At 41.7% G+C, this 260,955-nt stretch overlaps 6 protein-coding genes, 2 non-coding genes and 2 pseudogenes across 14 annotated transcripts; 4 read left to right on the top strand and 6 right to left on the bottom strand.

The window, feature by feature from the left end:
• Window positions 1–7,214: 7,214 nt before the first annotated feature.
• TIMD4 (T cell immunoglobulin and mucin domain containing 4) lies at window positions 7,215–43,542 on the bottom strand. Its single transcript, XM_045552696.1, has 9 exons — window positions 43,468–43,542; window positions 34,911–35,249; window positions 32,180–32,449; window positions 30,339–30,419; window positions 28,822–28,896; window positions 11,228–11,274; window positions 9,679–9,775; window positions 8,436–8,475; window positions 7,215–7,462 (listed from the first exon to the last, which is right to left on the bottom strand). Exons 1-9 carry the CDS (start codon window positions 43,523–43,525, stop codon window positions 7,378–7,380), a joined length of 1,092 nt encoding a protein of 363 aa, XP_045408652.1. The 5' UTR covers window positions 43,526–43,542; the 3' UTR covers window positions 7,215–7,377.
• A 33,212-nt stretch (window positions 43,543–76,754) lies between these two features.
• On the bottom strand, window positions 76,755–102,065 carry HAVCR1 (hepatitis A virus cellular receptor 1). Of its 6 annotated transcripts, none has more exons than XM_045551287.1 (9): window positions 101,992–102,065; window positions 101,066–101,240; window positions 97,821–98,162; window positions 93,947–94,030; window positions 91,132–91,236; window positions 86,878–86,933; window positions 82,966–83,083; window positions 79,800–79,836; window positions 76,755–77,290 (listed from the first exon to the last, which is right to left on the bottom strand). In XM_045551287.1, the coding sequence occupies exons 2-9, from the start codon at window positions 101,109–101,111 to the stop codon at window positions 77,176–77,178; spliced, it is 903 nt and encodes a 300-aa protein (XP_045407243.1). In that variant the 5' UTR covers window positions 101,112–101,240; window positions 101,992–102,065; the 3' UTR covers window positions 76,755–77,175. The 6 variants fall into 6 exon arrangements, with proteins under 6 accessions (XP_045407243.1, XP_045407242.1, XP_045407244.1 ...); XM_045551286.1 differs by having other exon boundaries at window positions 101,949–102,038; XM_045551288.1 differs by lacking the exon at window positions 101,992–102,065 and adding an exon at window positions 101,472–101,603 and having other exon boundaries at window positions 91,132–91,233.
• Window positions 95,681–95,784, top strand: LOC123638990. Its single transcript, XR_006735559.1, has one exon. It is a non-coding gene; the product is annotated as a U6 spliceosomal RNA (small nuclear RNA).
• A 7,249-nt stretch (window positions 102,066–109,314) lies between the features above and the next one.
• On the top strand, window positions 109,315–109,489 carry LOC123638961 (annotated as a pseudogene).
• An 8,408-nt stretch (window positions 109,490–117,897) lies between these two features.
• Window positions 117,898–133,631, bottom strand: HAVCR2 (hepatitis A virus cellular receptor 2). The gene is made up of 7 exons (XM_045552578.1): window positions 133,574–133,631; window positions 131,512–131,850; window positions 130,280–130,366; window positions 126,186–126,229; window positions 124,581–124,707; window positions 120,795–120,831; window positions 117,898–118,048 (listed from the first exon to the last, which is right to left on the bottom strand). The coding sequence occupies exons 1-7, from the start codon at window positions 133,629–133,631 to the stop codon at window positions 117,898–117,900; spliced, it is 843 nt and encodes a 280-aa protein (XP_045408534.1).
• A 14,536-nt stretch (window positions 133,632–148,167) lies between these two features.
• On the bottom strand, window positions 148,168–151,478 carry MED7 (mediator complex subunit 7). 2 transcript variants are annotated; one of them, XM_045552693.1, is made up of 2 exons: window positions 151,398–151,478; window positions 148,168–148,979 (listed from the first exon to the last, which is right to left on the bottom strand). In XM_045552693.1, the coding sequence occupies exon 2, from the start codon at window positions 148,960–148,962 to the stop codon at window positions 148,261–148,263; it is 702 nt and encodes a 233-aa protein (XP_045408649.1). In that variant the 5' UTR covers window positions 148,963–148,979; window positions 151,398–151,478; the 3' UTR covers window positions 148,168–148,260. The 2 variants fall into 2 exon arrangements, with proteins under 2 accessions (XP_045408649.1, XP_045408650.1); XM_045552694.1 differs by lacking the exon at window positions 151,398–151,478 and adding an exon at window positions 149,652–149,776.
• A 5,698-nt stretch (window positions 151,479–157,176) lies between these two features.
• Window positions 157,177–157,259, bottom strand: LOC123639057. The gene has a single exon (XR_006735624.1). It is a non-coding gene; the product is annotated as a small nucleolar RNA SNORD60 (small nucleolar RNA).
• A 10,921-nt stretch (window positions 157,260–168,180) lies between these two features.
• On the bottom strand, window positions 168,181–170,833 carry GARIN3 (golgi associated RAB2B interactor family member 3). The gene is made up of 2 exons (XM_045552692.1): window positions 170,139–170,833; window positions 168,181–169,320 (listed from the first exon to the last, which is right to left on the bottom strand). Exons 1-2 carry the CDS (start codon window positions 170,754–170,756, stop codon window positions 168,232–168,234), a joined length of 1,707 nt encoding a protein of 568 aa, XP_045408648.1. The 5' UTR covers window positions 170,757–170,833; the 3' UTR covers window positions 168,181–168,231.
• A 3,873-nt stretch (window positions 170,834–174,706) lies between these two features.
• Window positions 174,707–174,790, top strand: LOC123638956 (annotated as a pseudogene).
• Window positions 174,791–183,338: 8,548 nt separating this feature from the next.
• ITK (IL2 inducible T cell kinase) lies at window positions 183,339–249,754 on the top strand. The gene is made up of 17 exons (XM_045551282.1): window positions 183,339–183,627; window positions 206,931–207,035; window positions 209,255–209,336; window positions 211,140–211,268; window positions 215,152–215,192; window positions 219,532–219,683; window positions 223,253–223,318; window positions 227,650–227,704; window positions 234,604–234,686; window positions 236,502–236,635; window positions 237,008–237,082; window positions 238,484–238,655; window positions 239,096–239,312; window positions 240,284–240,348; window positions 240,439–240,557; window positions 243,538–243,695; window positions 247,168–249,754. The coding sequence occupies exons 1-17, from the start codon at window positions 183,490–183,492 to the stop codon at window positions 247,237–247,239; spliced, it is 1,863 nt and encodes a 620-aa protein (XP_045407238.1). The 5' UTR covers window positions 183,339–183,489; the 3' UTR covers window positions 247,240–249,754.
• The last annotated feature ends 11,201 nt before the right edge of the window (window positions 249,755–260,955 follow it).

Genomic DNA, 260,955 nt, shown 5'->3' with positions numbered 1-260,955 from the left:
ACTACCTCACAGAGGGATGTGATGCTTAAATTTAAAAATGTTTTTTTAAGTGCTTAGGGCAGTATCTGCTTACTGTAAGTGCTGAAATAATATTAGTGATGATGACGGGCCGTTATTAGATCACAAAGCCATGTGCACAGGGTGGCATCCCATAAAGATGAGACGGATCTGTTGGTGAGGAGGAATCAGGATGCTTTTTATTCCTTTTTTTTCTTTCTTTAACACGTGCTTTGTGCTGATGGAGGAATCGAGCTCCTTGATTCTATTCCTGTCTCACTCACTATGGTGGGAACGGACAGTCACTTTGCCTCCCTGTGATTCCATTTTTCTCCTCTATAAAATGGGGACACACCCTTCCTCTGACACAGAGCACTACATGTTTGCAAAGCTTAGAAAAGTGTGAAGCAGCATAGAAATATAAGGTGGGATTATTTCTGTTACTCTGACACTGCACTTTGATAAAGCCAACTAGTCTCTGCCAAGCTAATGAAGTTCTGCTATAGCTAAGAATTCTTGCTGTCATTTGCCATCACCTCTTAGGTCTGAAAGTTTCAGCCCCATTCCTCCACGGACTCATGACCCCTTACATCAAAGGTACAGTTCCACAAGCTCAAGGAGAAGGTGTGTATGTGTGTGCAGAATTTCTAAACTTTTTTATCTCTCAGGTCCACCAGAAATGACCCAAATATTTGGAATCGTGAAATGCACAATAAATATAGAAATGGCTTTGTAGACTGTAAGCTGTCAGGGAAGGGACTGGGATGGTCTTATGCATTTCTATACCCCAGGATCCCACAGAGCCCTTCGGCACATAGGAGCCCACCAGTGAGCTTGTGTCGGCTGAGCGAATATGGCAGAAATCCAGGTAGTCCAACCCAACAGCCACTCTGTTTCTCCCATGCTAACTCATCCTAAGTTTTGTTTCAATGGCAAGGCGCACAGCCCGGAGGATGAGTAACGATTGGTATAAACTAGTCTTAGCAGTCTCAATCTCCTTTGCCAAGGGCTGGCAATGTGACCCAGTTGTCTGGGCAATGAAACACATGGGAAAGTCTTCTAGTAACTTCTGTGGAAGGTTTCCCTTTTTGATAAAGAGTCATATTGGAGGAAAAGTTCATTTGTCACCCACTTCCTCTCTCCCTGCTTGAGATGCTTTCGTGTGAGGGCAACATCACAGTTCTCTTCACCATCCTGCAACCATGAGGGAAGAGCCAAGAAAGTCACAGTGACCTAATACCTCGTCCTAGGGAAGCTGCCAAACCAACCCTGAAACAGTCCCATGTCCAGGACTTTCGGTTGTGTGAAATAATTAAAAGTCTTTACTAAGTTAGTCACTATTTTTTGGTATTCTCTTACTTGCAGCAGAATGTGATCTTCCTGAGACAATGAATGTGCCCTGAGGAGGATCTCCCATTATATTTACATGCAGGAGGACAGGTAGTTGCCAAGTTCCTTGTTGTGCAACCAAGGTTACTACTTAACCAGTCCTCCATGTTTCTCTTATAATCTTGGCGTCATCTTTTCATCACCTCTCTGATGTCCTCTGAACAAATTAATAGCACCACCCTGACCTTAAGACATTCCTTCTCTGCTTATCTTTTCTGTTTTCTTATTATCACTTCCCATAGACAATTATTATATCTTGGTTCTTAATTACTTTATTGGGCCTCTTCCATAGTAATTGGTCATTACCTTTACTCCTCAGCTCTTCTTGAGTAATTTAATTGATCATTTCTTTAAGCAAATTCTTGCGGGGGTACTAGACCCACATAAACTTGTCACTTAGGCCAAGCTTTATCCTGATTAATTAGCAACACTACTTTCTGGCACAAAACCACCCTCACTTTAGAGCAGGGCTTCGCAAACATCGCTGCATGTTAGAATCACCTGGCATGCTTTACTAACTCCTCACATCCAGCTCTCCCTCATGCCAATCAAAGCAGGACCTCAAGGGGAGCCAGGCATCCATATTTTAAAAATTTATTTCTTTGCAATTGACAAATAATAGTTGTGTAGATTGATGGGGTACAATGTGATGTTTTGATCCATGTATTAGGCATCACTATTTTTTAACTTTCCTCACATGATTCCAATGGCAGCCAAGTCTGAAAATTAACACCTTAGACACGCACTTCTCAAACTTTAACGCACGTATGAGTTACCTGGAGATCTTAGGTGTTACAATGCAGATTCTGATTCAGTGGGGCTGGAGTAGAGCCTTTGATTCTGCCCTTCTAACAAACCCCCAGGTGACAACAATACAGCTGGTCTGAGCTCCACATTTTGAATAGCAACGGTTTAGAATCTAGATCTAGCAGTATTCTATTCTAACACTGGATCTGAACAAAGTGAACTCCATTTGGATCCAACTGCAAAGCCACAGGAATAATGATCATTGCAGTAAAGTCAAGAGCAGGAGCTATGAGTCAAAGAACTGAGAGGGTGGTTGTCTTTGATCTCTAGTTGCAAACTTATGTCAACCAACCATCCCTGTTTGCTGGGGACTGAGAGGTTCTCGGCATGCAGGACTTCAAGTTTTAAAACTGGGAAAGTTCAGGGCAAACTGAGATAAGTTGGACACCGTAGTTATGGCGGCATTATGAGAACGACAGAGCAGTCAAGCTTTGCACTTCTACATTCCAATTGCTCTTCCTGGGGACAGCTGTCTGCCTAGAAGTGAGGGGTGTGCTGGGAAAGACGGCCCAAGGAAAAGAAACACTGAGTTGCATGGCTGCCCCAGCAAGAACTTACTGGATGTGACTCCAGAAGGGCAACAATCGGGCAGATCCACGTGAGCTTTGAAAAACCCAAGAGTCTGAGTTTACAACATAGCCCCAGAGACAAATCGAGGGGACACAGCTTAGGTTCTTGCTGTAGCACTGGTTTACGGTGTAACCTAGGGCAAATCATTCCTCCTCTCTGGGCCTCAGTTTCTTCAGCTGAAAAATGGGAGTTAAACTGAAAGATGTGTGAGCGTCTTTCCCACCCTCCCACGCACTATTCAATATACAATATGGATAATAGTGCTTTGGGAGGCCGAGGTAGGAGGATCACTTGAGGCCAGGAATGGGCAACATGGCAAGGCCCCATTTCTACAAAAAAATAACAGAATTAGCTGGGTGCGGTGGTGCATGCCTGTAATCCCACCTACTCAGGAGGCTGAGGCAGGAGGATCGCTTGAGCCCAGGCATTCAAGGTTACAGTGAACTATCATGATGCCATTGCACTCCAGCCTAGGCGACAGAGCAAGACCCTATCTTTATAAAAAATATATATATATGTATGGATAATGCATATAACTGCAGACCAGCACCTTCTCAGCTCAAGCAGAGCGTGAACCAACCTTTTGTTTTGCAATCAACTATTTTCAGTGTTCTCCAAGCTACTCCCGAATAGCATTAGCATTCATCTTATGAGGCAACACTTCCCTTCCCTGTCCTTTGATGCTCAGAGAGCTGAGAACGCACAGTGCTTTTTTTTTTTTTCTAAGCTGTAACATGTTTACAAATCTAAATGAAACTCTATTTCCAGATCCAGTCTTTTGGTTTCAAGTGGCTTCCTCCTTCCGCTCTCCCCTCCACCCAGGGAGCTCACTTCTCAACTTCCTGTTTTCTTTAGAGAGAAAAGGAATCTCCCCAGCCACCCATTGGTGGATTCCTGTTAACCTTTCATTAAGCCCGCTGACAGCTGGCTCCAACTCTTTATGAGTTAGTTCAACACATTCTCATTTAAATGCGTCCCACCTGGCTTCATTAGGGTTCCTGCCAGGTTCTCCCCTTGCAGCTTCCTCTGGAAATGCAAATCAGATTCTGAGTAAATAATATGGGCACAAGGGAAGATTGAGTTCCAAGGGGGTTGGGATTGGAGAGCCATCGATGCACTCAGGTTGCCTGGACCTGAGGAGACTAAAATTCATTTGGGTCCAATGCAGCCCAATGCCACAGTGCCATCTGCATGCAGTCTTAAACTGGAGCACAGGCTGGTGGTAAGAGTGTGGAGTCCTTCAGGTCTGGTTCAAGACCTGGCTCTGCTCCAGGAGATTAGACTATGTGACCTTGGGCAAGTTCCTTCACCTGCCTCTACTTCTGTTTTCTTAGCTGCAAAGCAGGAATAATATAGCTGCTCCTGTGAGGATTCAACGAGATAATTGCCTTGAAACATTCAGTAGTGTACTCAGAACACAGTAAGTGCTTGTTACAGATCGAATTTTGTCTATTTTATGTAGCCTACAAAGGCTGGGGTCAAGGTTGAAGAATTAGGCTATTTTAAATCCTCAAGGTTTGATTGTGGACCCACCGTGTAAAACATCACCTGTTAAGAGTTGTGTACTACATCAAAGTCCTTCCTTGTGGAAATGGAGAAACGACATTGATCCCATTCCATTGTATTTCCCATGTGAGTTTTGTCTCATTTCGATTTGGAGCTCTTTAAGAGAGGCAATCCTCTCTCCTGGGCCCCCACACAGTAAATACTAGAAAGTTGTTTGTAGATGGCTACCAATTCATCCTGAGGACACAAAGAGGGGATGAGAGGAACGACTACATCAACAACTCCTCTGATCAAGGAGTCTCGGTGTAAGAATTATGCATTTATTCAAAATTTTGTAAAACCCACCCTCTACCCTCATTCTCAATCTGGCTGCCTTGTTCTAGCTCACAGCCATGTTTGTTAATGGGCTTGCTCAGGACATTATTTTAACTAATTTTGAACTTCAGTGCCTTTACGTGGGCACACACACACACTCCGATTTGTCACAGGCCACACCACCTCCCACGGCCTCACTCAGCTGAATCAGCCCCTGGCCCCCACCTCAGGCTTCTTCTTGATAGGTCTAAGGGCAGAGGGTGGAAAGGGCTGGGAGTCAGGAGGCAGGAATCTGAGCTCTGCACTGAGGGATGATGTCTCTGCCATAGCATGGACAATTAGGGCTGGAAAGGAGTAACGGTGGTGGTTCTAGTTAGGAGGCGACTGCAGGGGTCCAGGCAGAAAGTGATACCAGCTTAAATGAGGAGAAGCAGCAGGGCCTTTACCTGCTGGCACCGGAAACTCCTGACCCCTGCCTGGCCAACCCCATCACCATACAGCCCTGGCAAAGGGAGAATCTTTTCTTGAAATTTCAATCCACCTGTTAGGAATTATTAGGCTGTAATAGTTGCCAAATTCCAACGTGCATCAGAATCTCCTGGAGGGCTTATTAAAATATAGATTGCTGGGCTCCACCCTGGAGTTTCTGATTCAGTAGGTATAGAATGAGGCCAAGAATGGACATTTCTAGCCAGTTCCAAACTGGCCGAGGCTTCTGGTCTGAAGTGCATAGTTTGAGAACCACTTTGGGACATTTTTTTAAAAACTCAGGTGCACAAGCCATACCCCAGACCAATTGCAAAAGAAACTCTTAAAGGGTAGGACTCAGGAATTGGCATTTTTTAAAAGCTCCCCAGTTGACCGCAGTGTTCAGCTAAGCTGACATTGAAAACTCCTAGGACAGAGGCCATTACCAGTTCTAAAATGTTAGGATGCTCATGCCAATGTTTCTTACCCAGAGAAGGAGTTTCAGGAATGTATTTGGGAAATGACTGAAAATGCCCCCCTTACAAAACAGAAAAATATTCAGACTTTAAATGTTCTCTTGAGGAAGTATTTCCTGTCTTCTTTCTTTAGTTAGAGCCCAGTCGGTAGTAACATTGGTGGGGGTGGTGGTTCTGTGATGGTGGTGGTTGTTTTGGAAGATGAATAGGGAGCATGAGCTAAGTTAGGGTGGGGTGTATCATTGACTCACAAAATACTACAACCTGACTACATGTACAAAGTCATCTGGCTCCATTTCATTTTCCAGATAGGGCTATTGAGGCTCTGAGCCTGACTCTAGACTCAGTTTCTAAATAAATGTTTGAGTTTAGCACACTAGTCAAAGTCATTTTCCAGTATCTTAAGCTAACATCAAACAAGTCAAACCAACCAACAAACAAACCCGAAGAAGAAGCTACCAATCTGCTGCTAGCTGTTTCTATCACTTGGGCCAAACCTATCATTCTGCCCAACAGCAACAGAATAATCCAGAAGGCAGGCTGCCCTGGGCCAGTTGTTTCCCCAGTGCCCAGGGGACAAGGGATTTTTATTGAGGGCTGGAACCCTGTATGTGAACTAACAGGGCAAGTGCAGGAATCTATAGGCTGCACCAGGCAAGTAATAAGACTGATTTTTTTTTTCTCTCTTAAAGGAATGTCAAGAGAGTAGAAATCTAAAAGATGGCTACCCCTGAGGGCTGTGTGTTTATCCCATTAATGCTGCTATTGCTCTGAATGTGCAGGGAAGTGCTTCAGAGAAATGTCTTTCAGATCTAGTTTACTTTTCACATTTCTGCCCAACCAGAAGCCTCTCACGCAGGCGTGCATTTTCTATTCATTCATTCAACAACTGTTTGCTTTAATCACTCTCTCAGGGTTCCTCGTGCTAGTAGTTATTAAAGTTTTAAAAGAAACCTGTTCTTAGTGAGGAGCCAATTTCCATGAATTATATTTAGAGAAACTTATTCGGATTTCCTTGCTGTCACGTGCAAACACTGCCCCTAGTTGAATGTCCCTGTCATTCATCACATTTTGCTCCCGTGGACTCTCGGCTATTTCCAAAATTAAATTCCCCAGGCAAGAATTAAGATATGACACTGTGGTCACCTCTCAAGACACTCAAATGTGAAAAGGAAATAATAGAAAATTCAGAAATTTTAGAAGTGAGTCAATTACCATGTGATTCCATGTCACTCCCTGCATTATTAATGAAGCATAGACTCTGGGCTGCTCAGACCATACCCAGAGTGGGTCACTGAGCTCTGAAAGCTGGGCATAAAAGGAGAGATGCAAATACAAGGAGATGAAGGCACCTGGGATAGCGAAGGGACCAGAAATCATGTCCCCAAAATGAGAAAATCTGGAGAGACATCAGGTTCTCCTTGCAGTATCTGGAGAGCTACCAGGTAAAAGAGAGATTAGACATGTTCTGTGTAAGCACAATGATTTCAGCTAGGACCAACAGGCAGATGGTATCTGGAGGCAGATTTTGCTTTAAATAGTTCTTAATCTCAGGACAGCCCTGAGATTGAGTGGATTCCCTTGGGTGTGGTAATGAGTTCACCGTCACTGAAAGTGTTCAAGCATACTGTGAAAGATCACTTAGCAGTGCTACTAAAGAGAAGACACAAGCATGGGCAGAGAAGGTGTGGTCTCTAAAGTACCTTTCATTTGCAAAACTAAAGCAAGACTAGATCCATAACAGCTGTGGAACAGGTGGGGCTTTTATAGAAAACAAAACATATTAAGACTGATTTTGACACGTCAAGCGTCATGCCCTCATCCTGTCATGCTAAGAAAACATAGCATGTTAGAGCGTAAAAAGGCCATCTTCATCTTCCCGTCCATGCTGCATGTCACTGAGGACATTTTTACATTCTCCAGCATTGTCTAGCCTGGAAACAGAAAAGAGGGGCTGATGAAGGGAGCCACCAAGACCAGAAAAAAACAAAACAAAACCAAAAAACCCCAACAAACCAAAAAACCCAGATGACGCTGCTAAGTTATAATGCAACTACCCTTGAGTTCAAAAGACTCAGAGTCCCTTTAGCCCAAGCTTCACATTTTACAGATGGGAAAACTGAGGCTTCAAGGGAGAAAGGGCTTCTGCCAATGTATTATAATAAGGAGATTAAAAAGTTCGTTAACAAAATATAAAATTATGATCTAAATGCATTTATTTACCTAAAGATCTCCAAGTATGATCTTGGAAGTTCACCTCGCAGGGCCTCAGTTTTCCTACTTATTAATATTTATTTGTAAATAAATATGATTGCATTGATACAATTAATTAGTGAAGGCAAGGCTTTCATTAACGGCCTACACCAAATCTTTTCATTTCTTTCCCAAAAAGCTATAGAATAAGGCAGATATCCAAAATTCCTTATTAGAAAATGTTCAAATAGTATTTTTTAAAAAACCCAAAAAACAAAAAAGCTCCTCCCATGGTCTAATTGGGCAGAGGAACAAAATCCCAGGAATAATATTCTACATGTTTTTTTCATTTTCCATACTGCCAACTCTCCTCTTAATGAACTCCAGTTTAACAATGTCCCCTTAATGTGAGTCACCCAGAGTTAAGCAAAGAATTTCCAGCACATAATGATATATCACCTTCTTTCTTTTGCATGCCATACCTCTATTAATGCCACCTGCCTTTGTATGTGCATTTTGCTCATATAGTGTTAATAGAGACAGAGGTTATTGTAAGCTAAATCTACATAACTTTTTCCCCCTCTAATGTCACATCTTTCCAACCCTGTGCTTAATCAGAACACAAGCACAAGTCATTAAACCACTGAGTAGTAGCTAATCATTTGTAACAGCTTGTACAATCATTACAACAATCATTCATGCAAGATAAATTACCTTGAGTGTTTCTGTGAACAATTGGTTTCCATGACTTTACCTGAAAAGACAAGGCCACGGTGTTAGCAGAGTAGCTATGGTAGATAGAACATGTAAAGTGCTGGGGGCAGGCACAGGCCAAAGGTGAGGGGTAGGGCCTGGCATTGGCAGGGTCAGCCATACCTTCTCCCAGGTCAAATGCTTGCTTTTTAAAGGACCCAGTCAGTGCCCATCAATTACAAAGTTGTTCCAACGTGGTGGGCAACGATGTTAAGCTGTTTCATTTTGAGTCATTTGCTTATCCAGAATTCAAGTACTCGCTTGGGTTTTAAAACACTTCTTCATGAGACATAGGCAGAACTTTCCAAAACTGTAACCTTTGTATGAGGGTTAACAGCGGTTAACCCTCTAAATTCCCTCTTGCAACTTCACCCAGGGTGGGTGTTGAAATATACAAGTTTCACTAGTGTTCAAACCAGCTGAGACGGTTACTAGTCTTACCCGATGGACTGCCCTGAAACAGCTTTTGTTAATGACAGAATAATTTCTCTCCATTTTGCAATAGTACCAGGCGCCCACGTGCCTATACTTTGCATGAAAACTATAAATCCTGTTTCATGGCTCCTTTCTGGAGTGTTTTAAAACTTTTTTGGGTGGCAGAGGTACAAGGTCATGGAACAGATTGAGAATTTAATAAAAACTATGGACCCTGTCCCCTGAAAAATACAGGCATGAACATATAAGCACTTTTACACACACTTTCAAGGGATTCACAGCTCCCCTGAAATCCATCTGTGGCCCCTGGCTTAAGAAAACTTGCTTTCAGGCAACACATAAGACCGGGACCATTCTTTTCCTCCTGGGACCGTCCTAGCCAAAAGAAGAGGCAGGCCAGCACTTTCTCAGCACTAGGGCAGTGATAATTATAGTACTTTGCCCTGAAGGCAGTAATGAGGATGAAATGAATTAGGCACATTCAGGACTGGCACAGAATATGTGTCCAATAAATGAAGGTGCTCTTATTATGTTTTTTTTTTTCTTTTTCCAAAATGTAAACTCTACCAGGAGGATAATACACAAAGCCATTAGCACCTTATGGAGAATGAGTTTCCCTATGACCTCACTGACTGGGATGGGGACTGACAGAATTGAGCTTCTTTGGGGAGGGGAGGAAGGGGAAGGAAGCAGAAACCACCCACTCTGAGATCCTCTTGGAGTCGCCAGGGTTGTGACGGGCTCCGTCTCAGCTGGTCCCCCTCCTTACCTCGTAGGAGAAACATCAGGAGCAGTCCCAAGAGCACAAACCCCAAGGAGGACGCAATGATTATCACCAGGTTGTTGAAGTTGGGCATTCCCATCACCTGGGGAGACACAGGCAAGGCCATTGGCCCAGTCACTGCTCGATGCCATCATGGCAGGACCACAGCCCAGCCCAACAACACCTTCCAATCAGCAACAGCTTAGCTACCTTCTGCCCAACGTGTCTCAAAATCAAAACAAAGCCAGCTTTACAAATCAGCTATTTTTCCAAACATATCTGAAAATCAAAAACATTTTACGCATATCCCAAAATTTTCCTAAGTCTTAGACATCAGGCATAGGAGGCTGTGAGGCTCAGGGGGTCAGAAGATTCGAAATAACTGTGTGGTGAGCTGTGTTTGCCACCGTCAAATCTCTTTCCTGGCCACTGCCTAAATCCTTTGAGCTCTCCCTACCCCTGTTCAGCTCTTTTCATGGCTGACTTAGGTTTCCGGAGGAAACAAGATTAAAAAGAAAATGGAGCTCAATTTCATATTTTCTACAGCATTGGTTCTCAAAGTCTAGCCAGGGAGTGCATGAGATCAAAATGATTTTCATGAGATGTTTTCGCCATTTTCACTGTCACTCTCTTAACGAGAGGTAGAGTTTCCCATAGGTAATGTGACATGTGATGATGTCATTGTTCTCATTTATACAGAATTTGTAAAGCAGATGTGAGCATCCCTCTGTCGTCTATTAAGCCAGGCAGTAATAAGGTTGGCAAAAATGTAGAACAATGGTATTTTTTCTCACTATTTTTTCATCTGGGAAAATAGTTGTCATAAAACATATGTTCTTTTTGTTAACATGTATCGGATTTGTTATTCTTGTTTTTAAATGAATTAATAAATATTTTTAAATTTCTCAGTTTTAAGAAACTGAGTTTTAAGAGTTTAAAGGGGCCCTGACACCAAAAAGTTTGGGAAGTGCTGCTCTTTGGGCAGGTGTGGATGCATCTTGCAAGAACTATGTCATCTCTGTTGGCTGGGCTCTCCTCTCTTCCCTCCCTGATCCATTCTCCAACACAGAATCCTGGGGGCAGTGGGGACAGTGGCCAGGGTAGGACAACAGATTGCCTGTGAGGACAGAGATCAGGGAAGAAGACAGAGGGAATAGGGAACCTTCCCATTTCATTTATAGACATCTGTACTGCCCCCAGTTTTCATTGGAATAATAAAAATAAATGAAGGGTACCCTCAGACAATAAGAGGAACACTTGCAGCAGGTGTTGAGTCTACAGTATGTCATTAATCCTGGGCCACACAGAAGGAACACACAAGGATTTTGCATGTTTTTTGTATAGTTTTTCTTTTTGCTTTTCAAAAGCATCTGCACATACAGAAGTAACGATCAACGTTATTTCTGCCAAGAGTACAAGTCTACAGATTCTTTAGCTATTTCATAAGAGTTGTGATACATTTCCCCACTTAGCCGCATCCTGCTCTCCCCAGCCCATCTCTGCAAACCTCTACTGTGGATTTTTTAAATCTAAGTCATATACTTCAGACACTTACAGAGTCTTGTACCCCTGTTTTGTTTTGCGCAGTTGTTGTCTCAGATTCTAGGAAGGAAAAAGAGAAGAAAATGGTTATATGTCCTGTGGGAGAATAAAACACCACATTCTGAAAGAAATATTTGAAAGCCTGTCCAGAATTCCAGCTTGTGTGTTTAATTCCTTAATCGCATCTTTCTTTTTTTGTCTAATTTATGTATGCATGTTTGTTTCGATATGGTTTTAATGTAAAGTTCATCTGCTCTACAACATTATCCCACAGGAATGTCTCCATTTTATAGATGGGTAGAGACATCGGACCAGCAGGCAGTTGGCTATAATTTTTCTGTAGGTCGCAGCAATGCATTCAGGATTTTTACGCAGCCAGAAAATTTGTCAGTGCTTCGGTTAACAGAGATTTATTGAGCAATTATTATAGGCCATGCAGTACGCTGGCTGTACCTTGGACCTCATAAATTTACATCTTAGTGCAGAAAACCAAATTTAAACAAAGAATATAAATAGCTGAAAAAATAATTACAGAATGAGTAAAAAATGCTGGAAATAGTATAGAATATGGTAGGTGCATATCATGAGGATGGCTGGGTTGTTCTGGAGGGTCAAAGAAAGCTTCCTTGAGAATGGGAAGCTTAAGCTGAGACATGGAGTCATTTATTCACAACCTATAGTCGAGTTACGAGGGAACCATACCGAGACTCCGCCGACTGCTAAGCACTGTTCTAGACCTACTGAGACTGCTGAGATGAAGATGGCATGCCCCTACCCTCAAGAACTTTATGGTACATTAGGGAAGAGAGACTGGAAGATTATTTCAGCCTAACAGACCAAGGGTAGTGATGGAGTGTGCACAGGTTGCTGGGAAGGGTGGGAAGAGGGAGGGGCATCCGGCCCAACATCCTATGTAATTCAGTGAAAGTTTTATTAGAATAAAGCTCCGCAAAGACAGAGTTCCTGTCTGCCTGTTCACCACTGGGTCCCCAGCACTGCTTGGCACATACTTGGTGCTCAATGAGTGTTTGTTGAAGGAATAACACCTGAGCTGAGTTCGGGTCATGTAAGAATGAGCCAGGCAGAGAATGGTGGCCAAGGCGTTTCAGGTAGACAGGACGCCATTGGCATCAGCAAAGCTTTGGGAACAAGAAACAGCAGGTGTGCAGGTCAACGGAGCACCTGTGAAGGTGTGAAACGAGGGGAGGGAGTGGCAGGAGGTGACACTGATGTGGGCAAGGAACCGTCACAGAGGGCCTTTGCTTCATTCTGGAAGTCCCCATGGGATTCTGTAGGCAGTAGGAAACCACAGAAATGTTTAAGCACGATCCAGTGAGGCGGGTCAGGGAGTAGCCAAGATGAAAGTTACCTGATTCGAGCTCTGAAATTCAGAGCTAGTAAAAATGAAGAGCAACAGACTCAGAAATGCTTCGAAGGGAGGTCAACAGTATATGCACGTTGACCGTGGGGGTGAGAAAGAGAGGAGAGTCTTAGATAACCCACCAGTTCCTGCTTGAGACCCCAGGCCATTGCCTGAACTGTCCACTAAGATCGGGAACAGGGGAAGGAGAGTAGGGTAAGTCCGGGGCAGGAAGGAGATGAGCTCATAGTTAGAGTCACTGAGTTTAAGGCTCCTGTGAGACGCATGTGAACACTATTCCCCTAACAAACACTTGGTATGTTTGAACCTGAATCCAACTCAGGAAAAGGGTGCCGTTGGACCTACTGATTTGGGAGTCATCGGTATCAAGGGAGCAGTTAAAATCCTCAGAGTGTATACGAAATCCAAGGGCTGCCTGTGCAGAGAGAAGAGCAGGAACCCCGGAAAACATTGGTATTAAGAGGTGGGCAGCGCAGGTACAGGAGAGGGGGGAAAAAAAAGAAATGATCAAAGAGATCAGGACAGGGTAAAAACATCCAGGAGGGATATAAAGTCGTAGGTACAATACAATCTTAGAAATAGAACTTAAAGACAGAGAGAGAGCATGAATGTAATAAACATCTAAGCTAACAATTACTGAAATTGATCATTAAATTTTCCCTCATGCTTCCTTTTTACTTAAGGCAAAAGGAGAAATGTGTGAGGTTTTGTAAAGCTCTTAATTTGGTACCAGAGAGCTGCTTTGTTCATCAGGGAGAGGAACTTGTTGAATGCCTAGAGCATAAAAACCAAAGGGGAAATTCAGTCTGTTTTCATATCCTAGAACTAAGTTATTGTTGTTTTTCTCTCTGCTATTATCCCCCAGAGCCAGAAATTGCAGGTAAGAATTCAAAACGGCTACCCCTGTTCTGTCAAAATCCTGTTGTGTTATAATCATTTGTGATGGATAAGCCTGAAATTGAAACCATCAAAGGGAAAAGCCAGCCTGGGTCAGTTTTGTCAGAGCTAATCTGTATTTTAAATTGGGATTGTCTAATGGGAGAGGCATTTTGCAAACACATACCCTGCTGCGTGATACCAAAGAGCACTTTTTTTTTTTTTGCTTGTTCTTCTTCAGAAAATGCCAAAAGCCCAAATGGGAAGCGCTCCAGGGGCTGCAGCATTGTGCACAGAATAGCAACACCAAGCACAAGTTGATGCGACTTTTCTTTCTTGTGAAAAGTAGCCATGCTGGGGGTTAGGGAACGGGGTTAGACAAGTCAGGATTACCGGTTTCCATGTCGTCTGTGTTCCCTTGGCCCTTAAATTGTCAAGGCACTGAGCTCTGACACAACAAATACATCCAGACAAAGGTAGGAACTTCCCAGAACTTGCTATTAATCGTAAAGCAATTCTGTGGGAGGGGAATTGTAGTCAGTTGAATAGTAACTCCCCCTCCCAAAATCATGTAACTATACTGAGAAATAGGGTCTTTGTACATGTAATTAATTAAAATCTCGAGGTGAAATCATCTTAGATTTAGGATGGGCCCTAAATCCAGTGATCAATGTCCTTATAAAGAGAGAAGAGGACAGAGAGACACACGCAGAGAAGGCCATGTGAAGACAGAGGTAGTGATGCTGCCATAAGCCAAGGAATCCCTGGGGCACCTGAATCTAGGAGGAGGCAAGGAAGGATTCTCCTCTAGAACCTTCAGAAAGAGCGTGGCCCTGCCAACCTCTCAATTTCAGACTTCTAGCTTCCAGAACTGACAAAGAATAAAAGTCTGTTGTTGTAAGTTTATGGCACTCTGTGTTACAGCAGCCCGAGGAACTAAATTCAAGAACATCAGCATGCAAAGAATGAGAGTGGCCTTCAATGGGGGTAATCAACCTAAGAACATGTCAGGAAATGGGTTCTGAGTACAAGCAGGAAGACTAAATCCAATGAAAGGCTCTAGCACTAAACTCAAAAGAGTGTTAATCTAATGTCTTGTTAGTAACATTCCATTGAACATTTCCTCCCCATGAGCACCCCGTGCTGCCAATGAAAAAATTGAGGCCCGTTAGGGTGGAGTAATGTGATGCAGGTTGGCAGGCTGCAGTGGTAGAGCTGGGATCTGAACCTGTCTGACTGACATCAACACCTTTGCTTTTGGCCTGGCGCTGTGGCTCACACCTGTAATCCTAGCACTCTGGGAGGCCGAGGCGGGAGGATCACTCAAGGTCGGGAGTTCGAGACCAGCCTGAGCAAGAGCAAGACCCTGTCTCTACTAAAAATAGAAAGAAATTATTTGGACAACTAAAAATACATATAGAAAAAATTAGCCCAGCATGGTGGCACATGCCTGTAGTCCCAGCTACTCGGGAGGCTGAGGCAGGAGGATTGCTTGAGCTCAGGAGTTTGAGGTTGCTGTGAGCTAGGCTGATGCCACAGCACTCTAGCCCGGACAACAGAGCCAGACTCTGTCTCAAAAAAAGGAAATGCCTTTGCTTTTAACAACCTCACTGTACCAAAGCTCAGGCACATCGCACCATGTAAATAGCATGTCCTGCCTACTGTGCAGGACAGTGATTTGCATTGAATCCAGAAAATCATGGTCCAGAACAGAGGTCTCTAAAATGGGCTCAGTGCCCACCAGGAGTGGGTTAGGCCATAAGGGGAAAATAAGCTCTTCTATTTACATTTATTTAAATCTCATCCTTTAAATACTTTTGAGGAGGATGTATTTCAAAATGTATTTAACATATTGGTATTGAGGTATACATGAACAAATCATAAATAAATGTTTTACTAAAAAGAATACATTCTTTTTATCAGAATACATTATTCATCTGGTCTAGAGAAGAAGAAGAAGTCATTTGTCTCTCAAATGCAATTTGTAGACTATGGTCACTAGCATAATGACACCCAGAGGTGTCCACATGCTCATCTTCAGAAACTGTGAATATATTACCTTATATGGCAAAAGAAACTTTGCCATGTGACTAAGTTAAGGATCTTGAAATGGGAAGAATATTCTGGATTATCTGGTGGGCCCAATGTAAGCACAGAGGTCCTTTTTTGCTTTTTTTTTTTTTCTTTTTTTTTTAAGATAGGGTCTCACTCTGTCACCCGAGCTGGAATGCAGTGGCATCATCATAGCTCACTGCAACCTCAAACTTCTGGCCTCAAGCAATCCTCCTGGCTTGGCCTCCCATAGGGCTGGGATTACCACTTTGTGAGCCACCATGCTTGGCCACAAGGGTCCTTGTAACAGGAAGGCAAGATGTTCAAAGTCAGAAGATGTGTGATAAAAGAAGAAGAGGTCAGAGAGAGAGAGAGACTTGAAGATGCTATCCTACTGGCTTTGAAGACAGAAGAAGGGGCCAAGAAAAGCCTCTAGAAGCCAGAAAAGGCAAGGAAACAAATTCTCTCCTGATATACCCAGTAGGAATACTGATTTTAGAGCTACTGACCTCCAGAACCATAAGATAATAAATCTGTGTTAAGCCAGTATATTTGTGGAAATTTATTACAGAAACAACAAGAAACTAATACAGAGACACCAGTCACTCACTAAGATCTTCCCCCAAAATGGTGGTTCTGGGGCTAGGCACAAGACATGAAAGGAAGATTCACTTTTCATTTAAAATTTTGTATATGCTTTGTACTTTTGCCATGTATATGTATTATGTATTTTACAATAAATTGAGATGTAATAACAACAAAAAATCTGAACATTAATTCAACTTTTCCCAAGCCCATGCATTCTGATTAATATTAGATTTTCCTGCAGGATGAGAATGTATTTATATGAGAAATGTGAAAATGTGGATCCCTTGGTAGCTAGAATTTTCACTGTAAATTAGCTTTCTGGCTTACATTTTATACTCTTGAGTTTTTGGTAGGCCTGGGTACTCTGGCAAAATGGAATTCCTGTGACACTTAACCCCAGATCTTGGAGCACTGCCAAGTGCTTGCCCCTCAGCCTGTGTCACTCTGGCATCCTGGGACTCTCTCTCCCATCACTAAGTACCTATCCCAGCCTTCCTTCCCAGCTGTGTGACCTTGGGCAAGTTATTTGCCTTCTCTGAGCCACAGTTTCTTCATCTGAAAATGCTGATATTTTCACCAACTGATCTCCTATGGCATTTTTCACCTTTAATTCTGGATGCCTTTTTACAGAGAATTGAATAGCCCAAGAAAATTATCATTATATAGTATTCTTTTAAAAGGGTAAAAACTTAGTATCAGGAATGAGTGTTTAGATACTTAAAAATATATACAGACATACACGCATACATCTTGCTCCCCAAAGAGAACTAAAAAGAAATTCTAAGACTAAATACATCTGACTTTGAGTGAAAATATTACAGACTATCAGATTATTTCTCTCATTAGTACTTTTGTATCATTTCTAAATTTTCCCAAATGGGAAATTTTTAACTGTAAAATATTATTTGTATCTTGCGTTCATCATTGGAAACCCTCCGAGATGCCTGAGTCAAGAGCAAACTCTTGAGGTGTGTGTCATTTCCCTGAAGCAATGCCACAGTGACCTTTTATATGAAACACTAAAAATAGTTGTTAGAAACCCAGTAACCCACAGCCAAAAAAGCGATGGATGGTGGTATAAGAAAGGATCCAAAAGATCCTTTCTCCCTGGATCCAAAAGAACTGACATGGAAAGATGTCCGTATATTGGTTGTTTTTATAGATCAAAAAATATTTTTAATAATGAGTGTATATAAAAAGCTGACGAAATCCTAGTATGGTGTATATACTATTTAATTATATTATGTCCGTGCAATGTCCTGTTTTTAACAAGGTACTTTAGCTATATAAGATATGACCATTGGCGGACGCTGGAGGAATGTATAGAAGACTGTACTACTTCTGCAAGTTCTTGTGTGTCTAAAATTGTTTTAAAATAAGGTTTTTTTGAAAATTGTTTAAATATCAGTCATTTTATATTGTTCAATCTAATATAGGCATGATATATAGTAGCTTTGCAGTAAAGATTTATTGAACAAAATTATTGAATGGATTTTAAAGTGAATTTAAAAGAACATGGAATGATTTTGGAAAAAAATTTTTAATTTTGTAAAAAATAATAATATATGTTATTTTGGTATTAGGCAAATAAAAAGGATGTAAGAGGATATAGCCAAAACTGTTACAGTAATTATCTCTTCCTTTTGTTTATGGGTGGGAGAGGTGGTTGGGATACCAAAAAATTTTTACTGTACAATGTTTTAACTGTTTTTTTGAAAGTGTATGTATTTATTCTATAACCTAAAAAATAAAGTTTAAATGTTAAAACTGTAGCATAAAAACACCATCTTTACCTGCAAAGGACTTAAAATCTAGTAGGGTAGGAGGCAATGTTTAGTGCATGTTCTAGAAGAGCCCTATGGAAATAGCTTTACATCTGCCCTTTCTAAGGAACCTCTCTTGCATCTGGATGGATCAAGGATTTGCAAGCCACAGCCTGAGGGCCAAATCCAGTCCACTGTCTTGTTTTTGTACAGCCTGGGAGCTGAGATTAGGTTTTACAATTTTAAATCATTGGGAAAAACTCAAAAGAATAATTCATAACACATGAAAACTATACGAAATTCAAACTTGTTCTCTCACTCAACTAAAACTATGTGCTATGTGCAGTTCTCAAATGGCATTCAAATTTTAGACTCTAAGTCTTTTGAGGATCCATTTTTAATATCATCCCCATTCCCATCCTATTAGTGGAAATTTGCTTTAAAATTACTAGACGCTTTCTCTTAGAATCGATTTATTGAATACTTAACCATGTGCCTGGCACAGTGATGAACACGTCATATAAATGATCAAATTTAATGATCATAAAACCCATTTTACAGATCTGTAAAGCGAGGCTGAAAGACGTTAAACCGATTGCCCAAGGTGACACAAACGATAAAAGGAAATTTGAACCCACCTGTGAATGACTCAAAAAAAAAAAATCACAGTTGTAGCCACTCTGCCAGAAAGGGAAAACAGCATATTAAAATCCTGTTTGAAAACACAAGCTCTCTAACGAGAGGGCTTCTGGCCAGAAATCAGCTGGGAATGAAAGCGCTCTATCTTCTTGGTGGGTACATTTTAAAACAATTATTACATATGTTGACTCATCATTGAATTCTTAGATACTGGGACTCATCTGTCTGTACTTTTAAAACAAAATTAGTTCTGAAATAAGTCAATTCAACGATACGATCTTAAGGCAATCCTAGAACTTTAGAAGTGACAACTGCAAGCCTTCAGAGAACAGTTTTCTTTCCTTTCGTGGGAAACCTCTGGTTTATGCTGCCCCCTCTGGATCACTAGTGGTATGACCTCAAAAAAAAATCCAAAAGGCAGCAAAAGGATCTAAAAATCACAATCTGAATATTTTAGAGTCGGAATGGATTTGAAAGTATCTCTTCCAATTCCTTTTTTTTTTTTTTTTGGTCAAGATATAAACTGAAATATAGAGAGAAAGGTTCATCTGCTCAAGGTTTCACAGTAAATAAGTAATACAGGAAATAACTACACATATTTGCTGACCTCTGCTCAAAGTTTATATTTTCTGACCTTGCTTGGCAACATTAACACAGATCTAGAATTTCAAAACTCCTTTTGAAAGTGGAAACACACATTTATTGAATTCACATACTTCCTGTAAATTCTGGAGGCCTCTACATGTCTTCAACACGCGGAATGATCAGAAAGAGCACTATACACCTAAATGAATAAACAAACAGAGCCTTACATACATGAGCCAGGTGTTCCTTACATCCACGGGCAAAACTGGGTGGGGTCCATTTTCTTAATTTTGAAAGGGAACAAAAAGTGTGTCATGTTGGCACCCAACGTGATTCATGAAGAGCAATAAATGGTGAGATGCTGTCACATTTCACATTTATGAGGTGGACAAAGGAAACCAGAGACTCTAGAACACCATTATTAAAGAGACATCCCAGTTCAGAACTTTGCTTCAACCTTCTACTGCTCCTGAGACACCCCAGCAACAAAATCTCACCCTTTTTGTGAGAGGCCAGAGTCACCCTCTCAGGCTCCAACCCTGAGAGTCTTGATAAGCACAGATAAGACCTCATTCCTTTCCTTCTTTTTTTTTTTTTTTTTTTTGAGACTGGGTTTTGTTCTGTCACCTAGGCTGGAATGCAGTGGCATCATCCTAGCTCACAGCAATCTCAAACTCCTGGACTCCAGCGATCCTCCTGCCTCAGCCTCCTGAGTAGCTGGGACTACAGGTACTCACCACCACGCCTGGCTAATTTTTCTATTTTTTGTAAAGACACAGTCTCGCTATGTTGCTCAGACTGGTCTCAAACTCCAGCCTCAAGTGATCCTCCTGCCTCAGCCTCCCAGAGTGCTCGGAATTACAGGCGTGAGCCACGGCACCAGGAAGACCACATTCCTAATTCTCCCCCTTGGACTCCTCTCTGAAGGGCAATGTCTAGGACTCTGCTCTGCCCATATAAGCTGATCAATAAATCTTGACTGAGGGAAGTGGGAAGGTTTGCATTTCACCAATAACCATCAATTATTGATAACAATAATAAGAAATGGCTACCATATACTGGGCACTCACAACCAGCCAAGCACAATGCGAAGTACTTGCTATGTTTGATCTCAGTTAATCCTTAGAAAATGCCCTACAGGAGACATGATTATTGTCCTCATCTCACAGTGGGAAATCTGTGGGCTGGGGAGGTCAGGCTACTTTCTCAAGTCACATGGTAGGAAGGGACAGAACAAATCTCAGAGCCAGGGTTTCTACCTGCAGAGCCTAAGCTCTTATCCTCTGGGCAATATGGACTTTGGAAAATGTGGCAAGAGCTCACGTATACTTGCTCTACAAAGATCAGTGCTGGAGAGTGAATATGTTGGGAAAGGATCCACTTAGAATGGAACCCCAGACCTCGGCTACCTGGGTGCGTACAGTTTCTAGAAAAGAAATCCTATATTGTCATTCATGATGATTATTATGAGCACACTGTGAGCGCCTGAAAGTGCTTTGTGTACTTCCACATGTTACCTCATTTGAGTTTCAAAATGATTCCATGAGCTAAGTAAACTTGGGTAGAATTATTGAAAGAAGAGGAAACGGAAGCTCTGAGAGGCCTGTACCTTGTGCAAGGCTGCAAAGCCAATAATGATGCTCGTACATGGTGGGACAGTGACATCTGATTCCAGATCCCAGTTCTTTCCCCCTCTACTCTTCTGCTGAGCACCACAGGGTTCGACAGCCCTCAAGTACAGATGGTAGTTTCTTGCCAAAGGGCATTTGTAACCTTTACTTGTTGACTTGTTCACAATGGAAAGAACAGAAACCTCATCAAAGAACTCGCTGAGGTTTACTCACGTATTCTATCCCCTGTGGAGTCAGAGACCTCTCCAGTGCCTAGAAACTCGCTCCCCCACCCCCCAGCTCAGTATGAGAGGGACGTGGTGGCCTGAAGAGTGGCCATCTAGCTCAGTTTGGAGCCATTAACGAGGACCTGTCTTAGGTCCGGCTCTGTGTTCTATTTCAACAACTCACACTTTCCTTCTTTTTCATTCTTTGTTTGCCTTAGCATGGACCTCCCTTAAAGTCTGGCAATTCTCTTGGATCTTATTTGGTTGATCTTTCTGAAGGTGAGCTGTTAGATGCTAGAATTACATGGATTCAGTTCCAACTGTATTAATAAAAAAAAATCATTTGTACGGTTGATAGACTAGAATGCTATTGTGAGAAAAATCATAAGAATCCACTTTTTGTCCTATTCCTTTATCCCCCAGACAGTTGGCCTACCGACTGATTCAAGCCTGTGAACAGCGCTGGCCATGAGAGATAAAACAAATCTGCTAATGCCTCGCGAAAGATGTTGACTTTGAAATCAACTGCATCCAATTTCTTTCTTTCTAACAACGGCGTTTAGGAGTAAAAATGAGCTTTGCTTCACTCCCCTGCCTGCCTCTGTTGCTTCTGCTGAGCTTGTACTGAGAAGGGCAATTCCTCCTACAACATTTTTATGCCCTTGATTGGTTAAGGACTCAGAAAATTGTCAAGTTCTGACAGGGCTCAATTTTATCTTTGCTTTAATAAAATAATGCAGCGTATGGGAATGACCTCTAATTTGGGAGTCAGAAGAGAGTTCTACCTAGGGACTAGTGCTCACTCCTCTTTGAACTTTTTAAATACCTCCATGCCTCAGTTTCCTTCTTTGTAAAATAAAGTGTGCTATGCCAGCAATTCCTAATTTCTTTCTTGGGATCAGGGCTGGGCTGGCTTCAAAATGATCTCCTGAAGAAGTTTGTTATACATACAATTTGGGGGGCCACCCCTAGAGGTTCTAATTTTGCAGATCTTGGCTACAGTAGGGTGATCTCTGTCTTTATAAGCTCCCTGTGACTCCAGCCCATGGCCAGGTCAGGTATTCCTGGATTAGATGATCTCTAAATTCAAGTTCTTGGTTTCCCAGTCAACTACTACCTCCTGGGAGGTCCATGTGAGATCTGATTATTTTCACACCTTTATTTGTTCTTACCTCACCTCCTCCTCTCTTATCTCCATTTCCAGACTAAACTCACCTCCCCCGTGTTTGACTCATCCCCCTCTTCAATGCCAGGACACACCTTGCTCCATTCACCACCCCCATCTCTCTCTGCCCTGCCGCCCCTCTAAATACCCTTGAACTTGAAAGAACATCTAACGTTCATTCTCTGGCGAATGCACATCTTTGGACTTAGTGGAATCCTTCCCCCACCCAGAGCCCACACTGTCCATTTCATGGGGACCCTGCCGCAGCTCACAGCCAGCTTTCTAAATACCTCATCCTAGAATTTCCCAGTATTTAACTACACCCTCCCTAGCCTTTGTCAGCCTGGCTTCCTCCACCCCTGCACTCGCACGGATCCCATCCCACTTTTGCTGTCTCCCTCTCTAGCCCCTTAGCTGGCTCCTCTTCTTCCACCACAATCTCCCCCAGTGTAATTATTCCTTCCAGGGGAGGGGGTCTCCCTTTGCACCTCTCCACCCACCCTTCATCTCACACAATACCTTTGGGTGATCCTACAGGAGCTTCAGCCATCCCTCCTTTGCCAAGGAGGTAAGGCAATAAAGTGTTTAAGAGCTCAGGTTCAACACCAAAGAGACCCAGGGTTCAAACTGGGGCAAATTTTTTAGCTTCTCCAAAACTCAGTTTCTTTGCCTTTATAATGGACATAATAATAGAAACCTCATAGACGCAGACAAAGCCTCACAATGAGATGATGCATCGAAAGCATTGAACCAAGCCTTGGCAAATAATAAGCGCTCAATAAGTATCACTCATGAGCAGTGACTTCCAGAATTGTATCTTCAGTCTTGAACTACCCCTTGTAAGAGAACATACATGAAAGCATTAGTATACTGGCAAGTCTTATAATGTGAATCATCATAGTAATTATTTTGATCAGAGATAAGTGCCAATTATCAAAGACACCCACCCAGGCATCCATGAGTCAGCCCAGACCCACATTTCCAGCTGCCTGTTAGACATTTCTCAGAGGCATTTCAAACCCAAGATTCCCAGACAAGTTTTACTCTTCCTCTTGGGCCAGTTAACCCATCACATTGACCCATTCTTCCTAGTGTGGAGAATCAGTCGTCCTTTGCTCTTTGGCCACCAAGTCCTCTGAGTTCTAATTCCTAAATGGCTGTGACTCTGTCCCCTCTCTCTGGTTCCTGCTGCCATCATTCTACCCTAGACACTCATCTCTTACCTGGGGTATTGCAGGAGCCTCCAGGCTTGCTCCCCTCTAATACATCGTCCACACTCTTGCCAGAGCAATTTTTCCTAAAGCAGAACTGAAAGTGTCATTTCCTACTCAAGAAACATGAACGGTTCCTCATGACTCTGGAATAAAATCTAAATTCTTTAGCCAATCACTCAAGTCCCTTAAAATCCTAGACTATTGCCAGCTTTCTGTCTCCATTAGATTAAACCAGACTATTAAACCATCTCTAAAGATACCACACTCTTAGCAAGTTTCCCTGTTTTTGCTCGTGCTGTACTCTCTGAAGGTCTGCTCTTCCCTCCTCAATGACATTTTCTCATCCTTGAAGAACCAATTTGAAGGTGTGTGCGTGAACTCATCCCTGATCCTGGCCCTCCTTTCCAAGATGGCATCATCTCTCCCTCTTTGGGCCTCCAGTGTAACTTTCCATTTCTCTATCCCAAAACAGAGCATACTGGAGGATGGTGCATTATGCACAAGCCTGTCTATCCCACTAAAGTGTGACCCCTTTAAGCAGTAGTCCCCAACGTTTCTGACACCAGGGACTGGTTTCATGGAAGACAATTTTTGCACAGACCAGAGGATGGGGGTATGATTTTGGACCGATTCAAGCACATTACATTTATCGTGCTCAAACCTCTCTGCTAATGATAATCTGTATTTGCAGCCGCTCCCCAGTGCTAGCATCACCGCCTCAGCTCCACCCCAGATTATCAGGCATTAGATTCTCACAAGGAGCACAACCTAGATCCTTCACATGCACAGTTTACAGTAGGGTTCATACTCCTATGAGAATCTAATGCCACCACTGATCTGACAGGAGGTGGAGCTTATGCAGTGATGCAACTGATGGGGATGAAGCTCCCAGATGAAGCTTCACTTGCTCACCCGCCACTCACCTCCTGCTGTGCGGCCCAGTTCCTAACAGGCCACAGACCTGTGAGTTTTATCTCTCCCTGTTTTACTGTGTGATCTTGGGCCAGTCATTCCCCATGTCTGGGCTCCATTTTTAGGCAGCCAGAGAGTGGAGGTAAGGATGCTGGGCAGGGCTTCTTTAGATAATATCTGCAGACCAAACACCTTAAAATTGGAGGAGGGCATTGAAGTAGAAGTCATGTACATGGAATTGCCTTATGAAATAAATAACACAAATCTGGAAGCCCTTGAAGGGCAAACTAGACCACAGCCCTATTTCAGCAGTAACTTGATTCTCAAGCCCAAATTATAGAGTGGAGCCTCCATAGATTGAGCAATGTGGGGAGAACAAAACAAATGAGAGGCAGCAGAAAATTTAAGATGTTCACCCACAGGAGTAAAACCAATAATTGAGAGTTCTGCAGAGCCATCTGAAAAGAAGTCAGCAAAAAGCTCTCAGAGTTATTCTAATAGTTGGTAGAGAATCACTATTATGAGATTTTAAAAGCTTTTGTAACTTCCCCAAGATTGTAATTTTGTCACTCATTGGCTGTCTCCCTAGTGTGATTAGCAGTTTAAAAAAAAAAATTATAAAGCCAAACAATGTCCACGTGCTTATCAGGAACAGCAAGTCAGTTGGGAGCTGGCGGCAGTGGCCTCCTGTCACCCTGCTGGGCTGCCTAAAACTGAAGACGTGTGAGTTGGAGTCACAACAGAGATGTAAAGCAAAGGAAAAGTAGGAACCCTTCGTGATGACTGTCATTTATGAGTTGGTAATACACTCTAGGCAGTTTTCTCACGTGTCTTCTCGCTTAGCAGCCCTGTGAAATAAACACTACTGTTATCCCCATTTTACATTTTGAGGACATTGGGATTTAGAACAGGATAGAACAAGTAACTCATCTGAGATTCTACAAGAAAACACACACACACACAAACACAAAATGGCAGAGCAGAGATAAAATCATAAGCCTTCAGGCTCCCCGATTAAGCTCTCTTAACCCCCACCCAATGCCACCCAGAAGGCGACGAAAAGAAAGGGCGAGGAAGAATGATAAGGATTGGGATGTTATTGGGCAGTCTAAGTAAGCCCGAGATAGAATCTGCAGGGAACTTAACCCCAGGTCACCTGATTTTATTTAGGAAATGGCATGGTCATGTGGCTCTCCACAGCCTGGCTTCGGATCCCTACCCAGCAGGGATGGGGTCTTTAGGGAGCAATTTGGGACCATTTCACATTTTCCTGCTACCAGGCAAAAAATAAAATTAATCCTAGGGACTAGAAAGTATGATTAGAGTTCTTAGGTACCTGGAGAAATAAGTTTGTGTTCTTGTAACAGACTTCTGAGGAGGGTGGGGGAAACCTATGCAATATTTTCATGCAAGTTTTTATTGTTTTTGTCTGTCATTGAATTTACGGTTCCTAACCATTTTGGAGCATTGCATAATTTTTGGAGAATCTAATGAAAGTCCTGGGCTTTACCCTAGAAAAATGTATGTACACACATGCACACACAATTATGCCTATCATTTCAGGGGGTTCATGCTCCCCCACCAACAAGCTCATCTGTAGATAACCTCCATCCAGCTGTCCATGGACACAGTTCAAAATCCCCGAAACCTGGGTGTGACTCCAGCTCTCCCGCTGTTCAGCTGTGTGATCATGGACAAGTGGCTCCACATCTCTGAGCTCCATTCTAGGTAGCTACAGTGAAGGCAAGAGATTGCTACCCTGGGTAATGCTAATTTTAGGGAATAGTAATTGACAAGACCCTCTTTAAGGATTTAAACCAGCCCCAACCATGGAAGCCTTGCCATCCAGAAATCACATGAAGAAAAAAAATGAGAAGGGAATTGGGAATTGTCAGCCAGGGAAAGAAATACCCATAGAGGCTGCAGGTCCTCTGAAGTGGGTTGAAAGCACTTTCATGTGAATGAAGTAGTCTTACTCTGCGAGAGGCTCCAGAGGGGAGCTCAGGAGGAAGCAGCACGGCTGGGTGTTAGATTGGGAAAGATTTGGGTTAAATTCAAGTTCACCATTTACTGAACAGGATATTAATCTTCATGGGCTCTAAAGTGAAGCTGGCAATAGTTACCCGTTGCATGGGAATTCACAAAAAATCAAAATGCATAGTGTTAAAATAAAGACAGATCTCAGTAAATGTTAGTCTCTTTAATAAACTCTCTGATCCTCCATGTCTGTGCCTATAAAATTAGGATATTGTCTACCTGCCTAGGTTTGTTATGAGACTTGAATAAGAAAATGAATGCAAAAACCTTGAGTATCCAACACATAGTTAAGTCCTTAGTAGCTGGTAACTGCAATTATTACTATGAACGTTTACTTACAAAAAAATAATCAGAAGAAAATATGTTAAATGAAAAGAACATGACCTTTTTTTTTTTTTGAGACAGAGTCTCACTTTGTTGCCCGGGCCAGAGTGAGTGCCGTGGCGTCAGCCTAGCTCACAGCAACCTCACACTCCTGGGCTTAAGCGATCCTCCTGCCTCAGCCTCCCGAGTAGCTGGAACTACAGGCATGCGCCACCATGCCCGGCTAATTTTTTCCATATATATTTTTAGCTGTCCAGATAATCTATCTCTATTTTTAGTAGAGATGGGGTCTCACTCAGGCTGGTCTCGAACTCTTGACCTCGAGCTATCCACCCGCCTCGGCCTCCCAGAGGGCTAGGATTACGGGCGTGAGCCACCGCGCCCGGCCCAAGAACATGTCTTTTAATTTCAGACTGAAAGGCCAGATACAATAAAATGAAATCTAAGAGTGTGGGGTTGGAGCTAGATTTGCTGGATCTGCCACTTGAGAGCTGTGTGGCCTTGGGCAATTTAGGTAAGATAGGAATATGAGCATCTGCTGAAGAGGGATTAAAGGAAATGACCCATAAAAAGAGCTTGACACTGACCCAGAACATAGTATGTGCTCAGTAAACCCTGGTTTCTTTCCTAAGGACTAAATGTTACTTGGAGACTGACTGGCCCTCTTATACCAAGCTCCTCTCCAGCACTGTGGCCTATGGATATTGTAGCAAGTGATGTCCATCCTGGGATTAGATCAGAGACAAGAGAAACAAAAATTACCAGGGATGTTGTAGAAGAGGGTAAAAATAAGATGACCTCTTGTTCCCTGTAATTCAATGTAAAATAGCCCAAGATTTAAATGGAATAAAGGATAATAGTTTTAGAATGCTCTGCCTACCCTCCATCACCTTTCTGGTCACTGCCTTCTCTTCTGCCAGAAAGAATAGTTCCCCACCCTTGCCGCATCCCATGGAAAAAAGAGGGTTGGGGTCTTTGGTACCCGCTTTCCCTTATGTTATCAACTCCTACTCCAGATTTTCCCTTTGCCACCGAGTTAGTGCATGCTCAAACTTTTAACATCAGATCACCTTGCATTTCATCCTCAGTAATAGTCTGACTTCAAAACCTATGCCTTTCCTCTCCCTCTTGTCTGTTCCCACCAATTCTATCCTCTGAGCCTTTGTGAGTGATATTACACTGCCTCTTTCACAGCATTGAAGGGTAGTGTTTCCTGGCTACTAGACAGATAGAAAGGCACTCAAACCCTCTGTTAATCAGAATAGGAAAAGAACAAGGTGACATTTTCTTCCCAGGAGATTGAAATAAGTGAAACAAATTATTTTTCTGTGGATGGGAAAATAAATTGGCACAGCCTTTTTTGAGGACATTTTTCTAAAAGTTATTAAATTTAAAAATGCACATTTTTTAGCCTAGCATTTCTACTTCTTGGTCATCACCCTAACTAGAGAAACACTCGCATAAATGCTCAGGGAGGCATTCATGTACAAGGATGGTCACTGCAGCGCTGTTTATAATAAGCAAACATTGCAACACCTTAAATGCCCCTCAGTAGACAAAGATGCTAGGAGTTCCCATAGTATGAAATATTATACGGCAGTTTGACATAACAATAGTAATCTACATGGACTGAAAAAGAAAGTGATCCAATATATAATGTTAAGTGAATTGTAAAAAATGCAGAAGGCTGCATACAATATGAGAACATTTAAAATATATATATATAAAACTATTTCTATAAACAAAACTATCAATTTCCATATCTATACAGACATAAGGGAATGGAAAAAAGATCTAGAATGATTATCTCCAACTAGTAATAACAGTGATTACCTCAGCAGAGGGGGTGGGAATTGAGGCCAGGGAGTCAAAGAGAATTTTCTTTCTATCTGGTTTTATGTACTTCTAAAAAAGTGCATCAGTGTAACGTTTGGGTCATCTAAAATAAATAAATAATAGATTGAAAAATGAGTAGGTGATCTTCCTACTGCCATTCCTGGCTTCAAGTCAGAAGTTGCTAATGAGAAAGAGAGAACTCAACAAAGGGGCTTCCAAGATGAGCAGAAGAGGGGAGAAGCCAGCACTGAGGCTTGTGGGGTGTTTTGCTTTCATCTCAGCATGCGGGAGGATGTGGGATGTGGCCACACAGGAACCAAAACAGCTGAATTCCAAGACAAGCAGGCAGGGGACACCACGGCCAAAGCCATACACTCATAAGAACGCAGCCTCCTTACCTCTAGGCTGAGGAGTAGTTACAGAATCCCTCATTTTCCACACCCAGGCATCCTGGGACGTTGAAACTTCAGTTTCTTTGGAAAAACAAAGGAAAAGAGAAAACAGACTTAGGTAAATGCCTGTCTTCCTGCTTTTGGTGACTTACTGTCCCCCATACCAACTTCTATCCTAAAAATAGAAGAGCTAATGTTTACCGAGCATTTATCATGTGCCAGACACTGTCCTAAGTGATGTATGGGCATTCTCTCATTTAATCTTCAGAAAGAGCCACAGGATAGATGTTATTCGTATTCCCATTTTACCAGTGAGGAAACTAAAGCCCAGAGAGATTAAGTAGCTTTCCTGAAGTCACACAGCAGGTAAGAGGCAGGGTTTGTACTCAGGCTGTGTGAAGCTACAGTGCACACATACATCACTCCACCATACTGCCTCCTTGCCTCGCACTATCACAAACACTGATTTACTTGCCCTGCAGATGTCTGCTTTCCTCTGCTAGAGTAGAAGCTACCATTTGAGGGCTCACTAATCAGGCACTCATGTGAGTCCTTTACATGCATGCAGTTAATACAACTCTACCAAAAACTAGGAATAAACTCCAGCCAGAGACCTCCAGCAAAAGTAGAACTGGGATCAAGCCCAGTCAGTCCTCTCTAGCACCCCTAAGGATGAGAGTCACGTCTTATGATAGGGTGCTCTCTGGCCCTGGGTAGAGATATGCTAGAGGTACGTTCCATGTGCCACCGTGGAGAATTGCATGAATCAAGAAAGGCTTCATAAACTATTCCTGTCATCCAGTGAAGACTATTATTGTCGGTGGCATCCTCATGGGAACTTTTTTTCACTTGATTAAAAGCGTTTACCATTAGACTGGCTGCCTCATGCAAGAGGTCCGATACCTCTGCCGAGGGCATGGCTGTCACCCACCAGCACGATCAGCTCATACATGAGTGGCTGCCTTGATTAAGCTTCAACCTTTTTTGGTGGCATTGTCATGCTAGAAGAAGATGTTAATATACATCATAAAAGCAAAATCAGCCAGCTGATACTTTGATTCTCAGAAACTGCATTATTAATAATATTTTAGTTACAGAGCTGTTGCACAATCTTTTACCTTGTAAAGGTGACTATGGCTTTGTATTTATGCTAACTATAGAGGCTGAACTATGATATAATAAATCTGTACCTTATCAAACATTTTCTTTGAGCTCCTACTAAAGACAGGACATGTGTAGGGTTGTTCAGAAGCATGTTAACCTGGTTTGTACTAGTAAAAACAATTAAGTCATTAAATTTTATTTCTGAATTTAAAAAAAAGAAAAGAATTCTCGCTCGCTCTCTCCTCTCTTTTCCTTTCTCTCTCTCTGTCTCTCAGACATAGGAATAAACAAGCCACAAATGCTGCCCCAATGTCAATTCGCCCCAGGTGGGTTTCGTGGCCCCAAAGACCCAAAGGTCATCTCTAGGCATCTGATTCAACAACATTCTGTTCGAGGTTTCCTTCTCCTCAGTCTACAACCTTTGGATGTGAGCAGGCCAGCGTCTGCGGTAGACTCAGTGCCTCCCCGAGAGTCATTGGTGGAAAGGAGGGTTTCTGATTCTGGAAGAGAAAAAAGTTGATAAAAGGCAGCTAGAAAATAACAGTATTACTGTGTTTGGGTGGAAGGTGAGATTCAGGGCTATTTTTATTTTTAGTTTATTTATTTAATTGTTTTTAGAGATTGGATCTCACTATGGTGCCCAGTCTCGACTCGAACTCCTGGGCTCAAACAATCCTCCCACCTCAGCCTCCTGAGTAGCTGGGTCTCCAGGCATGTGCCACCAAACCCAGCACTATTTTTATAATTGTCTTTGTGCTTCTCACTATAGTTTGGGTTTTCTTCAAGGGTTGCAAATAATTTTTAGCATCAAGGAATAGAAAGTACAAATGTGTTTTAAGATGGTTACAGCCCAAAGGAATAAAAAATGGATACAAAAGTTGATTGGTTTAGGGTTCAGGGATTTTAGGTGACTACTCAGAGGAAAATAGAATTAGCCAAGTCAATTTTGTGAAGCTATTTTAATTATCCTGGCCTTATGGAGGCAGCCGAATGCCTAAGCAGGCCTTCAAGCGATCTCATGATTGCTTCCAGTATTTTTACCTCAGAATCAGAGGTTGAGGCTGGGCACGGTGGCTCACACCTATAATCCTAGCACTCTGGGAGGTCGAGGCAGGTGGATCATTTAAGCTCAGGAGTTCGAGACCAGCCTGAGCAAGATCGAGACTCCGTCTCTACTAAAAAAAAAAAAATAGAAAGAAATTAGCTGGACAACTAAAAATATATAGAAAAAAATTAGCCAGCATGGTGCTGCATGCCTGTAGTCCCAGCTACTCAGGAGGCTGAGACAGAAGGATTGCTTGAGGCCAGGAGTTTGAGGTTGCTGTGAGCTAGGCTGATGCCATGGCACTCTAGCCCGGGCAACAGAGTGAGACTCTGTCCCCCCCACCCCCCACAAAAGAATCAGAGGCTGAAGCAGTGGGAGCCTGACAGGCCCTGAGCAATGGAGCTGGTCACTCTGTGAGATCCTCCAGATGCAGGGTCAGGAGGATTCCGGGGGGAAAAAGAAAGAAAGAAAGAAAGAAGCAAGAAAAGAACTAGCTTATTATCAAGGGATATGTTAAGGCATCTAGAAATACTTCCTCAGCCGATCTCTAATGCCCCTAAAGAATGAAACTGGAGTCTGACCCGGAGTAGCCTTTCCTGGTTCTTCACTGAGCATCTCCTGCAAGACTCCTGGGAACTCAACTGGAGAACCCAAAATGCTGACTTTTTGAAAACACAATGAAAAAAAAAAAAAAGAAACAAAAGAGAAACTGTAACAAAGGAAAAGGAATAGTTTAGTGAAACCACATCCTCACTGACCCCCCCAAACACAATTATGGGCTAAATTGTGTCTCCCCACCCCCCAAATTCATATGAGGTCATACTGATAGACTCTAATCCAATATGGCTGGTATCCTGATAGGAGATTAGGACACAGAGGATAGACAGCAGGTAGACACAGGGAGAAGACTACTACTATTTGGCCAACTACAAGCCAAATAAAGAGGACTTAGAAGAAATCAGCTCTGCTGACACCTTGACCTTGGAGTTCTAGCACCCAGAACCGTGAGAAAATAAATTTCTGTTGTTTAAGCTACGCAGCCTTTGGTGTTTGTTAGGACAGTATAACAGGCCTAGCAAACTAACACACACACACACACACACACACACACACAAGCAAGTCGCTGGGCTGCCCCATTCAGCGAGAGAACCTTGTTCTAAGAAAGCCAAGATACATCCGACCAGGAGGGAATGAATGTCCAACTGCACCGTGTACCTGCAGTAAGGAAGGGCCCTTCCGTGGCTGCCTCTGGGAGGGAGCTGGGGGTGGTCAGAGGGCAGGTGTTGGCTGCTGTCGTGAGGGCAGCGGTGGTGCTCGTCTGAAATGGCGTTCTGGTTGTGAGGTCAGGTGTGGCCACGACTGTCGTCGAAAGCACAGCTGTGGTTGTCGTCATGTGTGACGTGGTTGTCGTCACGTGTGACGTGGTTGTCAACACTTGTGACGTGGTGGTCGGGAGCGTGGTTGTCGTTCGAAGTGTTGTTGGGGCTGTAACCAACAAAAGAGATGCCTGGCACCGAGCAGAGATGGAGGAAAAGCGAAACAACATAAATGTATCTGGGACCCATTCAATCCTCTCCATTTCTGTTGCCCTCACCTGGTCCACTGGCCTGGACCCTTGTAGTGCCCAGTAAAACGTTGCATCTCCTGCCCCAACCTCTGAGCTTTTAAAATGACAAATCTATGTCCATCCCCTGCTTAAAGCTTGTACTGGGCTCTCCTTGACCTTGAGGTCAAGAACCCAGTCCCACACCTTGGCCCACAGGCCTCCATCTGACCTGGCCCTGCCTTTCTTTCCATTTTCATGTCTCCACTTCCCTCTTCTCACTCTTTTCCAGCCAACAGATCTTCCTGCAGCCCTGAGAGCACAGCTTGGAGCACATCCGGGACCTTGCAGCTGTAGGAACATTAGCACTTGCTGCTGCCTGTCCTCGTGCTTCACCAGGCTGACTCCTGCTTAACTTTCCTGCCTCAGCTCATGGGTCGCTGCTGCAGGGAGACCACCCAGATTCTGCAATAACAATCAGGTGTCTCTGTTACGTGCTCTTGTACTTTACCTTCTCAGCCTTCATTGCATTTCATAACTACACATTTATTTTATTATTATTGCTTAATATCTGTTTCTCCTGCTATACTTTAAGTGCCCTGAGGGGAAAATCTGATATTTTTGTTCTCTGTGACAAATCCAATGCCTGTCACAGTGACTGGCACATAGTAGGTGCTCCAAAAACATGGCATAAACATGTAAATGAATGACTGCATGAAAAGTGAGCCCAAAGTTTAAAACCTAGGGTAAGAATGTAGCATCTTTCGGATATTCAAGATGGGTTCATACCAACAGCACTCACCCCCTGAACATCTGAATTTGGGTTCATCAGCCACAGTTTATTGTATAGATATCACCCTCTCTGGAATATGCCAAACTTCCATGGACTCTAATGGACCAGAAAGACACCATTTGTTCCAGATGGACTTGGAAATGACCCTGTAGAGTATTGAGGTCAACAATTATTTTATAAAAAAAAATAGCTGGTTATACCAGACTTGGTAAAAGAAGACTAGATTTGGAGTCATTTAACTTCAATAAACCTCATTTCCCTCTTCTGCAAAATTGGAGCAATACCGTCTACCTCACAAAGTTTCTTTAAGAAAAAAAAATGAATATACTAATATGTGTGCAAGTTCTCTAAGTAGATGCATCCACATCAATTGTTCTCAAATTCTAAAGTGCATTATAGTCACCTGAGAAATTTAAGAATATCCTTACCTAGACCCTGCCTTCTCAGGTGCTGATCTTGTTAGGAGTATAGCCCCAAATCCTCCAGGTGACATGGATGCAGGTGGAATACAGAGCTCACTTTGAGAAGCTTCGTTCCAGACAAGCACTAACGTTGATTATTGTTAGCGTTAGTCAACCATAGGCTCCGTGCGGCTCAGATCTTTAGGAGTCCCACCATATTCCAAATTTCATCAAAAACAACTGATAGTAATAGAAAAAAAGAGCACCTGAAAACTACTATGACTGTCTCCAAATCCCGTGCCCTTTCTCCTCTGCCAGAAGTAGCAAACTATTGGCTTACAGGCTGAAGCTGATCCATGGACACGTTTTATTGAGTTTGCACAGAATTTTTTTTATTATTTTCAAATCTGCCAACATGCAAAAATCAACGTTGTTAAGGAAGGGGGTGGGCTCATGCCACAGGCTGACTCAACTCAAAAATGAGGACAAGTTTTGAAGCAAGAAGTTTATTTTACTTTCCAGGGGAGGAAAGGGCACCACAGGAAAGAAAGGAGGCATGCCGGCCCCGAGGATGAGTGGCTTGGGCTTTTTATTGCAGTTATAAAGGGCAGAGTAGTTATTGTTGCAAAATGATAATGGGAGGCAGCTGGTTTTTTCTCGTCTCTGCTAGGCTGGCTTTATCTGAATGTGGTCTGGCAGATGGGGAGGAGGGCTACATGCCCTTTTCTGTCTGCTCAGTTCTTTTCAAGTTCTGTAAAACTAGTAAAGAAAACAAGGTAAGCCACAGGTGGTTAAGCAAACAAAGGGGCATTGTGTGCAATGTTTTTTTTCTTTTTTTGATGTCATATGGTTTACTAGCAATGCTGTCCTTTCAAACATGGTTCGCATAAAAATTGAGAGAGCTGAAAACACTGGGCCCAAATTTTTGCAAGCCAGTGATCCCCTAAATAAGTAGCAGGTGCCCTCTTCAGATTGGCCCTACAATGCAATTGTTCCCTCCCCTCCTTCCACTCAGTCATTGCTGTGGCTTTCTTGGCCCCCACAGGCATTTGAGTTTACCTGCCTACCCCATCGCATGGCTCCTCGTTTCAAATTCAGTCTTCGCACTCACTGCTTAAGCAACTACAACCTCTTCATCACCACCCACTACCCATTACCCTTTAACTACTGACACTCTCCTTCCAGACACCGGCCTCTTCACGTGCTCACCTCTCTTCAGCTGCAGGCGAATGTTCCTCTTTACATCGTTGAACCAGCCGGGCACCTCAATGCGGCAGCAGTACACACCACTGTCATCTTCACTGGGGTTGGAGATGGTCAAGGAGACCTGGCCTCTCCGGATAGCCCCCCGAAGGCTATATTTTGGTGACTTCCAGGAGATCACCTTCGTCCCATCAGTGCTGATAAGTTCCTCGTTGCATCTGGAGTTGGGACACTGGCCTTTGCCCCAGCACATGCTGTTGTACTCAGACCAGGACGAGTACAAACAGGGCAAAGTCACCGGCTCACCCAAATGCGCTGTCACAACAATCTCTGCCGCGGCTGGTGCTGCAAGAAAAAAGGAGAAAACTAGGATGTGTGGCACTGAAATCTCTCTAATATGCTACACAGTTCTTGCACAAATAGATGCTTCCAGGAAGATGAAGAGAGTCGAAGTTCATATGTTTTTTGTTTGTTTTTTTGAGACAGAGTCTCACTCTGTTGCTGGATCCAGAGTACAGTGGCATCATCATAGCTCACAGCAACCTTAAACTCCTGGGCTCAAGCATCCTCCTGCCTCAGCCTCCCAAGTAGCTGGGACTACAGGCATGCGCCACCACGCCTGGCCTTGAAGTCTATGTTTCTTTAGCATAAATCTTGATGTGCCTTTCAGTGCTGCTGAGTTTTTAACTTCACGTGTTTCTACCCCCAAGTGGAGACAGCTGACCACTCGAGTCTCTAAACTCATATCCACTGGTAGATCTTTTTGCTGATTAAAACACTCCAATCTTGAGTACCATTCAATAACCAAGAAACTCTCAAATGAAAAACCCTGAGCCTGTAACCTAGTTCCACTAATTCATATAAACAGGTGTTCCAAAAGCAGCACAGTACAGGCTGTGTCTCAGTTGACATACATTGTGCACTACTGACTCGAATGCACCAAATGGGTGTCCCACGCCATAGAGTGCTATGACACGAAGCTACTCTATAAACCTATATTCCATTGTCCTTCTCGCCTTTCAGTACTGCATTTGCAAATTACCTGCTCTGCACCATTTTCTCGCTGTGAGATAATATAAAGTTAGGCAGAGTTTGTGAACTATTGTTTTTAATGGACAATTATGTATATTTATGGGGCATAGTGTATACATTGTAGAAAGATTCAATCAAGCTAATTAACATATCTATCACCTCCCCAACTGATCAATTTTTCTTATAAGAACATTAAAAATCTATCATTGTGGCAATTTTGAAATATGCAATGCGTTATTATTAACTGTGGTCACCATGCAGTGCAATAGATCACTAAAACTTAGTCCTCCAGTCTAACTGAAACTTTGCACCATTTGACCAACATCTTCCCTTTCCCCATTCCTCCCCCACTCCCCCAGCCTCTGGTACCCACCTTTCGACTCCGTGTTTCTATGAGGTCGAGTTTTTAGATTCCACCAATTAGTGAGATCATATACAGTATTTGTCTTTCTGTGCCTGGCTTATTTTACTTAGCAGAATGTATTTCTTTGAATGTTAGAGCTAGAAGGGACCACATGAATTAGCTATAATAGAATGGCAGCCATGACATACAAATATGCTGTAAGGCTTGGGTTTACCATGTCTGCTATGATTGATGGAATGTTTCACCCTTTCTAAAGGGAAGCATCAGTGTTTCCCAATCTTGGCTGCTCATTAACATGAGCTGGGGAGCTTGTTAAAAATACTTTATTGCCCAAACCTGAGTCTGAATCTCTGCTGCCAAGGCCTGTGGATATGTACATGGATTAAGTACTCCAGGTCATTCTGATGTAGTTGACCACTCACACAAGTGTTTGGGAACCACTGGACAAGCTCTTCTAAGATGACCTCCATCTCTAATAACCTGAGAAACATTTCATTTTTGCTGCTGCAAATGTCAAGCCCATAGGTTTAATTGAGTATGAGTGATTGTTCTAAACTGCCCCCCATCCCTCACAAATGCTAGTGAAGTGAAAGCCAGGCAGGCTGTAACTCTCAGATTGTGAGGACCACACCCTGCTCCCCTTTGGGTACCTGGGTCCCTGCTCATTGTTTTCTCCAAGGTGCCCTAAAGAGAGGTATTCCTCTCTCTAGGAGAAGATGAACATGAGCCCCAAGAGTCACCCAGATAGTAAGCAAAGCCATGTATTTCCCAGGTTTTTCACAGTTGGGTCTTATGATGAAAGATTATTCCCAGTGTGGACCAGCCTGTAGCCTTCCCTGAATTCAGTTTCTTTATGTTGCCACAGTAGAAACATTTTTGCAGATTATAAACACAGTGGGAAGTCCATTTTGCTCCCCATGAAACCAAGAGGAAAAATAAGAAATTCATTGTCATCACCTCAGCTCTGTGAGCAACATAGCACACATGCACCTAAAACTATTAACCACTAAAATATCAGCTTGTTCCTATGAATATCTGGTAAGTTAATTTTAAAAATGCACAAGAAGTAGTCCACTGGAGGTTCAACAGTTTATGTTCCCAAGTATCATAGTATTAAACGAGGCATCCTACTATTCAATAAGAGGAGACCCAATAGAAAAACTGGCAAAGGACATAATAGACAATTCATAGACGAGGAAACACAAGCAGCCAATGAATTCCACCTACTAGTCTAGAAAAAACTTAGAATGCTGATAATATCAGGTGTTGGCCAGGCTGTTAATAAAAGGGACTCCAAGATACTTTGGGAAGGGACCTAGGAAAGGACTTAGCCTTTTGGAGTACTCTGAAGTGAAATGAGGGTATGAATTGGCATAGGCATACTATGGGGCAATTGGGCAGTTTCTGTTAATATTCAATACACATGTGTCCTAGCTCTGCCTGAGCAACCTCACGTTTGGTATCTACCCTAGAACAACATATATGCACAAGGGCACCTATTTGCAAAGGTTTATTGCAGCCTCGTATTTATGTGAATGCCATGGACAATGTATACATGGGAAATGGCTACACTGGGGCATATTTATTCCATGGAATTCTATGTAGATTAATAGTATGAGAGAGACCTATATGAATTGACATGAAAATTCCAAGCCATATCAATATCGAAGAGGGTAAATTTCAAAAGAAGGCATAAAATATAAAACACTTCTTATAAAATAAATAAATAAAACAGTTTGCATTTTTTTTTTTGGTGGTCTCAGATATATGAAAGTGAGTGCATAGAGAAGTATCCTGTGGGACAGACACCAAACTCATTGTGTCAGTTGCCTCCATGATCAGAGGAAAGGGACTGGTGGCAGTCAAAAGGGAATTTAGCTTTATAACATTTTAATTTTTTCATCAAGAGTGTTTCTGTATTACTCATCTGATTAAAAATTAACATCAAAAAAGGAAGCAGGCAGCTGGGTGTGGCAGAAAAGCATCCATCACACTCGCACTGTAAACCCCATTCTGCCAGTTACTGCTTTTTGTGTTCTTGGAAGAAAGCCAGCATAATCCTGACCTCATTGTCATCGTAAGGCGAATGCGGTAATACTTGCCTCAGAAATAGCTCCGAGACCTACATGAGATGGCGTATCAACTGCCACGTGACATTAATAAAGCATTAGTACAGGTACCCAAGGGCTTCCGAATCTAGAAGTAGGACATGAAATGGTTCTTTCCAGGTGCAAAAGCATCTTGGAGAAAAGTGATCGTTGGTATCAAATCGTTTGCACTTCTGTGGAATTACCCTGGACGGTGGATACAACCTGGGTTCTGGTACCAGCTTGGTTCCTTCTTCTAGCTGGTGACCTTAAGCAAGGCCCTTCCCCAGTCTTAGTGTCACCATCTGCAGAATGAAGGGCACCTTCTAAGAACACATGCAGCTCTGATCTTCAGTGATTCTGAGCAGTCACTCTCTTTTAAGTTGGTCATCTTAGAAAAGGCACATATTAAAAAAAAAAAAAAAAATGAGAGTAATGTTACCGAGCAGAGAGAGGGAGGAGGCTGGGTCTGGCTCCTGTCCTCTTAGCCATGGCAGTACACTGAGCTCCACAGATATAGCTCTGGGGCAAGTGAGAGCTGGACAGGCACTGGGCGATTCTGTGCTTCTCTAAGAAAAAATAACTAAACATGGGCAGAGGAGATTCTAAGAAGCTGACAGGCAAGATGTCATCATGTGCATTCTTTGTGCAAAGTTGTTGGGAGGAGCACAAGGAGAAGCACCCACTTCATTCACCTTCTCAGGGTTTTTTAAGAAGTGCTCAGAGAGGTGAAGGCCACATCTGCTCAAGAGAAAGGAAAATTTGAAAACATGGCAAAGACGGACAAGGCCCGTCATGAAAGAGAAATGAAAACGTATCCCTCCTAAAGCGGAAATAGAAAAGAAGTTCAGGGATCTCAGCGCACTCAATAGGCTTCCTTTGGCCTTTTCCTTGTTCTGTTCTGAGTATTGCCCCCAAATCAAAGGAGGACATGCCAGCCCACCCATCGGTGATGTTGCAAAGAAACACTGCTGCAGATGACAAGTGGCCTTGTGAAAAGGAGGCTGCGAAGCTGAAGGATAAATATGAAAAGGAAATTGCTGCAAACCAAGCTAAAGGAAAGCCCGATGCCCTAAGAAAGGGAGTCACCAAGGCTGGAAAAAGCAAAAAAAAAAAGAAAAGAAAAGAAAAGAAAAAACAGAAGAGGAGGAAAACAAAGAAGAAGTAGATGATGATGATGAGTAAGTTGGTTCTAGCACAGTTTTTTTCTTGTCTATAAAGCATTTAACCCCCCTATACACAACTCCTTTTAAAGAAAAAATTGAAATGTAAGGCTGTGTGAAATTTGTTTTTAAGCTGCACGGTGTCTTTTTGTGTGTATTTAACACACCAGCGAAAGTGTCTTTAGCTAGCCCTGTCCTGGGGGTATTTTCAGTAGCCACTAACCGTGCCTGGTACAGCATGGGGGGTGGAAATTGGCATGGAAATCCAAAGCAGGTTCTTGTTGGTGCCCAGCAAAACCAGCTATATATGGGGATGGTAGTTTGTTTTATCTTCAGTTTTCTCTGATACAGCTTATGTGAAACAATAGTTGTTCTGTTAACTGAATACCACTCTAATTGCAAAAGAAAAAAAAAGTTGCAGTTGTTTTGTTGACATTCCGAATGCTTCCAGGTAAATACAATTTTTAAAATTAGTATTGTTGTCCTTTCCATGGGGCTGAAATTTTTTCTCTTGAGGGGAAGCTAGTCTTTTGCTTTTGCCCATTTGGGACCACATGAATTATTACAGTGTTTATCTTTTCATATAGTTAGCTGATAAAAAGATTTGGCTACACACCCTGCACATCATGATGGGGGAAATAAAAGTTAAATTGAGATAGTTTTTATCCATAACCAAAACTCTAAAATCTTGTTCAGCTGATAACAAATTTCACATAGCCCACTTATATTTACAAAGTGAAGAATAACCAAACTACCCACAGCATGGGATTATTAGAATCAGACATTTTGAACATCTGTTCTTAAAGGACTAATAGAAAAGTAGATCCTAATCTTTACGTGAGGACTCTATTCTTTAACTCCCATTAATATAACTACCATACAAATTCTTGCAGTTCCCACATTATAGAAGACCTGAGACTATATCTGCAAAAGTGTGAGTTTAAAGACACAAGCCTGCCATATCACATTTTTTGTTGATTGTAGTCCCAGTGAAGACCAGGAAAGTGCTGGCTGTACATGTCTTTTTCCATTTATCTAAATATGTACTGCTCAAGAAACTGGAGATTCTTCATGAAGAGTGTTTTTCAATTAATTGGCCAGCCTTTAGGATGGTGTCACATTTAAAATAGGGCATATTTTCCTGTGTTGTGGTTTGTCCCTCCATAAATCAAATAGGTCTGGCTAAAGACAGGTGGCTAAAATCAAAAAAGAAAAAAAAAAAAAAAAGGAAAAAAGAAATCAAATAGATATGAGGAAAGAAGACACTTAAACTTTGCATCTCAATACAAATTATTTAACTTATTTGAATATAATTTTTCTTTACAAAACCCACACTCATTCATTAGGATCATGTGTGCCTGCTTAGCAGTTTAGGGAATAACTTGGCAATTTTGTGGGATTTGAGGTTATCATTCTTTTAAAGTGCCAGTATTTCAAAATAGCATTCTTGTCATTGTATATGATTTTGTGATAGACTGCTGGTTTATTTGTCACCCTACAGTAATTTTGATTTGTATTCTTTACATTTGCATTTGTTTATGTAATTTCAGGAGGAATACTGAACGTTTGAGTCCTGGATGATACTAATAAACTAATAATTGCAGAAGTTAAAATAAAAACAAAAAACAGCTCACCAAGTGCTGCTTCCTTTAAGCAGGGTTGAAAAAGCCCACTCAATCGGTGTACTGCCAGTGGCAGGACATGTCGACAAACACCCCAGCAACGTTCAACATAACAAAATCCTCCAACCCCAAATTTCCAGGATAAGATAAAGACCAGTAAAAAACACTGATGAAAAAGCAGACTAGATCTTACATCCAAAAAAACAAACAAAAAAGGTGCTCACACCAAACCCAAAATGAAAGTGTGAAAGTGACAAGGACAGTTTTTGTTCCATAAATTATTTCTTGCATGTCTATTAGGTACCAAGCATGGAACTAGATGAAGGAATATAAGAAACAAAGCATACCTGACCCGCCTTCATGGAGCCTACAGAGTATCTGGGGGAAAAGGCAGTTAAGTGAGCAATTAGTATAGGGTGACAAGTTCTCTGATACAGCAACTCCAGGGAAGGTGAGCGCTCATAGCAGAAACACTTAAACCAGTCCAGAGGCTATGGGTGGTCAGGAAAAGCCTAACTTAAATAGGAACCTGAGGGTACATGAAGTTATAGGGGAAAGAAAGGCAGAAAGAATAGTATGACACAGATTTAAGGGGGAGAGGGAACATGCTTGTTTCCCTTGGAATGCAGGTGTTTTCTCATGCAGCATGTTTGAAAGATTCGTGCACGTACAAATATCCAAAAGGTATATAAAAAAATGCTTAACATCACTAATAACCAAGGCAATGCAAAGCAAAACCACAATGGGATATCAGCTCACCACAGTTTAAATGGCCATTATCAAATAGACAAAAAAATAACAAATGCTGGTGAGGATGCAGAGAAAGGGGAACTCTCACGCACTATTGGTGGGAATGTATATAGTACAGCCACTATGGAGAACAGGATCATTCCTCAAAAGACTAAAAATAGAACTACCATATGATCCAGCAATCCCCATACTGGGTGTGTATCCAAAAGAAAGGAAATCAGTATATAGAAGAGATATCTGCACCCTCGTGTTCATCACAGTACTATTCACAATAGCCAAGATACGGAATCAACCTAAGTGCCCGTCAGCAGGTGAAGGGATAAAGAAAAGGTGGTGTATATACACCACGGAATACGGCTCAGCCATAAAAAAGAATAAAATCCTGTCATTTGCAGCAACATGGAGGGAACCAGAGGTCATTATGTTAAGTGAAATAAGCCAGGCACAGAAAGACAAAGATCACATGCTGTCACTCATACGTGGGAGCTAAACAAGTGGAGGTGGAGAATAGAACGGTGGTTACCAGAGGCTGGGAAAGGGAGGGAAGGGAGGATGAGGAGAAGTTGGTTAACCAGTACAAAAATACAGTTAGATAAAAGGTATAAATTTTAGTGTTTGATAGCACAGTAGGGTGCCCATAGTTATCAATAATTTATTATATATTTCAAAATTGCTAGAAGATTTGGAATGTTCTCAACACAAAGAAGTGATAAATGTCTGGGGTGATGGATTTCCCAATTACTCTAATTTGATCATTACATTGTTTGCGTGTTTCAAAATATCACACACAGCCCATAAATATGTACAATTATTATGTATCAATTATAAAGTATGGACTTACAAAACCAGCCAAGGGCCATTAGATACCCTCTAGTCCTAGAATCATAGATTGTCTGTCATTTCAAACCTGGAAGAGGCAGAGGAATCTAGACACATTCCCAATGTCAAGAGTTAGCGCCTGAGACGCAGCTGCAGCTCGGGGCAGAGTACTTGGCCCTACACCAGCAGGATGCAAAAGTCTTCAAAACCAAGCATATACATGAGCATTGTCCAAAACCTGGCAACAATGTGCAGAAAAGAAACCTTGCCATGAAGTTTCACTCCAGCAAAACAAAATGGAAACCAAACATCCCTAAAAATAAGGAGACTAACAATAATAACACCTCTTGCCAGAACAAATTCTCCTGACTTTGGCTATGCAAATAACACTTACAAAGGAAATTTCTTTTCCCCATTTTATGTGACCTCTTATTTCTGGGTCTGTTCTTAAATTCCCATTTCCAGTACAAGCACACATTACCCCACCCTAAAACCCTCAAACCAGTCTCTGGATAAACCTCTGTGCGAAGAGGGAGGAGAGAGACCTTCCGCAGAGGAAAGCTTGGGTCGGGGCAGAAGGGAGAGACGCAGGAACAAAGTGGGCTTCCTCTGCTTTAGGGAGGCCCAAAGCAGCCCATGGACATCCATTCCCCCGTCACAAGCCACCAGGGACGCTTTCAGGGACGCCACCAGGGACGCCTACACGGGCAGCTTCAGAACACTTACTCAGATAAAGCCGCCCAAACTCAATCAGGAGCCAGAAAACGAGAAGTCCTTTGGACATCTTCACGGTTGACAGGCCCCAAGAGTCTGTCTGTCTGTCCAAAGCCCATTTCTTATACCCCAGTTAATGCTGACAGGGTGGGACCCTTTAGTTTCATTTCTCTTTTTGCCTCATTATCTTCCCTTTCCCCTGTCCTGAATGGCCTCCCTCAATTGGCGGTGTGTGGCAAAATGTGCTGAGCGCTTTGCTCCTGGAGACCAGCGTGTGCGTGGAGTGATGGCGTGGGGGTACGTGTGCCTCTCCGGTCCATGCGTGTAGTGGGATTTCCTACATGTGCACAAGCACCCACGTGTGTGCTGGGGCGCATGTGCATGTATAACCTGGGCGCAAGCCTCGGTCATCCTGACTGCTTTGCAGACTGTGACAAAATGCAATTAACTCTACCCATTGGCAATTGTTTACATGTAGATTCCTCTTAGGGGCCAAAGGAAAGGGAGGTTGGACTTGGCTTCACTCCCACTCTGGGTCCTCCCTCACTGGTCCCCCTGCCCCAACAACGGAGAAAGAAAAACAGAGCTGCAAACATTCATCACATAAGCCAAAACACATTAGGGTTTGCTGGGAAAGGAGAAAGGAGGTTTGGGAGAGGAAGCCACTGTGGCGGTTACAAGACAGATTCAGGCAACAAAACAGACCCAAGGTCTAGGCCCAACGGCACGACTTGTTAGTGAAGCCACTCAATGGGAAAGAGCACAGAAGATAATTCACAAACCAGATTGCAGGGCCTGAACTTATGGTATATATGGCCCTTTTGGATTCCATAGATTCAGTGATACATCAGATACCACAGGACAAGTTAAAAGAGGAATTAAGTTAATGCTCACCAAGCAGATGTGTTTTTAAAACAGGATTATAACACCGCCATTATTTACTGAATGCTTAATTATATTCCAGACTCTCTGCTAAGTGATATCGATGTATTAATTCTCATACCCCTAAGAGATAGATATTGTTTTTCGTATTTAACAGAAAAGGAAACTGAAGCTTAAAGACGTTAAATACATTACCTGATACCCACAGCTAAAAAGGTGTAGAAACAGACCCAAGCCCAAGACTTTTCTGATTCCAAAGTCCACGCTTAAACACCAAGGACAGAAAGCACTGAGTTTATTGAGTATAATGTACAGGTCTCCACCTCAAATGTTGGCTCCTCATAATTCATCAACTGGAGACATTTTTCCCTTGTTACCTGTGACCCCAAACAAACATACCTGCTTTCTCTCTTGTTCTACCCCACTTATGGGTTCTCTCCTACTCCTTGCATTAATAGCTCTTTAACCTCACATCACCTCAACATTAGAGAAGCTGGGGACTTAATAGATATCATAAGAACATAAAAGAGGGTGGGTCACTTTTTCTTATATAATGTTTTCATTTACATAACATGTACCAGGATTGTAATTTTAAAAACCATAATTAGTGTACATTTTAAATATTAGCCAAAACTGTCTTTTTAACATAATCACATAAATAAAAATTTTGCTTTCTCCCCCCCCCCAAAAAAAACACCATGCTTAATCACTGCATGCTCCTTTGACCTGTCACCCTTAGGGTAATGCCACAATAAGACCTACCTGTGGCTGGCTCCTAGCTAGCACCAGATAGGAAATCTGAGGACGCACAAAGGTTCTAGATTTTCTTTTAATCCTCATTTGATTACAACCAGCCAAACGAAATTCTGACATTCAACATTGCTCACACTGAAGCTATCAGTGAAAATACAAATATCAGGTGAGGTTCTGGTCTCAGAGAAGCCAGACAGACAAGGGACAGAGATGCAAATAGGGGGATTCGGAGAAAATCTTCTTTCTGAATGCCCATGGAACTGTGGGATCCTTTCTCCACACTATCCCCAGGAAACTGGGAGATTTAATCTCTGAATAAACTGAATGACCTCAGTAAAACATTTCTAGACGTTGCTATTTCAGTTCCCCCAACAATACCTCCCAATTCCCCTTCAATAAAGTCACCAATGCATGAGCCTCAGCCATACATGCAGAACTTCAAATTAGTATTTATTTACTTATTTATTTATTATTTTTTATTTAGAGATGGGGTCTTGCCCCATTGCCCAGGCTGGACTGCAGTGGCAAGATCATAGCTCACTAGCTTCAAACTTCTGGGTTCAAATCCTCCTCCTGCCTCAGCCTCCAGAGTAGCTGGGACTATAGGCTTGCACCACCATACCCAGTTAATTTTCCTTATTTTTTTTAGAGATGGGGTCTTACTATGTTGCCCAGGCTGGTATTGAACTCCTGGCCTCAAGTGATCCTCCTGCCTCAGCCTCCCAAAGTGCTGGGATTGCAGGTGTGAGCTGGAGTTATCTCAAGATTAGATTGGACTATTTGTCCAAGACGACTTTCTCCTTCACATGGCTGATCAAGAGGACTTTTTCACTTACATGTCTAGCAAATTGATAGAATGACTAGAAGAGCTAGGGCTGGACTGCCAACTCTCTTTCCACATGGCCTTCCCACGTGGCAGCTTGGGCTTCCTTACAGCATGGCAGGCTCAGAGTAGATGAAGTTTTGGTTTTTGTTTTTTGTTTTTTTGTTTTTTGTCCTTGTGTGTCACCTTTAGAAGTAGATGAAGTTTTTACATAGCTTTCTCACAAATGAGCATTCCAGCTGGGTACAGTACCTCACATCTAGCACTTTGGGAACACACCTGTAATCCTAGCACTTTGGGAAGCCAAGATGGGAGTATGCTTGAGGCCAGGAATTCAAGATTAGCCTGGGCAACATAGTGAGGCCCTGACTACAGAAAATAAAATTTAGCCAGGCGTGGCAATGTGTGCCTGTAGTCCCAGCTACTCAGGAGGCTGAACCAGTAGGATCACTTAGGTCCAGGAGCTTAAGGTTGTGGTGAGCTATGATAGAGCTACCGTACTCCAGCCTGAGAGAAAGAGAGAAACTCTGAGAGTGTGTGGGGGGGGGGAGGGGGGAGCATTCCAATAGGCTCAGGAAAAATCTGCAAAGGTTCTTATGACCTCACCTTAGATGTCATTCAGAATCATTTCCACAATATTCTACTGTCAAAAGGCAAGTTGTAAGGCCATCTCAGACTTAAGTGGAGGCAGCAATACAAGGATGTGAACACCAGAAAATGTGGTTCATTGGTGTGGCAGAGGAAGCATCTTTGGAGACTAGTTACTATGACAACCAAGCCCAGGCTGGAGCAGAAGGACAGAGGAATAAGGTTTGGGGCACTGGTGGTGTATGTAACTGATAATTTCATGCATTTAGGTATTTTGAAAAGAAATTTGATAGATCTTTCTGACAGCCATCATGGAACATTTGGGATGAATTTTTGATGGATAGTGGGGAAATTAAAAAAAGGAAGAATGAGACAATTATTACCACCAGGAAAGATAAAATATTGTACAAGAAATGAAATGTAATTGTGGTACATGTGCTAAATGTGAAAGATAGTTACGTGATCATGATAACGTAAAGTCTGGCTACTGGCTTAACACAAAATTGTGATATGACTACGTTGGGAGGATAGGGAGAGAGGAAGTGGGTTGGGGGTGCAAGAAAGGCAAACTCTGTTCACCTTTACAGATAGTGTTTCAGATTGATCAATCAGACAATGCTCCCACAAACAGACTGGCAGTAATGTGGAGGTAAAAAAAACAGAAGAAAAAGCTCAAAAGCGTTTAAATTTAATAGAAAGGAGTGGGGAAAAAATTCACTATTTTTAAAATTATAAACGCTTTATAATAATTTTACTTTGAAAAATATATGTATTGAGCACCCCTGGCACTCACATCTTATTTTCTAATACCAATCCCTAATAAAAAGAACCAGGGGGCAGGCGGGTGGCTCACATGTATAATAATCCTAGCACTTTGGGAGGCCGAGGTGGGAGGATAGCTTGAGGTCAGGAGTTTGAGATCACCCTGAGCAAAAATGAGACTCTGTCTCTACTAAAAATAGAAAAAATTAGGCGGGCGTGGTGGTGCATGCCAATAGCCCCAGCTACTCAGAAGGCTGAGGCAAGAGGATCATTTGAGCCCAGGAGTTTGAGGTTGCAGTGAGCTGGGCTGATGCCACGACACTCTAGCCCAGGAGACAGAGTGAGACTCTGTCTCAAAAATAAAAAAAAAATAAAAATAAATAAATAAATAAAAAGAACCAGGGCTTCTTGGAGAAGTGGCTGATTCTAGCACTGGAGCAGAACAAATAAAAGATGAGCCTGGAGCAGCTTGTAGTGCCAGAAAGGAAAAGTAAGGAAGTGCTTAATAAAAACAAAAAAAAAGCCTCCACAGAGATGAGATTATTTTAAAAAGCAAACGAGATAATCAAAGGAGCTTCCCTGGAAGCTCTAAACCAAAGCTGGAACAATCTGAGCAACAGAATAAATAAAATAGTACGGGATTATAAGTAAAAAATAAATATCTGAGTCCTTACTGATATAAGTAAATTATTGAATCCATAAATAAGTGGGGGAGAATAGAGCAATCTTCTGCCCAGAGGTTACGAATAATTTATGTGGCTACTCCCCACTCAAGGAGGTGAAGCATAACTCACAGTGCAGTGAGCAGGGTGGGCACACGCCCCCTAAACATAACAAATCATTGCAACCAACTCCCTTGTGGGCATTGGTGCAAGGCAGAGGAAGCAGACTGGTTTACTTGGAGAAGCTGATCAATCAGAGACATGGAGAATCATGAATCTTAGAAAACAAAGGCAACAGAAGGACCATTAGTTTAACCATCTATCCAAAGCTTGATACATGTGGCCAAGTGTTTGCTTGCATACTTCCTTCTGAGGCAGTTCATTCTACCTCCACACAGACCTAGCTATTAGGGAAATGGAAGAGGAATTAACATTCACCAAGCTGCATCTATGTGCTAAGCCCTGTACTAGGTCTTCTTCACATACAATCCCAACGACAAACCTGTCAAGGAGGTATATTACCTTTTGCACTATACATACAAGGAAAAGGGATTGGAAGACGTTAAAAAGTTAACTCAAAATATAATTCTTATTGCCTAGTGTTTTAGAGCTTATTTCAGGACAAGAATAGAGATTCCCTGAAACTGCCCTAAGGAGGAAGTGATTCATGACAAGGGCACATGTGGTCTGGAATCAGTGCCCCATTAGGAGACATCGAGGCATCACTTCCTCTGCTTTTCTCAGGGGATCTCTTTCTGCCCCTCTTTGAAGCCCTCCCCTAAGCAGCTTCCTCATGATGTCAGCTTTCTCATGGTCTATATCATATACCCTAGCCCCAAACCCTCTTCACCACCCTCAGCTCAGCTCTCTGCACTGAATCATTTTCTCAATTCTAAATTCCAAACTCCTGGGAGAGAACCTGAGTCCCCCTGGTTCCCATTTTCCAGGGTAGGGCTCAGATTGCTTTTCACTGGCTGGTCTGTGGTTTTGCCATCCTGGGATCAGCCTTACCCACGGGGACAAAAAGATCCCCCTGTGTTGAACCCAACCATTCCATTTGGAATTTCCGCATTGGGGGCTGCGGATGGGTTACAGTTGCTCAGATGTGGCTAGGGTTGGTAGGCAGTGACTAACAAGTATAATACAGTAGGAATATCTTTATGAGTCTGTCACCAAAACAGGTAAGTCGCTTAGGAATCCCTTCAACTGGAAGCAACAGAAAATTCAATTCCCAGAAGCCTAAACATATAAGGGGTTTGTTTTTCCTCTCCTAGCAGGAAGCCCGGATGCAGGCAGCCCAGAGATCCAAAAATATCCTCAAGGACCCAGGCTCTTCTCTTCCTGTTCCTCCATGTTGTTTTGTCACAGCATGGTCACAGGAGGGCTGACGAACTTCTGGACATCAAGGTCATGTTTAGCAAGGGGAAAGGGGAGACATGTAGCCTATAACATCGTTAGTCCTTGACTTTTTATTTGGGAAGAGAGGCCCTTCTCAGCAGGCTTCTCTTATTACTTAGTTTCCAGAACTAGGCCACCAGCTTGCCCTCAAATCTATGGTATGAGATGGCATTGACTGGTTTGGACCAGTGAGGGCCATGCCCTGAGCCTGGGTAGCGGTCTAGGATCCCTTAGATCAGGAGATGGAATATGCTGGCTGGTTATCTGAAAAAAAAAAAAAAAGTTGAGTTCTATCAGAAGAAGAAAAGGCTGTTGGTTGAGCAATGGACAGAAGAGCACAAGAGACCATGTACATACACTCCCACAGCTGGTCCAATGCCAGGCTTCTGATAGATAATAAGTCCTTGATAAGGACTAAGGTAATAAGTTCTGATAGATAATAAGTCCTTGATAAGTCAAGGAATCAGTGAATATTTTGACTCATTAAAGGGAGAAAAAGATACAAAGTAGACAAGAGATAAGGGTAGCTCTCACAGGATGTAAATATTTCAGAAATCTTGGTGATATCTTCTTTCACCTCTGAATCTTAATTTCTTCCTTTGTAAAATAGGATTGAATGATCCCCCCACCACAGAGTTGGTTTGGGAATTAAATGAGACAAATTATGGGCAAGTTCTTTGAAATCATAGTGACTCAGGGAAATGTTTTGATTTATAAGCCAAGGAAACAAAGATGGGAGGAGACCGGCATGAGTCAATTGGCCTCAGAAATCATACGGAGGGAGGATCCACAAATAGAAAAGGAGAAATGGAGCCTGGGTGGATACATGTTACGGTGGGTTCAAAAAGTCATTATTACATTTGTTTTACTCTGAAGGGGAAAGAGAGTTTCCATCTGAAGAAGTACGGAAAGTGCTGAAATCTTGGAAACCCAACTCTTACTTTCCTGGCAAGGACAGACCTGTGGTAAGAAATTGAAAGTGGAAGAATTAGACATAAGAATGAAAAATTACAGCAATTAAACTGCCCTGGGGATATCCTAGGTGACACAAATATGATGAAATCACTACTTCCACAATATGATGATAGTGTGGAACCTCAGATGAATATAAATGGCTGCCCCTGGCAATTGAGTTTCATTTGGTTTCACATAGCTTAGTGATAGTTATTTTTGCAGGTATTCCAGTTATCATCCAGACACACGATGGAGGCCCCCGGTGCCATTTGGTATGGCTGCACAACTTGATTTGGCTAGTGCATGTAAGCAGAAGTGTCATGGGTCACTTGCAGGTGGAAGCCTATAAGAATGGATGGACACCACTATTTTCCCTTCCCCTGGCTCCAAATAGTGAAAGCCCCACAAGCCTGGTCCCTGATTGGGAATGACATCACCCTCTACCCTCATGACCCTCAATGGAAGCAAGCAAAAACAAAAACAAAATTTCATTATTCTAAACCACTAACTTATTATTTGTCTAACTGCAGCATAACCTAACATATCCTGACTAATACCATCTCAGTCATGAGAAATGGTTAAGAACATTCTTTGGAGTGAGGCAGTCTGGGATTTGAGGCTCTAACATTTACTGGCCACATTTCCCGCCATTCCAGACCCTTGTGCCCTGGCTCTTGTTCCTCTCTCAGTCCAGGGCTGCGGTTCTCAGATCTTCAGGCACCTTAAAATCACAAGAGGAACTTCTAAAATAATATACAAGTTCCACCCCCAGACATGATTTCATTGGTCTGGGGTGGAGCCTAGGCATTAGTAATATTTGTTAAGCTGAAATATACACTTAGATTTGAAAACCACCTGTCTAGAATTTCTTAATCTTACTTTATTGCTACATCTTTCAACACTCAGAGTGAATCTTCTCCAAAAAGTCTTCCTAAATCCAAAGTTCCCACATGAGCTCCAGGGGGAGCTTTGGCAACCTGAGCATACCTTATCTCTATGATTAGAACATCATATTAAGATTATCTATTTTTTAACCGCAGTACGATCTCCTGGAACTCAGAGACTGCACTAGAATCATCTTGTGGCCTCCACACTTAACACAGATCCTGGCATCATATATCAAGTTATATATCCAATGAATACTTATTGATCTAAACAGAGAAAAGACTATTTGATTAAATATTAAGAAACCATCAATGACCCTTGAGAAAATAGCTTTAAGGGAAGGGTGAAAGAAATGACAGTTGTTTTAAGTTGAGAAGTGAATGAGAAAGTAGATTTGGTCAACAATTTGAAAACATTGTCTTGAAATGAAAACGAGAAAGGCAAAGAATGATGAATTCAGAGAATATTCGGGTTTATTTTTAGGATGGGAAAACAGCAAGTTTAGTAGCATTGAAAAAGACATCATTAGAATATGAAAATGTGTTTTAGCACGTAACTATTATTTTTGTTAGTCAAAGATTCAGAAATGAGACAAAGAATTATGGAAGAGCACAGGTGTACAAAATGTCAAAAGTAGTTATTTCTATGTGGGGGGATTTGGGTGGTATGTTTTTTTTTTCACTCCTGCTAGTGCTTACTAGGTATTTAACAAATGAATAAATTTTCTTTGTGTAAGTAAATGTGTGTATTTTTTCACAGGTGCAGAATTGAGTTTAAGACACAATATCATCATGGGTCTGTTAAGCTTCCTCATATTTTCCCCAACATCTGAATACATACTCCAGTTTTTCTCTAATGTATTAAATAAATATTACGGGATATGTGAGCATCCTTGAAAGATGCTCAGTGTTGCTTTGTATATTACATTTTCAATTTACAAAATATTTTGCTGTAGATCTCACTCTGCTTTCCTTTTTACTCAATCCTATATTCTTAAGATCTGTGTGTTACCATATGGATTTTTAGCATATAGCTCCTAATTTCTGCATATTAAGCCATTGTAGACATATCCCCTATTATATCCATCCATTCTTTTAATGAGGTTGCCTCCAATTCCCCACTATCACAAAAAAATGTTTCATTAAACAACCTTGTGCATATCCCTGTATGGACCTGAGAAAGAGTTTATTAGGTGTAGGTATCCAGAAAGGGAATTGTTAAATCATAGGCTAGTCGCACACTTAATATCACTAAGTACTGTCAGATCTCTCTCCAGAACAAAGTGACTCCTACCATCTGCGCATGAGAGTTCTGTTTACCCACGTCCTTGCTAATATTATCCCTCTTAATAATTCTTGCCAAGCTGTTGGATGTAATGTGCTACTTCATTGTTGTTCTCTTTGGATTTCTTTGATTACTGGTGAGTTGAATGATCTCTTCACATACTTGTTAATTGTTTATTTTTCCCCTTCGGTGAATTGACTTCTCACTTTTTTTCCCATTTGTCTATTTCTCCTCCTCCTCTTCTCCTCTCTTCTCTCTCTCTCTCTCTCTGTATGAGTATGTGTATGTCTTCTCTGAACATCAAAAGTAATTTCTTCTGCTCTATCCTCCCTCTGTCAACTTTGTCCATTGAATACTTCATTGCACTGAAATCCTTAATACTGACATATTAAAAATCATCAAACTTTACCCTTATGGCTTCTGTTTTGGGGGTGTCATTTAAGAAATCCTTTACCACCTCAAGATTATCCTAATATTTGCCTATATTTTTTCTAACTTTTTAGTTTTGCTTTCATAATTGGTCTTTAATCTCTCAAGAGTTCATCTGTGTTTGTGGTATGAGGTAGGGATTCAATATTATTTTTTCTCAATTTTCATATATTTTGATAGATCTAGGGGTAGAAGTGGTTTTGGGTTACCTGGATGCTTTGGATGGTAATGATACCTGGGATTTTAGTGTACCCATCACTCAAATAGCGTACATTGCACCCAGTAAGTTCCTTTTCTTCCTTCACCCCCCATCTTCCCCTCTTCTGGGTCTCCAGGGTCCATTGTACCACTCTGTGTGATCCTGTGAACCCATAGCTTAGCTCCCACTTATAAGAGGTATTTGGTTTTCCATACCTGAGATACTTCACTTAGAATAATGGCCTCCAGTCCCATCCAAGTTGCTGCAAAAAACATTATTTCATCCTTTTTTATGACTGAGTAGTACTATTCCATGGTGTATGTACCACATTTTCTTTATCCACTACTCAGTTGATGGGCACTTAGGTTGATTCCATATCTTTGCAATTGCGAATTGTGCTCTGATAAACATATGATTTTGATATACTGATTTCTTTTTGATACACTAATTTCTTTTCCATTGGGTAGATAACCAGTAGTGGGACTGCTAGATTGAATGGTAGATCTACTTTTAGTCTACGGCCCTAACACCCTGAACGTGCCTAATCTTGTCTGAATGGTAGATCTACTTTTAGTTCTCTGAGAAATCTGTATACTGTTTCCCTTAGAGGTTGTACTAATTTACGTTTCCACCAACAGCGTATAAGCATTCCCTTTTCACTGCATCCACACCAACATCTATTGTTTTTTAACTAAACTTTATTTTTTTCTATATTATAAGTTTTCCCACTGCCTTCTGCTAAAATTCCATCCTTTCTTCATTGGTATGTGATGCCATCTCAATCATATGCTATGTAGGATACTAGATGAGTAGATAAAGGTATGTGAATGTATGTGTGTTCTAGGCCATTTATTCTGTGGCATTAACTTTTTTGTTGTTGTGTTAGGATCACATTACTTATTATGAAGGCTTTGTAACAAGTTTTTTTTTAATTTACTTTCTTCCTAACCACTAGACTATATATGGGAATAAGTTTAATATTAATAAAGTGTGAGTCCAAAGCTTCCCACTGCCTTTGCTCTTTTTAAACAATTTTTTTTAGCCATTTTATCTTTATACTTCCATGAGAATTCTAGAGTCAGCTGAGTTGTTGAGTACCTAAAAAGATCCTGTTAGATCTTCTCATTGGAATTGCCCTGAATGACCCACTGACTCAAGAAGAATTGACAGCTTTATAAATGTTAAGTCATTCTGTCCAAAAACTTGGCACATTCAGGTTTTCTTGTGATCCTCAATAGGGTTTTAAGTTTTTCACCATAAAGGTTCTGTGCATTCTTGATTAGGTCAATTACTACATATTTTATTATTTTTATTGCCAGTGTGACTTGTACCTTACTTTTATATTTTCTAGAAAATTACTGCTGAGATAGAGAAATGCTGTTGACTTCTTAACTACTTTCTACTTCACATTTAATCAGCGTGAATTGCTTTTCCAAAAAAAATTTTTAGGAAACAAAAGGGAAAAAAAGAACAAAGATGAACAGTTTGCCTTTGCATAGAAACAAGACTATTTTTTCCTCTAAAATGAGAAGCAGTGAAATAAGAAAGGTTAAAGATTCAGAAAAATGTAGTGGATTAAGTAAAGGAAGCTGAGCAGTTCACTTCCCTAGTTGAAATAGACCTGAGGGGCTTAAACCTCATTCCTGGAAGAGAGAAAATACTTTCCTGTTAGAAAACCCAGTTCAGGGCTGGCCATGGTGGCTCACACCTGTAATCTTAGCATTTTGGGAGTCTAAGTCAGGAGGATCGCTTGAGACCAGGAATTGGAGACCAGCCTCAAAAACCTAATGAGACCCTGTCTCTACAAAAAAATTTAAAAATTAGCCAGGCATGGTGGCACATGCCTGAATCCAGGAGTTACTAGGGATACAACCCTTTTAAGAAATGGTTACATAAACCAAGAATTGAAGAACTAAGCCTTTACAGCAAAAAGATCAGAATGAAATCTAAACAATGTATTCCCCACCTACTTCCTTATCTATAAAATGAAGAGTCTGTGCTCAATGATATCTCAGCTTCCTTCTGCCTCAAGTCTCTGATAATGTTCTTTTTAGAAAATGAAGAAGTGGGAGTGGAAAAATAATTTTGTGTGAATTAATTTCCACTATTGAGTTTTTCATCATTTTTTCCAGCAAAAAGACTTTGAGAACTTGAGTTATTTAAGAGAACTCAGAGGGAATAAATTTACCCTCCATAAATGCACAGAGACAATGTGGGAATGGACACTTTGGAAAGGAATTATTTTCACCATTGTCATTTGGGTTGGTTACTGAACTGGCTCTTTCCTGTTGTCAGCTCTACCCACCCCCACCACCCCCAATATTGAAGCTCTTTTCAACTGGGTCCATGTTTGTTAAGGGTTTTTTCATTTGGGAAGAGAAGAGGAAGAGGGAGAAGTGAAACTTCTGGAGTTGCATTGCTAAATGCAACTTCCTTTAGGAAGCTTGTCCTTTCAGGCCCTTCACTACAAAATTTTTACTCAAAGTTCCTCTTTTGTGGGGTAAGAGACTTTTTTTCCATATTCAAGTAAAAAATATATATGAGACAAAATGCAAAACGCATCACCTGAGTGTCTTATATAACAGACATATTTCTTCACCTAGATGAATTCCATTTCCCTATCTACACACCCAAGTCCAATTCCCTCACCAACATCCCTAAGGTACCTAGGAAAGAAGACAAGGTTTTACTTTTGCAGAACAGTAGATCTTAAAAATCAAATCATCACATCAAAATGCAAAAGTATGGCTTACAAATAGGTGGACATACGAAAAAACTTCTTAAAAATGAATACAAGACTAGTGTTAATATCATAAAATTGAAAGTAATCGGTGTCATGTGCCATCAGCATGAAAGCTTCATGTTGAGTCATCAAATGGAGATTCAGCAACCATTTAAAAGGATGTTGTAGGTGCATATTTATTGACATGAAAACATCTCCAGGATAAAAGTAAGGAAAACAACCTTTATAACTGAGTGTGGCAATGAAGACACAAAAGATTACATACAGCATTAACCCACTTTTGTAAGAAGACACATAGACACAGACACAAGCCTAAAATGTTATAAAAACAAATTGTTAACAATGGTCCTTTCTGGACCAATGAAATGGGTGATTTTGGGCTTCTTTTTCTTGTATATAGCTATGTTTTCCAATTTTGTGTAACAACTTATATTCTCATATTAAAGCAAAAATTTTAAAAGAAGAAAAAATAAAAAACAAATCAAAGGTCAATTGAGCACTAGAGATCTAGGTCCTAGTCTTAGAATGTTCAAAGTGTAACAGTAGAAAAGTCTGAGTAAATCACCAAATTTTTCTCGTGCCTCAGTTTCCTTATTTATAAAAATAGGAATAGCTGCCTTTCTTTGGCATAGAATTTTTGTGATGAGTCAAACCACCCACCCACAAAGAGGTTAGCAATAAGTTAAACATACACTTGCCATGAGGTCCAGCAATTCCACTCTTCGGTATTGACCCAAAAGAAATGAAAATATGCCCACACAAAGACTTGTATGTGAATGTTCATAGCAGCGTTATGCTACTGGCCTCAAACTAGAAACAACCCAAATGTTCATACAACAACATGCTACTTAGCAATAAATGAGAACAAGCTACTGACACATGAAACAACAGTGACGGATCTCAAAACCATTATACCATGTGAAAAATGCAGACAGGGAAGACTGAATACTGGACCATTCTGTTCCTTTTATATGAAACTGTTTTAAAAGGCAACACTCTAATGACAGAAAGCAGATCAGTGGTTTCCTGAGTCTAGTGGGGAGGGAAAGGGTTTGTTTGCACATAGGAACTTCTTGGAGTGATGGAAATGTTCTGTATTTTGAGTATGGTGGTGGTTACACCATTGTATGCATTTGCCAATCTGATGTATGCTTAAAATGAGTGAATTTCATTGTATGTAAATCATACCGCAATATAACTGTTTTTAACAGCATACAGCAGAACTTAAGAAAAAAAATACCATCAAAGTATATAAAAATACATTGTAAAATATGAAGCTCTACAGAAATATAAGAAATTTTTCTTGAGTGCATTTCTTTTAAAACAAAACAAAGTGGCCAGGCGCGGTGGCTCACGCCTGTAATCCTAGCACTCTGGGAGGCCGAGGCGGGTGGATCGCTCGAGGTCAGGAGTTCGAGACCAACCTGAGCAAGAGCGAGACCCCGTCTCTACCAAAAATAGAAAGAAATGATTTGGACAGCTAAAAATCTATATAGAAAAAATTAGCTGGGCATGGTGGTGCATGCCTGTAGTCCCAGCTACTTGGGAGGCTGAGGCAGTAGGATCGCTTAAGCCCAGGAGTTTGAAGTTGCTGTGAGCTAGGCTGATGCCACGGCACTCACTCTAGCCCAGGCGACAAAGCAAGACTCTGTCTCAAAAACAAACAAACAAAAAAAAAAAAAAAAGTACAAAGAAACAACCTTAGAATATATTCAGCTAATTACAATTTTCCTTTGATAAAACGAGGAGTGGGTGTAAGCGAGGAGAAAAAGAAATAATTGTTATCTATTCCTATGATTTCTTTTAGTTCTGTTAAATTTTACATAACAGTTCAGGGGAAACTACATATCCTCTAAATTATTTTTATACTGTTCTCTGCTAAATACTTAGTTACAAAACAGAGGGGGGGAAAAAACTTCCCCAGCTTCAACACAAAATCCTATTATTGCAAACCTGGCAAAACAGCCATCAGATGTTAAATAGTTAGAAAATCTTCAAGTCCACATTTTGTGTTTCCAGTGACACTTTGGAGAAAGGATTCTGAAAGTTGTTAATTACTCTCCGGAGGATGCACAGACCCTGCAATCTGATGGAGCCTGAACGCCTGGTGCTCCCCCTACCCTGCCTCCAGGAGAAGCTCCCTGCTTATAACTACATAGCAAGAATCAGAGAGGGGGTGGTAGGGATCCAGGAGGAGGAAGTCCTCTGGAAATAAGAAGTGGCAAAGATGGGGTGGCTGCACAAGGAGAAGGAACCCCATGGAGAAATGACAAGGAGCTAAAGTCAGGTCCTCCTTCCACAGCTGCAGCCGGGCTGGCCTCTGGTGCCCCTTACCATGGACACACGGGAGGGGTGACCACATGACAGTCGGGACTGTGTCTAGGGTGACAGCCCAGTGTGTTTCAGTCATGGGCAAGACTTTTGTGTGCCAAGGACTCTCTGAATCTCTGGGTTGAAAAGGAGTAGCTAGAAGCTCTACTGTTAAACAACCATACATTTCTATTTTGTTTCTCATTTGTCTTGCCTTCCCCCTTCCCCAGGCTTCTGGGCTCCTCATGGAAGAGAGCCCTGGGGCAGTGTTCGCTGGCTTTGCTGCCCCACCCCTCCTTCAGTAAACAGGGTGGTCTGGGGGACTCGAGAAACCTACAGGCCACAGAGGTTTACACCATCTTTACACTACTTTATTTCTGGGGGATGCTTTGTAAAGATAAAATCCATTGGTTTGATATTAGTATTATTACAAAATAATGCATGATTATTATTTATCTCTCTTTTCTTTATTTCCTACAAAGGAAAAAAAGGGCAAATAGGTTATGATCCCATCACTAATCAATAAGGTTGTGATGTAGGTCCTGACAGTTATAATCACACATAGCATATGTGTGCTTTGTAACCTGATTTGTTCACGAACTGCACTATGATCATGTTTCATATTCCTAAATTTTAATGTAAACCTTCCTCTACTAAATCTTTTTAACATCTTCATAATTAGTTGTACCTTGTATGGATATGTGGCAATTTACTTAAGTAAATCCCCTTTACTAAATAGATTTTCCTTCTCCCAAATTTTTACTATTACAAACAGCACTTAATAACATCATTTATGAAGTAATTTTTCCCAAAAATATTAAAACTGAATCTCATCAAGCATTTAGCTCTAACTTCCAGAGTACAGGAAATGAAACCATCTGAAAGCCCACAATGTGGAATCTTTTACAGAAAAACTCATCTAGCATTTCAACAAGTGGATGGCATGGATAAAAAGGGGGAAGTTACTATTCTAGATGAGAAGAAACATAAAAAAAAATAAATAACAACCAAAGGCAATCTATGGGTCTTGTTTGGATAATGATTTGGATGAATCAATTATAAAAAGATGTTTGGGAAAAGAAACAGAGAATTCAAAATATAGGCCAGTATTAAAGAGTTATCATTAGCTTTGTTATGTGCAATAAGGGTGATTATGTAAAAATGTGTCCTTATAGAGATGCATACTGAAATACCTAAATAATAAATGGTTATGTTAAGAAGTATCCTGGTCCCCAAAAACATCTAATTTTTAAATACTAAACATCTATTTTTAAATATTGCAGGAGGCCTGGCATAATGGCTCATACCTGTAATGCCAGCACTTTGGGAGTCTGAGGTGGGAGGATCACTTGAGGTCAGAAGTTCAAGACCAGCCTAGGCAATATATCTTGCCCTCATCTCTATTAAAAAAAAATTAAAATATTAGCCTGGTGTGGTGGCACACATCTATAGTTCCAGCTACTCAGGAGGCTGAGGCAGAGGCTCACTTAAGTCTAGGAGTTCGAGGCTGCAGTGAGATGTGATAGAGCTACTGTATTCCAGGATGACAGAGCAGACCCTGTCTCTAAAATAAATAAATAAATAAATACTGCAAGAAAAAAATAGATGCATCAAATTTAGTAATCCTTACTAACCCTAAATCTAGGTGATGGGTAAATGCAGGCTTACTTCAATGCTATTTTATCCGTACTTGAAAAAAAATTATTTGAACTCTTTTATTAAAGAAAATTCCAAACACACAAAAAAAGTAAAATCAAGGTTACATGAATTCCCTTTTACCCATTACCCAGGCTCAATAATAATTAATTCGTGGTAAATGTTGTTTCCTCTGTATTACCTCCTACTCCCCCACCCTCAGATTATATAAAACAAATCCTACACCTCTATCATGCCATCCATAAATATCTTAGTATGCATCTCTAAAAGATAAGGACTTTTCTTTAACATAACCAAAATACCATTATCATGTCTAAAATCATTCAACAATAATTCCTTAGTATCAACAAACAAGTAATATTTATATTCTCCTAATTACTTTATAAATATTTTGTTTTGATTTTTATGGTTTGTCTAAACGAGGTTCAAAGTAAAATTAGTAACTGGAGGCCATTGTCCCCACATGTGGAGGCAATTAGGCTGTGCTAGAGCGTGCCCTACTGCCACTAGAAATGGGTCAATGGGACTGAAGGGACAGTTGAACTTCCATCCCATTACTGCAATGAGGCAGTATGACTCAGTGCCCCACTGTTTTCAGGGTAGTGTTCGTAGAACCTAGTGGGAATCTGAAACTACACATCCACCCAACCCACTGCACTATACCTCACAAGTGGACTGCCTGCTAAAAATAAAAAATAAAAAAATAAGACTAAGTAGTATTGAGAATCCCATAAGCTAATTTCCAACATTTCCAAGATACAACCAAAGACCAGTCAACATACTAAGAATCAGGAAATTAGCACTCTGGGAGGCCGAGGCAGGAGGATCACTCAAGGTCAGGAGTTCAAGACCAGCCTGAGCAAGAGTGAGACTCTGTCTCTACTAAAAAAATAGAAAGAAATTAACTGGACAACTAAAAATATATAGAAAAAATTAGCCAGATATGGTGGTGCATTCCTGTAGTCCCAGCTACTCGGGAGGCTGAGGCAGTAGGATTGCTTGAGCCCAGGAGTTTGAGGTTGCTGTGAGCTAGGCTGACACCATGGCACTCTAGCCCAGGCAACAGAGTGAGACTCTGTCTCAAAAAAAATAAAATAAAATAAAATAAAAAATAAATAAAAATAAAAGAATCAAGAAAATTACAAAATGAATGAGAAAAGATAACTAACAGCCATTGATACTGAAATGAATCAGATGTTGAAATTTTCTGATAAGGATTCTAAGAAAGTCATTACGAAAATGCTTCCAAAAATAATTGCAAATTCTTTTGAAACAAATAAAAAAATAGAAACTGTGAGTAAAAAAGTAGAAATTATAAAAACAAAACAAAAGGAAATAATAGAATTGAGAAATGTAGTAGGTGAAATAAAAGCTTGGTGGATAGGCTCAGTGCTCGAGAGGAGATGGTAAGGGACGGGCAAAGTCAACTTGAGGACAATTAATAGGATTGACCCAATGTGAACAATGGACAGAAAGCACACTGGGGGTGGGGAATAGAGTCTCAGTGACCTGAGGGACTAAAGAAAGAGCTAACATTCATTTCACTGGAGTTTCTGGCCACTCATGCAGTCGCAGTGAGATGCTGGTTGGGGCTGCAGTCATCTGAAGGCTCAACTGGGCTGGACGTCCAAGATGGCTCCCTCCCACGGCTGGCAGTGGATGCTGGCTTTCAGCTGAGAACTCGGCTGTGCTGACAACCACAGCCGAGTTCTCAGCTGAAAGCCAGCATCCACTGCCAGCCTGGTTTATGCTCCTGGTTTATGCTGCTCTCATCATGGCAGCTGAATTCTGAGTAAAAGCTTCAAAAAGGGAGCATCTCAAGAACAAGTGCTCCAAGAGGTCCAAGTGGAAGCTGCGAGCCTTCTTACGACCTAGCTTCAGAAGTCCCACAACATCACCTCTGCCACAATCTTCTGGGCAAGCATCACTAAGAATAACCCAGATTCAAGGTGAGAGGAATTAGACTTCACCTGCCACCGAGAGGATACTGTATTAGTTATCTATCACTGGGAAAAATCACCACAAATATGATGACCTTAAACTGCACACTCATACTATCTCACAGTCTCTATGGGTCAAGAATCTGGGCGTGGCTTGGCTGGGTCTTCTGCTTTAGGGTCTCTTACAAGCAAGCAAACAAGGTCTCAGCCAGGGCTGGGGTCCCATCTAGAGGATCAACTGGGAAAGGATACGCTCACTGCTCACTTGCATGCCTGTTGGCAGAACTCAGTTCCCCGTGAGCCACCAGACTGAGGACCTCACCTCCTTGTTGCCTGTCATCCAGAGTTCGGGGTCTCTCCATCTGATGGCTTCCTGCATCAAAGCCAGAAAGGCACAGAGCCAACAGACAAACTGTCAGCAAGACAGAAGTTGTGGTCTTATTTGCTGTATTCTGTTGGTTAGAAGGAAATCACTAGTCTGGCCCACACTCATGAGTAGGGGATTTCACATGTGAATACCGGGAGGGTAGGTCACCGAGGGTCATCTGAGAGTCTGCCTACCACAAGTGCAAAAGAATGCAAGGCTGTCTGTAATCTACCACAGGGGTTTGAGGCTAAACACCAAAAGGGAACTGACAAATATTCGTATGTTCAACAATGTTTATGGAGCGCCAGCTATGTGCCATCCAGGTGTCAGAGCCGGCCCAAGAAAGGTGGGCAGAAACATGTCTGCCCCCCTGTGATGCCTGGAGGCAGACACAGTAAATGCTCCCAAGGCAGTCACAGGCCAACAGGAGAGAAAGACCTGTACATGAGGTGCACTGTGACGAATGCAAGAACAAAAACACATACGACGTATTGAATGGCACAGAGGATGATGCAGAGAAGACTGTCAGGAAAAGATGAATCCTGGACGGGGTATGGAGGGGCCAACGGGAGTTTCTGAGTTACACAAGCTTATGCTAAGCAGTAGAACTGGAACCTGCAATGGAGCAAAATGAGAAACAGCATCTCGTGTTGAGAGAATGATGAGACTTTTGGCTTGTCTGGAGGATAAGGTGAAAGAAACAGGGAGAACCAGGGGCAGACAGTGGGGCCACATTAAAATGCATCAGTTCTGTGGGTAATGAGGTGAGAGTCCCGAGCAGGAGGAAATACGACACATCTGCAGTGGTTGTGTGGACAGTGAACTGAAGTAAGGGAAGAGGGAGCGTGGACGGGGTGGCCACCGCAGTAATCCAGCCAAAGCTAACCAAGGCCTGAACTGGGGGCACAGTGTGGGGAATGGCAGGCTGACGATGGATTAAAGGCAGTCGGAATATGACCAACAGGCTGTGCTCATTCCTTGTAGGGGATGGAAAAAGAGCTTTGGGCAGGAATGAAGCAAGAAAGAAGAACGTAGGATGCATGGTTTCTCGACTAGAAGCCGTTTGTAGGAGCAGGGCCAAAAGATGCTGAGTTCAGATCTGGACACAGAAGGCTGCAGCCGCCTGTGAGACACCCAGGAGGAAAGGTCCAGCCGGCAGTTTGCAACTGGCTCTGAAGCTCGGAGAGAGACCTGACTGCAGTAGAGATCTGGGGGTCTCCAGCGACTAGGGAGAAGATGCCTGGAAGGAAGCAGGCTGAGGACATAAACATTTATGGAGGTAGAAAAAGAGGATCCAGTCACCACTGCTAAGAACAAGTGCAGAGGGGTGGAAAGAAAACCAGGATAAATGGCACCACTTCCTGAGAGCACAAAGGAAGAGACAGTTGTGAGAAGGATGGTCTGGTCAGTGGGGTCCAGTGTAACAAGTATAGCAAGGATTGAGAAACAGCCACTGCACTTACATTGAACTTTTGCTTGTGGCTTCATTGCAAGGGTGGAGCCAGAAGCCAGACTGCATTTATTTGAGGAGTAAATGGGAGGCTGGGAAATGAATATTTGGAACAGAAAACTTTGTATCAGAAGGAAAGAGAAAAGGGAGTGGTTAGATGCTACTAAAGGATCGAGGGAAATATTAGGGGCTTTTGGCATTTCGTTTTGTTGGTTATGGACGTGGCCATTTGAACATGCTCACAGGCAAAAGAGTAAGGTGCCAATAGAAGGCAGCAGGTAGGAGATACAGTTGAGAATGGAGTTGGCATGTGTCAAGTGATCTCATATTCATAGTCTTTGTTCAAAGCCCAGATGTCCTCCATCTAAGCCGTTCTATTCCTAAGTGGATCCCACTAAAAGAAAAATCCTTTCTCTCCCAGTGTCCAAGTCACACATGCCCCTCTATCAATTAATTCAAGTCCTTTTACTACACATGAAAAAATGCTTAACATCATTAGTCATTAGGAAACTGGAAACTAAAGTTTTTGAGATGTAATGCACACACCATAAAATTCAGCCACTTAAAGTGGTTTTTCGTATATTCATATTCACAAAGTTGTACAATCATCACTACTAATATTAGAATATTTTCATTAGCCTAAGAAGACACCCCATATCCCCCCCACCCCAATGAGTCACTCCCCATTCTCTCCTTCCCAGCCCCTGGTAGCTACTAGTCTACTTTCTATGTCTGTATGTTCCGAATTCTGGATATTTTATAGAACCGTACCTACATTACATGGCCTTTTGTGTTGGGCTTCTTTCACTTAGCATAAAGTTTTTTGAGATTCATCTATGTTGTAACATAAATCAGTACTTCATTTCTTTCTTTTCCTTTCTTATTTCATTTTACAAAGACAGGGTCTCACTCTGTCACCCAGGTTGGAATGCAGTGGCGCAATCATAGCTCACTGCAGCCTCCAACTCCTGGGCTCACGCGATCCTCTCACCTCAGCCTCCTGAGGCTAATTTTTTTATTTTTTGTAGAAACAGGATCTCACTATGTCACCCAGGGTGGTCTCAAGTTTCTGGCCTCAAGTGATCCTCCCTCCTCGGCCTCCCAAGTGCTTCATTTCATTTTATGACTGAGTGATATTCCATTATATATATATATATATATATATATATATATATATATATATACCACATTTTATTTATCCATTCATGAGTTATGAACATTTGGGATGTTTCTACTTTTTTGCTTTTATGAATAATGCTGCTATAAACATTTGTGTTTAAGTTTTTATATGAATACATGTTTTCAGTGCCCTTGGGTATATACCCAAGGGTGGAGTTGCTGGATCATATAGAAATGCTATATTTTATTTAACTTTTTGAGGAATGGCCAGACTGTTTTCCAAAGTAGCTGCATCATTTTACATTCACAACAGCAACATATAAGAATTTCAGTTTCTCCACATCTTCACCAACACGTCATTTTCTGGTTTTGTTTATTTTTGTTTTTTCTTAATTATAGCTATCCTAAAGAGTATGAAGTCATGTGGCTTCAGTTTCCAGTTTCCTAATGACTAATGATATTAAGCATTTTTTCATGTACTTATTGGCCATTTGTATATCTTCTCTGGAGATATATCCATTCAAGTCTTTGCTCATTTTTAATTGGTTGTTTGTCTTTTTTTGCTGTTGAGTTGTAAGAGTTCCTTATATGTTTTGAATAATAGACTCTTTTTTGAAAAAAAATGTAATACTGGTTATTTAACGTCAAAAACATGTCAGCATTCTACATACAAAAAATAATAGAATGTTGCAAATGTGTTTAAGTACAGAAGGTTCTTGAACTCTTATTGATGCAGTGGCTTTTCCACTTTGCTGACAATGAAGAGTTCTACGGTTTGCTTTAAAACAAACATTTTGAAAACTACTGCACTTAACTAAAAAAAAAAAAAAAGAACCAAACACTTCTCATGCCAGCTGACCCCCCTTTGTCCACAGCTAAGAATGGCAGCAGAATGCTATGTTGCTATACAAAAACAAACAACCTGAAGCTGAATGGATGCCCGCTGCACTGTCAGCAGGTCCAGCTCACAGTGCACACCCTGAGCTACGGCCCCTCCAAAAGGCATCTTTCCCCATGGCCTCAATGCCAAGCAAGGAGCAGCAGGAATTGGTCTCGGTTGTTTTGCTCTTTTTACAAACTATAGATATGTACAGGATTTCTAGCCAATAACCATAGAGTTAACACCACCTTACAAATGAAAAAAAAAAATGCCAGAAACATCTTTAAATGCCTTGTCACACCAGCAGCAAAGTGCACAGAGGAGAACATGAGAGTGCCTTTTCATTTTAAAAATGTTTGGAAATATGTTCAACTCTGATACAGTCTCAGGGTGCTCCAGACACCCATGGCCACATCATGCAAACCACTGATGATTTCTAGAGCGCTTTGAGATTATAATATGATCATGATCAAATTTTGTAATTAAACCTAATGCAGGCAATAGACATTTCTCAAGTAAGAGATATGTCAATTACAGCACTCCCCTATTCTGAAGTACTCACAAGGAGACAGATAAACAGTTTTTATTCCTCCTCCTCCTCCTCCTCTTCTTTCTCCTCATCTTCTTCATCTTTCTCTGCTACCTTTTTCCGAGCAACTTTAGCGGGACCCTTTGTGCCATCAAACTTTCCTTTAAACTAATAGTCAGCAAATCTTTCTCATACTTCTCCTTCAGCTTTGCAGTCTTAGTGCTGAAAGGTTGCTTTTCACTGTTACTTAAATTATTCCACATCTCACTCAGCTTTTTCGCCACATCTCCAATAGAGATGTCAGGATTTGTGGATTTGATTTTGGGGCAGAATTCTGAACAGAACAGGAAGAATCCAGATGGTAGCCTTTTGGGGGCATTAGGGTCCTTCTTCTTTCGTCCCTTAGCTGGTCCATAATCCTTCATTTCCCAATCATAGTGGAGGGTGATGATAGACTCTTATCAGATATATAAATTGCAAATATTTTTTCTCATTCTGTGTTATCTTTTCACTTTCTTGATAGTGTCCTTTGATGCACAAATGGTATATATTTTGATGAAGTCCAACTTATCTATTTTTTCTTTGGTTCCTCATGCTTTTGGGGTTATAGCTAAGAAACATTTCCTAATCCAAGGTATTGAATATTCACATTTAGGTTTTCTCCTACTTAAAATCTTCAAAATGCCTTGGATGGAAAATGCTTAATAAAGATTTGTTAAATTTTGTGGCCAGGTGTAGTGGGTCATGCCTGCAATCCCAGAACTTTGGAAAGTCAAGGTAGGAGGATCACTAGAGGCCAGCAGTTTGAGACCAGCCTGGGCAACATAGTGAGACCCTATCTCTACAAAAAATATATATATAAAGATTTGTTAGGCCAGGCGTGGTGGCTCATGCCTATAATCCTAGCACTCTGGGAGGCTGAAGAAGGAGGATCACTTGAGCTCAGGATTTTGAGACCAGCCTGAGCAAGAACAAGACCCCATCTCTACTAAAAATAAAAAAATTAGCCAGGTGTCACAGTGTGTACCTGTAGTCCCAGCTACTTGGGAGGCTGAGGCAGGAGGATTGCTTGAGCCCAGGAGCGGAGGTTGCTGTGAGCTAGGCTGATGCCACGGCACTCTACTCAGGGCAACAGAGTGAGACTCTGTCTCAAAAAAAAAAAAAGACTTGTTAAATTTTGAATGGAAGATTAGTGGCAGGCAGAAAAATCAATGAGAATTTGTTTTCTTAAAAAGTGTGAATCTATGGAAAACCACCTTGTGGAATCAATAAGCAATTACAGCAAGATTCAGGATACTAGGAGATTAATATTCAAAGTCTGGCTGGGCACACTGGCTTGTGCCTGTAGTCCCAGCTACTTGGGAGGCTGAGGCAAGAGGATCCCTTGACCCCAGGAGTTGGAGGCTGCAGTGAGCTATGATTGTGCCCCTGAACTCCAGCCTTGACACTACCCAACTTTGAGATTTACTATAATTGACCTACAGTAACCAAACAGTGTGTTATTGATAAAATAATAGACAAAGGGATAAATGTAACAGAACAGAGCACCCATAAATAGACCCATACAAATATAGTCAACTCACCTTTGACAAAGGAGTAAAAGTAACACAATGGAGCAAAGAGAGTCTTAATAAATTCTGCTAAAATCACTGGATTTCCACATGTTAAAAAAAATAATAAACTTAGACACAGACTATACCTTCCACAAAAACTAACTCAAAATGGATCATTGCCCTAAGTGTAAAACGCCAAACTATAAAATTCCTAGAAGATAACAGAAGAATATCCAGATAACTATGGGTTTGGTGATGACTATTTATATACAACACTAAAGATATGATCCATGAAAGAAAAGAGTGACAAGTTGAATTCATGAAAACTAAAAACTTCTACTCTACAAAAGACACTGTCAAGAGAATGTGGAGACAAGCCACAGACTGGGAGAAAATATTTGCAAAAGATACATCTGATAAAATATACAAAGAATTCTTAAGACTCAACAGTAAGATCATAAACAACTTTATTAAAAATTGGTCAAAAAACATTAATAGATACCTCTTCAAAGATATGCAGATGGCAAATAAGCATATGAAAACATATTCAACATCATATGTTATTAGAGAATGCAAATTAAAACAACAATGAGATGCCACTACACACCAATCAGAATGGCTAAAATCCACCACCAAATGCTAGTGAGGATGCGGAACACCAGGAACTCTCAATCATTTCTGGTGGGAATGCAGAGGGTTCAGCTGTTTGGGAAGACAGCTTGACAGTTTCTTACAAAACTAACCTTCTCTTACCAGTTGATACAGCAATCATGCTCCTTGATGTTTACCCAAGTCAACTGAAAACTTAAATCTACACAAAAGCCTGCACGTGAACGTTTATAGCAGTTTTATTCACAATTGCCAAAATTTGGAAGCAATCAAGTTGTCGCTCAATAGTTGAGTGAATACACAGGCTGTGGCACAGCCAAGAAATAAACAGAAATGAGCTACAAAGCTACAAAAAGACATAGAGGAACCTTAAATGTGTATTGTTAAGTGAAAGAAGCCAATCTGAAAAGGCTACATACTGTATGATTCCAACTACCTGACATTCTGGGAAAAGTAAAACTATGAAAACAGTAAAAAGATCGATGATTGCCAGGGATCTGGGGAGAGGAAGGGATGAGTAGGTGGATCTAGGAGGTTTTTAGGGCAGTAAAACGATTCTGGGCCGGGCGCAGTGGCTCACACCTGTAATCCTAGCACTCTGGGAGGCCGAGGTGGGTGGATCGCTCGAGGTCAGGAGTTCGAGACCAGCCTGAGCAAGAGGGAGACCCCGTCTCTACTAAAAAATAGAAAGAAATTATCTGGCCAACTAAAATATATATAGAAAAAAAAATTAGCCGGGCATGGTGGCGCATGCCTGTAGTCCCAGCTACTCGGGATGCTGAGGCAGTAGGATCGCTTAAGCCCAGGAGTGTGAGGTTGCTGTGAGCTAGGCTGACGCCACGGCACTCACTCTAGCCAGGGCAACAAAGTGACACTCTGTCTCAAAAAAAAAAAAAAAATAGAAAAAAGAAAAAAAAGAAAAACGATTCTGTATGATACCATAATGGTAGCTACATGCCATTATACATTTGTCAAAACCCATAGAATGCACAACACAAAGCATACGCCCTAATTTAAACTATGAACTTCAGTTGATAATGATGTGTCAATACTGGTTCATCGTTTGTAGCAAATATGCCACACTGGTGGGGGATGTTTGTGATGGGGGAGGCCTTGTGTGTAAGTGTTGGGTGGGGAGCGTGGTTATGTGCAAACTCTCAGTACCTTCTGCTTAATTTTGCTGTGAGCCTAAAATTGCTCTAAAAAATAAATTCCATTAAGTAATGCGTGAATCAGTCACCATCAAAGCATTTTTTAGAGCCAGGCACAGTGGCATATGCTTAGAGTCCCAATATACAGGAGACTGAGGTAGGAGGATCGCTTGAGCACTGGAGTTCCAGGCTGCAGTGAGCTATGCTTGTGCCTGTGAATAGCCACTGCACTCCAGCCTGGGCAACATAGAGAGATCCTGGCTCTTCATTTAAAAAAGAAAAAGAAAAAAAGTACTTTTTCTGCTCAAGCAGGTGCAGGGACTGCCAGACAGAGCAAGCCCCATCTCAGCTGCCCACAGTACAAAACAAAGGAGGTTACCCTGGAGCATTTCCTCACAGTCCAAAGGGGACTTTCTTCTCTGCTTATTTGTACGATTTGTGGAGGGAAATATTTAGGTTTTAGGAGACGCAGAAACAAAGTCAGCTAAACAGCTGTGAACCAGCTTCGTGGGCAGCTTTACAAAAGCATGGGAGCATTCAGACTTCTTGTTCCAGGGCTACCACCAATACAATGCTGTTGTCACGCAAGCTAGACATACAACAGATCTGCAGTCACCAACCTCTTGTCCTTTTCCCTTCTTGGTTGCTCACCTGCAGTAGCTTATTGTTGATTGCTCCCGGTTTTATTTTGTGTCTCTTATGTCCTTCCAGAGCACTTGACATACAGAATGTAAAACATGCTGCCATCTCCCCTCCGCAAGTCTCTCTAGGGCAGCAGTTCTCAATCTCTTATCGGAAATCACCTGGGGAAATTGAAAAATAACGATACCTGTGTCTCCTACCTCTTGAGATTCTGATTCAATTGGCCTAGGCATGGGTAGCTGTCCCACCTTCCCAGGTGATTCTAATGTGCAACTGTGGTTGCAGATTACTGGTCTCAGAGAGTCATTGAGGTTCACACAGACTCCTCTGCTCCAGCCATATAAATAGATTTGTAAAGGATTTTGTTTTTTTTTTTTTTTGAGATAGGGTCTCTCTCTGTCGCCCTGGCTAGAGTGGTGTCATCATAGCTCACAGCAACCTCAAACTGTGGGCTCCAGTGATCCTCCTGCCTCAGCTTCCCCAGTAGCTGGGACAACAGGTGGGCGCCATCACACCTAGCTAATTTTTCTATTTTTTGTAGAGAAAGGGTCTCGCTCTTGCTCAGGCTGGTCTCGAACTCCTGGCCTCAAGCGATCTTCCCACCTTGGCCTCCCAAAGTGCTGGGATTACAAGCATGAGCCACCACACCCGGCCTATAAAAGGATTATAAAGACACTCTTCCCTACTTCACCCCATACACAGGAAGGTTCTAGAAAACATTGTTTCTGTCAATTTATCCACAATTTTAGTAGATACTTATTGAACACACCTATTAAGTATTAGGTTGGGTACTGAGAAAATAATTCCCTCGAAGGGCTGAATACATAAAGCACCATCAAGCTACACTACTTATATAAGGGACATAGATCACCATTTATGGTTTTGGTTTATACAGCACAAAGATCCCAAATCAGATTCCATTGGACAAGCCTCTGTCCTGGCTCAGGACTATGTCAGCCAGGAGGAGGGGAGCTTCCTGGTAATTCACCCAAAGGTGTCCCACTGCTCAGTGAGACCCTGGCCTTGTGCAGAATGACCTGAGCTGGGCACTAGCACCATGCCTGGTAGACGGGAGGCAATCCATTCTTCCCTATTTGCTGAGGACTACAAAAAAGCTTCACGGAAATATTGAGAAGAGAGGATTAATTCTGTCCCTATGAAGGAGGTCCAGAAGGGCTGAAGCTGTGACATTGGAGCTGAGCCTTGAGGAATGACATGCCCAGTGGAGAAACAGGAGACAAGCCTTCCTGGCAGGTGGGATGGCCCCTAGAGTGGACAGTGGGCATCTGGGGCATTTGTACCCGCTGGAGCACAGCAGGCAGGGACTCCACCAAGCAGGCAAGCTGGGTTGGGGATAAGGCACAGGGCTCACTGTGGAGTTGGGGATTTTACCCAGTGGGGAGCACTTCAGGATCTCCAGCTGAGACATAACACAGTCAGGTCTCGGCTTTTAGATTACGCTGGTGGCTGTGCAGAGGAAGGACTCAAGGACGGGGGAAAGGCACACGTGGCCACCAAGACTCCAGGTAAGAGTGGGAAAGCCCTTAATGTGTTGGGAATCCCCAAGGAAACTTTATGATTAGATTCCTGGGAGTTCTAAGTTCTAGAATCTTTCTCCATCAGCCCCACATACTCACATTCTACAAGGCCACCAAAGGCACCACTGTATTTTTTTGGTGGAACAATGGATTTTGCTATGTTAGCTCCTTAGAAAATCTGATGTGATCAAGAGTCAAAGAAGAAATAAAGTCTTGGGAGGATAAATATCCTGAAACCCTCCAAAATTGTTAGCGACTAATGAAAGAAGACCTTGATCAGAGGGAGATCAAATGACAAATTATCATATTCCTTTCCTTCCAGAAAGCACTGTGAACCTAGAAGAAACATTCACAAAGTAGACCACAAAAGCCAGAGTCTAAGTGTGAATCCTCTACATTTCTTAGGGTTTTCCTATATTTGGGGGATTTCACTGAATAATCTTATTTAGCCTCAAAAGTGGCAGCACAATACAAACACAGTCTCCTCCAAATAAAGTTTTTCGTGTTCATTTTCTGAGATTTACATCTTAAATAAGTAGAAATGAAGGATTATCATATGCTTTTATTTCTACATACTCTCTCATGAAATCTGAATGATTTTTTGAAATGTAAAATAATCTGTAGTCACTTGTTTCCTGTCATTTAAACAAACAAAAATTCTAAAGTCTCATCTGTCATATTTGATCAGGATCTTCAGGAGTGAGGCCCAGGCACCTGTTCTGTATTTTAAAGTGCTCCCAGTTGAACTAATCTATTGCCTCCCTGACTTCAGGAATCCACATAACCTTTCCCATATTCACATTGCCCTTTTGCTATTATTCACTCATATTATTTTAGATTAACGAACTTTAAAGTTTTAGTTATCCTAATCAATATCCACTAAATCATGGATTTGAGGCTTAAAAAAAAAAGATTCACATCACAGCCTGAGCAATACAGTGAGACCCCGTCTCTACAAAAAATAGAAAAATTAGCTGGGTGTGATCGTGCGCGCCCAGGAGGCCGAGGCAGGAGGATCGCTTGAGCCCAGGAGTTCGAAGTTGCAGTGAGCTATGACGGTGCCACTGCACTCCAGCCTGGGACACGGTGTTCCCTCTTCCCACCAAAAAAAGGGGGAAAAATGTAGGTTGAAATACATAGCTATTTTAAAAATCCACTTGTGGACCAAATGAAGTCAGCTCTTATACCACCCCACCATTGCCTCTCAAAAGCTGCAAGTTTGGGCCCAGATCATTCAGAGCCGAACTTTGGTGCCCTTTCCCTCCTCTTCCAAGATCCCTCTTCTTAGGCCTGGGTGCCTCTCACAGCCCTGTGCGAAGCCCCTTCCTGCCAAGATGTGCCCTTCTCCCCTCCCCCTCCTCTGCCCCTTTGTGTCACCCCAGCTAAGCTGACTTTTTCTCAAGGGGCCATACCTGAACTCAGAACAGCATCACTGAAGCATGTTACTGGATGTTCAAATATAATTAGGTGATGGGTATCAATCAGGTTTAACCTTTCATAGGCAAACGTGCTTTGTTTGCCTACAGTGGGACTCTTCTGAAACAGACGTTTCACAGAGCCCCTTCCACCGGCACCTGGCCGGACACGCTGCCCATCTCTCCAGCCTCGTCTCTCCACCCTTCCTCACTGGCTGCCTTTCCAGTCCTTGGTACACAACTTCCTCTTTTAACACACAGCTCCTTCCTGCCCTAGGCCCTTTGCATTTCACGGATCCTGTGCACCCCATTTTCATGTAGTTGCTACTTAGACATTTCTTTTGGTTTCAACTTAAATGTCACCTCTTTCCCAGAAGCAGCCCTTGACCCACTGGCTAAAGCTGCACCACTTCCTGCCCGTCCCCAGACATGCTCTACCACAATGGCGCTCAACCAGGTGTGGTATTGCCCCTCGGGAGATGTTATGAGTTGTCACTGGAGGGTGTGACTGGCATCCAGTGGGTGGAGCCCAGGCATGATGCTGACCATCTAACAGTGCACATCCAACAGAGTGCTCTGGCCCCAAATGCCACGGTTGAGATGCCAGGCTCTGTTACAATATTCTTTCTCCTAAGCATTAATCAGTACCAGAAATGATGGTTTTTGTACTTCCTCCCTGCTAAATTGGCACTCCTCCGGAAGTGGAGCTCAGAGTTCTTCTCTTCTATATCCCCAGAACCTATGAGATTACAGGGCACCTGCTTGACTCTCAACAAATTTTGACCCAATTTGATTCTGTCCCAGGAATCCACAAGTTGAAGATGCCTGGCCCAGACTAATTGACGAGACTGAGAAAATACCAAGTCAGTTTTCGAAATGACAAAAAAAAAAAAAACACTTTTATTAATGAATGTACATACAAATGAAACAAGACAACCACTAAGAGTACCTCACACTGCCATGTACTCATGACATTATTCTACCTTAACAGACATCTGTGAAAAATCGGTTCTGCTACGTCTTAAAGATGTGCAAAAATTTCTTACGTTTAAATATATGATCTTAATTACACCAGTGTTCTTATGTCCCAAGACAGATTGTAGGTAATGGAATCTCAAGAATCAAAGTCTCCAAGAATCAAAAATAAAATCCAATATGATCAATAAGATTGATATATTTAGAGGGGGAAAAAGCATATTAACTAAATTTCTTCCCTTCCACCCTTCTTACCCATTCTGTTATTGATGAATTTTATCTATAGCATAAGATGATAGCCAAACTACCCAACTTTTTCAAAAAAGCAACATTTAAAAAAAAAAAGATACCACACATCAAGAGACTTATGTAACACCATTGAAATTATTTTCCGAGCACTAATACTATATCTTCTAGCACTACAAAGTCTACTAAGAAAATAAACCTTGCATTTATGTAGTGTTGTTTATCTTTCAAAGATTTCTCACAAGTAACATTTCATTGGAATTACCACTATATACCCTAGTTGGTATGGAATTGATTATACCTAATGGATGAAAAAATTTAGGCACAAAAACACTTTGCTGGCCGGGTGCAGTGGCTGACGCCTGTAATCCTAGCACTCTGGGAGGCCGAGGCAGAAGGATTGCTCAAGGTCAGGAGTTCGAGACCAGCCTGAGCAAGAGCGAGACCTTGTCTCTACTAAAAGTAGAAAGAAGTTATATGGACAGCTAAAAATATATATACAAAAAATTAGCCAGGCATGGTGGCACATGCCTGTGTCCCAGCTACTCGGGAGGCTGAGACAGGAGGATTGCGTGAGCCCAGGAGTTTGAGGTTGCTATGAGCTAGGCTGATGCCACGGCACTCTAGCCTGGGAAAGAGAGTGAGACTCTGTCTCAAAAAAAAAAGAAAAAAACACTTTTCTTTGATGTCATCCAGTGTTACTGCTAAGAGTTAGGATTAGAACTCAGGTCCTTTTCTTAATCCTGTACACTGCACTAAGCCCCCATATATTCTGTTTCACAGAATGCTACTAGTCACTGTGCTCACATGTTCAACCAAGTTTTGGAAACGCTGAGTTAAACAAAGGTAACCAGATTCCCAGAGCCTTTAATGTGCACCAAACAGCTCCAGGAAGGGTATGGAGAATAGGGCGGGTGACAAAAATGTGCAGGCAGAAAAGGCGAGGACTTGGTGGCTAGACAGTGTGGCCCCAACAGTGGGACCCTGAGTCCATAGAAATCCAGGCCAATGTTGCCAAGTATTTCCAGAGAAGCTACAAATCTGGGCTTTAATTTCAAATCTTCAGGTTTATGCACATTGCCTCAAATTCAAGAAAACACTCTAGTTTAAACAAAATGAATTTTTAGACAAGATCAGCCTGGTATTCTTGGGAAACCCAGAATACCATGTGTCACAATCTTATTTGCCCACAGGCCCTTCAAAAGACTTATTAATTTCCTGGAACTCTGCAGATCAGTGTCAAAAATGTCATCTTCAAAAGCAAGCATCCTGGCCGGGCACGGTGGCTCACGCTTGTAATCCTAGCACTCTGGGAGGCCGAGGCAGGAGGATTGCTTGAGCTCAGGAGTTCGAGACCAGCCTGAGCAAGAGCGAGACCCCGTCTCTACTAAAAATAGAAAGAAATTAACAAAACAACTGAAAATAGAAAAAATTAGCTGGGCATGGTGGCACATGCTTGTGGTCCAAGCTCCTCAAAAGGCTGAGGCAGGAGGATAGCTTGAGCCCAGGAGTTTGAGGTTGCTGTGAGCTAGGCTGATGCCACGACACTCTGGCCCAGGCAACAGAGTGAGACTCTGTCTCAAAAAAAAAAAAAAAGCAATCATCCTGTCCTCCTAGACCACTATGGCCCCTAGCATGAATTATTTCAGGGTTTACTCAAATAGAAATTGGAATTAAAACCCAGCCTTAGTTCATGTAGAAATTTTTCTTCTTCTGACAAATATAGTCCTTGAAAATCTATACTTCTAAACAATTATACCAGTGACTGAAGATATCCTGACAATAAACATTTGTTTAACTCTCCTGGCAAAACTAAAAACTTAATTGAACTGTGAAAAAATAACATTGGATTTGACTAGATATTTAAAAAGACCCACTCTTCACTTTTCTGAGACAATTTTAAATATAAAAGTGGTTTGGAGGCAATTGAGAAATTTAGAATTCAGGATGAAACTAGTGACACTTTCAAACACTATATTTGCCATATAACTTTTCTAAGGCAGAAATCCTGTTTTTGCCTACTCTCTTCTTTTTTTTTCCCTTTCATTTCTGCGCTGCCTCATTCTTTTTTTTTATTTTAGTTTAAAAATTTCAATTAGCTTTATCTGCAATTCTAGAATTGGGCTACACTTCATTCCATAAAATAGAATAAGTTATCCCTGCACTGCCTCATTCTGAAAATTAGTTCAGAGAGCCAGATGATTGGTTTACATGAGTGCCTACCATTGTGGAACAAGTGTAGCAAAAATAGCATAAATGTATTGAATCACGTGGCAAATGATTGTCTCCCCCTAATGTCTAATTGGTCCATATTCACTGCTGTAGCTTCTTTTGACTGCTAAAATAGCTATCCTGATCCAGGATCAGGCAATTAATGCACCATATTTCCAGAACCATGAGAAAACAGGCGTATTTGTTATGGTGAAATTGGACTCATTTCTATTCCCCCATAGAGAAAATAAAAACCTTTATGATTTGAAACCCTTGGGAAACCTAAGAAATGTAACATTTGGAGTTAAAATATAGAAACAAGAAATAATAATGAAATACATCCAAATGAAGTCTTACATTAGATTTGCTGATTTTTTAAGTCCTATTCCCCTCTTCTTGACAGATTTGGGTGGCCAAGACAAAAGTTCATTTCCTCTATTCCCAGTGACAATTCTTTTTGATGAAGACAGGATTTATGGGGTGTTAAGAGAACATACAATTCTAGTGTTCATGTTTGAGAGACAGTACTGCAATGATCAGAAAGATTAGTCCAATTTTAGGATAAAATATTAGGACCATATTAACAATGAAGTTGATTATACACAGTTTTGAGCTAGACTCTATCCAATATCACTGACATGTTGGAATACTGCATGAAACAGACACAGAAAAATGGTCCTGGAGTATGAAAGATGTCTGACATGGTGATATCTGGTCACTGTCTTCTGTAGTCCTGGGGATAAAACCTTGAAGAGCACCACTGGGTCTTAAGCCATGACATAAGGATTATCATCAATAATGTAGACATTGTCTTCCACTGGGCGTCTCCTTTCAGCTGCATGTTGCAAAGCTCCAATTTTAGAGGCATTCAACGAAACCATACTGCAGAAAAGAGTTGAAGAATAACATGAGTCGTAGACGACTTCTAAAGTATGAGCAGCATTTTTGTTTATAATTAGGAAGACTGGGTATTTGTGACACTAGGAGTCCTTCATACAAACTATGAAATCGATAGTGCCTTCTGGAGTTGTGAGAAGTGTAGCCCTGAGTATTGTAGAAAAGTCTATAAAATAAGCATGTAGACAATCTAAAAAGCATTCAAAAAACTCAGACTGGTGTCTTTTAGGAAACTCACATAATAGAATACAGAGATGAAAAATCTAAAGACAGATATCTGACATCAAACTAAGTTACTAAGTCAAGATGCTTATTTTCAAATGTGGTTGGCCCAGAACTGGCTGACTGGTGTTTTTTTCCAACTGTGCATTGTGACTCTTTAGAGAGGGATGTTAAATCTACTTAGTGATTTCCATCCTATATTTAAGAAAAACATAGAGTAGAAAAATACTGAATGTAGTAAAATAGCACTGTTTCACCAATGTATACTGGATCATGGTGCCCAAAATCTTACTATGTCTTATGGCCAAATTTCAAAGGCCAGGGTTAGATTACTTTTATAGCACATACACTCACACACACCAAGTGTACAAAAAGGTCAGGCATTGGAGATTAAAAGATTAATATTTTGGAGAGAGCTGCTGGTGTTTGGTGTGCTGGCCTTACACATCAAATTACGAGAGAGGCTTCAATGTGACTGCTTGGAGAGCTTGTTCTGCATATCATGTTATTTAAGGGTAGTCAGTGGACTGATGTTTGGGATTTATGGAAATGAGTAGAAAGAGTCATGGAAGAAACAAGTCATGGAAGAAAGCAGACGTCCAAGTTTAACTCATGTGGCATTTTGATGTAGCTGGTTATTTCAAATTTGTATATAGTGACTATTTCTATTACCAAAGCCTGGCTCAAAAAATATGGAACCTGAGTCTTCATTCAGCCACAGATGAAGAACATGCCCAGACTGAATGTGTGTAAAATAACAAGAGAGACAAAGCTCCTCTATCGTCCTTAAATGCATCAGACATGTGTGAAAACACTTAGCTGAGGTGTCAATAAGCTTCAATGACTCAGTGTGATATAACTGCCAAAAAGGTAATGTCATGAGAAAATACTCAAGTGGTACATTTTTTTGTTTGCTTTTTAATACTTTATGTTTCTACAATATTTTCTTTATAATTAGATGATAAAAAGTGAATCTTTTTTTAAAAAAAGATAAGTCGGCAGTGCAAGAACAGAAATCAAGTAACTAAAAGGATGCTAGTTCCATGCATTTCCACCCATGAGAACATTTCTTTTCTGCTTTCAGAAGCAGTTAGTCAAAACTACTTAGGAGCGTGGGCTCCAGATATTGAGCCCGTTATACACTGTGTGCTGTGACCTTAGATGCCCCTTAACATTTCTGAGCCTGTTTTGCAATCTGTAAAACGAGAATAGTGCATCTCACAGGTATATTTCTGTGAAGGGCATGATTGCAATAACAAAAGCCAATGTGTACTGAGCACCTACGATATGCTGGTCACTGCTCAAAGCACATTCTGTGGATAGCTCATGTAACTAACTCAGGCATAGTTCAGTCTGTGTGTGAACATCCAGTGAAGGAGAACAGGAATTAATGAATGGTAGCCTAAGAGGGATGGATTTGGAATCAGAGAAAGTCCTTGCTTAAAGCCCACCCGGAACCAAATGGAGCAGGCTAGTTGGCTTTAGAACTAAGTAGTTGTCTCCTGCCATTTACAGGCATTGCGGCCAACAGCCTCATGGCAGAGAGGCAGTAAAGAGGATTTAAGTTTTAACTAGGTTGCAGAGTAGACTGAAAGATCCTCACAAAGATAGTAAATTCAAGTGCCTACCTGGCCAGACAACTAATGTAAATGAGTGGAGCTGGCTGGCTATGGAGCAGCAGGGAATGATGGGAGCTGCAGAGAACTGGAGGCACTTGCCCTACCTCAGTGCCTTTGCACTTCCTGCCTTTCAGTCAGGAATCATCTTCCCCCAAATCTTCTGCTCCCTCAGGGCTCACTCAAACAGCCCTTCACCCCACTCTATAGACACCATCGTGTTTGTCTGAAATCACCTAAAAGGACCCTGTCTATTTGCTTATATGTCTTCTGTTTTGTTCATCTCTTTGGATTATCATCAGTATTCAATAAACACTCAGTAAAACAAAGCACTGAATAAAATAAAAGAACAAACCAACTGATTCAATGTACAGGCCCATCAAGCAAAATTTGCAATTTAGTTATCTTGCTGTAAGAGGGGAGGAGTGAAGTTTCCCCTCTGTGCCAGCTCTGCCACAGCTCCAGGGGAACACAGAAAGCTAAAATATCACTGGAAAGAATGAACAGCAACAGAGGTGCTCATTCATCTAGGTTTTTAGGATCCAGGATATAAAATGGAGTTTTTAGAAGAAAAAGTAGAAAGAGATAGAAATTTCTCTTTATCTAACTAGAGTAGGAACATCCAAATGTATTGACACAGACACTTTCAAGCTTACCTTAGTTGTGGCATCTTCTTTCTGATGTAGAAATACTCTAAATTGGGAGGACAGGGAGGAGTTAAAGAGAAAATTAAACAAGCCAGCAAGAGTTCACACTATCCTCTTCCAATCAAGTATATTCTTTCTGTTGTTATTCGGACCCTTCCCTGGTAACTTCAGGTAACCCCTTCCCATATCTCTTTTTGAGTCTGTAGAACCCAAAGAATCCTTTTTTTGTTCAGAATCTCATCTACACGAGTGGTTTGGTGTATTCATCCACATATCTGGATTTACGTTAATACGATTGTTAAATTTTCTTCCAGTTTAAAAACTGAGAAAGTTGGTGACTTCTCCGGCCCCTCTCTCAGGACCCATGAACCTCGCCCAGGCCCCTCTCTTGGGACCTGTTAATAAAAAAAAAAAAAAAAAAAAAAAAAAAAAAAAAAACTGAGACAGTTTTCTGATGGGCGGCTGGAGACCAGGCATTAACCAGGACTGACACCAGGCCATGCTAAGGGTCACACCTCTCAAAGGATACCTCTGCCAGACTTTTACACTACCAGTCACCCCCTCCTTAAGAGGGCAATAAAGACTTGTTTTAGTGAAGGAGGAAAGCCTATTTGAGATTATTGGGGCTCAGAAAACAATACTTCAAAATATGCCGCTTTGGATTTCAAACTGAGAGCACCTGGGCAGCAGTGAGTGCAGGGAAGGGCTTTCTCTGTCGTTCCCTGCTCTACCTCCAGGCCAAATCCTCCAGAAGATTTTCAACTGTTGTGCGTCCCTCCCCCAGAGAAATGGGTGCATATATTACAGGAAGATAGATTAGAGGTGACAACATACCCAGAGCCCAGAAGAACTTTGTCCCAGGCTATGGTCTGTTCTTTGGGCCCATTCATCTCTCCTAAAAATCCTTTACTCTTCCTCTAAGATTGCCTACGTCCTCCACTTCCCTCTCCCGCATGAAAAGGGTATTTAAGCTTCAGCCATTGGGTCTTTGAGTCTCATTTTGTGTGGCTCCCGTGCACATGTGCATGAAATATGTATATGTTTTCTCCTGTTAATCTGTCTGCTGTTAGTTTATTTCAGTATACTCAATTATCAAACCTTCAGACGAAAAGTGTGAACTTCCCTAAAAGGTGTTTTGCCCAATTTCTAAATAATCATTTTCACTAACCAAGTTCTAAATAAAATAATTATGTGGAAACTTCCTCAGATTTCCCAAGCATACTCTTAATTTTCTAACTCTGCCCAGGCACAATGAAACAGATCAGTAATAGGTTCAAATACAGTGTCTTGCAAAATAGCTATTTGTGGGCCGGGCACGGTGGCTCACGCCTGTAATCTTAACACTCTGGGAGGCCGAGGCGGGAGGATTGCTTGAGCTCAGGAGTTCGAAACCAGCCTGAGCAAGAGTGAGACCCTGTCTCTACTAAAAAAATAGAAAAATTATCAGGGGGTCGTGGCATGTGCCTGTAGTTGCAGCTACTCGGGAGGCTGAGGTAGGAGGATCACTTGAGCCCAGGAGTTTGAGACTGCTGTGAGCTAGCCTGATGCCATCGCACTCTACTCAGGACAACAGAGTGACACTGTTCCAAAAAAAAAAAAAAAAGCTATTTATGGTTCTTTTATGGGAGGCACATTACACACACACGACTGGCAGAAGAGAGATCTGAAGCCCAGGGTGGTTGCTTTTTGAAGATTTTTGTTCTAGTTGTAGTCTTGCAACCAGTTTTCCCTCTCAATGTCTCATTTGCCTTTTCTGCCAAATGGCCATTGTAAAACTTTTCAACAATATCATCCCCACAGGGAAAAAAAAAATTAGATTTTGAGGGGCACAGAAAACAAATCTTATCTATTACAATGGTTTGTTGCTTTCCAAATCTCAACCCTACCCAATAAACACTAATTTTTTTTTTTTTTTTTTTTTTGAGACAGAGTCTCACTTAGTTGCCTGGGCTAGAGTGAGTGCCCTGGCATCAGCCTAGCTCACAGCAACCTCAAACTCCTGGGCTCAAGCGATCCTCCTGCCTCAGCCTCCAGAGTAGCTGGGACTACAGGCATGCGCCACCATGCCTGGCTAATTTTTTCTATATATATTTTTATTTGGCCAGATCATTTCTTTCTATTTTTAGTAGAGAAGGAGTCTTGCTCTTGCTCAGGCTGGTCTCAAACTCCTGACCTCGAGTGATGCACCCACCTCAGCCTCCCAGAGTGCTAGGATTACAGGTGTGAGCCACTGCGCCCGGCCAAACACTAATTTCTTAATGCAGATGGCCGTCCATATCCATGAGTTCTGCACCTGCAGGTTCAACCAACTGCAGATGGAAAATACTTTTAAAAATAATAATACAAGTAAAAATACAGCATAACAATGACTTAGATGACATTGACATTGTGTTAGGTATTATAAGTAATCTAGAGAAGATTTAAATTATATGGGAGGATGTGTGCAAGTTATTTGCAAATGCTACACCATTTTATATAAGGGACTTGCACATCCATAGATTTTGGTCTTTATGGGGATCCTGGAACCAATCCCACAAGGATACTGAGACATGACTATATTTAATACTCTTTAATTTAAGAGTATATAATTTTTCTCTTTAGGGAGCCAATAAATGAAAAATAAAGGTTAAGAAACAATGGTATTGAAATCAAGCAGGTGGGAGGAGGGAAGAGGGGATGAGAAAAGTCACACCTAACAGGGACAATGCACACTATCTGGGTGATGGGCACACTTAGAACTTTGACTCAAACTGTACAAAAGCAATTTATGTAACCAAAACCTTTGTACCCCCATAATACTCTGAAATAAGAAAAAAGAAACAATGGTGTTAAGGGAAAAATCCACTACAATATAAGCTCCATGAGATTTATAAAGATTTATGGCTGAAAATATCTTTTCTATTAATAAATACAGTAATTACAGGTTAAGATTGCCGCACACTTAACCATGTGCCAATCACTGTTCTCAGTGTTTTGTGTGTACTAATGCATATAAAAGTCACATGCCTCTTGACATAGATGGTACTACCATATGCATTTTACACATGAGGATTTGGGGACATAGAGAAGTCATGTGAAATCAAAATCACATGCCGTATGGAGCTACTTGAACCCAGGCAGGTTACCTATAGAACCTTTGCTGCAGACCCTTAGGAACAACCATGAAATGACTTACTTTTGGTGACGATAACAACCAAAACAGCAAGCAACATCAAGACAGAAAGGGAGATTCCAACATAGAGTCCCTCATTGGTGGCGGTGCTCATCTGTACATTTTGTGTTGGGGACACTTGCTAAGGAAACATCAGTAGATTGAAAGAGCATCTTGTTAGAATTATGGATAGAAAACATTTCCTGGAATAACTTACCCCACCATATTTATCTTTACTGGACCTTAACTACTTCTGGAACACAAAGGTAAGACCAAATGATCTGAGGTTATAACTAATGGTGAAAGTCTAGGAGAATTTGAAATTCAAAACGTAGTTTAGGATGATGAAAACGTTTTGTATCTTACTTGGGGTGGTATTTATATAGGTGTATACATTTGTCAAAACTAAAATTGTGTGCTTAAAATGGGTTTGTATGTACTGTATGCAAATTATGTTTCTAAAGTCAATCGGCTATTTCCATAAATATATCCTCTTGTGATATTTAAAAACAGAAAAAAAATAATTTCTGTTCATCATAAGTTGATTTGATGTGATATTATCTGAATGTGCTCAGTTATTGAATGTGGTCCTTGTTTACAGTCCTTACTTGATTTTTCAAATGTAATTCAAGATTCTATGTCTGTATAAATAGATTTGAAAATAGCTGCTCACAGACATGGCCCTGATTAACAATTTAATGGTATGCAATCAGGCAGAAATGTAGAATTGTATTTATTTATGTTTTTATTTCAGAATTTTACAGGAGTACACACATTTTGGTTACATAATTTGCTTTTGTACAATTTGAGTCAAAGTTATAAGTGTGTCCTTCACCCAGGTAGTGTGCATTGTACCCATTAGCTGTGAATTTACTCATCCCCTCCTCTCCTCACCCCTCCCACCTACTTGATTTCCCTTGAGTTTTACTTCCATATGTGCACCTAAGTGTTGATCAATTAGTTCCAATTTAGTATTGAGTACATGTGGTGTTTGTTTTTCCATTCTTGTGATACTTCACTAAGAATGGTCAGTCTCCAGTTCCATCCAGGTTGTTACAAAAGAAACTAGATCACTGTTTTTTTTTTCTTATTATTGCTGAGTAGTGCTCCGTGGTATACATATACCACATTTTATGAATTCACTCATGTATTGATGGACACTTGGGTTGGTGGGACTGCAAACTAGTACAACCTCTATGGAAAGTAGTATGAAAGAACCTCAAAGAACTAAAAGGAGAACTACCATCCATTTGATCCAGCAATCCCACTAAATATTTACCCAAAGGAAAAAAATTCATTTTATAAAAAAGACACTTGCTCTTGAATGTTTATAGCAGCACAATTCACAATCGCAAAGATGCAGAATTGTGTTTAAATCCCCTGGTGCAGATCACAAGAGATCGTCACCTTCTGGAAAAAGCCATCATGCGAGGCTCCCTCTCATAGCTTAGCTCTGATCCTAAAGAGAACTCACAGGGGAAACATTTTAACAGAATGGAAGTAGAGGATTGGAGAAAAGGATCAAGTGTCTTCCTGTGTAAGAGTTTAATCTCTGGAGTCAGAATTCCAGCTCTTGTACTTAGAGTCTCTGTGTAACTACAGACAAATTATTTAGCCTCTCTGAACCTGTTTCTATGTCTATAAACAGCAGAGTCAATAGGGTTTCGGAAAGGTCCTTTTTAGGTCCTCCCTTATAAACACTATGAGGACATAGGCTAACAATATCTGTGCCATCCTTGCTTAGACAGCCAGAGTCTGGGAGGGGAAACCTGTGTTGTTGTCACCTTACCCATGGGAAGGCTAAGGGCAGGGGGGAGGGTATAAAGTGGGTAGATGGAGAATGGGGTTTCAGGAGGCTGGCTTTGCTTTCATTTTTCAAATTATATGACACAAATACCACATGTTCATTTTAGAACGTGCAGCTAAGCATAAAAAAGGAAAAATAAAATCAACCATAACCCTAACATCGAGAAACAAGCACTATTACCATTTGCTTTATGTACTCTTCTAGAATTTTATCCTTCTAGAATTTTTTCTTTATGGTATATATACTATTTTAAAAGTTGCTTCTTTCATCAAACCATGTATTATAGCCCATGTCGGTAAGTGCACTGCAATGATTACTACGTTCTTAATGGCAATATGTGGACATGCTTAATTGACTAAATAATTAATCTCTTACTATTAAACATTTAGGTTGTTGATAACATTTCCATGATTATAAATAACAGTATTGAATATACTCTCTCATGCATTTTTATGTATTTGTTCAGTTTTTAAGACAGGGCCCAGGAAATTGACCTACTGGGTCAAATATACGCTGCATGTTTTCAAGATACTTGGAAGACATCTTGATATCTTCAGAGTCAAGGTACAAAAAGCCCACATTTTTTTGCTATTGCCTGTCTTGAACTTGCTTCTAAATTGCTTCTACTTGCTGCCATACACACATGTGCTGCAGGTAACCAAGGCCATGAACAACCTCACCATTCAGAGTGGCTTTTTTTAAATTCAGCATAAGTCTGGTCATAAGGCAATACATTAAATATGTATACAGTGGCAGTTCTGATATTTAGCCAGTATGTACAAATTCAGCATGCATCCATCAAATCAATCAGTGCCCGTGTCATACAAGTTGTTAAAATTTTAATATCACTCCTATGTAGTGGTGTTCTCATTGTCACTAAAATATACAGCATGAGGCTATTTGGTACTACACTAAATAGCCCCACTTTGCCTGAGCTTTTTGAATTTCTCTTACAATGGCCATGTTGTCATTTTTCACAACTTGCTATTAGAAAGATTATTCTTATAACCTCAGACTGTTTTTGTTGCTTCTAAGAGTTACTTGCACATACTAAAAGGCTGATTGTTTCTCCCAGGAGTCAAAAGAAAAGGTCCTGTTGATGAATTTGTCTAACTTATGTGCAAAGTTGAAACTGTTATGAGCATCAGGGGACTGGGATCCCTTAGATTTTTCTCAAGCTCACTGTAAAAAAAAGTATGAGAACATCTTAGAGAATCACAGTTGTCTGAGACTTTGGCCAGGCATAGTGCTCTCGCCTGTACTCCCAACACTTTCGAAGGTCAAGGCCGGAGGATCACTTGAGGCCAGGAGTTTGAGACCAGCCTGGGGACCATAGAGAGACCCTGTCTCTACAAAAAATGGAAAAATTAGCCGAGGATGGTGGCACACGCCAGTACTCCCAGCTACTCGGAAGGCTGAGGCAGCAGGATTGCTTGAGCCCAGGAGTTTGAGATTGCTGTGAACTATGATCTCCCCACTACACTCCAGCCTAGCTGACAGAGCAAGGTCCTATCTCTTTTAAAGAGGGAGAAAAAAAAAAAGTTGTCTAAGACCTTAATACCTTTAAAAGTCACATATAGGTTGGTTTATATATAGAAAAAAAAAATCAACAGTGGTCTCAAAATTTCTACATAAAATGGCTATTGGGAAAAAGATATTAGAGGACTTATCTTTAAGCAAGCACTTTTTCATTTACATTTTATTATTGTTTGGGATGGCCTGCCCCCCACCCCATCAAAGCATGTTGTTGTCTCCCTAATAAGTGAAGTCCTCCTGAGTATTTTATATTAACTTTCTCTCCTTAAATTAGCTCATTCTATGTTTTTTTTTTTTTTTTTTTTTACCAATTTTTGGTCAGGGGAATGTCATTGTACTGTGTGTGTGTGTGTGTGTGTGTGTGTGTGTGTGTGTGTTATTCAGTAAAATATCACTTATTGGGGCATCTCTAATGAACTGGTCAACCTAAATGAACTTTTCAAATTAAAGCATCCTATCTAAGAGTCAAAAATCTTTTTAAGGAGAATAAAAGTCAGTGGGCTAGTCTTACAGAAATAGTCTTTAAATGTCTATCTTCCTGGAAGCAAGTTAAAAATGAATCTGGCTAATCAAATAGGAAAGAAGATGCTTACAGTTTGGTTGTCATGCCAAGGGCCATCTGAAGACTGTGTCACGGTGCCATTCCCATCTGCTCAAAACAAGAAGGAAATTTAATTAGAATTACAAAAAATATTAAATTTTCACTGCAGACACTAAATTTATTCACATCGCCTCCTGGTGATGACTGAAAAATTGAATCATGTGAACAAACGCTGCAAGCATTGCAAGAGGTATACCAAGTTATTAACATTTTATTAATTTCTCCTGTAAAGTTGAGTTTCTTAACCTTTTTGTCGGGCTCTTTTAAAATGAACTCCTTTTCTTCTTTATGGAAAAAAATTCAGAAACACACAAAGTTTTCCCTGTAACTTTAGGGGAATCACAGAAACCCATTCATGGTACCAGGTTAAGAATAGCATTCAATGGCAATCAATATTGTCATGCTAGCTGAAAAGCTGTCGATGGGTCCCCAGAGGCCATATGCACTTCCAAACATCAGAACCACCCTATTCCAAGTGGACATCACATTGGTTTTACTTTCAAAAGATGATTAAAATGCACCATGATATCCACAACAGGTAGTATATAACTTGACACTGTATGCTAATGTGCCTAGACTTTAATCCAGAAATGCTTAGAAGATGTTATCAGCCGCAAGACCAGTGTATATTATACCACATATAAGGATTAAGATTTTATGTAGCATAAAATCCATTGGTCTTAAAATCATTCAAGTTTTCAAAGTGTTTTGAAATAGAGAGTATGTTCTGTTGGCCCTCCTATCCAACTATAAGTCAAGTACAGAATTCTCTTTTTAACTAGAGGCTTTCCAGACTGGTGCCTGAGCTCTACATTCCTCCATCCCCTCCACCTCGAATCCCTCTGCCTCCCTTCCTCCTTTCCTGCCCTCCTCCCCCCAAGAAATAATTATCTTTTTACTAAGTACCTACTATATACTAAGCACATTACATCCTAACACCAGGTTCTTCATCCTATTTTTTTAATTGTTTTATTATTTTTTTATTTTTTTAAGAGACACAGTCTCTCTCTGTCACCTAGGCTGGAGTGCAGTGGCAAGTTCATAGCTCACCGCAACCTCCAATTGCTGGACTCAAGCGATCCTCCTGCCTCAGCCTCCTGAGTGGCTGGGACTACAGGCATGTGCCACTGCACCCAGCTAATTTTTAAAAACTTCTTGTAGAAAATTGGGTCATACTGTGTTGTCCATGCTGGTCTTGAACTCCTGGCCTCAAGTGATCCTCCTGCCTCAGCCTCTGAAAGCTAATTTCATTTTATAGATGAAGAAGCAGACACTGGCAATGGATACGTAAGTTTCCAATTTTAGTAAATGACAAAGGCCGCTGCTGATAACCACCACCACCTCATACTTCCATCAAAAGGAAATGCTTATAGGTCTGTAAAATTCCCTAACTGATAAAGGTATAGAGCCTCAACATGAATAGAATTGCACTAATCATATCCTCCTTCCCAAATATTTACATTACTATGTTTACATTTTATACATTCTGAAACCCCTTCCTAGAGAGCCAAAGGCAGTATCTAGAGTCTACACTTTGTTTGTGACCTTAATTAGGATCTTCAGGAATAGGGCTGGGTGATGCAGTAAAAATAGCAAGGACTTGAATCAGATAAAATTAGAGTTCAATGCTAACAATGTCTGTTAGCAACACGACCTTGATACTCAAAGTCCTCTGCATACACACATAAGTATCTATGTATGTACACATGTATGTATGTGTATCTGTATATGAAGTTGTGTGTATGCAATAGTGCCCCCTTACCTGCAGGGGATATGTTCTAAGACCCCCAGTGGATGCATGAATTTGAACAGTGCCAAACCCTATATAGACTATGTTTTTTCCTATACATACATACCTAACAAAGTTTAATTTATAAATTAGGCACAGCAAGAGGTTAATAATAACTAATAATAAAATAGAATAGAACAATGTACTATAATAAAAACTATGTGAATATACTCTATCTCTCTCTCTCTTCCCGTGTTCAGACTGTGGTTGACTGCAGGCAACTGAAACTACAGAAAGTGAAACTGCAGAGTAAGGGGGAACTACCGTATGTACATTTCTAGCTAGGAGCCCTTGAACTACAAGCTATAAATAGTACACAGCACACAATGTTGTTAAAATTAAATTAGATTATGCATGTGACATAGCTAACACTATGTCGGCTCAACACCAGCTATTGTTATTATACGATGGAAGGATCCATGAGGAGAGACAGGGATGCTGTGCCCTGCACCTTCTAATTATCATAGACTCTAATCACCCAGGGAGGAATGTCAACAGCTTGCCAGTGGGCATAGAAACAGTAACTGGTGGCTGAACTGGGGAGTTATGTGCCTCCAGAGCAGATGTATAGAGCCTTCCAATCTGACAATGGCAACAAATATGGCTTGCCTGGAAAGAATTAAATGAGATAATATATGAGTTTCCTGGCACATACGTCTGTCAAAGGTGGGTAGTGGGCAACATGACAACCAAAATCCCTTCCAGATCTCACATTCTTTGCTTCCAAGAGGCTTTCGGCAACTGAGGGCTGAAACAGGCTCAGTGAAGACTTGGCCCAAGAGCCTCAGACACACGGCCAAAATGGCAGCCGCTACGCAGAGTCCCAGGGACCCAGCTGCTCCACGGTCTGTTCCACCCTGGAAAGCTCTAGCTCGACCAGGTTTCGGTGACATGATATTTTAGAGCATGATTCCCCGCTCCTACTTTCTTCCTCCTCACACCCTAAAAGAATAGGGTGCAGCTGCTCCTACTGCTGTTACCTTGTGTTTTTATCTCTTTTCATTTTGTTTTTGTGCCTGGAAACAGTTTGCACTAAGGATTCCACTTTCAAAACCAAATGTCACCATGATCTCATCCCAACTGAATGAGTCCCTCTGTGAATCTCACTGCAGGTCCATTTTTAATTAACCAGCTTCCAGGAATGTTTGGCAAAAGGTAAGCCATATGGGGTGGAAGGCGGCTGCCCACAGATTGGCAACTGCTGAGTGCAGTGAGTCACACGCAGGAGGAGTCCTGCAAGAAGTGACCTTGCTTGGATGCAGCACAAGGACACATGAGCCAGGTCTGCCTCACGAAGGGCTCAGCACAGGGCATTCCCAAAGCTTGCCACTGTGGGTAACCAAGGGAGTTACCTGGGGAAGATGACACGATTCAGTGTCACCTTTCTCCACCACAAGGAAGAGAGGCCAGTTTTACCTTTCTGAAGAGTAGAGACTATAGGAGGCCAGCTCAGACTGAGGAGAGTAAGAAAGATTGTTTGGAGAGGAATAGCAAGATCTCAGTGGGACATGCCTCTTGGACACTGGTGTGGGTGTCCCCAATTCATCTGTCTTATTCAGGCAACTATAACACAATACCTCAGACCGGGTAATTTATAAACAATAGAAATTTATTACTCACAATTCTGGAGGCTGGGAACTCCAAGATCAAGGTGCCTGCAGATTCAGTGTCTAGTGAGAGCTGGTTCCTCATAAATGGCTCCTTCTGTGTATCTTCATGGGGGGGGGATGGGACAGACAAGCTCCCTGGGGCCTCTTTTATAAGGACACTAATTCCATTCATGAAGGTGGAGCACTCATGACCTAATCACCTCCCAGATGTCCTACCTCTTAATACTACTGCTTTGGAGATTAGGGGTCAACATATGAATTTTGGGGAGACACAAACATCTAGACCATATAGCCCCATCTCAGAATGCTCACGTAAATACAAGCTTCCCGAGGCAGCAGGAGACTCCTGGCTGTATTAAGATCTGGGCCATGAAAGAAGTATGGGTGACTGGATTTAATTGTTTTAAGGTCCTGTCCCAAGGGATCAAGTCCAATAATAAGTTTGGAGTCAAGAGGTTGATTTGATTTATAAAAATAACATGCATGTGGATGTTTCCAAATCATACAAGCTACCTTTGCCAGTCAGGCGCATGGATTCTAGATATTCTAAGTAGTAACAGTAGTTGCTAATATATCTATCACTCACCCCTTGTGACTGTATCCCAAATCTGTCATCTCACTTAATACTCACAACCATTCTACAAGATCAGTGACATCATATCCATTTTACAAATGACAAAACAGATTCACAAAGTTTAGACATTTGCACAGGTCAAATAGCTGATTTCGATGGCTGGGGTTGGCCCTCAAGTAAGATCTGTCTTATTCCAGAGGTGTGCTCTCAGCAATGTCAGTGGTTATCAAGATTTGAATTATCCCAGGTGTTCAGGAAAGAGAATCCAGTTACCTGTTGTATAAGAGTAAAATGGTGAACTGGTGGGCTGTGTCGTTGTTTCCTGCAGTGTTGTAGGCTGGGTTTCTGATGGCTGAGCTGGAGACTGTGACGTAGCTACTGGAATAAAATGAATGGAAGAACTGTGGTCCATTTGTGGAGGAAAATTTGCTCCCCCAAGAAAGACAAATAACAGAACTAAAATCAGAAATTACTATCAACTTTCCATGGGGCCTCCACCCAGCCTTCCTCAGGAGGCATGAATGGCTCCCAGCTACCCACATCTAGTCCTTTCAGCTCCTATTGGAAATTTATTCCAAGATGGCCTTTGGGCATGGCACTGCTATCTAGTTACTTATTATCATGAGTTATTTTATTAACCAACACAGAATAGATACTCATAATATGAATTCCTCGAGTCCCTTCAAGCTGACAATATTGCCCAATGTCATGGCCTTGGTAATGATTTGCAACCCTCAAACCCAGGTCCCCGGCAGACCCCATCCCACGTTCTTCTGTACTTGCATTCTAGTCATTCCCATTTTAAGGGTGATTTCCTGTGTTGTCTGACTCATCTTCCAATTCTCACTAAAAAGCTTCCACTAGGAATTCTGTAATACAGGGCTGTGTGTCCCTTTGCTTTCCTGAAATCTCTCCTTTACTTCCTATCAGATATTTCATCTTATCTGCAATGTTGATCACTTACCTCTTTACAAAGTCTTTCTATGATTCCCTTGCCTTAGAGCATCACAGAAATCTAGAGCAAATTAGTGGTGGTGGCTGGACAAGAATTCCCAAACCTGGGCTCTCCTTAGCGTCCCTCCCTGGCCTGTCTGCTTCCCCTTCCCCATCAGTCTCGGTAACTTCACATTTCAACATCACCCTTTCTCATGTTCTGTTTTCTTGTTTTCCCCTGGTGCTCAAACCTGTAAGAGGATGTGGCTGTCTTTCTGAACTAAAAACAGGACAACACATGAGAGTCAGATGGTCAGCCTTTACCCAACTTAGTTCTGTGCAAAAGACCTCTTGAGCTTAACTCCTTTCCCACGTTTGGGTCTTTGTGGCATTTTCTTTTCTCCCCCACTCTTTCGACCTCATGTCCAATTGTTCCATGGACATTTTAGGAATGTGCTAGAGGCTCTGAGTGCAGGGATCGGGGTTGATATAAGATACATGTCCATACATTAGATTTGCTCCATTGTTTACTCCTTCCTGTACTGAGAAGTTCAACTCTAAACTCAAAAACTCTAGGAAACTGGACACGAATAAGACTCAACGAATGCCAGCCCTCAGGAGGCCACATGGACATATAAACTAACACTTTTTGCCTAACTCTCAGCTTTAAATGAAGTCAATAACTTAGACATGTTCTCCAAACCAAGTCCACTAATCCATCCACCTTTGCAGGCACAAACTAAGTATTAAAAAGTTAAATCAATACGAGAAAGTTTAGCAGATTCTCTAGTGTGTTCAGCTGCCTGGAACAAAGCTGTTTTTCTTACAAACTTTTAGGGCTCTAAAATCCCAGTTATTACCAAAAGCCCTCTCTTCCAAGTTCAGCGAATAGCCCAATCTTTCAGACCCCTCCCAGTTAAATGCACACACGGTTCAGTGGAAGTCAAGGGAAATCAATATGTTCCATCAGATTTTTCTGGCTAAGAGGTTGTGACATTTCTGTTACTCCTCCAAATCCAGAGCCACCTCATGGGGTCAAAGGGTTTGGGGGGCTTTGAGAATCTCCACTAAAACTTATCTTTTTAATCCTGGAAAAAGAAGATTTGAACCTAAACTTGTCCTCAGAATGACAAGTTATTTTCCCACCTGTAAGTCAAGTTATTCTCCATTTGTATGAAATCTAAGCTCTTATCTATGGGAAATTTGAAGTATGAAGCATGTGGTCTGAAGGGAAAAAAATAAACACGTGCATTATAAATCCCTGAAGTCCTTAAATCCAATGTCTATTTTTCTCATAAGCATAAATAGCATCTTTTTCAATTTTCATGCTACATAAATAAATTAAAGGACCCTTGAAGCAAAACTGTGTAAATCACTGACTGCCACCAAAAGACAGGGTGGTCGTGTCAAAGCTTTTTCAGTGAAGACGTCGGATCAGGTCAAATCCATCCAAACATAAAGCTCAGTGCTCAAGCTAAGAGGCCCAGTCCAGTAGTTTAAAGCATAGGTCCCAAATTCAAATTAACAGAGATTGAATCCTGACCCAACCAATTTCTACCTGTATGACTTTCAACAATGAACTTTTAGTCTCTTGTATCTCAGTTCCCACAACTATAAAATAGGGTTGAACCACACCTACAATGCATACAGTTGTCAGTAAGAATTAAATGCACGTAGCATGGTGCCTGGTGCATAGGAGACGGTAAGTGTTAGCTTCATTGAAATCTTACCAAGTGGAGGACCTGAATTCAGAATGCATTAATGATTCAGAGCTCCTTGTGAGGACAGAATCTCATTAACCTGACCCTTGTTCTCCAACATTCCCTGGTTTTTCCCTCAACACACCATGCCCACCTGAGCCAGGTCCACACAATCTCCGTTAGATGTCCTAGATCAGTGATCCAGCTATTTCTGGCTAATAATCCCTTTGAGAATCTGATAGAAAGCAATGGGTCCCCTCACTCTGAAAACGCTTCTGTGTACAAAAGGTACATATAATTTGAGAGGGAGAGGAAGATTACAAACCCTGTGGAGAACCTGTTTGGAACCCAGATAAGAACCCTCACCCTAAACTGTCCTTCTGCCTCAACACAACGGTCTAGGTGGTCCACAGTCTCTCATTAGAAGCCCTCGGGGCTCCCAAAACATGTTTTACCTGGTTTGTGGGTCTGCGTGGGTGACGGCGTTGGAGGAGCAGAGGTAGAGACCCTTGGTGACGTTGGAGCACTCGTGACTGGGGCTGGAGACAGAAACAACATGTAGGCGAGGATTAATCAAGCAGCAAGAAACTAGAGCCTCGTGCTGGAACTGTACCCTAGCACACCAATGAGAGTCTGTCCCCAAGCAGAATTCTCTCTCCTGAACTCTCATTCTTTGTCATAAGCCAGCTAGATTTTGTGACAGGGGAGGACTTTGGAGACATGCTCATTAAAAAAAAAAAAAAAAAAATAGCAGCTGCAAGGAAAGGCAAGTGAGAATAGATACCTCTTATTTGCATTGAAGGGCTTTTTAAAAGACCAGTCTTGCATATCTGATTTATGCAGCTTCATAAACACCTCTATGAGTTGTGTCTCTATGAGACACTGTAGGAAAAGTGTCAAGAGCCTGTAGCTGTTCTTGATCCTTCTTTCAGTGATAAGTGGCTAAGAAAGTCACTCTTGGGCCTAGTACATTTACCAAATAAAGAGGGTCCCTTCAGTCAGTCCTGAGGGCACAGACCCGATGGACTTGATCTTAACTGAGAGCAAATTCACACCCATCAGCCTCCGATAGAGCACAGGTAAGGGCCAGCACAAAGGATTCATGCATTTGGCTAGACGGTGGACAAGATCTTCTAAGGTTTCTTACCTAAGAGATAATTTACAAATTTACAAGAGATAATAACCTCTTCCAGAGGCACAGATGCAATAGGAATCCAAACAGTTTACTGAAGGTCTCAGAGCTACCCAGAGAGACAGCAAGACTAGAGCTAAGGCCAAAGTGTCTGGCACAAAAGCATCGTCATTCAGGGAAGGAATAAATCAAGAATGAACATGTACTTTTATTCTCACCAGGCACATTTTTTTTTCCTATAAGTTTCCTTAAATCTCAACTCTGCTAACTATAAAATAAAACCTGAGGTCTTTTGAACAGGAGATAATTGGCTTGAAAACTCTTCTTTCTGTGGGATACAGTTTAATTTGGAATCCAGTCAGTTTTTGCCTTGAGGAGAAAAAAATTTTTTGTGAGTGCCTGTTACATACCAGGCATTAGTTAAAGTAGAGGTCAGCAAACTTTTACTATGAAGGGCTAGATAGTGAATATTTTAGGCTTTGGGGTCCTGCAGTCTCAGTGGCAACTATAACTCTTGTCAGTTTGAAAACAGCCACACACAATATGTAAATGAATGGGTGTGGCTGTGTGTCCTATAAAACTTTATTTAGAAAAATAGTTCCCTGGCTTTGTGCCAATTATATAATCTTATCTGGCCCTGGGGCTATAGTTTGCTGCCCTGATGTAATACAAGGTCAGAGGCTTGAGCACAATCCAATCCCCTCCCTCCACAATTTAAAATGTAATCTAGAGAGAAAAAAACAAGCATGCAAAAAATCTGGTCAAAAGTTCATAACAGGAATAAAAAGGAAACCTCCCATGGAATTTTTCTTCCTCGGGGCTATTTTCCCTAAGAAGAAGCTGAGAAACTACAAAGATAGAAAGAACTGATGGGGAGAAGCCATAAGAGTTGAGAGTAAGCTCAACCTGTGAAAAGTACAAGAAAATTTAAGCAACGACTTGATTATCAAGGGATGTGGCAGAGGGTCACTTTGGCTCAATTATGGACCCATTTTCCAATGGGATCTAACAGTGGCTTTGTAAATATCCATCTATTAAGAATTTCTTTAAACTCTATGTGCTCGCTTTGGCAGCACACATACTAAAATCGGAACGATACAGACATTAGCATGGCCCCTGCCCAAGGATGACATACAAATTCGTGACATGTTCTATATTTTAAATAAATAAAAACAAGAGTTTCTTTAAACTATAAAAGTCTACAGAATTTAAGGAAATATGAAAGTCTATATATATCATAAAAGTCTCCTACTAATTTCTTTTTACATCACTTTTTAAAATGGAGGATTAATAATATAATTGGCAACTCCAAGAAAGTTGCAATTACACATCTACTACCTCTTCTGCACAAGCTGCCTCCTCACATCTGCCCATAACACACTACATGGCCAGTGCCCTTTGCCTTCCCTGCACTGCCTCCCAGTTTCCCCAGAGTCAGCTACTGTCTCCATCAGAATTGTTTTGCTCACCCTTGTAAGAAAAGCAAGCCAAGTCCAAAAGCTGAGAGATTGCAAAATAAAGTTCCTCTTAATTGAAAAAAAATAAAAATAAAAACACAGCTCATTAAGGCCACAGGTATTGGGTTTAATTATCGATGTAAAACCTTCGCAGAAAGAGATTCATTAAGAAAGAGCACCAGATCTTCTTTCCTTTCCGTGAAAAAAAAAATAAAGAAGTAAAAAAAAAAGAAATAAAAAATTTAAAAATTAAAATACTTAAAAAGAAAGAAAGAAAGAAAGAAAGAGCACCAGAGACCAGGAAATCCTCAAGAACCTACTTCTTTCATTAAACAGTAAGGAAAATGAAGATGTCCACATCAAGATGGGAAGATGTGATGTTCCCAGATTTTTGGATTTCACAAACTTCTGAAAACAACTGTAAATAGTTGTTGGAATGTGAATGATTTCACATCAGATCATTTTAATTTTTAAAAAAGAAATTTGTGATTTGATGTGAGATATGCTTCAAAAAATGCAAGTTTGGGCAAGGAAAGGGATAGAACTATGTTTCTATAATATATGCTCAACAAGATTGAGTTGACGATTGTTAAAGCTGGGTGACGTATCTACACAGTAGGACCTTATATTACCAACTTTTGTTTAATCTCCATTGTAGTTTTAAAATATTAAAAAGTGGATATTTTTAAATGTTCCTCTAAGACATAATCTCAGAGAAAAAGGGCAGTTCTTTAAGTTGAATCAATTCAATTTCATAAAAATATTCACTATATTTCACTATGAAACAGTGAATGCTATTTCATGGACTAACTAGCATGTTTAAAGTACAGTCGGCCTTCCATATCTGTGGGTTCTATATCTGTGGATTCAGTGAAATTCAGGTGGAAAATATTTTGGGAAAAAAAATGGATGGTTGCATCTGTACTGAACATGTACAGACTTTTCTTGTCATTATTTCTAAACAATACAACATAACTATTTATATAGCATGTACATTGTATTAGGTGTTAAGTAATCTTGAAATGATTTTAAGTATATGGGAGGATTGCAGAGGTTATAAATATCTTCTATACCACTTTATATAAGGGACTTAGTCATCTGTGGACTTTGGTACCCTCAGGGGATTCTAGAACCAATTTCCCACGGATACCAAGGGACTGTACCAGTTTAGGAAGTAGTGTGCTGATTCTAGCCTATGGCCTTGAATCAAGCTTGATCTTACAACTTCATCTACACACATAAAAATTATTCAGGCCGGGTGTGGTGGCTCATGCTTGTAATCCTAGCACTCTGGGAGGCCAATTCGAGAGGATTGTTGGAGCTCAGGAGTTTGAGACCAGCCTAAGCAAGACTGAGACCCTGTCTCTACTAAAAGTAGAAATAAATTATCTGGACAACTGAAACTATATAGAAAAAATTAGCTGGGCATGGTAGTGCAAGCCTGTAGTCCCAGCTACTTGGGAGGCTGAGGCAGGAGGATTGCTTGAGCCCAGGAGTTTGAGGTTGCTCTGAGCTAGGCTGACACCATGGCACTCTAGCCTGGGCAACAGAGTGAGACTCTGTCTCAAAAAAAAAAAAAAAAAAAAAAAAATTATTCTTTTTCCCAAGAGCAAGAGTTTATTGGAAAACAGGACTAAGGAACTTCCTTTTTCCCTATTAAAAGAAAAGAGAAAAATACTTCCAAACACAAAACTCAATTAACCGGCATGAAATATCAAAGGAAAAAAAAGGCAACCTTACCTGGTTTAATCTCCAACGACATGGTGACTTTCATGTCATTGAACCACCCCCTGTGCTCCACACGGCAACAATACAAGCCACTGTCAGCCTCAGCTGCATTGTCTATGGTCAAAGAGACATTCCCTTTCAAAAGGTCCCCTCTTAGCTGGTAACGATCGTGCTTCTGAAAGGTGACCCGGGACCCATCGGTCCAGATAATTTCATTTGAGCATCTAAATATGGGACATGCCCCTCGGCCCCAGCACATGGACGTGACAGCTCCACCAGCCACTGAGTAGGTGCAGGGGAGTGTGATAGGCTGACCCACCATTCCACCCACTTGCACATTAGCAACCACAGCATCTGCAATGAAAAGAGAAGAGAAACCGGCAATGAGGCCTCAATATTCTCTTTGAAAACTTATTTTCACTTTTTAATTTATTATTTTTCCTTGTGCCATTTATTTGTTTTATAAGTATGACTTTATGGCTTGAATTTTAAATTTTACCATTATAAACACTTTCCTATGTTAGCATTCATCAGTAGTACTGTTTAATGGATATACTTGTAGATAAAACAACGTATTAGCCTGTATGATGGTCAAGGTGTTTCTCATTTTTACCATGGTAAATAACGTCACAAAATCTTTCTACATAAAGCATTTCTGTATTCAGTTTTCCTAATAGGATAGAATTCTAAGAAAGAAATGACCAGGATAAAGGGCAGGAAAATTTTCACTCATTTCATGAATATGGGCAAATTGCTCTCCAAAAGGTCTGAACCAAATGGCATTCAAGTAACACATGAATCTGTGTTCCACCTTGTGTTGGCCAGGTATCTGCTTGTTACTGATTTTTGAATAGGCAAGACATGCATGTGACTTTTAAAAATTAAAGAATCACCAAAGAGGATTTAGTGAAAAGTCTCCCTCCCAATCCAGTACCCCTATCTCTTCTCCCGGATTCACTGTATCAGTAGAAATACGTTTGGGTTTTTTTTTTTTTTAATTCTATTGCATTTAAATTTCAAATTTATCCTTTTCATTTTTATTTTAAAAATTACTATTGCAAATGAAATCACCTTCTCACTACCCTCCCCCAACCCCACACAGAAAGCAGAGTTAATGTTTTGTTTAAAGCATTGTTGGCTTGAAGGCAGAAGTCTAGTAAACTCTTCAGAAGTCAATTTTTAGCAAATGGGTTTATAATACTCCCAGGAGGAACTAAGGCTTATCATGGGCTTTAGGATCAGCCCAGAAAAAGCCTCAGTAAGGGTCCCTTCTCATAAGTCAATGACAGCCCAGCAACTGATCAAGGCCCACTTACCCAGGGGAAACCACAGAATCAGAGAACATTCCATTAAGTACTAAATTTTTTTTTTTTTTTTTTTTTTGAGACAGAGTATCACTTTGTTGCCCGGGCTAGAGTGAGTGCCGTGGCATCAGCCTAGCTCACAGCAACCTCAAACTCCTGGGCTTAAGCGATCCTACTGCCTCAGCCTCCCGAGTAGCTGGGACTACAGGCATGTGCCACCATGCCCGGCTAATTATTTGTATATATATTTTTAGTTGTCCAGATAATTTATTTCTATTTTTAGTAGAGACGGGGTCTCGTTCAGGCTGGTCTCGAACTCCCAACCTCGAGCGATCCACCCACCTTGGCCTCCCAGAGGGCTAGGATTACAGGCATGAGCCACCATGCCCGGCCATTAAGTACTAAATTATGCCACTTAAAAAAAACAAAAACAAAACTATCTCCTGGGGTAATGGCATAAAAACCCTGCTGCCAAATGCAGTCAAAGTGGCCCATAAAAGAAATCTGAGATTGCCTAATTACTCATATTTAGGACTGGGCTATAAGTATGGTAAGTGCTCTGGGAAAAAATACTCACTGCAACATAAAATAAGAGTATATTTCTCACTAGAATTCTTATAATTTAATTTTGTCTAATACTGATATCATGTTTGGGATTATGAATATAATGCATGCTATGATATTAATAACTAGATTATATTAATAGAAATATATAATAATGAACTTTCCCCATCATACCACCCTCCAGAGATTAGTTTTTAAAATTTAGGATATGCCTACTCCAAAATTTTGCCCTATCTTATAGAATGTTTTGAATTAAAATATTTTATTTATTTATTTATTTATTTATTTATTTTTGAGACAGAGTCTCACTCTGTTGCCTGGGCTAGAGCGCCGTGGCGTCAGCCTAGCTCACAGCAACCTCAAACTCCTGGGCTCAAGCAATCTTTCTGCCTCAGCCTCCTGAGTGGCTGGGACTACAGGCATGTGCCACCATTCCTGGATAATTTTTTCCATATATTTTTCTTAGTTGTCCAGATAATTTCTTTCTATTTTTAGTAGAGATGGGGTCTCGCTCTTGCTCAGGCTGGTCTCGAACTCCTGAGCTCAAATGATCCGCCCACCTCGGCCTCCCAAGTGCTAGGATTACAAGCGTGAGCCACCGTGCCCGGCCTGAATTAAAATATTTTAAAACAAAGTAATTGAACATGGTTTTAAAAAAAAAAATCAAAAAGCACAGAGTCATACAATAAAGGGTGAATTCTCCCTTCTACCTCTGATGCCCACTTCCTCTTCCCATCCCATGACCCACCCCATGGTAACCATGGTTACCATTTCTTATATACCTGTGCCTATGCATACACATCTATACAGCTCTTTTTTGTTTAAACCTAAATGGTAGCATGTGACACACTGTTCTGCATCTTACCTTGTTCACTTAGCCATGGGTTTTGTAATTCACAGCGGCTAAACAATTTCTTTGGAATAAAATTTCATCCTGGTTCTCTGCTCACTAACTCATAACCATCCAAGGCCAGGAGTATTGGCTCACGCCTGTAATCCTAGCACTCTGGGAGGCCAAAGCAGGAGGATGACTTGAGCTCAGGAGTTTGAGACCAGCCTGAGCAAGAGGGAGACCCTGTCTCTACTAAAAATAGAAAAACTAGCTGGGTGCCATGGTGTGCACCTGCAGTCCCAGCTACTCAGGAGGCTGAGGCAGGAGGATCGCTGGAGCCCAGGAGTTTGAAGTTGCAGTGAGCTATGATGATGCCACTGCACTCCACCCAGGGCGACAGAGCAAGACTGTCTCATAAAAATAAATAAATAATAACCCTCCAACAACGCCCAAAGAACATCCATCTACATCTATCTTCCTCTACCTCCCCACCCCCTGCCCTTCCACTCCCCCAGCCCAGAGGCTTCTAAGCCCCTCAGCACACCTACTTAACTTACCTGTTAAAAGTAGTGTGAGGCTTACGATGACCAGGCGAGAATGCATTTTGGGGTCAGCCTGAAGGAAACCGGGCAGACACACTGGTCGGTTTTTTTCCCCTACAAGATGTCAACGTGGTCTCAATTCTCAACTTCTCTTTTCTCCCTGACTGTGTGAATCACATGAGCCGCTGTGCTGGAGATAAGAGCAGACCACACACAAGGACTTCAGGGCTCTGTTAGCTGAGGGCTCTGTGCCTTCCAAAGGACAGAGAATGCTGTCCTCGGAAACCACCTCTCATTTCCCAGCCTCTTCCCCACACAGATCCTCCAAACCAACCACTGGTCCTGACACAGGAGATAAGGAAGGAAACAAAAAAGGGAAACAGGAGGCAGATATAAGCAGGGTGGCCCAAGGGTACTACACCAGAGCAAAGACCAGCCTTCCAATGGCAGAGAAGACTTGCTCTTGGTCTCTGAAAGTAAACTTGCCCTCTGGTGGACATGGGGCCACTGCTTGGTGGCCCCGGTGGTTAGTCCCTATCGTTAACAGTTATATTGCCAAGTTTGCCATTAGCTAGAGGAACTGAGAAAGAATGTGAATCACCGTGCCCAACCATTCATGCTACCGGACACAATGACTCAGACTACATCTTACTGAGGAATTTCAAGAGAATGCTTTGAGAAGCAGAAGTCTGGACCAGAACTGGGTTCAGATCCAAGCTCTGCCATTCACAGAGCTGGGGAACTCTTAGAGTTCCCGACCCCTTCAGGGCTTGATCTCCTCATTCGTAAAACAGCACTAAAAATATTTGCTCTGTCTCCCTCAACCGATTGGTATAATGGGAAAAGGGATTATACAGGGAGAACTTAAAAAAAAATGAAGCCTATATATAATACACACTAGTAACACTAGCTAAGGTTTTTGGAGAATTTGGAGAATTTACTATGCAGCAGTCTCTGTGCCAAGAATCCACGTGCATTGAATCCTCACAGAACACTTAATAAGACATGGGCCGTATGCTATCAACCCCATTTGTGGAGGAGGAAGCTGAGTCTTGGGGAGGTTAAGTGAGCTTAGATTCCAGGCTTCTAGCTCTTGACTTCTTTTCTTAATCATTAAACAACACAAACATGAGTAAGCCTGCCTAGTACTTCATTAACTCCCCTCTATTCTGAAGATTTGGTAACTTCCTACTAGAGGGGGCAATGATGATCTGCTTCCCGCCTTCCTGCAGCCCCTGACGGGCTTCGTGGAGAAGTGGGTGGCCTTGGCACACTCTGATCACGCCACCTGGGAGTGGGCACCCCCGACTCCAACAGCCTCGGCACTTGGAAGAGACCGGAAGCCCGATGCTACAACTGGAGGCCCAAAGACTGTATTTGGCCTGCAGAAGTGTTTTGTGTGGCAGTGTTTGGAAATTCATTTCTTAATTAATAGCCAAAATTTTAAATTTTAAAATCCAGAGAGCGCACATGAACCTCAGCTTTTTGACTTTTTGTGAAATAAAACAAGATTGGCAACACATGACCTATTCCTCTCTGTTCCCTTTGAGTTCTTCCGCCTGCCCCAGCCCACCCCGGGAACTCCAGTGACAAGGACAGGCCTTGGTGGGAAGGAGGCCCTTGCCTTAGATGTCTGCTTCCTCCACCTTCTTGAATGCAAGCTCCCTCCTGTCACTGAGCCTTCACACTGGCTGTCCCACAGGCTGTTTGCTGAAATGATGCTCTCCCATAAAATGAAGTGTTGGACCATGATCTTTAATAGCCCATCCAGCTTTGTTTGCAAGGCCAAATTCTTCACACTCTTGAATGCAACTGTGTAACAAGATGAGTTCTACCAAGAAATAAGCACCTTTCTAGAGACTTGCTAGATTGTCTTATTATAGGCTTGGAGGGGACACTATTGATCCCATCTCAAAAACCGAAGGTGGGGAGATAAATTCTCAAATGGCTCACACTGAATTAAATCGTGCTTTATTTATTTGGGAGGCAAAATATTTTATAACTAGTTTTTATTATACTCAGACTGGGCCAAAGCCCAGTCAATGATAAAGACTTTTTTCAATTTAATTTGATTCTCCCAGTTATTACTAGCATATTGAGGCTAACGAGGCCCGACTTAATATACTAAGGATGTAAAAAAAAAATCCAGGATTGTACAATCGGGCAGAAACACAGTTAAATAAGCAGCTAACTAATAAAATCAGGCAGAATGAGATAAATGATCAATATGCAATCGGACCATGTCACTCCCCCAATTACAAATCTCCCATAGCTCTCAGAAAAAAAAAAAAAGATTTCCGACTCCTTAGATTTACAAAGCCCTGGTGATCTGGCCCCTCTACCTACCTCTAACTTTCTCTCCTACCACCCGCTGGCCTGCCCGCCCATCCCCAGCCAGGCAAGTTTTCTTTCCAATTTACCTTGACCTTGGGGCCTTTCCCCTGGCTGCGTTCTCTGTCCACCTCCCCACTCCCCCCACACCATTTTCACATTTTTCCCTTTTTATTTTGGTCCCTCTTTAAATGTCACCTGCCTAGACACTTCTCTGGCCCCTCAATCTGAAGTAGCCAGCCAGGCTCTCTCTTTATTATCACCCTATCTCAATTTTTTAGGCAGCACGATTACTTTATTTCCCTTGATATATTTATCTGCGTGTGTGATGTGCGCAGTATCTGTCTCCCTTCATCCCTGTACGGTGCTGCCCGACAGAACTTTCTCTGATGATGAGTTATTATTCCGCAGGGGCGCCGTGCGGCACGACAGCCTCTGGCCACACGTGATTATCTGAGCACTTGAAATGCAGCTAGTACCACTGGGGGATTTTTAACTTTTAAACTTAATTTGATTTTAATTAAGATTTAAATTGGTACACATGGCTACCTTGTGGGACAGCACGCAACTCTAGCCCGTAAACTCCTTTAGGGCAATTTAAGTATTGATAGAATAAACAGATGGAAGAACAAGGCACGGGAGGCATGAGACACCATTTTGACGGGGTGGGAGGCGGGGGGACAGGAAGAAATCTCTAAAAAAGTGACTTGTAAGGTTAACCGTTGGAGAAGAATCAGGGGAGGGGTAGTGGGTGGTTTAAGTGGTGGAAATAAAGAGCAAGAGCCTAGACAGGGATGTAGAATGAGGACTCCAAGAAGCTAAGTAACTATGTAATTCCATAGGACTGAATTTTCTAACACAAGTCCATCTCCCATGAGACTCCACTGTGTCTGAAAGAATACAGCCTTCATGAATCACTACTCTTATATATATATACATATATATATATATATAGAGAGAGAGAGAGAGAGAGAGAGAGACAAGGTCTCCCTCTGTTGCCCAGGCTAGAGTGCAATGGTGTCACCATAGCTCACTGCAACCTCAAACTCCTAGGCTCAAGCGATCCTCCTGCCTCAGCCTCCCAAAGTGCAAGGATTACAGGCATGAGCCACCACCAGAGGCATGAATTACTACTCTTTAGGGTCACCTTTGGACCATTTGAAGGATACACCCCAGTTGCCGGGTAAGGCTCAAAGAGGTGACAGTATTTGGGCACCAAACCTGAATTTCCAGCGGCTTCTTAGCAAGCTTCATCTGTGCAAAGCAGAATTTACATGCAGTGAATTCCAAAAATGAATTAATTCATTGTTGTTTCCCGCAGCTACCACTTCCCTGCCATCTCCAGCACATACCTCCAGCTCCAGCCTCCTACAGAACAGTTCACCTGCCGGTGCTCCCTATGCTTTCACCAGAGCGAGATCTTCCTCCCCTCCTTCCACAACTAGGGATTAACCCAAATCAAGCCCACCCCATCGTGTTTGTCAGGCCCTTCTTATCCCCACTACCTTATATCAGGCTTGTCCATAACCCAGACTTCTGCTATTCCTTCCAGAACTGTCTCCTGTCCTCCTACTCTCCCCTGCCTGCCCTGCCACCTGCCTGAGCTAGTTATTTTCCTTCACTTGCTACTGATTTAATTAAAAGTAATATGATGCTCACAACATTTTGAAATCATAAAGATAGATATAAAAATCACAAGGTACCCATGTTTCACATAGAACATATATAAAAATATAATACCAAAAAATGTACTCATTTAACAAAAGTTTACTATCTGTAATGTGTTGGACACAATCCTATTCATTTGGAATATATCAATGGCCCAAAGAGCCCTGGCTTCATGCAGTTTACATTTAACTAGAATACAAATATACAAATTTTGGCCCGGCGCGATGGCTCACACTTATAATCCTAGCACTCTGGGACGCTGAAGCAGGAGGATCGCTTGAGCCCAGGAGTTTGAGGTTGCTGTGACTTATGATGACACCGCAGCCCTCTAGCCTGGGCAATTGAGCAAGACTTTGTACCAAAAAAACAAACAAACAAAAAAGAGAAAAAAAACCCAAAAAACCACAAATATACAAATGTTTAGAAACTAACAAAGATATACTTTATCAGCATATTACAAGGTGATGGGTACTAATGGAAAAAAGAAAAGGAATACGCAGAGCAAGGCAAAGGAGCTTGGGAGTGCAGGGCTGGGTTGCAATTTTTAATAAGGTGGCCAGGTTTACATAGAGTGTCTACTAGGTTCACTGAGAAGGTGATATCTGAGCAAAGACAAAAGACCAAGGATTTGCTAAGCGAGAAAGAGCTTTGCAGGAGTAGAGACAGAAGGGCAAAGGCCCCACGGCAGGAGGGGCCTGGTGTGTTCCAGAGCAGGGGAGAGGCCAGTGAGACTGGATCAGAGTGAGGGACAGGGAGCACAGAGAGGCCAGGGGACAGGACAGATGTATGGCACCTACCAGCCATTTTTTGAGGACATAGGCTTTCACTCCAAGTGAGAGAAAGCCACTGCAGGGCCACGGGGTGACAGGCTCCCCGACTTCAAGAAGAGTTCCTGCAGCTGCTAGGCTGAGAAGCAGAGACCTGTCAGGAAACTATCCAGAAGGGCAGGGGTGGCAGTGGGGGTGCTAAGGCTCTGGGTGTTAAGAAGGTGGAGGACACAGGGTTTCCTGCACTCTCAGGAGAGCAGGAGGAGGAGCCTAAAGGTGACTCCCCAGGACTCAGGGCTGAGCAACTGCAAGGACTGGAGGTGCCAACTGTAAGGCTGGTGGCGGGTACCCCTCCCCTCCCTAATGAAAAAAAAGAAAAAGCCCACGAAACCTGCCGAGAACAATGCCTGCTAGGCCCAGCTGAGTTAAAAGAATAACCACACCTGGATGGTTACCCTGACAAGGGTCTCGGCTCCTGGAGTCCGTCACGGTTCCTGGAGTCCACCTATACCACCAGCCCCTCCTATTTCTCCACACCCGCCCTAAAACTGCAACGGAAAATTCCTTGCTCTCCCCACCATAAATCTTTCTGCCAAAGAAACCCCCACCCCCTAGCCCTAAAAAACATATATAAACCCACTCAGACTTCTGGACGATGCAACTTCTCAGGCCTCTCTCTCTCCCCCCCAGGGCCTGAGAACCTTGCCCGGGCCCCCCCTCTCTTGGGACCCGTTACCCTCACTCAGGAGTGCTCCAATAAAGCCTCTTTACTTATCCCTTTCAACTCTGCTCGTCTTCCTTTCTCTGGCGCCGGCCAATCCAAAAAACCTTACACCAACCAACCCAGATGGGGAAAGCTGCATGCACCACAGGTTTTGGAGGAAATATTCTGGGTTTTGGCAAAAGATGAGATGTGTCATAGGACTGAGCAACCTGGAGATCATTAGTGATCTTAGGATTTTATATTTCAGTAAGAAATTTACAAGGAAAAAAAAGGAGATAATTGGAAACCTGGAATGCTTTCAAGGAGTTTTGCAAAAAGGAGAGCGAAAATGGAGGCGGGTTGAGGAATAGGGTCAAGGGAAAGGTTGTTTGTATTTTGAGACGGTCTTTCTCTGTTGCCCTGGCTGGAGTGCAGTGGCATCATCATGGCTCACAGCAACCTCAAACTCCTGGGCTCAAGCGATTCTGCCACCTTGACCTCCTACAGTGCTAGGATTACAGATGTGAGCCATTGCACTGGGCCAAAAAGTTATTTTTAAATGGTAAAATTTACAGCATGTTTGCATGATCTGGAGAGGATCAGCAGGAGGAAAAAAAATGATTGAGGAAAGGGAAAGCTTGCTGGAGCAACGGAGGCTTGGGATCCAGTGCCCCATTAGAAGATTCACCTTAGACACAACCAGCCTAGGTGAGTCTGTGTGTCTGGGGGAAGCTCGGGGTTGATTGCTTCCTCAGTGAAGTAGGAAACTCAGTTAAAAGCTGACAGTGAAGATGGGGAAGAAGTTTGGGGGATCTGAGAGCTTTGGGAGAGCGAATAGACCAGGGATGGATGCACAGCCATCTGGCAGCCTGTGGGTGTCCCTGAAAGTGGGAGGTCATGAAAAGGAGACCAAGCTCAAGAGGTTGATGTTGTTCTCCAGGCCGTGGGGTGGGGAGAATCTACATCAACAGATAACTTTGTAATCTTCTTAGGTATTTCTTTAAATATCTCTACCATCTTAAAAGCATTCAATGGCTTCCCAATGCCTGCAAGGCAAAGTCCAGACTCTGAGAGCTGCCTACCTTCCCAGGCAGGCCACACCCAACCACTCCAAGCCTCCCAAAACTCCAACCAAACTAAGCTATTTGTACCCATTGGAAGCTCGGTGATTTCTAACACAGAAGAGACTACTCCCAAACCTTCAAAACTCAGAAGCTGATGCTAGGCTCCTGCTTTTACTGAACATTATACTTTACATGAGTTATTTTTTATAAATATTTTTACTAATCATAAAACTGCTAATTTAGCCTTGCCCGCGACATGCATATTTTCATTTCCATATTATTATATAATACCCACCTTTCAGATGAAGCTAGGCTCAGCCAAAGTATGTGTTGAACCTAAAGTCAGCTTCAAGCCAGACTAAAGAAATATGGCTTAACACAAATGTACCACACAATTTTCTGTAGGTTTTTTTTTTTTTCCTCCCTTCTATTTTTTTCACCGTGAACTTGGCCAGGAAAGCTTAAATAGCTCAGGGTATATGTCCATGATTCCATTTAAATGAGAATCTATCTCCCAAGAAATCCAGAGAACTCCATTATGTGTAAATTTCCCCTAATTTCTTTTTTTTTTTAACTCTTTTTTTTTTTTTTTTTGAGACAGAGTCTCACTCTGTTGCCCAGGCTAGAGTGCCATGGCATCAGCCTAGCTCACAGCAACCTCAAACTCCTGGGCTGAAGCAATCCTTCTGCCTCAGCCTCCCAAGTAGCTGGGATTACAGGCATGCACCACCATGCCCAGCTAATTTTTTCTATACATTTTTTGTTGTCCAGCTAATTTCTTTCTATTTTTAGTAGAGCCAGGGTCTCGCTCTTGCTCAGGCTGGTCTCGAATTCCTGAGCTTAAACAATCCACCCGCCTCGGCCTCCCAGAGTGCTAGGATTACAGGTGTGAGCCACCTCGCCCGGCCTCCCATAATTTCTATTGGCTCAGTCATCATTGTCCTTATATCCCATTTAATACCGAGAAAGTCCAAGCAGCAATGTCCTGGTTTTCTCTTTGGCACACGCTTGCAGAGGACTGTACTCACCAGAGAGTAAAGAGGCGGTTTTCCAGCTTCTCTTTTACAGGGCTCCCTTCCTCCGCCAGGTGTGTCTGTGACTCTATCTCCACAGGTGTTTATATGTAAAGACGACTTTCTCCCAAAATTCCATTCTCTATCTCTTTGCCACACCTTTACATAAGAACAGTGGGAAGTAGGTTTGAAAATAAGATTTCTCCAGCCGGCCAATCTTTTAGCTAGATTTGATGCACTTAACTAATTTGAACAGATTCTAATTTGAACAACAGGTCGTTGTTAGAGGGCTGGAGGAGTACTTGTTTTCTGCTGGGCTATTTTTAAAGATTCAGCAAAAATCTTGATTTTAAGTCAGACTCCAGGCCTGAAAAATCATACAGACTTTAAGATTGCTAATTTGTAAAGGGACCTTAAACTACCTGGGGCGAACGTCATCAATTTATAGATGAATGAACTGAGATCCAAAAAGAGGAATTGAGTGCCGGACCCATCGAAGTTTGGGGGCGGGGGGGGGGGCGGGGCAGAGGCAGAAGTGAAAGCTGGGTTTAACTAGTCTTAGTCCGCGGCTCGCGGCTCTTGCCATGCAACGGACATTATTTCAATAAATATATATTGAGTCCCCCATGCTAAGAATGGAACATTCTAAGCAAATAAAACAAATCTATAGTCTCTGCCCTTGAAAGTTTAGGAAAACAAGTTGTCATCTTTAAAAACTAGCTTTGCGGAGTGGCAGTTAGCGTAGCCAATGAGGTTTATCCGAGGCGTGATTATTGCTAATTGAAAACTGAAGTAGAGCCAAGCTGTGCCCCAGTATAATTTATATACACCTTTCAGCTGCTAATAATGTGTCGATTAAGATTGCCAGTGTTTTTTTTTTTAATTTCAAAATATTATGGGGGGTACAAATGTTTTTGGTTATATGGATCAATTTTGTTACGCTTGAATCAGGGTTACAATTGTGCCCATCACCCAGATAGTGTTCACTATACCTGTTAGGTAGCTTTTTGCCCATCCTCTCCTCTCCCTCCGCCCTGTTTGATTTCCACTGAGTTTTACTTCCCTCTGTGCACATGTGTGCTCATTGTTTAGTTCCAGTTTAATAGCAAGTACATATGGTGTTTGTTTTTCCATTCTTTAGATACTTGACTTACGATAATGGTCTCTGGTTCCATTCTAATTGTTGCAAACAGCCTTAATTCATTTTCTTCATGGCTGAGTAGTATTCCATAGTATACATATACCACACTTTGTTAAACCACTCATGAATTGATGGGCTCTCTGGTTAATTCCACATCTTTGCAATTGTGAATTGTGCTGCAGTAAACATTCAAGTGCAAGTGTATTTTTGATAAAATGACTTCTTTTCCTTTGGGTAAATATCCAGTAGTGGGATTGCTGGATCAAATGGTAAGTCTATTTTTAGTTCTTTGAGGAATCTCCATACTGTTTTCCATAGAGGTTGTACTAGTTTGCACTCCCACCAACAATGTATGAGTGTTCCTTTCTGCATCCCCACCAGTATCTATTGCTTTTGGACTTTTTAATAAAAGCCATTCTGACTAGGGCAAGGTGATATTTCACTGTGGTTTTAATTTGCATTTCCCTGATTAATGATGTTGAGCATTTTTTCATATGTTTATTGGCCATTTGTCTATCTTCTTTTGAAAAGCTCCTGTTGGTATCTTTTGCCCACTTTTTAATGGGGCTTTTGAAGGCATGTATGAAAAGGATGCTAGGAAACTGGATTGGGACACTCTAACATGGAAATATTTCCAAGAAATATTAAATTTAAAAAATTCCCACAGCCACTTATTTCATAGGAACTCATTTTGCAAAAACAGCACAATGAAATGACAACATATGTACATATATATGCATCTATATCTCTGTGGGAAAGTCATGGGAAAGGACCCAGCAAACTATTCTGAATATCCTATCTGATAGGGAAGCAGGCTTACGCAGGAGGGTGTTTCAGTTTGAGGCTATACATTTATTTATCATTTGAGTATTTTACAACAAGAATGTACCAATGTACTGTTTACGTAATGTATTAAAAAATGTTTTAACAAAAAAAAGTCCCAAAACTGCATTCTTACAAAAGTGGAAATGCTTGTATATTCACATGACATACTATATTTTTCACAATCTAAGTACAATCATCCTTTTTTTTATCCCAGGAAGACAGAAAAGAAAGCAACTCAAACATCACCAAGCATCTAGAAGGATGGAAGATTATGAAATAATGCTTTAATAAACATACAAAGGCTGTACTATGAAGCCCATGTTCTTCTACAAAGTAGAAAATACATCAGGTCATTACAGTTGATCCTTGATCAACTGGCTTTGAACTGCATGGGTCCCTTTATATGGGAATTTTTTTTGATAGAAGTTACACTGAGTGTGCCTGACTCTCCTACCTGCCCTGCCACCTCCTCCACTTCTTCCGCCTCTGCCACCCCTTAGAACTATGCTAATACCACTAGCCACATGTGGCTATTAAGCACTTAAAATGTGGCAGAGTGTGGAATGACAGACCATGGAGACTGGGAAGGGTGGGGGAATGGACGGGGTGAAGGATGAGCAATTACTTAATGGGTACCGTGTACATTAGCTGGATGATGAAGACACTAAAAGCCTTGACTTCGCCACTGCACCATATATCCATGTAACAAAATTACCCTTGTACCCCATACATTTATACAAATAAAAACAAAAGAATTGAGATGTGCTATACATGTAAAATATATGCTGAAATTTTAAGACTTACAATGAACAAAAGAATGTAAACTCTCTCGTTGATGATTTTTATATTTATCCACGTGGAAATGACAACTCTTTAGAGGTATGGAATTAAATAAATATATTCTTAAAATTGATTTCACCTGTTTCTTTTTACTTTTTTTAATGTGGCTAGTTGAAAATTCAAAATTATACCTGCCGCTCCCACTGTATTTGTACTGGGCAGCGCTGATCTAGAAGGATAAAGCAAAAAACAACTCTAATTGCTCCCGGGGAGTCGGTTTCATGGGGAAGACAGAGAATGGGGAATTCCAGCTTCAACTGAAACTCTACTGAATTCTTCTAAAAGTGTTTAATTTTAAATTTTCAAAACTAACAGCAGGAATCCAAGTAAAGTCTGCAGTTTAGTTAACAGTCCAGCACCAATGGTAGTTTCTTAATTTTGACAAATGTACCACTGTTGTGTTAGCTGTCGATGCTAGAGGATATGGTGAATACAGGAACTCTGTGTACTATTGTTGCAATATTGCTATCGGTCTCAAATCATTTCAAAATAAAAAGTTAAAAAACAACAATAAACGAAACAAGCAATCCAACAAGATGTGTGTCTTCCGCATAAATAGAGATTCTTATACAGAGTCCCATCATACTGTAAGGCCACTGGCTTCAGGTGTGTCGTCTCACCCAAGCGTCCCTTATAAACACGTTCGCTTGAAATAAGGCAGCTAGAATAAATGTCACATTTCTTAGTTTTTACCTGAATTTCTCTTAATTCAGATAACTCTTTTCTCCCGTGGTGATTACAAGCTGTTTAACTGCTACTTATGTAATAGGAAGATTGTTGGAGTAAGAGGGATGTCGGAAAAAACAATAAAAAATGCAGGGAACGTCACTGAGGCCTGGGCAGCTGGCAGGTTTTAAAGTCCCCTCGCTGCCACTCCTTACTTCAACCTCAGATTTAGTCAACACTAAAGTCAAGAGATTCTTGCTAATCTCTAGTAGTGAACTTGGGGATGAAGACATGAACCAAGAAACCTGTATTATTAGAAGAAAAATGTGTGAAACAACCTTCCATACATCTATACAGTTGTTACTTTTCATTTAAGTGTTTTCTGAACAAGTGTTACCGGCTGCTGAAGTCCTCCCAATGGAAGAATGAAAGCAAGGGACAGTTCGGAAGCAGAGAGTGACAAAGTTTATTAAAGCGAAAGTTCACTCTTTTTTTTTTTTTTTGAGGCAGAGTCTCGCTCTGTTGCCCAGGCTAGAGTGAGTATCGTGGCATCAGCCCAGCTCACAGCAACCTCAAACTCCTGGGTTCAATCGATCCTCCTGCCTCAGCCTCCCGAGTAGCTGGGACTACGGGCATGTGCCACCATGCCTGGCTAATTTTTTTCTATATATATTTTTAGCTGTCCAAATTATTTCTTTCTATTTTTAGCAGAGACGGGGTCTCGCTCTTGCTCAGGCTGGTCTCGAACTCCTGACCTTAAGCGATCCTCCCACCTCAGCCTCCCAGAGGAAAGTTCACTTTTAAAGGGGCTTAAGAGTGGTACGTCCAATCGGACTGTGGCCCTGGGGTCTCTTCCAGTTTCTAATCAGCAAGCGATAGCATGATCCAAAAGGGGTAGGAGTGGGCACATGTCCCAGCGGACAGTGGCACTGGGGTCTCTGCACCATCATCCCTTTTTCTCTCGTCTGGTCTCTTCTCCTTTTTTCCTTGACCAATGGGGATGTTGTTGCCTTCCTGCTGTGGGTCGGGAGTGGGGGTTCACCTTATGGTTAGGCCCGGATGTGTGGTGGTGTCCAAAGCCCACGGTGGGGTCGGGGGGCAAACCATAACATATAATGTGTCCTGTGTTGTTTCTGTCATGCTTTTTGTGACAGTTGTGGTTCCCCTTATCTTTGTTATTGTTCCAGTACGTTCTCTTACTCAGCATCCCATTTAACTTGCTTGCTTTCGTATTATCTCTGCTCATGCCCCCTTTTTCTCATGCTCACATTCTGTGACACCTGGGGCTTGCAGGTGTTTTCTTCCTCGGTGCCCCATTTGTTTACACGGCCCCTTCGTTCGTACTTCCTCTGCTCAATCTCACTTTCCTACCTACGCTAACACAGAACTAAATCCAGCGTGCAATTGAGCAGTGATGACAAGTAAAACTGTGGATAATAAAATCAAAAACAGATGAGATACAGATAGACAGATATTTGGATACTTCAGAACTGACCCAAAGAAGATAAAACACTGAACTGGAGTGTAAAATATTTCTATTTTTACATGAACAAGGTTTAAAACAAATGAAAGAGTACAAATATAAAATACAGAAATTACAACAAATACAAAATATAGAAATGACAACTTAACATGAAACAGATCATAAGTATAGAAAAGAAAGTTATAATAAAGTATTTCCCAAAGGTGACTCACCCACAAAACAATTATTATAGTAAAATAATGTGCACATTTAAACAGATGTCTCACCATCACTACCACATATGAATAGCTTAAATAACCTTTTTTAAAAAAAAATCCTTTCAATCTGTTATAGCCTGAATTGTATCCCACTACCCAAATTTATCGGATGAAGCTCTAACATCTATTATGACTGTGTTTGGAGGTAATTAAGTTTAAATGAGGTCCTAAGGGTGAGGTTCTAATCCAATAGGATTTATGTCCTTACAAGAAGAGGAGACACCAGAGCTCTCTCTCTCACTTTATGTACACACACAGCAAAGGCCATGTGAGGACAGAGAGAGACGGTAACATCTGCCATCTGCACCGTGAGGAGACAGTCCTTACCAGAAACCAACCCTACTGGCACCTTCATCTCGGATTTCCAGCCTCTAGAACTGTAAGAAAATAAATGTCTGTTGTTTATGCTAAAAAAAATAATAATAGTAATGATAAAATCACATGTAACAACAACAAAAAAGGCTGGTAGGTAGATGGGAATACATGGAGAAATCTGGTATTTCCTTCTTTTCTTAACAGAGATCGTCCAATGTTGTCTAACATTGAAATAAGTAGTTAAATTAAACCCTTCTCAAACTTTTTTTTTTTAAATCCCACTTCTCTCTTTGGAAAAAGAGTCATGCCATAAGCAGAAGAAATTCAAGAATTTACAAAAGAGATTCACCACTGTGATTGTAAGAGTGACTTGGAATAACCTTTACCACCACCCTCTCTATGGCTGAGAAAAAGATACAGAGGATCTAGAAGCCTGAAACTGACATTTCTGACTCATACTGATCCCTTGCACTGGTTTTCCACTGAAAAGTGATCGAAACCCAAACCTTCTCAAGCTTGAGAACCCCGCAGCCGGCTGTCCCTCACCTTTTCCCTGTTTCCCACCTGAGTCCCAGAAAAGGATGATATCTTTAAAATGATTGCCTTTGGGCATTTCTACTTATCTCCAGAAGCATCGCGACTTTTTCAATCGAAATCTAGTGACAAAATCGTGTTCACCTTAATTTTGTAAATCAATAAATCATCATGGGAGTAGGCATGCGGACCATCTGGTTGGTGGAAATGTTTTATATCTTGCTTGGGTGGTATTTACATAGGTGTATACCTTTGTCAAATTCAAAGTGTATGCTTAACAGGAATGCATTTTTTGTATGTAAATTATATCTGTTTAAAAAAGCAATAAGCTACTTCCATAAATACATTCTCTTATGATATTTAATAAAAGGGAAGAAAACAATTTATGTTCATATAAATTGACTTGATGTAATTTGAATCAGTTAGTGAGAGATTGAACTGCTTGGAATTTCTACCTTGGGAATTCTCAATCTATTACTAGAAGAAGTGATAGACAAAACGTGGTAAAATTTTACTTTTTTCAGTCTCCAAAGAAGATCAGGGATTCCCCCCTACCCCCCTACCCCCCTACCCCCCCCACCTCCCCCCACCTCCCCCACCTTTCCCCCCACCCCCACCCCACCCCCCGGCCCCTTTTCAGAGCCTGAGGACTCTCTGTTGGCAGCTCTGGAAGAAAAATCCTAAGGCACTTCTAAGAGCAAACCACACATTCAATCTTATAGTATTGTTTTTAATTCTCTAAGTTACCACTTGCCATCTTCTGGGCCTTTGCCATATTCCACCACCTTTTGTTTTTCTGTGCCATCTTCTCCGGTCCAAATACTTGATGTAGAGTAGATCCCACCCAGAAAACCAGGGTTCCAGTCCTAGCCGATAGCTACATCATACTGCTGACCTTGACTTTGACCTTATGAACTTAACCCATCCCAGGTCTTCATTTCTTTCTGTGATGAGGAGGGTGGGCAGAAAAAAATTGCTGTAATGCTTAAGTTTAATTTTTTCATTACAAAAGAAAATGGAGAAAATATAATTCAAACTATAGCAGAAGCAGGTAAAAGGAAAAAATGAAAGTCTTTATTATTTGTCTCCATGGTGTAATCATATTAATTTGGGTATATTCCTCCATATTTTTTAGGGCAAAAAAAATATTATCATCAATTCTATATACTAATATAGAACTTCTTTTTCTTTTGACTTAACAATATAGCACTCTGTTCTGACAAGTAATATAAGCTACATGAGAGCAAGTATTGTGACGGCTTCATTCACTGCTATATTTCTGGAGACTAGAACAGTGCCTGGCACAAAGCAGGTACCAATAAATGTTCACTGAATGAATGAATGGACATGAATCCTCCTTCCTGTAAGATCAACTAGAAGTTCCATGGGGTCAGGGATGTGTCTATTGGTCCATGTCTATGGTTCCAGCTCAAAAATACCTGGCACATCGTATGCACTTCATAAGGATTTGCTGAATTAGAAAAAAAGATTAGTGATGAAACTGCCTAATTCTTTTTAGCTGCGCCAGTGTATTGACATAACACAATGCAATCAACTATTCCCCGATTGATGTAAATGTCTCTTACAAATACCATTGCAATGATCATCCTTGTACACCTACTTTCATTTAAAGATTTTTGTAGGATAAGAATCTCTTTTGGGGAGAATCATTGATCAGGTTCGAATAGGTTCTGAAGTCCCTTTCCATTAGAATTTTGTGACTTTAAAACACTTGTGATTAATTTTTCAGCCTGTATGAGAGCTGGTTCCCATAATTAATTTTGTAAAATGATCTGTCTTACACTTCTCCCTGTAGAAAGCCAGTGTCTTCCGAAACTCTAGATATAGCCCAAACACTACAATTCACACAAGACTGCCAAAGAGACTTCTAGAAACAAACAGGCTGCCTGTAGCCTTGGTGATCAACATCTTCTGCATACAGCATGGTAGCAGCTTAGTCATCGCCTGAGGAATAGCAGTTTTCAGGCAGTGACAGGCCCATATTGTTGATTCATTCTTTACATGCAACGGACGGCTCCACAGAAGAAGAGAAACACATAAAAGAGTAACAGAGACCCAAGGTCCTGAGCTGGGAGATGATGTTGACAAACAAAGGCCACTTTGGCCTGGGTAAGAGCAGATATGGGAGCTTCAGGGAATTTACAAATTCTCCAAAGTGAAGTTACAAAGTCACGTTCTGACTGAGCTCTCCAACGGAAAATTCTTTCCAGAAAGCCACCTCTCTGCTGATTTAATTTTTTCACTCCAAAGATATTTAGTAAGTTTTTATTATGTGTCAGAGTCATGCGAGGCTCTGGGGAGACAACAATAAGCAAGACAGACGTCGGCTCCACCACCTTGGAATGTAAGTTTAGGGACCTCTGTGTTTACATTGAGGGGTCTGATGCTGACAAGGCAGCTTGCTGGAGGCCTCTGCCTTCTTTCCAACAGGAAGCAGAACCTGTGTCCTAGTCACTGCTTCTCCTTCTGTGAAAAACACAGCTCCAGTTCGCTCCACGAATGGAGAAGTTGGTCGGAGGTATTTCCTTTTGAGTGCACAACAAGCAAAACTTGGTAACACACACCAAGCAAACGCACTTCCTTTTTCCCCTGGCCAGTCTTTCTAACTGAGGCAAAGGAGAGCTGTGCAGAGCCGTGCATAGTGTTAGAGAGACAATGCTCAGAGAAGCCTAAACCTCGACAACCGGAGGGAATCCTCAAGATTATGTGGTCCTGATCCAGTCGTTTCTTAACCTTTTAATAATCACAGATCTCCTTGAAAATCAGTGGCCCCCTTTAGACTTTCTGCACCATAAAAGACATGCACCTGTCTCAGCACAAAATTTTCCCTAGGTCTTCAGGAGCTTCATGGACACATCGTGTGCCTGGATTTCCCAGAGCTCCAGAGACCCCATGTCAAGAATTCCTAATGTATAGAAAAGCCTGTTTGAGCTCTAACACCCATAATTAACAGTCTCTGGGTTGGGTGGCCCTGTTGGCTTAAATACAGAGGTAATGACAAGCCTGTCTGAGTTCAGTGCAGGTCACAGTTCAATCCCCATGTGAGCTAGGTATCTTTAGAAATAGGAAGACTCTGGCCGTCATGGACAGAACCTCTAAAACTGGCCAGCTTGCACATCTCATAGCTTTTGAAAAAGACAATAATACTAAGCCCAGAAATGAAGTGGTTGGATCCATGGTGTTGCAAGTGACAAACCCAGAGGGTATCAGGATCGCCGCTCACTGCTGAATAGAGCAGTAATACTCATTGGGATCCTCCATTTCGTATACGTTCTCCTCGATGGTGTAGATGTTTTCTTCCGAGCGCATCCCCGCTGCTACTGCATTTTCTAGCCCTGATGGCGGCGGGAGGTTGGCAAAAGAGATGAGTCTGTGGAAATAAAATGTTGTAGTTGAGTTACGCATTTCCCAGGCAACACAGAATTGGATTAAGAGAATAGGCTTTGCTAAACAGACAGTAGCCAAATGCAGCGCATGATCCTTGGATCAGATGCTCAATGGAAGATAAAGCCATAAAACTGCAATAAAAGAATATGGAAGAGTCCACTTGCTCAAGTCTTCTTGGGTGTGGCTCCGGTAAATAAGAAAAAAAAAAGAATATGGAAATAATTGAGGATATTTGAATTAATCTTAATTTTCTTAGGTATAAGAATATTTCTATTATATATACTTACTAGTTGAGCATCCCAGATTCAAAAATCCAAAATCCAAGATGCCCCAATAAGTATCTCCTTTGAGTGTCATGCTGATGCTCAAACAATTTTGAATTTTGGAGCATTTCGGATTTTCAGATTAGGGATACTCATATTGCACTGTTATTTCAATTCTTCTGTGGGCTTGAACAATTTTAAAAAGACAAAGAAATGAATATGTTATGAATCCAATCAGACTTGAGTTTGAATTTTGTCATGCACACATGTGACTTTGTGTTTTGTGGAGTCTTTTTTCATTTAAGAAATACTTAGTGTGTCAGACACGATTCTGTGTACCTGGAGATAGAGCAGTGAGCAAAACACAAAAATTCCATATGAGTTGCATATTAATGAATTTTGTGTCTTGGTATCTTTACTTGTGAAAGGGATGGTGGGAGTTGTACCACTGGGAGGAGTACTTATTCATTCAATCATCAATATTGATGAAGTGCCTAGTATGTCTCAGGCACTGTGCTGGGGACACAGTAGGTAATACGTCAGGCAAGTTCTTTTTTTTTTTTTTTTTTTGAGACAGAGTCTCTCTGTATTGCTGGGGCTAGAGTGCCATAGCATCAGCCTAGCTCACAGCAACCTCAGACTCCTGGGCTCAAGCAATCCTCCTGCCTCAGCTTCCTGAGTAGCTGAGACTACAGACATGAGACACTACACCTGGCTAATTTTTTTCCTACTTTTAGTAGAGACAGGTTCTCACTCTTGCTCAGGCTGGTCTTGAGCTCCTGACCTCAAGCAATCCTCCCACTTTGGCCTCCCAGAGTGCTAGGATTATAGGCCTGAGCCACCACACCTGGCCTTAGGCAAGTTCTTAATTGTCTTAACTTCCCATGGAGTTTACAATGTATAAGTAAATTGATAATTTATAAGAGATGAACATTAACCACATAATTTCACAAATAATGAATGAATACATGTACATGTTAACTATGACTATTATGATATATCTAAGTTTTGGCTCTAGTAAAGAATACTGGCATAGGTAATCTAAAAGCACTGATAATTAAATACTTTATTGGACCTTATGTGACTTTTTTAGTGCAGATGATTTTGTCTTCATAATACACTGTATTGTACTTAATTTAAAATTATTAGTAGTTTAGAGAGCATTCAACAGTCATTTTTTCCTGAAAATATATTGCATTCTATTTATGTACCAAATGTCTCTAAAACTCCAAAATCTAGTAAAAGTTATATAAGCTCTGCCTATTTGGAATGGCTGTGTGTGTATAGTCAGGAATGGAGATTAAGACAGGGATATCCAGTAGAACAGTGGTTCTCAGACCTGATTGCACATTACAATCACCTGGAGAGCATTTACTTATTTGTTTGTTTATTGTAATATCTCCATGATATTCAAACTGGAGATGTTTTAGAGCAATACGTATACTTAGGCCTCACAAACAGAGATTCTGATTCATTGCTCTGGAGTTGGCCCTGTGTCAGGATGCTTAAGAGCCCAGGTGATTCTAATAGGAAATCAAAGTTGCAAATGCCTGGGATGGGCTATAGAAACCCTGAGACTAGATTCTGGGTTCCTTTTTTTAATTTTACTTCAACATTTTTTTCCTTTTTTTTAAATTTTATATTTTTATAGACACCAGGTCCCACTATGCTACCCAGGTTGATCTTAAAATCCTGGCCTCAAGTGATCCTCCCACCTCGACCTCCCAAAGTTCTGGGATTACAGGCATGAGTCACTGCGCCCAGCGAGTCTGGGTTTTTGTTCACTTCGGTGACCCCAAAGTCCAGCCCAGATCCTGGATATAGCAGGCACTCAATCAGTTGAAGGGTTGAAGTTTCAGTTCATTGAAAAAATCCATTAATTTAGGGATAAATAAGCATTTCTTATTAATAGTGAGATAAGTTTTATACCTTTAGAATTAAGGAAGCTAGAGGTACCAGGAAGTAAACACAGCAGCATGTTAAATTTTCACTTCATAATTAGGCCTAGGGCAAAAAGGAACTATAAGCCAGCCAGGGGAGGTGGCTCATGCCTGTAATCCTAGCACTCTGGGAGTCCGAGGTGGGAGGATCGCTTGTGAGGTGAGGAGTTCAAGACCAGCATGAGCAAGAGAGAGACCCTGTCTCTACTAAAAATAGAAAAATTTGCTGGGCGTCATGGCATGTGCCTGTAGTCCCAGCTACTTGGGAGGCTGAGAAAGGAGGATCGCTTGAGCCCAGGAGTTTGAGGTTGCTGTGAGCTAGGCTGATGCCACAGCACTCTACTCAGGGCAATAGAGTGAGACTCTGTCTCAAAAACAAACAAACAAACAAACAACAACAACAACAAAGGAAGTATAAGCTTTGATCCCAAAGCCCCAGGGAAGGACTTTTCAGAGCAGAGATCAAAGCCATGTTAGAGACCTCCAAGGTCCCCACCTTTCCCGTACCCCATTCCATTATTCTTACCTTGAATTCTGTAACTTTTCTTTTCTATGAGAATACCCTAGATAAAAGCAGAAGAAACAGCAATAAAAATGCTTTTATAAAATAAATGAGATAAAAAATAAAATAGGCCCACCGGAGGCAAGAGTTGTTTAGAGAAATCTTGTGTCACCTTACACTGAATTAAATCAAACTCTCAGTGTGTGTCATAGTGTATTATACGGACTATGCTAGAGAGTAACAAAGCCACATTTTTCTTATTGAACAAATATTATGGAGCATCTGCTATATGTCCAGCAGTTTGCTAAGCACTGGGAACATAAAGGTGAATTGTGAGCCCTAACTTCATGAAGCTTGCATTCAAGTGGAGAACAAAACAAACAAACAAAAAGAATGAAAAGAAGAAAGAGAGAAAGAAAGAAAAACAGACAGCAAATATGAAAATAAAATAGTTTCAAATTGTGATGAATTATGAAGGCAACACAACACACTGAAAGAGATAATAAAAAGGGTGGTCAGGGAAGAACTCTCAGAGATGACCTTTAAGCTCATTCTGAAAGGAGAGAATGAGTCAGCCAAGTAAAGAGCCAGAGGGAGTGCTCCAGGTAGAAAGAGCTCCTAGGAAAAATCTTGGAAAGTGCCTGAAAATAAAAACATGGCTAGATTAGGAAAGCAACCCAAGATAAGGTCTGAAAGGTAGGCTAGGGCTAGTTCCTGTAGGACGTTTTCAGCCATAATCAGGAGCTTGGATTTTGTTCTAAGAACTGTAGGAAATCATTGAAAGAGACATAATCTGAGTTGGGTAGTACCATCACTTTGGCTGTTATGTGGAAAAAGGATTAGAAAGAGGAAGAAAGAAATGAGATAAGTAGAGATGATAGTGCCCCGGAGTAAAGTGGTGGCCAAAGAGAGTTACAGAATAATGAAGGATTTTAGATATATTTTGGAGAAAAGGTGCAGGAATTGAAGTTGGATTGCTTATTAGGAGTGAGGAAAGACAGGATTCAAGGATGACTTCTGCATTTCTGGTTTAAGCAACCAGATGGATGGTGGAGAAAACCAGGAAGGGTGAGGCTGAGTTCTGGGAAGGTGAAACGCAGAATCTAGAGCTCCACTTTGCACACATTAAACGTGTGAGACATCAAAGTGGAGCCATGAACTGGACAGTTACACTAGCAGTATCAACACTTTAAGAGTTGGAGAGAGAAATTAAAGATGACCTTTGAGTCCACAAGAATAGATGTTATGACCTAGAAGGTTTAGAGAGAGGAAAAGGGCCCAGCCCTGTGGAATCTCAACATCTAAAGATCAGGGAGAAGAAGAACTGAAAAGGAATGACCAATCAGGTAGGAGAATGGTGTTTTGGAAGCAAAGAGAAGGGAGCTTTCTAAAATGAGTGGAGGTCAACTTGGAAGAACACTGATTAAAGATTGAGGACAAGGGTATCTATTAGATTTAGTGAAAAGGAGGTCATTGGTGAGCTTAACTGCAACCATTTCCATGGCTCTTCAGGACAGAAGCTGGATGATGGTGGTGGAAGAACACAGAGGGGTCAGAAGTGGGGACAATTCTTTCGAGAAGCATGGCTGTGAAGGAGAGTGGAGAAATGGGAGTAGCTGAAGACGAATGCATGGACTAGAACATACACGCTAATGAAAATAATAGCATAAGCAGAAAAGAAGGGGCAGATGACTCAGAAGAAAGGGATAAAAAGAGGGATGAAGTCTTGGCAAAGGCAAAGAAGATGGAACAGTTGATGTTGCATCAGTTAACAGACGGGCAGAGGAGTTTTGAGTGGCAGTGAGGTGGTCCCTCAGAGAGGGCACTAGAAACATGTAGGATTTTGGGACATTATTGAGGGCCAGTTTGTGTCTATGAGGTTATGACTTAAAAATCTGTCACCTCGAGTGTAAGATTTTCTTCAGCAACTTCCAGGGAAAAGATTGCAAACTGATCAGGACTTCTCATCTGTTCTTCTTCTAAGTAGCCATGTTTTTCAGAGTAATATACCTTATATGTATGTGTTCAAAGCATCAGATTTCTCCCATGCCCCATTAACCCTTCACACAAACTAGAATGGTCCCTAATATACAGGCCTTGGCAGAACTCAAGAAAGTAGTGAGTGCTATCCTTGCTTCTTAACTGCTCTGAGGCTTCATATTCATGTGATCAACTCACAAATTCTACTACTATCTCTGGGCAAACCCAGGTAACTGTGGGTGGAGTGGTTTCTTTCTCTGGAAACCATTTAACAATAATGGCAGAAAACATAATGGTGGAGAGTACAACAGCCCAAATTTCAACTCCTGTATCTATCAATTAACTGTGTGAATTCGGGCAAATTACTTAACCTTTCAGCCTGCTGGTTCTCCACTGGAATCATGTTAGTATTAATGCCCATCTCATACAGTAGTTACGTGGATTTAATGCATGTAAAGCACTCGGCAGCTTCAGGCCACAGTTAGGATAACCGACTCATCCCTATTTTCCTTAGACATTTCCGGTTTTAGCACAGCAAGCCCCAGATCTTAGGAAACCCCTTCAGTCCTGGGCCAATCTGGATAGCTGGTCACCTCACACCTCGTCCCCAGTTGTGAATTAGTAAGAAAGGCTGCTATAATGTATTACGCTCTGGGGTGTAAGGCCTGGGCTCTGCTCTCAAAGAAAAGAAAATATATTGAATCATAAAAATGTGTGAGGCTTTTAGGATGATGGAAATATTTGAATTTTTCCCCTTTTTCCCTAAAAAGGGGAGTTGGATCTTGATTGTGGTGATGGCTCCCACTGTAATTATCCATCAAAATTCATCACATAGAACACACTTTAAATACGCAGTTTATCGTATACAAATTATACTTTATAACATTGTTTAAAAATAAAGATAAGTAACTTAGAAGAAAACTATGTGTGCTGAGTGTCATGATGGAGGAGAATCTTCTGTAACCTGGTCATGACCCAGTGCTAAGGGGTCAGCTACCCCTCTCTAAAGAGCTATGACTGAGAAACAAATGACAGAAAAATGCACAGAAGGAAATGGCTTTTTGTGGCTGCATTTTCTAATAAACCTACACGTATTACAAATCAAAAAGATTAGTTTTCTTAACTAAAGATAAGAGAACAGATACTGGCATCAGCTGGCCTACATTTGGATTCCATTCACTAATTCTGTTTTGTTTTGTTTTGTTTTTTAAGTCCAATTCACAGAGGGGACCACTTACTGATTCTGAAACCCTGGTATATAATAAATATTTAATCAGTGGTAGCTATTATTGCTATTGCTATAATTAATTTGATTTTCTGATAACTGAGCGTCACACTAAAAAAATCTTCCTGTTTCTAAAATTTTAGTCCATGCCTTCCTTTTAAAAACAGTAATTATAGTTTTAAAACAAAGAAGTCAAGGAAGTTAAATCTTCCATTTATGCAATACACATTACTCCTGCCAGAGTAAGAGTCCTGTATGCAAATTATTGTTTATGAGCACACACAGCTACTTAAAAGGCAGTCCTTGACCATAGCTTACTCTGAGCTTTCCTTTCCTTCACTGTAAAATGGGAAAGATAACACTACCTATCTTATAAGATGATGATGATAAAATGTATGGAAAACATTTAGCATAGTACCTGCCTCACGCAGGGTAAGCACGGAATAAAAGTTAGCTATGATTGTTAGGATCTGGAAAGGCAAAAGGGTATTCAGTCTAAGGACCTTTAGGTATAATTATAAACTTACATTTCTATCTAGGTTTATGTTGGTTCCTATGTTAACAGTTCCTTCTCTGAGGGAGAGAAGCAACGTCAAATGACTTACATTTGAAAAGTAAAGCACCAAAGATAAAAGTGAGAGCCAGCCCAGCGGAGATCCCTGCTCCAATGTAGACAGCTATTCTGGTGGATGCTCCAGGGTCTTGTAATTCATTAGCCAATGTGGATATTTGCTGTGGAAACACAAACGGAATTTAAGCAGCCAAGGGCCAAATCGGTTGTGTACTTAGTCTCATGACTTGCAAATCAGATCATCCTTTTTACAACATCGCAAGATAAAAGGGTCCTTGAAACCACCCTTGATCTATATCCCCTTCTAGACAAGCCTCAAACCACATCCAAGAAAGGGATTGCTTAATCTTTGGAGTTAGCAAGAAAACAAATGTGTCCTTCTGTACTGTGAGGTGGAAGAGGAGCTCTTAGTAAATGGATCTCTACCCCCCAAAACAAAAATGAGCTTTAGAGTGGAGTCCTATTGGTTCAACATCCCCTGGTATTCCCCAGGCAATTTTAGAGTGGTTTACATTTGGTGTTTTATGTCCACAAAAAGACAGTGATTCAAGAGCCGGGACTTTGCAGCCAGACAGTTCCAGGATCAAATCCCAGTCCTGTCACTAAGAGCTAAGTGACCTTGAGAGTTATTGGGAAAATTAAGTGACAAAAAATATAAAGCGAGTAGCACAGGGCCTGGTATATAATAAATATTTAATCAATGGTAGCTATTATTGCTACTGCTATAATTAATTTGATTTTCAGATAACTGAGAGTCACACTAAAAAATCCTCCTGTTTCTAAAATTTTAGTCCATGTCTTCCTTTTAAAAACAGTAATTGTAGTTTTAAAACAAAGAAGTCAAGAAAGTTAAATCTTCCATTTATTCAATACACATTACTCCTGCAAGAGCAGGAGTCCTGTATGCAAATTATTGTTCATGAGGCACTAGGAGCACACACAGGTACTTAAAAGGCCCTGACCGCAGAGAGGGGAGGGATGGACACAAGATGCTGAGCATCCATTGTGAATATACAAGTAGGAGACTGAATGAAATAGTGTGGGCCCCTGGAGATGTCCTCAAAGAATTTTTCAGTCCCTGCTGCAAGTGTGCTTTCTAGTTGTTTTCCTTTTACTCAGAAAAGGTTGGGGGGAGGGCCATTAAAATTGTGGTTAATTAAAATATTGCTTTATTTATCATTAAATACATAAACTCTTGGCTTTGAATATTCCTGGTCAGTGCCTTATCATAAATAAATTTAAAAAATTTAAATAAGCCAATAATCTTTCCCATAAGGATTGCAAGGGAAGCAGAGAGAAACATATTCTTGGGAGATAAAGGGTCTTTGAAACTTCCCCAGGACACACGGTTGTGCGATTGGAGCAGAGGGATGGGACGAAATGCTAAGGTTTCATCTTGTTGGTGTTCAAGCACTTACTATGTGCCGGGCACTTTACACGCATAACCCCCTTCCTTCCTTACAACAGGCCTATGCGGTCAGAACTGTCATCATCAACGTGTCACAGCCAAGGAATCTGAAGCTAAGAGAGGCTCAGGCCTTTTCCCCAAGGAAAGGACGGGCAGGAAGGAAATCTAAAGCCATACTTTTTTTTCTCTGAGTTAAGTATGATGTTAGCTCAACAAAAAGAAGTTACTTACTGTTTGATTTTTATCATGGAGGATCCCCAGTGTCTGTGTTTCTGCTAAAAAAAAAGAAAGGAAAGAAATGAAGAAATAAATAAATAAATAAAAGAGGTAAAATAGCCAATAGAATAGTTAAGAATGTTTTCTTTTATCTAAGTTAAAAAAAAAATCTTAAAGATGCTTATAATACTACTTGAAACTAATTCTACTCCATAAGCTTCATAATCATTAATTGGGAGACCAACAAAATTTACTAAATACTTCCAAATCAACTGTAGGATAACATTTTTTTCATCTAGATAATGAACCCTACTGTTTTATGAAATGGAGATTTCTGCCAGAAAGACCTATGTTAAATATATAGGTTGGAGGGGGGGTTGTCCACAGGACCCTAATGGCTTCTACAAAAATCCAACAACATTGTTAACACTCAGGCATTATATTCTTCTTTTTTTTTTTTTTTGAGACAGGGTCTTGCACTGGCGCCCCAAGTAGAGTGCAGTGGCCTCATCATAGCTCACTTAACCTCAAACTCCTGGGCTCAAGCAATCCTCCTGCCTCAGCCACCCGAGTAGCTGGGACTATAGGCACACGCCACAGTGATCCACTAATTTTTCTATTTTTAACAGAGGCGAGATCTCACTCTTGCTAGGCTGGTCTTGAACTCCTGACCTCAAGCGATCCTCCTGCCTCGGCATCCCAGAGTGCTAGGATTACAGATGTGAGCCACCTTGCCCAGCCTCAGTTATTATATTCTAACTAGATTTTGAAAGATAACAAAAAATTGTTTTTTAAAAATTTCAGATTTATGCCTTAGAACTTCGGTCCTCAACCCGCAGTACCCGTCCTGGTCCTCGAGCTGTGGCTCATGCCTGTAAAACCACTACCCTATAGTAGGCACTGTTAGCCCCATTGCACAGATGAAACAACTGAGAATTAGGGAAGTGAAGTGACTTATCCAAGGTCACACAGTTTAGCAAATGACAGAGGTGGACTTCCAATTCAGGTCCACATGGCTTTAAAAACACTGTTAACTATACTTCCTTCAACAACCTTCACCTCAGTATTGTCACTGCTATGAAGAGGGTCACATTGCTCAGCTGTCAGCTCACCATCTTTCCTCTCTGTTAATTTATTCATTCATCTGCTTATCTACTCAGTGAATTTGTGCTACACCTCTACTCGATGCCAGGCACAGGGGACAGAGCAGGGAACGAGATGGGCAGAGCCCCTGACCGCATGGACACAGCATTCTGAGAATAAAGAGATTGTTAGCTATGGGAAAATGAAGCACGCTTACTCATTTTCTGGCTGAGTCAGAGGCTTTGAAACTCCTTAAATGTCACTGTCACCTTCTGGAAACCTTAAAGCCTAAACCCTTATAAAGGGTTTGACTAAACACTGGTTTACCAGACGAGAGTTTAAATGTTATAAAAACGTAGCCTCAGCCCAAAATGATTTAAGAAAAAAATGAGGCTGGGCGCGGTGGCTCATGCCTGTAATCTTAGCACTCTGGGAGGCGGAGGCAGGCGGATCGCTCAAGGTCAGGAGTTCGAAACCAGCCTGAGCAAGAGCGAGACCCCATCTCTACTAAAAATAGAAAGAAATGATTTGGACAGCTAAAAATCTATATAGAAAAAATTAGCCGGGCATGGTGGCACATGCCCGTAGTCCCAGCTACTTGGGAGGCTGAGGCAGGAGGATCCCTTGAGCCCAGGAGTTTGAGGTTGCTGTGAGCTACGCTGACGCCACGGTACTCTAGCCTGGGAAACAGAGTGAGACTCTGTCTCAAAAATATATATATATATTATAGACAAGGCATTAAATAGTCATTAATTTTCATTTTTCATTTTATTTTCCTGTTTTGGAACCATTGCTCTATTTTTGTTTGTTTAAATATTTTGAATATCTGAATATCTGAAAAGCTCAGAGATTCGAGGCATTGTGCTTATATTCCCTGATGCAAAATATGGCCCCATTTTTGTTGCCCTAGAGGGAAGGAATGAACAAGTAAAAGGGAAGGAGACACGTGCCCATGGTATAGATAAGCATAGGGAAATGCACCACCTCCTCCCACCTCCTGAGGAAGTGGACGCCCCACGCAGGGAACGTCCACTTGGTGATGATGCAAAGAACATGGAAGCACAGGATGGGAAAGGGAGACTAAATGACCCCTGAAGTCCCTTCTGGGTCTGCGGTTGCAGGATTCTTTAAAATATAACAATGGCATACAATTAATATCTGGTATGACTTGATTATCCCACCATGTGGGTAATCATCTGTTCCCACCATATTTAATCTCCTAACTAATTGCATAAGAGATGTTGGCTACCAATCACTAAAACACAACCAAAGATTGAACCCTGGCAGAGCTAACATGAGTAACTATGATAATAACTATCATTTGATAATAACTATCATTTGAGTGCTTTCTCTGGGCCAGATACTGTGCTGAGCATTTTATATACATTAGCATGTGTCATCTTTATAACAACTTCATGATGTAGGCACTGGAATTATCCCCATTGTAGAGATGAGAAAACTGAGCTTGAGAGAGTTTGAGTGACTTTACTGAGTTCACAGAGTTGGTAAGAAAAGCTGGAATGAGAAACCATTCTCCCTGTCACTGAAGTACTTAACCATAATCTCATTCTTTTTTTTTTTTTTTTAATAATAGAGACAGGATCTCCGTTTTGCTCAGGCTGGTCTCAAACTCCTGAGCTCAAGTGATCCTCCCACCTTGGCCTCCCAGAGTGCTAGGATTATAGGCATGAGCCACTGCACCCGGCCAGCACAATCTCATTCTGCCTCCTGATTTTACTGACAATATTAATGACAACAGCTAAGGTGTATTTTTTTTTTTTTTTTTTTTTTTTTTTTGAGGCAGAGTCTCGCTCTGTTGCCCGGGCTAGAGTGCTGTGGCGTCAGCCTAGCTCACAGCAACCTCAAACTCCTGGGCTCAAGCGATCCTCCTGCCTCAGCCTCCCAAGTAGCTGGGACTTGTAAACAGGCATGCGCCCCCATGCCCGGCTAATTTTTTCTATATATATTTTTAGTTGTCCATATAATTTCTTTCTATTTTTTTAGTAGAGATGGGGTCTCGCTTTTACTCAGGCTGGTCTCAAACTCCTGACCTCGAGCGATCCACCCGCCTCGGCCTCCCAGAGTGCTAGGATTACAGGCGTGAGCCACCGCGCTCGGCCTGCTAACATGTATTGAGTACATACTACGATCAGACATTGGGCTAAGCATTTTAGACATATTTTCTTATTTAAATCTCACAAGGTGTGATTTATGAGATTTATGATGTTATGAGGTGGGAGTTAGCTATTATTAACCTCATTTTACAGAAAAAAAAGCTCCAGAGACTTTAGGAGAGACCAGGACTCTGACAGGAAATGACTTAAAATTATCCTCCTTGATCAATGTGACCCGAGTTCTGCCCCTTCTGCCCCATGATCTTTTCTGGAGCGGCCTGGAAAAGTCCTGGCTACATATATGAAGAATTTAGCTACTCCTCCTGAGGTTGGAACCCAGGAAAGCTGATGGGCTTCATTCCAGTTACAAGCCACCCTAGAAATCACTCAATCCAAACCTCCTGGTCCCCAAACACAGACTGGGACTGATTCATGATGAACGGTTACCAGTCTGGGAGTAAATCAGAAAATAAGGACAATGTAATGAATTTTTCATTAGATTAAATTTACTCAATATTTAACTAAAAGACTAAAGTTTTTTATTCAAGTTTTTTAGAAGTTAAAATTTAAGTAAAATAATGACTAAAAGACTGTCTTTTAATGCAATGGTGGCAATAGTAGAAGTATTTTTTCTTTATTTGACAAAATATGTAGATCACCAAAATTCTTTCTTTGGAGGTAGGGAATTCTACTGAGTCACAAAATCCAAAAATCTCTAAACCTGCTCCTTGGACAGAAGAGGAGGCTGAGATCCAGAGACATGAAGGGCCTTGGCCCAGGTCACCTGGCCAGTTTCTGGTTAATCCAGAATCCTGACCCAGGGAAACTGTCTCTCCTCCTCTTCCCATAGTTAAAATCCTCTGAACTCAGAAACCGGCTAAAGGCTTCCTCCTATACTTCGTGTGTAATTACCTGAGTCATGTCCCCCGCTGGTGGTGGGCATCCTTGGGAAGGCCACAGTCACGTGTCTCTGCAGAGTCGGAGCAGGGGTAACCTTAGCTACTGTCAGAAACCAACATAAGGATGAGACTTCCGTGAGAGCAGAGAGCTCGTTTCAGGGAATCAAAGGGGCAGCAGAAAACATGTGAAAGACAGCAGATGAAGCGAAATACATCCTCAGCTTCCAAACCTGCCTGGACATCTTTATTGAGAATGTATAACACACTTCAAATGTTTGACAGAGGTGAGAGGCCGTCATCATTGTCACATTCTAATTGTTAATAATAGAACTAACAGCCACACAAATGGCCACACTGTAGGCTGAGTATCCCTTATCCAAAAAGCCTGGGCTCAGAAGGGTTTTGGATTTCCGATGTTTTTGGATTTTGGAATATTTGCATTATACCTATACTCCAGTGAGCATAATGCTCCAATGACATTTCCTTCGAGTGTCATGTTGGTGTTCAAAAAGTTTCAGATTTTGGAGCATTTTGGTTTTTGGATTTGGGATGCCCAAATTGTGAATGCTTTGCATAAAATATTATCTTATAAAATCCTTTGTGCTACTACTTCAATGGACTAAAAAGAAAACCCTTCCAGTGGCCCACGTGATAAGTAATATTATCATATTTTACAGAGGAGGACAACACAGAGTTTACATAACTTGCCCGAGATTATATAGCTAGTAAGAGGTAGAGTTGGATTTGAACTTGACCCCATCTGGCCACAAAGTATGTGCCCTATAAATCTTAAAACATGCAAGCCCATTTACCTCCAAGCATACAATATCCGGCGATTCACAATCCTGGCTGCACCTGGAGTACAATCACCTGGGGTAGACTTTGTAAAAGGCTAATACTTGGTTAGGTTTTACCTCCAGAGATACTGATTTCTCTGGTTTGTGGGTGGAGCCCAGGCATCTGTAGTTGTTAAAAACTCTCCAGGTGATTCTAATGAGCTGTCAGGGTCTCCAACCACTGACCCAGGCCTTTCTTCCCATTCTATAGAACGAGCATGAGTTTTAAAACAGAAGAAGGGTATTAAACACCACTGGGCATCACTGATGGGGCCAGTTAAACTTTAGGTCTTGGGGTCCCACCTCCAGGACTATAATTAGGGAGATCAGAGGTGAGAACAATCAGTATATTTAATATGATCCTCAGATGAATCTCATGCAGAAAGAAGGCATGCAGAGGTCCACTCACCTGGTTTGATGACCAACTTCAGGTCAAATTTTATGTCATTCATTAGGCCTGGGACCTCGATCCGGCAGCAATAGGTCCCACTGTCTGCTAGAGTCACATTCTCTATGGTCAGGGACACATCTCCTTTGTGGAAATTCCCCTTTAGCCAGTATCTGCTGGATGCCTGATAGGTCACGTTCCTTTCATCAATGCTGAGCACTTTGGTGCCACATCCAAGCATAGGACAGGCTTCCTTGCCCCAGCAGACAGGTATGAGGTGCCCTGGGCTGATGGGAGTGTAGGAGCAGGGCAGATAGGCATTCCGACCCACCTCCACTACGTATGCATCTTCCAAAGACCCTGAGCAGAGAGGGAAGGAAGTCCAAGACCCAGGCAATGAGTGAGGGCAGTCTATCTCAGGAAAACTACAAGCAATGCCTTATAGAATAAAGAAGAAACCACTAAAAATAAGATAATAAAATAAAATACAAATTTAAAAAAAGAGGAAACTACTGTTGCTGTCCTGTTTGGTGAATGATTCACTATGACAATGCTGCTCAGACTTGAGAGGCATTAAAATCACTGAGAAGCCGTTTTAAAACAGGTTGCTGGGCCGGGCACGGTGGCTCACGCCTGTAATCCTAGCACTCTGGGAAGCTGAGGTGGGCGGATTGTTTGAGCTCAGGAGTTCGAGACCAGCCTGAGCAAGAGCGAGACCCTGTCTCTACTAAATAGAAAGAAATTATATGGACAGCTAAAATATATATGTAGAAAAATTAGCCGGGCATGGTGGCGCATGCCTATAGTCCCAGCTACTTGGGAGGCTGAGGCAGGAGGATCCCTTGAGTCCAGGAGTTTGAGGTTGCTGTGAGCTAGGCTGATGCCACGACACTCTAGCCCGGGGAACAGAGTGAGACTCTGTCTCAAAAAAAAAAAAAAAAAAAAAAACAGATTGCTGGCCAGGTGCAGTGGCTCACACTTGTAATCCTAGTACTTTGGAAGGATGAGGCAGGAGGACCACTTGAGCCCAGGAGTTTGAGACCAGCCGGGCAATATAGTGAGACCCTAGTCTCTACAAAAAAATTAGAAAAAATAACCAGCTGTGGTGGTGCATGCCTGTAGTCTCAGCTACTCAGGAGGCTGAGGCAGGAGGATCACTTAACCCCAGAAGTTGGAGGCTGCAGTGGGCTACAATTGCTCAATTGCTAGAGTTCCTGACTCAGCTGGTCTTGAGTAGAGCCTGAGAACTTACTTTTTTTTTCTCCAAAATTCATATATTAAAAGAGAACTTGTATTACTAACAAGTTTCCAGGAGGTAATGACACAGATAGTCCTGGAACCTCACTTTCAGAACCACTGCCCTAGCAGAGAATTGTGGACCAGTTCTGTGAACATCAGAAATCAGGGATGATGGAAATAGACAATCAGAAAATGGGTTATTGTCATCCAGGAAAACAGCCTAACCATCTGGGCTAGTTGTCTTCATCAACAAAGGGTGGCTATCCTAACATAAATGTCTTTTTTTTTAAGCACCAGGTACACAGTGAATAAAAACTCTTGGCCAAATAAGAAGCTTGTATATTTGAAACTACTCACAGGTTGTTTTGAGGTTTAAAGTTAATTCCTTAAAAAAAAAAAACCCTATACATATATACATATACTTGTATATATAATATAAAACAGTCAAACAGTATAAAAGGTGTATGAAAAATATGACTTCCTCTCCCAACTTTACCATTTCCCAGCTCCTTCTCCTAGAGCCTATACATTAAGAAGTTTTAATATATTCCCGCTCCCCTACAACGCAGACACACAAATAGAAGCCTAATATATGCATTATTATGCACCTTGCTTTTTTCAATAACATTGTAACTTGGAGACGTTCTATACCAGTATGTTTATTTAGCCTCACTGTTTGCATCATGGATACATCACAATTATTTACCCACTCCCCCACTGTTGGACATTTAGGTTGCTTTCAAACTTTTGCTATTGCAAACAACATTACGACAACCACCCTCATATCTCTCTCTTGCACTCTGCACACCATTATTCAGTTGTAAATGTTCATGCCCAGACTTACTTGTAGGTAGAAGCAGTAGCAGCAGCAGGACACAGTTGAAGGAGAGATGTGAAAACATGGGTTCTGCGGAAGAAAAGTCAAAGGACAGCTCTGTTAGGCACAGTTTTAACTCTCCAATTGAACTGGGTACTTCCTCCAACCGTTTACTCCACAATGGTCACATAAGCCAGTAGCTGCCCTCGCTGAACACCAGCCCAGCACATGGGGGTGGCTGACTACGAGTGATTCCTATATTAGCACTGCCGGGTCTACAGTCACGTTAAAGGAAACCCCAGCTCTCAGTCATGCCGCACTACACGCATCCCGTAAGCATTCTGATGTTTATCCTGTTATATCATCAAAGAGGAAGCAATACTTCAGAGGAAGAAAAGTATTAGTCATGGCAAGTAGAGACAGCCCTCTAATACCTTAGATGAAATAGGTCTGAAACGGACCACGTGCGAGCCCAGCTGGTTAATAGGGAACACAAACCACAGACATAACATTTGTTCATTCATTCATTCATTCATTCATTCAAGTCAGTCCATCGGGCAGGTCTGTGACTAATGTTTATGAAGCCCCTACTTTGCGCCCGGCACTGGACCAGGAGTTGGAGGACACAATGATGAATGACATGTTTCTTATCCTCACATTTATGGGCCATTTCCACTCCAGTCATGAGCCTAATGCTCACCCTTACTCTAATGCAGGTTAGTCTGTGTCATATAACCTTGCCGGGCCTCAGTTTCCTTGTTTATAAAATTTCTTAAATGAGGAAATTGCATTAGATGATATATGCACAGCTCCCTGCTCTAATATTCTGACTTTGACCTTCAAACTTTCAAACTCTGCAGTTTAGGAAAGACATGTTCCTTCCTGCAATCTTCTTTTTCTCTACTTTGAGTGGAGTTGAGGGGCCCTCAATATTCTGTTTCATCTCATGCACACAAGGTGTCCCCTCTCCTCCCTTTTTTCCCACGCAAGAAGTTTTGGGCGTGAATCGTCAGAAAGTGCTGAGTTCCAGCCACAACGTCCATCACTGAGGAAGTATCTCAGACTCAGATAGTCTCAGCTCTGGGAGAGTGACTTTTATCTGGATACCTTAAAACCCAAAGCTTTTTTACAAAAGGGAAATGATCTCAGACTGAGCGGTTTCTGAAAACCCAGTGGCCTTCCTCTATGCCTTGCCTTTCTGAGTTTTCTTGTCACTCACCTCTATGCCGCTAAATGCATTTAATATAAATGTCCAGTTTGCTCAGTGTGTGTGTACCTCCATAGCATCACAGAGTGGCAGTTACTCAAGAGATCATAATCAATTCCCTCATTTTATAGACAAAGAATCTGAGACTCCAGAAGATTGATTTGCCCAAAGACACATGATTGGTGATTTAGAATGAGAACTCAAGTCCCCTAAGTGCTAGATTTTTCCTACTATCAACTATGTTTCATTAATTTATTATTTGTCCTTAGCATGTCTGCCAACATAATTAACAACGACCAGCAAATGCCCATATTTAAGTGTAAGGTAGAGTAGATTAAACATGGGATCAGGGATCATTGTCACCAGCAGCATGACTTTGGTTTGGGCAAGGCTCTTAAAAGCACTTTAAAAGCACTGACCTTCAAATTCTTTTTTTTTTTTTTTTGTGAGACAGGATCTCGCTCCATTGCCTGGGCTAGAGTGCAGTGGCGTCATCATCTTCTTTTAGCAAATGGATATTCTGTACTCCTTGTCACTCTGTTTTAAAAAACATTTTTTTTAACAGACATTCTGCTATGTAATCACAATACCCTTATCACACATAGCAAAATTAATCATGATGCCTCAGCAGCACCTAACACTTCAGTCCATAGTCAAAGTTCCCTGATTATCTCAAAACCATCCTTTTTCAATCGGTTTGTTTAAATCCAGACCCAAACAAGTTACCCACATTGCATTTGGTTATGTCTCTGAAGTCTTTTTTAATCTAAGGCAGTCTTCCCTCTTTTCCTCCTCCTGCCATTGACTCGTTATACAAACCAGTGGAATGTTCCCCATCCTGGATTTGTCTGTTACCTTGTGGAGTCATTTACAATGTTCCTCTTTTCTTTGTATTTCCTGCAAATGAAACCTAGCTCTATAGGTTCTGGTCAGCATAGGGTATGAAATGAAACTTAGCTCTAGTGGTTTTGGTCAGAATCAGGTTTGACATTTTGGCAAAAGCACATCACAGCCGGTGCTCTGTGTTTCCTCTCGCATCACACTGCCTGCTCCACATTTAGAGATGCCAAGATTGATCAGCTTGCAACTTTCTTTTTCAACATATCATATTCTGAAAATCTTTCCATTTCAACTCATATAAAATGTCCTCATTCTTTATTACACCTACCTAGATTTCATTAGATGAAAATATGGGTGAAAATAACAAAGTCTATTTATCAGTCACTTCAAATGGACACTTCCTGTCTCAGGTCCTCATTTGCAAAGATGATCACAAAAGACCCACCCAAAGACTAGGATTTTTTAATTATATGCAACGAGAGTGTTTTTTTTCTTTGTTTGTTTTTGGTTTTCTTTTGTTTTTGAGACACAGTCTCACTGTCACCCAGGCTATAGTGCAGTGCCATCATCATAGCTCACTGCAACTTCAAACTCCTGGGCTCAAGTGATCCTCCCATGTAGCTGGGACTCCAGGCATGCTGGCCAGGTTTTTTTTCCCAGACGGGGGTTTCACTCTTGCTCAGGCTGATCTCGAACTCCTGAACACGGGGGTCTCACTCTTGCTCAGGCTGATTTCGAACTCTTGAACTTAAGCAATCCTCCTGCCTTGGCCTCCCAGAGTGCTAGGATTACAGGTGTCAGCCACCACGCCTGACCAATGAAAGTTTACTTTTTATTTTTTTATTCTTATTGTTTTTAATAATAGAGACAGGGTCTCACTCTTGCTCAGGCTAGTCTCAAACTCCTGAGCTCAAATGATCCTCCCACCTCAGCCTCTCAGAGGGGAGTTTGCTTTTTAAAAGGGAACTTTGCATGTGTTTTGGTAAAGGAGTCTTTGGTATTGTAATTAATTAGTTTCTAAATAGTGTTTAGAAAGCTGTATCATGAATTTTCTTAAGGGCCAGTTGTTGAGTGTTAGCTCTAATTATGTGGAGGTGTTAGGTAGATAGTGAAGGATTCCGGGTCTCCTAGGAACAAAAGTGCGTGCTGTTGCCTCCATCTTGGCCCTGCCCCACCCTAATTCTCCATACCTGGGGGAAGAAGTAATGCCCTATGAATCTGCCAATCAGAACTTGGAGTGCCAGCTGCAAAAGAATGCAGAGGACTCTCTAGTCCATGGGCCAAGCCACATGGGTATCATAAAGTCCAGAAAGTGACCTAGAATCCACATGTGCCATAGTTAAGGCTCAGGTCATGTGACTCCCAACTGTCCAATCAAAGTGGTTCCATGGTGACATCTGAACCACAAGGGAGGTCCCTACCCAGGCACTATAAAATAAGACTCAGACCATAGCCCATCTCTCTTTTTGCCATTCCTTTGGCTCTCCCTTTGCTGCGACAATGGATCTGGTTGTCATCTGTGGCGTATGTACCATGCTCTGTAAAACTACATCTTGCTCTTGCCCTATAATCCTATCTTTCTCTCCTCAATAAACCTCATTTTCATGCTTGCCTGACTTTGGCATGTCTGGTCATTCTTCAGCCATGAGCACACCAAGAACCAACATTTCAGGCTGAAATCTAACAGAGTGATGCTCTGCTAGAGATAAAGTTTGTGTTTTGTTTTTCCCCTTAGTTAGCAGGAAAAGTCACAGAAAAATCTCAGATTCCTTAAAGAGAGCCTCCAAGCTCCAAATGGAAACATTAGAAATTTGCATAACTAGAATTACACTTTTATAGATAACTAAGGGGTCACTTGACAAAATTCGTAAAGTGGAAATTAGAGAATTTTACCCAGGTCAAGAGATAAGAAACCATGGGTAATATAGATGGGATCACCGGGGAAGGCTCACTCCAACTAGAATCTTCCCTACACAATTGGGAATTACACTAGAATGGATATTGTGGAGTAACTGACCACTAAAGGTGGGGACCCTATATGTACTTGATTTGAATCAATTATCCACTCTTATTTAAATTAAAACATCTCAGTTAGGTCACATGGACCCTTAGTCCCTATATTTTGCAAAGGGAGACATTGAAGTCGAATATTAAGGGTAAGCGGTTAAGCAATTTTGAGCTAGGTTTTCTGACTTCCAGATTGTGGCTAGCTATATGACCTCCCTTTAAGAGCACTTGTTACCTTGTATGTTTGTACGGTACTTGAAAAACCTTTTTTTATTACATAAGTCACATTCACTGTAGAAAATTTTGAAAAATAACAATGAAAAATAAATAAATGAAACAAAGGCCATAATCCCAGTACCATGAAATAACCACTTTCAATATGATGGGTCTTCTTGCAGATGTTTCTCTATAGACCTCTGTACACATACAAACATGTAACTCCTCATTAATGTCAGCACACCCCGTGGGTACATTACCAGGAAAAAAAAAATACTGACTCCTGGACAACTGCGAACATCATGAACATAGATGGAAGAGAAGGTATGGAACATTTCTTTGCACTCCCCATTAAATCACCCATTAGTTCATAGACTCTACCTCAGAGGGAAGCACTGTTATCTGTGTGGTCTCGGTTCTCTCACATCTGCCAAGTTACCTTTGACACTTTTGTCGTCCCCTGTCCCCCATGCCAACATGGGATGGGCTACTTCAGACCAGTGAGATCCTGGTACACCTGGAGGGAACTCCAGGTCTTTCAGGGTCTTCAGAATGACACATTTACAAACACAAATAAATTTCCCTTGCCATGGGCCACCTCTCATAGCATGATTTTGGTGTGTGTTCTTACACTGATTTTTATGTGTTCATAGGCCAAGAAACTGCTCTCATCAAAGACTCCATACTTTACTTATGCTGCAAATGACAGAAAACAACTCAAACTGGCTTAAACTATGACGTGAATTTGTTGACTGACATTATTGAAAAACCCAGGTTCAGGGAAGACCTGATTCAGTGGCCTCCAGTGAGGTCACCAAGAACCTAGTTTCTAGCTGAAGTCAACGTTCGGCCGCCTCCAGCGCTGGCTCCTTTCTCAGATTCCACGCAGTGTCCCTCTGCTGCACATGCAGGTCACACACCCACATGCCAGGGATATCTCTTGGTTGCTTTCACACAGGTCCGGGCATTCACACTCCCTCAGAGGCCCAACTCGGGTCACAGAGTCATTCCTGAACAATCCCTGTGTCCAAAAGGTCAAAAAGCATTAATTGGCTTAGGCCTGGGTCACCTCCCCAAACCTCATGTTCTGAAAGTGAGAGAAAAGTGATTCTCCCAAGTAAAAACTACAGTGCATTTCGGAAGAAACAGGCGCTGGGCAGTAAAAACAAACGTCCACTAGAAACCCCTCACCCCAAAAGGGATGAGGCAGGGAGATGGGGGAAAAACCCACTCCTCCAAGAACGGCTGGTTCTTTTTCTTACCAAAAAAAAAAAACATGGCATTTTACTAACGCAGTGCTTTTTAACTTACAAGGACATGCTCTTCACAACCCCAGCAGATGATAAAAAGCTCTTGTGTTTATAGAGTTTTTATATTTAGTAAGTATGGATGGATGCCAGAGAGATTAAGCTTGAGGTCACACTCAAGTGAGTGCAAGAGCCAGCTTAGAGCCCTCTCCAGTGCTCTGTGCCCCACAGGACAAAAATCAGCCGCCGGTGAGAACAAGTCAGCTTTCTGAGGTATTGCAACAATTACCCAGCAAGTAACTTCTAAGGGAAGTTAATGCTTCTGCCTCAGTAACCAAACATTTTCACAGTAGAGGAAATAGAAAGAGAAGGATGTGGGAATAATACATCCTTAATAGCTCAGCTAGGCTCCCAGTAATGAAACTGAAAAGAGGTCGGGCATACAAGCCTGTAATCCTAGCACTCTGAGGGGTGGAGGTGGGATGATCCTTTGAGGCCAGGAGTTCAAGACCAGCCTGATCAAGAGCAAGACTCTGTCTCTACCAAAAATAGAAACAATTAGCTGGGTGCGGTAGTGCATGCCTGGAGTCTCAGCTCCTTAGGAGGCTGAAGCAGGAGGATTGCTTGAGCCCAGGAGTTTGAGGCTGCAGTGAGCCATGGTGACACCACTGCACTCCAGCCTGGGTGAAACAGTGAGACCCTTTCCAAAAGAAAGAAAGAGAGAGAAAGAAAGAGAGAAAGAGAGAGAGAGAGAAAGAAGGAAGGAAGGAAGAAAGGAAGAAAGAAGGGAGGGAGGAAGGAAGAAAAGGAAGGAAGGAAGGAAAGAAAAGAAAGGAAGGAAGGAAGGAAGGAAGGAAGGAAGGAAGGAAGGAAGGAAGGAAGGAAGGAAGGAAAAAGGAAGAAAGAAAGGAAAAGAGGGAAGGAGGGAAAGGAAGGAAGGAAGGAAAGAAAGAAAGAAAAAGGAAGGAAGGAAGGAAGAAGAAAGAAAGAAAGAAAGAAAGAAAGAAAGAAAGAAAGAAAGAAAGAAAGAAAGAAAGAAAGAAAGAAAGAAAGAAAAGAGAGAGAGAGAGAAAGAAAGAAAGAAAGAAAGAAAGAAAGAAAGAAAGAAAGAGGAAGGAAGGAAAGAAAGAAAAAGAAAGAAAGAAAGAGAGAGAGAGAGAGAGAGAGAGAGAGAGAGAGAGAGAGAGAGAGAAAGAAAGAAAGAAAGAAAGAAAGAAAGAAAGAAAGAAAGAAAGAAAGAAAGAAAGAAAGAAAGAAAGAAAGAAAGAAACTGAAAAGAATCAAAGGGGTTCCACCATCAAAAAAAATCTCCTGGGCTGTGAGTCACTGTGGGAAAGCCCACCCGCAGTGTCATCTTGAAAGTTCGGGTCCCACTACTTACCACAGAGGCCTCGCTGGTAGGGGAGCTGCATGGGTGGTCTCTCATTCTGACCACGTTCTCCAGGGTGGCACCACTTGTTACTTTCTGTTTCCTGGTTATTTACTAGTCTTTTACTCCAGGTTCAGATAGTTAAGCTCATCATATTCTTCAGTTCACAGACATACTCATCATCAGTCCCGATGAGGTCCCTTTCTTGTTTTATTTCATTTGACTATTTTCCCCCTTTGTCTCTGACCCAACTCTCATTTTCTCTTCTCATAGACGCCCACTTTAGAAGAGAATGTGAGCCGTTTTCCAAAGCTTCCACTCCCGGTGACAGTGAGAACTCTTCCAATGTTCCACGTCATTGTCAACATCAGTACGTTCTAATTTTTTCCAAAATGATGGGTATGTGATGATGTCACAATATGGCTTTAAGGTTAAACTGTCATTTAATGGAAAATATAACAGAATACAGAATGTTGCATAAACATAAATTTATAATTCATGACTATTTATAAAGCAAACGCTCAAGTAACCAGGACTCCAACAAAAAATAAAGCATTACCAGTTTCCCAAAGCTCTTTTGGTCTCTCACTCCAAGACCATGGGTTTCTTTCTGATCACAAAACCTTCCCTCCCTCCTATGGGTAATCATCATCTGGAACTTTCCAATAACAATTTCTTTGTCTTTTTTATAGTTTTATTACCTACCTAGGCATCCCAAAATTATAGGTATAGTTTTTCTTGGTTTTGAACATTATATGAATGAAATCATATTGTCTGTGGTCTTTTGTGTTTTGTTTCACTCAACAGTGTATTTATGAAACCCGTTTATGCTGTCATGTGTCCCTGTAGGTTGTTTATTACCGAATAGTTTTCCTGGGAATGGATGTTCCTTAAATTCTTTGTTCATTCTATAATACTCCCGATGAACATTTCATTTTTTGTTTCAGTTATCATAAATGATGCCATTCTGGACGTTCTCATAGATGAATCCTGGTACACATGTAGAGAAGCTTCTCTGGAGTATACTTCTAAGAGTAGAATTTCTGGGTCAGAAGGCATAAACATGTTGAACCTTATTAGATATGCCTAATTCATTTCCAAGACTCCCACCATCAGCATATAACAATGTCTCTTATTCCACATCCTCATCAACAGTTGGCATTGCCAGAATTGGCTTTTTTGGTTTTTTTTATTTTGGTTTGTTTTTGTTTTTTGACAAATTGGTAAGGATGTAACAGCATCTCACTATGGCTCTAATTTGCATTTTCCTAGTTATTAATAAGTTACACATTTTTTTTTTTTTTGAGACAGAGTCTCACTCTGTTGCCTGGGCTAGAGTGCCGTGGCATCAGCCTAGGCACAGCAACCTCAAACTCCTGGGCTCAAGCGATCCTTCTGCCTCAGCCTCCCGAGTAGCTGGGACTACAGGCATGCGCCACCATGCCCAGCTAATTTTTTCTATATATTTTTAGTTGTCAAGATAATTTCTTTCTTTTCTTTTTTTTTTTTTTTGTAGAAATGGGGTCTCACTCTTGCTCAGGCTGGTGTCGAACTCCTGAGCTCAAATGATCCGCCCACCTCGGCTTCCCAGAGTGCTAGGATTACAGGCATGAGCCACCGTGACCGGCCTTTTCTTCCATTCTTAACACTAGATGGTACCTACACTATGAGATGGGTATTATATTTACAATGGTTAAGGAAATTGAGTTTCATGGAAGTTCGTATGCCAAACCAAGATACACAGCTCATAAACAGTGGAGCCCAAATTCCAGCATTCTGGGGTGTTTTCCAACAACAACCAATTTTCTAATTCAACAGATACCAACTGGGCATTTAATGATTCAATTCAATTCTGACACTAACTACCCAGAGTTAGAGTATCATAGTTAAGGTATGGGTTTCTTCATTTTGGTCCTGTTCTCTGGAACCAGCTACCACCTCTTAAAATTGAGGTAAGAGTGCCACTTACTGGTAGCCTTGTCACATTACAACTTGAACCAGTTCTTAAATCTTTAATTCTAAATGGCCATGGTACACAAGACAAAAGACTCAGTAGGGTATACATGTATTAAAACATCGCATTGTGCTCCTTAAATATACATATTATTACTTGTCAATTAAAATAAAATCAAACTTTTAAAAAACTCAGTAGGAAGGATACCAGCTGACCTTTGATAGCTTTCTAAGTACCATAAATTGTGCTGCTTTGTAGCCATTCTCTCAGTCAATCCTTAGAACAATCCTATGAAGAAGCTTCTATAATTTTTATTTCTCAGGTTTTTATTAGTACCTTTGTGAAAACACTCCAGGGATTAGAATCCAATCACCTAGATCATGGCCCACCAGTCAAATCCAGTCTGCTGTCCGATTTTGTACTCACACAGCTAAGAATGATTGCACATGCTTAAATGGTTGAAAAAAATCAAGAATATTTCACATGGAAAAATTATTGAAATTCAAATTTCAGTGTCCATTTATAAAGTTGTTTTGGACAATAGCACTTTTATTTGTTTACACATTGAATTTGGCTGCTTTTGAGCCATAAAGTTGAGCAGTTGCGAGTGCCCAGGCACCAGCCTAGCTCACAGCAACCTCAAACTCCTGGGCTCAAGCGATCCTCCTGCCTCAGCCTCCTGAGTAGCTGGGACTACACGTGCGAACCACCATGCCCGGCTAATTTTTCTATTTGTTGTAGAGACGGGGGTCTCACTCTTGATCAGGCTGGTCTTAAACTCCTGGCCTCAAGCAATCCTCCCACCTCTGACTCCCAAAGTGCTAGGATTACAGGCCCTCGCCACCACACCCAGCCTCATTTGTTTTCTTTCTTTTTTTTTTTTTTTTTAGATTTGGAACTGCAACCATTTTTTTTTTTGTTTTATATGCATATATTTTAGGGCTGTAGAATTACTTTCCTAATTTTGTTTTCCATGGTTTATTCTTGAGCACAGAGTAACAACAATCAATTGCATTTATACACCACCTCTTTGACTTTTCCAAGCCCACTTACAACTATTGGCATTTTCCTCACCCTGGCCTGTGAGGTAACTTGGATCAGGAGCATTATGCTTTATACAGCGGAGACCTGAGGCAGAAATTGATTTGGAGCTAGAACCAGAAAAACTTAGGCCTCTTCAGGCGAGGCTGGGAGGCACTCTTTCTCCAGGCCTTGCAGATAGGAGGAGTTGACTTTTCTTTCACTCAGGACTCCTTTTGTTGTTGTTGTTTGGATGTTTTCACGGGTCTCACTTATACCAAAGGGAAAAATAATCACTAAAGTCCATACTTCTTCTACCTCGGCCTCTTAGCCCTTCTCGAAACCCTATTGTGTTCGCCGTGGGCGCTCAGCGGTGGGAGGGGTGGCGGAGGTCGGGGTAGCCCATGGGAAGCTGGGAGGGTGAGGCAGAGTGGGGCCTGCGGACCACAGGCCGGTGGGAATGTCCTGTGCACAGAAGGGGCTGGCTCCAGACGCCTGGGAGCCCCAACTCCGGTCCCCCAGGCCGCCCGGGCACGCGTGCACACCTCTGCTCTTACTTGTTTTCTTATTGTCTGTCTTACATTTTCCTATCCTCTCTCTACACATTCAATGCCTAAAACAATGTCAAGCACAGGACCACAAGAAGTATTCATCAAATGAATACAAGGAATAAATGAATAGTCGGGGAAAACTACCATCATAGAGATGAAGGAAATGTGAATTTGTGCAATGTTCATTTTCACTATTTATATCAACAGTTTACACGTACTTAATTTGTAGTGGATATCTACAGTATTGTTAGCTCAGCACCCCTTCCTCCTCTGACAGATGGACTGACCCTGCCACACAAGCACATAGTGGGGACTGTCAAATTCTTACGGGATCCAGATCTAAGCTGATTTGCTCAGGTGCAATCAGGCATACAAACCCTAACTCCTCATGCCTAGCTGATTAGCCTCCTCTCATGAGTTTTTTAAGTTTGTATTTAAGTTGATAACTCCTAGACATAGTAGATACAGAAATACTTAACACTCTTAGTAGCCACGTACTCCACCTACATCATTAAATAAGTTGGTCTGTAAAGAGAATGATGCCAACAGGGAGGGTCTCCAGGCCACTAACTCAAAATTTCATTCCGACTCTTTCTGTCCTCCTCACAGTTTGGATATTCAATTTATCCTTCAATCAACATACCCCATATTCTTTCAATAAATTCATCTTTTTGCTTAAATTAGTTCAAATAGGGTTTTTGTCACCAAAAACGGAGCACTGATTAGTGCAACACTCTTTAACCGCTACACAGTAGAATCATCTTCAGATTTCTGAAAACCAATGCCAGGGCCCCAGTCCAAAAAAATGAAATCAGAATCTCTGCAGTCTGGGGCCTGAACATTGGTAAATTTCAAGAGCTACTCAGTTGATTCTTCTAGATATTTCACTTCAATGAATCAGTCTTTCAAGAATACTGATTATAAGCAGGTTTGCAGACATGTATTTTAATCCTTACAAGACTGAAAGAACTTTTTTTTTTTTTTTTTTTTTGTGGAGACAGGGTCTTGCTCTGTTGCCCAGGCTAGAGTACATCATCATAGGGTCATCATATGGCATCATGATAGCTCACTGTAACCTCAAACTCCTGGGCTGGAGCAATCCTCCTGCCTCAGCTTTCCAAGGAGCTGGGACTACAGGCACATGACACCACGCCCAGCTAATTTCTCTATTTTTTGTAGAAAAGGGTCCTCACTCTTATTTAGGCTGGTCTCAAACTCTTGGCCTCAAGCGATCCTCCCACCTCAGCCTTCCAAAGTGCTAAGATTACAGACGTGCACCACTGTACCTTGGCCATAAGCTTTTAAACTTGTGACCACTATGAGACCACTGGTGCTTCTTCATTCCACAGTAACAGCAAGTTTACATCAGAACCCTTTAAAAGTTTACGTCAGGTCACACTCACAGACCTGCAAGATCAGATCCTCCAGAGGTCTAAATTGAAGAAGATTCCCGATGGCATTTTAATTTCTCAACCCTCCCCCTTCTACACACACAAATGCATGTAACTGTTGTGACCCATAACATTACGTGATTCCCTGGTTTTTACATGCAAAGATTTTTAAAGTAGCCTGAAACTGGTTTTATAACTCAGTACAACACCCTCTTCAAGGTTCTAAGAGTCAAAGAAGGAAAGAGATGCTCAAGTGCTACGCAATTTCTACCTTGCTCCCTCACAAGGGTGTGGGAGGTGCTCCCACCTTCAAGAGCTTAAGAGAGCCTGGACCGTGTCCTCTGGAGTCTCTGTCGCCCAAAGGTCTGTAACAAACACACAGCAGAAAAAAACAAGACTGGCCAACTAGCTGCCTATCTGATAAACAGGTGGCTACACTCCCTGGATCTGTGAAGGCAAACGATGTACATTTCACATAGGAGAAGTGACCCGTAGCTGTTTGAATTTCACTAGCTTGAGGGCCAGTGAGAGCAAATGGAGCAAATCCCTGTGTTAGAAACCAGGGACAAAGGGAGGAATCAAAAGTGGACATCTAGGCCCGGCCCAGTGGCTCACGCCTGTAATCTTAGCACTCTGGGAGGCCGAGGCGGGTGGATCGTTTGAGCGTTGGGAGCATTGATCGTGTGGGAGTTCGAGACCAGCCTGAGTAAGAGTGAGATCCCATCTCTACTAAAAATAGAAAGAAATTATATAGACAACTAAAAATATGCATAGAAAAAATTAGCCGGGCATGGTGGCGAATGCCTGTAGTCCCGGCTACTCGGGAGGCTGAGGCAGAAGGATTGCTTGAGCCTAGGAGTTTGATGTTGCTGTGAGCTAGGCTGACCCCACAGCACTCTAGCCTGGGCAAGAGAGTGAGACTCTGGTCTCACAAAAAAAAAAAAAAAAAAAAAGTGGACATCTAGGAAAAGGCATTACCTCTACCAGTGGTTCTTAATCTTGAGTATGTATTAGAATCACATAATTATAGAAAGCTTGTTAAGACACAGCCTGCTGGGCCCTACCCCCAGAGTTTTCTGGTTCACAAAGTTTGGGGTGGAACCAGAGAATTTTCATTTCTAACAAGTCCCTGGGTGATACTAACACTGCTGGTCCAGGACCACACTTTGAAAACCACTGGTCTACATAAAGACAATGGCAGGCAGAGACCCTCAGATACAGGGACAACTCTTCACCAACACCTTGGTGGCAGAGGGGTGGCAAGGGGGAGGGGAGAGTGCTCAAAGTCAAATTAGCTGGGGGGAGAGGTGAGTTAATAAAAGGAAGACTTAATCCTCACAGTCATTCAAAGACCCAAATTGACAATTTCTGCCATCTTCAGTGGCTTCCAAAGTTATCCTGGGTATGGCCATCCAACCAGCAATTGGGAAAAGAGAATGGAGGATCATCTAAGAAATGTTTACAGGGCAGGCCTAGATTACCACACCCGTACCTCATTTCCCAGAGCTTAAGTCGCACAGCCTTACATAGAAGCAAGGGGAGTGGGGAAATGTAGTCCCTGGCTGGTCATCTGTATCTCAGCAGCATGTCTCAAAGGGGAGCAAGAATCTTTGGTAGACCTGTCTCTGCCATCACTCTCTTTCCCATTGCAGGTTTCCAGCCTTAAGCAAGTCTGAGCTTAGCTTTAAAGAAAATGTGTAGGCCTGTCGCTATGGTGACAGCCTTGCTGTCCCTGGTCATAAGCAACTAGGTATCTACCCCAAAAAGGCTCTGCCAAAATCAAAGACTCTCCCTTGCAAGACGCTGGCAGCTTCACTGACAATTGATCAACAGGATCAGCCCAGGACCTTCTTCTTGTCCACGTCACTTTCTGTGGACTGGTTCATTAACCCTCTTTCCTATCCCCGTTTTCCCTTTTGATGTTAAATGTTACTTTGTTTGGAAATGTGGAAATTTTAATTTATAACTTTATACGTTGATTAAATATACTACTATGTATGGATTGCAATATCGCCCGACTTGTGAAGTGGCCTGAGCCTGTGTGTTAGCAGCTCTGATTACCAATCGAACATGCTGTACTAAGGAGAATCCATCCTTGAGAACTCCATGTAGCTCATGGCTCTGATGATTGAAATAGCATCAACAGAAGTCTGACACTGTGGAAAGACACAAACATATGTGGACCTGGTTATCTCTGACCTAGCACCACTCACGAAAAAAATGTGTAGCTAATGACATAGATAATTACTAAAATGAATGTTTGTAACTGAAAACGACCAAAGAACTTATTACCTGAGTGACTGGGAAACAAACTTATGGGACTAGCCTGCATGATTCCATGCAGTATAGGGAGAAGAGGCTGAGATGGTGGGTTTACAGGAGCAGTTATGAGGAAAAACAAGTTCCGTTTCACAACTCTACTGGGGTCTTTACTTATTAACATGCTATGCTACTTCTTGGAGCTTAAGCAAAAGTTTTAATGAACTAAGTCTAAAGATTTCATAGTTTCACATTCACAGTTTGCTATCTTTATCATTCTTACAGCAAATGATAAATCTCCTTTTCAAGGATGAAAGCTTACTAGCATTGAGGTTATCTTCAAAGTTTTACTGCAACTCCAAAAAAATAGGAATATCTCACACAATAGCAGCACATACTTTGCTTTTTAAAGTGATCACTCTTAATGTAGAAGTACTCATTTGCCATGCTTGTTATACACCAAAATTACTGCCTATGATATCTCATAATCGAAGAAGTTGGACAGTAAAGATTAAAGCGATTTACATTTTTAGTTATACCTCTCTTAAGACTGTCCAAAATAAACTAATTTTTAACTTTTAATAACATATAACTTTTAATGCATATGAGCTATGTATTAAAAAGAAAAAAGTCAAGAGGAAAAGAGACATCCTTCATGGTCTTTCGTTCATTTCATCAATTAGAACACACAAGGCAGCATCTTTCTCTATAATCTGGTCTCTCCTATGACCTGAATTTTCTCTGTGTTGTTCATTCTGTCCAGTACAATTGGTGCTATCATCAGCATCCATTGGTTCAGTTTTTACTCTCATCCCCGCTTCTGAATGGGGCAAATCATCAGGCAAAGAAGCCAAGCAATTTTGAATCATCTCAATTACTCGTTCCAGGTGCTTCTGAAACCTCTCAGCTGTTTCAAGCCGCTGACGTTTCTGGACCTCCATCATGACTCTCAAGGTCTCCCTTGCTTGGTGGGGTCGGTATTCATTTATAAGATGATGCACATGCACAAAAAGCAGCTTAAGATCTTCTAGTTTCTCTTCTCGTTTTATACTCCCAGGGCTCCTTATCAATATATCTAAAAGGTCCAAGAAATTAATAAGAATAGACATATTGAGTTTTCTCAGTTCTTTCTTGTGATCAAACTGCATAGGGTGAAGCCGTTCAATGCCCTGACTTTCCAAAGGGCGGATGATAAGATCATCACATTGGAACTGGTTGCCAAACATCATATAACTGTCTTTTATTGGAGGGGGAGGCTTGGGAGCTAAGCCTTCCTGAATGTTTTCATCTGTATATTCCTTGATGTATTGCATTGGAGGTGGTGGAAGTGCACTCACTTGCTGTGGTTCACCCATTGTGGAAGATCAAGAACCTACAGAAACAGACAAAAGATTTAGAGTAGAGCCACAAAACAAACCTGTTACAGTAAATGACTACAGACAGAATATTTTCTTCCTTTTCTTCTGGCAGTTTGGGGCCCAGGACAAGATAATCTCCTTAGTTTCTAAAAATTTGCCATCCTTTTCTAATTAGGCATTATATTCACAACCATCCACATACTTATCCTTCACTCCTTAATATTTTCATCAGCATAAAAAATATGCTGCAGCATATTTTCATCTATAAAGAAAATCTTCTGGATTCCACATCCCTCACCAGTTATGCCCCATTTCTCTACTCCTCTATAGCCAAACTCACATGCTGTCTCCCAATCTCATGTCACAATACTTTTGCTTTATATTACGGATTGATTTCCAATAGCAAACACTTACAATTCTATTAATAAACACTGACAAAATTAACATTGCTAAATTCCAGACACCTTGGTATTATCCAAGGTTCCTAGATGAAATGATAATCCAATTCCATGCCCTTTTGTCACAGTGTACTCTGTAACTTTATAGTTATAAAAGGTATTTATAACTTGTCTACATCTATTACACAAATTTCAAACCCAAATTCAAACTCAGTATCTTCTATGGCCACAATAACCTCAATTTACTCCATTTTAAGTCTAGGTATATCATCCAATGAGAATATTTACCAGTGCTCTTCCAGAGTGATGTTATCAGAATTTGAAGATATAAGCCCCGGGCCGGGCGCAGTGGCTCACGCCTGTAATCCTAGCATTTGGGAGGCCAAGGCGGGTGGATCGTTTGAGCTCAGGAGTTTGAGATCAGGCTGAGCAAGAGCAAGACCCCATCTCTACTAAAAATAGAAAGAAATTAGCTGGACAACTAAAAATATATAGAAAAAATTAGCCGGGCATGGTGGCGCAAGCCTGTAGTCCCAGCTACTTGGGAGGCTGAGGCAAGGAGGATTGCTTTAGCCCAGGAGTTTGAGGTTGCTGTGAGTGAGGATGAGGCCATGGCACTCTAGCCCGGGCAACAGAGTGAGACTCTGTCTCACAAAAAAAAAAAAAATAGGTAAGCCCCTTCAACATCAGGTGGGGCAGGTAACATACTAGAAGTTGTACTATATTTAGAATTTGAGAGGTACTGAGGGCAGCCCTGAGTTTCTACTAAGCTACAGTGGTGCATAAGATGATGGACAACATGATCACGGACAACATGAATTATTGTGACTGCACCAACCCACAATTCACTGCTTTACCAGCCTTCTGTATATTCACTTTTGTCACTTCCCAATCCGATTTCAACTCCCGTCAAACTGCTCAGAGTCATTAAGAATCGCATGACTTAACCCAATCACATTCATCTTAATCTCATCAGGTTTTTCCTTCTCAACACACACACTCCCCTCCTCCCTCAATTTGTGACTCTGACATTCATGTTTTCCTCCTTCCTCCCGAGACACTCCCTTTCAGTCTCTTATTGCCTCTGCCTCTCCTTTTCTATCTAAACGTTAATGTCGGTGTGCCTCAGAACTTTTTTCATCTAGCAGTCTAACAAGATTGCAAATAGTCCATCATTCAACAAATAGGAGAACTATTCCTACGTGGTAGGCTCTGAATTCCAGCAGAGGTCACATTGCTCTGCTGCTTCAGAATGGTCACCCCAATTTCAGCAGCAGGCCCTTAGCCGCTCGGGCACACCCAGGAAGCCTCCCGGGGTGGAGGGCCCCCTCTCACCAGGCTCTCACGGTAGGAGCCACCATCATGACCACTGCACAATTCCCTTAGGTGCTAGACAACACTGCCCAAGAGACTATGGGGAAAGATCCGCCTTCTAGTGTTTGCTCTATCGAGGAGTGGGGTGAGTTTCACCAAAAGAAAGGTATTTCGGGGCCCCATCCCCGGAGATTTGATTCATTTTGTCTACTGTGAATGGGGTCCCCGCAATGTCCTTTTTAAAATCTCTTTAGGTGAGTCTGACGATTAGACTTAGGATGTATCCCCCCCACCCCGCGAATGAACTCAGCTGATTTCACAACTGCTCCCAAAAGGCTCAAGGGCAGGGATGGCTACCTGCATTACACCAAGGGCCAGAGAGGGCAAATGACTCGCACAGCCACACAGCTCAGAAAACCGGCGGCGCAGGGCCCAGACCCCAGGCCTCCTGACCTCCAGCCCGGCCTGGCGTGCCCCACGCAGGAACCCCCGGGGCTCCCGCGCCCAGGGCCCTGCCGCCGGCCCTCGACCCCGAGCCCCGCACCCGCGGCGGGCAGGCCGCGCTCCCCGAGAGACGCGGGACGTGAAGGCCGGCGAGCGCCTTCGGAGGCCGCCCCTCGCCAGGCCGCCCCCTTTCCCAGCCCAGCGCGGAGGAAGCCGCGGGGTCGCGAAGGACAAACGCACGCAGGCCGGAGCCCCAAGACGTTGCCGCCCACTCACCTCAGCTCGCGGTTTACACCGGCAACCGCCTTCACCGCCGAGGCCAGAACCGCCTTCCGTGCTCCTGCTCCAGGAAATAGCCACCAGCCCTGCCTTTGATTGGCTGCACGAGCTGTCCTTTAACTGGATAGTCCCGCCTCGGACCGATCGCTTGCTATTGCGCCTGCGTGTACTCTGCGGCCCGCCCCCTCACGCTCACTTTTAGGGGTGGGCATAGCGCTTTTACTGTGTGTTTGTGTGTTTGTACTTTCAATCAGCAAAAGTGGCAGTTGGTAGCTGCAGTCCTTTTCTTTTTCTTTTTTTATTTAATTCCTAAAATTAAGCAAGACATCTATATGTCTCACTTAAAAATTCGAAAATACGGATGAGCAGGTATTTTTAAAAATTATATCAACTCAAACCCCAAATAACGTTTAAAAAAGGACATTGGACTCTTAATTATTTGCTGTTTTATATACATATGTGTGTGTGTGTGTGTGTGTGTGTGCGCGCGCGTGTGTTTCTGTTTTGTTTTTTTTTTTGAGACAGTCTCACTCTGTTGCCCCGGCTAGAGTGCCGTGGCATCAGCCTCGCTCACAGCAACCTCAAACTCCTGGGCTCAAGCGATCCTCCTGCCTCAGCCTCCCAAGTAGCTGGGACTACAGGCATGCGCCACCATGCCCAGCTATTTTTTTCTATATAGATTTTAGCTGTCTCTATAATTTCTTTTTATTTTTAGTAGAGACAGGATCTTGTTCTTGCTCAGGCTGGTCTCAAACTCCTGAGCTCGAACGATCCGCCCTCTTCAGCCTCCCAGAGTGTTAGGATTACAGGCGTGAGCCACCACACCCGGCCCCTCTCTCTCTCTCTCTCTCTCTCTCTCTCTCTCTCTCTCTCTCTATATATATATATATATATATATATATATATATATATATATATATATATATATATATATATATATAAAATGTATATATATATGTATATTTTAATCTGGAAATATTTGTAAACATGATTGGAGATCAGTAATATATTCTGAATCTCTATTTCTTCACCATCCATTCACTCTTATTTTCATTTAGGAATTCAGAGACATCTATTAAAAGATTTCTAGGCAACAAATTACCAAGTTTAAAAAATTAGACTTACAGGTTTCTTTTGGAGATTATTTTCACAAGAAGTGTCATGAATTTCTAAATTTATGGGAGTCTTAAAAGAGCATGTTACACATAAAAAAGAGATTGTTATTCTGGTAAAAGTTCTCAGCTTTACCACTTTAAAAATAAGCCTTAATTCCATTTTTTAAAACTTATGGAAAATTCCAAACATATTCAAAAGTAGAGAGAACAGTATATTCATCACCCCATTTCAATGATTATCTCTATCCACAGACATCATTTCATTTCCAAATATTTTAGCATGCTTCTTTAAAATTAAAAGCTCAATTTTTTTTTGGCATAACCACAAATCATTGTCTCATTTAAAAATAAATTGGTATTTAATGTGATCAAATATTACGTCAGTATTTGAATTCTGATATTCTCAGTTTCCAAATAAGGTCCATCCTTTCGGACTGGTTGATGTGTCTTTTAATTACCTTTTAATCTATAGTTCCTTTTCCCCCATCTTACCTCCCAAAACACACACACACACACACACACACACACACACACATGAATTTATTCATTGAAGAAATCCATGCACTTTTGAGCATACCCCAATTAGGCTTTTCTTTCCCCCACAGACACCAGTATGTCTTACTCCAGTGGCTTTGAATGGTCATTCTCAGTCGTCATTTTACTCCATCCATCAGCTGCATTTGGCACATTTTATCATCCGGATTGCCCTAGGACTCAGTTCTTGAACCACGTCCCAGTCAGATATTACCTAGATATCACCCTGGAATATATTCTTCTCTGCATTCCAGGCCCCCATATCCAACAGCGTTAGACATCTTTATTCAATTGCGCTTCTCCCAATTGCAAAGGCTCAAATCTCAGGAGTCATCTTTTTCTCCTTTTTCTCCATACTACACCAAAACTACCATACCAGCCTTTTGTCTTAGTTCTATTTAAAAATAAATCCCAAATATGACTAATTTTTACCACCCTCACTGCTATGGTCCTAGTCCGTGCAACCATTATCTCTTACCTGGACTTCTGAAATAGCTTTCACCTTTGTCCTCCCTTAGTTAATTTACCACACTGTCTTAAAATATGAGAATGATCCTATGATTCCTCTGTTCAAAATCTCCAAGGCTTTATATCAGTTTTGGAATAAAATCTGACGTCCTTCCCATGGCCTCTATAAGGCCCTAGAAAATTGCCAAGCATACTCCTGCCTCAGGACATTGCAGTTGCCTGGAACTCTCCTTCCGTAGATATTCACGTGTTTCACTTCTGCACTTCACTCCATTCTCTGGTCAGATGTGACCTTCTCAAGAATTCTTCCTGGGCCACTTCATCCAAAATAGCACACCCCAATTTTTCTCTTGGGGTATGCCCCCAAACCCCTCCTGCCTTCAGAGAATTTATCTGAAATCATCTTATGTAGAATATTTATTTGTTTATTTTTTATTATTTTTCTTCCCCATCAAAATATCAGTTTCATGAGTAGGAGACGTTTGTCTGTTTCCTTCATTGCTGTGTTCTCAGAACCTTGAGCAGTGCCTGAAATTGGCAAATACACAACGAATATTTATTGAATAAGTTATGAAATGAATATAATCATGATTTTCAACTGAATTCATAATGTGACTTTTTTTTTTTTTTTTTTTTTTTCAGTAGAGACGAGGTTTCACTCTTGCTCATGCTGGTTTTGAACTCCTGAGCTCGAGCAATCCTCCCACCTTGGCTTCCCAGAGTGCTAGGATTACAGGCGTCCGCTACCATGCCCGGCCTGTAATTGTATGTTTATGCGAGAAACTGCCAAGCAGTTTTCCAAAGAGACTATATTATTTTTCATTTCTGCCAGCAATCTGTGAGAGTAACAGTTGCATCCTCAATCTGCACTTGGTATTGTCCTTTTTATTTTCACTTTTTGCCATTCTAATAGCTATATAGGGGTTTTAATTTGCATTTCCTTAGTGTTATATATCTTTTATGTGTTTGTTTGCCATATGTATCTTTTCTTTGGTGAATTGTCTGTTCAAAATTGTGCCCGTTTTTTAATTGGTTTGTTTGTCTTCTTACTGTTGAGTTGTAAGTGCATGTATACATACATACACACATACACACACACAGACTCTGAATACAAGTCCTTTATCAGATATGTGTTTTGTAAATATTTTCTCCCAGTCTATGGCTAATCTTTTCATTTTCTCAAAAGGGTCTTTCAAAGAGCAGAGATTTTTTTCATTTCGATGCAATCCTGTTTATCAATTGTTTTCTTTTATGGCTTATACTTTTTGTGTCCTACCCAAGAATCTTTGCCTAACCCAAGATCACAAAGATTTTTCCTATTTTTTATTCTGTAAGTTTTACTTTTAAGTTTTACGCTTAGGTCTATGATCCTTTCTGAATTAATTTTTGTGTATGGTGCAGGTAAGGGTGGAGATTCCTTTTATTTATTTATTTTTGAAATGGAAGTCCAATTGTTCCAGCACCCAATTGATTCTGTTGGTCTTACTCCCTCTGTCATTGGTAGACAGGTTTGTAAATAATCTCTGAGCTCCTGTCAGTCAATTACTTTGTACTTTGTGGCTTGTTGATCAGTCCAGGCAGAAGAATTGGAAGATAACAAATAAAAATTTTTATCTCTAGCCTCTGTTTCTTCCTGTCATGTGATTTTTAACTGCTCATATACTGTGTATTGTTTAAGCAAAGCACTTTGAGCGAGAGTCATCACTAATGCATTTTTCCTTCAGTCTGCAGTAGAATTTCAATTTCTAATCACCATTTTTTGTTATTGTTGTTGTTGCTTCAGGAGTGCTAATAACCTTATCACTAACAGCAACCTCAACCACCCAGATCTTTGTACAGCAGATGGAAGGGGAGGGTGCTTGTGGTTTGCTTTGCCAGCAACATTTTTTCTTACCACCAGAGGGCAGCAGTAACCCTGGCATGTAGAAACCCCAGTTTAAACTTTCCTAACAGGAGGATTTGTGTCCCACATATGGGGATCCCACTGAGGGACATTCTCAGTTGTCTCTTGCAAGCTGAGGAATTTATTATTTTTATTATTATTATTATTTTTAATTTAAAAAAATTGAGACAGAGTCCCATTCTGTTGTGCGGGGCTAGAGTGCCGTGGCATCAGCCTAGCTCACAGCAACCTCAAACTCCTGGGCTCAAGCAATCCTCCTGCCTCAGCCTCCCGAGTAGCTGGGACTACAGGCATGTGCCACCATGCCCATCTAATTTTTTCTATACATATTTTTAGTTGTCCAGCTAATTTCTTTCTATTTTTAGTAGAGACGGGGTCTCGTTCTTGCTCAGGCTGGTCTCGAACTCCTGACCTTGAGCGATCCTCCCACCTCGGCCTCCCAGAGTGCTAGGATTACAGGTGTGAGCCACCTCGCCCGGCCTCACAGATTTCAAAGAGCATTTGAAGAGTCATGTCCAATGGGGGAAAAACCTTTTCTTCCCAAGGGCTGAAAAAAAATGTTCTGTAATTACATAAGCAGTCTACTTTTTAAACAGACTTTATTTTTTAGAGCAATTTTAGATTAACAGCAAAATTGAGTGGCAAGTGCAGTTCCCATACACCCCCTCCTCGCACATACTCCACCGTCCCATTCAACATCCCACACACCCCCACCATCAACCCCACACCAGACTAGTGCATTTGATGTTAATGAACCAATATTGACACATCATTAGCACCTAAAGTCTGCAGTTCACACTAGGGTTCACTCTTGGTGTTGTACATTCTGTGAGTTTTGACAAATATATAATGACATGTATCCACCATTATAGTATCACAGAGAATAATTTTACTGCCCTAAAAATCTCCTGTGTTCTAGGGAACTCATCCCTCCCTCCCATCAAACCTGGAAATCACTGATCTTTTTATTGTCTTTTTATTTTCACAGAGTCATACAGTAAATAGCCTTTTCTGATTGGCTTTTTTCACTTAGTAATATGCACTTAAGGTTTCTCCATTTTTTGTGTGGTTTCATAACTCATTTCTTTTTGTCACTTAATAATATTCCATTGGATGTATCACAGTTTATCCATTCACCTACTGAAGCACATCTTGATTGCTTCTCAGTTCTGGCAATTGTGAATAAAACTGCCATAAGCATCCATGTGTAAGTTTTTGTGTGGACATAAGTTTACAGCTCATTTGGATAAATACCAAGGAACATGATTGTTGGATCATATGGTAAGCGTATGTTTAGTTTTTGTAGGAAACTATCAAACTGTCTTCCAAAGTGGCTGTACCATTTTGCATTCCCATCCGCAATGAGTGAGAGTTCCTGTTGCTTCATATCCTCAACAGCATTTGTTGTTGTCAGTATTTTGGATTTTAGTCATTCTGATAGGTATGTATTGACATCTCATTGTGCTTATAATTTGTTAATGACATACAATGTCAAACATCTTTTTATATGCTTATTTGCCATCTGTATATCTTCTCTGGTGAGGCTTCTGTTCATATCTCTTGCCCATTTTTTAATCATGTTGTTCATTTTCTTAGTGTTGAATTTTAAGAGTTTTTTGTATAGTTTGGATAGCAGACCTTTATCAGATATGTCTTTTGCAAATATTTTCTTCTAGACTTTGGCTTGTCTTCTTATTCTTTTATTTTTTTTCTTTCTTTTTTTTTCCTCCCTTTTGGTCTTCTTTTCTTTTCATCCAAGCCTCAGACTTGCAAAATAATCAGACTGCACATGCAGCTTTCAAATGAGGTATCAGAAATTAAAGCAATTCATCACAGGCTCTTCTCATTCCCTTGGCAGCGTCTTTCACAGAGCAGACAAGTTTTTCATTTTTTTTTTTTTTTGTTTGTTTGTTTCTTTGTTTGTTTTTTTTGAGACAGAGTCTCACTCTGTTGCCCTGGGTAGAGTGCAGTGGCATCATCACAGCTAACTGCAACCTCAAACTCCTGGGCTCAACCAATCCTCCTGCCTCATCCTTGCCCGTAGCTGGGACTACAGGCATGCGCCTCAATGTCTGCCTAATTTTTCTATTTTTTTTTTTTTTTTTTTTTTTTAGTAGAGATGGGGTCTCGCTCTTGCTCAGGCTGGTCTTGAGCTCCTGAGCTCAAGCAATCCTCCTACCTCGGCCTCCCAGAGTGCTAGTATTACAGGAGTGAGTCACCACGCCTGGCCCAGAGTGTTTTAATTTTAATGAATTTCAGCTTATCAATTTGTTCTTCCATGGATCATGCCTTTGGTGTTTTATCTAAAGACTGATTGTCAAACCCAAGGCCACCTAGATTTTCTCTTATGTTATTTTCTAAGAGTTTTATGGTTTTGCATTACATTTAAGTCTATGATCTATTTTGTGTTAATTTTTGTGAAGAGTGTAAGTTCTGTCTTAGATTCAGTTTATTGCTATGGATGTCCAGTTGGATCCAGCACCATTTGTCAAAAAGACTGTCCTTTCTCCACTGAACTGCGTTTGCTCCTTTGTCAAAGATCGGTTGACTATATTTGTGTGGATCTATTTCTGGGCTCACTAATCTCTTCCTTTGACCTGCTTGTCTATTCTTTCTCCAGTACCACACTGTCCCAGTCACTGTAGCTTTGTAGTAAGTCTTGAAGTCTGGTACTGTCAGTTCTCTGACTTTGTTCCTCTCTTCCAATATTGCATTGGCTATCCTGGGTCTTTTGCCTCTCCATATAAACTTTAACATATAAAATCAGTTTGTCAATGTCCATGAAATAATTTGTTAGGTAAATTAAAATTTTTAATTTGACATATTTGTAGATTCACGAATGATACAGGATGCTGAACATCTTTTCATACGCTTATTTGCCATCTGTGTATCTTCTGTATAAAATTTTTAATTCAAGGTATTTGGAGATGTACTTGTAAGAAATACTACAAAGAAATCTCTTGTACACCTTGCTCAGTTTACCCCAACAGTAATATCTTGGAAAAATGTCAATATAATATCACAACCAGGATATTGACATAATTATAGTCAGGACACATACCATCTACAAAATAGTCCCTCGGGATGCCCCTTCATATCACATCCACTTCCCTCTTGCCCCCAACCTCTTCTTAACCCCTGGCGACCACTAATCTGTTGTCCATTTCTATAATTCCTTCATTTCAAGAGTGTTACATAAATGGAATCAATCAGTATGTTACTTTTGGGGGATGGCTTTTCTCAGTCAGTATAATTCTCTGGAGATTCATCTAGATTGTTGTATAGATAAATAGTGTATTCCTTTTTTTTTCTGAGCAGTATTCCATGATAAGGATGTACTATAGGATTTTTGAAGGATATCTGTATTGTTTCCAGTTTATGGCTATTACAAAGCTTCTATAAACGTTTATGCACAGGTTTTTATGTGAATATAAGCCTCCATTTCTCTGGGATAAATGCCCAAGGGTGCAACTACTGAGACCTGTGATAGTTGCATGTTTAGTTTTGAAGAAACTATCAAACTGTTCTTCAGAATAGCTGTATAACTTTACACGCCGACTAGCAATATATGAGTGATATAGTTTCTCTGGATGTACGTCAGCATTTGGTGCTGTTCCTAGTTATTATTTTTATCTTGTAATTCATCATTCTGATAGGTGTATAGTATTATCTCATTGTGGTTTAAATTTGCATTTCCCTAATGGCTGATGAGGCTGAATATCTTCTCACGGGCTTATTTACTATCTGTGTATCCTGCGGTAAAATTTCTCTTCATATCTTTTGTCCATTTTCTAATTGGATTGTTTGTTTTTTTTAATGTTGAGTTTTGAGATTTCCTTATATAATCTAGATACTAGTCCTTTGTGGGATATGTGGTTTGCAAACATTTTCTTTAGTTTTTAGCCTGTCTTTATTCTTTTACCAGGGTCATTTAAAGAGCAAAAGTTTTTTATTTTGATGAAGTCTAATTTATCAATTTTTCCCTTTATGCATTATGTTTTTGGTGTTAAGTCTAAGAACTCTTCTTTTCTTAGTCCTAGATCCCAAAGATTATATCTTATATTTTCTCTATCTGTTTTATAGTTTTACATTTTATTTAAAGAAGTCTGTGATCAATTTTGAGTTCACTTTTTTAGTTGTTTTTTTTTTTACTTTATTTTTTTTCAGTTAAAGACACAAAAGGCAATGAGTTCACTTTTTAAAACTATGGTGTAAGACTAGGTCAAGGTTTATTGTTTTGCTTATGGATGTCCAATTGCTTCAGCACCATATGTTGAAAAGGCTATCTTTCTTTCATTAAATTCCTTTTGCACCTTTATAAAAAAATCTATCAGCCACATTTGTATGGATCTATTTCTGGATACTCTCTTGTGTTCCATTTAGCCAACTGTTTTATCCTTGTATGCATACCACAAAGCCTTGGTTATTAAAGCTATATAATTAGCCCTGAAGTTGGGTAGATTGATTCCTCCCTTTTCATTCTTCTCTTTCACAATTGTTCTATTTCCATTCTTTATACATTTTAGAATAATCTTGTTTATATCTACAAAATATCTTGCTGGGATTTTTGTAGGAATCATGTTAAACCTATATATCAATCTGGGGAAAACTGACATTTTTACTATTTTGAAACTTCCAATCCATGAACCCGATCTGTTTTGCCATTTACTTAGATCTTCTTTAATTTCTTCCCTCAGTGTTGTGTAGATTTCAGCATATAAATCCAGAATAAGTTTTGTTTTTTTAGATTTACACATAAATATTTCTTTTTTGAGCAATTGTAAATGGTATTGTATTTTTAATCTTGGTGTTCTTGTGTTCATTGCTAGTATGTAGAAACAATTGATTTTGTATCTTGCAAGCTTGCTGAACTCAACTTATTAGTTCTAGGAACTTTTTTGTAGATACCTTGGGATTTTCTACATAGACGATCATGTTATCTACAAATAGGGATAGTTTTATTTCTTCCATTCTAATCTATATTCATTTTATTTTACTTTCTTGCCCATTGCACTGCCTAAAACTTCTAGCACTATGTTGAATAAGAGTACTGGGAGTAGATACCCTTGCCTAGTTGCTGGTCTTAGGAGGAAAACATTCAGTCTTTCATTGTTAAGTGTAATGTTAGCTGTAAGATTTTGTAGATTCCCTTTATCAAATGGAAGATGTTCTCATTCTATTTATGTGAGTGTTTTTATCATGAACGGATTTTGAATTTCGTCACATTCTTTTTCTGCTCCAGTTGATATGATCATGTGATTTTTCTTCTGTAGCCTCTTAATATGGTGGGTTATACTGATTGCTGGGGAATGGTGCAGCAGCCTTGCATATCTGGAGTAAACTCCACTCGTTCATGGTGTGTAATTCTTTTTATAAATTACTGAATTTTATTTGCTAATATTTTGCTAAAGATTTCTGTGTCCATATTCAGGAGGGAGTTTGGTCAGTTTTCTTTTTTTTATACTATCTTTGGTTTTGGTATCAGGATAGTACTAGCTTCATAATATGAATTAAGAAACATTCTCTCCTCTTCTACCTTCTGGAAGAGATTGTGTAGAATTGGTATTAATTCTTCTTCAAACAGTTGGTGGAATTCTCCATTGAAATCATCTTGATCGAGAGATTTCTTTTAGGGGAATTTTAAAATTATGATATCAATGTCTTCAATAGTTAGTTATAGGTCCATTGAAATTATCTATTTCTTATTGGGTAATTGTAGTAGTCTGTGTTGTTTGAGGAATTAGTCCATTTCATCCCAGTTGTCAAATTTGTGTGTGTAGAGTTGTTTGTAGTATTCCTTGTCATCTTTTTGATGTCTGCAGGGTCTGTGGTGATACCCCTGGTTTCCATCTGTGATACGGGTAATTTGTGTCCTTTCTCTCTTTTCTTTGTCAATTTTGCTACAGGTTTGTCAATTTTATTGACCCTTTCAAAGGACTAGTTCTTTGTTTCATTTATATTCTCTATTGTTTTATCATTTTAAATTTCATAGCTTTTCTTTTTTCTTTTTTTTTTTTTTTTTGAGACAGAGTCTCACTCTTGTCACCTGGGCTAGAGTGTAGTGGCATCATCATAGCTCACTGCTGCAACCTCAAACTCCTGAGTTCAAGCGATCCTCCTGCCTCAGCCTCCGGAGTAGCTGGGACTACAGGTGCTCACCACTGCATCCGGCTAATTTTTTCCTATTTTTAATAAAGACAGGGTGTAGCTCTTGCTCAAGCTGGTCTTGAGCCCCTGAGTTTAAACAATCCTCCTGCCTCGGCCTCCCAGAGTGCTAGGATTATAGACATGAGCCACCACACTTGGCTAATTTCATTGATTTCTGCTCTTATTTTATTATTTTATTCTTTCTATAGGCTTGGGTTTATTTTGGTTGCTTTGTGTTTATTTTTCTCTTATTTTTCTAGGTTCTCTGGATAGAGGCTTACTTAGCAGATTTGGAAACTTTTCTCTTTTTTAGTGTATGCATATACTGCTATAAATTTTCCCTCTTGACACTGTTTTAGCTGTGTCCCACAAATTTTGATATGATTTTCATTTTTAGTCAATGTATTTTTATTTCCCTTTAAACTTCCTCTTTGGCCCATGGATTAGTTAGAACTGTGTTGTTTAGATTCTGTTTGGAGATTTCCTCTTTTCTTTCCGTTATTGATTTCTAGTTTGATTCCACTGTGGTCAGAGAACATACTCTGTATGATTTCAATTCTTTCAAAGTTGTTGAAGTTTGTTTTATGGTCCAGGATATGGTCCTAGCATCTTGGTATACATTCTGTGGCAACTTGAAGAAACTATGTATTCTGCTGTTGATGGATGTATTAATAGTTTTCCATAAACGTTGATTAAATCCTGTGATAGTGTTATTGATATTTTCTATGTACTCCCAATTTTCTATCTAGTTGTTCTTTAAATAGTCAAGAGAGGCATGTGGAGGTCTCCAACTACAACTGTGGATTTTTTTATTACTCTCAGTTCTATCAGTTTTTGCTTCATGTATTTTGTAGCTCTTTGTTTGGTTAATATACCTGTCATATTGCTATGTCTTCTCAGTCCCTTTAATGTCCCTTTTATCACTGTATAATATGCCTCTCTGTGGTAATTTTCTTTGCTCTGTAGTGTATCTTATATTAACATAGCCATTCTGCCTTCCTTTGATTAATGTTTTCATAATATATCTTTTTCATTTTATTACTTTCAATTTGCATTCATTATATTTGTAGTGAGTTTTTTGTAGGTATGCTTTTTAGTCCACTCTGCCAATATCTGTATTTTATTTTATTTTATTTTTATTTTTATTTTTATTTTTTGAGACAAAGTCTCACTCTGTTGCCTGGGCTAGAGTGCCATGGCGTCAGCCCAGCTCACAGCAACCTCAAACTCCTGGCTTCAAGCAATCCTTCTGCCTCAGCCTCCTGAGTAGCTGGGACTACAGGTATGTGCCACCATGCCTGGCTAATTTTTTTCTATATATATATTTTTAGCAGTCCAGATCATTTCTTTCCATTTTCAGTAGAGATGGGGGTGGGGGGGTCTTGCTCTTGCTCAGGCTGGTCTCAAACTCCTGACCTCAAGTGGTCCTCCCACCTCAGCCTCCCAGAGTGCTAGGATTACAGGCGTGAGCCACCCCGCCCGGCCAATATCTGTATTTTAATTGGTGTATTTAGACTGTTTGCTTTTAATGTGACTACTAATATGATTATTTGTGCCATTTTACTTTTTGTTTTCTGTTTTCTATTGTTTTGTTTCTATTTTCTTTTTCCTGCCTTCCTTTGGGTTACTTGAACAGTTTTTTAGAATTCTGTTTTGATTTATCTGTGGTGTTCAGAAGCAGACTTTGAGATGGATTTTTGTGGGAAGGATGTTTATTAAGGAGTGCCCTTAGGACCAGCACCCGTGGAAGGGAAGGAGGTGAAAGTAGGAGTACACACAGGGAGAAGTTGAGCTTTGATGCAGCCCCAAAGGAAGCTCTGGAGTTGGGATAACCCTTGAGAATTGGTCTGTGTTGGGCTTGGATGGCCAGACCTTCCTTCACACTCTGTGTCACTCCGTCCTTGATGTGGGCTCTGGGAAGAGCATCACCTTAGATGGAAGAGTTCTCTGCAGCTGACACAATTTCCAAACTCACCACCAGCTGAAAGCTGTCTGTGGGTGGGCCACATTCTCAGCAACTGGTCCTTCATTCAAGGGGTGTCTGGGTGGTGCATCATCATGTCCACCTCCCACGGATATTTCTAACAAGAAAGTGTTTTTAAAAACATCCCCTCTAATCTCATTTTATAGATCCTGTGGTAAAAGACAGGAAGTGACATAAGGTCAGATATTAACAACAACCTTCCCAAATATTTCTTCTCATGGCAACAGCAGTGACCTTTACAAAGTACAAGTGTCATCAAGTTACTCCCCAACTTAAAATGTTTCAGTGGCTCCCCGTTACTCCAAGGACAGAAGTCAAGTTCTTTGCATAGACCTCAAAGCCTTACACAGCCTGTCCCTGTTACTGAAAATGCGACACTTGTCCATGAGGCCAAATCAGAAGAATGAGGACAAGTGTTCCGGGGAGTAGGAAAGAGATTTACTTTGCTGGCAAAGGGGGAAAAATGGTAGATCTTCTCATCTCAAAATCCAAATTTCCTAAATATTCGCAGAAATACAGAGCTTCTAAAGGATGGGTTCTCAGCTTCAGGCAATTACTATTCAACTACATTTGATGATTCTAATCATCCTGTTTCCACTGAAGACAATCTCATGACCTCTGCCCAGGACCTCCCTTTACCAGGTTGGGCTGGGCCATCTCCTGTTGTGCAAATAAACAAAAGACTTATCCTGCCCCTTCCAACCACTGGCCTGAGGCAGGGATGCAGGCTTTAGTTGTCAAAAAGGAGTGAAGGATGTTTTAAAGAGACAGAGAGTATTTTTGCCATTTTTTCCAGACCATTCTCTCTGTTACATACTCTGCTATTCTCTCCAACATCTCTCCTTCCACTCTTGCCCTGCCAGCCATGACGGCCTGCCTTCACTATTTTGAGGCACCTTGCTTCTTCCTGCCATAGCACTGGTTTCCTCTGCTGGAAAGACTCCACTCCAACATGACAATCCCACGAGTGATTTTATACTGCTATTAGCAAAATATCCCTTCTTAATCTTTGTACTTATGTGTGTATGCCAGACTTTAAGTTTGGGATACTGGTTAGTGTGGTGATCAACCATTCATTGCCTCATTGCACTTGCAGTAGCAGAATTGCTACCATGGTGATGAATATTGCTGTTAAACATATTGGCTGTCCTTTTGCACAGCTAAGGAAATAGTCAACAGAGCAAGTAGACAACTTACAGAATGGAAGAAAATATTCACAAGCTATACATCCAATAATAGGTTCTGTAGCAACCAGAATCTACAAAGAACTAAAGCAAATCAGCAAGAGAAAAACAAAAAACTCTATTCAAAAGTGGGCAAAAGACATGAGCAGAAGCTTTTCAAAAGAAGATAGACAAATGGCCAATAAACATGAGAAAATGCTTAACATCACTAATCATCAGGGAAATGCAAATTAAAACCACAATGAGATATCACCTTACCTGTTAGAATGGCTTTTATTAAAAAGTCCAAAAACAATAGATGCTGGCTTGGGTGCAGAGAGAAAGGAATGCTTATCCAGTGTTGGTGGGACTACAAATTAGTACATCCTCTATGGAAAATAGTATGAAGATTCCCCAGAGAATTAAAAGTAGGCCTACTATTTGATCCAGGAATCCCGCTACTGGGTATTTACACAAAGGAAAAGAAATCATTTTACCAAAATGTCACCTTCACTTGAATGTTTATCACAGCACAAGTCACAATTGCAAAAATGTGGAATCAACCCAAATGCCCATGAACTCCTGAGTGGTTTAACAAAATGTGGTGTATATATATTATATATATCATGGAATACTACACAGCCATACAGAAGGATGAATTAATGCCTTTTGCAATAATTTGGATGGAAGAGACAATTATCCTAAGTGAAGTATCTAAAGAATGGAAAAACAAACACCACATGTACTCGCTATTAAATTGAATCTAACTGATAAGCACACACATGCACAGAAGGAAGTAAAACTCAGTGGAAATCAAGCAGGGGGGAGGGGGAAGGGGGGTGAAAACCTGCCTAACGGGTGCAATGAACACTATTTTGGGTGATGGACACACTTATAGCCCTCACGCAAGCATTACAAAAGTGATCCATGTAACCAAAAACATTTGTAACACCCATAATATTTTGAAATTTAAAAAAAAAAAGCATAGTGGCTTTTATCTGATGGGGCACTGACTTGATGCTCCAGTTGATATCTCCCTCCGGAGGAAGAGGCCTGTTGCTTTAAAACATGTAAGTATTTAAGCATGTGTCTCTTGATGAAATGTCAAGATAGAAAAGGAAATGCAGAGAAAGCGCAAGGCGGAGCACACTGTGGTGGGCAGGTCCCCACCTCCACTTTACTTAAGTGGCATTTGTGTAAATTGCCGGTCTGCTCAGTGAGCACCCTGGATGGTGGATAAACTGTGTTTGTGTTGAAGAAACCCTTCAAGCAGGGAGCTTGGGAGGTTCCTAAAACAAGAGTAGGAGAAGGACAAAAGATAAAGCCATGGCTTATGCAATTCTGATATTAAGCTGTTTGTAGCTAGAATAATTCAGCCTCTGGCATAGCTGACAATTTGGGACTCCAGCCAAAGGCTTTGAAAAGAGTTCCCCTTTACCTCTCTCATCCACTCAACATTCCTGGGAGGCTCAATCAGACCTCTAAGAACATGCCTCCCTCTCTCTCTCTCTCTCTCTCTCTCTCTCTCTCTCTCTCTCTCTCTCTCTCTTCCTTTTACCCATACCCGCTGCTTCAATAGTCAACTCCCAGGGCATCTTAGTTCCAGCACCTATTGGTCTTTACCAACATGAGATTTTTCAGCTGCCCACCAGAGCATCTGAGAAGGGTTTCCGCGATACTGCCAAGCCACCACCATCCCAGAATACCTAGTTTCTCACCTCTTTCACCTCTACTACACATATTTGCTTTTCAGAGAAGGTCCTTAAGTTTTCCTGGAAACTCAGCTTCTGTCCTAGTAGATAATATTGGTGCAGAGGAGAATGAGCAGAGATTTGCAAAGCTTGGCAGGTGCCGCCCTTCTGGGCTCAGACAAAAGCACATGGTTCCCAGAATTGTTTTTCTCAGATACAACTTTTGTCATCTGTTGTTAAAAATTAAATGATTTCCAAGCACTCATTTTACAGATTTTTTAAAATTGAAAGGTGATGTAATTTTTTTTTACGATAGATGTTTTTAGAATGTATAATGTGGTATGTTGTTTATTTTTAGGATTAACTTCCATATGTACACATAATTTACATAGTTAATTAGTACACAGTATTTTGGACTATTCTATTATTTCTTAACATATATTTAAACATTTCTATGTTTCTGTATTTTTAGTGTTCTTTTTATGTCACTTAGAATTTTTATTTTTACTTATTGAAAGATACTTTTCAGATTTAGATATTTTGCCATAAATCTCTCTTGCACATACGTATAAAGGAAGACATTGGTAAAATAAATTGTTTAGGGCATCTGATGTATAATTACCACCTGACTGACAGTGATTTAAAAACAATCCTGATTTTCTGTTGTTGAGACAGAGTCTCACTCTGTTGCCATGAGTAGAGTGCAGTGGTGTGTCATCATAGCTCACAGCAACCTCCAACTCCTGGGCTCAAGCAATCCTGCTTCAGCCTCCCAAATAGCTGGGACTACAGGTGCGCACCACAATGCCTGGCTGATTTTTTCCTGTTTGGTAGAGACAGGGTCTCACTCTTGCTCAGGCTGGTTTCGAACTCCCAAGCTCAAGCAATCCTCCCACCTCAGCCTCCCAGAGTGCTAGGAGTACAGGCATGAGCCACCATGGCCGGCCCCCGATAAAACTTTATTTATAAATCCAGGCAGCTGGTAAGATTGCGTCCTCAGGCCGGGTGCGGTGGCTCATGCCTGTAATCCTAGCACTCTGGGAGGCTGAGGCGGGTGGATTGCTCGAGGTCAGGAGTTCGAGACCAGCTTGAGCAAGACCGAGACCCCGTCTCTACTAAAAATAGAAAGAAATGATCTGGACTGCTAAAAATACACATAGAAAAAAAATTAGCCAGCCACTTGGGAGGCTGAGGCAGAAGGATCGCTTGAACCCAGGAGTTTGAGGTTGCTGTGAGCTAGGCTGACGCCACAGCACTCACTCTAGCCCAGGCAACAGAGTGAGACTCTGTCTCAAAAAAAAAAAAAAGATTGGGTCCTCAGAACATTATCTGCCGATTTCCCATCTAGACAAACAGACTTCCTATTCTAATTGCCTACAAATGCTGCTGCACCCTCTCCTTCGTCCCCCGAATATCCCGAGGGGATATGAATCCTGTCTTTGCTTAGTCTGTAGGCTGGGCTGAGTGTCCACGTTCAGGGACCTTTGGGGAGAAGAGGAGGAAGGGCATGGGGACGCGGTGGTGTTGGTGCATCCCAGCTCACAGTCTCGGGGGGCCAAAGGCAGGAAGGGGTTGAGGCTTGGCTCTGCCGGGCCTGGGTGAGAGATGGCTGGGGTCTCAGGCTGCAGCACTCACCATCACAGGAGCCACTGTGAGGTCACTGCCAGGCTATGGGACAGAGACATTCAAACAGGAGAGGGCATTTCTTTTGGAGTTGTACGGTTCCTTTTATTATTTAAACTGCAGTAAAGAAAGCTGGAATGGGCTCTCTCAGGACACGTCCCGAGCCCTGGGTCTCCGTTGCAGCTTCCTGCCCTGGCTCCTCTTTAAAGGGATTTGGTTTCAAACATTATCATCTCCACCGTCTCAGACGTCATGGAGCTTCTGACCACCTCCAGCTCCTTGCCATCCTCGGCTTTCTCCGTCTTGGCCTCTACGTTGCGCTTCTCCACCATCTTAGTCATGATATCTACCTCTGTATCCTGCGATGGGACCACGGCTTTTGACCCAAGAGAGGGTCTGAGGCTCCTAAAAAAAGAGCCGATTTTACTGGCTTTCTTACTCAAAGTGCCTGAACTAGCTGAGGATCGGCTCTTCCCCGCTTTGTGAGCTGTCCTCGACTCCTTTCTGGCGGAGGTGCGGCTGGAGCTTTTGCGAGAGGGGCCGTGCCTCTTGCTCCTCGAGTGACTACGCCCTTTTCCTCTTTTGTCCTCTCTCGTGTTCCTAGGGCTGGATGAGGACCGGTTGGAGGATGCTTTCCGGGTCTTTTCCCCCCCTTTCCTGTGATGATGGGAACTTTTCCTACTGGGATTTCTGTCCTTCTTTTGTCTTCTTTCCTTTTTCTCCTTCTGGGCTTCAGCACGGAGATGGGGAACCTTCTGGCTTCCGTCCCGTTCACTCATGTAGCCCTCACTCTGCAAGGTTGATACGAGGGGCCCCACCGCAGCAGATGTGCCGGTCTTCGTGGTGCCCGCAAACGCCAGACTCGAGCTGCTGTCTTGGGAGAGACTGGCAGCCCCTGCGGTCATGCTGGACGTCCCCTCCGAGGAGGTGCTGGTGACACCCACCAAGGCCAAGTTAATGCCGCCTGAGGACATATTGGCAGCACCTGCCAAGGCCTTGCTGGATTCACTTTGTCCTTGATTCTTGGTGGCTGCTCCCACCAGGGTAGTGGTCCCCCAGCCTGGGCCTGCAGACTTGGATGTTGCTCTGCTCACAGAGCCTGTTGCAGGGCTCGTTGCTACCCCTGCCATTGCCATGCCACTTGCTGTCCCTGCTGGTGCACTAGCCATTCCGTGGGAGGCGTGTTGGATTCCCTCTCCCCCAGCATAAGCAGAAGAGTTGGCTGCAGACACCTCACAAGTCTTGTGGAGCCTAACCTCATTCTGATCCCCTTCTCCAGGGAGGTCTGAAGCCTGTACCAAGGGGAGGAGAAACAGGTAAGATAGAGACAACAGAAAGGGAGACCAGAACTGTCTGCACCTCTCTGATCCCAGAGCTGAGCAACTCGAGGGCTTATAGATAGAAGAACGTTTGAAATTACCAAAGCTAAGTCTTGCACCCATTTGTTGCAAGATTCCATCTACGGCACCCCTTGGCCAATGGTCACTCAGGTTTGGTTGAATAATTCCAGTACTACAGAAAGCACTGACGCAATCCCCCATCTTTGTACATTTTATTTTACACACTTGTGCTCTGCAGGACAGACTTCTAGAAGTGGGATTGCCAGGTCAAGGGACACACACGTGTTGCATTTTGGTGACTACTAAAATTGCACATATGCACACACACAGGCAGGTTGTGCTGATTTACTCCAAAATCAGCTCCTGGTAGTCACAGGGAGGCAGCTCATGACTCAAAGGGAGGAAGGACTTCCTCATTGTTATTAAAAATGTTCCAAAACAAATTGGACTACCCGGGTTGGGGTGGCAAGTGTTCAGGAAAAGACTGGACAATCAGGATGCCGTGGAAGGGATTACAACCCTGGGTGTGAGACCAGAGTAATGACACCTAAGGTCTCTGAAGTTCAGCCTTATGGGACACTCTGGAGAAGCACTCGAACCTCCCAGTGTGGTGAGTCCCCTAGTGGTAACTCATGTGGTCCTGAGCCCTTGCAAATGCAATGCCTTTTCCAGGTGAGCTTCAGAGAGTACCCAAGGCTCTGCAGGAGCAGCTTGGAGCTGCTCTCCCAAAGACCCCTGCCCCATTTCCTTGAGTCTCTGCGGATGCTTACCCCTAGGCTTCTGTTGTCCCCAGGTGGTGTTTCTGCATTTTGAACTGTCAGAGCACTGCTGCAGCTGTCCACTGGTGGCCTCAGGAGATAGACAAGTTTTTCCCAATAGAAAAAGAGGTCTTCTCGTGCATCTGAAGAGGGACACAACTGCAGATAAAAAGTACGGCCAGTGGCAAGTTTGAGACGCAGCTGCTGTTTCTCATGATTGTGGATGGAGATCTTGACGAACTTCAAGGGAAGTAGCCTAGTGAGCTCTAGAGTCTTTGCAGTCTTGCGACCTCTCCCCTTGGTGAACCAGCCTTGTCTGGTGTGCTCTTCACAGATTTTAGCGGGTCGGGCCAGCAGCATGACATCAGGCAGTGGGAGGATGGGGCTGGTGGAAGCAATGCCCACAGTCACCATTCGGACACGGTTGTGCACATCAATCACCTCTCCTTTTTTGCTGATCTGGATAAAGTCACTCTCAAACATTGGTGCATACTTAAAAATGTCATACTCTCCTCCCTTGTACAGTTGTCGTTGCAGGTCCCCCATGGACGTATTGAACACACCCATCGAACGATAGCTTTGGGCCGTGTAATAAGGCAACAAACATTCACTGCTCATCGTTCTCTTCATTTAAGACAGCTCCGCCAGCCACGAATTGAGTCCCTGAGAAAGAGAGGGAGTGAAGGCAACTGCCCATCTCCCTGCAGGGCTTCTGCCTAAATCTCCTTGCCCCACCGCATTTACCCTCCTCTGTCCTTTGTGACCTGTCACCCTCACACACCCCTCTGTCCTAGTCTCCAAGCAGCCACCCCTTGGGGCAGGGTCACCAGCCTCCTGCCTAAACAAATCGCCACCACCACCACAGGGGCCAGGCTGACCCTGCCAGGGGGTAAGTGTGGGTAGGCTGGATATTCTTTTTAATCAAAATGTTGGGATGCATCATTGACGAAGCCTGCAGGCTTTTCTAAATATCTGGGTCGTTTCCAGTTTTGTGGTTGTTACAAAGACCCCTGCAAGGATCATCTTGCAAATATATTTTTGCTTCTGCTGAATTACTTCCTGGGGATAAAATCTTGGATGTGGGTGGTGTGTTTGCTAAGGGTAGGGATCCTGTCCGGATTGTTGCACTCTCTACCCCACTGCGTAGGTAGCACGGTGCTAGCAGGCACCCAGAAGTGGGTGTTGAATGAATGGTTGACAGGGACTTTTGCTGACTATCAAAACCAGAGTCCCATTCGTACAGTGGTTTCCAGGATACGGAGGATTTTCTCACCCACTTTCTCATTTGAATCAGGTTAATTTTTAAAAATATTATTTTATGGTGAGGAAACTGAGGCTCAGGATTGTCTTGCTTGGGGTCAGAGTGCTAAGCTGGATTCTCACCCAGTTCTCGTAACCCAGGGTAGAAGGAGCTTCTCCTCCATCTCAAGCTGCACTGCTCACTGTTATACTCTTGCTCATCTTGTTCTTGGTGTCACCAACAGTTAGCAAGATGTGCAGGGACCCAGAACCACAGGAATTCACAGAAGTCTTCAATCACCGTAGGATTTCCCACACTGGCATGCCCGCTGCTTCACGCTTGATGTCTCCTTGATACACCATTGACATTTTGTTTCTTTGAAAAGCTCTTCAGAGAAATTGTGGCAAAGATATCTTTCTGGAGTTTTTTTGTTTTGTTTTCTTTTTACTTTGCACAAGTTGAGGAATCCAAATTCCCCCTCCCCCAGGTAGAAAAGATTTCTGAGATAAACGTACATTCCCGCAAACTCAATGATTACTTGTGGAGGTCTTGAAATAAACTTCAACCACAGAATGTTCCTTTTTATGACCTTACTGCCCACGGCAGTGCCTGGCACATGGCAGCTTTTCGATAAACATGAACTTGCTTGTGCCCATTGAGATTCATTCTTCCATTTATTTATTCAACAAAATTAATGAGCAAGTATTTTGTTTGGGATCAGCTAGAAAACAAAAATGCAAAGATAGAGTTCTCTACCTCTGAAGAGCTAAAATATTTTTTTAAAGATGTTGAATGACTTCCCTAAAAAAAAAAACAAAGTGACTTATATTCTAAGGGAATAATCACTAAAACTCAACACTATTAGATTTAAAATAAGAAGTTGGAGATATATAGATAGAACTATATATTCTTCTCATCATGCCATTTGTGATGAATAATAATGAGAGAAATCATAATTGTATTATTAAAAACTTACTATAAGCCAGGCATGGTGCTAATCACTATACATGCTTTTAAAAAATGGAATCTTCACAAAAGCCCTATAAAATGCAGCTACAACTATTATCCCTATTTTGTAGAGGGAAATTCAAGGCTCAGAGAAGTTAAGAAACTTCCCCAAGGTCACAAGAGGCCAAAAGCATATTGAAGTCCCAAAACGTAGGAATGGTTTAATTATACTAGGCTGGGTCACACTAATAGAACACAAACATACAAGTACCAAAGTACCATGCAGCATAATTTTTTTTTTTTTTTGAGACAGGGTCTCACTCTGTTGCCTGGGTTAGAGTGCAATGGTGTCATCATAGCTCATTGCACAAACTCCCAGGTTCAAGGGAGTCTCCTGCCTCAGCCTCCTGAGTACCTGGCACTACAGGTGCGTGCCATAACACCCAGCTAATGTTTTAATTTTTTTTATAGAGATGGGGTCTTGCTATGTTGTTCAGGCTGGTTTCTAACTCCTGGGCTCAAGCTATCCTCCCACCTCGACCTCCCAAAGTGCTAGGATTACAAGCGTCAACCACTCTGCCCGGCCCCATGCTGCATAAATGTATCTGCTCATTCCATTAATATTATTAAGTGTCTACTTGGTGCCAGACCCTGTTCTAGGTGCTGAGAATACAGCAGTGGACAAAATAGCCAAATATCCTTGGTCTCATGGAGCTTGTATATAGACAGTAAAGAAGTAAATTATATGGTCTATCCAATGCTGATAAGTGCTGTGGAGAATGGGGAGGTAGCGGTTAAGAAAGGCTGAATGAGAAGTGAACTTTGAACAAAGCCACAAAGGAGATGGGGTTGGGGGGACCCTGCAGATGTTTGGGGAAAGAGCCTCTCAGTTCGAGGGAGTAGCAAGGGCCAAGACCTGCCATATTTGAGGACCTCCCAATAGGTTGCAGTGATGAGAATGGAATGAGTTAGGGGGAGAGTGGTTAGAGATGAGGCAACTGGGGTGATGGTAGATGGTAGATTATGTCAGATAGAGCTTGCAAGCCATGGTGAAGTCTTCGGCTTTGCTTTGAACGGAAGATCATCTGACCCACATATATAAAGGATCATTCTGGCTGCCACACTGAAAAGAGATTGTAGAGGTGCGGAGGAGACAGCAGGGGAGACAGGATGGCTCCCGCAGGAGAGGATGGTGGGTAAGACGTGCGTGGTAGCAGTGAAAGTAATGAGAAGTGATTGGCCACCAGGACACACTTAGCCTGAAGCAACTAGTATGTATACTGATATGGAATAATTTTCAATAAATATCAGCAAATAAAAAAAGCAAGTTGCAAAATAGCATGCATGGTATGTCATATATGTTTGAATGAAAAATGGAAAGTGTGTGTGTATGCTCACAAAAAGATGCACAAGAAGATGGTAACAGGACCTACCTTGGGGCAACTTGTTGTCGGAGGGGAGCAGCAGGATGGAGACTTCGTTTTCCAGGACATTCCTTTTATATCTCTCAGATTTTGTTCCATTGCATACATTACCTACACAGAAAGAAATAACATTTTAAGTTTATAGATTTACAAAATGTTATGCTGGTAAATTTATATTCCTAGAATTTTTATTGATTCAAGCTTTGATATAGAAAAGAAGCAAATAAATAGCTGCATTCAAATTTAAATCTTTCTAGCACAAAATTTCAGAATTTGAGAACAAAAGTACAAAATACCATTTAAAATTCATTTTCTGATTTTTCCTTAAAACCTTGTGAAAATTTATTCTCTCCTCCCAAAGTTTAAAATCTGACAGATTGCATATCAATCAAGATATAATTCATTCTTTCTTTCTTTCTTTCTTTCTTTCTTTCTTTCTTTCTTTCTTTCTTTCTTTCTTTCTTGATTAATCAACCAATTGATTGATTTATCTATTTTCAGGCAGATTCTTGCTCTGTTGCCCCAGCTAGATTGCAGTGGCGTCATCAGAGCTCACGGCAACCTCAAACCCCTGGGCTCAAGCAATCCTCCTGTCTCAGCCTCCTGAGTAGCTGGGACTACAGGCCTGTGCCATGACGCCCAGCTAGTTTTTCTATTTTCAGTAGAGACAGGATCTCGCTTTTGCTCAGACTGGTCTTGAACTCCTGGCCTCAAGTGATCCTCCCACCTCAGCCTCCCAGAGTGCTAGGATTACAGGTGTAAGCCACTGTGCCAGGCCAAGCTATAGTTATTGATTGCCTACTACATGCCCATTATTATGCTAAGAGCATTCAGGTTGTCAAAATATGTTTCAAAAATTTTAAACCGTTTTCTCATACAAATATAGAAGGAACACATGTTAAGGATTTAATTAACTTAATAATGGGGGAACCAGCAGAATGGTAAAGCTAGTTCAAAGGGGAATTAGAAGCTTTGCACAGTGGCAGTATCATAGCCAATGAGGTTTATCCAAGGCATGATTATTGCTAATTGAAAACTTTAAATAAATAAATAAATAAATAAATAAATAAACAAACAAACAAAGGAGAATTAGAAGAACAGGCATTGGTATTGGAGAAAGAATGTTGGAATAACATTACCAATTTAGAAATAAAATTGTTTAAATGTTTGTAATGTAATAAAATCATAACCTTTGGGGTTATCCTTTCCAACTAAACAGAAACCATTTGCATCTCTTCTGAATGAAAATCTATAAGTTATTATGGAACTTCACAGAGTTGAGACTTTCATCAGTAATAGATAGCCTTCTTGGGGTGTTGAAAATGTTCTAAAAATTAAATCTCGATCGTTGTACAACTCTGTGAGTATATACCAAAAAACACCAAACGGTATACTTTCAATGGATGAATTTTATGGTCTGTGAAATATATCTCAATAAAGCTGTTAAAATAACAGATTATAATATTTCAGTCTTGACTTATTGATCCAATCCCATTGTCTTCATTCTTTTAGATAATTAAATAATCCTTGGGCAGGATTATGTTCAACCACACTTTAATATGACATCAGACATACCTGTTGCTTGCTTCACAACTTTTTTATTTACAGATTTTGGGTAATTTTTTTTAACAAAGAATATGGTGGAGCACATATAAGCCAGGTTCCTAACTTGAAGAGCTTACAAACCAGTAGGAGAACATACACAGAAGAAACAGAGAGGAAGAATGGAGGGCAAATATTAATAAATACATGGTAGAGTAATAACGAGTTGGATGAATAGTGATCTTATTAACTTTTACCACTATATTCAAAACCAACAATAATTGTTTTGTAAGAAGAAAAACCATCAAAACCACAATTCTAAGGAGAGTTATTCACACAGTTTAAATTGGCCTGAGGTTGAAGAGATGTGCCGAGTGGTACCACAAAACACTGCATAGAAAGTACTGAGTCTATGTAAACATACATGATTATGGGTGGCCGAAGTCTAAGCAGGCATCTAAAAGTGGGCAGAGGTTTCAAGTCAATAACTTTTGTTCCCCAGCTACGATTTTGAAAAGCAAGGCAAGCATACAGCTATATATAGCCTTTTCAGTGAGTGTGCAGCCCAGGGGGCACTGTGAGCTAGGCAGGATGTGAGGGTGGGGAGATTTCCATGCCTTACACACTATGTACCTGCTGGGTAAATCCCCTGGCCTAAAATAAAATCCGCAGTACTTTTATGTCAATGCTGCTGAGCCGAGATGGCGTGGGCTGGGCTGCGGTCAGCCTCGGGCACCTAGGACTTCAGGAAGCCACCTCAATTCCTGCCTTACCTTCTAGCTCAAAAAAGATCACAGTCACCTAACTCTTTCCCTGCGGGCCAGCATGCAAATCGGCTTGCTCGTGCCTTGGGCTTAAAAGAAAAATAAGCTAGAGCTAGCATATGTACATAAAAGAAGCCAGATAGGCAATAAAAACAATTCTATTTCTCAATATGATGATCCAACTAGCTCCCCCCTCTTCCCCCACCCACCCCCTGCTCCCGTCTCGCTTCTGCCCTGCTCAGGGTGTTCAGCCCCACTCCCAACAGAACTCTTCCCTGCTCATGCAAAGCCAGGGACTTTCTCTCTCTTCACCTTTCATTTTGCTGTCTGTAAGCCATGAGCTGTCCCCCCTCAGCCTTCATATGCATTGCTTTAAGGTGACGCTGAAGAAGCTTGGTGCCAAACACACACTTGAATAATAAAACGTAAATATTAAAGATAAAAATCAAGATCAGAAACTGTATAGAGGTAAAGGGATGTGACTGAATCAAGACGTGGGAGAAAATGATTATTGTAAGTAAATATTAAATTTAACTCTGAAAAGGTACGGGAAAAATGTAAAATTTTTTTTATTTTTTTTTATTTTTTTTATTTTTTTGAGAGAGAGAGCCTCACTCTGTTGTCTGGGCTAGAGTGCTGTGGCATCAGCCTAGCTCACAGCAACCTCAAACTCCTGGGCTCAAGCCATCCTTCTGCCTTCAGTCTCCTGGGTAGCTGGGACTACAGACACTCACCACCACGCCCAGCTAATTTTTTCTATTTTTAGTAGAGACGGGGTCTCATTCTTGCTCACTCTGGTTTCGAACTCCTGAGCTCAAGCGATCTTCCCACTTCAGCCTCCCAGAGAGCTAGGATTACAGGAGTGAGTTACTGTGCCCGGCCTGTAAAATAAATATTAACATTGATGATTTCCAAAAGGCGAGATTAGATGTAATTTTTATTTGTTGGTCTGCTTTTTCTGCCAAGAATACATTTTACTTTTGTTAACAGAAATATATGTATGGTTCAAAACATTAACTGTGAGCTTCCTAAGGCACCTCAGTTATCACTGTCTCTATTAATCAAATCAAAGATTTCTGACAAAGGACATATTTTTCTTCTATTTGAAATTGGAAAGTAAAAATTTCTACCATGATGTCATTTTTTAAATCATGAACATTGAAAAGTGAAATATCTCTCCACCTTTCCAGTTTCCTTTGCTGGAAGGTTGATATATAAACTTCTTGATATTGCCCTGTGCATGTAAATATATATTAACATGAACACAGAATTTTTGTATATAAAAACATATAAGCCATACATATTGTTCTGCATCGTCTCTATCTTAATAATACATCTTGGAGTTTTTTTAGATTGATCCATTAAGGATATACTTTATTCATTTTCATGACCTTGTAGTATTCCATGGTACTAGGATGTACCATAGATTATTTACTTTGTCACTCACTGATACATAGATAGGTAGTTTCTATTACAAAAAACACTGCAATAAACATCTTATACAGATATCCCTCTGTGCTCATGTTATTTTTTCCTTTAGCATTGATAGTTTTAGAAAGAATTAGTTTTTGTTGTTGTTTTCAGAAGAAAGAGTTTAGGTAGTTACCAAAATATTCTGAGTATTTCTGTTAAGTGAATATTTATAAACCTGATTACGTTTGGATAGGAACCACAAGGAAAATAAAGGCCTTCAAAGCCACATCCTAAGAGAACAGTTGAAGTATCTCTTTGTCCTGGTCCCAAGAAGGCTCCAGAGTTACATAAGAAGCATCTCCACTTACACAAAGGGCTGTCCCCTGGAGTAGAGAAGAGGACTGAAGTTGTAGGGCCTCAAAGGACAAAGCAACAAAGATGGGCTTGAGGTCAGAGCAAGGGTGAGATAATTCATCAATGATCCAGCATCCATCCTTCCTCTGGTGGCAACACTCTGGTGTCCCTAGGAGACCCACTCCTCCCCACTCTCAGTCCCTGTGGTTGGGCAGGGCTAACTCTACCCCAGCCCCAAATCAAGGAGTGTCCAGACCTGGAATGAGACAACTGAATATTCCACTGCCTTGGCTCTAATGATTGAGATCCGTGTCGCATGTCCCCTGAGCCAGGCCAATGATTCACAATTCTGGGAGTTTTACTGGAAATATGAGGACAGAGAATCCAGTTCCACTAATAAAATGCCAGCCTAGCATCCATTTTGCTGCTGCAGAGGAAAGCCTGCTTAAGCACAATGCCAGCCCAGAACTAAGAAATGAAACCCAAAATTTCTGATGTCATTATCAAGTACTGGGACCCAGCTGTACCAAGCTGAATTGTTTTTTTTTTTCTTTGTTATAGGATTTTAAATGAGACTTTTCCAACCCAGTTTCAATTGAGGCCCCAAAGTCCTATTAATATAATAATATGATTAAAAGAACCAAGGACCTCCGTACCCTAAAATGGGGTACTACATCATTCATGCTTGACATAATGAGAAGAAAACCAGGTTCTGCTAATAAAAGTGTTCATCAACCTCTAGCCTTTGGAAAACAAGGCTTGAAAAATCAAGAGAGAGACTTTTTTTTTTTTGAGACAGAGTCTCGGTCCATTGCCCTGAGTAGAGTGCTGTGGCATCAGCCTAGCTCACAGCAACCTCAAACTCCTAGGCTCAAGTGATCCTCTTCTCTCAGCCTCCCCAGTAGCTGGGACTACAAGAGCAGACCTCAATAATTTTTCTATTTTCTTTTTTTTTTAGTAGAGATAGGGTCTCGCTCTTGCTCAGGCTGGTCTCGAACTCCTGAGCTCAAGCGATCTTCCCACTTCGGCCTCCCAAAGTTCTAGGATTGCAGGTGTGAGCCACTGCGCCCATCCAAGAGAGAGACTTTTGGTGTGCTGGGCATTTTCTCTCACCATCAACCCATGGGGTGGCAGAGTGGGTACCTGCACCTACCAGAGCCAAGTGATAGAGACTTTTAGGGACCACTCAGTGAGCTTGGTATGAGTCTTGGGGAGTTTGGGAGACATAAAGACTGCAGTCCAAATCGCACTTGGAGAAAAATAATGGTGAAAGTTTGTGGAAGACCTGCTTACCTGGTGTCAGAGGGAAAAGAGGCTGTACTTGGGCCAAGTGGTCCATCCACCACTGGCAGAACAGGGATGCCTGAGTCTTCCAGGAAAGCCACCGGAGGGAATAAGTGGTGTGGTTCATTTTCAAGGAAATCTCACCCAAGAGGACAACCTAGTGGGCAATGGGATACCAACAAGAGGGACATGGACCAGCAGAAGCCCAAGGGCTGAGGGTTGGGCTCCTCGGCCAGATAGAGTGGCATCGATCGTGTATCCGCCACATCCCAGAGGAGGGCATCCCCTCCAGATTACTGCTGCGGCTTCAGCGAATGCTGTGCCCTTTGCCCCTCTTCCTCTCTGCCCTCCATCCTGAGCCTGAAGACGGAGGGTCAAAACCAGGCTTGTGTGTGAGGAAAGAGGAGAAATCAGCGGAAAAGCCAACATGCTTCAAATCCTGAAGCAGACCCAGGCAAACATTAAGGAAGAGCATTCAGTTGAATACGTGTTTGGCATTTTGATTATTCCCCTCAACTGAACTGGGCTTTCTTTTTCTTTCCTTCACTTTTTATTATGGAAATTTTCAAACATTTATCAATGTAAGAAAAATAGAATAATGAGCCCCCGGGGTACCCATTACCCAGCTTCGGAAATGGTCAGCTCAAGGCCTAACATTTTTCATCTCTTCCCCTCCCTATTTCTTCCTCTCCACTGGAATATGATGAAGCAAATCTCAGACACTTCGCTATTTTATCATCATTCAGTATGTCTCTGTACAAAATAAAGATTCTTTTAACATGACAGTAGTGTCATTATCATACCTTAAAAAATTAATTATAGTTTTTCAATATCAAATATCTAGTCAGTGTTCAAATTTTCCCAATCTCATAGCATCTTCATACGGTTGATTTGGTTGACTCTGAGTCCAAACAAAGCTCTCACGTGCTGCTATGTCTTTTTGCGTCTCTTTTAATCTATAAGTCCCCCCTCTGACTTATTTGTTACTGTTACTGGGTTATTCATCCTTGGCATTTTGCCTGTGCTGGACTTATCCAGTTGCGTCTCCACGGTGTCATTTGTCATGATCCTTTATCTCCTGTATTTCCTGCAAACTCGGATCCAGATCTAGAGGTTTGATCAGATCCGTGCTTGATTTTTTTTCTTTTGGCAAGACTTCTGCGTTGGTGGTTTTGTGTACTTCCTATTGCGTCACCCTGGGAGACATAGAGTGTCTGCCTGTCTCCCTTTTAAGATTAATCAGTGTGTTATAGTGTTGTAAGCTTCATATAACGATTAGACATTTTCCTATCGGCTTTTCACATTATGATTTTAACAGCCTAGATCCATTATTTTATCAGACTGCAAGATGATAACATTCTATCACTCCTTCATTTATTAGCTTCTCTTAAAAAAAGACTTTCTCTCATTAAATATTTGATTACTGAGCTGAGATACAGTTATATGGGAAATGTGTCTTATTCTTTTTCTTTTTTCCAGTTTTCAGAATAACAACTTGGTTGTTAAGCAACTTCAAAACTGATCAATGGGTTGGGATCTTTTTTTTCAATTCTCTTATGAACTCATGATTTTAAAGTTTTCACTGTTCTTCGATTCATTGCAGTTATTGCTCCTTTTGATTCCAAATTATTTTATCTTTGGCCAGTGGGAGTCCTTGAATTTAGCTCCTGTGAACAGAACATTTAAAAACCAAAACAAACAAAGGGATTATTTGCTTGTATTTATGTTTTCCTTAAAGTGATAGAAAAAATATTGAGCTCCTAAGGTTACATTTAGAAGTAGGCAAAGTGGGTTCGAAGTCTCTATGAGAGAGAATAAAATTGTTTATGATTACAATCCATCTGACACTTAGCAGATGAAACACTCGTAACTATTGCAACAGCTACTGATGATATTTTGCTTTCCCAGATGACAGCATTTTGTGAAGTCTGTAAATCTTTTAACCCGAGCCAGGTATAAATCTATCCTTCCCAAAGGAGTTTATGGTCTAGTTTAAGAAGACAGCATTGTATTAGCTGTAAGTAGGTTTTTCTGGTAGTGACAGAAACCTCAAAATAATCTTAGAAAATAAAAGTTTATTTCTCTTTATATTAAAAAAAGGGAACTAGGGCTGGCATGGAAGATGCATTGTCATTAGGACCCTATGCTCTTTCTATCTTACACTCCTTTGTCCTCAACATGCAATTTCTACCTCATGATATAAGATAGCTGCTCCAGCTCCAGCCATCATATCAACATTCTAGTCAGCAGGCAGGAAAAGAAAGGGAAGGAAAAGGGTATGAAAACCCCCATTAAGGACATTTCCTAGAAGTTGTGCATACCACTTTGGCCCAGTTCAGCTGGCTAGAAAACAGTTATAGGACTACATTTAGCTACAACAGAGGCTGAAAAAAGTAGTCTTTATTCTGACTAGCCAGATGACTAGATAACCTTCAGGGAGTCAGTTACCCCAGCAAGGAGGAGAGAGTAGATATTTGAGGAAAATAGCAACTCCTGCCTCAAGCCCATATTCAGAAAAAAAAAAAAAATACTAGCTCTTTTGGGTGGTGTATTTCCAAACATATGTCTTAAAATCTCAGAATGGGGTGGTCATTTAAATATCCCCCTACCTTACCCTCCTGAGTATCTTGATTATGCTGGGGCATCTAATATAGGAAATAAAATTAGCCTATTATCTGGTAATTTGTGTTTAAAAATGAATTTTAGAGAATTGCATTCCTGGCTGGGCTCGGTGGCTCACTCCTGTAGTCCTAGCACTCTGGGAGGCCGAGGCGGGTGGATCACTCGAGGTCAGGAGTTCAAGACCAGTCTGAGCAAGAGCGAGACCCCATCTCTACTAAAAAAAAATATAGAAAGAAATTAGCCGGACAACTAAAATATATATAGAAAAAATTAGCCGGGCATGATGGCGCATGCCTGTAGTCCCAGCTACTTGGGAGGCTGAGGCAGTAGGATCGCTTGAGCCCAGGAGTTTGAGGTTGCTGTGAGCTGGGCTGACACCACGCCATTCCAGCCCAGGCAACAGTGTGAGACTCTGTCTCAAAAAAAAAAAAAAAAAAGAGAGAGAGAGACTTGCATTCCTATATAGCAATAATGATTGTTTTGTTTCATCATGTATCCCCATCTAGTAGACGCCATCTCTGCTCCCCCTGAGATTTCTTGATTATTAACTTCACGGTGGAAGTCAGTCTCACACGTTATGCTTCAACTATGTACTAACTCAAAGGCAAGATACGTCACTAGCACCTGCCATTCACAGAGTGAATGGATTTAGTTTCAAAGTGACCCTCACAAGGAAGCTAAGAATGAGAGAGGGCAAGTAATCTGCTCAAAGAAAAACAGCTCAGTGAGTGGCAAAGCTGCGATAACACAAGTTTGTCTGTTTTCAGAGCCCATCCATGTTTTGCTTATTATGACATTCTGAAAGATTCACTTATTTTCTGCTCTTCCACAAAATTTTAGGAGAAAAAGGCAATCGTCTATATGGAGCTTTGAAAGACTTCTATGAGTTTTTGTTTAAATTGTATTTATTTATTTATTTATTTTTGAGACAGGGGCTTGCTCTGTTACCCAGGCTGGAGTGCAGTGGTGTCATCATAGCTCACTGCAACCTCAAACTCCCGGGCTCAAGCGATCCGATCCTCCCTCTTCAGCCTCCAAGTAGCTGGGACTACAGGCATGCACCACCGTGCCTGGCTAATCATTCTATTTTTTGTAGAAATGGGGTCTCACTATGTTGCCCAGGCTGGTCTTGAACTCCTGGCCTCAAACGACCCTCCCAAAGTGCTGAGATTATAAGCATGAGCCATCACACAAATTTTAAAAAATAATAAACTTCAACATATTTCTTCCATTTCAATATATGAATGTTTTATGCTCATTATTTCTTTTAATCGTCCAACCCAACTTGATGATTATCCTTTCAACAAGTTTTTCTTGAACATTCTTTTTATGTGCCAGCCACTGTGATGGTTGCTGAGTATGTAACAGTGAGCAAAGCTAAACATAGTCCTTACTTTGTGTTACGTATCTTAACTGTTGGAGGGGCCAAACCAGAAACTATAAAGAGTCAACTCTAATTTTTAACATAATTTTGAGTCTAAGTTTCTTAAAACATCATTTTCAAACCATGTAGCAGAGGGGGTGTATATTTTTTATACATGCCTCTTAGTTTTGTGAAGTTTGAAAGGATGTGGTTATGGCCTTTGACATCAGAGGAGAAGCTCCGCGGTGTTGATTGAACACTGATAGAAAGATAACGCTGGAGGCAAGCTGCCTTTGAGCAACTCTCTGAAGATCAACTGCCTCCCATCCCATTCCTTGCCCCAAAGCTGTTTCCTCCAGCCGTGCTAAGGAGTGATGCCCAAAGCGCATCACTTTGCAAGAATTGGATCATGAACAACTTTATCCTCCTTGAAGAACAGCTTATCAAGAAATCCCAACAAAAGAGAAGAACGTCTCCCTCGAACTTTAAAGTCCGCTTCTTTGTTCTAACCAAAGCCAGCCTGGCATACTTTGAGGACCGTCCTGGGGTATGTGAGCAACTTCTTTTGTCTTTCTTCATATACTATTCTATGTTTGGACTGACTGACTCAAAAAGATATACATAGGATAAAATAGAACACGGGGAACACAAACATACTGGTCATAACAGCCTAAAAATAAGTACAATAAGAGTAATCAGAGGAAAATGTAAGAGAGGTGTCAAGGTGAGATGGTTGTACTAGGCGATTTCAGTTCTAAAAATTGTAAGTTTAACATTCACCACGGCCAGGCGTGGTGGGTCATGCCTGTGTCCCAGCACTTTGGGAGGCCGAAGTAGAAGGATAGCTTGAGGCCAGGAGTTCAAGACTAGGCTGGGCAACACAGCAAGACCCCATCTCTACAAAAAAAGGAAAAAGAAAAAGGAAACATTTATCAGATTTTTTCTCCCTGCAAGATTATGTTTAATTTTTAAATTATAAAAATATTTTATGTAGCAAATATTATGATCTGGGTAGAATTTGAACTTCATATGAAATATACTACCTTATGGACATAGATCAATAAAATATTAGCATTTGATGGGACCTAAGGGATGATCTAGCCCAGCTTCTTTATTTTTCAGTGGAACAAACTGGTACTTAGAATAAGTAAGTGACGGGTCCAGTGTTAACATTTCTATGAATTCAACTCTATCTCAATGGTCATCACTCACCTGCCATCTTGGAAAAATATTCCCCAGAAATTTATTGTCTAAAAGTTGCAAGGCATGATGGCAAACCTCTTTGTGTTTTGGAAAACTTCCCAGGAGACTAGGGTTATTAAGCACAAAGTGTTCTGTGGTGCAAACCAGCAGTTCTTACCCAGAAAATAACAGCTGCTTAGTTAGGTCAGTATTTTTCTATCGGCTGGGAGAAGTGGCTCACGTCTGTAATCCCAGCACTTTGGGAGGCTGAGGTGAGAGAATCACTTGAGGCTAGGAGTTTGAGACAAGCCTGAGTGACACAGAAAGTCGTCTCTACAAAAAAAATTTTGATGTCATTAATGCTTTCATTAAAATTAAAGGGAAGAAAAAAAATAATTTTGAAAATTAGCTGGGCATGGCAGAATGCACCTGTAGTCCTAGCTACTCAGGAGGCTGGGGTGGGAAGATCAATTGAGCCCTGGAGTTCAAGGTTACAATGATCTATGATCAGGCCACTGTACTTTAGCCTGGGCAGTGAGCAAGACTCTATCTCTAAAACAAAACAAAACAAAACAAAAAACCCTAAGATAGTCTCGTATTCTGTAACATCAGTGATATCAAAAGCAACATGAATAATCCTAATAATATAGTATGTAGTTTGGTAGAAGAAATACTAGACAAAGGGTCAGGAGGCCAAACTCTACTTCTCAGTAGGTGACTCAGCCTGGGCAAATATCTACCTCCTGCTTCAGATTCTTTCTTCCTAAAATTTTTAAAAACCAGAAATAATGACTTACAAGATCACTTCTTTCTTCAAAAATTCTTTGTTTCGTGCAAGGGCACTTATTTAGCCCTTCTCAGCAATTTTTTAAAGCATATTTGATTTCTTGCTATATCATTATATTATTTTTACATCATTAGGTAGGTAGGGTAGGATTATCGCTGCTATTTTACTGAAGAGGAAATAATCTTAGGTGTCGGATCATCACTTGGAGACAAAGGTACTCCAGTTTCTTGTTGGAGCCTGACTTAGTGGCTGTAGGCTTGAGTTTGGAGTCTTTGGAGAGCAGACTTTGAAGCAGTCCATGCCATGGCGTTGCAGGGAGGTCAGACTTGCCTTTTTAAGTTGCAGGTGAAATAATGCTGCCTCTTCAGACACGAAAGCCGGCTTGTCTTCAGAAGATTCTTACTGATAGCAATTCAGCACTAGATCAGAAAGCACATGGAATTACGTACAAGACCCCTTTGGTAGGTGGCCAGGAGCCAAGTTTTGAACTTGGGGAATCTATCATGTAAAGCTAGTAAATCACATGGCATCAGTCAATATTTTGTGAATGAGACATTTGAAGTTCTTGTTTCATACTGAAAGAACAGTCGTGTGCCTTTAACTATTTTTTTCAAAGCCCATTTTACAGTTTTCACGGATTTATTTTCTTGACGGAATATCGTATTATCTCATTTACTTTGTACTGATAATTCCTGAGCAGCATTACTGTTTGTCAACTGTTTGATTGTGAATTCAGTCCACTATTAGTTGCAAATAATCACACAACCAGATGGTCTCGATTCAGACTTTTGTGGGTTATAATGTGTGTGTAGACAATATTGTAAAATCACTCCACTTCTTTGTTCAAGCATTATGAAAAATTTCCAGGATACCTAATTCATTTTGGGGAGCCCTGGGCTGTATTTTCTAATATTTCCATATGGGGTATAGAAGATATATGCCCAAACACCAAATTTATTCTTTTCTAATGCCTATGGCTTACATTTATAAATAACATTTCCTTAAATATTGTAAAAATTTGTTGATTAGAAATTTATCCAAGGTCTCTGAGAAAGCTAAGATATATGAGTTATTGTTCATGCCCTGTGTTTATTGCCTTGTTTAGGGCCACCGATTGATTTGCACACAGGAGTATGCTGTATAGCACTCACAAATAAATAGCCTTACTCTTTTGGGAAGAACTTTTTCATTTTTAAATTAAAGCCTCAGTTTTTCCATCTATAAAATGGGTGTGATAATAGCATCCATTTCATGGGAAGATGGAAAAGACTCAGGGAAATAATATAGTTAGGCCAAATTATGTGCAATTATCATTTGGCAGATCAAAAACAGATACTGGCAATTTCATATAGTTCAATTTAATATATAAAATATCTAGTATAGGTCCTGTCACCTAGTAAGCACCTAGTAAAAATTAGCTGTTATTTGCATCATTTTCATATTTCTGAAGAAGTTAGCAAGGTGGCATAACATATTCATTTTCAAGTGAGTCAAGCAAGATCAGGGTCCTGGATTTCTTCTATTCTGTGTCTAAATACAAGTTTATCGGGAGATACACATGCATTATGAGCTGTGTGATGCTGGGCCAGCCATTGTCCCTCTTGGGGTATATCATAACTTCTTCTCTTTTCTCATTGTAAAATTATGTTTCTTGTAGTTCTAACATTCTGTGAAATTACAACCCCATGTGAAAAACAACCCTTCCATATACTCAAGAATAAATTCCATAATTCTGAAAATTAAGTATGCTTATTCTAACTTTAAATAGCCATTATAATACTGTCATTATAATATTAAATAGCCGTTATAATACTGTCAGTATTGTCATTATAATACTGATAGAATGAGCCTTTTACTTTAGCAAGGATTGAGTTCTCGTGGCAGATGCCTGTTTTCCCTATTGAGATGTACAAGTGCTTTCAGAGGGGCCAAGAAGTTCCTTCACCCTGCTGGAGCACTGGGCCAGAAAGAAGCAGAGATTTGGCAGGTGGTGGCTGGCAGGCACGATTTCAGATGCTCCCCTGTGCCTGCCAATTTTTTTTTGCAAAGTGGTCCCTGCTGCCTGAAATTCTATGCCAGAGGATGGTGAGAGATAAGGACCACGGGAGTGCTGGTAAATGTTTATCAACCACTGTGATACTGGCTGTTGGGGTACCCTGTTTCATGGTGTTTGCCGATTTCTCTGGTGTAAATACTCCCAGCACGGCCAATTTCAAACTAGCAGTGTGATGGCTACTGGCTTACAAATTCCTGAAAATGTTAACAGTTCGCTCTCATGGGCCAGTACAAGCCAAGTTAGCACACCACTGGCAAGCTTCACTGGGTACAAGTCATCTCTGGAGAGGTAGTCTCTGACTGAGCTGCGTGCTTAGTTGCACATGACCGGTATCAGATTACTCCTGTGCAGGGGTAAAAGAGAAAAAAAACCAGAAGGCCTCAGGCACTTTGAGTGAGCCTAGGACAGAAGAGGCAGCGCAGATGGAGACAAGCATCAGATGGGTGAGGCCCGTGTGGCCTAGATTCAAACCCTGCCTCTGTCACTTTCTAGAGGTGGGATCTCAGGCAAGACATTTAACCTCCTCAAGCCTGTGTCCTATTTATAAAGGAAGGACCCCAATACTACCTACCTCAAGTGATGCTGACACTTTCGTGAGAAAAGTATGTAATAAGCTTTGGACCAACTGCTACATGGTAAGGTGATTATTGGTCACAATTTTTCCCAGGTACCACTTTGATCTTCTGAAAGCCCTTCTGGAGAACTGGAAAGGTTTCCCCATTGGGGTGACTCTTTGCGCCTTCGAATCAAGTTTGCTGTGCTCCCCACGGTGTGGGGGCCATTGTCATTTATGTGGGGCAGCATAAACATTCGAGACCACCGTTCCAGTGCCCAGACGGGGGTCTCCACCCTTCTTGGTCTCTTCCCTTGAGCTTGCCGTCCGACCTAGCAGCAGAGCCGTCTCTTGCAGCATGCATCCTTCCTAAATTAAAGACAGTAGGTAGGGGAGATGGTCCCCTTTCCTTGCTTTTGGAAGCATTATTGCATAGGGGTCAAAAACACTGCTTCTGGTGGCAGGCAGATCTGGGTCAGAGACCAGCTCCACCATTGGAGCTGTGTGACTTTGTGTAAATCACATAGTGCTGTGCAATCCTCTAAAGAGTTATTTCCATTTTTTAAGCGATTAAACATTCTTTCCTTCTGGGTTTTTTTTTTTGTTTGTTTGTTTGTTTGTTTGTTTGTTTGTTTTGAGACAGAGTCTCACTCCGTCACCCTGACTAGAGTGCAGTGGCGTCACCGTAGGTCACAGCAACCTCAAACTCCTGGGCTCAAGCAATTCTCCTGCCTCAGCCTCCCAGAGTAGCTGGGACTACAGGTGCACGCCACCACTCCTGGATAATTTTTCTATTCTTTTGTAGAGACAGGATCTCACTGTTGTCCAAGCTTGTCTTCAACTCCAGGCCTCAAGCAATCCTCCCGCCTCCGCCTCCCGAAGTGCTAGGATTACAGGCGTGAGCCACCACACCTGGCCTAATGTTCCTTCTTGATCTTATTTCCTTTCAATGAGATGGATGTCACTGTTATTCTGATAATAATAACATAGTAACTAACATTTACTGAGCACTTACTACATGTCCAAGACTGTGGTAAAAGTAGATTATTTCATCTAATCCTTATAATCGTCCTGTAAGTCAGGAACTGTTATTACCCCAATTTATAGATCTGGAAACTGAGGCAAGAAGAGTTTAAGTAACTTGCCTGAGGTCCCACATGTCTCCAGAGCCTACACAGCTGCCTGATAAATGGTGCTTATTACTGTACGCGGTCATTACTCGTAGACATTTGGGGACTCCATTGAGGCACCACAAAGCATGCAATACATTCTTGCTCTGAAGTTCTCAGTGTAAAGGACAGTCCTGAAAATCGGTGCCCCAGGCCACATGGGTCCTCCTCAGTGAAGTGTGTTATGAGGGCTGTCATTTCCACACGCTCTCCGGGACAAATCTTCGTCTTCATTCACTTCGGGGAGCCCCGCTATGGGTCCTAAGAGAAATGAGAGCTTAGGCAAGCTTTGCCTCCTAAAGTTCCTCTGGAATTGGCCCAGATTCCCTCAGTCACCTCCCTGGTGGAAGCCACCAACCCCGCTCACTTGCTACCACCTCTCACGGTCTCCCCGCACCCGCTCATCCCCTGCCCGCCACCCGATCTCCGCACGGCAGCCAGCATGAGCTTCCCACATCTGACTGTGGTCCAACCCCGATGACCTTCGCCAGAAGCTGTGTGGCCCTCCAGCGTTACCCCCACTGCCCTGGGGATGGACACCAGAGTCTACCACATGGTCTCCTCCATCTCAGCCCACGTCCCACGTTCTCCCATCTCTGGGCTCCACCCACACCAGACTTTCTTCAACTTTAAAGCCTCCACTTTATTTTATTTATATATTTATGTATGTATGTACGTATTTATTTATTTATTGAGATAGCATCTCGCTCTGCTGTCAGGCTAGAGTGCCATGGTGTCAGCCTAGCTCACTGCAACCTCAAACTCCTGGGCTCAAGCTATCCTCCTGCCTCAGCCTCCCGAGTAGCTGGGACTACAGGCGTAGCTAATTTTTTCTATTTTTAATAGAGACAGGGTCTCACTCTTGCTCAGGCTGGTCTCGAACTCCTCAGCTCAAGCGATCCTCCTGCCTCAGCCTCCCAGAGTGCTAGGACTGCAGCGTGAGCCACCGAGCCCAGCCTAAAGCCTCCATTTTAAATGTCACTTGCTTGGGGAAGGCTTCCTTGATTTCCCTTGACTAGGTCACGATGTCCTGTCACGTTCTACCATGGCAACGGGTGCCCTTTCTTCAGAGCACACACCAAAGTTGTAATTACCCATCTACGAACATGACAATTGTGTTAACGTCCTTTCCCCAGCTCACCCTCCATTAGACTATAAGCTTTATGAAGGCAAACACCCAGTTTGCTGAAGATGGCATCACCTGTGTCTACAACAGTGCCTGGCACATGCTATTCACTCATGCATTTTTTGTGGAAGGAATAAAAAGAGGAAGGGGGAAAAGAGAGGAAGGAAGGGCATGAGGTGTAGATCTAGTTCGAGAGGTTAGAGTCACACAAATGAACCCCAAATACAAAAAGCCTCAATGCTCAAAGAGTAGAGAACAAGGCAAGTGAAATAGAACTTCAAAAGGCAGATTCCTGGGCGTAGGAGTAAGTAAATAAGACTCCCTAGCGGTGGCAGTTCATGGCCTATCCTCAAATGAGGAGGAGGAAGATTCAGGTGGTTGGGATGTTAAGGGTGGAGTCAGAGAGACACATGCAGAACTGGCAGGAAGGCCAGCTCCCAGCTCCCAGCTCTTTTTAGGAGAACCGAGCAACTCTGTTCTCTTTTTTCCTCCACTCTGTCCTACCTTTCCTTGTTTGCCTTTTACAGCTAAACCCTCTGGAGATAATACTCTTAAAACCACCTGAGCATTTTTGTTGAGACATCGTCAGGCCCAGTCTCTCGCCTCCTCACTCCTGAGGGTTCGTTTGCCTCCCAGCTGGGCTGCCGCTGACGCGTGAGGCTCCTTCCAGTCTATTAGCCACACAGCACCTTGGATGAACTGTTAACATTTGTAATCAGATATTGCTTCCTGCATGAAAGCCCTCCATGGCTATTTAGAGCATTGACAAGAATTCTCAACTGTGTCCCACGAGACCCCTCCTCCTCCTGTGGTCTCTGCCTGCCTATCTTATTTCATGTCACACCACACTCCCTTTCCGCGCTTCTACCACGCTTGCCTTCCTCCTGAAACTTGAACATGCCAAGCTCAAGGTCTTCCTACCGGGCCAGGCCCAGGGTGAGGCATGTGAGTCACACCCTTAAGGAGGCATCATTGTCAGCATCATCCAAGTACAAACTCTGTTTTTGTTTTGTTTTGGGGAATGGGGAGGGGTTGGTTGGTTTTTGTTTGTTTGTTTGTTTGTTTTTCTTTTTGCATTTTTTGTGTTTAGCTGCAGAGTCTTTGAATTAGCTGTTCCCACTGTCTGGAACACCCCAGAGTTTTGCAGGGTTGGTTCTTTCTGATTTCCTACGTCTTCAAATATTTTCCCAGGATCCTGTTTCATTTTTTTTTTTTTTAAAGCACATAGATGCTTCAATACTTCAGTGTCTACACTTAGATACATCGTTGGGTTTACGGATGTGCTTCCCTGTTTATTTTCCGTTTGTACGTCTACTAGAGGGGCAGCTCTGGGACAGCAGAGGTTTGGACCGTCCTGTTGATCCTGGTATCACCATCCTCTAACACAGTGCTGGGCTCAGTAGGTGCTCACTAAGTATCTGGTGAATAAACAAAGGTCACATAACTCAAATGGGATTCAGAAAAGCATCAGGGAGCTAAAAATGTGGGCCTTGTCTAGCCAAGCAAAGTAAGGATCCAAGCAAAGTATTTTGCAATTCAAACGTGGAGTTTCTGTGCCTGCCTTGATGGAGTTTCATCATGAATTGATGTTTGCCTGTGTGATGTGAGGTCGATGCTTTATGGAGATAACCATTGTACACAGAATTTTTGTTCCGGAAGCAAATACTCCACGTTAAAATTAGATTCAATTCCTACTGCCCGGGAACTGGTGCAACCATCCGTCAGTAAAAATAGGCCACGGAGAAATACTACAAATATGAGAGCTAAGTTTCTGGTTCAGTTTGGAAAAAAGGTTTAACTGGAAAGCACAAGAGCTCAGTTTCTTATTTTACATAATTTATGTAAAATTAAATAAGATATTTTAATATCAAACTCAGAAATTGAGTCCACAGAAGACTATTTTAAAGCTCTTCCCAAATTTTCATGGGTCAAATAGTAAATACTCATTCCCCCCCCATTTTATTTTTATTTCAGCATATTATGGGGGTACAAATGCTTAGGTTACGTATATTCTTAATCAACCAATAATAAATTCTTCCATTCATCAATGAGTTATTAGGCCTACTGGTAAAAGCAGATCTTCCAGGACTTAGTTTTCGTCCACAAGTCAGTTTGGATTTATCTTCATGACACTCAGGAGCCTCACTAAAACTGATCCAGAGGAGAAAACAGCTCAGTAATTCTTGCCCATGCATATAAAATTCCCTTTCTAGAGCAAATATCTGCTCAGTTCCTCAAAATTCAGTAAACGTTTTCAGTATTTTAATAGAATAAGAACTTGAGGCTGGGTACAGTGGCTCTCACCTGTAATCCCAGCACTTTGGGAGGCCAAGGGAAGAGGATTGTTTGAGCCCAGGAGTTTGAGGTTGCAGTGAGCTATGACACCGCTTCACTCTAGTCTGGGTGGTAGAGTGAGGCTCTGTCTCAAAAAAAAGGGAAAAATAAAGAAAGAAAGAGTAAGAATTTGATACAAGGTCTTATGTTGCCATATAATTTCCATTAACCTAAAGTTATTTATAAGCAAACTTTCCATTGGATTTTTCCTTTTTCCATATTAAAAAGTTGCAGAAACTATACCTGCTTGAATTATAAAAATACAAATGTAGGACTTTTTCCCCAAAACCACATATATTGTGCCAACGCTTTATTATTATTGTGTTTTTGCTTTTGTTTTGTTCTTTACCTAACACTGTATCAAGGAAATGTTTCTATTTTTGCATATTTAGACTTGTTCATTTGCTCAACAAACATTTCTTGAGCACCTACCATGTGCCGGGCACTGTGCCAGATGTGGGGAACACGGTGTTAAATCGCAAAGTGTCTGTTCACACAGCTTCCACTCCAGGGGAGGAGACAGACAAGTGCAAATGCACAGCTGTGTAGGGAAGACAGGGACTGCGGCAGGTTCAATGGTAAGACCAGGCAGCAGCTGGGGCTGAGCTGGGAGGAAGGGTGGTCAGAGAAGGAATTTATATCTAAGCTGAAGTTTAAAAGATAAGGAAAGAGCCAATCAAGTGAATAAGTGAGGAAGAACATTCTGGGCAGAGGGAATTGAAAGTGCAAAGACCCTGAGGTAGAAAAAGGCTTGGCTTGTGTGAGGAGCAGAGACGCGAACATGCAGAGTTCAGGAGAGGGGTGCAACAGGAGGGCAGAAGCCAAGCTACATGGGCCCCTGTGCATCACGGCAAGGAGTTTGGATTAGACTCCAGCTACAATGAGAAGCCACCAAAGGGTTGAAGCAGGGGTGTGATCCCATCTATTTCACATTTAGACGTGAGTGTTGCAGCAGCTGTGGGGAGAGCAAATTATACAAAGGACAAGAATAGAAGCCAGGAAACTGGGTAACATCCACTGCAGTGGTCTTCTGGTTGGTTGTATAATGTCGCATTCTATGAGTTGTTCTTCAGTTATTTTATGTTTTAACTTTCTTGTGGCATCCTCCTTCCTGGGGGTACTTTGTCCAGAATCATCATACTCCATGTTTTGATGGAAAAGTACTTGTTGTATCACCTGGATCAGGACCAACACTGAGCTCCTTTGGCAGCAAAGACTGAACACAAGTTAGGATTCAGTTAAATGAACTTTGATTGGTCTGAAGAGACAGAGCAGCAAACCTTCAGACTCCCATACTATTAAAAAAAATTAATGAAGAAACTACACCCCAAATATTCTCCATAACTCTTTTGTCTAAATACATAATTTACTATCTCTGTGAGCAATGGTCTTTTCTATCATGCAGACATGACTTCCATAGTTAAAATCATAATGCATGACAATTTTGCATTCTAATTTTTTCATTTATTCTTTTGTATAAATGTATTCCCATGTCTACATGGCTTCCAAAGTAATCATTTTTCATGTGTATGATTTTCTTTAATGTTTGAGGCAGTTCATTGAAAGGATATACTTATCTATTGTTTGTAATGTGGACAAACTGACAAACTTGTCTATTATCTATGGTTCAAAATTCAGGTTGTTTCCAGGCATCATGAAAACATCAACCAAAAACAAATAGTATACCTAATATAGGATGGTCTCTTCTTTAAAAATCAGCTTCTTAGGACAGAATGCTCCAAGTATGATAACTGTGTCATAGAATAAGAACATTTTCTAGTCTCAATCATCTGTTGCTACATCATCTTCCAAAGAGATCAAGGCAGCACCCAGGGCCACTAAAAGAGGCACCATATTTGTTATCAGAACCGTTAGAGAAGATTATGTTTCTAAGAAGGAACTAATAAAAACAAAAGAATTCCATTGTTGTGATTTCAAGTACACAATTTTTACAGGCTTTGAATGTTATGGTGAGAGAGAGGGAAAATATGTAGTATTTCATACATGGATGAGATGATTTATTTAAACTCAGTGTTATGTATATGTAGGTGAACCCACTACCTACACAGTAGGATTTAAGGGGTGCCCAAAGCCTCCTACTCTGCAAAATCTCTATCTCCCCAACTGATTGTCATAGGGGGTCTGAAAGGTTCACAAGGCCTTTTCACGGAGCAAATGAAATGCAGGACGGTGTCACATGAGCCATATTTGAGCTCTCCATAGAGGTCAGTTCTAACTTCAGGCAGGGCCTGAGGCACTGAAATGCTCATACAGGCTGTAGTTCTAGAAAAGTGGGATGAGATGAGGAAGCAACAACAGGGCAGCTTAATACGATGGAGACTTGGCACCTGGGTGGCCTTGCCCAGTTCCTTCCTCTATCTGGGATTTGTCTTCTTGTCCATACAACCAAGGGATTGGACTTCATTAGTGGTTTTTCAAACTTTTTAAAATATGGAACTCTCTTTTACTGCAAAATTACACATGTCATGTGTAATTAGATGGAAGTGGAAGTGCTCTGGCTGAAGTAGGACAGAGGCTGCCCAGAACCCTCTGCCCCTTGGCCTGCCACTGGCTTCCAAGGGTCACCAAGGTGTCTGTGTGGCACCCTGCATATGAGCGTCATGTGTCATGATTATAACTATGTGAGAATTATGTCTGTGTGAGAGGAAAGATCAGTGCTCAGAGACAGTAACTTGATGTCTTTAGATAAAACTCCATGGCCACATTCTCCCTAGGGTGTAAACTGAATAGTAAAAAGGAAAGACAAGAACCAGTTTAGAAAGTTTTTCACCTCCAAACCTCATTATCCTCATCTCTAGCATGATAAAGTTGGACTAAATGATCTCTAAAGACTCTTCGAGCTCTAAAAAGTGGAAACTATGTGATCGTTATCTCTCTGTCAATAATGTCAGGAATCCACAAAAAGCAACACAGATTAGCGAAGTGTGAAAACCTTTCCAGGAAGTAACACATCTAAGGTGATTAATAACTGTGTGGCTCATATGACAAGCACGTTGTCAAAATTCCAGCATGACCCCAAGAATGCACCCTAAAGAAGGCAGACATTTCACATGTAACCAAAATAAAATCTAAAATAATAACAGCCAATATTTAATGAGTCCTTGCTGTGTTTCAGGGCATCGAGTTAAGTGCTTAACATGTTTTACACAATCCATATTCACAGTAACCACATGCACTTGGTTGTCCTGTCATCCCCATTTTATTGCTGAGAAGGTAGAGATTTATAGAAGCTCAGTATTTTTCCCTAGGTCACACAATCTGGGACAAATGCTAAAAGTTGGATTAAATGTTCTTCAATGGACATCTTCAGATCTAAGCTTCTTTGGGTCTGAGAAGTCTTATAATAGAAGCTGACAGGGGAGAGTTGGGGCAAGGATTTTTTGGTGAGTTTCTAGTATGTTCTAAGAGAGGTCCTGAGTGGGGACCAAGGATTGTTCCAGTCTGTCCAGGAGGCTCATCTGAATGACAGCACAAACATCATCAACAACAATAAAAAAAGTATCATCACAAGGAGAGGACCAAACACTTCACGTATTTTCTCATTTAATCCTTTCAATTCTTTGAAGAAGGTAAAAGTAAAATTTGTTTTAGAGAGGAAGTAATCGGGATATGAAGAAGTTGAGTAATTTGCCCAAGATCACAGTAGTGGTGATAAGTGTAAAGGCAATCCATGCCTTGGGATGTAATGGTTCCCAATCCTTTGATCCCACATTCATTACTGTGGCCTTTTTCTGATATCTTTTTGGTTACCCAAGTAGAATTAGCTTTCGTGAGACTTCTCTAAAAAACTGACGCAAGCATCTCGGCCACTTTCTCACTGCGAGTTTGTGAATCCGCCAGTCTCTTGTGACTGTGTGGAGAGTGCCTCTGTTCACCGGACTCTGGGAACTGGTAAACGTGACCTTCTGGACTTGTAACCCTGAAGACCCGGTCCTGTTCCTGGGATGAACTCTGGCAAGGAAAGATGCTGTATAAGCCTCAGCTCCACTTAGTTTACCAGAGTAGCTAATGATAACAGCAGCGACCACTCATTGAGCACTTTCTGGGAAGAACATTCTGGGAATGCTATGCCCAGAGTGGTCATACAAGGAGGACCAGGTAGAAAGTGAGATCGAGGGCACTATCACCAAACCTTGCCCTTTTCCCCAGTCCATACTGAGGCCAATTTCATGGCAAGGTTCCAGTTTGGTGTTGCCCAAAGTGGGTGCTACTAGGGGCACACAAGATAGTCAAATCTGGTTTTAACATGTCTTTAATTTAATAGTTATGTGTTGATTACAGTTTATATTAGAAATGAGTGTTTTCAAATTTATGGTGATGATTTAAAGTTTCTTTCTGGAGTAAATTTGTTTAAGTGAAAAAAGTAAGTCAATTTAAAGAATGCTATTAAGTATACAATACTATCTGAGGGAACTAGAGTATGGTGGAAATTGCAAAGGTGGGTTGCAAACTGAAGCCTGGGAGCAGTGAATCCACGGGATAGCAACACAAGTCATGACTCATGATGATTTGCTTTTAAATAGTTCAGAGAGTGAAAGATAGTGACCTCCACTGGCCATTTGGACACAGAGGTGCATCCACAGAGTCCAGGGCACTTGGAAATAGAAGTAAGCACAGAGGGGCAGGGAAGATGGGCAAAAAAGATCTTCGCAGGCCCCCGTGCTGTGCCAGGAGCACAGCAGATGAACCTGCTGCTACAAACTCACCCCAAATTTCTCTGAATTCAAGAAAAGACTGCTCTAATTTCAGAAAACGTCCATTGTAAATCTCAATGACATTAAGTTAGTATTGTTTGCTTTGCTTTTCAAGTGTGTTTCAAATTGAGATAATTGGTTCACAAAACAGAATTAACTGTTGCTGGAATGAACCCTTGCCTACATGCCTCTGTGCCTATGGACTTCGCGTGTATTAATAGTCACTTTTGTTTGGTGACTTCATGCAAAATGCAGGCTAATTTTTTTTTTTTTTTTTTTGAGACAGGGTCTCGCTCTGTCACCCAGGCTAGAGTGCAGTGGCATCATCATAGCTCACTGCAACCTCCAACTCCTGGGCTCAAGCCATCCTCCTGCCTCAGTCCCCCAAGTAGCTGGGACTACAGGCACCTGCCACCATACCCAGCTTTAATTTTTAATTCTCCAAGAGATAATATGTTCACACAATTTTAAAAAACAGTTACAAAATGTTATGCAGTAATAAAATCTCCAATCCTTGTCCCAAGGCACACTGATTCTCCACCTAAAAGCAAAAAGGATAATTTCTTATAAATTCTTCCAATGGTACTTTATACATTTAAATGTAATACAAATAAGCAGTCTTTTGTCCCTCCTTTGTAGACAGTGATAGCATACTCTACAAACACTTCTTAACCTTTCTTTCAATTGATTAACAATATATCCTGAGGATCTATTCATACAGATACACAAAGATACTCTTCATTCTTTTTTTATAGTTGCATAATATTTCATTGTATGGATAAAGAAAATTTTTAATGATGGACATTTAGTCTGGTTCCAGTTTTTTGCAATAACAAACAATGGGTAATAACTAATCCTGTAGATAATGGCACTTTCCATGAGTTTTTCTATAATAGTAGTTGTCAACCAAAGGTGATTTTGCTCACCAGGGGACATTTGACAATTTTGGGTTGTCATTACTAGGGAGGAGAATGCTACTGGCATCTAGAGGGTAAAAGCCAAGGATGCTGCTAAATATCCTATGATGCACAGAGCAGACTCACGACAAAGAATTATTCAGCCCAAAATGTCAATAGTGCTGAGGCTGAGAAACTCCAGTCTATAGAAAATATTTCTTGAAGTGGAATTGCTGAGTCAAAGGATATTTGCATTTGTTATTTTGTTGAATATGAGCAAATTACTCTCCACAGTTGTAACAATGAACACTCCCCAGGGCTGCATGTGAGAAATCTGTTTTCTCAAAACCTCACCAACACCATTATCTTATGTTTTGATCTTTGCTAGTCTGATAGGTTTTAAGCATGGTATCTAACTATAATTTATTTGCATTTCTGTTATCATAGTGACTTTGAGCATCTTTTCATGTGTTCCAACATTTATATTCCTTTTGCCCATTTTTCTCTAAGATTCTTAGTATCTTGTTTAATAATTTGTAGGAGCTCTTTATCTATTAGCTAAACCCTTTGTGCAGACTAGTTTTAACATACCTTCTTATTGTCCAGAGATTTTGATCCACCTGCCGATCATTCTGGAAATCTTATTCCAAATCATTTCCATTAAGAGTTTTGTGATAGGGTCCACAATTATCACTTCCTGCTGCATACTTGGTCTTACTTGCTGTTCCCTCAATCAATTAGCAAATATTAATTGAACATCACCTCTGTGCAAGGAGTTATGACCTGAAATGCAATGAAATTGTTATTAACTTAAATACTTTGGCTTGATTCTTCTGTGCTTGAAAATAAGATACAAAAACTACATTCTTTCAATCTCATTAAATATCTCATATTTCCTATTCTGGGAAGAAGAAGGGCTTTGAAAGAGACCAGAGATGCTAAGAGAAATAATGTTCAGGACACCTTGAGGGTCTGGTTTATGCTTGTCCTATGTCACTTAGTTCTTCTCTTAGTTTGCACACAAGTCCTTTTCTCTCTGCCCACTTTTGTAAGCAAATCCAAACAAACACATTTTTTTCATGCTAGGATCATGTTGTCTTTATCTAATGTGAATGGGACTTAGAAATTATTTCTGAATTATTGCTTTACTTATAAGATAAATACACCCATATAAAAGCACACTGAATTGCTTTGTTATAATAGAATCTATGAAGAAAATGCTATCATTCAAGAGAGGGACTGTCATGAACTTGAACCTCCATGGATACAGAAGAGCAGGTGGCAGATGCTGCCTGGCTGCCGCTGACTGTTAATGAGGTTATGAGGTTACAAAGGCAAATGGAGTTGCATCATTTTGCACACCCAGCATTTGATGTGCACCCCTTAGCCTTCTCCCACCTGCCAAAGTTGCATTACACTGTGGTGTTTTTAAAATTTCTGACTGCTTTAAAATATTTTCATTTCTCTGCTTTTCATCTTGCTTCACACTCACTGTAAAAACTTCGACTATCATAGAAATATATCCCTTTCACTGTGAAATTCTGCCACAGTGGCACTCACAAGGGAGAACTAGTGTTACCATCTTGGAGTATTTCCCTTCCTGTATTATTTCTTTGGATATTGCAGATACTAATGTGTATTTTATCTCTTTTTTCCAAAAAATGAGATGATGCTCCATCTATTGCTTTAAACCTGCTTTTTTACTTTTCATATATATTTTTGTCCTTTCATATACATCAACCATTTTTTGTTAATGGCTACAGAGTAGTCCCAGGACGGATGAGCCATAATTAATTTAACCCTTTGTCTATTGATAGATATTTAAGTTTTTCTAGGTTTTGTAGTGTAATAAATAATGTTGCTAGGAACAGCCTTCTTCCTACATCTTTACATATTTTGAGCAAATGTTTCCGTAGGATAAATCCTATAAGGGAAATGTATTTATTTATTTTAGTTAACTGTTTTCTAGTACAATGAAAGAAATACATGTTCGAACAGTACAGAAGGATACGAAGCGAAAAGAAAAGTTTTCTTTCCTTCCCCTACTCCCAAACCCCAGGACCACCCCACAGCTGTCTGCTCCTAATAGTTTCTTATGAGAAAATACATGCATAATTTTAACAGAGGATTCTAAATTGCCCTCTGAAAACTGTATGTGAGTATAATTTTTTTTCTTTTCCTTCCTTTCTTTTTCTTTCTTTTTCTTTTTGTAAAATTCGCACTCTTTTCTTTTGGGTCGTCAAGGTGCTACTATTGAAAGGATGGCAGCCTTCACAAAAAGCTGAATTGTTTTCCCCACGGCACAACTAGGCACATAGTAAAACCACAGTGTGAAAATTCTGCGGTGGAGGAAGCCCGAAGAGCACGAGCCGGCTATGAGTAAGAGGTCTTGTGGAGAAGAGGAAAGAAATGAAGGCAGGTGTGGGATGGATCAGAGGTTCCTGGCTTTATGTTGGTCCAGGGAGCCTTGAAATGAACTGCCTTAGCTAAAGCCCTGCCCAGAGCTTCCCAGTGTGGTAGGGTTGGGTCCAACCAAAGATGGGCTGGGGAGCAAAGGACATTAGCCGGGCATGGTGGCACGCGCCTGTAGTCCCAAGTACTCAGGAGGCTGAGGCAGGAGGATCACTTGAGCCCAGGAGTTTGAGGTTGCTGTGAGCTAGGCTGATGCCACGGCACTCTAGCCCGGGCAACAGAGTGAGACTCTGTCTCAAAAAAAAAAAAAAAAAGAATGGGAGGGAATTTGTGGGTCTCCTCAAGCAAGTTTTGCTGAGGGGATGAAAGCAAAATCGAGGAAGAGCCCCCAAAACCAATTTTAGAACTGATATTCTGCATTTTAGTGTGAGTAGGGAAAACAACCCCCGAATCAGTCACTTAAGTTTCATTTCATGTGACATCAGTCTTGATCTCACTTATGTTATTGTGTGATTTCAGGTAGGTACAATGGCTGTGCTAAAGCCAGAAGAGGCACAGAGCAAAATATTTGTAATGCCTTGTTCAAATCATCATCAGAAAGATTTCCTGATTTTAAAGAAACTCTGATAAATGCTGTATATAGCTACTTTTACAGCGTGATCCCAGGGAAGTCTTAAATGCCCCACTCCTATATGCAATTTCTGCTGAAAAATACTCTCTCAGCTGATGCCTAGAATTCCATTCTTAAAGCTCCTTCTCAGCTGAAGTCTTGTCTCTGATATCTGTCCAGATACAAACTCCTCATAAAAGAGCCAAGCTCTGAGCCATCAGTTAAGTTATACCTTTGGTGAGTGAGTGCTTGGGGGAGGTTCTGACAGGAGAGTGGAAGGGGAAGCAGAAAGCTACCGCCCTGTGACAGAGAATGGGACTCTCTCATGTTGGAAAGACCTAGAAACAAGCCCCTGTCTCGGTTTTGCCCTGATTTTACAAATAATTGACAAAATGAACAAATGACCCTGCTTGTCAACATCACCAGTTATCACTACTTAAAAGTTAATGTTGTCCTCCCAGATGGTAGTTCCCGATTACATATTTGCCCCAAAGAAAATACAGACACATAAAGACCAAAAAACAAGGTCTTATTTTATGGGCAGCGTTTGGAGAAGGAACAAGTAACAGTTGAGTGAGTTTATCACTTCAATAATTTTGATTTGCTAGTAAGTTTATGTAGCTCTTTTAAATCCTCTAAATTAGCTCCATGATTCTGGACTATTATTATGCCACTTTAAGGAAAAAGAAAAAACGAGAGGTTGAGACACTTGCCTCAGGTTGGAATGAGGGCAGGGCTCAAACCTGAGGCTGCCCAACCCGAAAGCTCCAGCCTCCCCCGCTCTGCCCCACCAGAATAGAAAGCTAAAATTCTGCTGTTTGGAAGAAAGGTGGAAATGTCCTCTTTCCGTGCATATCAGATACATAGCTTCTCACTGATGTATCTGCTGGGTTAGTCTAGCAACAAAGGAGCTAATGTTTTTAGAGCAAAGAGGAGTGGTTATTCTACAGAACCAAGGAACGTGCTCCATCGTTGAAATTCAGCATAAGCACTGCACAACCAAATGAGGCAGAATCAAAGCTCTGCTAGGCCATGTCTGGAGGAAATAGGTCACACAATTGATTTTCCAGCACTCGGTTCAGAGAAAGAAAGTCTTTTGTGGAAAGTTGGGGCAAGTGCAAAGCCAGGAAGCATATTAGTTAGGTACTCAAGCTCTGGAGTCACAGACTTGGAGCTTGTATGCTGCTCTTCTACTTATTAAGAGAGTTGGCCTCTCTTAACCTCAATTTTCTCACCTATAAAATGAGGAAATAATGCTTTGTAGGGTCATGATTAAATGAGATGGAATGTTGAGTGCCTGAAGTACGGGAAATGCTCAAAAATGGTTTTGTTTTTTATTTTTCTTCCTGCCTCTCTCTTTGAAGCTCACCATCCAATTCTATTTTGTACAAAATATTAACATAAAAAGTTGCCCCCTTGTCTGTTACGCATTGCACATTTGTGGGGAAGCTTGTGCTAACCCATTTGTAGATGACCTGCTTCTGGGTCGGGCTTTTGCAAGCAGCAGATCAGCTCCCTTGCTGCGATCTGTCAGAAGTCAGCCCTCCACATAGGGGTTTGTTGAGAAAAAGAAAAAAAGAAAAAGAGAGAAAAATATTAAGTTAAAAAGAAAAAAAGATATAAAATCTGATTGCGCAAGCTTGCCTTTGTGCGAACCTGTAGGCGTTAGCATCTTGGATTGTGTAGGACACGTGTCAGATGTCCGGGATGAAACATTAGAATATGAGGACAGTGTGGCTTTGAACGTGGCCAAGAGAAGAGATAAGGGTGAGTGAGGTCCTGTGACTTTCACCCGAGTGACGCAGACAGAGTAATAAGTAAGAATGAGGTCAGGTTTTGTTTGATCTCTCTCTTCTCTGGCTTTGGCTTTTGTGTGGTTTCCTTGGAGGGTTTTACCCTGGCATTTTTCAGAAATAGCCCAGTTATTTGGGATGATTACAGGCAATCACCATTTCCCGGACACTGAACTGTGTTAGGCTCGGTGACCAGCCACTTCCCGGTGACCATCTGGGGAGCACGAGGCTGGTCCTGCTGTCTGTCTACCAAGTACCAGATCTCATGAGATCCAAGGAGAACCAGCCTCAGGGCCTTTGAAGGACAGACTGACGGACAGAATGGATTGTGAGGGGGACCCAAGCACTTATTTGGGAGTGAGGTTAATGGTGGACCACGAAATCCACTCCAATAGAAGAGCGAGCCTGAGAGCAGCATCAGCCGACAGACTGTTCAGGCACAAATGGCTCTTAAAATCCGTGTTTGGAATCAGCAGTCATTAAGAAAACAAAGGGGATCATCTGAGTTGAGAGGAGAAATCCTCCTCGGAAATCTTGGAGTCTCACTGTCCGCTAAGGTAGCCGCCAGCCACGTGTGGCTTCTGATCACTTGAAACGCAGCGAGTCCAAATTGAGATATGCTGCAAAATACTCAATTTCCAAGATTTAGTACAAAAAAGGAAAATATCTCATTCACTTTTTTATACTGGTTACAATTTGAAATGATAATATTTTAGATACTAGGTTAAAATATTGTTAAAATTAATATTACCTGTTACTTTGTGCTGCTTTTTAGAATGTGCCTACCGGACAATTTTAACTTACACACACGGCTCCCATTATATTTCTGTTGGATAGTACTGCTGCAGAACTTCACGCAGAGTTTTTATCCCTATTCACAACGCCAGTTGATGTGTCCCTCTACTTTATGCCCTTATCACGATGACGCCAGGCTGTTGACAACGTATTCATCCAGCACTTTTCTACCCCAGGATTTTGCTGCAGTTGTTCACACTCCTCCAGACTTTCTCACAAATGGCTCCTGGTGAGCTTTCTGATCTCTTCCCAAATGCCCTTTCTCCAGAGAGGCCTTCCCTGGCCACAGGCTGATCACGTCATTCTGTTCTATTCTCCTTCTAGCACCTGTTTGTCTTACTTGCCTTCCCAACTATACTGTGATCTCCAAGACAGTCTACCATGGTCATCACTCCATTTCCTGAGTTCAGAATAGCACCTTGCTCATAGCCGGCCCTCAGTAAATATTTCCTCAGTGGCTAAATGCATTAGCCTTAAATCTGGTTAAGATTGTTTAAACTGTGTTCCAACTTGGCTCCCTTTGTTCTGATCCAACTAGTCACCGCTGTGGGCCAGCCACTGTGCTAGGCACTGGGGATATGGGACAGATGTCTTCATCTCTGCCCTTAGGGAGCTCAGGACTTAGTAGGTTCCAAAGACAAAAATGTCAGCAAACAGAGTTGTCATATTACTGCCATGAGCCTTTTGTTTCATTTCACTATGCATACTGCTAAGGAAATAACCCAACAGAGGTCAAAACAAGGTAACCTCAAAGCTCAGGCTCCCTGTTTACCAGTAGCTGCAAATGGCTGTTGAAAAGACAGCTCCTTTGTGCTCTTCTGTTTGTGAAAAACAGATGAACCATTCCAAAGAACTATGATTATGGGCAAGATCAAGGCATGTATTTCTAGCTGCGGTAGACTCCAAATGAGAAGATAGTTGGAGTCCACAGGGCACATGTTTGCAGAGGCTTTTAAGGGAAGACAAACCTCTTAATACGTCATTAGAGTAGAGTAGATGCTCATTTTCATTTCTATATACCTTGTAAATGTGCGGAGAAGACAGATGCATTCCACATGGCTAACCTTGGCTACCTCGGAGTTATGGGGAAGAGTGGGATAAGGCACTATAAATATTTTCTTCACGTATCTCTATCCTTTTTATTTGTTACAATAAACATAGACAGATTTTGTACTTTCAAAAATGAATGAAGTAGTTTTTATAAAGAAAATGAAGAACGAAATACCACAAAGCTTCCCTGTGTTTCACGGGCTCTATTTCTTACACCTTAAATTTTTTATCTTAGTACTGTGCCTCAGCTACTAAAGCAAAAATCAGCTTCCAGGCCGGGGACCCCAAAACAAAAAGTAAAGACTGAGCTCACTTCTGGAGAATTTGATGATGTCGTAGCTCTCCAAATACCAACCAGATACACTCATGTATCGCAGCTGTCTTGCAATAGTTAGGACTTCCTTAACCTCTTTAATTGGGCTCTTTATTGAAGGCACCTGTTATAAACTAGGTGCTTGTTGATGTCATCCCATTTTATTCTCCAATCAACCTTTAAAAGACAGCTATTATTATCCTCTTATGAGATGTAGACCCCAGGGTTCTGGGAGGTTTAATGAATTGCCCAAGTTCCCAGAGCTAGTTAGAGGCAGAGGCCTATTTTAAACCTAGCCTTTCCAACCTTGAGTTCATTTTACCACCATTTGTCACTTCTTTTTAAAGAATAAGGTATAATGGGGGTTGGGCCATAATCCCAAAGGAGATAATCCCAAATATTAAAATCTGAAAGGTCAAAATCCCAAAAAGTTTAATTCTGGAAAAAATACTTTTAAAAATTTCTTTAAAATACATTTATTTACATTTTTAAAGGAAGACTTATTTGAGAAACATAAAAACATAACATACTTCATAGGCCACTTTACACAATAAAATAGGCAATAACATCCTTATTTTTGCAAGCATCAGCACTAAAGAGAGTCACACAGGTGTGACAGTTAGGAGCAGATAAACTGGGTCATAAAGAAATATATAATTGTGGTCATCTGAAATGCTGTGACGGACAACCTAAGTCTTCTGATGAGATTGATCAAAAACAGCAGAAGAAAAGTCTGTCCCAGCTCTCCGAGAGAGACCAATTTGCCTTCTGTATTTGTTTTCTCTGGGCCCCCAGCCAACATTGAGGGAAGATCTTCCTCACCTGGTCCACTCAGACTCACACACTCATCTCCTCTGGCAACACCCTCACAGAAACACCCAAATTAATGCTTTACCAGGTTTCTAGGTATTCTTTCTTCCAGTCAAGCTGACACCTAAAATTAAGTCCACAAGTCCACCCCTTGTCAACCCGACACCCATATGTATCTCCTTAAACTGTACTTAATTTCCAAATGAAGACAGTAGCAAAGTTATAGCTCTGCCTACCATGGTGGGATTATGGTGCCCACAACAGAAAAAGCATTAATTGTGAGTTTCGAGATTTTAGACATTAGGGATTTTGATCTTTTGGCATCCAGAACTATGGCATTCGGGATTGTGTCTTTCTGGATTGATTGGTACCAGATACAATGACATGTTTTGGCAATAGGTCCCACGACTGAATTAAACTATTCCCAATGGCAGCCTGATTCTATGCACCTGTGAAAGGCTGCTTCTCTCCAAAAGCACTTCTCTAACTAGCCTTTCTTGGAGCCTGATAGTCTACCAATAGAATCTGTCCTGCTGGGTAAGGCAGCAAATCCCCTGAGATCCACTCTCCAAGCACAAGGACCCTTAGAAATGGGTAACTCGGAACATCGTTATAAATCACAAACACCATCACGTGAATTAGTTATCAGGGAAATCCATCTAGGAAGCTTCCCCGGGCATGAGACCAGGCTCCAGTGATGTTTGATGGGGAGGGTGGAGAAGGAGTAGCTCTAGAGCTGAGTCAGGAATGTCCTGCGAGGGTGTCATTAAAAAAGACATGGAGACACTAGATGCAGAAAAGAAAGGTGCCACCAACGGAATAAATCACCATCCGGCTCAGGCCTGAGCTCAATTACTGTGCTAATAAGGTCAAGGGCAGGCACGGAGCAGAGCAAATTGGCACATGTGTGGTTTATTTTCCATAGATCGCATGACCCATCCCAGCTGTGAGTTCTGTAAATGCTGCTGTTTCCAACGAGGGCAGCAGAGAATATGACCCTGTGCCTTCGAGAGGGGAAACCAGTCACTCCCTCAAGAAAATGGTTCAGAGGGCGTGATCCCCGGGGGTCTGCCCAGGGCGTCTCTCTCAGACGGGCAGCCAGGAGCCCGCTTCTGCAGATTTGGCTGGGAGGGCTGGGGTTGGTATACAAAGCTAATGGACCTTATATAGTAGTGGATTTCTAGAAGCAATCTGGACAAAAATCCTGTCTTCTCTCTTACATAAACGGGACGTGCTTGTCTTCCCACAGAAAAAGCGCACCCTGAAGGGCTCCATCGAACTCTCCCGAATCAAATGTGTCGAGATTGTGAAAAGTGACATTAGCATCCCGTGCCACTATAAATACCCCTTTCAGGTAAGTCTGTCAGGCCTGAGGCGGGTGGTTCCTCATTCCCCAGACCACGGTTAAAACCTCAGCTACTGAGAGGGAGGGCAGGAAGGGGAGGACTCTTTCTGGTCCTGGCTTTTTTTTTTTTTTTCAACTAAACTTGATCTTGCTTTTAAGGCTTTTTTTTTTTTTTTTGAGACAGAGTCTCACTCTGTTGCCCGGGCTAGAGTGCCGTGGCGTCAGCCTAGCTCACAGCAACCTCAAACTCCTGGGCTCAAGCAATCCTCCTGCCTCAGCCTCCAAAGTAGCTGGGACTACAGGCATGCACCACCATGCCTGGCTAATTTTTTCTATATAGATTTTTAGCTGTCCAAATCATTTCTTTCTATTTTTTAGTAGAGATGGGGTCTCGCTCTTGCTCAGACTGGTCTCAAACTCCTGACCTCAAGTGATCCTCCCACCTCGGCCTCCCAGAGTGCTAGGATTACAGGCGTGAGCCACCACGCCCGGCTTGGTCCCAGCTTAGCACTTAGACCAAGCCTGTAAGAAAACTCTGCATTGTTTCAATCAATGACATTCATTCATTCTTTCATTTATTTAACAAAGATTAAGCACAAAGTCTTAAGGTGGTTATTTTTCATTCCCTTTTCCCCCATGTCCCCCCTACTTCAAGGAAAGCCCTAAGTAAGTTTGCTTCCGAGGAAAGGAAAACAGCTGCCATCAAGGGCTCCAGGCCTCCTGTGCTTTAAGTGTATTTTACTCCTGATTGGAGGCAACACATGGCAGTCCTTGGTTCTAAATTGCTTGCAGGTTCTGAGGTAAGAAGACTCAGGTTGCACAATCTGAGAAGTTTCTGGCAGCATGCTGTCCAGGAGAGCAGCTGCTAGCCACCTGTGGATGTTTACATTTAAACATAAACTAATGAAAATTAAATGGCATTAACAATTCAGCTCCTCAGCCACACAAGTCACATTTCGCATGTTCAATGGCCACGTGTAGCCGGCAGTGACTGTACTGAGCAGCACAGACTAGAGAGTGTTTCCATCACTGCACGGAGTCCTACTGGACAGAGCGGGTATCATTAGAGTCTTTATCTTGTTTCTGACTCTTGGCATTTCTGGCTTCAAGGGCATGGATATCTTGCAAAACCCAGGGTACCATTTGTGTTTGCCAACCTGTGGGACAAATGTCCCATTTTTTAGTGTGGCATAGAAAAGAGCTTTTTTCCTACTAGAAAAGTGACCCCCATGAGTTGGAATTTTTAGGACTGAAAAAAAAAAAAAAAGGAATGACATGTATTATTATATATTTCCCAGTTAAAAATCCCAGTTACAAACGAGTGCATGAAAAAACTGGTGGAATTCAAAGAAGGCCTGTAATTCATGAATAGTACTGTACGAATGTCAATTTCCTGGTTTTGAAAATGTGCTCTGGTTCTGTAAGGTGTTATCAGCGGGGAGAGGTGGATGAACAGTACACGGGAACTCTGTACTATTTTTGGAACTTCTTGTGAGTTTTAAATTATTTCCAAATAAGAAGCTTTTAAAAATCCCAATCACAAAAATATCCCAATTACACATTTGTCATTTAATATCTTACTCTTTCATATTCCAGAGAGATTGTTTTTAATCACTAAAAAATTAAGGCAGATGTGCTTTCTAGTCAAGAGGATAATTTTCTCCTCCTATTTTAATTTAATGGAATATTGCTTACTGGTGACATGGAATCTGAGATGAGCAGCCTAAACTGCTCACCCTGTGTTTTCATAGCACCCAAACATCTGGATAACAAGGACACCTGGCCAGGCACAGTGGCTCACGCCTGTAATCCTAGCACTCTGGGAGGCCAAGACAGGAGGATTGCTTGAGCTCAGGAGTTCAAGACCAGCTGGAGCAAGAGCGAGACCCTGTCTCTACTAAAAATAGAAAAATTAGCCAGGCATGGTGGTGCGTGCCTGTAGTCCCAGCTATTCAGGAGGATGAGGCAGGAGGATTGCTGGAGCCCAGGGGTTTGAGGTTGCAGTGAGCTGTGATGATGCCACTGCACTCTACTCAGGGTGACAAAATGAGACTCTGTCGAAAAAGAAAAAAAAAAAAGATACATATCCCCTAATCACCCAAATATTTGCCTATATGAGAACAAACACCTGAGATCTCGCCCATGGCCCAGTAAGCTAGATGAGTCTGCTGGCAGTCACACATCTCCAGGCACACTGCTCACCTTGCACTCTGTGTGTGTGTTTCCAGGTTGTGCATGACAACTACCTCCTATATGTGTTTGCTCCAGACCGCGAGAGCCGGCAGCGCTGGGTGCTGGCCCTTAAAGAAGGTAACTAAACTCCTCTGCCATTGGGTCATTGATACCCTTGATCTTATAGTAGGTTTGGGTTCCACAATAGAATACAGTGTCGTCTGAGAGCAGCTGATAGCCAAGCATTTTTTCCTTTCCGTATTGATGGAAGGTCTCTAGTTCTCACCCTGGGCCTAGGAGGCAAGGACAAGTATAGTTCAGGAACTGGCCAAACCCAACCTGCTGCCTGTTCTTGCAAGGCTCTGACCTATATTTTTATGCATTCCATTTTGAATGGTTATATAAGTACTCTCGATTAGGGTTAGACCCTCGATTTTGTCTCATGGCCAGCAAACCTAAACTATTTACTCCCTGGCCCTTTAAGAGAAAGCTTGCTGACTCCTGGTTTAGTGTGAAGCAGCTGTAGGCCCTGGAGTGGGCTGACCTGGGTTTAAGTCCCAGCTCTGCCCTTCACTGTGTACACCTGGGTAAGCTGTGCTTCCGTTTCCCCATCTTTTAATAAAGGAGAAGAAGGGAAATAATATAGAACCTGCCTCCAGAGCTGATGTGAGTAAAGTCCTGGGAACCAGGCTGGCCCACAGTCCGCACCCAACGCGTGTCAGCCAGCTTGAAGGCTTTTCAGGCCATCAGAAGGGTCTTTCTTAAGCCTCTTCCTCCTGATGGCACAACTAGAACCAGCGCGGTGTTTAAGCATGTGGGTGGAGCCAGGCAGCCAAGGTGAAAATCCCGGCTCTGCCGACTGTTAGCCTGTGACCTTGGGGAAGCTCCTTGACCTTCACGTGTGTCTCCATTTCCTCAGCTAAAAATTTTGACTAAAAAAAAGTCATAGGGTTGTTGTGAGAATTAAATGAGGGTGTGAAAGGCACTTAGAACAGTCTCCATCCCAAAGAAAGCTCTCGATCAATATTACATTATTGGTCTTTCGTCTGAAGCACTGGATGTGTCGGGGGGATCCAGGTTCCAATACTCGTCTGTCTCTAAGTAGCTATGAGGACGAAGGGTAAGCAAACCATCTGATACTTCCGGAGCCACAACTCCTCTACCTGGAAAATGAGAATAAAAGTACAAAGCGTATCTTCTTCCAAGATTGTGGTGAGCCTCAGTGGGGACATGAATAGGCAAGTGCTGGGTGAACTGGCAAGTGTTCCCAAATACCGCAGTCACGGGACATAGAGGAGAAACACTCAAGCAAACAGCGATCGAAAAGCCCAGCTATATCCACTGGCATTCTCTCCCTGAGAAGGGATTTTACGCACAGGATGTAAAAGCTGGAAGGAGCATTAGAGATTAACTGTCTAGTTCTGGGTTTGGGTTTGTTTTTTTTTCGATAGCAGAATCCCTTCTTTCCCTACCAAAATCTTACTTCAAAGCCACAGATTTAGCAGGGATAAAAGCAAAATTGCTGTGGTGGAAGGTGGGAGAGGTCGAAGGGTAGGAATCTCGAAATCGACCCTCTCTCAATCTTCCCATTACCCTGAAGGCACTTTTGTAGAGCCCAGAGATCCAGTCTAACAATGTCATTGCATAATGGGGGAAACTGAGGCTCAGATGAGGGTTTGCCTACGCTAAGGACACACAACTAACCCAAGGCAGAGCCAGAAAAGAACCCCGATCTGCTGTCGCCTAAATCTAACACGTACTCCGACAGTAAGTAGCATGGTGAATTTATGTGCTCGGGTCAAGGCCATTCTTCTGACAATTCTGGGTAACGCTCATTCAGGCCCACACAGCAGGGTCCAATCTCAGGCAGTTATAAAGTTGGTGGCCCTTGATAGACTCTGACCTGGAAATAATTCTTCTGCTGGTGCCAATCCCTTTCAGAAACGAGGAATAATAACAGTTTGGTGTCCAAGTACCATCCTAATTTCTGGATGGATGGGAGGTGGAGGTGCTGTTCTCAGCTGGAGAAGCTTGCAACGGGCTGTGCCCAGTATGATCCAACCAAGAATGGTAAGAGACTGGGAATTCCCTTTCTTTGTGAAACGAGTGTAAAAGAGTAAAAGCTCTTAGCTTCCCACCGTCAGGGGAATGCCAGGGACGGAATGCAAACTTCTACGTTTTCGAAGGAGAATCATGTGTCTTTATCACCCGTCTGTTCATGCTTTCTCAGCTCAATGCTGATGTCTTTACAGCTTCTGACTCCTCAAAGTGTGGTTTTCAGACCAACATGGGCATCACCTGGGAGCTAGTTAGAAATGCAAATTCTCTGGCCCCACCCAAGACCCAGTGGATCAGAATTTGCATTTTAACAAGATCCCCAGGAGATCTGTGTGCACAGTAAGGTTTGAGGTGCCCTGCTATCACCTTCATGTTAGGACATTCGAATGGCTTGGTCTACTTGAATCTTAAATTATAAAGACAGCCTTGAGTGATATACAGTATTATAAATTTCTTACAGTGGCATCACACCCTACAAGTGTTTAATTACACAAATTCAACTCTATACACTTAAGGGGAGAGGAAGTAAAAAAAAAAAAAGCTGTTTATTTTACTGTGTGGCTTCTCCCCAGTTCCCCTTTAAACTCACCCTTGACCTCCACAATCTCAGAGAAAAGAAGGCCACAGTCTAAATGCAAAGTGCAAACAAAAGAAATTGTTTCTTGGCCCTAGCAAAGGCTCAGGTCCTCGGGATTGGACTGCAACTGGATTTCATCTATGTCATGACTGTGGGACCTTGGCCAGCAGAGTGCAGCTCCACCCTAATGCACTTCCACGTTCATTGTGCCCTTGCTCCTCTCAGCCCTCTGGGCAGATGGTGTGATGTGAAAGGATGGATAACTCCAGGCCACACAGCTGCTGCGTGGCCCATGTGACTTGCTTTGCTGCCATTTTCCTCTCCTCTCAACCTCTTTTGCCATTGCTACCCTTTCTCATCTGTCAGTTTCTTGTCTGCACTAACATTTAATAACTCAGATTGACAGCCCAAGGCGGATATAACACACCACTGGGTTTTCCGTGGCTTCCTGAGTCACGGCCCCTCTCAGTGCCACGTTAAAAACCACCATTTCTCACCCTGCCCCTTGGGAAGGAAAGTCCTTCGATGTTATCAGTCCCTTGGCCCAGAGAAATAATACTTATCAAGTTCCAGAAGTCAATGACCCTCCACGTTGGTCCCATTGGCCATACTCCCAAAGGCCAGGATTTAACAAAAAAGGGAGGGGTGGTTTTCATATATGGTTGGAATCTGCCATCATAAAAGGATGGTGTGGGCTCGCCTCCGTGAGCAAAAGCCCTTTCCAGAGCCAGAGATCTGGTCTCCAAACTCCTGACACCACCTTGCTGTGGGCCCTCAGGTGAGTCATTTGGCCACCAAGGGCTCTGATGTCCTCGTCTCTAAAATAGTAAGGGAGGTCTTAGGGGCTTAGGATGAATTGACATCTAAGCACCCTTCTAATTCTGACCTTCTTTGAATCTATGTTTCCATTTTGCAGTTTTGAAAATGTTTGCATGTGTGTTGCAGCTATTCCTCTTCAGGGCACACAGTATTTCCCGCCACTGAGTGGGAAACGCGTGACTGAGGTGTCAGGAGCATCTGAATGACTCGCCAGCGCTACGCTCAGGGAGGGCTGGTCGTGCCGAGTTCCTCCTCCCCACGTGAACCCAGGGCCTGGCCACCGCGGTGCCTCCTGTGTGTGCCAGGCACTTGTTCTGCTAACGGTTTTGACTGCTTTGCAACCCGCTGCCATGTCCCCCTCGGAGCATCTCCTCGCTCTCCCCTCTTCTGAGTTGGCTAAATAACCTGGCCCTTCACAGTTCTGACACAATTCAGAGCAGAGGCTTTGAGAAGCTCGCTGTGCTGTGAACACAGCACGTGGTCATTTGCCGGGGGTGAGAGGTCGCAGGCTGCCTGGGTTGGGGCACACTGACAGTGCAGGGTCTGTGAGCATGGGCTTGGGAGTGAAATAACATCTAGGTGAGTCCCAGCCTACCCCTTCCTTGCTGTGTGACTTCATAGATGTTACTTAACCCCTCTGAGCCTCTGAGTTTCCTCACCTGTAAAATGGGGATAATGACAATAAGAAACTACTGTGTGGGGTTGTTGGGCACTTCAGTGGGTCATGGGAAGCAGGAGAGCTGCTGGCACTTCATGAGTTGTCGATAGATGGTAATTGTGTCTACTAGTCTTTCTTATTTGTGGACAGAAGAGTCGGAGGCTGGGATATAGCAGTCCATGTCTATGTCTGGGAAGCAGTCGAAGTGGTTGAGTGAAAATAGACCCTGCTACACCCAAACCACAGCAACACCCATCTCTGCAACCAGAACCGGCCCTGATCTCCCCACGTACCAACTTTCCACAGAGGGAGTGGAAGGAAGGGAAGAGCAGGGCCAGAGGGAATAGAAAGAGAGACCAGGCCTGGCGCAGTGGCTCACGCCTGTAATCCTAGCATGCTGGGAGGCCGAGGTGGGTGGATCGTTTGTGCTCAGGAGTTCGAGACCAGCCTGAGCAAGAGCGAGACCCCATCTCTACTAAAAATAGAAAGAAATTATCTGGCCAACTAAAAATATATACAGAAAAAATTATCCAAGCATGGTGGCGCATGCCTGTAGTCCCAGCTACTCGGGAGGCTGAGGCAGGAGGATCGCTTGAGCCCAGGAGTTTGAGGTTGCTGTGAGCTAGGCTGATGCCATGGCACTCACTCTAGCCCGGGAAACAGAGCGAGACTCTGTCTCAAAAAAAAAAAAAAGAGTTTAAAAAAAAAAGAAAGAAAGGGAGACCAGTCACAGAATGTCCAGGGCTGGAAGGGCCCAAGGCCACCCAGCGTGTATCTGTCGGGCTGGGGTAGGGAGGCCAGTCTCCTGGCTCCAGGTTGAGTGCGAAATGGGAACCATACTTGCGATTATGTGGGTTTTCCTTCTTCTCCGTTAATTGTTCCCCCAGGTCAATACCCCAGCCCGCCCTTGCTTACAGTGTCAGTGTCACCGTGTGACTCTCCTCTCCCGCATCCCTGACACGGGCTGTCCAGCTTCAAGTCAGCCTCACGCAGAGGTGAACAGCCCACACCTTCCTGTGCGGCCCATTTTCTTATTATCTGTAATTATCCAAGAAATCTTTGTATTGGGCTGAAGGCTGTGCAGGGCCTCCAGACACATAGAGACACCCGCCTGTGTGACACTGGTCCCAGGCCTGGCCTCTGCAGTGCCACCGAGGAGGGACAGTGGGGGGGATGGAGAGATAAAAGGAAGTTCATAGGGAAAGGGAGGGAGAGAAGACAGGAGAAAGGAGGAAAGAAGGGAGAGAGAGGAGCTAAAGAGAGGGAGACATGGGGACATGAAGAGATGAGCAGAGAGAGATGCTGGGGGGAGGTGGTGAGAGGGAAGCAGAGAGAACACAGGGCCAGATGCCTTAGGGCAACTAGAGGTGGATTCCCGCAGCTCAGCAAGCAGCGCGGTGACCTCCCACCTCCTCCCCTCCTCAGGCAGCGACAGCATTAGGAAGTCTGTGAGTCACTGTTCCCCTGAGTCATCCATTCCCACCCCTGGGCTTAGCAAGTGACAAAGGCGTTCGTGAAGTCTCTGGGCCTATAGGGAAGGGCGCAAGTCTAACCCCTCTGTCAGGCTTTTCCTCGGAATGCAGAAAAAGAGGACTCAATATGGACTTCTAGAAGCCTCCGGTGTCCTCTAGAAAAGAGGAAGGGGAAGCAGCAGGCTGGAAGAGATTACAGACGGGCTCTGGCTCTGGATTCCCTGTGTCTCTGTCTCCTTCTGGCCCCTTCTCTTCTGTTGTTCTCCCTGGGCCCCTTTTCTCCGAAAAGCCCCCCGGGGCTGCTCACCTCCGGTTGGGTTGGTTGGGTTTCATGCTTATTTTTTTCTTTTTCTGTTTTTCCTGTTTCAGCTTCAAAGAAGCCTCTTCCTCCTACACCTGAAGACAACAGGGTGAGTGAAAGAGCCCACGCCCCGGGGGCGGGTGGGCCCAGCGCTGCAGGTGTGCATTTTCCCATCTGCCCATGTTTCTCCAGCCCAGGACATATGCAGCAGACTGTCGTGATTCAGCCCAACTCAGCACGGGGGTTTCTGGGGCCTGAACTGTCCCGTGGGTCTGTCCACTTAAGGGGCCACTCAGCTGCTACATCTCCACCTTCCTTTAGTCACTCAACAAACACCTGTATCAAACTGTGTGTCCAGTCACTTGACCACTCTGGAGTAGAACAACAGCTCACATCTCTATAAAAACGTGTACTTACCCTAGGCCTTCACATACAAGCACTTTGGAGACGTACATTTCATAACAGTTTATATATTTCAAAGCACATCCACAGATTTATTATCTATTTTAGAACTTACTATCTTTTCTATTCCACGTCAGAGAGTTTTATTCCCATTGTAAAGCTTGGGAAACTGAGTCCCAAGAGAGGTCTTGAGGCTTTCCCAAGGCCAATCAACAAGCTAGTAGGAGGCAGTGTTTCTGGCGGTTGTTAACTCAAGCAGTGGTTCTCAAAGTATGGTCCATGGACCCGCAACACCAGCATCACCTGGGAGCATGTTAGAAATGCAGATCACAGGCCCCACCCCCAGACCTGCTGCATCCAAAACTCTGGAGGAGGGGCCCAGCAATCTGCATTCAAATAAGCCACCAGGTAATCCTAGGTACATTCAAGTTTGAGAACCCCTGGTCTCTAGTAGACTGATAGGGGATATGACCCTTACCTTATGAAAACCTTATGAAAATATTAACACTCAAATATCCACATTTGAGTACTTGCCCTTTATTCTAGAACCTACTGATTCTGCTTCCTCATGCTTCTTCCTGAAGAATGAGTTCTGCTCTTTTTCCCTCTAGCCAACATGGTGACATTTCAAAACTGGCAGCTTCCCTATAAAGGGAAGCTCTAAATCCTCAAAACCTCAGGCTGGCTTTTAAATCTGTCATCAGCCTACCGCTCACAACAGGAAATCAATGTACTCAAACTGTAGCAGCAAACGAGCGCTCTCTCTTTCTCTCTCATACCCCTTCTGAAGACTATTTCACCGTCTTTCTTGAAGGCATGGCGGGCTCAGTTCGGAATCCCATTGCCCTTGCTTGCAGACGGTTTCCTCGACAATCCCGGCTAAACCCGTACCTCTCATCTTAAGTCAGTTTGCACTTTTTATTTTCAGCATCAGTGAAGGTGAAAAAGACAGAAAATGTGGCCAGTCCATGTCTCCTCAGACTCTGCCATTTGCCTTGCAGACTTCTTGGAGGAGCAGCGTCAACGCTGTTTGGAGCATTCTGACCACAGGGTTTGGAATCATTGTTCTAATTTCAACCACATGTCTAAATCCATTGCAGCATTTCTTACTCTGAGCCACTGGAAGTCATTTCTCTCTTCCCCTTCGTGTTCTGTTACCTGAGGGGTAACGACATCTTGGGTTGGCACATAGAGAAGCTATGTTTCTAATCTATTCTGAGCCCACAGACCTCACGTTCTATGAGAGAAAAACTGTGGAGGAGGGCCAGCCCTCCAGAGGAGGAGGGTGGTTATTCTGGGTCAAGATGGAGAATGTCCATGGTCAGGGTCACCGACAATCCCAGGCTTCTCTAGCCTGTGAGTGCAAATGAGGTCATGCTTTGCACTGAAGTCCAAATTCCAATTCCTCTAGGCCCCTGACATCCACGGGAGCTCAGTCCCTCCTTTAAGGGCTTCCTGAGGGGCCTCTGAGGAATGTGTCTGCACGTGTCCTTTCTCCCTGGCTCCCTTTTAAAGCACCCTACTCCTGTCACTGCTAGCTGGGCTGTCTGGGAGGGCCCCTCTCCACCCAGTGGAGCTCTCCCCAGCTGGGGCCAGAAGACCTCTTAGAGCCCAGGGCTGTTCTGAGACCCGCGGCAGAGCGGCCAGGTGAGGGGACCCTCATTCACTCCATGCCTCACCTCTTCACCTAAGTGCCCAAGCAGCCCTTCTGGAGCCCATAGACTCTCAGTCTCTCCAAATGCCATCTCTTGATCTTCTCACCCAATCTAGTGGTTCCCAACCCTACCAGACCCAGTGCTCCCCTTTTATGACATATATTTTGTAAAGCTCCTTTTTTTCAAATTTCAGAATATTGCGGGAGTACACATGTTTTGGTTACATAATTTGCTTTTGTACAGTTTGAGTCAAAGTTATAAGTGTGCCCTTCACCCAGATAGTGGGCATTGTACACGTTAGGTGTGAATTTACTCATCCTCTCCTCCCCCCTCCCACCTACTTGATTTCCTTTGAGTTTTACTTCCATATGTGCACGGAAGTGTTAAATGATTAGTTCCAATTTAGTATTGAGTGCGTGTGGTGTTTGTTTTTCCATTCTTGCTGTACTTCACATAGAAGAATGGTCTTCAGTTCCATCCCGGTTGTTATAAAAGATGCTAGATCACCATTTTTTATGGCTGAGTAGTGCTCCATGGTATACATATACCTCATTTTATTAATCCACTCACAATTCTCAATTGCAAAGATGTGTAAAGCTCCTTTTGTTACCCTGAAAAGAAACTCATAAATATACACATACTTTTAAAAAGAATCAATAATTGCTATAACTGTAAAACTAAAAAGGAAAGAAAATAATTAATGAAATGTAGTATGTGTTTTTGTGTGTAAATATTGGTGCATGACTATACTGGAACACATAATGAAATAATCAATTGCTTGCACCTGTAATTATCCCATTGCATTTGGCAGCTCAAATGCAACTAATACGGAGATGTTGTATTGGCGACTCAAATACAGTATTGCTACCTGTGATATGATTTTCTAAAATGGAAAGTTCTGAACTAAACAAAGTATAATCTTCCCTCAATGTACAAGGTATTTTGCATTCCTGGGAAACCCAGTACTTTGCATAGGGTAGAGGTAGTATCTAGGATCTTCTTATATATTATAATCACTGTATAATCAGCTTTCTCACCACATGAATGTCTACCAGGACATTTAAAAGGGTTAGGAAATGTGGGATCCTATAGAGCATTTTGCATTCTTGGCCCTCATTCATTAAATGCCCATAGCACACCTCAAACTTTGTGACATTTGAAATACGCCCATAGATGTCCGACATGCTCCACCACGTACTGTGGGAAGGTACCACCATAACTTCAGGACCCTGATCTGTCCTTTCCCTTCATAGAAATTAACCAGTGAGCTGACCTCTAGAGAGATGAATGCCATGCCATAGCTATTCTTTGTCTCCTTCAAGTGACCTTGAACACAATTCCTCCCAGCAGTAGCTCTTAGGGCAACAGCATCAGGCCTTCAACTCTCGTCTGTGCTACCCAATATATCACGTCCTCCTAAGCTCCACAAATGTCTGCACTTTAAATGCCAATCTGGGCTCAGCTGGGATGATATACTACATCAGTATGACAAGACTTTTATTTTCCTTTTTTTTAGCTCCAGTGTTTTTATGACACCAAATGCTTCCATGTACTTAGAGAACTTGTGACTTCCCAACAGTAAATCACATTCCAGCCAGCAACTCAATCACATCCCATATTTACTGTCTCACAAAATCTGCCAGTCCAGAGCAGGTGTGCCCCTCCTGAACTCTGCTGATGTTCTGCTTTCTGGTCTTTTCTTCATGTCCTCAAAGCTCATCCTAAGAAAGGTACTGAGGAGCAGAGACCTCTCAACAAGAGAGTCGACAAGAGAAAGAAGGGTGCCCAAGTGCCAGGGTGGAGAGCACTGAGACTAACTCAAGTGCTAAACTGGCCATCTCCGTTTCCCCACCTGGGCCTCAGTTTCCCCATCCTCAATGAAAGATTAATGGATTAAATGATCTGCCAGGGGAATTCCAGCTCCAGTAGCCCACGATTCCGTGGATCTGGACAAACCCACAAATCATATCCGCAAAGCTCGGGCGGAATGACTTACCGCTGGCCGCATCTCCTTCACCAAGAGCACGATGATTTTGGAGACAGACTACAGTGTATGACATGGTGCAGGCAGAGAAACCTGCAGGCTTTTGTGAAAAGTGTGTGGCTGCTTCGAATTCACTGTGGTTACAATTTACCTCGTAGACTGAGAAATGTGATGAATTCCAGGTACTGATGTCTTCGTGTCACATTCAGCACCATAATTCTAACTTGTAAAGAAAGCCAAGGAGAGGAAGGCAGAGTATCGCCGTAGATATCTCAGTGGATTGCAGGAACTGGTGTTGACCGGGCATAGGCCCAGGAGCAAGTCACAGCCCAGGGTTTTGTTGTTCTTGCTTTGTATTTCACTTCCTTTTAACGTCTTTGCTTGGTCTTCTTGTCTCCCTTCCCCAGCGGTCACTTCCAGAACCTGAAGAAACCGTGGTCATCGCCCTGTACGACTACCAGACCAACGATCCCCAGGAGCTCGCGTTGCGATGCAATGAAGAGTACTGCCTGCTGGACAGTTCTGAGATCCACTGGTGGAGAGTTCAGGACAGGAACGGGTAGGGCATCTTCGTGGTTGCTCAGTGTCTGGGGTGTGGTCAGAACAAAGAAAACAGCAGAAGGATCTGGCCTACCTCCCTCAGCATGACCACCACGCTGCAGTGGGAGAGCAGAGGCAGAAGGAAGAGGGAGGATGAGGAAGTACTTCTGGGAGGCAGCCACTTGCCACGCTTGCTCCCCGTACCCCTCTCAAGCACTGCAGACCAAAACTCGTCTAAAAATCCCCTGGGTCTTTCCCGCTGAGATCTACATTTTGAGATATTGGCAACTTGTTCTGCAAAGTGCTATTGTTCTTGAGCATTTGGGTGAGGTGGAAGGTACATCCCATCATGTGGTGATTACTTTTGGTGAAAAGAAAAGGTGTGTTGAGATAGTGCAGATTGGCGATTACATTAGGAAGCATCAGAAAGAACATACTAAAGATTTAGTTACAATCGCAATCACTGAACTAGTCATCCCAATGACTCATGAAGAAAATAAGGTTGCACAAATACCAATTGCCCACTACGGGATTTTTGAACGACAATCATCTTGTGAGCATGAGATTCACACTGCTTTACAAGGATTTGTTTTCCTTTTAACATATCAGAGGTATTTACCCATGCTCTGGACTATTTTCCAGAAAATGATTACAATAATTGTATAAATCCAACACATAAATGTACCCTAATTTGGCAAATATCCTTTTTGGGCACTTAGGTTCTTTCCAATATTTTGCAAATGTAAACAACACTGCAATGAACATCCTTACATATTAATGTTAAGGATTTAAATGTCTTCAAAGTATGAGGTTATTATTAACATATAAAAAAGCAAAAGAAAAAACACTCCATCATTGCAACATCTAAATATTCTACATCAATATTTTATTTTTTAAAGAAAACTAACAGAGAAATATACATGGAACAAAAGCCATTTTCCATGTGCCCCCCCACATCAAATCCAAATATAATCTCTATTAACACTTTCTTGTGTATTTAAACACAAATACACATACAAATGCATCTTTTCTCATTTGCACTAAGGTGATTCAGTTACTCTTCATCTTGCCTTTAACCTTTAATGATAAACACTGGAGATCTTTTCATATCAACATATGCAAATCTACCTTACTTTTGAAACAACTGCTCTAGTGTCCCAAATTTTCCAAGGTTTCTAAAACAACTGCCTAGTGTGAGAATGTATGATTTTGTTATAAATATTTAAATAATCACTTGTGGGACATTTAGTTTCCAGGTTATTTGTTTTCTTTGCTATTTCAAACAAGGCTTCAATGAGGATCTTGTATTTTTTTAATATCTTGGCAAATTTTTTAATACATACATACATACATACATCACATTTCTAACTGTGGAACTGTTGAGTCAGAGTGTGTGATATCTTAATTTTGGTAGATAATTTGGTCAAAAAGCTTGCCAAATTTACTTCCCCTTCAACAGGGTTATGGAAGTGCCAACACTGGATTCGTTAAACTTTAAAAAAAAAAAATTTGATGGGTTAAAAAAAGAGGGTTACAAATACCTTTATGGTTAAAGCTTTGCTTTATACACATGGTAAAATTTACATTTTCAAGGTTCCTTCCCTTTAAGTAGCCTTATCAACCCCATTGCAGGTGCAGGCAGAAGTGAGATGGGGTGAAATGTAGTGAGATTCAGACCTGTGGTTTGAGAGGCAGTGTAGTTTGCTAGCTAAAAGCAGACCCTAAAGCCCCTCACCTGGAGCCTCCCTCTCTAGCTGACTTACGGAGGCAAATGAGGCTGGTCACATCACCTTCTCTTGCCTGTTAGGGGCAGGCCTATATCGGAAACAGGTTCAAGACCGCCTAGGTCTACAAACACCAAAGGGACTTATTCAGAAATTCATCAGTTCAATCCACTGACATTATTCAGCACATCTAATGTGCCAGGAAATTTCCTCTCCTAGCTCTTACTTCCCCAAATGACAGTTTGCTCTTTGTTCAGTGACCCGTGGAAAGGCTTAACTATGCACTTCACAGGGCATCAGAGAAGACACGCCATTGGCCACTCAGCATTCTGAGAATGTCCCCAGTTTGTTTTGTATGGCACAGTGGAAAGTGCATGAAACGGGGAGACAGAAGTCTTGGGCTTTAGTAACAGCTACTCTTGTCATGTGTGACTACAGTCCAGTCACTTAACCTCTGTGAATCCTTTTCCTTACCTGCAAAATGCAGATGATAATATCAGCTTTGTCTGTCTCACAGGGTTGAGAAAATCAATGAGATGATTCAAGTGACAGAACTTTGTAAATTCTGTATATCCACATACAAGCGATGAGAATTATCATCATTTGTGTAGATAACCCAGCTTGGTTGTTATATTAAAACACAGTTCTTCCATTTGAAAGCAAAAATATTATTTAATCCTTTGTTATCATTGTAAACATATGGTGTGGCAAACCAGACATAATTAAGGGATTCCAAAAGAGAGACAGAGAAGGAATGGCAAATTTCAGAACAAGCCAACTCCCATCAATTGGCAATGGCTGCCTTGAGCACCGTGTTAATGAAGATTCTGAGGTTGCATGTCCACTTCTCACAGCACACGAGATAATCATCCCGTATGGAGCATTTCCATTCTTGATTTCTGCATTCCTCAAAACAATTCTGTGACATAGATTACATATTCCCCATAACCATAATCACTAGATTGAAAATTGGCCTTATTATAAGAAAAATTAAAACACTTTATGGAGTAGAAACTATCAGGCATCTTTACAGATTGGCAGAGTATGGAGGCATCTTATGTACAATCTAGTTTAGGTCCCTCATTTGACAGACATGAAGACAGGGGTCCAGGGAGTAGAAGGGACACAGCTCACACCTGGTGTTATTAAATGAGGTGATGAATGTGAAAGTGCTTTGGAAACTACAAAGCTATACACAAATGCAAAACATTTTGGTTTCCTTATTAATGTGTGCTTTTATTTATGCACAATTATTAATTATTGCCCAAAAGTGATTCCCCACCCCCAAATCCAACCTGATCTTATGTTTTTCCCTCATGTTTATACCATTGATATCTGAAGAAGCTCAATTAGGGAGGCCTTAAATTAAAAAGCTTACAAAACCACCTGATGGTATCTTTTAGAAGCTGTGGTTGGAATATCATCTTTTATATTTTAATTATTTTGGTTTCCTGACTATAAAATGATGGCACTAAAGTGGAAAAAATACTGACTATGACACACACACAAAAAATGTTTCCTTAAAGAAAATAGAGACTGAACATTAATCTTTTTTTCCAGTAGAGGAAATTTCACAATGAGGAAAGTAGCAGATAGAGCATTTTAAATAAACTAGCCACTTCTCAGTTATTATGTTTAATATTTTAAGGTGAAATTTATTGCCTTTAACAGATTGCAGGTTGTTGTCATTTTTTACCAATTCTTATATTCTAAACTTTGAAATGTCTTATCACAAATGCCAAATAATGTGAGACTCCCTCATCTTTAAATAACTTTTAGTGGATTAAGCCTATAAAATGAAGATGTAAAAGTTCTATCTAATCTAAACACTAATTAATCTAAACACTAATTTTCCTTTTAACAGGCATGAAGGATATGTACCAAGCAGTTATCTGGTGGAAAAATCTCCAAATAACCTGAAAACCTACGAGTAAGATATTTTATTTGTCTTTGGAAAATAGAGTGCCAAGGAAAGCTCCCTAGGTTAGGAGTAAATTATTGGTTAACTATAAAAATACCAGATATTTGCTTTTCTTGACTCACTTTCTTCTCCCATGCTCTGACCCCTAAATAAACAGTAGGGGAGCACCCTAAGTGGAAGGAAAAGGAGAGTATGTGCACTCACCTACGTTTTTATCAAAGGGATGATTCTCAGATACTTGAACAGATTGTAGTAAAAAGACAAGGTTCTACTGGGAATGCCAGGAATATTGTTCTTACTTGAGAAGGAAAAAACACTATGCAAACTGGATCAAATATAAATTGACTTAAAACATGGTTTAATGCAATACTTCCAATACTGAAACAACAGGTGTACAAATAGATATTAAATATCTGCTTAAATTGTATGAGGGTTTATTTCTAAGCTATCATTTAGAAGAAGAGTTCACAGGGATATAATTTTAATGGAACTACAGAATATTTTATGAAATTCAATTGTAGTGTACAAAGTACTCATCATGCATATACATCTCCCAGAAGCAGCAATTCTGTGGTAGCAATGTGCACATGCACCACCCAGATCTTGGTTCCTAAATAACATTTCCCACTGAAAAGAATGAGGACTTCTTGGAGAAATGGCTTGGGATTCCAGGGTTGGAGAAGGGAAAGCACAAGATGAATCTGGAATATCTTGTTGTACCGGAAAGAAAAGAAGTACTCAAAAAGAAATTTTTATAATGAAATGGACATGTCAAATGGGCACAGAAGTCAGTTTTCAAAGACTGATCAAATCTGGGACAATTTGAGTATCAAAATAGATAATGACAGTATATTGGACTACAAACCATTGAAAGTAATGTAAGAATCCATAATAAATAGATAAGTTGATATATAAATAAATAAGTAAATAAATAAGATGAAAAAGCTATTTCTTTTAGTAGAGAATGTCAACTAATCAATGATAAAGTTTTAAAATCACCATTTCATGACTCAGAGTACCCACTGATTTGGGCAAGAATCATCAGTGAATGTCACAACTAGGGAGTGAAAGTTTGCTGAGGTACAGCACATTGATGTGGCCATGAAGTATTTCCTCACAAATCACTTACAAAGTAGAGATAGAGAAAACTGATAGACCTCATCTTAAACAAGTGATCCAAGTTCACATTAATAATGGAGTGAACAGACATCACGTGTCTCTTTATGTGATGCACTGAGAAGAATACAATACCACTTCTCTGATATTCCTGCTCAAAAAAAAAAATGTATGACTTCAATTTAGCCATGTGGCTATATTAGACAAATCCAAATTAAGGAATATTCTATAAATTAAATGTCCTGTGCTCTTTAAAAAATGCATACTAGCATGAAAGACACAAAAGGCTGAGAAATTAACCCACATTAAAGGAGACTAAAGAGATGTGGTAACTGAATTCACTGACAATCCTGGATTGGATCTGGAACCCCCCAAAAATATCTTTTTGGTTACAATACACATTATTGGGACAAGTGATGAAATTTGAATAAGGTCTACAGTTAGATAATAGTATTGCATGGGTGTCAAATTTCATGATTTGGGTAATTGCACTGTGGTTGTACAAGTGCATATTCTATGTCTTACGAAATAGATACTGAAGTACTCTGGAGTAAAAGACAACTCTTAAATGATTCAGAAAAAAAGTCTATCTATATGTCTATTTAGAGGAACTGATAAGACAAATGTATAAAATGTCAGCAATTGGTTCATCTGGGTGAAGTGTATGTGGGACTTCATTTATAGTATTTTACAACTTTTCTGTAAGTTTGAAATTATTTAAAAATGAAAATGTTTTAAGTACTCAATATAAAATACCAAGGCTGAAGAATACAAGCTAATGAGGACTCCTATTAATGTATTAAGGGTTCTCAATAGTTCAAATGTGGTTACTTGTTGCTGAAATTCTGATAGATTCTGTAGGGAAGAGCTATCATTTTCTGAAGAGTCTCTCAACCTGAGACTTGTTTTGATCAAGTATGTGTGAACAGCCCTTCCCTTAGCTAGCAGATGAATCATCATCTCCAAGAATACTTGAGCTGGAGCGAAACACACATGAGCTATGCTTAACCAAAATCAAATTCCCTTTTTTTTTTTTAAATAGTCAATGCCTTTGGAGAAAAAAGAGTAGGCATGTATTTCAAATGATCATTAGGCTGGGTAGTTTTGTTTGTTTTTGCTTTTAATCAGAATCTCTTTGTTTATGATTACAGGCTCAAACTCCCAATTCCAACAGAATATAAAGCAATAGGGAATGGTGGAGTCTGGAGCACATAAAAAAATATATTGCCCCACCTAAAGGCATTTTAAGCCATTTTCTAAATAAAACTCTACACCATACAAATCCCTAGTGCCCTGTCTACACTGTGAGCTGTCAGTTTGCATTTTCCAGACTATAGATCTCAGTTGGAAAATAAAATGACAATGACTTACAAGCACACATTCAGATATTTAGTATGCAATATTTAGTATATACAGCTGGATATATAAAAGATAACCAGGATGATGACTTTTTATCCTTGAACTCAGTGTTGTCTAGTTTCAGGTGAGAGCTGCGTAAGAACTTAAAAATGTACCGCCTAGAAACATAATCATGAGTTGTTAAATTGATTGGATCAGATCTCCTGCCTTGGTTTGGAATCATGACCTTGGACAAGTTACTTTACTTTACCCTGTTTGAGCTCAAGATCCCTTCTCCATAAAGTGAAGGGTCACATGAGAGGAAGGCAGGCAAATCATAACACTCTTCCTGACATTCTTCTCCCATATACTGAACTCAGGTAGACATCACTTTTTTTTTTTTTTGACAGGGTCTTGCTCTGTTGCTGGAGTTAAAGTGCAGTGGCATCAACATAGCTCATTGTAACCTCCAAATCCTGGGCTCAAGTGATCCTCCTGCCTCAGTCTCCTGAGTAGCTGGGACTACAGGCATGTGCCACCATGCCCAGCTAATTTTTCTATTTTTTGTAGAGATGGGGTCTCACTGTATTGCTTAGGTTGGTCTTGAACTCCTGGCCTCAAGCAATCCTCCTGCCTCAGCCTCCCAAAGTGCCTGGGATTACAGAAGTGAGCCACAGTGCCCAGCCCAGACATCACTCTTTGATATAGTGACACTATTAACCACTCTGCCCAGACTGATGACAACCTTTTCAATGCACAACTCTAAGCAGTCACAACTAGCTGTTTGCAGCTTGCACATGAAATCAAGCCTATTTGCCAACCCTCAGTTAGATAATCTCTAGGCGCTCATGGAGGAATAAAATACGGTTCGGTCATATAATGTTCAAAAAGCTCAAGTGAACCCACTAATTGTCTTATTCATGGCTACTCTCAAATAGCCACACAGGTTTCCTTCCCCACTAGAACTTCTCTCCTCCTGGATTTATTAATTTTCGGAACTGTTAGCTGATGATCATTCTGCCTCCTCTTACCTAGTAAGTAGCCAGGGAGGCCAGGATGTGGCTCAAATATTGTTAACAACATAAAAAAATTTCATCCCTAAGAATTATTCATATTCTTCCTTACCACTTTTTAGTTGTTTTTCATGAGACACCAAAATTATAAAAATAATGAAATTACTTTGCAGAAAGTCTGGAAGACCAGGTTTAAAGAGGAAACTACTACAGTTGTTTTAAAAGGATATTTGCCAAACTTTCAAATTGGTATTACATTTTTATAGCTGTCTTAGCACCCTCATACTTATAAATACCCACTGACCTATGGAATGGAGAAGATGAATATTTTCTAAAACTTTATTTTGGAAAATTTCCAACACATGCAAGCTAAAGAAAATAGTATAATTAATCTCCATGTACCCAAACCCAGCTTCAATAATCATTAATATTTTGCTAATTCTGTTTCATTGTTCCTCTCCAGTTAAATATTTTACTACCTGGACTTGGATCATACCTTTACTTTTGAGTTTAAAAGCACTGGTAGAACTTTGGGAGGCCAAGGCAGGAGGATTTCTTGAGGCCAGGAGTTCAAGACCAGCCTGAACAAGAGGGAGACCTGTCTCTACAAAAAAATAGAAAAATTAGTCGGGTATGGTGGTGCGCACCTGTCATCCCAGGTGCTCAGGAGTAGGAGGATCGCTCGAGCCCGCTATGATGATGCCACTGCATTCTAGCCTAGGCGACAGAGCAAGACCCAGTCTCTAACAAAAAGGAAAAAAAAAACCACTGGTAGAAGCAGAACATGACCATAAGATTTTCTAGCATTATCTTTTGTAAGTAAATAATGAAACTTCAGAATGTCATTGACATATGACTTTTTCCTGCTTTCAGGTGGTACAATGAGAGTATCAGCCGAGACAAAGCTGAAAAACTTCTTTTGGACACAGTAAGTCTCCTTAACTTGTCTTTTGACCTAAAATAAAATGAATTGTACTGTTTTTTCAGTCATGCTGTGGTTTACGCCAATGCAGTGGGTTGACATGTTGGTTTAACAATGGTTTTCACGTCTGGTGAAAAGACGCTGGGAATTTATAGGACTAGCAAACCACAGGATAAGAAGCCTGGGCAGGGCTTGGTATTGCCATGCAAATGCCACCTTGCTGCAGTGTCTTTAACCCTGCGGTGATGGCGGAACTTGGGGAGCCATCCTACTTCTCTGTCTAGGTCAGGTTGGCTGTGACTCAGATTCTGCCTGGTTGAGCTGTGAGTCCAAAGGAAACATAGCATTTGTTTTAACTTATTTTTCATCAACAGTTTTTCTCTAAAGCCACATAGTATGAGTAGCAGGACTGATCTTACCCAGGATGTCAGGATTAAGGGAGAAAAGGAGGAGGAGAGAAAGCATGATATGGTGGGACAAGTACTGGGTTCTGGTCCCTGTTCTGTTACCAACTCAGTGTGTGCCTTTGGGGTCATCTCTTCTTTCTGGACCTCAGTTCCTCAATAAGTACAAGATGAGCATTGAACTAAATCAGGGATGACAACTACCCGGCACTCACGCTGTCACTCTGCTCCTGCTCCCTTGGCCCACGCAGCTGGTCACAGTCCATGCACTGGGACTCTATTGGGAAACAAGACAAACTCTGAAGAAGAGTGGGAGGATAATCTAAAATAAACTAAGATAAACTCCAAGACTGTTGGAAAAGATTTCATGGAGGAAAAGGAATCGGGCTGAGTCATTACTGGACTCTGGTTTCTCCTTGGTTCTGTATCAGCTCAGCATTTAATTAGTTCCTGTGCTTCCCTATAGACCACACATTAGAATTGCTGGGAAATGGTTAAAAATACAGATTCCTGGGTCCCACTCCAATCTACAGAATCAGAATCTCCAGAGTTCATTCCTGGGAATCTTTATTTTCTCAAGTTGAACTGACGACACATAGGTAGCCAGCTCAATACCTGGGTCTCCCCAGCCTGTGTTATTGGACAACATAGTAAAACTTGACTAATATGAACTAATTGGAAGGAGTGTAAAATTAATCAAAAACCTGAGTTATACTGTGTTTAAACAAGTGCACTTTTGTTCTTTTCAATCACACATTGCTTGATGAAGTCTATGGAGCATGTAAAACAGCCCACATTAATAACTAGCTAAAGATGATTCCTAATTTATAGCAGTTCTTTTGAGGTATTTAAGTATATTTTGCTTGCTTGGGCAGTTGAAACATTCCTCTTTACTCATATTTTGAACTACTTTACCAAATTCTCTTCTCCTTCTTAGGTAAATATGAAGGCAAATGTCAAAGGGTCCCAATCAGATTTAGCCCAGATTTGGATAGCTAGAATTTAATGACATTATCTTACTATTTTTCACTTTTCTTGTATGCTGTTTGAAACAATAGTTGCATTGTTTCTAGGTGTATCTTCTTGTCTAGCAAGTAGAGGACTCGTAAGAGATGGATTGATTCATTTCACTTTATTAGCTTAAGTTCCTGGTGTATTGCCCCATACATATTTCCCCACTAGAATATAAACCCTTTATCTTATTCCTGTTGTACCCAGGTACCCAAACTGTATCTAGAACAAAATAGTTGCTCAATAAATATTTGTTGAATGAATGAATATATCAAATGCCTAATAAATGTTTCATAATTAACAAGTAAGCTCAAGGAGGATCTGGCTGGTCATGAGCAACATTAGGGGAGCTTTTTAAAAATACCAACTCCTGGGCTTCAGGCCTACCCAATCAGAACTTCTAGAGGTAGCACCCAGGTGATTCTGGGACATACTAAAGTTTGGGAACCACTGAAAAGCATCTCCTAACGTGTCCTATCAATTCTTCGAATGTTGCCTCCTCCAAGAAGCCCCTCATGCCTTCCCTCCCCCTGGCTGTGGATCATGGTTTTTCTTGCCTTTAAACCCTTACGGAGTGATGTTATTACTTTTCCAGTGGCTCTGTTCTCACTCTGCCTTGGATCTCAACAGTTTCTCTTCTGCCTTAACCCACCCTTGCAAGCAGGTACTCTGTAACTCACTTAGAATACCCTGTGGCATCTCGCACATTGAGTGACCTGAATTTCAGACAGGAGGCTTATCTAAGGCATGGGTTTATCATATTTCCATGATTCTGTCACTAAAGATGCAATATTGACTTAATAATAGGTTAGTTTCAAGAGAAGAAAAAAAACACCTCCGGAATGAAAGATGGCTATATGCCAGAGACGCTCTTAAAGCGTAATGCAGCATCACAAGGCTATGAATTATCAGTCCATCTTTCCACAATAACTTACCCTGTGTGTTGAGATTATCTTCTGAAAGGTCACCTTCAAATTACATGGACAGAATGAAAGAAATAGACTCTTAACACAACCAACATGTCTCAGATGAAGATAGACAATGGAATAATTACTTCCAGCAGATAATATACCACAGCATGTAATAATAATGGAATCATTTGTTATTATTATTAGCTATTATTAACTTAATAACTATCAGGTCCTCATTCTGGTATTGTATTCCAGAAGCTGTTCTATGCACTTTAATTCTCCCAACAACCTTACAGAGTTTTTTACAGATGAGGAAGTTGAAGCTCTTGCATTGAATCAGAGAACATCTGGAATTCACAAAATTATAGGCTGCTAGGATTCTTTTTAAAGAGCATCTGGTTCATCTCCTTTGTATTACAGGCAAGAAAACTGGGACGAGTTCAGAAAGGGAAATCAGTGGCATAATCTGGACTAAAGCAGGGATGCTTCCTCATATACACATGCGCGCGCGCGCACACACACACACACACACACACACACACACACACACAGTTAATAAGAGAATACATAAATTGCTTTCTATTCTCCCATCCCACCAGGGTGAAACATGTATTTCACCTCCTTATCATGATTTTTTTTTTTGCCATTTATTTTTCTAGATTAAGTAGTAAAAGGCAAACTGAAACCTTGGGTATATCCAAGGGAGCAAGGACCCCCTCTGGCTGCATTGCACGGGCCAGTGCCCCTTGCAAGGCAGTGGTGAGTAATGTCCCTCGAGTCACTGGTGTTCTCAGTGGTTGTGACTTCCTCTGAGCTCCGTGCAGGAAGTCGGTGATAAAGCACATGCTGAATGCCTCAATTTCCTCAGAACTCTTGGCTGCCTCAGCCCCCAAACAGTTTCCTGTCCCTGTCACTGAGTGCCACCCAGAGCAACCAAGATGAAGGGAGAGGGAGCTTCAGGGAAGCTGAGGTTCCATACTCAGCAGAGCTGACTGCAGACCTCACCTCTCCTTTTTCTGATTTCTGTGGACTATTTACTCTTGTTAACATTCAATAGCTGAGCCCAGCTCTAATGACAATTTCTTTTTTCAGAAAAGCAATAGCTTCTTTGAAAGATTAACAACAAAAGCAATAACAAAACATTCTTAATTAGATGGGAGAGATATTCACACGCCCATCTTCACAGTTGATAAACTTCTAATCTTTTTGGTCTGTTTCTTCCCCTTTAGAAAAAAATTACATATTCAGATAAAATCTGCCTCTGTTGAAGTTTTGTTTCTTCCTGCCTTGAGGTTAATCTGTCACATTTCAATGAGGCAAGAGCAAAAGCTACATTATTCGGCAAATGGGGAAAAACTAGGAAGACAAGCTATGCTACATGTAACACGTGGATGAATATCACAAACACGATTTTGAGCAAAGGAATCCAGACCCTATACACATACACACACACACACACACACACACACACACACACAAATTCTGATATGTGCTACAACTTGGATGAACCTTGAAAACAATGTGCTAAACGAAAGAAGCCCATCACAAAAGACCACATATTATGTGATTCCATTTATGTGAAATGCCTGTAAAAGGCAAATCCATGGAGGCAGAAAAAATATTAGTGTGGCAGGAGTGGAAATGGGACTAAGGTTTCTTTTTGGAATAATGAAAATATTCTAAACTTAGGTTATGATGATGGTTGCACAACTCTAAATTTACTAAAAATCATTGAATTGTACACTGAAATGGGAGAATTTTTGGTATATAAATTATGCTTCAAAAGCTATTTTTAAAAACTAAATGAACTAATCTGGGGTTTTTGATGCACCATAAATCACCTTAACTTCAGAGATTGAATAAACTACTGACCCCAAAGGGAGGAAAAAGAATCTGACTTTTGAAAAATCAAGTTTTTTTTTAAAGGATTATTTCTAAGCAAAAGTTTAAAAGGTCTTCAATGTTTCATTGAACAGTTTCCATTCGTAAGTGAGAGGAGGTAAGTAAGAATCTGGTTAGATCTCTTGTGTCCTCAGCATGCCTGAGATCCTGCACAGAGCACACTGTGCAGAATAGTTCCAAGTTCCACAGGGAGGTTGACAATGGGCACAAGATCAGGTTATTATTTTCCAAAGATTTATAACTCATTCTCTTGAATTTAAAAAAAACTATGAAATATGAAATAATTAAAGTAAACTCAGTATGTGCAAAAGATAGAATACTAAGACCATTTCAGGTCATCTCAGAAAAAAAACAAATGTAGTAACTTTCTTCATCTTCCTCAATTCTTCCCCAGCAGCCAGGGCAGCCCAAGCTGAAAAGCAGACATCAATCTTCAGCTTCAAATTCCAAAATAGACTTCTGAAACTCCCAGCAAAGATAAGAGGAGTTTGAGAGTTTCAAAAGTCTAAGTATTTGGCTGGGCACGGTGGCTCACGCCTGTAATCCTAGCACTCTGGGAGGCCGAGGCGGGTGGATTGCTCGAGGTCAGGAGTTCGAGACCAGCCTGAGCAAGAGTGAGACCCTGTCTCTACTAAAAAATAGAAAGAAATTATCTGGCCAACTAAAAAATATATATATATATATAAAAAATTAGCTGGGCATGGTGGCACATGCCTGTAGTCCCAGCTACTCGGGAGGCTGAGACAGTAGGATTGCTTAAGCCCAGGAATGTGAGGTTGCTATGAGCTAGGCTGGAGCAACGGCACTCTCTCTAGCCAGGGCAACAAAGCAACACTCTGCCTCAAAAAAAAAAAAAAAAAAAAAAAAGTCTAAGTATTTAATACTGAAATGCAGAGTTTGTGTGGCAAACATAAACATAGGTTTAGTGAGAATGCACAATGATATAAGAGCCAATTGTCCCCCAAACCCACCCCCTGCAGCATTAGGGCCAAGTACGGGAAGCAGGTTATGACTCTGCACAAGGATGAGCTTTCTATCAGCACTGTTCTGGGAGACAGGGACCACTTGTCAGGACTGTTACAAAGAGGAGATGCATGTTCATTTAAGTCAGTGGGTCACAAACCTGGGTGCCAGTAAGAATCACACAGCAAACTTTTAAAAAGTTCAGGTTCCAGGGTCCCGGTCCTGGAGATTCTTAGTGCATAGGTACAGAACGGAGGAGCATGGACAAATGTTTGTTGTTGTTTAATTTTGACTTAGTTTGTGTTTTAGATTCTTCAGGTGATTTGATGATCGACAAAGTTAGAAACACACGGGTTTAGGGAATTGCATTAGCTCAGTGGTTCCCAACGAGGGGTGAGTTTATCTTGCAGAGGACATTTGGCAAAGTCTGAGATCTAGAAAGTAGAGGCTAGGGATGCTACTAAATATCCCATAATGTGCAGGACAACCCCCCACAGCAAAGGATTACTGGGCCCAAAATGTCAATAGTGCCAAGGTTGGGATAACACTGGGATAGATCATCTTTATAAGATACTTTATAACCCAGAGATTCTAAAATTCAAACAAGTAGCATTACTTGTAGTGTGTGTATGTGTGTGTGTGTGTTTGCTTGTGCAACAACCCACCTTTGCAGTTGGGGGACAGAGGGACTTGTGTTGTTCTAGATTCTATATACTTTGTTCCATATGCCACAAGTGTATGTCCTCCACACAAGGATCCTGTCTAACTCTGACGTTTACTTGGGGCCCTCACTATGTCTAATAATAGGCTTTACAAATGTTACCAGAGCAGATTCACAGGGGTAGGAACAGAGTGTTAGACATGAAGTACTTATTTCAGACTTTTTAATTTCCATCAGGAATGAATAAACGGGTATGTCCATTTGCTTGTGATTATTCATCAGTGTCAACAAAATTGTCAGGGTGGTGAAAGGTACATTCTCAGGGTGCTCCCTTCCTCCTACCCACCTCATGAAACTAGGAGCTTGATCTTCTTGCTCCTTCTGTCCTGCAGTAAAATCAGCACTCTGTAAAGGGCCTAAGGAAATATATTCCCATCAAAGAACTGATGAAGTTTTCAGGACAGGTAGTTGTGTGTCCTTGTGGGGGAATAATGATGTGGCTTCTGACACCCACAGAACTGAGGCCTCATGGAGTGGTGGATTGAGCGTGGGCTTTGCTCGCATGCCGAAGTGGAAGGCTCACTAGAAACCACATGTCCTCCCTGTCACCTCTGAGAAAACCCAGGCCAGGGAGATCAAGGACAGGTCACTTACTAGTCGTGGGTCGTGGGAGCACCACTTAAGCTCTCTGGCACTCAGTGTCCTCACTGGTGATTGAGGATGACAATATCTAGCTCGCAGTGTCACAGTAAGGGTTGGAAAACATCTGTAAAGAGTCTGGCACATGGTGAGCTCTAAAAGGGCACAGCTCATGTCTGTCTGTCTTCGTTCATGGCTAACGTCAGCACGCGAACAGTCCCCGCCCTGTGTAGGAATTTAGGAAATATCTATTGGTTGATAGGACACATGAAACGGTTCCATTATCACTGAAAGTCTGCTCTGTGCCAAACTGGATTGCAGTATCTCCTCCTTCTGCGGGCAAGAAAGCGGAGCTGGGGGCATGAGCCTGGTTGCATGAGATCACTACCCTTCCATTCTCTCTGACCATCCCAGGGCAAAGAAGGAGCCTTCATGGTACGAGATTCCAGGACTCCAGGGACATACACCGTGTCTGTTTTCACCAAGGCTATCGTAAGGTATGGTGCTAACTCAGCTCAGCAAATGGGGAGGGACAACTCTGAACTGGGTGAGGGATGGGTCACACACAACACACTCAGACCGTGTGAGAGGTAAAGCCTCGCTGGAAACGATATGCTCTCCCTGTCCCCTCTGACAAAACCGAGGCCAGGGAGATCAAGGACAAAACTGAAGAGGCTTAGTTAGAAAGGAACAGAGCTGGAGGTGGATGCCAGGCCCTCTTCCCAGTGAGGATCCCTGATTTCAGAGCTCTGAAGCAATAAAATACTTGGCCCTGTATAGGATGAGTGTATAATTTAATACATAGAGTAACAGAGAAGATATTTCCAACTGGAAGTAAAAATACGTGAAATCCAGTTCTGGCTCTGTATAAAACTACCTACCATTCATCAAGTCCTTGCTATACGCCGGAACTTTATAGACCCTTTCCAATCCTAAGAAGCCCTGAAGGCAGGTGTTGCTCGGCTCATTTTACACAGAAGAAACTGAGGCTCAAAGAGTTGATGGCACTTCCCTAAGGCAATGGGGCTAAAGTGGCCAAGCCACATTCACGCTCCAGCCAAGCTGACTGCGAGACCCCCACGGCTTGTCTGCCCCTCTCTGGAGCTCACTTTCCTTCTCTGTAAAATGATGTCTAAGAGCATATCTAGGTCTCAAATGCTTTTCTGATTAGAAAATCAGTAAGAGCTAAGCAGCTTGGCAATGCCCACAGTGCAGTAAGAATTCATGGAAGAGAAAAATAGTTTTTAAGGTGTTCTCAGGGAATATTTTGTGAAAGACTTGAGGACATGAGCAAGGGCCAGAGCAAAGGCAGGTTCAGACAGGGGCAAAGAGGGAGGCACCATCCAGGTCTGGGGAGGAACACAGAGGGGCTGTGCATCTGCCGGGGCCGGGAGACAGTGAGGAGAGTGACCTGAAACCTACAAGGTGTGATGGACAAGGAATGAGAGAGAAAGTCTGTGTTGGGGCTCCCAAGACCACCCCTAGGCTCACTCAGAGAACTCCCAGGACTAAAGCTTATTACAGCAAAGGGATACGAAACAAAATCAGCAACGGGAAAAGGCACGTGGGGCAGAGTCCAGAGGAAAGCAAGAACAAGCTTCCAAAAGTCCTTTTCCAGTAGAGTCACACGGGACGTGCTTAATTCCTCCAGCAAGGAGTCGTGACAACACATGTAGAGTATTGTCTACCAGGAGAGCTCATGAGAGACTCAGCGCCCAGGGATTTTATCGAAGGCTGGTTCTGCAGACACCCTCTGCCTAACACATACTAAAATTCTAGACTCCCAGAAGGAAAGTAGGTGTTCAGCATAAAGCACGTTTTAGGGAATGGTGAGAGCCCTCCCGAAATCCAGGTTCCCAAACACCAGCCAAAGGGTTATGGTGCAAGCAGGCCTTTCTAAGGATAACAATTAGGCCTGCTATGTTAATTCTTCATGGCACAAAGTCAGGTAAGTATGAAGGGGTTAGAGAGGCTTCCTCAACATATGCTGACAAAATAATTCACAAAGCAGGGATGTTAAACGTATAGCACATATAATACCATGCCCCCATTTTGTAGCAATGGGGGAAACATCACCAATCCATCATAGCACTGCTGCCAACTGGGTCTAGATGCAAACTCAGAGTCCTTCTTAACACAGCAGCGAGGCATTCAGGGCCAACCTATCAAGACTGACATGCAAGTTGAAATCTATCTGCCATCCTTGTGAGAGGTCACAAAACCAAGATAATAAGAATCTAATACTAGTAGACATCTTTGTGTCTCCGCATTGCTTCTTAATAATCACCACATTTATGTTTCGTTTGTTTAAGCGAGAACAACCCCTGTATCAAGCATTATCACATCAAAGAAACAAATGACAATCCTAAGCGATACTATGTGGCTGAAAAATATGTGTTTGATTCTATCCCTCTTCTCATCAATTATCACCAACATAATGGAGGAGGTAAGTTCTAGAGAACAAAGGGGGTACCCTCAAAGGGAACTTGGGGAAAAGTGACAAAAGTGCAGCCTGTTTTCTTCCTGACCATAAATAATAACTAAACATACAAATAGGAAAGGATGTCATATATCTGATTATATATGTTCCATTAACAAACTCTAGTATGGAAATCGTGGGATTTTATCACCTGCCAGACACCCGTGCTTATGAATCTTCTCAAAGAGGCTGTGATATATCAGTGATTGGGACTTGAGATTTGTTTTCTAGAATAAAAGTAGCTTTTGCATCAGATTTTTTTTCTTTTCTGGTGATTTAAGTTAGACGGTTGCTACAGCAAAGCCCTAACCCCTGCCTTTGGCTTTTTGATCAACCCAGGCCTGGTCACTCGGCTCCGGTATCCAGTTTGTTCCTGGAGGCAGACAGCCCCCATCAAGGCAGGGCTGAGATACGGTGAGCAAAATGATCGGGAATGTAAACCCATGGCCCTAAACTCTACATGGACTTTCTATGTGCCTCCCTGTTCCCCAGACTTCAAATGACCATTGAAACAAGTATCCTATATATCTGGAGCGGGCAGCACTGATGAACATTTACAATGTGTGTGAGTGAGAGAAGTGCATATATTCGCATAAGCACATCTATCTAGGCCAAAGCAATGGCCACTGGTTTTAGTAAAAGGTGCACTAATGAAGTGTTTATTGAGCACCGACTTTGTACAAAGCACTCTACTAAATGCTATTAGAAAAACGTTAGACACAATGCCTTAGCAACGTGTTTCCAACTATCTTCTAGAACTTCTCCATCATGTAGTTGGTGTGGTATGGGTCTACTGCAACGGCTGTAAGCTGGCAGCATCCAGAAGTGTTTGTTTGCACAACAGAGTGTTGAGATTTTTTTTTAATGCCTTTAGGCAGGGCATGCATCTCCAGGGCTATAGCCCTTACTGTGCCTTCTTACTCTAAGCAACTGCTTCACCCACTTGGGATTACCTGTGGACTCTGAGTTTGTATTTCCTTGGTGTAAACTGTGTGCTGCTTGAGAAGGCAGCTACTCTAATTTTCATTTTGTATCTCCTAGATTGGTGACCCTCAAACTTCAGTGTGCATCAAAGTCCCCTGGAATACTTATTAAAAATATAGGCTCCTGGACCTTACCCAACACTTACCAAAACACAGTCCCTGATGTCAGGGTCCTAGAGTCTACATTTTAAATAAGTGTCCAGTGATTTTGACCCAGGTGGTCAGAGGGCAATACTTTGAGAAACACTGCCATGGGTTTCTTCGTCCTTAACCAGCACCATGTCGGCATATAGTAGGTGCTCAGTACTGTCTACCGTCGAGTCTCTGCTTCAAACAGGTAGAAATCTGGCTATTTGTGGTACCAGACCAAGCACTGGGGAAGGATAATGCCTCTCTAGCCTCCCTATGAAAATAAGGATATTCTAATATCTGTAGAATCCTAATGTCTCCGTGCTGAGTGGAATCTCAGAGATTAGCTGGTTGGCCCAATCATTTTGTCAATAAGAAAATTGAGCCTTGGATCCTTTTATTAGTTTATAGAACATTCATTGAGAGCCTCCCATGTGCCAAACACTGTGCTAGATCCTGTCTTCTCTTTGAATCCACCTAACTCTCTAACCTCCACCATTGCTAAGGCCTAGCTGAGTGCTGTGTATGTAGTGTACGTAGTGGGTGCTCTTGATGAATGAATGAATGATCAGCTCAAAGGAAATTTGCTCTGTGTGAAAAATGACAATGCTGTCCTAAAATGCTAGGTAGGGCTACCTAGTCCCTGGGTAGCCCTATATTTCACTACTTGCCGACCCTGGAAAACCCTCTCTCTCTCTTCCAGGGAAATGGGTGATCGATCCCTCGGAGCTCACTTTTGTGCAGGAGATTGGCAGTGGGCAGTTTGGGCTGGTGCATCTTGGCTACTGGCTCAACAAGGACAAGGTGGCCATCAAAACCATTCAGGAAGGGGCTATGTCAGAAGAGGACTTCATAGAGGAGGCTGAAGTCATGATGTGAGTGGTCAAAACAAGGGATGCAGACACCCTGTGTTCTTTCAATACCATTCTAATGCCATGTGGTGCCACCTCCCTGTTCTAATCCCAGCAATGTCTTCCTATTGCACAGAGAATAAAACCAAACTCCTCACCATGGGCGGCAAGGCCCGCCGTGGTCTGGCCCTGCCCACTTCCCCGTCTCAGCTCCTACCCATTTTTCCTTTGGTCCACAACATGCCAGCCACGCTGGCCTCTGTTCATCTACACTCACCAGCTGACTCCCTGCCGTCCGTCAAGTCTCAGCTCCAGTGATATATTTTTGTTTTAGGAGGGAATGGATTTTGTTTTCAAAGCCATGAGTTGGACACAGCGGCCACCGGCTATTTTGGTGCCATAAAATGTTCAGCACTTTTGGGAGACTGAGTTTGGGCCAATTCATTCTTGCCTTTTTCCTCCAGGAAACTCTCTCACCCCAAACTGGTCCAGCTGTATGGGGTGTGCCTGGAGCAAGCCCCCATCTGCCTGGTGTTTGAGTTCATGGAGCACGGCTGCCTGTCGGATTACCTGCGCAGCCAGCGGGGACTCTTTGCCGCGGAGACCCTGCTGGGCATGTGTCTGGACGTGTGTGAGGGCATGGCCTACCTGGAAGAGGCGTGTGTCATCCACAGAGACTTGGTACGAGCGTGCACAGCGGACACCCGTGGGTCCAGGTTGACAGGGCACATCCCACAGAATGGTAGTGCTACCAAAACTGGGGACACGTTAATAAATAACAAATCACAGGCCATCTCCTTTCCTCTTTCAACTTCTTCCTTCCTCCACCCACTTTGAGGGGTCCTAGTGGGAAAGTGCTTCATGAGAACTCAGATCTGGGCTCTAATCCCAGCCCTACCTCTAACTTTCACCTTCTGCATTTCAGTTTACAATCTTCTGCAATGGAGCTAACAGCCACTCCTTCTTAACCTCTCTGTGCCTCAGTTTCCTCCTGCCAAAATGAGGGAAATGGACAAGCACAGTTTGTCTCAAAGTGTTATCCAAGGATCTACCAACATCACATTGGAGTAACACTTCAGCTACTCTCAGAATCTCTGGTGGCTGGGATTCACGAATATTCATTTTAACACACTGCCCCTCTGCGATTTGTATGCATGTTAAAATCTGAAACACACTGAAATCTTTTATCTCTAAGGACTCTTCCAATGCAATGTTCTGTGATATGCATCAGAGATCGACCAGGTACTCTCCCTATTGAGGGGTAGTTTTAAGAGGATTAACAACCTCAAAACATTCTTACTTTAGTCAAATGGGAGATGCTTTCTTCCCATCACCCCTAAAGTTAACGTTTCCTATCAGGTCAAGTGGCACTAGAGCCCATAATTGTTTAGACAACACTATGGTTTTCCCTTCTAATTAGGATCCAGGAATGAAGATAAACTTACTTATTCCAATAATGGAACTTATACATTCAACTTTCTAGTTAATTCCCACAGGCAGTTATGAAGCGTAATGCACGTTTGTGAAGCTCCTCAATGCCCTTGTACCACATACCCAGTAAAGCAAAGGCCTGTGATTATAGGAGACTCCTTAATTACTGATTACCCATCAACAGTTTTCCTTGTCCTTTTGTTCACCTGTCTCCTCTCCAGGCTGCCCGAAATTGTTTGGTGGGAGAAAACCAAGTCATCAAGGTGTCGGACTTCGGGATGACAAGGTAAAACAGGCGTGTGGGGCCAGCAAAGTCTCAGGAATGGGACTCAGGCCTCCGGAACATTCTGACCTTCTCCCTCCACTCTCTTCCCAGGTTTGTTCTTGATGATCAATACACCAGTTCCACAGGCACCAAATTCCCAGTGAAGTGGGCATCCCCAGAAGTTTTCTCTTTCAGCCGCTACAGCAGCAAGTCGGACGTGTGGTCATTTGGTGAGTGCCATCCTGGCCCGACCCCCGCACGGTCTGGGACTGCAGGCCAGCTGTTTCCTCTGTCCAGTGCAGGCAACTCTGCTCACCTTGAACTTGTATTGTGAGGGCAGCCCACTGGCGCTCTGTGTAAGAGTGGCCCTGGAATATACGAAGAGGCTCTCATTATTGTATTTATTCTTGGAGATATATGAAATAGGAGAGGGTGGGTAAAAATAAAAGTGGAAACAGCATTCTGGTGGCAGCTGCTGTGAGGTCAAAGTCTAGAAGAGTGAGGAGATTTGAATATGAGCTTCTTGAAGGCAGGGATCATGCTTTTGTCCAACACTATATTTCCTCACTTAACCCTCAATAAGTATTTTACTCATTCATTCAACAACAATTTGCTCAGCATCGATTACATCCCAGGGGCTAACCTCAGTGCTGAGAATGCAATGGTACATGGTATAGAAAAGACTTCTAGCCTCTTGGAGCTAAATTTTTAGAGGGGAGGAAAGACAGATAACAATCACATAAACAAACTGACATATAGACGATAAAGTCATGCAGTAAAGAAAGAAACTATAAATAAAATAAGACAGTAATGGGATAGAGTGAATGGAATGGAGAGAGGGTCTGCTTTGAATGGCATGGTCTGGGAAGGCCTCTCTAAGGAGGGGAGTCTTGAGCAGTGGCTTGAGTGATTAGAGGGAGCTGTCACCATTCGAAGAGCCAGGGAACAGTGTCCCTGACGGAGGGACCAGCAAGTGCAAAAGCTTGGGGTGTCTAAAGAACAGGGGCTACTGACTCAGTGCAAGAACAGTAGGCAATGAAGTTGGCAGGCCCTGGTAAGGAATTAGAATTTCTGAAGAGTGTAAGTGGGCAAGTGAATGAATGGAGGAATGAATGATGTTGGTGTAGCTAAATGTCCTTGCTGGATTTGTCATGCCACCCTAAGTCATTAAGCACAAAAATATACCAGACCACCTTTTGGATGTGGATTACAAGAAGGGTTATACTTTGGACAGGAACGGCTTGAGGGTTGATTTGACCATCCTGTATGAAGGAAGGGTTTACTAAGGGTTTACTAGCAGTAGAAACCAGGAGGAAGATGGCTAATTAAATCTCTTAGGAGGAAAATAATGAGTTTCAAAATCTTCAGCACCTTAGAACATCCATCTCCAGGTGCCAAGTGGTTTGTTAATTATCATTCCTGATCAGTTCCTTAAAACAGTTCCCCAATTCACCAGGCCCAGCTGCTACTTTGTTAGCCAGTTTTAAGTGACAGAAGGAACTTGGAAGACATTGCTCTGACAGCATTCTTGGACGACTCTCCTCTCCGCAGTGTGATAACCAGGAAGTTAGGGCTGCCGTGCAGCCGTCTCTCTGTGAGTGATGAAACTGATCACACTGCGCCCAGCCAGGGCCCTGTGAAGACATATCTGGAGCAATGACCACTTTGGCACATTTGCCTTCTGACCTGAACGGGGTTTATTCAGCCACAGGGTGTCAGCCTGGGAATTTTCTGCTGCATCTTATCATGAGAGGGTTGGGCTGAAATTTATCCCTGCCTAGGATGTGTTATTTGAAGAGTCCAGAGATAAGGTTGGTAGATGGGTGCAGAATAGAAAGGATTCAGTGAAGAAAGTGAGAGAAAACCGGGGTGGCCGCCTGAGCAACGGAAACATGAGTGGGCTGAGAGCTCCGTGGCTGCCTCTGTCCATTGGACTTCGTCATCCTCTTAACTTTGTGCCCTAATTAACTGTGTGCTGCTTTGAGCAAGTAATCTCTTTGGGCCTCACTCAGTTTTCTCCTGTGTGCATTAGAAGGTTTGTATTAAGTATTAAGGCATTTGCTTTCAAACTGTTTTAGCAGCAGTCCCAATTTTCAAGAGAAATCTCACTAGAAATCCTGGCATCTTGGGGTGATGAGCATTCTTATTTATGGTGGGGTTCTGAATTTCCAACTCCTGAGACACCTCTAAGGACCCTCTGGAAATTCTGGTCCACTGGGTCTGGGCTGGGACCCAGGAATCTGATCTTTGAACAGACGTCTGAGATGATTGTTATTCAGGTGTTTGTAGGATCATACCTTGGGAAACTCTGCCCTAAGGTTCATACTAGGGCAGAGTTACTAGAATATACTTTGAAAAGCTCTGGGGTACGTGATCTGCTATCTCCCTTCCTGCTCTGACAGCCTATGACTGTACTAGCACATGATAAAGCTGGGTGTGACATTTCTACCAAGGGCAGAAGAGGAAAACAGATTCACTCAGAAGTCAAAAATAGACAACCCAAAGATGTGTTTTGCTTGGTCTACACAGTATTTATATTTTTTAACTCTCAATTTCTTTTTTTTTTTTAAGGCAGCATGAAAATGAGGTTTATTGAGGAGAGAGAGATAGGATTATAGGGCAAGAGCAAGGTATAGGTTTACAGAGCATGACACATATGCCACAGACGGGAGCTAGACCCGTTGTCACAGCAAAGGGAGAACAAAAGGAAGGGCACAAAAAGGGCTTACCTCTCAATTTCTGACTTCTTTTAGAACATTAGAAGATGTGACAATCCTGAGCCCTCATTTCCGTGTGTCATACTTTGGCTGACACCAAATCATAGCTGTCCCCTTAAGATAGAATTTTTGATCTCCAGTTTTCCACAGTCCTCACCAGTCCCTATTGGTCACATCTCACCCATTCCATTCATTTACGTCATGTGTGTAGACATTTGAGTTTAAGTCCCCTGCGACTTTTAGTCGTAGACTTTGACTTAGATATAACAAAGGACTGAGCTTGAAAATCCTTCTCCACTCAGAAGGCCGGGAAATTACAGTTCTTCAAAAACAGGACAGGCACAATAAGCCTCAGTTGGGCTTGACGATGTACTCCTGCAGGTAGGGACTTGAATGCTAATGCCAAGGAGGCTGTAATTTCTCCAGGTAGGTTTGTTTGTTTGATATTGTGGGCCTTTGTCACTAGCTGTGCTGTGCTCGTCTTTTCCCACAGGCGTGCTGATGTGGGAGGTCTTCAGCGAAGGCAAAATCCCATATGAAAACCGAAGCAACTCAGAGGTGGTGGAAGACATCAGTACCGGATTTCGGTTATACAAGCCCCGACTGGCCTCCTCGCATATCTACCAGATCATGAATCATTGCTGGAAAGAGGTCAGTAGAGGAAGTGGTTTGCCCCTGCGTTATAATATACAATTTCAGGGCCTGCTCCCTTCCCTAGAAAAAACAACTGTCTTAGAAAGATAAGGCTGCAAGGATGACTAAAATCGATTAGCAAAATGTAACTTTAAGGGTCTTTATTATTATTATTTTTTTTAGAGACAGTCTTGCTCTGTCACTCAGAATGGAGTGGAGTGGTACAATCATAGCTCACTGCTACCTCAAACTCCTGGACTCAAATGATCCTCCTGCCTCAGCCTCCTGAATAGCTGGGACTATAGGCGTGTGCCACCACGTCTGGATAATATTTTTATTTTCATGTTTTTATAGAGACAGGGTCTCACTGTGTTGTCCAGGCTGGTCTCAAACTCCGGTGCTCAAGTGATCCTCCCACCTCAGCCTCCCAAAATGCTGGGATTACAGGCGTGAGCCACCACACCTGGCCTCTAAGGGTCTATTAACTGGATAGATTCCCCAGTCCTAACAGAGCTAACAGCAACCTAAAATATTACTCAGTTTGCTACATAATGTCACAAACCGTAAGCATAGCTCCAGAGAGGAGGTGAGGTGAGGCCTATGTCAGCTCCCTCCTCGATTTTCTGAGAAGAAAAATCTGTGACATCCTAAAACCATTAAAAGTACATGAGGTTAGTTGTATAAATTGGGGAACAGAAGTTCACTTGTGCTATGAAAATGTTAAAAAACAATTTAATTAAGGTTTATTTTATTCATTCAACAATTCAGAATGGTGAGCCACTTACCTCATACCCACCTGGACAGCTCAGTTACCCTGTGCTTGGGTCATAGGCCGTGCCTCGAGCACATCAGTATGAGTCTTAGATGGCCTTGGATGAGTTAGAACATTGTAAATTTCAGCCAATGTGGAAAGTTGCCGAAATAGTTAATAAAAATTCTGGTCATTGAAGGACAACAAGGTAGAAGGCAAAAAATAATAAAACACTTGGATTTTATCTAAGCGTTACCATTTCTTTATCATGAATCTTGGACAATTCTCTGAATTTCCTTTTTCTTTCCAGTAAGAGAATTAAATAATGCTTGGTCTGTAAGTTCATAGAGCTTTTATAATCAGAAACAAAGAAACAAACAATAAAGACATCCACAAGGGCACAAAATAAATCTTGTCCGCTTCATAAGGATGAACCACTATAATGATGACTGACATTCGGTTGGCAATTATTTTTTCTCTTTTAACTTTTATTGATTTTTTAAAAATTAATAGGCTTTATTTTTTAGAAGTTTCAGATTTACAGAAAAATTGAGCAAAAAGTACAGAGTTCCCATATACCCTCCTCCCCTGTACACAGTTTCTCATTTATTAACATTTTGCATGAGTGTGGTACAAGTCTTATAATTAAGGAACCTCTGTTAATACATTAGTATTAACTAAAGTCCATAGTTTACATTGAGGTTCACTCCTTGTGCTGGAAAATTCTATGGGCTTTGACCAATGCACAATGCCATGTATCTACCCTTACGGTATAGAATAATTTCACAGCCATAAAAATCCCCTGTGCTCCACCTATATATCCCTCCCTCCCATCCCCAAACTGCTGGCAACTGCTGATCTTTTTACTGTCTCCCTACTTTTGCCTTTTCCAGAAGGTCATATAATTGGAATCCTACAGTATGTAGCCTTTTCAGGCTAACTTCCTTCACTCAGTAACATGCATTTAAGATTCCTCCATGTATTTTCATGGCTTGATAGCTTATTTCTTTTTATCACTAAATGTTCCATTGCATGGCTATACTACATTTGTTTATCCATTTTGCCTACTGAAGTAAATCTTGGTTGCTTTCAGTTTTTAACAATTATGAATAAAGCTACTATAAACGTTTATGTGCAGGTTTTTGTTTGGACATAAATTTTCAACTCGATTGGGCAAATGCCTAGGAGTGTGATTGCTGGATCATATGGCAAGACTATGTTTAACTTTGTAAGAAACTGCCAGAATGTCTTCCAAAGTAGCTATACCATTTTGCATTCCCACCAGCAACGAGAGTTCCTCGTCGGCATTTGTTGCGTTGGATTTCAGAGGTTCTGATAGATGTGTAGTGATATTTCATTGTTGTTTTACTTTGCATTTTCCTAATGACATATGATGTTAAGAGTATTTTCATATGCTTGTTGGCCATCTGTATATCTTCTTGGTGATATCTGTTTGGATCTTTTGCCCATTTTTCAATTGTGTTGTTTATTTTGTTGGGTTTTAAGAGTTCTTTGTATATTTTGAATACAAGTTCTTTATCAGATATGTGGTTTTTTTTTTGCAAATATTTTCTTCTAGTCTGTGGCTTGTATTCTCATTCTTTTGACAGTGTGTTTCACAGAGCAGACATCTTTAATTTTAACAAAGTTCAACATCAATTTATTCATTCATGAATTGTGCTTTTGGTGTTGTATTTAAAAACTTCATTGCCCAGCCCAGTGTCACCCGGATTTTCTCCTCTGTTATCTTATGGAAGTTTTATAGTTCTGCATTTTACATTTAGGTGTATGATCCACTTTGAGTTAATTTTTCTGAAAGGTGTAAGGTCATTGTTTTATAAATGGATGTCTGATTATTCCAGTACTGTTTGTTGAAAAGATTACGCTTTATCCTTTGATCCTTTTTTAAGGATCAGTTTACTAGATTTATATGGGTCTATATCTGGGCTCCAGTCTATTCCATTGATATGTTTATTTATTCTTTCACTAATACCACACTGTCGTGATTACTGTAGCCTTAAAATAAGTCCCGAAGCCAGGGAGGGTCAGTCCTCCAGCTCTATTCTTTTCCTTCAATATTAGGTTGGCTATTCTTGGTCTTTTTACCTCTCCGTTACAAACTTTAGAGTCAGTTTGTCAGTATCCACCAAATAACTTGCAGAGATTTTGGTTAGGATTGTGTTGAATCTATAGATCAAGTGGGAAAGAATTGATGTCTTAACACCACAGAGTCTTTCTATCCAAGAACGTGAAATATCTCCCCATTTATTTAGATCTTCTTTGATTTCTTTCGTTAGAATTTTATATTTTCCTCATACAGATCCAGTACATATTTTGTGAGATTTATAACTCAACATTCCATTTGGGGGGTATTCTTTAGCATTAATTTATGATGCATTTTTATATGTGATTTATTTAATTCTCAAAACAATTTCATGAGGTAGATACTATTATTATCAACCATTTTTACAGATAACAAAACTGAGGTTCAAAGAGATTAAGTAACCTGCTCAATGTCACACAGCTAATGAGGGGTAAAGCTGAGATTTAAACTAGGCCATCTGACTCCAGAATACTTGCTGTTAACAACTTATGGAAATCTGTATGGAATACAATCTATATGGAAGGATGTTTAAAAAAATCAGCAGAGGATACTGCTATTAAATTCTGGTTTGCTTTGGACTGACTTATGACACACACATACAGGGAACTCACAAAGTCCTTTGTTTCCTTCTCTAGAGACCGGAAGACCGGCCAGCCTTCTCCAGACTGTTGGGTCAACTGGCTGAAATCGCAGAATCAGGACTTTAGTAGAGACTCGGGGCCAGGCCACAGGCTGCAGAACCTGAACGAAGGAAGGACGTCCTCCTTCCCACAGAGCATTAGAAGCTGCCACCAGCCCAGGACTCTCCAGTGGCAGTGTGGCCTGTGGCGCCTGTCCCCAAGCTGCCACGGAGGCAGCACCTTGACTGCAGCTGGCAGCCAGGCCACAGGCAGCAGCGTCAGCCACAGAGCTGGGAGCCCAGCCAGGACAGAGGCGACGTCTCTGCCCTTCCTCCAGCCTCTTGTCATCTACGGTGCACAAACCTCAATCTGACAGCTTTCAGGCAACATTTCTTGCACTTCTTAGCAATAGGGAGAGACAGGGGTAGGATCCCGGATATTATTTTTATTATTATTTTAAACATGGATCTGAATTTTATGGTTCAAACCAACAGCACAGTATCCCTGGATATCAAATTTATTTGAACCAACAACACAGTATCCCAGGATATGGGGACAAGGGGAACAGGGACTATGACTCTTTTTCTAGAAAAAGCAGTGAGTTAACTAAGGTCAGAAAGATGCTGTCAGCCACAGCTTCCTGCCACAGAGGGTAGCAGAGCAGCTGCTCGCACAGGAAGCCGGGTTTTCTGAGAAGCCACTTTATGAGGTTTTATAGAGTACAGTGGGACCCCTCTCCTTCAAAGGAGCATGGTGAGCGCCACTGGATGGATCGGGGTGAGCCGTTCAGCTCCCATGGTTGGAGTGTTGGTATCTGATGTCTGGACAGGAACAAGGGGGCATCTGATGGGGGGAAACCAAGTGGTACCGAAAAAGGCCTTAGGTTTTACCACTCCAATGCTCATCTTCTGTACCACGCCATGCAGGGGACTGTGCCTCCTCTTCCGCACAGAATGCTTCCGCCGGCAGCCCAGGAGGAAATGGTGCTTCGGAGTACTGACTCTGGCAGATGACTGTTCATCCTTTGCTCCAGCCTCTGGGAATCAGCCCCCTCTCCGCACTATCCCACCCTCATCAATAGAGGGCAGCATTGTGTCGGTCAGTGTGGCATTGCAGAGACATCAAAGCTTGTTTAGGCCCCTAGGGTTTAGCAATTTAAAGGTTGAGACTTCAAGACTCCCGTTTTTGCTCCAACCATCTGGGTGGAAACAGTTAGATGCTGACTGAGGTGCTTCCAAGATGCACAAGGATGCCCACTGTCGACTGAGCATTTATGTATGCAAAGTAAATATGGTCATTAGGTACCGAGCTGGGTTTTTCACTGAGTTCACACCCCATGAGATAGTATTATTATTCCCATTTTACAGGTGATAGAACTGAGGCTTTAAAAAGCCAAGACACCTGCCCAAAGTGACAGAAACTAGGAAGTCTAGAGCCAGGATTCTAGCCCCAATCTGACTCCAATGCATAGATTCTTTATTCCTATTTGACACTGCCTCCTACTGAGAATGAAAGGGATTGCAGAGGAGATGAATACAGCGGAGGGCAAGGACATAAGAAACCAATGAAGTCAAAATGGAACCACCGGCAAGTAATGTTGCTTTTGCACATGCCATTGGCATTGGGTGTATGGCCCTTTAACTTGGAATAGGATCTTCTTTTTCCTCTTCTGTATCCTCACCTTGGTCATAGTTAATGACTTTGGAGTCACTCAGTTAATTAACCCTTTAATTCTCCCAACCCACTAAAGTCTTGCATGAAGCCATTTATAGATGAGCTTCAAAGCAGCTTTAAAAGATCTCCTGAAAAAGTATGAATGCTTCCTTTAATTATCATTCCAACTTTGAGCAGTAGTCTCCTTGGATATTTTGTGGGGAGGGATATTCCCTTATGTAAGAGAGATTTAATTTTCTTACAGTGCTCAGATAAAGCTTTTAGAGAAATTATTGGATGGAGTTGCAATTAGCTCTTTCTATATCATATAATATTTTGACTGGCTTGAGATTCAGATGCATAACTTTTAACTATAATTATTGTAAAATGGGGAGCCTCAAGATAAAACTCTGTCATTCAGAAGATGATCTACTCAACTTATCCAAAATTATCCTTGTTTACTTTTTAGCATTTTGTACATTCTCTTTTGGAACCCTTAATTAGAGATGATTTCTGGAACATTCAGCCTAGAAGAAAAACATTGGAATTGACTGATCTCTGTGGTCTGGTTTAGAAAATTCCCCACTACATAGTATTATCTTTTTTAAGCTCAGATTCATTGGGGCCTTAACTAAACATGTATAGATATTTCACCTCCTGGTGTCCTATCCCACAAAATGGGCTTCCTGCCTGGCTTTTTCCCTCTCACATTTTGTAAATGGTGCCCTGTGTTCACAGAGAATTCCCTTATACAAGGCTTTGGTTCTACTTGCATATTGTAGATTTTGCATTTTGTACCTTTTGTATTTATATTTGGATCAGATGAATATTTATTAATGTACAGTCACTGCTAGTGTTCAAACTAAAAATATTACAAATATCTCTTATCCTTTGTCGAGCACACAAAGTTAAAATCTGTACATAGCAAATAAAGCTGGGCTTTAATAAACATAGCATGTGTGGCCTGGGTTCCATATTTACACAAATGGCAAACTCTCAAAATTTTTCCTTAAGTAAAAATGGTTATATGGTTTCATCTTCCACAGAGAAGTAAAGACTACACATCATTCAACAACGTCAACTCAACAAGTAAATAGCAAATGCTCCCTATGTGTCATGCACTCGGCAGAGTATAGGTAACCCCATGGAAACAGTGATCAAAAAGGCATAGTCTTTACTTCCCAGTCTGGTCGAGAAGGCAGATATATAAACAAATAAAATGCTAATACAGCAATTAGAGCAACAACAGAAATATGGCCAAAGAAGAGAAGAGCCCAGAAAAAGTGATGGCACCTACCAGGGGAGGGCTGACATCAGGGGAAATATTTAGAGCCTTGCTACTTAAAGTGTGCCTGAAACAGCAGCAATAGCACCACCAGCTTGTGAGAAGTACAAATGCTCAGGCATCATCCTCACCTGCTGAACACGAATCTGCATTTTAACAAGATCCACAGGTAATCATACGCACATTAAAATTTGAGAAGCACTGTCACAGAGGATATAAGGTCAAACTCAGTTTTGAAGATGAATCATGGTTTTTTTTTAGGTAAGCAAGTGGGTGGAAATAAAAGAAATACTTTCCAGGTAGAGGGAACAGAATGTGCTGGGGAGCTATTATCAGTTCACTATTGCTGGAACATGAGAGAGAGAGAGTGTATGTGTGTTTTCTCGGCGAGGGTAAAGATGGTAGAAGAGTTGGCAAATTGAAACTGAGACTATAAATCTCGGCAAGGGCTATATTTGAAAAGACTAAGAAGTTGGAATTTCACCCTGTAGATAGAAAAGATGTCATTGCACAGGGAGAGAAGGTCAAATTTGCATTTAAAAACATATTCTGGCAGCGGTGTGGTGAGTGGATTTGAGAAAGGCAAAGCTGGTGGAAGAAAAATCAATTTGGAGATGATTTTTGCCTTGTTCACAGTACCAGATTATTGTTCATAGTCATTCACTGTCATCTGCTGTGTGGGTGACATATGGAAATTGTAATTCGAAGTTCTTCAGTCGCTGTTGGACAGCAATAAATAGCTTTTCTTCTCCGTCTTGAAATCTCAGTGAAATAAAGGCAGGGCTGTTCTAGCCTGGGTGTGTTGAGCACTCTGTACCTTTCACACCATCACATGCTCTTGTCCGTTGCAGGAACCAGCTCATGCACCAGTGGGCCACCAGGCATGGATGAGAAAAATCTGTGGCTTCCATTCAGTCCCTCCTTGGACTCACCTCTGGACTTGATTCCCACCAGCACATATTCCACACTAGAAATGTCTAAAGCAGGTTGGATAAACAGATCTGCTTTTCAGAGGATTCTTCCTGCAGACTTTACTCTCCTTGGAATCTTTTCACAAATGAGCCCACCATTCACGGGAAGAGACAGAACATAGCCCCTTCAGCAAGACGGGGAGTGTGTGTGTCAGCACGTGCCAAGGGAGCTGCACGTTCCCTAGTGACAGGGTTCAGGAGGGTGATCTGATCAGGAAGAGCAGGTTAGGGGTGAAGGCTGCATCTGCACAGTAAGCACGTGTTTTTACTTTAGAATATATTTAATATATTCATTTGCAGTGGCTTTAAGGGAGGTGCTAGAAATTTGGTGCACGAAAGTCCACTCCTCAGAGCCACCTCTCAGTGTCAGCACTAGGGGTGTGTATGAGCACGTCTACAACGACTTTGAGATTCTCCCCAAGGCATAATGCATAGTTGGTCTGTACGATAACAGAATCATGCCGATACCGTCTGGAGTTTTAGAGATGTTTCAACTACTATCGCTCTTTGTTAAGCATAGGATCTAAAAAGACGTCTAAGATATCTTATCAGTTAGGGACCAAACATGTCACTTTCAGATTAGGATAATTCAAGGGGAGCTTCTTTACAAAAAAGGTCTTTTTAAAACTGTGTGGATCAGGTTTAGGAAAACCTTAGGAAGTGGTACAGAGGAAAATAATAGCTGGGAACTAGTGCTATGGTTTGAATGTTTGAGTCCCTCTGGAATTCTTGTTGAAACTATCCCCAATGCAATAGTATGAAGAGGCAGTATGGGGCCTGGGAAAGGGAGGGAGGGGGAAAAAAAGGAGGCAGGACCTTTAGGAGTAATTATGTTATGAGGGCTCTGCCCCCATGAATGGGATTAAGGGACTCTCTGTCAGTCTCTTTTTGCTCTTCCACTCTTCCTCCATGTGAGGATACAGCAACAAGGTGTCATCTGTGGAGCAGAGAGCAAGCCCTTACTACAGGCTGAATCTGCCAGAACCTTGATCTTGGGCTTCCCAGCCTCCAGAACTATGAAAAATATATTTCTGTTGTTTATAAATTACCCAGTATTTTGTTATAGCATCCTGAATGGACTGAAAGAAATAGTTACCACCCCTGGGCCTGAAGGGACCCCTGGAGGAGTCACCTGGAGAATGTTGCATTGAGGTGAGAGAAACTTGAGTGAGGGACAGAAGAAGCACCAGGCAACATCACAGGGAGGAACCCAGGGGAATAAGTACCCTGCCCTCCACTCTCCTCTCTCCCTTCCATCAACTGCTGGGATTTTTGTTGGTCAAACCCAATCAGAAGCCAGAGGACAAGACAGCCCTAGAGGGGTAGTCTGTAGAGGTTGGTCTCCGGGGACAGACAGCAGGGTCAGAAGAGTGGAGTGGATTTGGAGGGACAGAGAGAAGGTACCTGGTACCGACACCAACCCTTTCTATCAGAAGGTCTCAGGCTGATAAAGAAAAAAGTCCAACACATAAACTAATACAGTTGATCCTCATTATTTGTAGAATCTATATTTGCAAATTTGCCTATTTGCTAAAATTTATTTATAACCCAAAAACCAATACTGGAGACTTTTTCTGTAGTCATTCATGACATGCCCATGTGTAGATCAGTGAAAATTTTGCATCACCCGACATGTACCTTCCCAGCTGTGGTCTAATAAAACAGCCTTCTGCCATCTTGTCTCAGCTGTCAATGCTTCAACAAGTAGCTTTTTTGAAGTCTATTGAGTGCCACATTTTTTGTACTTTTGTGCTTTTTCTTGGTGATTTTGCTGTTTAAAATGGCCCCCAAATGTAGTGCTGAAGTGTTGTCTAGTGTTCCCAAATGCAAGAAGGCTGTAATGTTTTATACAAAAAATATGTTAGAAAAGCTTCATTCAGCCATGAGTTCAGTATTAATGAATCAATGATATCTTACATAAGGGTTTTGTTTTTTAAAACACAAACATACATAAAACAAGGCTATCGGTCAATCAGTTGAAAAACGTGTTGTGACCAGAGGCTTGCAGAAACCTAACTCTGTATTCCCCCTAGAAGCAATGGTTCGGTATTTGATAATTCAGTGTTCCTGGTGACCTTGTAGAATATAACTACTGAATAATAAGAATCAACTGTCATTGCAAAGGTTATGTGCTGAAGCTATAGTCACAGCATAGCAAGAACACGAAGAACTAAGTAAAAACATCTAAGGGACCAGGGAGGCCCTCACAGAGGAAGTGAAGTTTGAGCTGTACGTTGAAGGTTAAATGGGAGTTCTCAAAAAGGAAACTTTCTTACAATAAAGTAAGCTAGAGAGAAGACAATGTTATTAAGAAAATCATAAGGAAGAGCAAATATATTTACTATTGATTAAGTGGAAGTGGATCATCATAGAGGTCTTCCTCCTCCTCATCCTCACATTGAGTAGGCGGAGGAGGAGGAGGAGGAAGAGGAGGGTTGGTCTTGCTGTCTCAGGGGTGGCAGAGGCAGAAGAGGTGGAGGAGGTAGGTGTGAAGGGAGGCAGGAGAGACAGGCACGCTCAGTGTAACTTTATGGAAATACTTTGTACTTTCTGTCCCACTTTTTTCCTTTTTTATGTCTCTAAAAATGTTTCTGTATGGTAGCAATCCTTCTTCCACTGTTTGCTTTAGTTTTAGTAACCGTAACATAGAAGAGTCCCTGTTGTACGAGAAGTCAAAAGCAGTCTTGACTAATTGGAACACTTCTGCCACATTGTCTAATGTCAGCTTGTTTTCTGGCACTGCTTCTTCTACATCTTCCTCATCGTCGGGCACTGGTTCGGAAGCACTCATCTCCATCGGGTCATCTTCTGTCAACTCCTCCAGTGTGGTGTGTATTAGCTCTTGAATTCCTCCAAGATCCATATTGTGAAACCCTTTACTCCCTGCCTTTTTTGGAATAGCCACATCTCTTCGTGATTGGCTTCATCAGCTCTGTCATAAATCCTGCGAAGTCACGCACGACATCTGGATACAGTTTTCTCCAACAGGAACTTATTGTTTTAGGGGTTGATGGCTTTCAAGGCTTTTCCTATAATAACTATGCCATCTTCAATGGTGTCATCCTTCCAGACTTTCTTGATTTTCTCTGTCGGGGTTTTCTTCCATAGCACTGACAATCCTTTCCATGGAGGACCATGTGTAATGAGCCTTAAGGGTCCTTATGACCCTCTGGTCTGAGGCCAATATAGAGACACCATGTTTGGGGGCAAGTGGACCACTTGACCCCTTCGGTGTTGAACTCATGGGGCTTCTGGGTGGCCAGGGGCATTGTCCAAAATCAAAAGAACTTTAAAACGCTGCCCCTTCCTGGCCAGGTACTTCCTGACTTCAGGGACAACACATCACTGGAACCAATCCAGAAAAAGGGTTCTCATTGTCTGGGCCTTCTTGTTGTACAGCCCAAAGACTGGTGGCTGCTGTTTATCTTTTCCCTTCAAGCCTCAGGGGTTAGCAGCTTTATAGAGAAGGGAAGTCCTGATCATAACCCTGTCAATGGGAAAAGAACCCAAACTCTGTAAAATAATGTAAAAAGGTTTATTCTGAGCTGTGTGTGTGACCCTGGCCTGGAGAGCCATGGCCAAGGCGCCTTGAGCAAGTGGTCTCACTGTACTGGAGTTACAGTTTGGTTTTATACATTTAAGGGAGACAGGAATAACACATAAAGTCATAAATCAATACATGGAAGGGGTACATTGGTGTGGCAGGACATCTTGAAGCAGGGATTACAAGCTACAGGTGGGTTTAAACATTCTTTGATTTGTAATTGGTAAAAGAAATGAAGCTTTGTCTAAAGGCTTGCAAAGGTTTAAATTAAGATAAGGAAGTCTGGCTGGGCACGGTGGCTCATGCCTGTAATCCTAGCACTCTGGGAGGCTGAGGTGGGAGGATTCCTTGAGGTCAGGAGTTCGAGACCAGCCTGAGAAAGAGCAAGACTCTGTCTCTACCAAAAATAGAAAAAATTAGCTGGGCCTGGTAGCACATGCCTGTAGTCCCAGCTACTTGGTGGCTGAGGCAGGAGGATCACTTGAGCCCAGGCGTTTGAGGTTGTGGTGAGCTGGGATGACACCACTGCATGCTAACCCGGGCAACAGAGTGAGACTCTGTCTCAAAGAAAAAGAAAGATAAGTAAGTCTGCTAATTATAGACGAGCCACCGGACATATACCGAGACTTGAGTGATCTATTAAGCAAATAGATGACCTGAAGGTGTGGTTTAACCTTTGTCCTACATGGCCTTAGACTTGTTAAGGCTTTTGCATCTTAGTATTACAAAGAATAACTCCAAAAGCAACAGGGCATAACTAAGCATATCTGACCTTCCTTCTCCTCATGGCCAGAAACTCAGCTTTAAGGGTTTTTTGGGGGGATAGGTCCCCTTGGCCAAGAGGGGCCCATTCAGTTGTCTGGGTGGGGGGGCTTAAGATTTTATTTTAGTTCATAAACCTAACTGCATTTACACAAAACAGTAGAATTAGCTTATCCCTTCCTGCCTTCAATCCTAGTGCTCACTTCTCTTCCTTACTAATAAATGTCCTTGGTGGCATTTTTTTTTTTTTTTGCAGAATATGGCACTTTTCTCTGCATTAAAACCTGTTCAGGCAGATATCCTTTCTCCTCAGTAATTTTCTCCATGGTGTATTTATTCATCTGGTGTCTCCTGGTCAGCAAAAGCTGCTTCTCATGTTATCTCAACATTTTTTAAGCCAAACTCTTTAAAGTTATTCAACCATCCTTTGGTGACATTAAATTCTCTAGCTTTAGATCTTTCACCTTCCTTTTGCTTTAAGTTGTCATATAATGACTTTGCTTTTTTGTTGAATCATATTAGAGTCTATAGTTATGCCTTTCTTATAGCAATCCTGCCCTCACATGAAAGATAAAAATATGAGATAAAAATATCTCATATTTTCAATGTAAGAATGTAATTCATAAAATGTGCAAGGTTTTCACACCTGCTGGGATAGTTGCAGCCACAAGTTCATGAATTTCCTTTCTGTTCTTTTTATAACGGTCCTTATACTGGATTCATTACTCTTGAAATGGGGGGCAACTGCAGATGCAGACTTCAGTCTAAAGTACGTATCAAGCACTTCAGCTTGTTCTTGCAATCTCATGACTTTTCTCTGCTTCATGGGAGCACTTCCAGCATCACTAGCACTTTGTATGGGGCTCGTGGTGTTATTCAAGGTTTATGGTTTTGCACTTGACAACCCAAAGTAAGTGACCGGGACAAAGGTCTTAATCCATGGAGGTTTATTAAGCCAAAGTTGGAGGACATGCCTGGGAAAAGCACAAACCATAGACAAATCTGTGACTATTTTTGCAAAGGGGAATTTGGGAATTTCAGTGTTTAAAGGGGATAGGGTATACAGATAGTAAAAAACGATGAGCAACTGGGCAGTGAGGCAAAATGGTTACATTCTTATGAGGCCTGGGAAATCTACATTTCACATAAGTTAAGGTGATTGTTAGAAGAGAAAAAGGGAGTGGAGGAAGCATCAATTATGTAGATGTTCCTGGGTAGGTAGAATAACGTTTTATCTCATCTTGTCTCTGTTCTACACCTGGGAAGATAAACTTGTCATTCATTATTAGTGTGGAATTGAACAGGGTTTAGTTTTAGGAGCTAGACTTAGCCTGCAGACCTAAAGTTTCGATTTGTATGTCCTTGCTTATCGAGGGCTAGCAAGGGGTTTCCTTATGAATGATCCGTGGGGGCAGTCCTTGTAGATGCCAGGGCTTTTGCCTTTCCATGGGGATCTGGCCAATGCGTAACGTTAGTAACAGCTATTTATTTGGAAAAGGATGTTACATAAGTCAACCTCCAGGCTTGACCTCTTTTCCATAAGGAGTCGGGTGGTCCTGAGATTTTTATTTTCCTTTACACACTAAATGTGATGAAAAATATGCCAGAACCATGAGAGCTCACTTTTTACCATGATACACGATTTACTGGAGAGAAGAATTGCTCACACAGAGATGATTAGCATCAAACTCCGTTTTAAGCAGATACTCTCAACACTTGAGCTCACCACGATAGCAACAGGAGGTGGCTATGAAATTATTACAGTACTTCAGCATTGCTACAGTTAATTTTATGCAGTTATGATTTAATACTGCATCTTCTTGTTTGTTTACATTTCTCTTGACTGTGAGTGCCACCGTGTCAGGTCTGTGTTTGTGTGTGTAAGTTTTGATAAATTTAACTTTTTATAATATTTTGTGTGTATGTTATGGTAGTAAATGATAAAATAGGCAATTATCTACAATTTATTTTATGCACTCATGACATACCTTTTTCTTAATTTTTTCAATATTTTTAGGATATTCAGTTTATCTGTGAGTTTTTTCAAATTGTCACAAATCTCTAAAACATTTTCCAATATATTTATTGGAAAAAATTCATGTGTAAGTGGACCTGCACAGTCCAAACCCCTGTTGTTCAAGGGTCAACTGTAGATTCTGATTCCTGCCCCTCTAAATTGGCCCCCCACTCCCACCCCTCTACACCCATCTAGAGCTACTGAGAAATTTCCAGTCCCTTTTCATTATCTCAAAGGCTGATTTTGAGTCCAAGTGTACAGAAGCTGAGACAGGCAACACAAACATTCCTTTGCTTTTCTGTTTTGTTCTTCTCAAAGCACTTCTCCATCTAAGACTTTATTTGATCTCTACAGCAGTTTTGGGACGGCCCTGGGGGTGGGGACCTCACTTGACAGAGGAAGGCAGTGACACAGAGAGGTTAACTGACCCACCTGGGGTCATAGAGCTACTTAACACAAGCAAGATTAGAATTTAGATTTTATTCCAAGTCCTGTATTCTTCCTAGAGATTACACAGAAATTCAAACCATGTTTGATAATAATAATAGCTCCCATTTTTTGAGCATTTATTATGCACCACAAAAGCAACAGGAGCATTTCTTATGTATGCTTAGTGTGTTACACTTGTTATTTCATTGAGTCTTCACAAGAACCGAAAGGATAGGTACAATTACTATAGACTCAATTTTACTGATGAAGAGAACAGAGCTCAGGAAATTATAGAAATCACTCATGGTCCTAGCAAGTGGCAGAACAGGGGCTTGAAGACAAATCTGTCTGTCCCCAAGTTCCAATGCTCCCAACCATTCTGCGGAACTGATGATAAGGCCACTGATGCCACCCTCTGGGCCTGCAGCAGCACCGACCCAGGGACCCATCGTACCTCCCCTATGTTGTTGCATTCCAAACCCAGTTCCGAATATGCTCTGACCCTCTTTTTCAGTTCTTATCTGAAATCATTGCAAATAGTATTTGTTTAAATAAAGATGAAATGTTCTTTGCTCTCAAGTTATGTGTAAAAGATCTGACCTTCGAGGGAGGCCAGGGCTTCAGAAGTTGTGGGAAATGAGCAAAATGAGGGAACTACAGCAGGGATGGAGGCCCACATTTCCAAGTGGCCCGGGGAAGAGCTGTAGTGCTTAAACCACAACGCAGTCCTTCAGTTTCCATCTATAACGTAACAAGGCTCCTTCTTCGAATTTTGTGAGCATGAAATGAGCTGAGCCCACCCTATAAAGTACCTTGCATACAGGCTGGCCCCAAATAAACATGTAATGAATGTCAGTTCAAAGTATATACTTTAACAAATTATTTCAGATTCAAAGAAAGAGACAGCCAACCCAGTTTCCCATGGAAAGACCTGGGGTCTGGATCCAGCCAGTCTTGGGTAACCCTTCCCCTTTCTGGGCCTCTGTTCTTTCATCTGTAAAATGAGGCAATTTTGAGCAAGCGTTCAGATTCCGTCTACACAATGGCCAGTGTAAATTGTGTAACTGACCCACTGAGTTTCCTTTTCCTGCTAACTACATAAACGCTGAGAACCAAATGTGTTAATCTATATAGCAAGCTCATAGCACGCGGAGTTGTTGGATGTTTTTGTCTTTGCTTTCTGTCATATGCACAGTTTTCTCTCCATTTCATCTTTGCAGCCTTTTCCTTCTTTCTTTTTTTTAAATTTCTTACTGATTTTTAATTTCTTAGTATATCCTTGTAACTTACATTAAATATGTTTTTGGCATAAGGTAGTGTATTAATAAACATACAGATTTAGTTTGGAAGGGGGGAAAATGATACTGTATGTAATTGTGGTAAAAAGCATGGCTTTGGTTTCACTACCTTGAGAAAATTATTTAATCTGTCTTAATTGCCTCAATTATAAAATGGGACAAATGATTGTATTTTCCTCACAGGATAACTGTGAAAATTAAATGAGGTAATGCACTCGGTAAAAATGTTAGCCATTATTATTATTACTGCTTATGTTTTTCTCCCTCCAGAAGCAATTCTCATCCCCATTCTGGATACTCCACTACTGGTATCTATGAAGCAGGGTCTGCAGAAGATTTATACATGGAAACATAGATTTTCTAAGCGATTTGAAGCTTTTCTAAAAACAAGGCAATGTTACCACACACAGACAATGTGTGGGCCACAGCTTTGCAAGTGGCAAAGCAATTCTCACTTGATAGCTGCTGTCCTCTCATTGCCCATGGTGCAGCCTGGAGGAAATCTGAAGGCAGGAGACAGAGCGCTACACATTCCAACGGCAAAGTGCAAAAATGTCACCTTCAATTGTTCATTCAACCTGTTTCTGCTGAACTCCAGTGAAGTACCAGGCTCTGTGCCAGGCTCTGAGGATGCAAGGAGAGCAAGGCAGAGGAAGGCCCTGCTCCCTTAGATTTTAGGGTCTAATGGTGAGATGCAGGAAAGTGCATTGACAGTTACAACATAGCATAATAAACAGTATGACAGAGGAAGCCCAGTGAGCTATGGGAACATAGACAACTAATCCTAACCTAACCCAGACATGGAGGGATCTTGGAGGAGGTGACATCTAAGGGGATACCAGAAGGATGAACAGAAGTTTGGCAGGTAAACTGGGAGAAAGTGTGGAAGGTGGAGGAAAGTGGGGACAGAGTATACCAAGCAAGAAGCCCAGCTTGTGCAAAGGCCAAACACAAGAGGGAACACAGCAAGTTTGGGGAACCAACAGAGGTTCCTTTTAGCTGAAGAGTAGCAAGCTTGTTCATAGAAGAGTCAGGAGAGATAGATGCCTGGAGAGATAGATGGGAGGGCGGTTGGGCTTCATCCTGAGGACAGTGGAGAGCTAGTGAGATGCTTTAAGCCCGGGAGAGGCATGACCTTTGTTTTAATTCATGTAACTTTCCACATTAGGAGGGACATTGAAGTGTATCCAACCTACTTCATTTTACAGATGGGGAAATAGAGGGGGTGAAGTTACTTGCCTAAGATCATTCTTCTGTTAGTTGCAAAACTAGGATCAAAAGGCAAACCTCTGAATTTCCAACACAGTGGCTCCAAAAGACCAAACTGCTTGCCCTTATAAGCAATTAGAATTCAGGGGTCAGGGAACTATTCTTGTCTAAGATTTAACCAAATATGAATGTAATAGTCTTTTTTGTTTTTAAGCAACTTGTTTCTGAAATGACAGGAAAATAACAACAGGGAGAAATATGTTTTCCAGAAAACTTTAATATTTAAAATAAAATGCCCTTTAGAATGAAAATCTGATTTATTGAGATTCTCATCATGAGGTGTTTGTAATCACTGACACTTAAAATCCCAAGGACCACACTGGAAAATTAAAAATTAAAAAAAATAAATAAAAAGAAACCTCAGTTCCATTTATAAACCCATCCTCCATAAACACGCCCACACCTTCTCACATAGCATCAGGGACAGAAATGTATGTATATATATATAAAAGTCATTTTTTATGAAATAGCAATTTGAATTGGAATGAGTGATTTAACATCAAACCACAAATGATCATGAATTCTGGGGACTTGGGAAATGATAGGAGATCAGCGAGGGCAAAGACTTCCACATG

This window comes from Lemur catta, chromosome 5 (genome assembly GCF_020740605.2).
Source record: "Lemur catta isolate mLemCat1 chromosome 5, mLemCat1.pri, whole genome shotgun sequence".
NCBI classification, from domain to species: Eukaryota; Metazoa; Chordata; class Mammalia; order Primates; family Lemuridae; genus Lemur; species Lemur catta.
The sequence above is the reverse complement of the archived record's forward strand: the minus strand, read 5'-3'. Positions and strand labels throughout refer to the sequence as shown.

Coding starts and splice junctions, on each gene's coding strand:
- GARIN3 (XM_045552692.1), bottom strand. CDS start 170,756: ATGAAGAGAACGATGAGCAGTGAATGTTTGTTGCCTTATTACACGGCC. Junction 169,321..170,138: donor GGGACAACAGAAGCCTAGGG/GTAAGCATCCGC, acceptor CCCTTGGTACAG/GCTTCAGACCTCCCTGGAGA.
- TIMD4 (XM_045552696.1), bottom strand. CDS start 43,525: ATGTCCAAAGGACTTCTCGTTTTCTGGCTCCTGATTGAGTTTGGGCGG. Junction 32,450..34,910: donor TCGCCTGCAGCTGAAGAGAG/GTGAGCACGTGA, acceptor TGTTGGTTACAG/CCCCAACAACACTTCGAACG. Junction 8,476..9,678: donor CCTGATGTTTCTCCTACGAG/GTAAGGAGGGGG, acceptor TTGTCTTTTCAG/GTAAAGTCATGGAAACCAAT.
- MED7 (XM_045552693.1), bottom strand. CDS start 148,962: ATGGGTGAACCACAGCAAGTGAGTGCACTTCCACCACCTCCAATGCAA.
- HAVCR1 (XM_045551287.1), bottom strand. CDS start 101,111: ATGCATTCTCGCCTGGTCATCGTAAGCCTCACACTACTTTTAACAG. Junction 98,163..101,065: donor CCTCACACTACTTTTAACAG/GTAAGTTAAGTA, acceptor TTTTCATTGCAG/ATGCTGTGGTTGCTAATGTG. Junction 91,237..93,946: donor CACGCAGACCCACAAACCAG/GTAAAACATGTT, acceptor ATTTTATTCCAG/TAGCTACGTCACAGTCTCCA.
- HAVCR2 (XM_045552578.1), bottom strand. CDS start 133,631: ATGTTTTCACATCTCTCCTTCAACTGTGTCCTGCTGCTGCTACTGCTT. Junction 130,367..131,511: donor GAAGTTGGTCATCAAACCAG/GTGAGTGGACCT, acceptor TTCTGACAGTAG/CTAAGGTTACCCCTGCTCCG. Junction 118,049..120,794: donor GAAAAGTTACAGAATTCAAG/GTAAGAATAATG, acceptor TTATTTCCACAG/ACTCATCTCTTTTGCCAACC.
- ITK (XM_045551282.1), top strand. CDS start 183,490: ATGAACAACTTTATCCTCCTTGAAGAACAGCTTATCAAGAAATCCCAA. Junction 207,036..209,254: donor ACTATAAATACCCCTTTCAG/GTAAGTCTGTCA, acceptor GTGTGTTTCCAG/GTTGTGCATGACAACTACCT. Junction 236,636..237,007: donor TCACCAACATAATGGAGGAG/GTAAGTTCTAGA, acceptor TGATCAACCCAG/GCCTGGTCACTCGGCTCCGG.